The 288,358-nt window shown below is 41.0% G+C and overlaps 10 protein-coding genes, 7 long non-coding RNA genes and 1 other non-coding gene across 33 annotated transcripts in view; 9 read left to right on the top strand and 9 right to left on the bottom strand.

The window, feature by feature from the left end:
* The window catches only part of LOC141003869 (protein O-GlcNAcase), a 16,984-nt gene extending 16,087 nt beyond the window's left edge, over positions 1-897 (bottom strand). The window contains exon 1 of the mRNA XM_073475345.1: positions 858-897. Coding sequence (XP_073331446.1) covers positions 858-897 — 40 coding nt within the window. The remainder of the gene's footprint in view (positions 1-857) is intronic.
* A 4,485-nt stretch (positions 898-5,382) lies between these two features.
* Positions 5,383-30,664, top strand: LOC141003380 (tenascin-X-like). Its single transcript, XM_073474705.1, has 35 exons — positions 5,383-5,452; positions 7,370-7,540; positions 7,780-8,010; positions 8,154-8,253; positions 8,561-8,799; positions 9,361-9,618; positions 10,083-10,340; positions 10,734-10,991; positions 11,450-11,707; positions 12,105-12,362; positions 12,822-13,079; positions 13,473-13,730; positions 14,190-14,447; positions 14,845-15,102; positions 15,564-15,821; positions 16,219-16,476; positions 16,938-17,195; positions 17,593-17,850; positions 18,310-18,567; positions 18,965-19,222; positions 19,684-19,941; positions 20,339-20,596; positions 20,933-21,190; positions 21,651-21,908; positions 22,246-22,503; positions 22,842-23,099; positions 23,498-23,755; positions 24,226-24,483; positions 24,945-25,202; positions 25,681-25,938; positions 26,337-26,594; positions 27,065-27,322; positions 28,236-28,493; positions 30,126-30,383; positions 30,654-30,664. The coding sequence occupies exons 1-35, from the start codon at positions 5,383-5,385 to the stop codon at positions 30,662-30,664; spliced, it is 8,304 nt and encodes a 2,767-aa protein (XP_073330806.1).
* Positions 30,665-31,245: 581 nt separating this feature from the next.
* LOC141003925 (uncharacterized) lies at positions 31,246-32,122 on the top strand. Its single transcript, XR_012179768.1, has 2 exons — positions 31,246-31,325; positions 31,443-32,122. It is a non-coding gene; the product is annotated as an uncharacterized lncRNA (long non-coding RNA).
* A 314-nt stretch (positions 32,123-32,436) lies between these two features.
* Positions 32,437-36,683, top strand: btr33 (bloodthirsty-related gene family, member 33). The gene is made up of 8 exons (XM_073475386.1): positions 32,437-32,526; positions 33,126-33,700; positions 33,816-33,911; positions 34,306-34,539; positions 34,702-34,849; positions 34,945-34,971; positions 35,628-35,773; positions 35,867-36,683. Exons 2-8 carry the CDS (start codon positions 33,131-33,133, stop codon positions 36,296-36,298), a joined length of 1,653 nt encoding a protein of 550 aa, XP_073331487.1. The 5' UTR covers positions 32,437-32,526; positions 33,126-33,130; the 3' UTR covers positions 36,299-36,683.
* Positions 36,684-37,859: 1,176 nt separating this feature from the next.
* On the top strand, positions 37,860-47,742 carry rpgrip1 (RPGR interacting protein 1). Its single transcript, XM_073475434.1, has 30 exons — positions 37,860-37,947; positions 38,105-38,158; positions 38,276-38,393; positions 38,567-38,772; positions 38,873-38,975; positions 39,369-39,509; positions 39,780-39,885; positions 40,064-40,087; positions 40,174-40,320; positions 40,408-40,481; positions 40,650-40,870; positions 41,051-41,157; positions 41,257-41,307; positions 41,395-41,574; positions 41,687-41,804; positions 42,000-42,163; positions 42,269-42,614; positions 42,731-42,891; positions 43,101-43,330; positions 43,487-43,602; positions 44,841-45,040; positions 45,268-45,324; positions 45,461-45,624; positions 45,757-45,835; positions 45,930-45,996; positions 46,460-46,554; positions 46,760-46,949; positions 47,028-47,112; positions 47,237-47,364; positions 47,510-47,742. The coding sequence occupies exons 1-30, from the start codon at positions 37,860-37,862 to the stop codon at positions 47,740-47,742; spliced, it is 4,053 nt and encodes a 1,350-aa protein (XP_073331535.1).
* Positions 47,743-48,221: 479 nt separating this feature from the next.
* LOC141003290 (PC-esterase domain-containing protein 1A-like) lies at positions 48,222-52,844 on the top strand. 5 transcript variants are annotated; one of them, XM_073474609.1, is made up of 10 exons: positions 48,222-48,288; positions 48,795-48,885; positions 49,160-49,239; positions 49,483-49,715; positions 49,828-49,975; positions 51,259-51,505; positions 51,695-51,751; positions 52,011-52,070; positions 52,189-52,386; positions 52,578-52,844. In XM_073474609.1, the coding sequence occupies exons 2-10, from the start codon at positions 48,813-48,815 to the stop codon at positions 52,718-52,720; spliced, it is 1,239 nt and encodes a 412-aa protein (XP_073330710.1). In that variant the 5' UTR covers positions 48,222-48,288; positions 48,795-48,812; the 3' UTR covers positions 52,721-52,844. The 5 variants fall into 5 exon arrangements, with proteins under 5 accessions (XP_073330710.1, XP_073330711.1, XP_073330709.1 ...); XM_073474610.1 differs by having other exon boundaries at positions 48,249-48,288; positions 48,807-48,885; XM_073474608.1 differs by lacking the exon at positions 48,222-48,288 and adding an exon at positions 48,315-48,564 and having other exon boundaries at positions 48,807-48,885.
* Positions 52,845-53,557: 713 nt separating this feature from the next.
* LOC141003289 (dynactin subunit 1-like) lies at positions 53,558-66,555 on the bottom strand. 4 transcript variants are annotated; one of them, XM_073474603.1, is made up of 32 exons: positions 66,410-66,532; positions 64,392-64,457; positions 64,067-64,261; positions 63,813-63,894; positions 63,675-63,706; positions 63,226-63,246; positions 62,604-62,627; positions 61,623-61,709; positions 61,092-61,244; positions 60,926-60,949; positions 60,205-60,402; positions 59,860-60,064; positions 59,655-59,733; positions 59,372-59,531; positions 59,164-59,268; positions 58,796-58,987; positions 58,597-58,713; positions 58,344-58,496; positions 58,087-58,247; positions 57,718-57,886; positions 57,147-57,215; positions 56,638-56,850; positions 56,301-56,462; positions 56,048-56,179; positions 55,831-55,956; positions 55,540-55,682; positions 55,261-55,433; positions 54,869-54,987; positions 54,581-54,776; positions 54,408-54,481; positions 54,236-54,325; positions 53,558-54,127 (listed from the first exon to the last, which is right to left on the bottom strand). In XM_073474603.1, the coding sequence occupies exons 2-32, from the start codon at positions 64,431-64,433 to the stop codon at positions 53,990-53,992; spliced, it is 3,834 nt and encodes a 1,277-aa protein (XP_073330704.1). In that variant the 5' UTR covers positions 64,434-64,457; positions 66,410-66,532; the 3' UTR covers positions 53,558-53,989. The 4 variants fall into 4 exon arrangements, with proteins under 4 accessions (XP_073330704.1, XP_073330705.1, XP_073330706.1 ...); XM_073474604.1 differs by lacking the exon at positions 60,926-60,949; XM_073474605.1 differs by lacking the exons at positions 61,623-61,709; positions 62,604-62,627.
* Positions 66,556-67,942: 1,387 nt separating this feature from the next.
* Positions 67,943-89,041, top strand: tdrd7b (tudor domain containing 7 b). The gene is made up of 20 exons (XM_073475273.1): positions 67,943-68,018; positions 69,517-69,723; positions 70,011-70,155; positions 75,065-75,272; positions 78,386-78,468; positions 79,437-79,645; positions 80,170-80,526; positions 80,631-80,938; positions 81,023-81,215; positions 81,397-81,508; positions 81,952-82,154; positions 82,237-82,371; positions 85,850-85,933; positions 86,188-86,322; positions 86,468-86,578; positions 86,836-86,984; positions 87,642-87,874; positions 87,973-88,156; positions 88,416-88,576; positions 88,821-89,041. Exons 2-20 carry the CDS (start codon positions 69,517-69,519, stop codon positions 89,039-89,041), a joined length of 3,438 nt encoding a protein of 1,145 aa, XP_073331374.1. The 5' UTR covers positions 67,943-68,018.
* Positions 89,042-91,307: 2,266 nt separating this feature from the next.
* LOC141003379 (calcium-binding protein 2-like) lies at positions 91,308-94,215 on the bottom strand. The gene is made up of 7 exons (XM_073474704.1): positions 94,106-94,215; positions 93,820-93,943; positions 92,952-92,982; positions 92,143-92,286; positions 91,887-91,996; positions 91,446-91,593; positions 91,308-91,336 (listed from the first exon to the last, which is right to left on the bottom strand). Exons 1-7 carry the CDS (start codon positions 94,213-94,215, stop codon positions 91,308-91,310), a joined length of 696 nt encoding a protein of 231 aa, XP_073330805.1.
* Positions 94,216-97,915: 3,700 nt separating this feature from the next.
* LOC141004180 (U1 spliceosomal RNA) lies at positions 97,916-98,079 on the top strand. The gene has a single exon (XR_012179787.1). It is a non-coding gene; the product is annotated as a U1 spliceosomal RNA (small nuclear RNA).
* Positions 98,080-99,922: 1,843 nt separating this feature from the next.
* tmem88b (transmembrane protein 88 b) lies at positions 99,923-107,032 on the bottom strand. Its single transcript, XM_073474518.1, has 3 exons — positions 106,604-107,032; positions 103,746-104,147; positions 99,923-100,216 (listed from the first exon to the last, which is right to left on the bottom strand). The coding sequence occupies exons 2-3, from the start codon at positions 104,139-104,141 to the stop codon at positions 99,938-99,940; spliced, it is 675 nt and encodes a 224-aa protein (XP_073330619.1). The 5' UTR covers positions 104,142-104,147; positions 106,604-107,032; the 3' UTR covers positions 99,923-99,937.
* Positions 100,179-116,291, top strand: LOC141003230 (uncharacterized). The gene is made up of 6 exons (XR_012179700.1): positions 100,179-100,266; positions 102,443-102,566; positions 103,748-103,957; positions 114,321-114,383; positions 115,934-116,055; positions 116,210-116,291. It is a non-coding gene; the product is annotated as an uncharacterized lncRNA (long non-coding RNA).
* Positions 112,742-213,276, bottom strand: kdm6ba (lysine (K)-specific demethylase 6B, a). 4 transcript variants are annotated; one of them, XM_073474514.1, is made up of 27 exons: positions 213,186-213,276; positions 210,484-210,671; positions 209,721-209,761; positions 175,359-175,425; positions 144,301-144,362; positions 128,371-128,457; positions 126,441-126,556; positions 125,825-125,948; positions 125,525-125,620; positions 125,086-125,389; positions 124,881-124,958; positions 124,469-124,639; positions 124,139-124,324; positions 123,409-123,957; positions 119,527-123,221; positions 119,127-119,253; positions 118,755-118,860; positions 118,300-118,505; positions 118,053-118,159; positions 117,896-117,964; positions 117,590-117,738; positions 116,566-116,680; positions 116,226-116,413; positions 115,919-116,060; positions 115,390-115,516; positions 114,566-114,736; positions 112,742-114,380 (listed from the first exon to the last, which is right to left on the bottom strand). In XM_073474514.1, exons 8-27 carry the CDS (start codon positions 125,941-125,943, stop codon positions 114,363-114,365), a joined length of 6,723 nt encoding a protein of 2,240 aa, XP_073330615.1. In that variant the 5' UTR covers positions 125,944-125,948; positions 126,441-126,556; positions 128,371-128,457; positions 144,301-144,362; positions 175,359-175,425; positions 209,721-209,761; positions 210,484-210,671; positions 213,186-213,276; the 3' UTR covers positions 112,742-114,362. The 4 variants fall into 4 exon arrangements, with proteins under 4 accessions (XP_073330615.1, XP_073330616.1, XP_073330617.1 ...); XM_073474515.1 differs by lacking the exon at positions 213,186-213,276 and having other exon boundaries at positions 210,484-210,691; XM_073474516.1 differs by lacking the exons at positions 175,359-175,425; positions 209,721-209,761; positions 210,484-210,671; positions 213,186-213,276 and adding an exon at positions 166,046-166,206.
* On the top strand, positions 116,627-118,287 carry LOC141003231 (uncharacterized). The gene is made up of 3 exons (XR_012179701.1): positions 116,627-116,708; positions 117,571-117,755; positions 118,069-118,287. It is a non-coding gene; the product is annotated as an uncharacterized lncRNA (long non-coding RNA).
* A 12,334-nt stretch (positions 213,277-225,610) lies between the features above and the next one.
* Positions 225,611-235,037, bottom strand: LOC141003830 (uncharacterized). Its single transcript, XR_012179759.1, has 4 exons — positions 234,955-235,037; positions 231,945-232,109; positions 229,611-229,707; positions 225,611-226,500 (listed from the first exon to the last, which is right to left on the bottom strand). It is a non-coding gene; the product is annotated as an uncharacterized lncRNA (long non-coding RNA).
* A 661-nt stretch (positions 235,038-235,698) lies between these two features.
* Positions 235,699-262,149, bottom strand: LOC141004155 (uncharacterized). 5 transcript variants are annotated; one of them, XR_012179784.1, is made up of 6 exons: positions 259,953-262,149; positions 256,085-258,269; positions 248,434-248,527; positions 247,978-248,136; positions 246,435-246,610; positions 235,699-235,836 (listed from the first exon to the last, which is right to left on the bottom strand). It is a non-coding gene; the product is annotated as an uncharacterized lncRNA (long non-coding RNA). The 5 variants fall into 5 exon arrangements; XR_012179782.1 differs by having other exon boundaries at positions 235,699-235,832; XR_012179783.1 differs by lacking the exon at positions 235,699-235,836 and having other exon boundaries at positions 244,879-246,610; positions 256,085-256,201; positions 257,913-258,269; positions 259,953-262,128.
* Positions 262,150-264,666: 2,517 nt separating this feature from the next.
* LOC141003827 (uncharacterized) lies at positions 264,667-269,961 on the bottom strand. Its single transcript, XR_012179758.1, has 4 exons — positions 269,165-269,961; positions 268,381-268,506; positions 265,805-266,280; positions 264,667-264,978 (listed from the first exon to the last, which is right to left on the bottom strand). It is a non-coding gene; the product is annotated as an uncharacterized lncRNA (long non-coding RNA).
* A 5,079-nt stretch (positions 269,962-275,040) lies between these two features.
* On the bottom strand, positions 275,041-285,305 carry LOC141003754 (uncharacterized). 2 transcript variants are annotated; one of them, XR_012179749.1, is made up of 5 exons: positions 285,153-285,305; positions 279,089-279,253; positions 275,690-275,892; positions 275,515-275,565; positions 275,041-275,424 (listed from the first exon to the last, which is right to left on the bottom strand). It is a non-coding gene; the product is annotated as an uncharacterized lncRNA (long non-coding RNA). The 2 variants fall into 2 exon arrangements; XR_012179748.1 differs by having other exon boundaries at positions 275,515-275,892.
* Between the last annotated feature and the right edge of the window lie 3,053 nt (positions 285,306-288,358).

The raw sequence follows: 288,358 nt of genomic DNA, 5'->3' as shown, positions 1-288,358 counted from the left end.
TGAAGTTTGTTGTTGCGATGGGACAGGTATGTCATGTGATCATCATTAATTTCTTCTTCTTCTTCAGCATTTTCTGCAGCAAAAGTCTAGACCCTTTGGCGTTGTCATAACCTGTAGCTATAATCTGTATTATTATCACCACTGCTTGTGTTGTGGTTATCCCCTCCTTTTCTTTGTCGTCATTATCTTCATCATCACCACTATCTCCACCATTATCCCCATTACTCTCAACATCATGAGTACCCTTCAGTGGTATTTCTTTGTTTGTGGCAGTCAAATTGTCCTTTTCTTCACTGTTTCCTTCATTGTGTCATCACCTCTATTATCACCATCACCAGTGTTCCCCCTTACATCTTCTGCCACAGCATCTCCATCATCACCTGCTTTCATGCCAACACATATCATCAGTCTCCAGTCACACTACCATCTTAATCATCATGTTCACCTTCAGCATTATTGTCATTATCATTGTCATCACATCTTCACTTCCACCATTAACATTGACATTATTATATATTATACCACCAGCCATTATCCAGAGTGTTTCCTCCCCTTAGGCTGCAGCCTTTGAACCAGACATTATTGAATGCTTTTCACCGCCTGCTCTCTGATCTCCACTTCAAGCCTGGCTGATCACCAACACATCATCTCATAAAGACCTTTTTACATCAATACCAACGTCAGTGTTCACGCACGTTATTACCACTCACACGCCCACCTTCACTTATACAGTATGTGACAAGACGATGCTGAAATCTAGGTCAAGCGGTGGTCTATTCAAAATCATTTCCCTCCGAGGTAAGAAAAAAAATCACATGATCTGACAGGAGGTCAGTTATGAAGTCGGCCGCTCTTACCTTCCACCACCCCACAAAGAAACGGCTTCTTCTCCTCCATCCTGTCCTCCTGCCTCCTCCCAGTCGGCCCTGTACACGCGAGGGAAGACGAGATGCTCTCCCCCGTCTGTTAGCTTAGACACCGGGGATATTCTTCATGCTTCTCCTCAATGTGCCTCCACCTCCTCCTCTTCCTCTCCTCCTTCTCTCTACATCACTGGGGTTCTCGTGCTGCATTCGGGTGCTCGGCGGAAGTCCCAGCTTTACATTTGACGCTCATGAAAAAAAAAAAAAACGCCACCCACGTCACTGTTATTAATTAATCGCACCTGTGCTTTTCTGCCGGTGAGAGACATACTGAGAGCATTATCTTATTTTGGGGGCGGAAGAACTAAAAGACAAGCTAGCTGCCACCATTACTTACATTTCCATTTTACACAGAACAATGTCATCATTTTGTTGAAGTTTCTGCTACTTGAGAATGTAAGTCCAATATTCACACACCTCTAGCTCTGTTTTAGTCCTCAACAACAGCTGGGAAACTGTCGCAGTGTTCAGCTGACGGTAAAGGCAGGCTTAGATGTTTGACTTGCTAAGTGAATGTTAGCTAGCTAGTTGCCAACTTTGTCAGCCATTAAGTACCGGAAAAGAAGTGTGTAGTGGGGTTTATTTCAATAACTGAGTGCCCCTTTCTACATAAAATAATAAATGTTGTCATTACCTTCAGTATAAACATAAACTTTTTGAGTTATTTATGCTGTCAACGTTACTATTTAACGCTAGGTGAAGTGTGAGCTAAAATGGATGGCCAACAGGAACGTTAGCTAGGCTATTATAGGTGAGCTAATTCTTCGCATAAACAATGGCTCAGTGTACAAGCTAGTCAAAAATGTTTTTTGTTTTTTTCAAACAACATTGTATAATTATAGTTCATGTAATATAGTCCATGTAAAAACAGGTACGATAAAGTATAACAGAGGGGAGCACTAAACTAGTGTAGGCTAAAGCTATAGACAACATTAAATATAACATATATAAATCTTTGTGACCATTGAAATGCGATAATTAGCATTCAACATACGAATATATTGAATAGACTGTTGTCAATATGTTTTTTAAAAAATAAAAAATACTTCTTTGAAGAGCATAGCTATATAGTATACAGTATAGCTCGAGACAGATGTTCACACATGTTCAGCATCAATCCAATATTGTTTCACACAGAAGTCTATAGCTATTAAATGAAATACATGTAGCTAAGGTTAGAAGAGTGTGTTATAAAAAATACCCTACACCTCTGCAGCTTCTCTGTGACAGAGGTCCTGAATCTCGAGTCTTAACTTACCTTTTCTTTCTTCTTCGTTTCAGTGTTTTTTTCACATCATTCAGATTTTTCCGGTAGCCATGAAGGCACCATTTGCCTCAGCTTCCAGTCTCCGTTTCGCACAGGCGCACTGACCTCCTGCAAGCAAGACGAGCGAGGTGTGTGTGTACAGTATGTGTGTGTGTATATATGTGTGTGAGGGAGAAGCTTGATAATCACTAAATGGCTATTTGGTTACAGCCTCATCATTCATATTTGACTAATTTGCTGATTTGCTGAGATGTGAGATGTGAGGAGTGTTTGGGTGGGTTGACCTAATTGAATTGAATGCTTGAAAAGTACAGACTGCTTTACTTGCAAAACGCTTTCCAGGAGATGGTTTTCCAACACTGTCAGGATGATGTGCCTTAAATTGTGTGTTTCTTCAAAGATTAGGCTAACTTGCTGTCTTACTTCCCTGCCTTTGGTTTATATCACTCATAAAACACAATTTTCACACATTATGTTAAACATAGAAAAATCCTGGCTTGTGTTTGTAGCCTCACAAATTAATTTACTGTGGGATATGTGTATAACATCTTTGTACATTTACTATGGTAGCACTGTGAAATAATAGGCTACAGTATGAATCAGACTCTGAGCACCCCTTGCTGGCGTTAAATTAAATTACATCAGTGCCACATTAGAGGATGAACTCATAGTTGGTCAGGTGCATTTCTCATCGGGGGAAACCTGGTCAGTGAAACAGTCAAAAATAGGTGCAAGTTTTCCTAAATATACAATGTTAGCTTGAAAATGTATATAATATGTGCACTAGATGAAACAGATATTAAATTCGACACTTGCAACAATTTGTATCCAGTCAGGGTCCCTTCAACATAATGCCCATCAACAGAGTGAACATTAAACACATTAAAGATATTACAGACCTGATATAATATATTAATAGAATTATATTTTTCTCTGTTAATCTTTTACTCTTGGATGTTTGGCTGATACAGTATTATTGTGAAAGATAAATGATCCTGTATCATGCCAGTGCTGGGTCTACTTGCAGGATGGAGCAGAAATGCTACTATTGAAATGCACTTCGGGTCTGAGGAGAGCCAACAGTGAATTAAGATACATTAAGCATGGTTATACTATCACAACTTGGAAGTGTGAGAAACTTGTGTTTATTGTGTGTTCACTTGTGCCACATAGATGAGTGCTCAAACCAGAAAAGTAGTAATTAATAGCTAAACAAAAAAACAGGATGACTCACCTCAAGTCTTTATTCAAGAGCATGTAGATCATATACATATACAGGTATCTATGTTATGAAGGCATGCATACAGTAAGCTACCCATGAATTGTCATGACAGCTGCTTTCAAGACACCGGTGAGCAAGTTGCTTAGGAGAAGAATGTGGTATAACTGGTTATCAAAGTCATATAGTCTCTACATAGTTGAAGTTTAAAAACATTTCAGGAGGAATAACTGACTGAACTGGCCATGCTCAGTTTAAAGAATTGCATTTAAGTGTTTAAAAATAACATTGCACTTTTTTATTTATACACTTATATGAACATACAATGTTTGCATTTTTGTGACTTGGTTATGGATACTTTCATTCAGATTTCTACAAACTCTTTTATGCTGTGTAGAAAGTTTTGGTAAAGGAATGTGTACAAAACAACTAGTTAACCTGATATCATTAGGAATCATTCAGTACATGAGACATCTGGATATATGGTCCTTATTTTATTTTATATTCTTCTACATATAATATAGGCTCTATTTAAAATTACCCACCCTGTCATCCTCTGTTCATTGTAAGGGAATGTAGTAGCATCAGTAGTAGTGGTAGATTTTATGTAAGAAGTTCATGAATAGCTTTTAAAGTAAACAGCACTTCAAAATTATTTGCTTTTGTCCCCCTAACATCTCTGCAATGTACAAAACTTGTAGTTGTGGAGAAGATTGTATCACTTTTAAGAGGACAGCTCAACCAAAAACAAGCATTCCTTTATTTGTATTAGGTCCTGCCATTCATTTCTTTTACTGAGATCTGCTATGGGGACACCGCAAGTCCAGCTTGCTCTCACAGGAGAAGTGCGTCAACAAACTGCCCAACAACACAATCAGGGTGAGTACAGAACAGCCAGAGAAAGTGGAAAACGCATCAAGACAACATTAGGTGCAGGTTGGTTTGTTGCCTTCTCAGATCATCGTTCAGTCAGTTGATTAAATCCCTCAAGACAGTAAATTCCTGTCAAGCTTTAAGGAAATCAGGTGGCCCGCATTGACCTATGACCTCCCACTTTATGAGGTGTAGATTGAAACCCTCCTCTCATCACATTGACAGAAGCAGTGGTGCTGCTTACACAGGGTTAACAGGAACAGTACCTCATTTAAACACAGTCTACCAAACAACCAACGTGCAGTCCCAGTCCTAGCCACAGGAGGCAGCAGAGCATAGTGCTACAGATATGTTGGTCAGATCAGATTTTTGAACTGCATTTGTTTCACCTCACTCAGAAAGTATTCTGTTATTTACAACAACAAGGCTTAAATCATGTTTGTTTTATTCTGGTTTTATTTACTTCTCATGCAGTTTCCTCAATGTGTGCAGTGTCAAGGAGAAGATGTACTGACACTGAAGACATTTTACAATATTAGACACTGTAATACATACAGTATGTCACATTAGATTATAAAGCAGTACTACAACCACAAAAACATGTATCTGCATCAAATCATAAAATGTGCTCACTGGACAGGGATAGTGATGATGTCAGACACAGACTGACAGTTCCCCTAAATTATTGTCATTAAACTGTCAAAGAATAGAAATGTAAAAACCCATATGGAGCTGTTACTAAAAGTTATATTATAATGATATATTTCTGGTAAATTGATCAGGAATATATCAAGATATATTGTATAATGTATTACCGTATGTTTTGTGGATTTCCACAAAGTGTGTTTTAGTGGGCATAGTTCCTAAGGAGGCACTTAAGAAGATCCGTAATCTGACCAACAGAGAAAGGGACTATTTCCCATCAAAATTTAAATAGCATGGTCAAAAGTATTTAACAGGGAAAAGGACATAACAATATTACAAAGCATTTTGTGTTACTAGATTGACTGTGACGGAAAAAGTAGACATCGGAATGTCAGAAATCCCTTTGGTTGTTTGCAAAGCTACATACCTGTAAGAGTGTGCCGAGGGGAAACCCCATGGCATATATTGACAACTGCTTCCTCTTCATACAGAAGTCAGTTCAACAATACGAGACCAACCAAAAAGGTAAGCAGGCAGTCATTCTAAACGGAGTTACTGCAAGGCGAGCAGATATTGTGCTAAGTGAAGTGTTACTTTTACAAAATTATGACATTGATGGTGTAACAACTTGGATTAAAACAATTCAATGAATATAACAATAGATAGATTAAAAAAAATAGCAATACAAGCAATGTGATTAAAAAAACTAAACAGAGCATTAATTATGTGCAGGGTTAACACAATATCTACACTATAGTTTTGCTTTTGCTTTAAAAAATGTGATGTGAAAATCTAAATGTGGTAAAGCAATACTCCACTAAAACATGCCCAGTAAAAGTAACACAAGAAATGCTTGAAAGTACAGTGCAAATATACATAAATTTCAACCAATAAATGAGTGAAGGTTAATGTAAGTTGTTGCCTTCACTCATGTGAACCACTCCTTGTAAGTGCCGTAACACACTGCTCTGCGCTATGTAGTGTAACACAATGAAGGATGAGCACACATTGTTCAACAGGTTGGGTGTGATCACATCTGCATACCTTTCCATCACAAAGAGCAAGATAAAGGCATGTAATTCACGTCAAGTGACAGTTAAGAGACAGTTTTGTCTCTGTCATTGAAGAGTCTACACCGATGAGTAGGACTCTTTGTTCTATTGTTACAGCAGCTGATAAACGCTAGATATCACACAAGTCTAACTTATCGTACAAGGACCCGCACCTACCTATATTTTTGAGCAGGAGGTTGAAGAGATAATGGTGAGTAGAATCAATAACTGTACCATATTTGGCACTGAAATGTTTTAGATATCTGCTGTATTTACTGGCACACATCCACATGCAGTTGCTTTATGCATTTAACTAACTTTATTTAAATAACATGTTGTACATATTTTTTTATATGTTACAGTCAATTTTCTATTTGCTATTTATACTTTTTGACCTACAGTACTTGCTTTTTGTCTATCTCTTGTTTTTCAACTTCATCGTATGTGAATACCTACTGTACTTGGTCAAAAACCTGATTCTGATTCTGATGTATTTTTTAATACATTTTTCACAGGTTTAACTCATGGATTATGCACTGATCATCTTTGTCCTCACAGGTTGGTGCCTCTTGTTTGATTATTCTAACTTTTTGTCTTTTTATAGCTAAGACAACAACTTATAGGAAGGAAAAAGCATAAAATGAATGTATAATATGTGTTATTTTAATGTTTGTGTGGTTTTATGTAACACATATTCCTGGTCAGGTTTTTCAGGGCAGGAATTCCAGGTGCTGAAAGTGTTTATATTTAATATAATTACATAAATACATTATGGTACAGTGGTAAAGAAACTCAAATAATAGACAATACAATAGAGAGAGGAAGTTGTGTACTGTCTGTATGTTTTACACTGTGAATGTACTCATACCCCCAGTCAAACAGATATTCCTTTTCAATTATTCAGTCTTGTTTGTTTTTGTTTTTTCCTTCCAGGGTCTTATGAAGTAAAAGTTCATGCTTTCTGCTCAGCTACACCTTGCAGTCAAACTGGTTCTTGTTTTATCTTCAGTGGCAAACAGACTTACTGAGGCAGACTGAAACTTGATCTGGCTCAAATTGTGGTGGAGAAATTGTTTACGCATTAGTTTTTACTTTTGTACAGTGTATTTAACTATGAATAAATATATTAGAAATATAAGAAAATTGAGGCAGGCATAAATTATGAACAGTGGCTCCTAATATACAAAAACATTTCAACTGACAAAGGGCTGTTTACTGTTCCTGTCAAACTGCTTGAATGTGAGAGGTCAAAAATGTCATCAATGAGGAAGAACCTTCATAAAACCCGACAGTAATGTTGAACCCACCTGATGCACAGTGCCTCTTCAAATTCACTGTAAAATTAGACTTTCCTATAACATGGTTGGTAATTAAAAGCTGTTTGTTTTAGGAGCGCTGGTCAATGTTGCCTCTGCCCAAACTCGTCAGTACTACTTTGTGAGCACACCACTGAATTGGACTGATGCTCAGAGCTTCTGCAGACAGAACTACACTGACCTGGCCACCATAGAAAACACAGCTGATGTCAACGCCGTCATCAGCACCACATCGAACTACACAGGCAAGTTCTCAATATTGGAGTCATATACCTAACATATACATACTGTATATATATATTTAAAACCAAATACACACACAACAGCCCAACAACAACCAGGTTCTTCTAAAATATTATAATGTGGAATGTAAAAGAACAATGATTCACAATTCTAAAAAATGTTTTAGGTTATTTGGGTACTTAATTTTTTTTTTAATTCCTGCTGTTGATAAATAATAATAATAAATAATTTTTCTGAACAGGCAAGGCTTGGATAGGTCTCTATGATGAGTTGATAAACAGCTGGAGATGGTCCCTGAATGACAGCAGCTTCTATGGTGAAGGAGAGACGGAGTTTAGAAATTGGTACACTGGGCAGCCCAACAATCTTGACGGACAAGAGCACTGTGTGGAGCTTTTAAGTGGGAGTCCATACTTTGGCACATGGATTGACAATGAATGCAGTGTCCAAAGATCCTTTGTGTGCTACAACGGTTAGTTTTCTTATAGCGTAAGATTTAAGAATTGCCTAAATAGATCATGTATACAGCATTACCTGATCCTACTTTCTTTTACTGATACCCCTTCATACACTGCAGAGAAATCGTCCTGACATTGTTTGTAACTATATTTCCAGGTACAGCAAATGGTACAATATCCTTTGTAAAGGTCGACACAGGTCTGAATTGGACCGAAGCTCAGAGATTCTGCAGGGAGAATTATGTTGATCTTGCCAGGTAAACTACTGAACCAACATTTCTGTCTGTTTATGAATAGTCAACACTGTTGAGGTGATCCAAAAATGCAACAAGGCATTTTAAAGGCTTTATCTTTTTCTATTTATCTGTACAATTGTTTTTTTGTCCTTTCCCACCTTTAAATCCCTCCCGTTCTGTGTCTATTCATTTATTATCATTACCTTTTAATTGCTCTTTTTTCCTTTCTAACAATCACTACCAATGTATTGCATTGTGCATTCTATTTTTTGTTTTCATGTCTACTATGCACATCCTTGAAATGTATATTCTACTGTTTCCCCGTCAGCATACGAAATCAGACAGAAAATAGCATCATTACAAACGTAGCAAATGGCAGCTTTGTGTGGATCGGACTGCACCGGGAAAAATTGTGGTCTGATGGAAGCACCTCTCTGTTTCGACACTGGGCCGACGGGCAGCCAAACTTAAGTGGAGATGGGTGTGTCACCACAGTGTTCCATGACTCAGGACGGTGGTCAGATGAAAACTGCGCCCTCAATTTCTCATTCATCTGTTTCAAAACAAGTAATGCGTCTTATTTCTGCTCATATACTGTATAGGGAGAGGTTCGTTGTTAGATTAAGACAGTCGGTTTTATGTATTATATGTAAATATATTTCATGATATATTTGCAAAAGTGCTGTATATTGTGATAAATATGAGCAAATAGATATCTGGACATCTATTTGCTTATATACATTTAAGATCAAAGTCACCTGGAAAAATGGGTTAGGGTTAGAGTAAAATTGAGATTTGAAAGTTGAGTTGAGATTTGTGGTTTTGTATACACAAGATATGAAGATATGTTGCACACCACAAAAATGATTAGCTTAAGTGAATGTTGCTCAACAGTATAATACTGGTTGATCTGAGAGAGTATTTTCTAGATTTAACTTAGTAGAGTGCTAATTTGATCAACTGATTTACCAGTGGGGGTGGATGAATTAGGAACTGTCACTATGTCATTCATAGCATGTCAACATGATGTACCAAAATACATTATGTGCATTGCATCAGACAGCTTCAAATAAGAGCTCTTCCAATTTTATGAAATTTCCGTCTTATAAGTTCTGCTCTTTGTCTCAGTTCCTCCAAACACAGACAGCTTCAGATCAACAGGACAAGATGAGACCAGTATCACTCTGCAGTGGAATAAAGTCAACAACAATGTCAGCTTTATTCTCCAGTTTAATGGATCAGAGATAAACATCAGTGCACCAGTTGGAGGTGGACCAGTAACTCACACAGTCTCATCTCTCACTGCTGGAACTAAATACACATTCACTCTCTTGTCTGTGTTTGAGAACGTCAGAAGCAGTGGAGTCAACATCACTGCAGTCACTGGTAAGATTGGTTATTTCATTCTTCATAGTTGGTCATCATCTTCAGTGCACTCGGATTAAACTAGGACATAAGGTATATACTGGGTATTAGATTCACAAAATCTGTACTGCATGTTAATTTAATTCAGCAATGTTTTGGCCACCACAGTACAAACCTTCTTAGACCCAGATTATTTAATTTATATCAAAACTCCTCTGACAGTGCGTTTTGTCATTTAATGTTAAATACGTCTCTGTTGTCAAATGATATGTAATGGGTGTGAGTATAAGATTGGACAACTAGAAAAGAATGAAACATTGTTAGTAATAAGAATGTTTTTACTTGATCTGTTTCTTATAGACAGCATTTGGTTGTAGGAATCCGGGGATGCAAAATGGACTATCTATGACAGCCACAGAGAACATTGACATTTTTTACAGAAAGCCTTTGTGTATTAAGTTTTCACTGCTCTTTTTCTGTCTCAGCTCCTGCAAACACAGATAGCTTCAGATCAACAGGACAAGATGAGACCAGTATCACTCTGCAGTGGAATAAAGTCAACAACAATGTCAGCTTTATTCTCCAGTTTAATGGAACAGAGATAAACATCAGTGCATCAGATGGAGGTGGACCAGTAACTCACACAGTCTCATCTGTCACTGCTGGAACTAAATACACATTCACTCTCTTCTCTGTGTTTGAGAACGTCAGAAGCAGTGGAGTCAACATCACTGCAGTCACTGGTAAGATGTTCGACTTCAGTACTTCGAAGTAAAGAATCTCAGCATACAGTAACACAAGAATATATTTGATAGGCATCATATTCAGTCGCTGAATGAGCATTTAAATATAACTTAATACTATGTTTGCCACCACATTTAAAACTTTTACTTACCAAGAGATGTTACATTTAAATTTTAGAGTCCTTTGAGTTGCAAGTTTTATTTAACTTTTCAGTCAACTCTTCTCAAATATTGTGTGATCTGTTTCAGTATTGCACTTGGATTCACAAACAGCTGTCACACATTTTGTCACTTAGTCAGCATTTATTTTTATATGGGGATACAAAATTGATAATTTTAACAGCCAGGGTAACAGGTTGCTAAATCATTCACTTTTCTGTTTTTCTATCTCAGCTCCTCCAAACACAGACAGCTTCAGATCATCAGGACAAAATGAGACCAGTATCACTCTGCAGTGGAATAAAGTCAACAACAATGTCAGCTTTATTCTCCAGTTTAATGGAACAGAGATAAACATCAGTGCACCAGATGGAGGTGGACCAGTAACTCACACAGTCTCATCTCTCACTGCTGGAACTGAATACACATTCACTCTCTTCTCTGTGTTTGAGAACATCAGAAGCAGTGGAGTCAACATCACTGCAGTCACTGGTAAGATGTTTCACTTCAGGAATTTCTTATTAACCAAGCATCACGCTGTTGTTTTGTATTAGCAGTGTGCATAAGACAACATACTAGAAAATTAAAGAAATGTTTAAATGCACGTATCACAGATAATTCCAAGGCTATCTTTTGGTTCAGCAACTAGTTTGTCATGATGTACCAACAACAAGCCATTTAGAAGGAGTCGGAAGCAGCCATAACTCTTAGCAGTCATAATCGCAAGTATCAAAAGCAAGCAGTTATCAGCAGCAACAGCCTAAATTTAACAAGAAGTCGCTATAGATGGAGTCATTTTTTACACTATCCAGCCTTGGGGGCAGCTACTGGCCAATGGATTTTACCTGTCAGTCATATTAGTAAAAAAGGGAGCAACAGATGAATGGAGCAAGTGTGTAAATAGATGCTGTGTCTTGATGAAATTGATCACTGCTCTTTTTCTGTCTCAGCTCCTCCAAACACAGACAGCTTCAGATCAACAGGACAAAATGAGACCAGTATCACTCTGCAGTGGAATAAAGTCAACAACAATGTCAGCTTTATTCTCCAGTTTAATGGAACAGAGATCAACATCAGTGCACCAGATGGAGGTGGACCAGTAACTCACACAGTCTCATCTCTCACTGCTGGAACTAAATACACATTCACTCTCTTCTCTGTGTTTGAGAACGTCAGAAGCAGTGGAGTCAACACCACTGCAGTCACTGGTAAGATGTTTGACTTCATTACTGCGCAGTGTAGCATCTCAACATCCAGGAACACAAGAATATATTTGATAGGCATCATATTGAGTCTCTGCATGTGCATTCAAATCTAACTTAATTCTATGTTCGCCACCACATTTAAATCTTTTATTCACTGATGTTGAGATGTTAAATTTGAACTTGAGAGTCCTTTGAGTTGCAAGTTTTATTTAACTTTTCAGTTAACTCTTCTCAAATATTGTGTGATCTGTTTCAGTATTGCACTTGGATTCACAAACAGCTGTTAGACATTTTGTCACTTAGTCAGCATTTATTTTTATATGGGGATACAAAATTGATAATTTTAACAGCCAGGGTAACAGGTTGCTAAATCATTCACTTTTCTGTTTTTCTATCTCAGCTCCTCCAAACACAGACAGCTTCAGATCAACAGGACAAAATGAGACCAGTATCACTCTGCAGTGGAATAAAGTCAACAACAATATCAGCTTTATTCTCCAGTTTAATGGCACAGAGATAAACATCAGTGCACCAGTTGGAGGTGGACCAGTAACTCACACAGTCTCATCTCTCACTGCTGGAACTGAATACACATTCACTCTCTTCTCTGTCTTTGAGAACGTCAGAAGCAGTGGAGTCAACATCACTGCAGTCACTGGTAAGATATTTGACTTCAGGAATTTCTTATTAACCAAGCATCACGCTGTTGTTTTGTATTAGCAGTGTGCATAAGACAACATACTAGAAAATTAAAGAAACGTTTAAATGCACGTATCACAGATAATTCCAAGGCTATCTTTTGGTTCAGCAACTAGTTTGTCATGATGTACCAACAACAAGCCATTTAGAAGGAGTCGGAAGCAGCCATAACTCTTAGCAGTCATAATCGCAAGTATCAAAAGCAAGCAGTTATCAGCAGCAACAGCCTAAATTTAACAAGAAGTTGCTATAGATGGAGTCATTTTTTTACACTATCCAGCCTTGGGGGCAGCTACTGGCCAATGGATTTTACCTGTCAGTCATATTAGTAAAAAAAGGAGCAACAAATTAATGTAGCGAGTGTGTAAATAGATGCTGTGTCTTGATGAAAGTGATCACTGCTCTTTTTCTGTCTCAGCTCCTCCAAACACAGACAGCTTCAGATCAACAGGACAAAATGAGACCAGTATCACTCTGCAGTGGAATAAAGTCAACAACAATGTCAGCTTTATTCTCCAGTTTAATGGAACAGAGATAAACATCAGTGCACCAGTTGGAGGTGGACCAGTAACTCACACAGTCTCATCTCTCACTGCTGGAACTAAATACACATTCACTCTCTTCTCTGTGTTTGAGAACGTCAGAAGCAGTGGAGTCAACATCACTGCAGTCACTGGTAAGATGTTTGACTTCATTACTACGAAGTAAAGAATCTCAGCATACAGTAACACAAGAATATATTTGATAGGCATCATATTCAGTTGCTGAATGAGCATTTAAATATAACTTAATACTATGTTTGCCACCACATTTAAAACTTTTACTCACCAAGAGATGTTACATTTAAATTTTAGAGTCCTTTGAGTTGCAAGTTTTATTTAACTTTTCAGTCAACTCTTCTCAAATATTGTGTGATCTGTTTCAGTATTGCACTTGGATTCACAAACAGCTGTTAGACATTTTGTCACTTAGTCAGCATTTATTTTTATATGGGGATACAAAATTGATAATTTTAACAGCCAGGGTAACAGGTTGATAAATCATTCACTTTTCTGTTTTTCTATCTCAGCTCCTGCAAACACAGACAGCTTCAGATCAACAGGACAAAATGAGACCAGTATCACTCTGCAGTGGAATAAAGTCAACAACAATGTCAGCTTTATTCTCCAGTTTAATGGAACAGAGATAAACATCAGTGCATCAGTTGGAGGTGGACCAGTAACTCACACAGTCTCATCTCTCACTGCTGGAACTAAATACACATTCACTCTCTTGTCTGTGCTTGAGAACGTCAGAAGCAGGGGAGTCAACATCACTGCAGTCACTGGTAAGATGTTTCACTTCAGGAATTTCTTATTAACCAAGCATCACGCTGTTGTTTTGTATTAGCAGTGTGCATAAGACAACATACTAGAAAATTAAAGAAACGTTTAAATGCACGTATCACAGATAATTCCAAGGCTATCTTTTGGTTCAGCAACTAGTTTGTCATGATGTACCAACAACAAGCCATTTAGAAGGAGTCGGAAGCAGCCATAACTCTTAGCAGTCATAATCGCAAGTATCAAAAGCAAGCAGTTATCAGCAGCAACAGCCTAAATTTAACAAGAAGTTGCTATAGATGGAGTCATTTTTTTACACTATCCAGCCTTGGGGGCAGCTACTGGCCAATGGATTTTACCTGTCAGTCATATTAGTAAAAAAAGGAGCAACAAATTAATGTAGCGAGTGTGTAAATAGATGCTGTGTCTTGATGAAAGTGATCACTGCTCTTTTTCTGTCTCAGCTCCTCCAAACACAGACAGCTTCAGATCAACAGGACAAAATGAGACCAGTATCACTCTGCAGTGGAATAAAGTCAACAACAATGTCAGCTTTATTCTCCAGTTTAATGGAACAGAGATAAACATCAGTGCACCAGTTGGAGGTGGACCAGTAACTCACACAGTCTCATCTCTCACTGCTGGAACTAAATACACATTCACTCTCTTCTCTGTGTTTGAGAACGTCACAAGCAGTGGAGTCAACATCACTGCAGTCACTGGTAAGATGTTTGACTTCATTACTGCGAAGTGTAGCATCTCAACATCCAGGAACACAAGAATATATTTGATAGGCATCATATTGAGTCTCTGCATGTGCATTCAAATCTAACTTAATTCTATGTTCGCCACCACATTTAAATCTTTTATTCACTGATGTTGAGATGTTAAATTTGAACTTGAGAGTCCTTTGAGTTGCAAGTTTTATTTAACTTTTCAGTCAACTCTTCTCAAATATTGTGTGATCTGTTTCAGTATTGCACTTGGATTCACAAACAGCTGTTAGACATTTTGTCACTTAGTCAGCATTTCTTTTTATATGGGGATACAAAATTGATAATTTTAACAGCCAGGGTAACAGGTTGCTAAATCATTCACTTTTCTGTTTTTCTATCTCAGCTCCTGCAAACACAGACAGCTTCAGATCAACAGGACAAAATGAGACCAGTATCACTCTGCAGTGGAATAAAGTCAACAACAATGTCAGCTTTATTCTCCAGTTTAATGGAACAGAGATAAACATCAGTGCACCAGTTGGAGGTGGACCAGTAACTCACACAGTCTCATCTCTCACTGCTGGAACTGAATACACATTCACTCTCTTCTCTGTCTTTGAGAACGTCAGAAGCAGTGGAGTCAACATCACTGCAGTCACTGGTAAGATATTTGACTTCAGGAATTTCTTATTAACCAAGCATCACGCTGTTGTTTTGTATTAGCAGTGTGCATAAGACAACATACTAGAAAATTAAAGAAACTTTTAAATGCACGTATCGCAGATAATTCCAAGGCTATCTTTTGGTTCAGCAACTAGTTTGTCATGATGTACCAACAACAAGCCATTTAGAAGGAGTCGGAAGCAGCCATAACTCTTAGCAGTCATAATCGCAAGTGTCAAAAGCAAGCAGTAATCAGCAGCAACAGCCTAAATTTAACAAGAAGTTGCTATAGATGGAGTCATTTTTTTACACTATCCAGCCTTGGGGGCAGCTACTGGCCAATGGATTTTACCTTTCAGTCATATTAGTAAAAAAAAGGGAGCAACAGATGAATGGAGCGAGTGTGTAAATAGATGCTGTGTCTTGATGAAATTGATCACTGCTCTTTTTCTGTCTCAGCTCCTCCAAACACAGACAGCTTCAGATCAACAGGACAAAATGAGACCAGTATCACTCTGCAGTGGAATAAAGTCAACAACAATGTCAGCTTTATTCTCCAGTTTAATGGAACAGAGATAAACATCAGTGCACCAGATGGAGGTGGACCAGTAACTCACACAGTCTCATCTCTCACTGCTGGAACTAAATACACATTCACTCTCTTGTCTGTGTTTGAGAACGTCAGAAGCAGTGGAGTCAACACCACTGCAGTCACTGGTAAGATGTTTGACTTCATTACTGCGCAGTGTAGCATCTCAACATCCAGGAACACAAGAATATATTTGATAGGCATCATATTGAGTCTCTGCATGTGCATTCAAATATAACTTAATTCTATGTTCGCCACCACATTTAAAACTTTTATTCACTGATGTTGAGATGTTAAGTTTGAACTTGAGAGTCCTTTGAGTTGCAAGTTTTATTTAACTTTTCAGTCAACTCTTCTCAAATATTGTGTGATCTGTTTCAGTATTGCACTTGGATTCACAAACAGCTGTTAGACATTTTGTCACTTAGTCAGCATTTCTTTTTATATGCGGATACAAAATGGATAATTTTAACAGCCAGGGTAACAGGTTGCTAAATCATTCACTTTTCTGTTTTTCTATCTCAGCTCCTGCAAACACAGACAGCTTCAGATCAACAGGACAAAATGAGACCAGTATCACTCTGCAGTGGAATAAAGTCAACAACAATATCAGCTTTATTCTCCAGTTTAATGGCACAGAGATAAACATCAGTGCACCAGTTGGAGGTGGACCAGTAACTCACACAGTCTCATCTCTCACTGCTGGAACTGAATACACATTCACTCTCTTCTCTGTCTTTGAGAACGTCAGAAGCAGTGGAGTCAACATCACTGCAGTCACTGGTAAGATATTTGACTTCAGGAATTTCTTATTAACCAAGCATCACGCTGTTGTTTTGTATTAGCAGTGTGCATAAGACAACATACTAGAAAATTAAAGAAACGTTTAAATGCACGTATCACAGATAATTCCAAGGCTATCTTTTGGTTCAGCAACTAGTTTGTCATGATGTACCAACAACAAGCCATTTAGAAGGAGTCGGAAGCAGCCATAACTCTTAGCAGTCATAATCGCAAGTATCAAAAGCAAGCAGTTATCAGCAGCAACAGCCTAAATTTAACAAGAAGTTGCTATAGATGGAGTCATTTTTTTACACTATCCAGCCTTGGGGGCAGCTACTGGCCAATGGATTTTACCTGTCAGTCATATTAGTAAAAAAAAAGGAGCAACAAATTAATGTAGCGAGTGTGTAAATAGATGCTGTGTCTTGATGAAAGTGATCACTGCTCTTTTTCTGTCTCAGCTCCTCCAAACACAGACAGCTTCAGATCAACAGGACAAAATGAGACCAGTATCACTCTGCAGTGGAATAAAGTCAACAACAATGTCAGCTTTATTCTCCAGTTTAATGGAACAGAGATAAACATCAGTGCACCAGATGGAGGTGGACCAGTAACTCACACAGTCTCATCTCTCACTGCTGGAACTAAATACACATTCACTCTCTTGTCTGTGTTTGAGAACGTCAGAAGCAGTGGAGTCAACATCACTGCAGTCACTGGTAAGATGTTTGACTTCATTACTGCGAAGTGTAGCATCTCAACATCCAGGAACACAAGAATATATTTGATAGGCATCATATTGAGTCTCTGCATGTGCATTCAAATCTAACTTAATTCTATGTTCGCCACCACATTAAAATCTTTTATTCACTGATGTTGAGATGTTAAATTTGAACTTGAGAGTCCTTTGAGTTGCAAGTTTTATTTAACTTTTCAGTCAACTCTTCTCAAATATTGTGTGATCTGTTTCAGTATTGCACTTGGATTCACAAACAGCTGTTAGACATTTTGTCACTTAGTCAGCATTTCTTTTTATATGGGGATACAAAATTGATAATTTTAACAGCCAGGGTAACAGGTTGCTAAATCATTCACTTTTCTGTTTTTCTATCTCAGCTCCTCCAAACACAGACAGCTTCAGATCAACAGGACAAAATGAGACCAGTATCACTCTGCAGTGGAATAAAGTCAACAACAATGTCAGCTTTATTCTCCAGTTTAATGGAACAGAGATAAACATCAGTGCACCAGATGGAGGTGGACCAGTAACTCACACAGTCTCATCTCTCACTGCTGGAACTAAATACACATTCACTCTCTTGTCTGTGCTTGAGAACGTCAGAAGCAGTGGAGTCAACATCACTGCAGTCACTGGTAAGATGTTTCACTTCAGGAATTTCTTATTAACCAAGCATCACGCTGTTGTTTTGTATTAGCAGTGTGCATAAGACAACATACTAGAAAATTAAAGAAACGTTTAAATGCACGTATCACAGATAATTCCAAGGCTATCTTTTGGTTCAGCAACTAGTTTGTCATGATGTACCAACAACAAGCCATTTAGAAGGAGTCGGAAGCAGCCATAACTCTTAGCAGTCATAATCGCAAGTATCAAAAGCAAGCAGTTATCAGCAGCAACAGCCTAAATTTAACAAGAAGTTGCTATAGATGGAGTCATTTTTTTACACTATCCAGCCTTGGGGGCAGCTACTGGCCAATGGATTTTACCTGTCAGTCATATTAGTAAAAAAAGGAGCAACAAATTAATGTAGCGAGTGTGTAAATAGATGCTGTGTCTTGATGAAAGTGATCACTGCTCTTTTTCTGTCTCAGCTCCTCCAAACACAGACAGCTTCAGATCAACAGGACAAAATGAGACCAGTATCACTCTGCAGTGGAATAAAGTCAACAACAATGTCAGCTTTATTCTCCAGTTTAATGGAACAGAGATAAACATCAGTGCACCAGTTGGAGGTGGACCAGTAACTCACACAGTCTCATCTCTCACTGCTGGAACTAAATACACATTCACTCTCTTCTCTGTGTTTGAGAACGTCAGAAGCAGTGGAGTCAACATCACTGCAGTCACTGGTAAGATGTTTGACTTCATTACTGCGAAGTGTAGCATCTCAACATCCAGGAACACAAGAATATATTTGATAGGCATCATATTGAGTCTCTGCATGTGCATTCAAATCTAACTTAATTCTATGTTCGCCACCACATTTAAATCTTTTATTCACTGATGTTGAGATGTTAAATTTGAACTTGAGAGTCCTTTGAGTTGCAAGTTTTATTTAACTTTTCAGTCAACTCTTCTCAAATATTGTGTGATCTGTTTCAGTATTGCACTTGGATTCACAAACAGCTGTTAGACATTTTGTCACTTAGTCAGCATTTCTTTTTATATGGGGATACAAAATTGATAACTTTAACAGCCAGGGTAACAGGTTGCTAAATCATTCACTTTTCTGTTTTTCTATCTCAGCTCCTGCAAACACAGACAGCTTCAGATCAACAGGACAAAATGAGACCAGTATCACTCTGCAGTGGAATAAAGTCAACAACAATGTCAGCTTTATTCTCCAGTTTAATGGAACAGAGATAAACATCAGTGCACCAGTTGGAGGTGGACCAGTAACTCACACAGTCTCATCTCTCACTGCTGGAACTGAATACACATTCACTCTCTTCTCTGTCTTTGAGAACGTCAGAAGCAGTGGAGTCAACATCACTGCAGTCACTGGTAAGATATTTGACTTCAGGAATTTCTTATTAACCAAGCATCACGCTGTTGTTTTGTATTAGCAGTGTGCATAAGACAACATACTAGAAAATTAAAGAAACTTTTAAATGCACGTATCGCAGATAATTCCAAGGCTATCTTTTGGTTCAGCAACTAGTTTGTCATGATGTACCAACAACAAGCCATTTAGAAGGAGTCGGAAGCAGCCATAACTCTTAGCAGTCATAATCGCAAGTGTCAAAAGCAAGCAGTAATCAGCAGCAACAGCCTAAATTTAACAAGAAGTTGCTATAGATGGAGTCATTTTTTTACACTATCCAGCCTTGGGGGCAGCTACTGGCCAATGGATTTTACCTTTCAGTCATATTAGTAAAAAAAAGGGAGCAACAGATGAATGGAGCGAGTGTGTGAATATATGCTGCATCTTGATGAAATTGATCACTGCTCTTTTTCTGTCTCAGCTCCTCCAAACACAGACAGCTTCAGATCAACAGGACAAAATGAGACCAGTATCACTCTGCAGTGGAATAAAGTCAACAACAATGTCAGCTTTATTCTCCAGTTTAATGGAACAGAGATAAACATCAGTGCACCAGATGGAGGTGGACCAGTAACTCACACAGTCTCATCTCTCACTGCTGGAACTAAATACACATTCACTCTCTTGTCTGTGTTTGAGAACGTCAGAAGCAGTGGAGTCAACACCACTGCAGTCACTGGTAAGATGTTTGACTTCATTACTGCGCAGTGTAGCATCTCAACATCCAGGAACACAAGAATATATTTGATAGGCATCATATTGAGTCTCTGCATGTGCATTCAAATATAACTTAATTCTATGTTCGCCACCACATTTAAAACTTTTATTCACTGATGTTGAGATGTTAAGTTTGAACTTGAGAGTCCTTTGAGTTGCAAGTTTTATTTAACTTTTCAGTCAACTCTTCTCAAATATTGTGTGATCTGTTTCAGTATTGCACTTGGATTCACAAACAGCTGTTAGACATTTTGTCACTTAGTCAGCATTTCTTTTTATATGCGGATACAAAATGGATAATTTTAACAGCCAGGGTAACAGGTTGCTAAATCATTCACTTTTCTGTTTTTCTATCTCAGCTCCTGCAAACACAGACAGCTTCAGATCATCAGGACAAAATGAGACCAGTATCACTCTGCAGTGGAATAAAGTCAACAACAATGTCAGCTTTATTCTCCAGTTTAATGGAACAGAGATAAACATCAGTGCACCAGTTGGAGGTGGACCAGTAACTCACACAGTCTCATCTCTCACTGCTGGAACTAAATACACATTCACTCTCTTATATGTGTTTGAGAACGTCAGAAGCAGTGGAGTCAACATCACTGCAGTCACTGGTAAGATATTTGACTTCAGGAATGTCTTATTAACCAAGCATCACACTGCTGTTTTGTATTAGCAGTGTGCATAAGACAACATACATAACTCTTACCAGTCGTAATCGTGAGTATCAAAAGCAAGCAGTAATCAGCAGCAACAGCTTAAATTTAACAAGAAGTAGCTAAAGATGGAGTCATTTTTTTACACTATCTCACCTTGGGGGCAGCTACTGGCCAATGGATTTTACCTGTCAGTCATATTAGTAAAAAAAGGGAGCAACAGATGAATGGAGCGAGTGTGTGAATAGATGCTGCATCTTGATGAAATTGATCACTGCTCTTTTTCTGTCTCAGCTCCTCCAAACACAGACAGCTTCAGATCAACAGGACAAAATGAGACCAGTATCACTCTGCAGTGGAATAAAGTCAACAACAACGTCAGCTTTATTCTCCAGTTTAATGGAACAGAGATAAACATCAGTGCACCAGATGGAGGTGGACCAGTAACTCACACAGTCTCATCTCTCACTGCTGGAACTGAATACACATTCACTCTCTTCTCTGTGTTTGAGAACGTCAGAAGCAGTGGAGTCAACATCACTGCAGTCACTGGTAAGATGTTTCACTTCAGGAATTTCTTATTAACCAAGCATCACGCTGTTGTTTTGTATTAGCAGTGTGCATAAGACAACATACTAGAAAATTAAAGAAACGTTTAAATGCACGTATCACAGATAATTCCAAGGCTATCTTTTGGTTCAGCAACTAGTTTGTCATGATGTACCAACAACAAGCCATTTAGAAGGAGTCTGAAGCAGCCATAACTCTTAGCAGTCATAATCGCAAGTATCAAAAACAAGCAGTTATCAGCAGCAACAGCCTAAATTTAACAAGAAGTTGCTATAGATGGAGTCATTTTTTTACACTATCCAGCCTTGGGGGCAGCTACTGGCCAATGGATTTTACCTGTCAGTCATATTAGTAAAAAAAGGGAGCAACAGATGAATGGAGCGAGTGTGTGAATAGATGCTGCATCTTGATGAAATTGATCACTGCTCTTTTTCTGTCTCAGCTCCTCCAAACACAGACAGCTTCAGATCAACAGGACAAAATGAGACCAGTATCACTCTGCAGTGGAATAAAGTCAACAACAATATCAGCTTTATTCTCCAGTTTAATGGAACAGAGATCAACATCAGTGCACCAGTTGGAGGTGGACCAGTAACTCACACAGTCTCATCTCTCACTGCTGGAACTGAATACACATTCACTCTCTTCTCTGTGTTTGAGAACGTCAGAAGCAGTGGAGTCAACATCACTGCAGTCACTGGTAAGATATTTGACTTAAGGAATGTCTTATTAACCAAGCATCACACTGCTGTTTTGTATTGGCAGTGTGCATAAGACAACATACATAACTCTTACCAGTCGTAATCGTGAGTATCAAAAGCAAGCAGTAATCAGCAGCAACAGCTTAAATTTAACAAGAAGTAGCTAAAGATGGAGTCATTTTTTTACACTATCTCACCTTGGGGGCAGCTACTGGCCAATGGATTTTACCTGTCAGTCATATTAGTAAAAAAAAGGGAGCAACAGATGAATGGAGCGAGTGTGTGAATAGATGCTGCATCTTGATGAAATTGATCACTGCTCTTTTTCTGTCTCAGCTCCTGCAAACACAGACAGCTTCAGATCAACAGGACAAAATGAGACCAGTATCACTCTGCAGTGGAATAAAGTCAACAACAATATCAGCTTTATTCTCCAGTTTAATGGAACAGAGATCAACATCAGTGCACCAGTTGGAGGTGGACCAGTAACTCACACAGTCTCATCTCTCACTGCTGGAACTGAATACACATTCACTCTCTTCTCTGTGTTTGAGAACGTCAGAAGCAGTGGAGTCAACATCACTGCAGTCACTGGTAAGATATTTGACTTAAGGAATGTCTTATTAACCAAGCATCACACTGCTGTTTTGTATTGGCAGTGTGCATAAGACAACATACATAACTCTTACCAGTCGTAATCGTGAGTATCAAAAGCAAGCAGTAATCAGCAGCAACAGCTTAAATTTAACAAGAAGTAGCTAAAGATGGAGTCATTTTTTTTACACTATCTCACCTTGGGGGCAGCTACTGGCCAATGGATTTTACCTGTCAGTCATATTAGTAAAAAAAAGGGAGCAACAGATGAATGGAGCGAGTGTGTGAATAGATGCTGCATCTTGATGAAATTGATCACTGCTCTTTTTCTGTCTCAGCTCCTGCAAACACAGACAGCTTCAGATCAACAGGACAAAATGAGACCAGTATCACTCTGCAGTGGAATAAAGTCAACAACAATATCAGCTTTATTCTCCAGTTTAATGGAACAGAGATAAACATCAGTGCACCAGATGGAGGTGGACCAGTAACTCACACAGTCTCATCTCTCACTGCTGGAACTAAATACACATTCACTCTCTTCTCTGTGTTTGAGAACGTCAGAAGCAGTGGAGTCAACATCACTGCAGTCACTGGTAAGATGTTTGACTTCATTACTGCGAAGTGTAGCATCTTAACATACAGGAACACAAGAATATATTTGATAGGCATCATATTCAGTCGCTGCATGTGCATTTAAATGTAACTTAATTCTATGTTTGCCACCACATTTAAATCTTTTATTCACTAATGTTGAGATGTTAAATTTGGACTTGAGAGTCCTTTGATTTGCATGTTTCATTTAAATTTTGAGTCAACTCTTCTCAAATATTGTGTGATCTGTTTCAGTATTGCACTTGGATTCACAAACAGCTATTACACATTTTGTCACTTAGTCAGCATTTCTTTCTATATGGGGATACAAAATGGATCATTTTAACAGCCAGGGTAACAGGTTGATAAAATTATTCACTCTTCTGTTTTTCTATCTCAGCTCCTGCAAACACAGACAGCTTCAGATCAACAGGACAAAATGAGACCAGTATCACTCTGCAGTGGAATAAAGTCAACAACAATATCAGCTTTATTCTCCAGTTTAATGGAACAGAGATAAACATCAGTGCACCAGATGGAGGTGGACCAGTAACTCACACAGTCTCATCTCTCACTGCTGGAACTGAATACACATTCACTCTCTTCTCTGTCTTTGAGAACGTCAGAAGCAGTGGAGTCAACATCACTGCAGTCACTGGTAAGATATTTGACTTCATTAGTTTCTTGTGAAACAAGTATAACACTGTTGTTTCATATTCTGATAGTACATAAGACAACATGCTAGAAGTTTTAAGATATGTGTAAATGTGTATCATAAAGATGTTTTCCTGGCGGTCTAATCGCGGACTAGTTTCCAATTATGTGGCAACAGCAAGGTCAATGCTAGTTAGCACCAGCCATAACTTTTAGCAGCCATCAATACAAATGACAAAAGCAGTTATCAGCAGGAAAAGCTTGGATTGAAAACCATGGCACTGAAAGATGTATTTTAATCTCACCTTAGGGGCAGCTACTTTACAATAAATGTTACTTACAAGCCATAATAGTCAAGAAACAAGACATGACAGAGGTGTAATGTAAATAGATAGATCTGTTGAATGGAATCAAGATTATTCTGACAACTGTCCTTTCTTTATAAAATTTGTCTCTTCTGTTTTTCTATCTCAGCTCCTGCAAACACAGACAGCTTCAGATCAACAGGACAAAATGTGACCAGTATCACTCTGCAGTGGAATAAAGTCAACAACAATGTCAGCTTTATTCTCCAGTTTAATGGAACAGAGATAAACATCAGTGCACCAGTTGGAGGTGGACCAGTAACTCACACAGTCTCATCTCTCACTGCTGGAACTAAATACACATTCACTCTCTTATATGTGTTTGAGAACGTCAGAAGCAGTGGAGTCAACATCACTGCAGTCACTGGTAAGATATTTGACTTCAGGAATTTCTTATTAACCAAGCATCACGCTGCTGTTTTGTATTAGCAGTGTGCATAAGACAACATACTAGAAAATTAAAGAAATGTTCAAATGCACGTATCACAGATGAGTCCAAGGCTATCTTTTGGTTCAGCAACTAGTTTGTCATGATGTACCAACAACAAGCCATTTAGAAGGAGTCGGAAGCAGCCATAACTCTTAGCAGTCATAATCGCAAGTATCAAAAGCAAGCAGTTATCAGCAGCAACAGCTTAAATTTAACAAGAAGTTGCTATAGATGGAGTCATTTTTTTACACTATCCAGCCTTGGGGGCAGCTACTGGCCAATGGATTTTACCTGTCAGTCATATTAGTAAAAAAAAGGGAGCAACAGATGAATGGAGCGAGTGTGTAAATAGATGCTGTGTCTTGATGAAATTGATCACTACTCTCTTTCTGTCTCAGCTCCTCCAAACACAGACAGCTTCAGATCAACAGGACAAAATGAGACCAGTATCACTCTGCAGTGGAATAAAGTCAACAACAATGTCAGCTTTATTCTCCAGTTTAATGGAACAGAGATCAACATCAGTGCACCAGATGGAGGTGGACCAGTAACTCACACAGTCTCATCTCTCACTGCTGGAACTACATACACATTCACTCTCTTCTCTGTGTTTGAGAACGTCAGAAGCAGTGGAGTCAACATCACTGCAGTCACTGGTAAGATTGGTTATTTCATTTCTATACACTTTGTCTTCATAGTTGGTCATCATCTTCAGTGCACTCGGATTAAACTAGGACATAAGATATATACTGGGTATTAGATTCACAAAATCTGTACTGCATGTTAATTTAATTCAGCAATGTTTTGGCCACCACAGTAAAAACCTTCATAGACCCATAATATTTAATTTATATCAAAACTCCTCTGACAGTGTGTTCTGTCATTTAATGTTAACTACGTGTCTGTTGTCAAATGATATGTAATGGGTGTGAGTATAAGATTGGACAACTAGAAAAGAATGAGACATTGTTAGTAATAAGAATGTTTTTACTTGTTCTGTTTCTTATAGACAGCATTTGGTTGTAGGAATCCGGGGATGCAAAATGGACTATCTATGACAGCCACAGAGAACATTGACATTTTTTACAGAAAGCCTTTGTGTATTAAGTTTTCACTGCTCTTTTTCTGTCTCAGCTCCTGCAAACACAGACAGCTTCAGATCAACAGGACAAAATGAGACCAGTATCACTCTGCAGTGGAATAAAGTCAACAACAATATCAGCTTTATTCTCCAGTTTAATGGAACAGAGATAAACATCAGTGCATCAGATGGAGGTGGACCAGTAACTCAAACAGTCTCATCTCTCACTGCTGGAACTAAATACACATTCACTCTCTTCTCTGTGTTTGAGAACGTCACAAGCAGTGGAGTCAACATCACTGCAGTCACTGGTAAGATGTTTGACTTCATTACTGCAAAGTGTAGCATCTTAACATACAGGAACACAAGAATATATTTGATAGGCATCATATTCAGTCGCTGCATGTGCATTTAAATGTAACTTAATTCTATGTTTGCCACCACATTTAAAACTTTTATTCACTAATGTTGAGATGTTAAATTTGGACTTGAGAGTCCTTTGATTTGCATGTTTCATTTAAATTTTGAGTCAACTCTTCTCAAATATTGTGTGATCTGTTTCAGTATTGCACTTGGATTCACAAACAGCTATTACACATTTTGTCACTTAGTCAGCATTTCTTTCTATATGGGGATACAAAATGGATCATTTTAACAGCCAGGGTAACAGGTTGATAAAATTATTCACTCTTCTGTTTTTCTATCTCAGCTCCTGCAAACACAGACAGCTTCAGATCAACAGGACAAAATGAGACCAGTATCACTCTGCAGTGGAATAAAGTCAACGACAATATCAGCTTTATTCTCCAGTTTAATGGAACAGAGATAAACATCAGTGCACCAGATGGAGGTGGACCAGTAACTCACACAGTCTCATCTCTCACTGCTGGAACTGAATACACATTCACTCTCTTCTCTGTGTTTGAGAACATCAGAAGCAGTGGAGTCAACATCACTGCAGTCACTGGTAAGATATTTGACTTCATTAGTTTCTTGTGAAACAAGTATAACACTGTTGTTTCATATTCTGATAGTACATAAGACAACATGCTAGAAGTTTTAAGATATGTGTAAATGTGTATCATAAAGATGTTTTCCTGGCGGTCTAATCGCGGACTAGTTTCCAATTATGTGGCAACAGCAAGGTCAATGCTAGTTAGCACCAGCCATAACTTTTAGCAGCCATAAATACAAATGACAAAAGCAGTTATCAGCAGGAATAGCTTGGATTGAAAACCATGGCACTGAAAGATGTATTTTAATCTCACCTTAGGGGCAGCTACTTTACAATGAATGTTACTTACAAGCCATAATAGTCAAGAAACAAGACATGACAGAGATGTAATGTAAATAGATAGATCTGTTGAATGGAATCAAGATTATTCTGACAACTGTCCTTTCTTTATAAAATTTGTCTCTTCTGTTTTTCTATCTCAGCTCCTGCAAACACAGACAGCTTCAGATCAACAGGACAAAATGAGACCAGTATCACTCTGCAGTGGAATAAAGTCAACAACAATGTCAGCTTTATTCTCCAGTTTAATGGAACAGAGATAAACATCAGTGCACCAGTTGGAGGTGGACCAGTAACTCACACAGTCTCATCTCTCACTGCTGGAACTGAATACACATTCACTCTCTTCTATGTGTTTGAGAACGTCAGAAGCAGTGGAGTCAACATCACTGCAGTCACTGGTAAGATATTTGACTTCATTAAATAAACATAATGTAATGTTTTTTTACCTTAAAATAACAGCCTCAAAATCATTTTGATGGTACAGTGTCTTGTAATAGGATGAATACTGTCTTTGTCTCAGCCACCCCATTCCAGCCCCCAATTACTTGTTTCTGTACTATAACTTCAGTGAGAGGGTAGGATCACAGTGTTACATACATGTTTACTTCAGTTTGCAAGTTTTCATCAACACATAACATTATTATGGTGTAATTAGTTTTGTTTTTAGTTAGCACCTACATTATGACTGACAAATTGTAACAGACCTGGGATTTATATTTATGACAGTGGTGTTACACTCAGAAACTGTGGGGGGTGCCAAACCGAACAAAATGCAGATTTCTACATAATGTTGCTTTAATGCATTTTGAACCAGGAATAACTGTACTGTTCTTTTAGCCTTGTAAGTATTACATTCTAGATCATTAAATACATATTTTCATGCCTGTTGCATTATACAAATACTTATAAAGCTAACAGATAGTCAAAAGTATTTTTGTAATGTTGGTGTAGCCACAAACCAGTTATTTCCAGATAGCAGCAGACAAATGAGTTAACAGCAGCAATCACAAGTAGCAACAGTGAGCTGTCAGCAGCAGCAATAACCTAAAATATACAACATGTGGATGAAAGCTGGGATGGTGCATTTTCACCTTGAAATGAGGGCAACTGCTGGATGAAAAGAGCTCTAACTAGCAGCATTAGTAGAAGAAGAGGGAACCATTAATGTGTGGGTTAGACATTTAAATAAAAAACTGTGTTAAATGAGTTGTTGTCGAATCTAGTTGGCATTTGGTGATCGGCTAGTCTGTGTGGTAATGATGCATACCCATCTTGTTAAAAATCTGTCACTGCTCTGTTTTTCTATCTCAGCTCCTCCAAACACAGACAGCTTCAGATCAACAGGACAAAATGAGACCAGTATCACTCTGCAGTGGAATAAAGTCAACAACAATATCAGCTTCATTCTCCAGTTTAATGGAACAGAGATCAACATCAGTGCACCAGATGGAGGTGGACCAGTAACTCACACAGTCTCATCTCTCACTGCTGGAACTAAATACACATTCACTCTCTTCTCTGTGTTTGACAACGTCAGAAGCAGTGGAGTCAACATCACTGCAGTCACTGGTAAGATATTTGACTTCATTAGTGTCTTATAAACCAAGAATAACACTGGTGTTTCATATAAGGATAGTACATAAGACAACATGCTAGATGATTGAAGATATGCATAAATGTGTATCATAAAGATTTTTCCATGGCGGTCTAATGGTTCATGGACTAGTTTCCAATTATGTGGCAACAGCAAACAAGTCAATGCTAGTTAGCTGCAGCCATAATTTCTAGCAGCCATAAATACAAATGACAAAAGCAGTTATCAGCAGGGTATCTAGGATTCAAAACCATGGGGGCTGAAAGATGTTTTTTTAATCTCAGTTTAGGGACATCTACTGGACAATGAATCTTACAAGCTGTAATACCAAAGAAACTGTTATGTTGCGGTTCTTCCCTAGACCCAAACACAGAGATCAGAGGCTGAAGTCAGGGTGTAAAGGGATTTATTTTGGCACAAAGAGTTCGTAGAGGGAAAAAGTGGAATGAGTTGGGCAGGCCGGCAGACCGGCAGGCAGGCAGGTAGAGTTGTCCGGGAAAAGCGTGGGAGGAACTCAGGTAGCCAGTGGAGCAGGAAGCCAGAGTGGAGAGGTGCTGGAGGTTCTGTACATGAAGCAAAACAAAGAATATGTTATGTCGAGTTTCTGTCTGGACCCAAATGCAGAGAGAGCGGAGGCAGTAGTTGAGGTGCAACAGAATTATTAGAAATCAGAGGGTTCGCGGAGAGGGATGTAGTGGAGTGAGCCTGGTTGGTCGGCAGGCAGGCAGGCAAGCAGGGTCGTCTGGGAGCTGCTCAGGTGGAACTCTGGAAGCCGGGGCGAAGAGGCGCTGGAGTTTTCTGCCACGAGGTAGAACAAACACAATCATATGAGACGGGGCTCACAGAGAAAAAACACAAGGAGATCCGTGGGACATAGAATATTAGTTCTTGGAGAAATACAAAGCTAACACAATGGTTAGAGGCCCTTGATAATAATCACCGTAACTGGCGGAACAATCTGGCGCCGGAGTGGAGATGAGACCGGGGTTATATACATGGGGAAGATGAGTGGAATGATCTGCAGGTGCGCCTCCCCGCTGCTGCCAACACTGCTGCCATGCCCACAGGTCCAGACACACAGGTAAACAGGAGCAGGTGAGGGAAAAGGGAGGGGGAAGACAGACAGGGGGAGAACATAAAAAAACACAACAACCCCGACTGCCACGGTCAGACCATGACAGAATAACATGAGACGACAGACTCATACAGGGATGAGCACGCTGAGGTAAATGCAAGATAGGAATCTTGAAACTAGAACGAAGCGAGATACAATAGCTTGTGGCACTGATTTAACCACCACACGTGGCGGAACAATCTGGCGCCAGAGTGGAGATCAGACCGGGGTTAAATAGCAGAGGCGGATGAGACACACACAGGGACAGGAGCAGGTGAGGGAGAAGGGAAGAGGGAAGGCAGACAAAAAGTGGCAAAGTGGGAAAAACACAAAAACAACAAAAACCCTGACTGCCACAGTAGGACTGTGACAGAAACTTCAAGAGATGATGGAGGTGGAATGTAAAAAGATAGATTTGTTGAATGAAATTGAGATTATTCTGACAACTGTCCTTTCTTTATAACAATTTGTCTCTTCTGTTTTTCTGTCTCAGCTCCTCCAAACACACGCAGCTTCAGATCAACAGGACAAGATGAGACCAGTATCGCTCTGCAGTGGAATAAAGTCAACAACAATGTCAGCTTTATTCTCCAGTTTAATGGAACAGAGATCAACATCAGTGCACCAGATGGAGGTGGACCAGTAACTCACACAGTCTCATCTCTCACTGCTGCAACTAAATACACATTCACTCTCTTCTCTGTGTTTGAGAACGTCAGAAGCAGTGGAGTCAACATTACTGCAGGCACTGGTAAGATAATTGACTTCATTAATGTTTATTTAATAAGGCATAAAACTGTTTTTCTTAATACTGGTGTATATACTAGATGATGAAATATACATTTGACTGGCCAGTTTATTACAGACTTGGTTTTATGACTAAAACTAGCACTAGTATATGTGCTTAGTTAATGTAGTGATAGCCACTACCTAATGAGTGCAAAATAGCTTTGCCAAAATGTTGTGCTTAAATTGAATAAAATGTTAATGAACGCTGTTTCATTTGTACCTTGAAACTTAGGAAGCTATTGAACAGTTCACAGTTCCACTTTCTAGCGATATTAGTAGATATTTCCTTGTTACATGAGAAAAATATTCCTTTTTCCTTCGTTTCAAAGAATGCTGTTACATTACCTTCACTTTCCTTTTCTTCATTTTTTCTTTCTACGTTCTGTATTTTCAAAAGGTTTATTTTTTAAATAACGTTGTAGAGAAATGTACATATTGGATGTTAAAGAATTACTAAGAAAATATCAGTGATTCATATATTCTTCTTCTTTTCTGTGCCAAAACTTCTCTGACTCTGCATCCTTCAACAAAAGGGCCTTGTAAGTATTTACATTTGTGACATTTATTTTATTGTGTCCAATTAATAAATGTATTATCTGAGCTTGATCGTAATTGAAATCATCATCACAACCATATAAATTTTATTTTGTGTTTCTTGTGTCTGTTATTCATAATGTATGAGGTGCTAAGATCTAGTTTAACTATTGCTAAAACAGAATTTGGGTTGCTTTTTTGCTTATGTTGTAAGCAACATTGTTTAATCCATTTGTGTTTAAGTATTTGTGTATTATTTAATGTAACATTCTGTGTATTTATATCAACAGACCATGTTGTTGCATTAAAGATCAGATTGAAGTCATCTACTCAGCTGTCGGACTCAGACATACAGAGTTTGTTGGAGGAGGTGAGATAATCGGCTATTTCAAATTCATTTTTTAATAATCTACAAGTTGTTTTGTTCAACATTAACATTTTTATCTCTGTTGTGTTTGTGCATGCATGGCTTTTTTTTTTATTCCAGCTCTTTAGACAAAATGGATTGTCGCCACAGTCGTTTTCCCTCACAGTTAGGTCTGTTGAGACATGAGACCAGTGAAGGAAGGACGAGAAGAAATGAGGAGTATGGATCTGCAATGCAAAGACATTGTTTTCAAGTTATTTAAACTTTTCGTGTTTTGAATTTCTTTCACTCAAGCCAAAGGACAAAAACTGATGAAGGACAGCAGGTTTATCAGATACAGTTTGACCTTTTTGGGCTGCTATTTAAACTGTCACACAGCGAAAGCAAAATTTCTCTCCTTTTAAAATATTTTTCAAGCTCTTTATGGAGCTTTTTCACAACTTTTTGAAATTGTCCAGCTGTGAGTAATGCTTCCATTTCCTTTGTGAATTGCACTGTGTGAAAATAGTGTCCATTGACTACAAAGGTTTCTGCATTGACTTTGAGTAAGCATACTGTTTGGTTTGAGTTTTCTTCATTACTTTTGTGAACATACTCAAAACCTGCATCAATTGAGTAGTATAGATTTTGAAATGTCATGACAGTGGCCGTCAAGTAGAGGCGACTTGATCCAGGGTTTTTATTTTGCATCAATTTGATATTTTGTTAAATATTAATATCAATATATGTGGTGGTTTTCTTAATGTACCTCTAACGGCAGCAGGGATCCTTTACAAAACAAATAAACTGTACTTACCTTATCTTTTTTCTAGCAGTCCGATCTTTTTTGTTTGTCAGTGTATTAAATGTACTAAGTACGTTTCTGTCTTTTTGAAGTAAAGAGCCTTTCACTGGTTAAAAGTTATGAATGTAATTCAGCCTTATATACAGTAAATACTCTTGTTGTTTGTTCTGCCCAATAGAAGACAATACTATTATGTAATACAAAACAAAGACCTACTACACAATACAAAATCCCATAAGGCACCTGATCTAGACATTGCTCCTCCCACCCTGGAACAGCGTGGTAGTGGAAAAGCTCTGGAGGACAACACGTCCCACAGGGAGTGGTAACAGCCTTACAGGGAGGACTTTGGCTTCACAACCACAGTGCCAGTGTTTTTCTTTGCTACCTCAGAGGTCACGTTTCACATTCAGCTACAAGGTAAGACCAAAACAAAATAACAGATGGATATATGTCTTCCTTTTGATTAAACACATACAATATTTCAGTGTTTTAGTGTCTCTGCTTTTTCTTGTGCCAGGCAGGTAAAATGGAATATATGAGGGAATAATATTTTAAGCCATTAGTCTTCGTTCCCAATGGGGTTTGCACTAAGTTATAGGAGCTTGATAGATCAAAATACTTGCAGGATGTAGGAGCACCCATGTTAGTCTTTTGGTCTAAATGGGTGTATTCATGTTTCAAGCTCAGCTTACACTGTGTGTGGGGGAGAGTTATGTGACCATGCAGCTGGACTTTGGCCAGTCAGTCGGCAACTTTGAATTGTTTAAAGCTAATGATAAGGAAGTTCAGATGTTTCTAGCTATAATAAAACTTTATTGTGCCTACATTAAAGACAACGAATACCAAGCTTTAAAAAAAATATGTGGCCAATAATACTAACTGTATGTTTTGTACATTTCCTTATATTAGAGTTGGTTTTCAATGTTACCAAAATATATTTCCTCTGTGACTCAGAATGTAAATGATTAATTTCTCATTCATAATCGATTAACACGGATCTTTTGTCTTTACTTTAGAGGTCATGGCCTCTCCCAGTGTTCTCCTGTCAGAGGTGCAGTTTCAGTGTTGCATCTGTCAGGATGTTTTCTCTGAACCCGTGTCCATCCCCTGCGGTCACAGCTTCTGCTTCACCTGCATCACATCACACTGGAACGACCAGTGTGCCATCAGCTGTCCAAAATGTCAGACTGTCTTTAAGGGCCGCCCAGAGCTTTGTGAAAACTCCTTTGCCAAGGAGATGTCAGAGCAGATCCGAGCGAGAAGGCAGAATGGCGTCATGCCAATGAAAGGAAGATTAATATTTTGTGACGTGTGCGTGGGGAAAAAAACGAAGGCCCTAAAGTCCTGCCTCATGTGTCTGACTTCATATTGTGAGAGTCACCTGGAGCCACACCTGAGAGTTGCCACCCTGAAGATTCACAAGCTGATTGAACCAGTGGCAATGCTGGAGAGTCGGAATTGTAGAAGGCACCAACGGCTCCTGGAGCTGTTCTGCAGGAGCGACCAGAGGTGTGTGTGTGTGCTGTGCACTGAGACCGACCACCGCGGTCACGACACCGTCCCGGTGGAGCGAGAGAGTAAGGGGAAGAAGGTGAGCACCCGGACTCCTCATCATCATTGTGCCATCATTCCATCAAATACTTTGGCAGGTTTTGAATTTTGGATTCTGATTCCAGCTTTGGTTTTTTTCCTGTTGTCATTACCAGACTCAGATGAAACGGATCGAGGCTGATGTTCAGCAGATGATCCAGGACAGACTGCTGAAAGTGGAGGAGATCAAACTCTCTGTGGAGCTCAGCAAAGTGAGTTGACATTAAGATGATAGAATTACTGAATCGGATGTTTCCGAAAGGGGTGCATACGACTTTGCACAAAAGAAAACGTAGATAATAAAAAGAATAAAGATGAATCAGAGTTTATATAGCAGAAGAGAATTAGTACTACAAGATTCGTAGTCTAAAAACATTTAAAAATATATATTGATTTATCATTATATATGAATATATACATTATACACACAAACACTTTTCTGCTCGCAGTGCATGTGCACAATAGGTTTTTACATTACACTAACCTACATAAAAAAATAAAAGTAAATAAAATAGACCAACTAGATCATTATTGCCTGTCGCAAAATCAGGCTTGTATTTTTGAGCTTTAAACATTCTTTTCTTTTTCTTTATCCAATGTCTTCAGGAAAACTCAAAGAGGGACATAATGGAAAGCATGGAGGTCTTCTCCACTCTGCTTCATTCCATGGAGAGAAGTCAGGCTGAGCTGGTGGAGATGATTCAGAGAAAGCAGGCAGCAGCAGAGCAGAGGGCGCAGAGGCTCATCACAGAGCTGGAGCTGGAAATCACTGAGCTAGAGAGGAAGAGAAAAGAGATGGAGCAGCTCTCTCACACCGAGGACCACCTCCACCTCCTGCAGGTCAGGAGTCGTCTCACAGAAGAAAATTGATATTTGATGTCATATAGGTGCTAAAAAGTAGGAATTCACAAACTAAAGTTTTCGAGGCTTTGATCATAATTCCCCCAGCTTGTCTTCTCTGTTTAAAAGCCACTTCTCTCTCCTTTTACGTCTTTGTGTCAGAGGTTTCCTGTTCTGAGTTCTCCTCCATCTCTCAAAGCCTGCACTGATATCATCGTCCATTCAGACACGTGTCTGGGAACTGTAAGGACAGCAATGGCCAACATCGAACATCAGCTTCAATCAGCTTTGAAGAAGCTTTCCTTTAAAGGTCAACTTCTAAAAGGATATATTCAGATTTGACATCGTTGAATACATGAACGTTGTTTGTTTTGTTTTTGATCATAAGTTCTTATTAACTTACAGAGCATGAGAGGCTGCAGCAGTATGCAGGTACAGTTGGACTTAGACAATGTCAATAATATAGTCTCTTTCTGTGTCATCTGTTGTCCTGTTTCTCCACAAAATCCAGCCATAACGTATCTTAATAGTCTTCATACAGTGTCAATTTGAAAATGAGAAAATCACTGTAAAAAAGACTAAAAATCTAACATTTTAATCACAGTACATCTAAACTGTTGATGATTTTCACTATTGATTGATGTATTGATGAATTTTGTTTTAAATGAATTGTTTACTTAAAATACCCATCCTGGTAAATGACTAAATCAGTTAATCGATCACCAAAATCCTGACGATTCGTTTTCTGAAAATCAACCAGTTTATTAAACAATTAATTGTTTCCACTCTAATTGGGTTCATTGATTTGTCAGGCATTAAGAGAGGTCTGATGATACTTTTTTTTTGAGTTGTGAGACAACCAGCAAAACACCTTATCATACTTAGAAATACTGCTTACTGTCCTGCAAACACATAATACCTGCTTTTGTAATAGTGAGAGAAACTGTGATTTAGTATTTAGTATTTGCGACAGTATTTTTAAGGAGGCATCAGCTTATGGATACCACAAATAAAAAAAGAATAGTTTAATCTTAGAAGAAAGAAGATAATAAAGTTGAACTTATGTGTAAACCTCGTCTTTCTACCAGCTGATGTTCATCTGGACCCCAGGACCGCCAACCCTTGGCTGATTCTATCAGAGGATGGGAGACAGGTCTGGGATGGAGACACGGAACAGAACCTTGTGGACTTACCAGAACGTTTTGACAAAGCACCATGTGTCCTCGCCACCAGGGTAAATAAAGATGCTGTATGTGTTCGACCATGTAGGGATGTCATGTCTTTCTGTTTCACTGTCTCCCTGACCTGAGCCTCTCTTGCTATGCAGGGTTTCACCAGTGGGAGGCACTACTGGGAGGTACATGTGGGAGACAAAACAGCATGGGACTTGGGTGTGGCTCAACAGTCAGTCAACAGGAAGGGTGTGGTCACACTGAGTCCAGAGGACGGCTATTGGGCCATTTGTTTGAGGAAGGGCAGTGAGTACCGGGCATGTGCAGGACAGGCGGAGTTGCTGTGTCTCTCTGAGAGGCCGCAGGTTCTCGGGGTGTTTGTGGATTACGAGGAGGGGGCAGTGTCCTTCTATGACGCTGAGGCCAAGTCACACATCTATTCCTTCACACGCTTCCAATTCACTGAGGCCATGTTTCCCTTTTTTAACCCAGATATGAGTGACAGTGACAGCAACAAATCACCACTTATCATCCGTCCTGTCTGTGGAGTTGATGGAGACGGGGATTTAGATGACATTACAATATGATGAGAAATGTTTGTTCAGTGTTTTTTATGTCATGGTGTTTTTATTTTAAACAGCATAAAACTGTTCTCTGTGCTGACTGCTTTAATTACACAGCAATGTGCCGTTTCTAATGAGTCCTGAAGATCAAATATATTACAATCATATTTTATTGTAAGCAATTGTGTTTATTTTGCCAGCAAGTGATCTACGATTATAAATGGTCTTTATTTCAAATCACAAATGGGTGATTTTGGAGTGAAACTTCACATACTGTACAATAAATAATTAGTCACCTCAAACACTGTCTGAGATCTTCTGTATGTTTGATGATTCATTCACAATAACAACTACTTTCACACTATTTATGACTTGTCCCCTTTCCTCAATAAACTGTTGTATATGCTCACCTCTCCTCCTCCCTCTCTGTTTTCTTCCCTTTGCTCGTGCACTTAAAGTAACACCTTGAGCACAGATCTTAGACCTGCCTCACTCCAATAATAACTATCCTCAGCCATTACAGGCTTACAACAAAACTGACTTCAGACCACGTCTTAGATTGTTCAACCTCATGAATGCTAATCAGATTAGCCCAGAGATGGGATTAGCTTCCAGGCAGATGGAGCCCAGAGAGAGACTTCAGGATTGAGTCATGAGAGGAGGCATCATACACACACACACTCACAGGTTAGTCACTGATCTAAACACATGAATACAAACAGTCATTTCAAGTCATCATTCAACACATCAACACGTTTACCCAACTCCTGAAAAAATGTCATTATGGGAAACATCTGTAAAGAGAGAACTAAAGGAGGCTGGGGAAAAGGGAAGGAGGAGGGGATGAAGACAGATTAACACTGATATCATCCAAGCACAGGGCGGAGAAAAACACATGCAGAGAGCCAACAACACCAGACTAAAGCCAGAACACTACACATTGCTGTACCAGGGGTGAAACATCTCTGCACGTCCAACAGACAAGGGTGAGTCAAATATTTTGTTAATGCTGTTGTCAATGTTGATGTTTATTACTATACAAGGGAAAATGCAAACCACAGTCCTTACAGTATGACTGGTGTTTATCACTAATTGTGCAGCAATGTAGACTTTAAAACAGCAAAAACAAATTGTATATGAGTTGTCACATTTTGACATTCTTCATTAAACTGTATAGGGAAGCTAAAACTGTTGGGGATGACAGCTTCTCCAGGCTTGAGAAGATTACACTGCGCACAGAGTATTTACTTGTTTATTATTATTATTATTATTATTATTATTATAGTAATAAAGTATTCACCAACAAAATTGCAAATACTTGCAAGGGAATGGTTTTTGAGACTATAATTACATATATGTAAATAAATATATGATAAGTCATGGTCACAAGCCTGAATTATACTTTTTTCTCTATTTTTCTGCAGTCCTATTATAAGTCCATATCACAATTTTTCGTCCATATTCCTGTTTGTAACTTCCCCTGCATGGAGACCAGCGAACTTGCAGTGGATGTCAGTATGACAAGTTTGCTGTTGTGACATTTCAAAGACTGGAGCTTTGTGATTGGTTGAGTCTGAGAGGCATGATGTCGCCGGTGGTGGATGAGACAGCTGGGGATCTCCCAGTCAGAGATGTGGGGCTGATGAGAGGGGGACTGATGCCAACTGTCCCAGGTTTGTGTGTACATATAACGATTCTAATGACACCTCAGATCATGACATGAGAAGTCCTGACAAAATAGCAGTTCTGCAATAGCAGTGCATTTGTTTACATGTCTGTGTCTGTAAAGACATATCTAAACTCTTGACTTAATCTGTGTCACCTCCTCAGATACTCTACGGGATGTGAAGTCATGGAAGAAACATCATGTCATGAAGACAAAAAGTAAAATCACTTTAAACTCATCCTTTCAGATTTCAACTAAAATCTTAAAACTTCAAATAAAAGGCATTAAAAAGTGCTGTTTCTTCAACTCTGTCTGTCTGTCTCTCTGTTCAGCAGATCCTCAGCGCCTGTTTCGGTTTCCCAGAGAGCACCTGGAGGACCTGTGTCTCAGACTGCAAGAGGAAAACAGTGTGTTGAGACAACACACACGTACACAGGAGCACAGGCTACGCAGGTAACACACATCAACACATAAACATGATACAGTCATGTTTATGTGTTGAACAAAGCACAAACATTCGGCCAAATTGGGGTCATCAATATGGTTTTACTGTGAATAGCTGGGGAATTCATCTCTGTTGCATCCCTTAAAAGATTTAAGTCCCCTAATATTGCCTCTTTGCCCAGGATGTCCACCAGACTGATGCGTCTCCGTCAGGCCCGTCCTGGGTCCAGCGGTGTGAAGGACAGGGACATGGAGGATACCATACAGGAGCTGGAAGCCCGTGTGGCCATGCTGGAGAGTCAGAAAGGGGCACTACAAAACAAACTCAGCCTGGCCAAGCAGCACATTATGGACCTCGGGGGGCGGACGCCATACAAGTTCAGTAAAGGTGTGTGTGAAAAATATAGCACATGAATGGAGACCAGGGTGACTACTGCTTCCTCTTCCATCCTTGAACTTCCTCCCTCTCTTCTTCTTCTTCTTGTCAGGTAAAAGTATGGAAGTGGAGGGTGGAGTCAGGAGGGCAGCCCAGACTGCCCCACCACGCTACGGCTCTACGTTTGAAGACACCAGGGCAGAGATGGAGAGATTGTAAGTGTCTGATGTCACATTTAGGAGAACAGAACATAAAAGAGCTAAAGAAGTACAGATTAATGGAATTGCTCTGTGGAGTGCAGAGCCAAAACCTCAGACTGTTTTTTATTTGAGTACACTCCACTCAGATCTATTTCTGCCGCTTTCTACAAATTATGGCAATAATTATGCTGTAAAGTTTTTGCAGGACATTAAGAATTCGCAAACAACCCTTCCTGATCATAAGTTGTCTTTCAATTTTCGAAATAAAGCACATCAGAAAACTGCAAGGCAAATGGCTTTACCAGTCCTGCATAATTCTGTTTGGCATCCTAACACCGGATTCTTTCTTTCTCCTCTATCCCACCCTTTTCCCCTTCATCACCTCTGACCTCCCTCTACCTCTCCCAGCAGGTCCAGTGTGACGGAGCAGGTGAGGGTTACAGAGCTGGAGCTGACAGCCCAGGCGCTCAGAGACACGCTGAGAGACAAAGAGAAAGAGATCGAGGGAACAGTGAGAGAGATCAGGAAGCAACACGCTGACCGACTCAGGTGGCTACAGCAGAAATACAACCACTAATATAACTAATACTTTTACTATGGCTACTACTGCAGATGCATTTTTTTGTGGACTGTGTTCTTTAATCAGTTAATTAGTTTTATTTGAATATATTTTAGTTTACTGCGGCATTGCTGCTGATTTACACAATAACTAGACAGACATTGTAGTGCTCTTAACAACACTAGCCATTGTTACTTCAGCTACTGCTACAACCGCTGCATGTCTTTAAAAATAATACATTTTGTTTATCTTTCTGTCAGGATAAATATCAGAGAGAACGTTGATCTGATCCGTCTGCAGAAGCAGCTTTCAGAAAAGAGCACCGCCCTGAGAGTCACTCAAGAGAAATTCAACAACCTGCAAGAGGTTACATGACCTTATCAGTCTATAAATCATTAATTTCCTCTTTTATTGTTTTGTAATATTTGATAACATCAGCTTAACCATTAAGATTCAGAACTTTAGCTGTTTACACTTACAGTATATGTTTTCACTTATTGGTCCTCAGAAGATAAATATCTTTTTTGTCCTTCCTTCCTTCCAGGCATATGAAAATCAGCTGGAAGAGGTACATGTCCTGTTACACATAAAGCTTAATGATCCTTCAAACAAATCAAGTCGAATTGTTTACTCATAGTTTATTGTTCACCCCAGAGTCAGAGGTCGCTGAAGGAAAGCCAGGGAGCTCTGCTGCAGAAAGTGGAGGAGCTGACGAAGCAGCTGAAGCAGGAGAGACAGAGAGCCCTGACACTGGAGGGACAACTTAACACCTCTACGCTGTCTCTACAGACCCTGGACAAGGTACTTTATCTTTATCTGCATTTATAAGTCCAGACTAAGACAAGATCATGTTACGTTTCTTGAAATATTTCATTCTTTCTCTTTCAGCTGCAGGAGAGGATATCAGACCTGGAGGGAGAGAGGAATCTAATTAAAGAAAACTATGACACTCTACTGGAGAGGTAAGAGTTAAAGTCTGCTAGGTCCTGCAAAACAAGTGATCTCTAAGATGTCATGGAGACATTAACCAGGAGGTTTGAAGGATGAGACCTTTTCTTTTCTGGAAATTGAGATGAACGGGAGATGGACATTGACTTCTGAAAGTCATTGTATTTACATGTTTTCCCTAGAACTTTATCTGTGCAAAGCAACCATGATGCCCCTGTGGAAAAACACAGAGAAGTGGACCAGAGGAGAGAGAGACATGGTGAAAACATCAGCAGGACAGACATCCAGAGACTGGAGGAGAGGCTTCAATCAGAGAGGGAGGAGAGAGGCAGGCTGGAGCTGGAGAAGGAGAAACTGAGACGAGAAAGGGAGATATTTGAGGAGCAGAGGGAACGAGAAAGAGGTAGGAGTCTCTGCTGCAGTTTGCTGTTAGTTAATAAAGATACATTTCAATTTATCTGGTGTTTCTACTGAACACCTGAAGCCTCAACAAAGTAAACTGATTCTCTATTATCAAAATAAAACAGTATATCAATTTACAATCCCATTTATTCATTTATGTGTCCTGTGTTGTTTCATTTAGAGTTTTCTGGGATGACGAGAGAAAAACAAGAGCATCTTGAACGGGAGGTTCTCCAGTACAAAGAGCAGGTTTCTGCTCTGCAGGACAGACTGGACTCTGTCAGCAAGGTCAGAGATGAAGAACTGAACAATTCTATACGTCTGAACAGCTGTTTGAAACATCATCCACTTATAAGTTGTTTTTAATCTCTCTCTTCTCTCCTCCAGGAGTTTGACATGAGTGTAGAGGATCTTAGTGAAACTCTTCTGCAGATCAAGGTTTGCACACTTCTTTACCTCTGGACTGCTTTTAAAGACAAATGAATCCTTTTTAAACCTTGTCGCATGTTTTGCCACCAATTACAGGCGTTTAGGATGCAGCAGGAGAGCAGGGCGGGACTGCTTTTCCTCCAGGATGATGTGAAGGTGGAGGATTCACCACGTGAGCTGGTAAACATCCAAGCGTCGCATGCTGAGACTGTGCTGGAGTTACAGAAAACCAGAAACCTTCTACTGCTGGAGCACCGCATCAGTACAGACCTGCAGGTACACACACATACACACTGAACACATCTCGTATAATATCTCAGCTTTTTAAAAAAAGTTTATTTTCCCCATTTTATCTTAACTTGTCTTAAATCAAACTTTCCTTCCCAAGGGAGAGTTGACCACCCTCAACCAGAAGATGGAGAGAGAGAGGGAAGAGGTCAAGAGGAGGATGGCAGAAAAGGACAAACTTTTATCAAAAAGAGCTCTTCAGATCAACACTTTACAAGGTATGGTGTTAAAAACTACACTCATATGTACTGGAAAGAAAACCCAGTTCCTAATCAGTCACTTCTGTGCTGCCTGTCACTGATTGACTGACATACAGAAAGGGATGGGTAACATTTTTTTTAACAGTTTTTTAAGAAAAAAGTTCAAACTTCAGGATCTCAAAACTCTTAATGTTTTGTCTTTGTACTCTAAAGCTCAGTTGAAAGAGTTAGCATACAGCCCAAGGAACTACAAGCGGACCATACCAATACAGTACACATGGCCTTCTGTAGACCACGAGGTGGTAGAGCCCACTGAAGATGACTTGACATTTTCTCAGCTTAGGGCTGGGGAGTCACTGCTGGAGATCCACCTCAAGGTCTGAAAACACTCAAACCTTGTAGCAGAATTTGGTGTTTTTTTTAATTCAAAATCATTTGGAGCAAGTTTCTCATGAGACTTTTTGTTTTTTATGCACCTCCAGGCTGCCACCTTCACCCCAGCAGGGCTGCGCACCATGAGAAGCATCCGTCCAGGGGCGAACAGAGGTGAGGACATTGTGACCTTCTGCACCTACAGCCTCTTGGACTTTGAGGTGCACTCCACTCCTCTGGCCTCAGGTGGCCAACCCAACTACAGTTTCACGTCCCGCTATGCACTAACGTCCCGAGATCTGGGTAGGCTGGGAGGTCAGGGGTCAAGGATCAGAGTGGAGCTCCACCAGGCAGTAGGAGGGGTGAAGTTTGTGACACACGGAAGCGGGCAGATGTCCCTCATGGGTGCCATGGAAAGGAGAGGGGAGCGCATGGGTGGACATGTTAATATCACAGGTGAGTGATGTTGGATAAAGAAACTGGATTTGATGCTTCTTTTCCTGCACAGAGTCTACATTATGTTTTGCGATGTTCTTATTTATTACATAATGCATTGATTGTCTCTCTCCAAGGCTCCGAGGGTGAAATTGTTGGTGTTTTGGATTTCTGGGTGCGCCTGTATCATCCTGCAGAGCCTGTAGACACTTTGGTTGAGAGAGGACCTGACAGGAGAACGGACACACACAGGAGTCCTGTGCAGGTCTCTCTTGGCTGGCAAGATACTGGACATGAGGTAAAAAAAAGTGATCACATTTTAAATTTGTATGTCCACAGTGTAAAAACACAAAACTCAGTCTGTCAGCTTATACAATACAGTATGTATGATGAATGTGTTTATTGAGGGAACATTCAGTTCCTAAAGAAGGCTGACTTGTTGCCTGTGCGCTTCTCTTGAATTTAGTAATATGTCCAATAACAAAAGGCTGTGTTTCCTCACAGGAGTTACATGACTATGGTGGGGGAATCCCCAATGAGTTGGTGGTTATGTTGGAACGTTGTGTGGGCCTAAACGCTCGCTGGCCTGGAATGCTTCCTGACGCCTACCTGACATACAGGCTCTACGACCTGCCGCCTCACGTCTCTCCAACAGCCCAGTGCACTGCTGACCCAGTGTTCAATGACACCACCAGCTACCCACTAGCAGTGACAGCTGATGTGTTGCACTACCTGAGGTATGATAATCTGGGGGCCTTTGTCTTGATTTGGGTTTTTAGCAGATAAATTGCTTTTTAACTCTTAATTATTTGGCCAGAATAATAAGTAACCTAAAGATCTTCGCAATTCACAATCTCAAAATGTTGACAACATTCAATTCCACTCTTGCCCAGGTCCAGCAGCTTGTGGGTGTATGTGTTTGATGACAGCGATGACCAGATACCACCAGCTTATCTTGCCAAGACCCCCATCCCACTGCGAGCGCTGGCTACAGGCAGGGAGATCAGAGGTGAGGGGGAGGAAAAAGTTAAACAGTCACATGATATCATCTATATCCCTCATTGGAGGAAGCATTCATTTAGATGGAGTTGGAAGAAAACATGTTATTTTCATAGAGTTACATCACATGTCCCACAAGAGCATGTTCTCTGTATACTTGCTTAAATTGCTTGCAACATTCCATGTATTAAAAGTTTCATGTCGATTTGTGCTAGCCCTCAATCATTCTCTTACAACAGTCGACACAAACTATTGCAGTTTAATCTTATACACAGAACTTATTACACACCTGAACGCCTCCATAAAATAAGCAGGACCTATTCAGAACAATGCCCTAGGTGCAAAGTTAAAAACAGGATCTCTTATGCACATGTTTTGGACATGTAAGTGTCTGAAGCACTACTGGATATCTGTTCTGAACATCATTAAAAAAGTTGTGGGGATTGAGATCCCAACAAACCCGAGGCTGACACTGCTGGGGGACTACTCAGTCTTACCTAACAACCAGAGGGGTAACACACGCTTTGTTAGATTGGCCCTAATTGCTGCTAACAAGTGTATAGCCATTCATTGGAAAAGTGAGCCCCCTGGGGTATCCTTTTGGCTCAAGGAGCTGTCTTCATACTTACCTTCAGAAAAGATCATGTTTAACCTTAAGAAGAGGCCGTTTCTTTTTGACAAATGCTGGGGAAACTTTGTAGCCTTTTTACAAGATAGACCTTCTCTTAATGATGATATCCATACTTGAAGCTACACAATAGGGCCCTTCTGAGACCTTACCTGGCCAGGTGCACTGCAATCTTACTCAAGTACTATGACCTGTGTACATAGCATGTATATCTCTTAATTAAGAGTTTTGTTTTTTGTTTGCTTTTTTTTTCATCTGCTTTTATTTTTAGTTTTATTTTCATTTGTTTTTAGTTTTTATTTCTTTGAGAGAGTGTATCTTTCTTCCTAATGTAACTGATACAATTGTGTACTTATCTTTTGATATCTCGCTGGTATCCTTGTTACTGTCACCATTACTGCTATTGTGTTATGTGTGGGGTGGGGTGGGGGGGATCATGTTTGACTCTGTACTTAATGTCCTCTATCGCTGTATGGGAGAAAAAGGAAAATTCAATAAATATATTGTTTAAAAAAAAAAAAAGTTTCAGGCTGACGGGCAAAATGATCCCTCTGAGTTTTAGAATTAGAACGGCTGGACCCAAACTACCCAGTCAGCACTTTTTCTCTCTGTCCGGCCAGGTGACTATGTTCTGAGGGATCCAGCTGGTGGACCTAGGGGCATGGTCAGGGTCATGTTAAAATGGAAGTACCCCTTCCAACCATCGGTAGACACCGTGCTGGGAAGACAGGACAGAGCAATGGAAAGCACCGAGAGGGAGGAGAGGAGGAGAGAGGAGGCTGAAGTATTACAGAGACCCACAGCAAAGCCCAGAGTGAAGGTGATTTTATTTATTCAAGTCTGTCAATAGGTTTGGGAATTACCAGTCATACTTTGAGGAGCTGTACATGTATTTTATGTGCAATTGTTTGCAAATGACTGTAAGAACAGATGAAAAGCAATGGCAACCTTCTCTAAAAAAGAAATTGCTAACATCATGTCATCGGACATTAAAGAAGTCACTTCCGGTTCTGTACCTTAATACCTGTTCTTTGACCTCTACCACAGACACAACTGCTTGAGTCAAGAGAAACCAAAACAGTGCAGAAAGAGACTCAAGCTTGGGTAAGGTTTGAAGCACCTACAAAAGTAGCAAATTCACAGCTCAACTGTGTGTTTTCATGATAATTCAAATATAAAAACTCTTGCGATTACTGATATATTTGTCTGTTTCCAGCCTCAACCGCCACCTGTCAAACAGAAAAGCCTACAGAACCTACGACCTGAGCGACCCACCTCTGTGGCCACTCGCCAGTCCTCAGACAGGAAGAGATCCCCCAAGAGGTCACCTGACCTGTACCAGCACACACCCCATCTGACGCCTGAGCCAAGACTGACCACACCCTCTCATTTGCCAACGAGGAAGTAAGTTGTAGATCTGTTTAAAATGATCACTTCCACTAAAAATATTTTCAAGATAGATTTAGATAAAATAATTTATATATATATATATATATATATAAAAATGTATATAAAATGTACATTATCTTATTTAAGATCTTCAGAGAGAACGACTTCCAGACAATCATCCGCCACGCTGTCAAGGAAAAGCTCTGCCAGTGATGCCAGGATTCAGGTAGGAGCTCTCACAAACAACAGTGATTAGAATTGGTAGACATCAATTGAAAACATGCTAGTGAATAAGCTCATATCTTATTTCTTCTTCTCAGGACATTCCCTCTGTGGATCAGGTGTCAATGGATGAGGAGGAGGAGGAAGAGGAGAAGAGTGAGAGTGGTAACTATTCATGTACACACAATAGGTCTAAACACCAGCTCTAAGTAATTTGAAGCCTCACTCTGCCATTGTTTAAATAAACCAAAAAATATCATGTGATAGCCTACTTCAGTGGTTCTTAAAGTGGGGTCTGCGGACCCCCAAGGGTCCTTGAAGGGGTTCCAGGGGTGCCCATATAAAAGGTTAATAATTTATTTTCACTGTTCCAACACAATTACATAATGTATGACTATTTTGGTCATGGGTAAAACATCTAACAGCAAAAATCTTATCAAAGACAGGTCTTTGGTCTAATCGTTGTGAGTTTAGGGGTCCTTGATGTGAAAACGTTTCTGGCAATATGAAAATCAAAATCTTCAAAATATGGACATTTATCCTACAAAATATTCCAGCAATACATACTGACAAAGCATCTATCAGTGAAATAAATCCAGTTCTTCTCATTATTTTTTTGACGATACAGTTGCTGCAGCAGACAGCGAAGCCCCGGAGTCTTCAGAGTCAAGCTCCTCACAAAGCGACATTATCATCATTCCTCCAAAACGAAAAATGAGAAAGGTATGAACAAAGTCACTGAGTGAATGAGAGAAAACATGAATGAAGGAGGGGAAAAAAGGGAAAACTTTAGCATCACATTGTGCTATTATTGCCATTTGTGCAAGTTTGAGCTTTTATTTTAAATGGTCGTGATGTAAATAGATAAATATGCCAGTCAGATGTCAGTAAAGGTTTATGAACTAAACACAATTTCAATGTGTTTCAGGGAAACAAGCTGAGAGTGGAGATTCTGTCCCTGACGTTTGAACCGTCCTCTGACGTGGCATTGGACAAGTCAGTGCAGTGTGTTTATGTGGAATATCGGCTGCTGGGCGTCCCGATGGAGACGACAGAAACACCCATGTCCCTCCGCAAACCTATAGAGGGGGAGGAGATTCACTACAACTTCACACGAGGTAAGATTGGATGAGATCAGAAAGTTTTAATTTCAAAGCTTCTTTATGAACCCTAAATTGTTCTGTTTGTCTCCTCAGTGATTTATGTCGATGGTTCCCACTCAGCTCCACTCAGACAGTATCTTTACACCATGTTGGAGGGTAATGACCCCAACCAGGGCAGGTACTGTCATCAGTGTCATTTCACATGTTAAAGTATGATTAAATACATCCATTTATGTCTCTGTGCTTTATTGATGATGAAACCATAAAATGTAAGCATGTGTGTCTGTGTGTCATGGCTACAGGTTGAAGTTCACAGTCGTCAGCGAGCCGATGGACGATGAGGAGGAGTGCGTGGACGTTGGACATGCTTTTCTGGATCTACAGGAACTGCTCCTCACAGGAAATGATGTCATCGAACAACAAATTGACAGTAAGTGTTGTATTTGTGAGATCTAGGTAACGATTTTGTACAAAATAATGCACATTTCTTATTGCTCTCCTTCAGTTTTTCAGGCAATTCAGGACACATTTCTGAACCCTTTCTGGGATAACATGTCTGTCTCTGTTTCCTCCAGTCGTGAGTGTGGATGAAGACAAGGAGGTGATTGGACACCTGAAAGTGTCTCTGGAAGCAGCGAAAGCTCTGACTGGGATTTACCAGGAATTTCACCAGAAAAGTGAGACCAAGACAGAAGATGAGACAAGTGAAGAAGAAGAGGAGGAGAAAGAAGAGGAGCTAGAAGAAGAGAAGAAAAAAGATCGAATACAAATGATTGATTATGATGATGATGACAGTGACTTCTACTGAAAGCAATTAGTATGAGATGAACAGAGAGATTGTATTCTCCCTCACCATTTCACCATTCCCAAAAGCAATCAAATAAAGAATCATTTTTGAAAGGCATTTGTGGCTTTGAAGTGTATTTTTGGATAATAATTTTGGTTTCCAGGTTTATCATGTTCATCTTTATTACTTATTTAAACATTTTTACTGGGTGTCATCTATATCTCTGCTCCATGTAATAACAAAAAGTTTAATTTAAAATGCTTCATATTAATTTGCAATTCCATCATTTAAAATACACAATACGAAATATTAAGCAAATTCAGTTGTAATGTTTTTTATGCTTTTTTGGTTTAGAGCTTTTTATGACACAATTTTGAGGTAAATGTAAATATTATATAATATAATTTAACATTTTAAAATGCACGAATTTATTTATCGCTACTTTTATTTTGTGGCCTAAATTACTCTCGCGAGACTGAGACTGATTCAAAATGCGCACAATTTTTTCCGACAGTCACTGAAAGCGTCATCAAATTGAAGACACCTGTTTATCTCAATAACGGCTGAGTGAGTAATATGTTTAAAGTGTTGAAGCTACAAAATGACACAATTTCCATAACTTTTAGCTTGTTCGAGTTGTCTAATAACTTTAAAAGTGCGGGTTTGGTTCCTGAAACTGAAGCGTCCAAATTTCGATGATATCCAACAAAGTTGACCAACGTTAACGTTAGCTGCCTTTGAAAAAACGTAAAGGCGCAGCTAATTTTAAAACGGGACATGTGCGTTATTAGCTTAGACTTCTTCTATTGATTAAATGTACATTGTGCCCCCAATTCAACTATGGTAAGTATCTTATGCTGATTTAAGTCGAGGCTAAAGCAGGCTAATTAACCTAGGCTGAAGCTAGTTCACTAACAGAAGTTTGAATTCCTTAGCCGCCATTAGCAACACAAATAAGACATTCTGTATCTTAGCTGGGTTATGCTCTTTCCCATTAAAACCGACCCCATGAAATGTCAGCCATCATTTGTCAGGGTAAATGGACCTCATTTTCACTTTGTTGTAATTAACAGATTAATTCACAGGAGATAATGAGGTGTGTGAGCCACAAGCAGGCCAGCCAGCTGCTCCATAACAAGTTCATTGTGGTGCTGGGAGACTCCAGTGAGTAACAGTTCACTTCACTTTCTCATGCTCAAAAATCTTTGCAAAGGAGCAAGTATGTTTTTAAAGTTTCTTTTTTTTTTTTTAGCCTATTTAACAAAGATTAATTAATTTCATCCCATTGCACTTGAATGAGCTACCAGGCAGGTTAACGCCTCCATTTGCATCCATCAGTCAGAAAAAATCTGTTAGCACCCTGCATTGGATTGCTCAGTTGTGAACATGGGTCAGCTTTTTTACACTGCTGCTAATGCTGTCTGGATCTCATCCTCAGTTCAGCGGTCTGTGTACAAGGACCTTGTTCTGCTGTTGCAGAAGGAGAAACATCTAACTTTTGAGCAACTGAGGAGCAAGGTAAGCCATGTTTAGAGGTCTAACATCACCACGTTTAAATACAATTATTATAAGTCATTATTATAAGCGTGGTCTCAAGAGTTGACTGTAGCAACATTGCTCCACTTGAACATCTTCTCATCACTACACTTTTCTCAGTGGGACAAACTCTATTCAAATGTCTGTATCTTTCCCTACATTGGTAGACTGTCTCCCTCCTTGTGATCCTGTTGTCTTCACTCTGTCATGTCTTTATACCTTAAGGGTGAGATGAGCTTTGAGCTGGACTGTCTGGTGGAAGGAGGTTGTCGAAGTCTAATGCACAATGGAACGCATTACCAAGAGGTTCGGCAGTTTCAGTCCGACCACCACCTGGTCCGCTTCTACTTTGTGACACGCGTCTACTCTCGCTACATGCAGAGCATCCTAGAAGACTTCCGCCATGGCTTGAAACCAGATGTAGTCATTGTCAACTCCTGCGTATGGGATATTTCAAGGTGAGTCCTGTAGATGTTACTTTTGAAGAAGCCTAAAATCAAATCAGATGTGATTTAATTCAACTAGCTAACAGCCTCCTGACATGTCTGCATCTGTGTTGTTTTATTGTAGATACTCCAGTTGGCTCGAGGAGTACAAGGAGAACCTACAGAAGTTCTTTATTGAGTTGAAGGAGACTCTGCCTGAGGAAACCCTGATTGTCTGGAACCTCACCATGCCCTTAGGAGAGAAGATCAAAGGTGGTTTCCTGGTGCCTGAGGTTTGTCATCCCCAAATTACTCCATCATAACTGGACATTGACGTTAGGTCTTGTTTAGTCAAATTTGTACACAATCTGATATAAAAATCTCTTCTCAGACCTTCTTACTGGGAAATCACATCAGATGCAAGAGATAAGTGGTGTGTAACCACTAGTGATTTGTGTGAGTGTCTGCCCACATTGGGGCTGTGCAATATATTAATTGGTAGATTTCCAAATATGATTTTGGCTTTTTAACAACTATGAAAATGGATACCTCACCTCAGACAGAAAGACAGTCTTGAGTCAACATGACAGGTAAAACCAATTCAGCTGTAAGACAGGAGATCACATGGCATGGGTGCACTCGCAGTCATACTGATTAAATATATGTTGAGAGAGAGCAGGAGGGAGGCTTGTTATGCACTGTGACAGTCCGAAAACCTTGTATATGTAATAAGAAGAAAACTGGGGCACATTACAGCCTGTAGCGCATGTATCAGCTCTGTCCAGTGATTTAGCTGACCTCCGTAGCCATGTCACTGTCCTCATAACAGCTGTCCTGTGGGCAGCACACCTTTTTTAAGGAGCTGTAAAGACAACAGGTGGACAAACCGTCTTCACCAGGTTTCTTCAGAAGAACTCAAAAATAATAACATTATCTTATTCATTGACTACAGATCAAGAGTAAGTCTAAGTCCACAGTTAAACTGGTAAGCTCAAAGTGAAAATAGGATCATTATGACTTAAGCAGGTACCTGGACTTTAAACTACTCATTTACCAAGTGAATAAATCTCGTAGCCTGTAAAGACCAGAGTAATGTGTTAAAGGGGCACTGTGTAGTTTTTAGAGAATAAATTCAGACTCAGAATTTTAATATTTACAATATCAATGATGTAATAATACAATCTCAGAAATATTATTTTTTCTCAGAGGAAAATTAGGTCCCCAGAACACTGTTTGAAGGTAGAGAGGTGGCAGGGTCCGCCAAATATAAACAGAGTAAAATGGTATGAAATTGTGTTGTCTTTTTAAGGTCAGTTTGTTTATTCAGTCATGAAAACAGTTTATTTAGGCATAAAAAATCAGTCTTTCTCTTCTGATTAAGATTTCTTCCCCAAAACTACACAGTGCACCTTTTTTTTAAGGTAGTTTGATGCATTTTTCAGTAGGTTTAGTTTTCTTGTTTTTTTCACTCTTTATCTGAAGGAGGGTAAGAGGCTTATTTGTCTACATTGTCTCCAGACTTCTGTTGCTCTTCCAGCCTTTTGAATCTTTGTCCTCTCTCCCTCCATTACCTCAGATTGAGCACAAGGCTCCCCAGCTGCGTAACGATGTGATTGAAGCCAACTTTTACAGCGGGACTCTGGCTGACTTTTACGGGATGGATGTGTTGGACCTTCACTTCCAGTTCCGCTTCTCCCTGCAGCATCGTACCAAGGATGGAGTCCATTGGAACGCCCTTGCTCACCGCAGGATAACGTCTCTGCTGTTACAGCACATTGCAGAGGCCTGGGGTGTCATTATGCCCTGCCTTCTGACTCCTGTTGGTAAGGAGGAGGACTGCACGCACGCACGCACGCACACACACACACCTACACACAGAAGTAAATATACACCCCTACTGTAAATGGGACCTACATGTGTGGTGGTTTAGTCATACAGCAATAATGACCTTTTGTCGCTTTTTTTAGGATATTATTTGATCAAATTAGGTTGACATGTTTCTTCTTTTTTAGAGCTTTCTGGGCTTAATGATCAGCAGCCATCTCATGGGAATGCTACCAGACCTGCAGGTAAGACATCTGATGATGGTGATGATGTGTTAACTATAATTATTTCCATTGAAAGTTTAACAAAAGATCAGCAAGTATGGGTCAAAAAAATAAGAGTGCTGTGTGCAGGAAATCTGGAGAGAGGTTTACCATTGTTCAATTGCATGAATGACCAACATTGTAGAGATACAAAGCTGGTTAAAACTCTGCAAAGTTCCTTTTTAAGCGTTTCTCAGTTGTCATCGTCTTTTTGCTGAAGGACATCATGCTGCTTTTTCAGGTGTGTTATGTGGCTCTAACCACCACTACAATCCTCCTAGCAACTACTTTGTGGACATGGGTAATTGTACATTGTTTAAGGGTTATTGCTTCATGTCTAACTATTTGCTGCATCTCTGATTTTGTGTCTAAAAATGTTTTTTTTAATCTTTCCTGCCATCCTCTTTTCTCTTTCACAGTGCACTACCCATCAAGGGGAAATTACGACTACAGTAAGGAGTTGTACAGTGCTTCCCTCCCTGTTGGCCACTTAAACGTTGACAACAACCTGCAGCCATATCCCCACAAGGCTGCTAAAGCTTACAGACCTGCGCTCCCACCACTGCCTCACCCACCGGTCCAGTGGCGTCAAAATGACCACAGACAGTTTAAAAATGGTAAGTGTGCAGTGACATAACCAATTGGAAATGGTCCTTCAATCAAAGCACCCCAGTTAACTCTCACTCTGCACTGCAGTAAAGTTTTGTTTGTAAAACCAAGCCATCTGTGTGTCTGATCTAGTTGTAATTGTCTTGAAGCTGCCATGTCCACTCTAGAGACCATTAACTTGTTGTTTTATGTTCTGCAGGGTTCGACTACTGGCCTCAACACGACTTTGATCGCTACGAGCACCAGCATCACAACGTGAGAAAAAGCCGTCACACCAGACACTACGCTCCGTACACCCACCGCAGACCCAGCCGACATGCCCGTCATGGCTACTACGATTGAGGCAGCATGTTTTTACAAGACTTGCATATATATATATATATATATAGGTCCTTTTCTCAGATTGTAAATTTGTACTGTTTTAGTTGTTTGAATTTTTGATGTTTTTTTTGTTCTTTGTTCTTTATCACTAAGAATAGATTTTAAATGTTTTTTCATTTGAAAGAATTTTAAATTCTGCACTTTAAATGTGTCTGTTGCTGTGTTTTCTATGAAAGTGGAAACTAAGATTTCAGGAGTAGACTGTTTTTGACTCATTTAGAAATTAAAAACTTTCTAGAGTTACATCTTTTGATGTCTCTGCATGTCCCAGACCTCTGGTGTAATAGCAGGTTGGGTTTTGGAACACAATTCAACAAGATCCTTGCAGCCACTTCACTGTAGGTCAGTAGTACCCAAACATTTTGATCCCTTGAAGGGCCAGTAGTGAAACTCAGTGGTGAGCCATGGGTTGAAAGCAAAGACCTATTGTAGTGTTACAATGGTACTAGGAAGTATCACTGCCTGCATGATCAGATTATGAAAATTAAGGATCCTACATATTAAAAGAGCATTTTGTCCTCACAAAAATAGTAAAATTGATTTCACTTCAAACATTTGTTGGGCTAGCTTTTAACTTTGATTAAAATTGAAAAAAACTGGTACCGTAAAATGTATCAGACTGAAATTCTGAAAATCCTTCACATGCTGTTCTCCAGAACAAAAACATCATGACTTAATGCACACTTGTGAAATGGCAGTGGATCTTCAGAGTTGATTATAAAGTGTGGAGCAGCTCACTTCTGTAAACGACAGATTACAGGTGACATGAAAAGAATAAAGATGTTTCTTGCTCTGAAGTGAATTGCTAACTTTTATTGGCTGATTGACTACAAATACAAAAGATACAAAGGGGGAAATATCAATAGGTGCAAAAATGACTTGTTGCTCGCTTTCCCCTTTCCCACAGAGTTAAATTGGTGCATACAAACTATCAGTGATGAAAACACGCCTTCATAGTGTGACATTCAGGAGTCAAATCCATTTGGACTTCATTCACAATTATTAAACTCCTACTAGTTTTACATCAATAGAAAGACATTGCTGTGACTCAGTTTTATTAGTGCTATAGTGTTAACTTACGTAAATATTGGATACAATTTCCTGAGAAGAGAGGAGCAAAAGAAATAAAAAGAGGAGAATGCTGGAAGTGGAAGCTGGAATGAGAAACAAAAGCTTTTCTTGATGTCAATCTTGATGTCAAAAATGGCTGCGGGTCAGTGGCATACCAACTTAGGTCATGAGGAGGTGGTGCACTTTCTGCAGCTGCTGCTGTGACAGGACGAGGCGGTGGACTTGTTCCTGTCCGCGGGTGCAGGGAATGGCAACACGACCTACAAATACTGTTCCTCCCTGCTTCTCTTCCTTGGCCTAGGAAACAACACATATGTACACATGATATTATTTCTGGAACAAGTATTACAATCTGATTAGAAAAGATGAAACACACGGCGTATACAGTACTCTGTGTGGTTTTACCTTAACAAAGGAGGAGACTGGGAAGGTGGCGAAGTCGGAGGAAGCCTTTGCTCCGGGCTGATATGATACGACATGTTCAGCTACTTCTCCCTGAAACAGACAAGCGTGCAAATGTTTGGTTTTGTTTTACTATCAACATCTTACAGAGAATAGATGATTCTGATGTTGTCACCTTGAGCTTGTCCAGAGCATTGCTGAGGTTCTGCAGTCGAGCCGTCTGCTCCAGCAGCTGGGCACTGGCACTAACTGGATTGAGAACAGAAATTGAACGGGTAACTTCAGTTTTGAACAGCATTAAGCATACACACACTCACAGGGGAGGAAAGCCTAGAAACTGAAACACACCTGATGTCTTCCCGGTGACGTCCACCACTTTAACCTCGCTACTCAGCTTGAGCAGAGTCGCCAGCAGTTGGTCAGTCCTGCGGTAGATGCCTGTGTTGAGTCCCTCAGGTGGCATGGAGCTTTCTTTGGCGACCTGTGGCAGTTTGGGAGGGCAGAGTGGAGGCAGGGCGGCCAGCTGGGCTCTCATCTTCTCCGCCTGTAAGTCAAATGTAGTCTGGGTCAATATTACTAGCCTTCAACAGCCAGAATTAATACCATGATATAATAATAGTACCAACAGCGATGTACCTTGAGTCTGTTGTTTTCATTCTTGAGGTGTTTGATGCCCAGTCTCTGAGCCTCAACCTGCTGCCTGAGGAGAGGGGAGTCCACCACCTGAAGTGCTCCAGCCAGGGATGGAGGCAGACCTGATGGCGATAACAGGTTAATTAACAACAATAACAATAATGTTTTCTGGATATAACAAGATAATTTGTCGTGAGAAAATGACTTCATAAGATTCCTAAGAGTGGACCATGACACACACATTGCGCTGTCAGGTGGCTTTGGGAGTTTCAAGGCAAACCATGTAAACTTTGTTCAAACTTATGCATTTAAAATGGTGTAATAAAGTATCTAAATAAATAAGACTGTAGTACAGTCTGATGAAGTGAAGTGACCATAACCACACAGTAATTCACCTCCTGGAGATCCCTGAACAGCTGAGGCAATTCCAGAGGTAGGCGGGCCTCTTGATACCAGGCCTTCGATGGTCATCTTCGATTGGTTGTTAATGCGTTGTTTCAGCTCTGCCTTCTCCGCCTCCAGCTGGTCGATATCAGCCTGCAGAGCGTCCATCGTCTCCTCAAACTCCCTGAAGATGAGGAGAGAGGAAGGTGAGCAAGGAAACGGGAAGAGAGAAAAAGTTGAAATCTGCCTCCGATAATGTAATGTGTTCTTTTCTTCTGTTTGCTTCTTACTTTTCTTTCTTCTTGAGCAGGGCGAGGTTTTCGTCCAGTTTGGTCTGAATCTTCTCCACCCGCTCATCTGCGTCTTTGGTGGAGGTGTCTAGCTTCTTCTCCAGCAGGCTCAGACGTACGTTGGCCTCACTCAGCTCCTCGCCCTGGGGGAGAGAGGTGCAGCCATGTTAATTACACCTCCTCTGTTTTTGATTCTTTTCTTTTCAAAGTGGGCCGACCTATGTGGAACTCTTGACTTCACCAAGAAAGGTTGAGTGGTTTTTGTCTGAGGTGTTTGCACAAGTGTGTCACCTTGATCTTGAGCGACTTCTTGACCTCCCTGATGACCGTCTCTCTGTCTTCCAGCTTCACTCCCAGACCCTCAGCATCAGTCATCTCAGCCCTGACGGTGGATGCTCTCACCTCCACCGGAGGAGTCTAAGGACAGGGGTGACATGATCAGTATTGGAACTGGAAAAAAGAGACAAATGGCATAAATACATCCAGTTTTCACTGTCTAAACACACACCTTGCCCTGTGGTTTGTCAGCATCATACTCCCCTTCCTGCATGGCTGTGGCCATCTTGTTCATAGTGGTGATGACGGCACCGCAGGACTGACGCAGACACTCTGGGCCATTCAGGCCTTGAGAGCCGTACACCTTACAGAAAAGATTGTAGATTTTAATAACACAATAATACATCTGCAAACTAAAACCAACCAACCATTTCTATGTCCAGGGTATCGGGCGAATCGTGACTTATTATTGACAGCTAAACTACCTGGTCCACAGCCTTGCAGGCGATATCCTCCAGTTTAAGAGCGTTGAGCCCCTCCTGTTCTGCCAGCGGAGCGATCATCTGAGCTCCAGCTGCAGCTACCTCCTGCAGAACAGCCACCACCCGGGTCTGCTGGCGCCTGCACTCTGTCAATGTCTCCGACACCTTCCAGAGGAAACACGACATATTAGTCAGATATAAACTGTGGATTAATCATTTCTGTGTGTACCTTAGTGGATCAGTGATCATTAGACAGTGTGTCAATAGATCATAGAAAGGATTAATGGTATGTTAAAACAAAGAGGAAGCTTTCAAGGTGTCTGTAAGTTTATTTGCACACCTGTTGTCCAAAATTGACAGCAGCGGGAACTCCAACTACATCTGTTCCAGGCATGCGGCGGCGTATCTTCTTACAGAACTGTCTGATATCAGAGCAGGAAGTTTCCAGGTCCTTCAGAAGGACAGCAAGGCCAGAGCTCTCCTGACCTGCAGACAGGAACGCCCGCAGACGAGCCACCTCCACTGCCATGCAGTCCAGCGCACTCTGGGTAAACTAGAGGTGAGAGGAAGGCATGGATGAAGTTAGGAAATCCTAATACTATATTCTCATATAAGGTTTATTTTGCCTGACACATTACCTCATTAAAATAGTATTTTTTTTCTTCCAAGAGAGAAAAAATATGTTTCCTTTTTTTTTTTTAAACAATCACATTGTTTCTCCTGGACTTTTTCTATTTTTTAAAATCAACCTGCTACAAATAAAGTAAGGATGCAGAATTCTGTTAACTCTGTACTACAAGTTTAACTGTTAAAGGCTTTATAATTAAAGGAAGAAGACGCTTGGAGTACCTTAATGTGGTCAGCCAGCTGCACTGTGCAGTCTTCAGTTTGATCTGCCAGATGGACACTGTACAGTTGCTGCAAGAAAAAACAACAGTGAGAAACTGCATGTTTAAGAACATGTTATTAGGCTTTGTACAGCTGTTTTAGACTAAAACTGAAGCAACACCTATTTCATCAAATGTACACTGTGAAAAAATGAAGTTTACAGAATTCCTTTATACCCACAGCAATATATATTGTCACTTTTTTTGTAATTATGTTGAAAATTTCAAGACGTTTATTCAAATTCAAGTTTGCTTCCAACATTGGACAGTTTAAATTAAGCATTTTGCAAAATGTCATGACTTTGTACAATCCATGGATTATATTAAATTAAAACTAAATGTTACTGTATGTGTCAAGGTGCCGAGAGACTCATTTGAAACCATCACATAATAGTTGTAAAGGCACACTGGAAGATCTGTTAACAAAATGGATCATACTCTTTCTTTTAAGGTTACACTGTGAATCCGTAAGTGTGATTGAGCCTGTGTGTTTCGACACAACGCTTCAATATACAACCACACTCTTTTGTTACCTGATAGTACTTGATGGCCTTGGTCAGAGGTTCCACCTGAACAGTCTCATCTAGCTGATCTTTATGCAGCAGGTCGATGAAATAATCCAGAGAGCGCTCATGGAAGCTCATTTCAGTGTAGAGTGTACCCATGCGCTTGAAAACCTCCACGCCGCAGGTGTTCAGAGCCCTGGAACGAGAGCAGGAAGAGGGAAAAGAATAGACCAGTTTTGTTAGTGAATTAGGTTTACAAGGTCACAGCAACAGTTAATGGTTTTCTAGAGAAATCAAATATTTTTTAATTTGTTAAACAATAGTTCTGCTTTTGTTATTTGACAATAACACCATATGTTATTTCTGGCACATTAGTGATGAACATGCAGTGCTTACTGTTCATATTTGTGCAGCGTGGCCTGCAGCAGGCTGAGCGAGTACACCAGTCCTGAGGCAAAGCTGCGCTGCTCTCCTGGAGGTCCTCTGAGCCCCGTCCCCTGGGCCACGTTCCCATTCAAGTCAAACTTCTCCTGTGCCTGTTTACTGATCAGCTCAGCCTACCAAGTAAAGGACACACACACAAGCATTAATTAGAGAAACAAGTCAAGCAAATGCTCACAAATGAACCTACAAGCATTCACACAGCGTTATACCTTGCAGATGAGCCTGGGGATGAGCAGAAGGACCAGAATACAGTCGTGATCTCCGCCGTGACGGAGGAAGGAGTCCGGCATGAAGGAGGTGAGGAGGGATACCTGTCTGTTGGACTGAGCCACCTCCATTTTCCTCAGCTCCATCTCAATAGCCTAGGGACACAGATTATAAGTATAAAGCCTTATAGGTGTAAAACCAGTCCACTTCTATCAGTCATCATTCCTGGCACGATCACGCATTAAGCTTTCCTACCTTGGCATAAGCCTTGGTCTCTGCAAACTTAATTTTGAAGTCAAACAGCTCAGCAGGAGGTTGTTGAACTTGTTCAGCGTTTGCATTCTGCTGGCTGATCAGATCCCTGTTGGCCTCCTGAAAAAAGCAAATACAACTTCAAGCCCAAAGCTTCCTCTTCTAATGTACATCCGTTGATTATCTCATCCTCTCCACCGACCTGCAGCCCGGAAGTGAGCTCTCTGTATTTGCTGATGGTCTGCTGGTAATCAGCGACAGTCTCCTGGGCGGCCTCCACCCTTTTCTCAGCCTCTCTGACCTTTGATACACTCAGGTCCAACTGCTCCCGCAACTCCATTTCTGTCTCGCGGCCATTCTCCTGCAGCTCATCGTTCATCTCATTGATGGCCTCCTGTTGTCAGAAGAAAAGAGGTCAGTGACAGGTTGATAAAAGGTTTCTGATACCATCATGTTGGTGATTATGGAAACGACAGTGAGATTTTTATCCACAAATTTACCTTAAAGTTAAGTTAGAAACATCAGTGGTGTTAACAATAAAATCAGGATCATAAATGTATTTGTACTGACCAAATCAGTGACTGTCTCTCTCAGCTCCCTGACTTTCTCCTCCAGGTCAAGGTTCCTCTCCGTCAGGGTCTCTACCATCTCCTCTGACCCCAGAGCAGCATCAACCTAACACAGGCACACACACACAAACAAGCATGTTTGTGCAGTTAAATTCTCCGGAAAATAAACATCATCTTCAACCTCTTTTCCTGTGTCTCGCTAACTTTACCTGCTCCTTCAGTTCATCGATGGTGGCCTCCGCCTGCTTGACGTCTTCCTGCAGTTTTTCCTTCTGAGTCCTCAGAGTCTCCAGCTCGGTGTTCTTCTTCTCCATCTGTTTCTGCAGCTTGACATGCTCCTGCTTCTCTGAAGAGGACAGGTCACGCATCCTGAGGAAGAAAAGGACAATTAAAAGAAGGCTTTTATCAGCTTCAACCCCAAGTCTAGACCTCTTAGTGGATTTTTTTTTTAAGTACATTAATGAAAATGAGCTTTTTAGACATTTGACTGACCGAACCAAAGCCTCCTTCAGTCTGCCATTCTGCTCCTCCAGCTGTTTGACATGGTAACTAGAGGCCGCTCCATCTGAGCCTGCAGGAGAAACAGAAAAATACAACATGGTGAAGAAAAACAGACCATGAATAAAGGAGGGGCATCAAGAAGAAAGAACGTTGGAGAGACAGATATAGAAGAGATTAAGAGGCCTAGAGTACATACCTTTCTCTGAAATCTCATGTCTGAGGATCTCCAGGTCCATGGAGAGCTCCTCCACCCTCTCTTTCAGTGTGTCCACCTCCACTTGCAGTGACTCTGCCCGCTCCTCAGCCATCTCTTTGTCCAGTGTGGCCATCTCTATTGCGTCCGCCGTGTCCGACATCTCTTCCATGTAGCGGTCCTTGGCCTCTTGTGCCTCACGGGAGTCCTGTGTGGAGGAAAATAAAAAACTAGATAGTCACAAATGCTGGCAATGGAGCCGTTTCGTTTCATACTCTGAATACCTTGATAATGCTGCAATTCAGACTTAGGACAAACATATTATTACTATTCTATTGTTTTTTGTACCTTCTTGGCCTCTTTGAGTTGTTTCTGCAGATCAGTCTGCTGCTCCTGCATTTTGTTCTTCCACTCCTGAAGCTGCTCCAGCTGGATCTTGTGTTTCTCAAGTTCCTTCAGCTTGGCCTTGTCCTCCGTCCGCTTCATCTTCAGCGTTTCAAGCTTCTCCTCCAGGTCCTTGACCTGAGCTCGCAGTGATTCCTCCTCCTGGGAAGGATAGATGGATGGAGAGGGGAGGTGAGAGGGCAGTTTAACTGTGTTGCCTGTAGCTACTTGAGAGGATTACCTGGACTTTATTTATGTCCCGAGATTTGATTTTAAGCCAGTGAAGAAACAAAGCACTGATTAAGTCCAACCACCAAAAACCCAGATTGAGATGATAAATGTTTAAAATTTTGCTTAATTAATTTGCAACTTTAATTTAACCTTCTCAATTCATGGACTTTAATCCCCACCTCACACAAGAAGCTCCAGTAGAAATATTAAAGAGCAATGGAGGGTGATTAATCGATTCCCTCCAAACACAATAGTGGAATTAGGTATTTTAATCAGTGTCTCAGCAGGTTAAATCATGCATCATCACCAAAGAAATCAATGGAGGACATTTCAAACCCATCTTAAAGTACTGAGAGGGTGTGCTGAGGGCCATTTTGCCCTCTGATGTTTTGAGTTTGTTAGTAAACTCATGCCGGGTATCATCAGCATGCATAGAGCCATTAGAAAACTCTACCTGCTTGGAAATGGCAGGTTCCGCCTGGAACAATGACAACATGGATGAAATGGGACAAGCTCATTAAAAAGACAAACACGATGGAAATGTTGATCTTTTGTGCTTTTGGTGTTGAACTGAACTCCATATGACAACATGCAATTGCTCCTTATCGTCAGTGACCCACCTTGCTTGGAGTAGCTGGGACCGGGGCTGCCGCTGCTGCAGGCGAGCCACTGGGCTGAGGCACAACAGGAGCCCCCAGTGCACCCTGGTGGGAGGACAGGCCTGCCTCACTGACATCACCAGACAGAGAGGAAGACAGGCTCTCACGAGACGCCTTCTCACCAACAAAGGTGTGTGTTGGGGAGTGATGAGGGATGAAACAGAGGAAGAAAGGGGAGATTATTTGAATGTCAGTAAACAAACCAATAATAGCTTTTCCCAGAGTGAACCCAGCAGAAGAGTGAACATGCTGTGTTATGTGCTGTGCCGCCAGATTAATCTTGTGATAGCTTAAATAAAATACAACAAAATGAGTCTTCCAGGACCAAACATTTCACCTCAGAGTCCCTCAACAGTTCCCACAGACACCACTTTCAGTTCATTTATGTGGCAGAGTCCTGCACCTGTGCACCAAAGGCCGACAAATCACCAGTTTTCAGTGACAAAACAAATCACCACTCCCTGTGAGGTACACTGATATCATGTCGCATACCCTCAGCGACAGGCTGGTGCGGCCGGAGGGTCGTACCAAGAGGGATGGGAGGGAGGTGGCAGGCGTTAGTCGACTTGGAGTGGTCAGCTGCCACAGTGCGATCACAGAGACTGTGTTAGGACTCAGTTATTCATAAAAGTCAGCTTCAAGTTAGCCTGACATTACAGAATAAAACCTTGGTGGCTTGTGTTCTCATTTATACACATTGTAATTATCAAGTCAGTTATACCACTATGCTGTTACTGTATAAGGCATTCATGCAAGTGCAGAAAAGTATAAGCACCTTTAGAAAACAAGCTTGAAAATTAAAAAAAAAAACAGTATAATCACCATCTTCAGACAAACATGATTCAATGTATTACTTGCTAAATCTTGGCAAGCTTCCATTAGATACTAATGCACTACGTAGTTACAGTAATTGACTCCCAGTGCTGTATTTATCAATTTAAATAAATAATAATAAATGGCATGTGCCTTCGACACAAATTACAACATACTACCTCCTCAACAAACTACAATAACGTATATTCTGTTAAATAATGTTATGATTTATGGCATCAGCTGAAAAGCACAACAAGCAGCCCAACCCATCAAAAGTCCAAATGTGCAGCAATGATTAATCTCTAACAATAATGAAAGCTGTCAAATGTAAACTTCCAATATTCAAATTACCTAAAAACTATTCAACTTAAAAGAATCTTCATTAGATGCCAAAATTTGGAGAATTGTTTCCTGAAGTCTATATTTACCATAATTATAAATCTCACACTCTGCTGTAGTTTGAAGACAAGTATGCACTTCTTATCATGAAACACAAAAATGCATGGCCTTTGAAAACATTCCAAACACTTGAAGCTGTGCCCTTGATTTAACGCAAGCACCCAGAAAAAATTGAAAAATTTAAATAAAACATTTCAGAGTGAACCACTGTTTCTGTTCTGATGCCATATGATCTCCCCTGTCTGCTGTAGACAAGCTCACCTTGGCAGAGCGGCGGGCAGAGGACTGGAGGAGAGGAGGAGTTGAGTAGCAGAGAGAGGGATGGACACACACACACACACACGCACACACACACACACAGATATATGCACACACGTCCAATGGTGAAGCGAGATAAGAGATTAGCAGCACATAAGAAGCATACCCACTGTTAGTTCATATCCACTGGTCATATCTTTTGACAGCTGCATGCACCATCTTTTATAATAGTTATAAAAAAAATTTGAATTCATGCAACAATGTTTGAACAGTGGCAGAACATCACTGAGCTGTGAGGCCAAGAGGCATGAGAAAGACACCACCACGATGACCATAAAACTGTCATAATGTTGGCTACTGAATGTGAACACTGGATGCCTTGACCAGGACAAAAAAGTAAATAAAACAAAGTGAGCAAACAAACAACATTTGGTGTACAAAATGGGAGTGCAGCCATAGAAAACCAAGAGAAAAAATAAAGAGAAAATGACAAGTAATGTCTTTACGTCCCGTGCAAATGTCAACACGTAAAAGGGTAGCTTGAATATAAAAGATGAGTAGCCACATTAGTGTTATTAACGACAACCAAGGCAAAAGCAAATGTGTTGAATTTAAACATTTCTACCTTCTTAATGGTCGCAGGAGTCTGCAAAAGGTATTCAAAAAAATAAAAATGAGGCAAAACAGAAACTCATTCGTATTGTACAGAAAAGAATCATAATATATAATCAGGGACTTTTTTGAAAACGGAGAGGGAGAGCCAAAAAAGGGAGAGCATTGATAGTCATATCGCAACTCTTTGAAAGGGATTTCGTTGCTTTACTGGTCTGGTTAGTCTTGTTCAACACATTCAGACCAACATAAATGCTATGGAAAAGGGCAGGTTTGAACTTAAAGTGTCAGTAATTCCCTTTAACAGAGTGAAAACATATGGAGAAAACATATTTTTAAATCCACAGTACATACAAAGATCCACCAGAATCCAACCATCTTCAAAAGAAAGTCATGGACATACAAGAATGCTAAAGTGATGAAAGAAAAAAAAGGCGGTGAGTAACGGTAATGGTTGCCTACCTGCTTGGTTGTTTTGGGAGTCTCTGGAATGTCTAAAAGAAAAAAATGAAGAATCATTATCAAGTGTTATTTTTATGAACTTTTAGTTAGTCTGTTTCAAAAGTATGTACATCATACACAGCTGTGGTTCACACTCACCTTTGTGTCTCAGCGTTTTTGCAGGACCAGATTCAGGAGTGTCTGGTGAGGTGGCACTGGAGCCGTCGTCCACCACCTGGAGCTGCACAGAGAAACACAGAAAAGCAGTGATGGGTCTATTGACGCAGTGACAACCATGCACCTAAACCCAGCCCCACCCCTTCAGTTCAATGAGTGAAGAGATTGTTGTTAGTAACTGGATTGTGCACCATCCTCCAATCATCTTCACATTACAACACATATGTGTCACCAACCTGGGACTGTCTGACAAATATCCCATGATTTTCTTCACAGGTGAAGTATCGTTTTCCCTGCACGGTGCCATCGTTTTTGCCTTTGGCCTCGTTCAGTATGACGCCAACCCATTTCCCAGAAGCAAAAAGGGTGGCGCCAATATAGGCAACAGTACCACGCTGACCCTTCCCGATCACCTCCACTACAGAGCCAATCTGGGAGACACAAAAGAATGGGAGACTGTGAGTTATTATGCACATGTTAATCGTAATTTGTTTATTTTTTTCAATTTCTTCCTGTCTTTGTTTGAAGAATCTTGAAGTCTGAATTTGAAAAGTGACCTACCTTTGGAGGTTTACTACTCTCCACACTTCCAGTGCTGCTCATTTTGCTGATCAGTGGGCTGGTCAGCTGGAGGAAATACAGATGGGGAGAAGTGGGGAGGAAGAGAAGGAAATGTGGGGAAGAGAAAGTAAAGTGGGGTACAGTGGGGATGACGTCATTAAATACCAGAGAATTCATTGTTTAAATTTTAGATTTCTTCAGGCTTTTTAGACTTTAATCTTGGTCAAAAGGACATAGCTTTGTGGGAGTATGCATGACAAAGAATTTCTACTATTATCCACCAGACCATCAAAAGACACAAACAAACAGCATTGTTTTATGTATAACAATAATGTCCCATAATTCTCCATGCTCCAGCTATTAAGAGCAGTTTTAGGAATCAAAAATATTCAATGATAAAACAGTCTTGAGGCCATGAAGCACAGACACACACTCATGCACCCAGTCATATGTCCTGGGCCACAATAGACTTCCTAATAAACAAGCCGTATCACTGCCTCGCTCACACAAAGATGCTCATTCAAGACAAAGTAGGTCTGCGGTACAGTCTAATCCTTTTACGGAGCTGTAGGGACATGTGAATTCACGCTGTCTCACAGTTTTCGACCACAGGGCAAAACTCTGAGTAGAAAGGGCTTATGAAAACCCTTATAATAGAAGCCATTGCATTGGATTTTGTTATTTTCAGAGAAGCAGAGAGAACGTTTAGCAGAATTATCCAGAATAACAGTACTAAGGTAAATAGGAATAGAAGCTTTTCTGAGGGTTAAACATCAAGGACAGAAACTTCGCCTTTGGCAGGATATCTAGAGTTAACTGAATTATATTCTTACTCGCTTTTACTTATGTTGACTTGATATGCAACAAGGTGAATCCCACATCTACTGTATGGTGAGTGCCACAAACTTTTTTATGGATTTAACTAATACATTGTACTGACTTCTGCTGATTAAGTGCATCAATCAAAATTAACACTGATGTACTAAATGAGATACTATTCAATACTTAGAGTTACTCACCCGAGGGGTATAAGAATGACGCCTGTTCGTAGCCATTATAGGTAGTTAAAATGGTTTCACCTCCAGTGCAAAGATAAGACTAAAGTGCTACTCTTTCCTCTATTTTCACATCCCTTCCTCTGTTCCAGAGAGAGGAGAGGACAATACAAGACAGTGATTTCAGGGAGGGATCCTGTGCGGTGTATCACAAAACGTCACAGCTGATTTGAACTGAGAGAGGGAGGAGAATATCTTGCTGTTGTGTCTTCCCACAGGAAAAACACATGGATGTTAGCTTGATATTTTACATTGTGCCTTTTAAATAGTGATGTGCGAGTCAAATTACTGGCCCACATTTATATAGCTATATGTATATAGCCAACACCCAGTTGAGAAGCACTAACGTAGAGGGACATTGCTGTTTTCCCCTTTCTTTAATACTTTGTATCCCTGTAGTTATATAAAACGATATATTTAAAAAAAATAAAAAAAAATAAAAAAAACCTAACTGGTTTATTCATCAATCAGTTAGCAGCTGACAAACAGTGGCAAACGATAGCTACGACTGCTAGCATGTCTTTGCTTATTTAGAAGGCTGTGTGTTAAACTTCATGATTTGCTTTTATTCTGTCATAAAACAATGTATGCGCCAAGTATAAATACATAATGCAAAGGACCAAACAGCTTTACGACAGAAGTGGGTGGACAAAGTGCCATAGGGAGAAATGTCATGAAGCACAATCAAGCTAACGATATTCGACTTTAACGTTAGCTTGAGCTACGTGAAAAATCACAATGACAACCATACATAAAAATGACTTCAAATTAACTTAACTCAGGATTTACTTTGTCTTCTAGGTTTAATAAGATATCAGAATACGGTTAACAGCTAGCTAACTATCTAAAATTAGCTTTATAGTTAACGGTAAAGCTGACCAAATCGGCTTAGCATGCACGTCAGTGAGAAAAGCACTGTTATGAAGATAACATAGAATGGCTTTGTTTTGTAATTGAGCTTACCTGGCATACACAGAGATCCCTGTCTTTAAATGTAGCTCTTTGAGGTGTTCATACAGACAATAATGATCCTCTGTTGTTGTTTTTTGGCTACCTATGCTAGCTTGGAATTCCGGTAGTCTTTTTCCGTTTATTTTGACATGTCACTTCCGGCGGCTTGACAGGCCAAAAATAAGAAGAAGCGTGGAAACTAGCGCCCCTAGTGGCCGTGTCCATTACTTAATAAAAAATTACATTTTTTAGTCCTCCAACCTCACAGCCCAGAGATTTGAATTCATATAAGGATGAGGACGATTTAACAATAACAGTGTTTAAAGCAAGAACGTTGATGAGAGACAAGGTTAGAAGTAACACATTAATATAAAAAATTACCTAAGATTTTAGACCAGTATTTGGATTATTAAATGGTAAAGTAAATTGAACGTACAAGGTGGATTAGGTTAATGACAGGGAATGGATCATGTGAAATATTACTGGGGATGGGAAATATATAAACAAATAAGTGTACATAAGAAATTGGGGGCTACGTTGTTGTGGTACATTATACACTATACAATTTTATAGACTAAAATAATAATTATTTTTGAATAAGTAATACTTTTTTGGATGTATATCTACGTAATATTTAAGAAAAAAATTCTTTCTTTAGACTTTCGTCTTTTCAAAGAAATAAACTGGGTGAGTTAAGTAAAAACTAAAATTGGTTAACTTTACACATTGCTGCAGAAAAAGAAACGTTAATGACCTTTAGCTGGGGTTGGACAGGAGATGTCCCCCGACCCCTGGATGCATATATTGACGTGTTATTAGACAGAGGCCCATGCACGGCCGACCAATCAGGTGGCGGAGGAGAGGCTGTGCCTGGACCGGCTGGCAGACGCTCCGGGGACAGAGCTCCGGCCGCAGCTCAGCCCTGTGGCGGTGACAGCACTGACAGCGACTGGACCAGGTCCTGACCTCAGCACCACTGTCTGTGTAGAGCAAGGTAGAATATATTTTTACAGCTTTTATAATGACTTACATAGACTTTTATAACAATTACTCATGGCAAAGTTTCACTGGGTGTTTATTTTGCCTCTTTCTGTACTCCCGGCTAGGATGACTCGAAAGCTTTCAAGCTAGCTCGGACGCAAAGCAGTACTTCCGGTAGTGACTTTCAAAGTAAGAACTTGTGTGACAAATATGCCAAGTAAAGAATACCCGGTGAGTTTTATTATGAAGGCAAAATTTATGTGCTTCCGGTCTTTTGACAGCGTTTCCCAGCTAACTCGACGGGCCGCTGTCCCTGAGGTGGCAGGAGGATTTAACTCGATGTTACGCACGATACCGTGCCTGAGCGGACTGTACACCGGGTCTGGTACATTCTACCGGCGTCATTCAATCTATCAGGGCCATTTAAGGACAGTTTCGTTCAGAAAACGAAAAAAAGACGGGCAAACTTCATCCAAATAAGTTGGTCCCGATGGAGGGTGTGGAGTCGAAGTGTGACGCGTTACGTCATTCATAGTTTCTCTATCCCGTCTGTTGTCTGCGCTGCAGAAAGTGGCCAGATCAACAAGTGGCCTAAACCCATCGCATGCTGAAGTAGGCCTATTTTCTCACAACTAGGCAGGTAAATCTGTAGATCATTTCACTTGTTTCCTGTGCAACCTTTTTCACATGTCTCTTTACCTTTACCATCCAGGCTCAGTACGAAATCGCCTACGAGTATATTTCTAAATTCTTAAATAACAAGGAATAGACTTTGTAATACAAGTTCCGAAAGGAGATGAACTCGCATCACAAACCAGCGTGTCAAAAATAATATTAATACTTAATGCCTGATGCAAAATTGATGAGATAGATTCCTGCAGTCTGTTTATTCCTGTCCACTGAGCAAAGCACAGATACCAAGACAAGACTACCTGAGAAATTTAAACAGTGTCACCATTTTAGATAGCTGTTGTAGGCTGGCCACTTGTTTTGAAAGTGTTGCATTGGACAGACCTCGAAGCTTAAAGTTTGAGCCGTTTGTTGAGGGTGTGTCTCCACGTCCGCAAGAGTCTGGATTTTTACTATCACACCGAATATTTGTTGAAATCATGGGATTTAATCGTTTTTCTTGTTTTTTACTTTTCACGAATATCATAAAAACTCAGGTTCGTAGATTTATGTGCATTCCTCTGTAGGGTGGTTTGGTTTGGCTGCAGACAAACTGAAAGTGTTTTGTTTTTCTGCAGGGAGATGGAATGTAACAGGGTGTACAACAGACAGAGGGGAAATCAGTAACATCTTGAAGCTAAAGCTCTTCACCCAAATGTCTCCCAAGGGCTACAGCAGTACTCTGTGCCTTTGATAAACAAGACAGAGTAAAAAATTGAGTGAAATCACCAAAAAGTACCTGCTTATTTGACAGTATAGTTGAATTTCTCTTCAGAAAAATAGATGTCCGTGTTTGTTTTACTAGCATTGACTAGACATATTGGAAAAACAAAACATTTATTTGACCATACAGCACATACAAAAAAAATATCCTCATTATAAAAAAATCTTAACCAGCATTTCTAGTTGCCTGTGCTGTCTGTATCAGGGTTTAAGCCTGATTACAATAAACAGTTTGCTTTCGAAATCTGATCAACACTTAATGAAAACCTGCCTAACCAGTCGGTCATTGGCACAGGGGATGAACTCAATGTATGTGCAAGCTATTACAAATGTGGTTTGCGTCATCATATCAGCAGTCACTCTCAGTCTTACTTGCTACTTTCATGTTTTAGGGAAAACAAAACGAAAATGAAAAGCTTACATCAAAATGAGTTTGTCATGAAGTGTGTCGGATTGGTTCTGCTGAATTCTGTGGGTTTTGTTCCTTCTTTTGTTTGCATGGTTTGTATGAGCTAGTAAATATTCTTTAGCATCTCTACATCTGTCAGTACATTAATTAAGATTCTGTTTTAATGTAGAGTGTTTCTGCCCTCAGTGTTCCTTTATTGACTTGTTCAGTTATTTTTAGATGGCCAGATTTAGCTGTTCCAATTTCCACCTTTCAGCTAATCCATTTCAGCGTTAGTTTTGTTTACTTGCTTGCTCATTTATTGAATTGCTTTTTTGTTTGTTTGTTTGTTATTCAGATGGCTGACGTGGAGCTGGTGAAAAAGATGCTGCGGGCCGTCCTCCAGGCCAACAAAGGCGGAGTGTCATTGTCCCGTCTGCAGTCGGAGTACAAGGAGCTGACCGGGGAGCAGATACCACACAAACAGATGGGACACAACCACCTGGACGCACTGCTAGCCAGCATGCCCTCTTTAGTCCGCGTGGAGCGCAACCGCTCTGGAGAGGTGTGTGTTTGTGTGTGTGGCTGCTACAGGATGCTTGGTTTGAAGGATAGATGTGTACACATATTTAGCCATGATTAAATAATTTGATTTATTTCTTAATTCTTTTGTCCTTCTCTATTTTCTCTCTGGTATTTAGGTGATATGTGGCTAAAGGTTAAAAACCATGCTACAATGTATCCAAAGTAATTTTGGATATGATGCACACTTCAGGGTTAAGAGGTAAAAACTCAATCTTTAGATGAATCTGTTATTGACAATAGTATGTACTCCTCGCTCTCTTTCTCCAGACTCTGTGTTTTGCCTCAGGGGCCAACGAGACAGCCCATATAGCCAAGGTAGTGGCTCGTCAGCGCAGCTCCAAGAAGACAGGCCGACCCCACCTGGTCAACACCCAGATGAGGGTCAAACCGGCTGCTCCACTCGTCCTCAATGGTAAGATTTTGGACCACTATTTTGGGGCTTTTCCAAGCATTACCACAGTTACATAGCCATTCTTTTTAGCTTACCTTAAAAATAACTTTCAGTTGTTTTTGCATATATTTTTTTAATTTAACTTCATTCTAGTTATATTTACCATACAATTAAACAACTAGGAGACTCAACACCTCAACCTTCTTAGTTTCTGTGTGAGAGACTGCGAGCTGATATATTCAGTCATTTAAGGGAGAAAAAGAATTGTCAAAGCAATGGTTTTTGGATGTCATGGGTTTACCATTACAGTGTTCAACAGGAAACTAATCCAGTTTCACGAGCTGCACATACCACCTGTAATCTTACAGACTTTCCCTTTTATCAGCCTCTCCTGGAGAACACATATTTAGCTCTATCCAATTACACAGATGTTCCTGGTCACAGGGTGTGTTAAATCACTTAGGTATTAGATCAAATGTCACTGAAGTTACTGCAAAAATGTACAGTACATCTACTATATACTGTGTATCTTAAAGCTCATTTGAAATCATAACAAATACGTTTTTGGCTCTTAAAGTGTAAATAAATATGGACTGGAGTCATGAATAGTCTGGCAGCTCTGTGGCTAGGAGGTAAGCACTGTAGCACTGCAAGAAGAACTGGTGTTGGATGTCTTCTGTGTGTTGGGCCATTGTGTGTATCCAAACGCTGTAATACAACAATAGATATTTATAAAAGACTTGAATGTCTCTCAGATGTGAATGAATGGCTACTTGGTGCGACATGAAATGCCCCAGAACTTCCCATCAGAACTGTTTTCATTGTGAATATAGAAAAAAGATAGCCTTCTTTTGGTTGGAAAGCTACCGGAGCGATCCAGAAATGCAGAGAACATGAGATGACACAAGAACATGCTTTATAGTCAGTGTGTGTTGACTCCAACAACACAGGACAAGACATGGGTGTATTCATTCATTTATTCTATAATAGAGAAGTGGAAGCCGATAGAAATGGTGCAAGGCTGAATCGTGAGTCAGTCTTCATTTTCTCAGGAGGTTGCGTGCCCGGTTGCAGACAAAATTTTATAGTGAAAGCAACGTTTATACGGAACCAATCTAAACACTGCGGTGTCATTATTCTATAGCCATTACATCATTCAATCAACATTTACTTTATTATGATACATTAAAGCAAAAACGGATCTATTGCCAGTTAAATAAAAAATATCATTACCGTTTCTAAAAGTACATAAATGTTTCTAACACACCCGAAGGGCACGAAGACACAACACCAGTGTGACCCTGCAGACAAGTTGAATCTAAAGATCTAAAGATTATTTTCATTATCGATTCATCTGTTGATTATTTTTAATGTTAAACAATTAATCATTTATCATATAAAAGAAACATTTTCCAGAGCCCATAGTGACACCCTCAAATTGCTTCTTGTGTCCAAAACCTCAAGCAGCAAATCCTTCCACTTAGGAAGGTATTACGAGTACTTGGTTGACTTTTGTGCTTGCAAAAAATCTTTGGCAATAAAATTACTTTCGATTGAATAACGAATTAATCAACTAATTGTTGTGGCTGTAGGACAAATAACAACATGCCTTGGATTTGGCCAGCAGGTCCCCCTGTTTACATAGTGATGACAGAGTGGTTTTGTTTTCTACCCCTTGTGTCTTTGTTTTCTAAAATAATGCTGTGTTTTATTTATTATTCCCTAACTAAACACATTTTTACAAAACCAAAGTAAGCTGTAAATATATATTTATTTAATACATACTTATTATATTCTTCCCTAGGAGATTTATTGAATATTTCTAACCCTTTTTCCAGACTCCTCTTGGGATTGGTGCTACAGTGCAGCAGCACTGCAGAGAGAGAAAACTAGAAAGTGTTCAGCGCCTGTATCAGTGCTGTGACAATGCAACATTAGCAAATGCTTTCTGTGGTGCAGCCCGGCAGTTTGTGGATGAATGACTGGCCTGTTTAACTGTTGCTCTGTGGAGACCTACAGTTCCTCAGGCACTAAGAATATCACACGCACATGCACTCAAGCAGACAGGTGCATCAGGTTCATACGTGTGCAAAGATGCCGTTTTTTCTGACTTTATTCGCTGTGTAAATGCACAAAACTAACATGCATCCTCATATGCAAACATGCTATCACACAAACCCCTTCTGACATACAGAGGCATGTATGCAGATGTCTTTTTAGCTCACACACCACTGCTAGACTGCGATGCTGCAGAATATTCCCCGAGAGTCAGAGGAGGTAGTGGGAGGTGGTAGTGCATGGAGGAGAGGGAGAGGAGGAGAGGCAGCGAGAGGGTCGGAGGAAAATAGAAACAGAGGGATGGTGAAATGGGAGGGAGGGGGTGGACAGATGATAGGGAAGGAGGGAGTCTAAAAGAGAGAGAGAGGGAGGGTGGAGTGTTGAGATTTGAGGCGAATGCAGCCTATAGCAGCTGAGACTCAGCTGCAAACGAAGAGCAGCTGATTCACAAATCAACCTTTCCATCTCCCTCTCTCTCCCTCTTATTCTCTCCTCCACCGCCTCACCAGGATATTGATATTCAGGCAGAGACAGACCAGGGACTGTGTGTCCATGCTGGTGAGGTGACGCGGCGTCTGCTCTGACTGCGTGTGTGTCTGCTTGTCCTTGCCTATATTTGCATGTGGATTTAAGCTTGAGCCTGGGTGTGTGTGTGTGACTGCTGAGTTTTTATAATGTTTGTGCGTATGGAAGTTTTATTGATTGATTAATTGATTAATTAACTGATTTATTAATCGAATGACTGCCAGTAGCTCTTATATTATAAGTAGCATATCCTCTTAGAGAGAGGAGTAAAATGGGTTTGGAAATTGCCTCAGTGATGACTTTTGAAGGCAAAGTTGCTTGTTTTGTTTTGTCACGGGAAAGATTTCATGAGATTTAGCGAGAACAGAAGGATGAGAGAACAGGAGAAAGTTCTAGATCTCACTAAAGGAATAGAGAGATGAGGAAAGGAGTGAAGATAAAAGAAGAGGCAGTGGGAGGAAGAACAGAAAAAGAAGAGGGAGTGTGGGAGTGGGAATGACTAAGGGTTATGCACAACAGGGTAAGCTGGTGATGTCACTTAGCAGAAATGTGATGTCATGTCGGTCTGATGTAACATCAGAGGGATCTATCACAGATTACAGTTACTGGGTTTTGTTATCATATTAGAATAATGCTGTGACTTGGTGTACTCTTCTCAGCAAGAAGAGATGTTACCAGTCTTGAAAAAGAGTATGTTTAAAACGTTATAAAATGAATTATCAAAAGAATGTGAAAAATAGCAAATTTAGCATCATGACATATATGTAATTTATTACAGAGATATCTACTGAAGTTAGCATGCTAACCAGCTAGCCCCAGCCTGTCCAGTCCAAAGCGCCCGTGCTCGCAATATAAACACCAACACTCCCCTGGTGCTCTGAGCTCCAAGTCTGGACTGCTAGGTGCATGCTTAAGCGAGCTAATTAGGTAACAGCAGCTACAGTTAGCAGCAGTTTGCGGTTATTTTGGTGATATGCTGCCCAATTTTTGTTAAGAGTTTGATTTAGACAGCTGGCCAATTCTTGCATATTGCACCTTTAACTGAGGAGATAATTGTTAAGGCAAATCAATCATCCAATAAGGGTTGAGAGTTTTAAATACAATTTTTATTTTTTATTTATTCAGGGTATTAGTATCCAGCATATATATTGTCATACATGTCATAATATAACTTTAAGGAAGGCAAGTTTTTCCTACTGTAAGTAGTCTCCTGAATTGTATTAGGAAACTATTCTATATCCCTATTGGGTATTGATAGCAATAGCACCATAACACAAAATAAAATCAGGCCCATTTGGAATATTACAAATCTTTTAAAGTATTGAATGAGTTTAACATTTTAGGAAATGCACTTGCTGAGGGTTAGATGACATGTCTGTACATTAACTATTGAGCATCTAGAGCCAAGCATCGGGGCGGCTGTAGGTCAGGAGGTAGAGCGGGTCGTCTAGTAATCGGAAGGTCACTGATTCGAATCCCGGCTCCCCTCAGCTACATGTCGAAGTGTCCTTGAGCAAGATACTGAACCCCAAATTGCTCCTGATGAGCAGTTGGCGCCTTGCATGGCAGCCTCCGCCATCAGTGTATGAATGTGTGTGTGAATGGGTGAATGTGCCAAGTATTGTAAAGCGCTTTGAGCTGTCAGTAGACTGGAAAAGCGCTATAGAAATGCAAGACCATTTACCATTTACCAAGCATCGATTAGCGTAAATTACTACAGGGAGTTTTTAGCTGGTTATGAAAACAGTCTCAATTCAATTGATGCCTCTGCATGACCTACATAAGTGGTGGTTTTACAAGGAGTTGTGTGCTGTAGCTAACTATTTTCTGAGTTCAGTGACTTCCTGGAGTCCCTGCTGGTTGTCCCTCTCCTCCGCAGCAAGTTAGTCTGCTGAACTTTACAGGTGCTGGTTAGGTGCTACCTGTTTCTTCCCCTGGTTCAGGTCTTTATGCAAAGATAAGATAAGCTAATTGACTCACTGCTCCACCTCCATAGTTAATACAGTGATATTTCCTGGACCTTTCCCACTCATTTATTACACAATTCAACTGGGAATTTAACCTGATAAATCCACGAGTGTAGGTAGTTTTCTCAACTTCTCAAAAGATGTCATTTTGAATTTGTGATATTGTGTTGTTGCTGCTTGCTGGCTGGCTGATTGGAGCTCAGATGATCATCAGATCTACTGTGTCTACATCTCCACATATCCATGACACTGCCCTCCAGAAAGACACACTGCCCTATCTCAGCATCAGGTTTAGCTGAGTCAGGGTGAGTGTGCACGCCAGTGTGTACTTTAAGTTCATAGCTTTACTTCCCTAGTTTGCTTTCTCTTTCTCTGCACAGCCAAACCTCAAACCTCTCTGAGGCAGCCGAACCACCGCGGGCGAGGCGGGGGTCGAGGAGGAGGTGGCGGCCGAGGGGGAGGACATGGAGACTTCAGACAGGCGAGGGACATGAGGGATGGCCAGTCAGAGGGCAAGTCTGGGGCGCATCCAAACAAGATGTCCAATCAGAACACACCCAACAGGAGAGGGAACACATCTGCAGAGAAGTGAGTGAGGGGATCATCAGATTTTTTGATGATTTTTTGTGATCACTTTTATTGTGTTTGAAATGGAACATTCTTTTTGCTATTGAGGAATCTGTAACAAAATGTGAATTTTAAACAGAAAATGTGATTTGTTGCAGGCATTTAGTATGAAAAAACAGCTTTAGCTCATATCCCAATGCTGAGGTTCCACATATCTGTGGGATTTTATGGCACAATTATATGTGGAAGTCACCAGGCAGGCTTCTACGCCACTGAGGAAATCAGAGTAGAGGAATGTGTAAATGACCGACGAGCTCGGAGGAGTTAGATCTTATGCCAGAATATTGTAGATACAGTCAGGTTTTTTAAAATGATTTCAGCTGTCTCATACAATTATGAAAATCAAAAAGTAATCTTTGGGGATAATTTGAGGAGTGGTGAGCTATACCTCTTTAACCATATTTGTGGGTCACTCTTCACTATCCAGTCCAAACTACAGTCTTTCTTTCTCTCCTTTAGCTCTTTCTTTCTCTCTTTTTCTGTATCTCTCTTTCTCTCTCTCTGCCCCCCCCCCCCCCCCCCCCCCCCCCCCCTCCTCCTCTCCTCCCACCTGTGTGGTCTGAGCTGAATCAGAATAGGCTGCTGGTGAATGGGAGCCTGGTTGAACTCTGGTTGGTTTCTGAGTGCAAACAGCCTCCCTGTTGCTGCTTATTCAGCACTGGGTTGATGCTGTGCTCTCTAGATTATTCTGGCTCTTTCTCTATCTGTCTCTGTCTGTGCTTTTTCTCTTTATCTCTTTGCCTCGCCATCTTCATGTCCATCTACATTTCAATTGTTCATTTTCATTTGTTTCTTTATTTTATCCATTAATCATTTAATCCTTCTTCCCTTTCTCCTTTACACTCTTCATGATTTCATCGGTTGATTAGTTGAGTAGTTTACCCAAATCTATCATGCCTTTTCTAAAAATCAGCACTCATTCCAATAGACTTTGGCCTTATCATTCACCGTGAACATGATTGAGTTAAAACCTGATTCATTGTTGTTGAAGAAGCCATCTAGAAGCATTGTCAGATACTATCTATCTGCTTTGCTTAAATAGTGAGTCAAGATTAATTCAGCTCCATCCCTCCGCGGCTCTGTTCGTCTGTCCACTGTGAAAACAACTGACATCAGTCCTCTGTCAGTGTCTCCATGGGTGTCCAGTGTGTCACTGGCCCTCCGCAGCACAATGGGGCGGCAGGGTGGGAAGCCCGGTGCGTTGGCAGGGGACACGAGCCCAGAGCAGGGGGGACGTGAGCCCTTTCTAATCCCCGCTCTATTCTCTGGTAGATTAACGCTTCTAAACCGACACAGAATGAATCAGCACATCTCTCTGTATCCATCTAGATCTTCCATTGGACAGTACAGTCATCATTTGTGTGTCTGTGTATTAGTGTGCCTGCAAATGCACTATGGGTTGCCTGGTGGTACAATGGTAAATTCAGCAAACAGGTAGCATAATATTACAGTTTAAATACTTTAATTGAAATGAAAACACAGGAGAAATGAGTCAAGGAAGATTGTCTGTACCTTGAGGGGAGAGTTCTTGTAGGCATTCAGGCAAATGCTGCTTCCACCTGTGGAGAGAAAGTATAATATAATGAGGTTGTGTTAACAAGCTTCAGTGACTCTCAAAACTGCTCCCTAACATAGGTAAGAGAGCTAGAGATAGCAGAGACAGCAGAGAGTGGTGCATTATGCAGTGTCGGACTTGACCTTGGTCTTGGTCTTTGTCTTGACTGGATCTAAACCCCTCAAAGTCTTGGTCTTGTCTTGGTCTCAATACACTCCGGTCTTGGTCATGACTTGGTCGAGGTGTAGTTGGTCTTGACTACAACACTGGCACTCAGTAGCTGTTTTAGGGGTTTCAATCATATCACACAATCTTCCCCCACAAATGTAGTTTGCCTATGTTCAAATTTCCATGATTTCTGAGCACTTTAAGGGTTTTGTCTGTCTCTTTGCTGAAGACCCAAGGTGCATTGTCCTTGTTATGCTGGCCTTAATGAAAATTAGTGTTTGAATGAACGTTTTGGTTTAAATTGTAACTGACAGGCACTGCTTGTGCCAATATAATTGTTTTTGAGTTATTTTTGAACTCTCAGAGTTGTTTTTTATAGGGGAAAAATACAAATATGGTTTCCAAATGAAAATGTATCTCCAATGGACACCTCAACATTTATTCTACTGACATCCATTATACAGCCATTTTGGTTATTGAGTTCCTTCAGGAATTGATTAATTGAAGCCTAAACCTTAAGCCGCAGTGGTTTGGTGTCGAGTCCAGGGAACCATCAGTGATGGTGTAATTTCATTAACCAGCCAGAAAGAAAAACTAATTTAGGTCAGTGGACTGCAGAGATCTATGTATGGGCGTTAAAGTACTTTAAACCTTCTCACAGCCATTCAGGGTCACAAAGCAAATGGCCTTTTTCTCTCTTTCTTTATTGATTGCTTGGTTCCATTATTAGCTATGCACCAGGGTGAGGCAGGGATTGGAACTGAAAAGAGAAACTAGAAGAGAAATGTTTAAACAAAGCAGTTAAGGTGTCATTGAGTTGATGAGATTTACATATGAGATAAGATTCCATACATCAAATCAGTTCAGCCAAGTATACAAAAAGAAATGGATATTTTACACATGGATTTCCGGTTTGTCACTGGCTATGTCTGAGGAGTAGCATCTGATATACTACGCACAGTGCGATGCAGTATCCAGTGTGCTGTATCTCATGACCCATTGTTCTCTAGACCAATGGGGGATGAGACAGTTTGATTAATGGCTTGTGATACTGAGGACAAACCACAAAACACTTTGTCTTTCACTGATTTTAAGCAGGTTATCTGGTTAGACTTTGAGATGTTACCAGAGTGCGTTTTAATAGATCTCATAATGTGCTGTGCCTAATAAGAGATTACAGATCAGATATGCAGCACAGAGCCAGAACCAGGCTTTAAAACTGAAGTCAGAATTTACTGACTTTTTTCAAACTGTGCAAAAAACAGAAAAAGTCTGCCTTCATCACAATATTCTTCTCCTCCAGAGCCCATAGAGAGTAATCCTCTTCATTGTTCTGTTTTCTTGTGTCCAGGCCAGACAAGAGGATGACCCTCCCGTCACGGTTTCAGAAGGAGGTGCATGCTCACCTTTCCAGAAACCCCCAACAGACTGGGCGTAAGTAGGACAGGCTGTTTTTTATTACACTAAAAATACATTTTGTGTAGCTTTTTGTCCTCTAAACGAATAGAAAAACTCCAACACCTGCATTACTTCAGATGATTTAAATGCTTTCCAGCAGCTCTAAGCATCACCCGCGGACATATACATTTAAGGCTCAAATCAAAAGGACAGCTTTTTTTGTCACGTCCGTCTGTCTCTTACCTGTATTAGACCTATATTATTTTATGGTGTGTGAAAGAAACCCTGTCTCAGTTGTTTCCCTGAGGTTCCTGCAGACATGAGTTGTATTTTAAAAGCTTTAAACTGAAATCAGTTCCCAGGTGTCTGTCTTGTCTGTCTGATCCTCCCTCCTCTGTACTCACTCTCCCACAAGTCTTTACTTCAGCTTAAAATGTGTTTGTTGTCATGTTTCTGACATGTTTATTTTAGACCCTTTCAGATAGAAGAGACTGTTAAAGTTGGATTCTGACTGGTTTAAGAGCCTTAACTTCCTGTTTGTAAAGACATATCCCTGATTGAAGAGGAATTTATATTAAAGAGAGACCCCTGTGTAGAAAATGTGCAATAACTATGCTCAACAGTGTGAGATAACTCAGTTCAGTTTGGTTGTTGTCATTCTAGGGATTCACACTTTGATATCAAAGATGTTTTTAGTGTAACTAAATTAAGAAAGGCAGTACTTATATGTATAAGGACAAATTCTAGGGCAAAAGGAAGCACAGCTTTATTCGTCAATATGCTCCATTATCATTCTTCTACCTGACTCTCTTTTTGATTAAAATCATCCATCTCTTTCAAGACTCAGTCCCCTCTGTTGAAGGGAAAAGCATGCCATACAATCCTCAAGTTCCAGGGGCGAGAATATCAAAGTGGAAGCAGTAATTGCCTGCGTGTGTGTGTGTGTGTGTGTGTGTGTGTGTGTAATCTCTCTTTTCATCTGTGTTTTTCCTCCAATCATCCAGCACCCTTGAACCTGAATGAGAGCTCCGGCTCAGACAAAGGAAGACCCTACAACCCTCAGCAGGTCCAGGGTCGCATCAGGGAGATCCTGGGGAAGTACAGTAACGGCTTCTGGGTGTCGAAGCTGCCTCAGATCTACAGAGAGTTGTACAAACAGGACCTGCCTACCGAGGCCATCAAAGACCTGGAGACCTGGACGCACATATGCACTGTATGTACTCCGTATGTTACTGTAGTTATTTAATATGTCGCTATTATTAGAAATATATGTTTACAAATAATTATTGCAAAAAATTACTTTTGTGCTATGATGATAATAATGATAAAACAGTGGTGCTGATGAAGGCATAATTGTTTTATCCTGTTAAAGTAACATTTAACTTTTAACCTTAAAATAACAGCTTCAAAATAATTTTGATGGTACAGTGTCTTGTAATAGGGTGAATGGTGTCTCAGCCACTATCCCTATCACTTGTTTCTGCACTATGTTACTTCAATGAGAGGGTAGGATCACAGCGTTACATACATGTTTACTTCAAGATAAAAGTTTTTAACACATAACATTGTTGTGAATGAGTTTTGTTTGTAGTTAGCACCTACATTACGTCAACAACAATACCAATGCTTAAAAATGTATCATTAAAAACAATGCTTAGTTCATGAATATTTAGTCACGTTCAGTTAGTATTGCCTACAAAATGCTTTATACTGAGTCCTCTCCATTTCTTCTTCTAGGTAGAGAAAACCTGCAGCAGCAACCCCTCAGAGCTGTTACTCTACCCCTCCAAGGAACAGACCACTGCATCCTCCCCTTCACCTACCATTAACCCAAACTCCAGCTCTGCCCCAAACACCCCCACAGACAAACCCTCACATTCCCCTGCCCAGCAAAGACCCCCCAGCAACCACCTGACTCGCTCTGGTTCTCGCTCTCCTCAGTCTCCACCATCATCCTCTTCGTCCCCCAGCCCTCCCTCGTCTCCTGCCACCCTCAGCCCCGACCTGAAGCTGAAACTGGAGGAGCTGTTGGTGAAGTACTCCAACGGCCTGTGGGCACATGCACTGCCCAAGCTCTTCCAGGACACCTACAAAGTCAGTGACCCTTTGAAACACCATTACATTAATGTCATTAACACATTCAGGAGCGAGTTGCACTTAATGTATTTTTTTGTAATGTTTTTTATTTTTTTTACAAGACCAAACTGTCCGGACATGTCCTGGAGAACCTTCACCTCCTCTCCGACTTCTGCACCATCGACTATCCAATGCCTGACAACCCCAAAAGGGCCATCTTGTACAGGAGGAGCAGCACTGAAGGTGGAGCCGGAGAGGACGAGAACTGTAATAGGAGGAACTCCTCAGTCAGTGAGGAGGAGCTGAGGGTGAGGCAGGAGCTGGGGAGGAGGCTCAGTAACCATGCGGTGCCTTCTCTGCAGATCCCCAAAGAAGAGTACCCCTCTGTGCTGGTTGTGGAGGCCACAAACACCAATGGAGTTATACTCAGGTAGGAGAGAACTGTGTGTGTGAATGTGCTGTAAGAATCGACAGTCCGTAAATGTCTCACTGTCTGTCTCTCCTCCTCTCTCAGGTACATTGGTGAGGGTTACTCCCAGGCCCAGGAGTCCATGGAGGATGAAATGAGGGAGTTTTATGGTCTGAACCAAAGCAGTCCATCTCCTTTGTCATCTCCATCATCAGGCCAACTTGTTGCCGTTAGGGCAGAGGAGGAGGAGGAGATTCTGAGGGCGCAAGTCTGCGAGGTCATGGCCGACAAGGTCAAGGTGAGACGGACACAAGTCATTGAAGGCCAAGTGATATATCCAAGACAAATAAATGCATAAATCTTATCAAATCCAGATGCGGTGTCCTGTAAGGAACAGGATGGGGAAGGTTTGCAGATGAACTGTCTGATTTTGAGATGAGAAGAAACATTATTAAACCCTGTGGTCTTCGACTTTTTAGGTGTACTATGTGGATCATGGCTTCTCAGAGGTGATCAGCAAAACCAAAGTGTTTGAGCTGCATGAGAAGTTTTTCCAACTGCCTTTCCAGGCGACCAAGTGCAAACTAGCAGGTGAGAATATAGCACCAACACGTCATCAGTAGTTGATTAATCAGTTAGTAAATCTAAAGAAAATGAATTGCCAATTATTTTGATAATCCATTAATTGTGTCATTTCAAGCAAAAATGACAAACATTTGCTGGTTACTGCTTCTTAAATGTGAGGATTTGCTGCTTTTTCTTCCTCCTCTTTCTTTTCTTTCTCATTTATGATAGTAAATGAAGAGTCTTTGTGTTTTTGTCGGGCAAAAGACACAATTTGAAAAACATATCTTTGGGAATTGTGAATAGTATTTTCACAATTTTTTCGACCTTTGATGGACTGAACAATTAATTGATTCATTGTGAAAATAATCAGCAGATTAGACAAAAATGATTACAATCATTAGTTGCAGCCCTAATCATCACTACACTCAAAAAATGTGACTTGTGTACATGTGTGTGTATTATTCGAGGCCTGGAGCCATTCTGTCAGGAGCCTGCTGTGCTGAAGAAGTTCGAGACAATGGCAAGTGGAAGGATCCTGTTGGCAGAGATCCTAGAGAGAGGGCAGACCCCTCTTGTCGTCCTGTACGACACATCACAGGATGATGATGTTAACATCAATGCTGCCTGCATGAAAGCCCTGCAGGACAAGACACTGGCCAGCCCGTTACAGGTACAGGAGAGTGTGTGCATGTCTGCTGTTGGGTCAGTGTGAGTGTGCAGCACACTAAACTCTCATCACTGGCTCTCTGCAGGTGAACAGTGCTTATATGAACGTGACTGTCAGCAGCGTCTGCTCCGATGGGACCATCTACTGCCAGCTGCCCTCCAGAGGCCTTGCCAAGCTGAATGAGATCCTGGAGAACATAGAGACATACTTCCACTCCCAGGTTAAACAACAAGCTACATGTGATGTCTCAGTGCCTTTTTGAAACCATACATTTCAAAGTATTGAGAAATAGAATAATCTATTGTTGTTTTTGGTATTTTCAGGGAATATATAGACAACAAGAAAAAATAAAGCGGAGTGATCATTTAACATCACTAAATCATTATATTCAACGTGGTGCAATTAGTGTGATTAAATCAATAAATAGAACTATAGGTATGAGGACAACACTGACATTCTTGTCGTATGGTACTAAGGATACAAGGAGAACCTCACTTTTAGAAGAACAAACTATATTCAGTTTCAGTAAACAACTACAACTAGCAGAGAATCACTGTGATTATGACATCTACTGTAGAGCAGTTGTTCTTGTAGAAGGAGGTTTGTGAAGGCTGAGAACACTGTAGTTCTTTTTATGTGATTGATTTCATTGTAGATTTATAGGCCTGTTCTTGATCTGGAACTATAGCTGTATAATTTATTGCTTCCTTGTGTTCTGTTCGTCTCAGCTCTCTTGTGCTTTCCAACCTTTTCTTTGTATCGCGTGTCATGGTGTCCTTTTTTAAGTTTAGTAGGTGCAGCAATTGCATTAAATGTTTGAAAATGTGTATTTATTAATAGCATCACTATTTCTAAATTGATCACACATGGCAGGCTCACAGATGTGATGCATTCCCTTAACTGGAAATGAGAAGAGCCTTGCCATGCGCCGAGTACTGTATGACTCTCTGTTAAGTGTAGTACTCACAGCGAGTAAACAGACTAGACTAGCACTCACACATTCATCTTAAAAGCCTGTTGTAAATGTATTGGTGGTGCGTTGCTTCTTTCAGGCATGTTGTATTGTGGACAGATTGTGATTAGGTTGATAATCCGGAGTTAAGACATTTCCAAACCACTTAATCTGTTAGCAGCACAGTGGAGCTGGTGCTTTTTCTAGGCGAGCCACTGCTGTCCTTTAAAGCTCACTAACGCTTTACGTCAGTGTTAAGGTAAACACTGTGGAGTCTGGTAATGTACTTTTACCAAGGCTAGAGACTTCTTGCGAGCTTGCATCAGTCTAGAGAAACTGAACTTGAAATCAGCAGTAATGCAGGGAGGTAATCAGATTTTTATACATGTTATTTTCATTACTTACTTCATAGAAATTATTTCTACAACCTGTAACTGGATGGCCTGGTTTAGTGTTTCTATTCAGAAGGAGGTTCAGAGAATCACTAACAATTAAATTATCCACTTTGGTTACATTACAAGTTCATCTTTATTTGTCCATGAAGGGCAGATGGTTTTGCAGCATAGAGTACAACATCAAAATACACAACAAACAAAAAAAGAAAACAGGCCCAGCAGCACTACATCAATGAACAAGCATAATCATCAGGACAGCAATAAAAACAATACAATGGTGACTATCCTGCCATCCCTGTAAATAAGCATAACACTCCTAATTTAAAAGACATCAACGTAATCAGCAAAATGGTCCAGCAACAGCAGCATAATCAGAATCAACATAAACAAGCACAAAGTATGGCCAGCATAGCTTCACAGTCAACGTACATCAACAAACTGTACCAGCAACTACAACAACATAATAAAAATCATCATAAATCGTCCTTCAGTTAGGCCAACATGCTCATAATGGGCAGTCACCTCCTTTTCCCTGTATTGAGGAGGGTAATGGCTGTGGGGATGGATGAGTGTTTGTATCTGTTAGTCTGGTGGCAGGTGTTAAAGGGTAGGGATTGAAACTCCCTGATGAAGAGGTTGGAGTGGAGTCTAACAGGATGGAGTTTGCCCTCTTCATCACCTGACTGTCGTACAGAACAGAAAGGCTACTCTGCTGGACACTTATGATTGACGCTTATATGATTATCCATAGTTGAGACCAGCAAACTGTGTATAGGTTATCTGTCAGTTTAACTCCCTCTGCTGGAGTTTGTAACTTTCCTGTCATCTTTAAACTGTTGGGTGACGGTTTATATTAAGATCCTTGTTGTAAGCATTAGTTTTTAGGTTAAGCCCCTTATAAGATGCTTAATGAGACTATACTGTATATCCATTGATTACAGCATATTGACACATTTATTGTTAGATTGTAAGCACTTACAAGAAACTTGTCAACATTTTCTTGACTCTGAAGAACGTAAATAAAAACCTTAAAAGCTACTAACACATTGATTAAGTTAACTAACTTACTAATTATATCATTGGTTAACCTTATCTAAGCTTTTTTGTTGCTTTATTAAGATCATTAACACTTTATTACTTACTTTATTACTAACAGTTAATTATACTTATTGCAACTACTGGATTGAAAGCGAGAACAATGTCTTGTTAGGGTTAATAGGTCCAAAAAACTAATTAGGCTTTTAATAACTTTCTTAAATGTCTATAAACTTTTGACAAGTTGCTTATAAGTGCTTATAAATGTCTTATAATCTAACAATGAACATGTTTATTATGTTCTCATTAACACATATATACTCTTATTAATGTTAATAACTATCTTGCAAGGACTTATAAGGCCCTTATTACCTATTAGTGTTGCCACAACACTATCATTTCTAACATCAATACAATGCCTGGAAAAATAATGGTATTCGATGCCACATTTGATTCCAGGGAAAAATTAATTCCATGACATTGAGAGCATAACATTTTAGGTATTTATAAAAGATGAAAAAAAAAAATAACAAGGCTTGTTCACTGTTTGTTAACAGCAACAGCATCTGAGAAAACTAAGGAGAGTGGAAAAAATACAGCTAGTACTGCTGTAATAAAGAATAGTAATTGAAACTATGAAGATATGTATTAATATAACAATATCACCTATTAAGTAACACAGATTAAAAGGACCTTGGACATATGAAATTTTACCAAGCTTTTGTAATAAATGTAGAAGTAAGATGCTATCACAGGTCACACATGCACCCAAAATTTGTCAAGTTCAACTAAACATTTTCAGTTGGTGCACTGGTGCGCCTTAGATTATTGCTGATTATTGTTTAAACAATTGAGGTTATCACGATTTCTTGTTATGTGTGCTGTGATTGATGCTGTGAAGAAAAACATGTTTCTGCACCTTTATTCCTGTAAACAATCATGAGCACAGTGCATTAGGAAATTAAATTATAATGTACTATATGTATGTGCTGGTGCACCCAAATTAATAAGTTGTGTGCACCAGTATAAAGTTAGTCTTGAGCCCTGTAACATATCTCTTCTAGTATTAACTTTCAACAACCCCTTATCATTCCTAGTAACTACAGATCTAAAGTCCTCATCTTTGATGTCACTGCAGTGTTCACCTGCAGCAGACTGGGTGGACCTTGTTTGTATGAACTTTTTACGATATCATTTTATTGGAGTCATAAAGGAGGAGTTACACACAGTGACCTTACTATCCCAGAGGAAGTACAGTCAGATTTAACAACAGCATGATGATTATGGTTTCATAATAAAATGTATTTCTGTTCCAGGTAACATCAGAGTTCCTTGTATCCAGACCTTTCTGTGGGAAAGGATGTCTGGCTCGCTACAAAGGCAAATGGTCCCGTGTAGAGGTAAGATGGCGCTGATCCCTGCAGAACAGACTGTGAATTATTAAACAAATCCACATATAATTAAATGGGCCTGACAAAAGGAATAAAATCACAATTGCACAATAGAGCCTGGTGTCACTAGCATGAGAGGTGCAGCAGAGGCACAGCATGTAAAACTGGCAGAAACTTTATCAGCCATCACATGTAACCTCTGAAGCAATTTGTTTGATAAATAAAAAACAAGAGGTTTCCCTGTTCTCTGCTTCTGTGTTTAGATCACCAACCTTCACGGCAGCAGAGTGCTCGACATCCTGTTCATTGATGTGGGTGTGCAGGCTTCTGTAGAGGTGTTTGAGCTGAGAGAGATCCCACCTCCGTTCCTCCGTGACCTCATGGCCATCCCACCACAGGTTGGCTTGTGTATCCCGAGTAAAACAGTCGAGCGAGATTACATGTTCATAGGATTTTTCTTATGTACTGTTATAGTAAGAAGAGCATCCCCATAAAGTTCTACAGATTATCTAAGAAAATAACATTTCTGCAATGTGTGTTTAGGCTGTGAAGTGCTGTCTAGCAGACCTGGCTGTCAGTGTTGGATCCTGGACTCCAGATGCTGTCCAGTGGCTTCGAGAGAAAGTGCTCAACACCACAGACTGTAGCATGAAGGTAAACTGCTGCCCGTCCTTCCTTATATAAACTAACTGAACTAAATTAAACCCTAAACATGTGATTTCTTTGTAACATTTGTCAATCTGATAATATCAAATACACTTACCCCAACTACCACTTATATTATTCCTCTCCTCCTCCTTTTGGCCTCCAACAAAGTGATATCTTTTTTGCATCCTGCCTCCCTCTGTTTTTCTTTTTTATGTACCTCCATACTAACCCTGAACCCCCCCCCCCCAAAAAAAAAAAAAAAGGTTGCCAAGGTAGATGAAACCAAGCGCTGCATCTACGTCCATCTTTTCACCGACAAGAGCTTCCACGACCCGGCCCGCAGCCTCAACCATCAGATGGCCCAGTCTGACCTGTTCAAACAGCGACCAGATGTTTTCCTCACGAGCCACAGGTTCCTACTGCTTTTATATTCACCTTTATCATCTCTTCGCTATCTATCTCATTGGTTCCTCAACCTGGGGGTTCTGAAGCCCACTAGAGGTCACCAAAGCTTCCTGGGGGTTCACAAGGCCTTCTTCATTTTAAGGGGTGCAAGAAAACAAAAAAAAATATGCAGTAAGCCTTTATCTCACCATTTCATTCATTCTTGTGAGAAAAACAAAATGAAATTGTAATTTTTAAAGTTCATTATTATATTATTAAGTTATTATTTCAGATATAAATGTAAAATCCAGCGGTAGGGAGAAGACGAAGAAGATTTGTCAAAAAAAATAAAAAATACATAATACAGACAGAATTAAGAAAAGTCAAAAAGTCTCTGATGTAAAATGTATCCAAATTGCTTATTTTACACAAACTTCTTCCAGTTATTGCATTCACTGTTTGGGTTAATTGTACAGTTTGTTCTGTATTATTATTGTTGTGCATTGAAAACAATATAAAATATCCATGAAATACATCATTAGTCAGGAGTCATAAGTTTACTCAATGAAAGAAAAAAGGTCCCTTTAGAAAAAAGGTTGGGAACCACTTACCTAACTAATGTTCAGTTTAAAGTTATTTATGACTTTATGAAATAAAAGTCCTGTTTGTTCCTTTAATTTCACAGCCCTGCCAAGATCTCCACACCAACTGTATCCTCCAAAACCTCCAGCAGCAGTAACTCTACTAACGGGAGTCCAGCGTCAACTTCTGTCCCAGCTAAGCCTCATCTCAGGAGGGCTCTGTCTGGACCCAAAGGAGGTGGAGGAGGCAACACAACCAGCACCAGCCCACCAGAAACACCGTCGTCCCCGTCATCCTCTCTCAAGCTGCCACCATTACTGGAGCTGCCCCCAGCAGGTAATGAAGGACAAAAATATTTCAAGGCAGGAAATCAACCATGTACTCCTTAATGTAGCCCAGAACATCACATGTTCTCATGTTTTTTTTCTCCTCAGGAAACAACATTGATGTTTATGTGTCAGTGGCATGCCATCCAGGCCACTTTGTGCTGCAGCCGTGGAGAGATATGTACAAACTGGTGGTGTTGATGGGAGAGATGATTCTCTACTACAATAAAACTGAGCAGAAACCACTTAACATAGGGAAGAATCAGATATACGCTGCTAAAGTGGAGAACAAGTGAGTTAAGCTATGATTTAATTTAATTTGATGAAAACAATGGGCACAACTGAAATTCTGATAAAAGACACAGTCTGGATACTGTCCTCAAACATTGAAAGTTGTGGCCCAAAGCAAAAAATGTAAATAAAAATAAATAAATAATGAAAGTATTATCCAATACTCTGATTTTATATTAGTGAGTATTATTGAGTATTTGTGGTGCCTTCAGTTGTGCTTTGCCTAAATATATCCACTCTTTGTCCTTTTCTCCTGTCAGCTGGCACCGTGTTTTAGTGAAAGGAGTTCTAAGCAATGGCTTGGTGTCTGTGTACGAGTTGGACTACGGTAAACATGAGTTGATCAGCTGCACCCAGCTCAGACCTCTGATCAAAGAGTTCAGACAGCTGCCGTTCCAGGGAATCACTGCTCAGTTGGCTGGTGAGTGGAGCGGACCTCTGTAAAATCCATCTTTGTTTTGTGCATGTGCAACTGTGACAATGTTTGGAACCCTGAACTGATTTGATCTATTGTGAAATTTATGATTTTTTTTTTTTTTTTTTAAGATATTTTTTTTATGTCTATCTCCACTCTTCTATTTTCATCTTATTATAGTTTCTTGGATGCTAATATTGCATTATTAACATTTAAGTTAGCTTAACCTTCGCACCTGTCTCCCTGGCAGGATTGAAGCCGAGGCAGTGGTCAGAGGAAGCTTCCATTGTTTTTAGGAACCACGTGGAGAAGAAACCACTTGTAGCCCAGCTGGAGGCCATACAGGAAGCCACTAACCCCTGGGACAGGAAGTTGACGGTCTTCCTGGTCGACACTTCGCAGGAAGAAAGGGACATCTGGGTGCATGACATCATGGCTGAATTTGCTGAGGAGCTGACGAACGAGATGTAGACAAGAGAAGATTGTCGACGAGTCTTACTAGCCGAGCAGTTGTCCTGTTGCTCACTAATGACACTGTGAGTTGTGGATAGACTAAATAGAAGAAGCTTATCCATCTTATCTATCTACCATTTAGTCAGACGGAAGGAAGAAAGAAAGAAATGAAAGAATGACGGAGGTATGAAGGTATGAGACTAAGAGAAATTGAGAGGTTTGATAGCAGGTAGAGACTGGCATTGACAGAAAGTCAAGAGGTGGAGGTGTTGTAACCACTTGCTTGTGTTTTGGGCTGTACATCGAAGGATGTTGTGATGTGATTTTGAGTGACTGCAGTGTGACCATTGGACAATACGCCCATGCATGATGTTGGTCCAAACTTGCCACTAATACTCAAAATATACCTTCAGCGTACAGTAAGAAATTACTGAATCTATCTATAGTCTTACAAAGCTGTGGAAATGATACAACATGCATCCTTATACCACTGGGACTGGGCTTTAATCCAATGCGGCATCTTTATAGTACCATGAGTGCATCCAGTTTTAGTGTGTGTCATCTGGGGAGGGTTGCCTGAATACCCTCAACCCTGCCAATGTGAGCATCATGCAAAGTGCACAAAATGTTAAAATTAACACAGCAAGTGCTCACATGCTAGGAAGAGTTATATACATTTGTTTACAAAATCGAGTATTTCTGATTGTCGTAAGTTTACAGGCGTTAGAGCAAACATTCCCCTGAGAGGAGAAGAAATAGATGAGTTGGTGAGTCGTAGGAGACAGGCATAAAAAGTGTCTTTATTTTATCTAAGCATGATTTTGTGTTTTTGAAATTGACAGGAAGGTCTGAAATTTCATGACACAGTTGGCCCTTTTAGCACATGCTCGCTAAGTCAGTCTACTGTACTTAATGGCCAAGCATCGCACAGACACAGAAGGTAATGATGAAGTAGATACTGGCACTGCATGTCCAGTAAAAGAGCCTATGCTTGGAATTTTCTATTAAATTAAAGATTGAATTAAAGGCTGACGAAAATGAGCAAAGTTAGAACTGTGAACAATATAAATGTGACTTTATTCAATCTGTTTTGTGCTGGAAAAAACTGTTCCTCAGACAGGTGAAAATTTCAACTCAAGGCCCACTTCCTGTCTCCTCATCCATCTCTTCCCCTCCTGTGAAAAAATGATTCCAGTGTGACTTTATGCTTTTTAGGAGCCGAGTATCTATCTTATACTATTCCGTTCCTCGTCTGACAGCAAGACTTTAATTTCAGCAGATTACATGTGCTGCATGTTGAAGATTTTTTTCTGAATTGTGTGCACATATAATTGTAAGTGCTGTATGGTAGGCAACTGGACTTGTTTCAGTTTCTTGAAGATGTTTCACCTCTCATCCAAGAGGCTTCTTCAGGTGAAACGTCTTCAAGAAACTGAAACACGTCCAGTTGCCTACCATACAGCACTTAGAATTACCATGACCTGGATGACTGAGAACCTTCATCAACGTGTGCACATATAGTTTGATGTTATAATAATAAGAAGATTAAGTTACCAGTAGTGTTAAGCTTTTAGATTTTCAAATAGGAGATAAGCTCTGCTTGGTTAGTTCCAGCGCCACCATCAAATGTTGGCCTGATGTGGGATTTTATTGTGAAATGTGACTTCTTTTTTTTTCCGGACACACCTGCACCGTGGATTTGGATGTGAAAATGCTTCTCTGAAGACAGCTTACCTGACAAAACTCAAAGCTGCATCGTTGTTAACAATTGACAAGGAATTTAATTTATATTTAACTTATATTCTCTAGATGATAATTACATTATCATTTTCATTTTGTTTGACAATGACCTGGAGGTAATAAAAGACTTGTTTTTGGAATAAAGTCTGTTTGAGAGGTTTAAATGTGATCAGTCCATTCAATTACCTATTATACTGTTTAGTCCAGCAGTATCTTGTTTTTAAATGAAAGAAAGTTTAGAGTACTCACATCATTTTGATTTCTTTATTAAAATAGCAAACCATTTCAGTACTATTTACATGTTATATCACTGGAAAATGTAGCTACCAAAATAACTCTCTTATTTGATGCAGGACTCATATAGCATCAATCTGGCTCCAACAATTCATCATTCATACAATTTTTACAGAGTTAGGCACACGTTATGTTGTAGTAGTCTATACCCACATTATAAACACTCACAAATTGTCAAGACTAGATAGCTGAATTGACTTTCTGTGGAAGGATTGAGACATTGTAGAGTGTTCTGTCCTTGTTTCAGCAGCTAGCGAATGGAGAGCATCATCACAAACTCTGAAGAGCAGAGAGAAGAGAGAAAACCAGAGCAAGTCAGTCAACACTGACTTTATCACGCTTCTAATTAACAAGTCAACGTGTCTGCGCTAGAGCTTCTGGTTCTCACCTTCAAAGTCAATGTTTCCATCTGCATTAATGTCCAGCTCCTTCAAGATCTCCTCCAGTTCGCCTTTCTTCAACTTCTCCCCCAGCAGTGACTTGATCGCTTCCTTCATCTCATCCTGGTTGATCTTTCCATCTCCATCAAGATCGAACTTTTAAGAACAGAGAAAGTGATGAAAATGGGTTGAAAACCTAGGTCAAGGTTGTTTTATGTTGAATTTTCAGTGAGTCATTGGAAAAAAATGCAAGTAAGTTGCTCAAATTTACAGTAGGATGTCTGTTGGACGAATTTAGACGATTATTTACACAATTTATTTTTTTCATTCATACATTGAAAGGGAAGCTTTTTTCGGTCTGATATTACAGCTGATTTTATGACTGGCCCTTCTCTTTTGCTGTAATGAAGTAACATTGTACTTGGATTGTTTATCATCACTTGACTGACCTGAACAAAGGCCGACTGGAGCTCTTTGAGTCCCAGCATGTGAGCAGTCTCTCCCATCATCCTGGGTCCCATCAGCTCAACAAAGTCTTCAAAATCCATTAAGCCGCCCACTGTGAAGAGGAGAGACCCCAGGGGCCATGAAGTAGAAAAGGGGCTCCGAGGCAACAACAGCCAAACTACTATGCATACTCTTATATGAGCATTTTGTAAAATACAGTTGATTCAGGAAACTAAAATCATTTTCATTTCAGCTCACTTCTCATCTTGATTTGCTGTACTATCTCCAGCAGTTCCATTTCTGTGGGCATGTATCCCATGGTCCTCATGCATTCAGCCACATCCTTGTAGTTCAGGTATCCATCTTGGTCGTAGTCAAACTCTTTGAAGGCCTCTTGTAACTCTGTAAGAAAGATCAAGGGCCACAGTTCCAGAAGTGGTGTATCAGGCCAAAAATGGTTGAGGATTATACAGTACCATCACTGCAACATCTCAAACCTAACTTAATATTATAAAATATAAATAGATTTAGAGACTGAAAAGCAAAAATCTAATCTATTCTTGTAAGTTATAAAAGGAAGAGGATGGGTAATCCAGTTTCACTGGTCACAACCAAAAGGTGCCAACTCTGGGTAATGTAGGCAGCACTTTAAGAAAAGCAGTCCACTGGTCTCCTATAACCTAGACCTGTAAACACATTTTAATGTGGAAAATTGGTGGAGCTACTAATTAAGAGCATAAGTGCACACAGACTTAACCCAGTTTAAGTTTCAATCCAGTTGAAAGTAATTTAAAAAGGCTGCTTTTGTGAACTTACACAGCCAGTTACATAATGTTTTTTGACAAATGTAGAAAAATGATGGCAGGAAATGGAGAGAGATTGTAATGAAAAAACCAAAATGATTCAAATCTGAATTAGTTATTGGACAATATGCATGATAATGTACTTGTTTGTTACAATAATTCTGTGCTGTAGTAATGCTGGAGGATTTAGGGTTTCCTGACATTACTGAGGATGCAGCTATTACCATGTTAGGGATGGTAATGAGCTGTGGCAGTGACACTTACCGTCCAACTCAGCCTGAGCCAATTCTCTCTCCTGCAGAAACAGTAAAAAAAAACATGTTGAAATGTGAATCTATTTTACAATTAAGATGATGAATTGTACTTTGCAATACTAAATTCTACCAAAGTATCTGGACACCACATTTTAAATAAATGTCTGTATTGCCTTTGATATCAAAGATTTGAAAGTACTTTGTAATTCTAAGCATGCATGTTAAATGATGCATGTTAACATCAGGAGTATAGATAATAATGTCATGTGCAACAATGGAAAAGGTAAATATTTTCAAGTTGAATCACCCAAGTGTTTGGCGCTAGTGCTCTTCATTTGGATAACCCTAACCAAGTGTGGCAGTAAGCCTCAACTAATGAGCCACTAATGCTGGCGACACAGCAAGCTTAGCTCAAGAAAGATCATGAACACGCTGTGAGTGCACTGACTGACTTCAACGTCACTTCTGACTCTGATGTTTTAATGTCTGATGTGCAGCACCTTTAAATGGTTATGATCACTTCATTGTGGAGAGCTATGCCTTTAGATCTTAATCACTTAATGTAAATTACAGACGTTTAAACCCTTTCTTTACCCATTAAGTGTTGTAAATTGAGTGAGGGAAAGCTGTTAAAAGAAATTCAGGATATCATGCATTTTATTTCATAAAGGTGTGTTTAAATTAGGCATGAATTGGTGAATTCGTGTTGAGTTACATCTGAGCTATGACTTAAACTGTTTAGGCAGTGGGTTGCAGTAAAGGTCAAAGGTCAAATCACCACAGCAGAGGTCAAGTATCATCATAGCCAAGAAGAATCTCAACATGTCCAACTATACAGTACATTTAAATCACAGAACGTGTGGGTGTCAGCTACTTACTGCCCCAAAAACACTTTCAAGCACAGAGTTGTAGACTTTGTTCATGTTCTCAGTGCTTTTCTTGGACTTCTTAGATGATTTTTTGGGTGTTTCAGAGACCGAACCTGACGGGGAGACACCACTGCTACAAGACGGAAAAATCAAACAATAAATAGCAAAAGGGGAAATGCATAACTCACATGTCAAGACCTTGATTATACATTAAAAAAGTTTTCTCAACAACTCATTATATATTAGCAGAATTGGCATATGAACTTGCTTCACACCAGAAATACTGCAGACTTACCCATCTGCTGAGACTTCTGAGTTTACAGAAGTTGTAGAAGGTGTCCTCTCTCCTGTCTTTGACATGCTGTTGATGAACAGAGGCATACACTGTGTATCCAGAGGTAACATTTACACCACCATCAAGTCACTTCACTGCAATTTGCTTACCTTAATTCCCTCTCCGAAATGGTGAGAAAAGAAAACAGCTAGAGGTCGAGCAGCGCAGCGCTTCTCGTCCTCCTTGAGTAGTGCTCAACTTGTGTTGTGAATGGCTGCACGATATCCTGTCCGTTGTGTGTTCCCTTCTCTCGACCTCCTTCCATCAGAGAGGCTTAACAGGTAATTACCTGGCTAAACATGGAGCCAACGATTAGAAGGCAAAACGTGGAACAGCAGTGTGACTGTTGTGACCTTCTTCAAAGGTGTTTTGATTTGGAGCCTCTTATTTTTTTAAAGTTTTCACATTGGTCCTTTGGAGTTACTTTAAGTTCTAAATCAATTCAAATAAATTTTATTTATATAGCTAAAAATCACAATCACATTGCCTCAATGGGCTTTACAGTCTGTACAGTGAACGACATCCTCTGTCCTTAGACCCTCGATTCGAGTGAGGAAAAACTTGCCATGTTGATGAAAAAAAAAAAAGACCCTTTTAACAGGGGGAAAAAAAAAGACGATGGAAGAAACCCCAGGAAGAGCCACATAGGAGGGATCCCTCTCCCAGGACGGACAGACATGCAATAGATGTTGCATGTACAGTAAAGAACAGCAAATCACAGTTTACAAGTTGCACTGACAGAATATCTGATACAAATTATAATATATGTAAAGTGTGTGGATCCAGGAGACGACTGAGCAGGACGAGGCATCACCAAGTGGTGCCCGAGCCACACGACCTCCTGTCCACCGTGGTGACCTGGAAGAGGGCAGGCCACACAGGATAATTAGTAATAGACAGAGAGATAAGAGTGAAGAGGCATCAAATATATCAGATATAAGGAGATAGTGAAACAGAGGAGAGCAATGATCCAGCAGAGCCCAGGGTGTGACAATCCAGATCCGACAGTATGTGAGGCTGCAGGAGCCAGGAGAAGTAGATGGTCCCAGGGGCCTGAAGGGAGAAGGGAGCCTGAATGAAAAGAGAGGAGGAGGAGGAGGAGAAAGAGGAGGAGGAAGCTGTAGAGAGTGAGAGAGCGACACAGTTTGCAACTAGTTCTGCAGTGAGGAAGTGTTCTCTAGTGTTTCTGAGTTGGTGACTGTATCCACATGGTGTTGAGATCATTGAGTATGACAATGGTATATTGAAAATGTTTAATACAAATACAATAAATGATCAAACACTTAATTGCATGTCCATGCATGATCCTAATTCAACTGTGACAAGTGTTGATATGTATGCAACCCTAGAAGCAGATTTGCTGTTGTAAAATAGCCATGTTATTGTTGACGGACTCATCACCTGTCAGCTAACAATGCAGGTTATAGTCTTCTAGACAAACTAGCACATTATATCTGAGCTCTAATTTTATTGTTGTTATTTTTTTTTTCTGTGTTGTTATACAAGGTTTGTTTTCAATGGCATTGATTGTTTTTAAGAATGCACAGCAAATATTAATTATGTATTTCTTTATTACATGCTTGCATGACCATGCTTTCATCTTTAAATATTTTAGCTGGAGCCGTGTCAGTTTTTAGGATATTTTCCAGAAAACATTTTAAAAAAAAAAAAAACAAAGAAAGAAAGAAAAAAAAATCATTCAGATATAGAGAGACACGCCCCTTCCGGTTTCTCTCATGGGACCTTTTTTTTTCCTTCGAAAAAACATGTTTGGTAGTGAATGGAGAGAGACAAATTATTTTTTGATCCCGCTTGAGTTGTGCCATGGAGTACACATTTGATGTTTGTCAATTTAAAAGATCATTTTTCATCTTGACAAAGTTGCAGTTTGGTCTCCATTTCCGGTTGTTTTGCACACGGTCACGCGCGATTGAAGAACTTCAACCTGACTTCTCCAAGTGTCGCTAGCTACATGTGCTCACACAGGTGACGTTAGCTTACTCAGTTATATGTGTACATTTATTTGTTCTGTAGAACATTTATTGAAGACTTTGTGGAATACGCCGTGTTCTGCATGAAGGAATGACCGTGACATGACTTGGGAGACAACTTTTTGGAGTTTAGCCGAGGAGCAATGGCGGTTGTGGTCGGCCATGAGCTGTCTTCATCTACGGTGAGTTTTCTGCTTGTTAATTCTTAGCAAACATGTGTGACCTACGTAAGTTATTTTTTTCACGCTTTTTAAAAACGTATTTTTGGTGGATACAGTTGCATTTGAAATGATGTAAACGTTGACTTTTCAGGGAAATGTCATAACTGACCGAAACCGCCCGTTTCTTCCAAACTGCGCAACAGGTCAATGGCGGCGTAGCCACATTTCTTAACCCGGGAAGTACCACCATGTCCGCTACCTCTGTGTCCATTTTATTCTCCATCAGGTTGCACCAAAGCTAATTATGTGCGATCATTGTAAGGCAAGGCAACTTTATTTGTATCTCACAATTCAGACACCATGCAACGCGAAGTGCTTTACAGGGGCATACAAGTTAAATTAAAAGACATTAAAATTTGTATTTAAAATACATTAAAAACAAGTAGGAAGGCATCAAGAAACAAAACATTAAAACAAAGTAAGAAATAGGAAAGTTAGCTAAAACAAAATAGATTTTAAAGGGACAAGAGTGGGAAATAAGTCACAGTGCAGTTATTGTAAACATACACAATTATGGTGCACTTTGAAGCGGTGCAATCTAAACATTTTTTCATTCTGATTCAGTCCGTTTCTTCTTGGGAAGTTGCAGAAATATTATATTATTCATAGGACTACAGAAAGATGGTTTAGTATGTCACTGTAGACTTGCGGTTAAAAAACTGCTACTTTTTTTTTCTTCATGTATTTACGGTTATATGTGTGTACAGAGGTCAGTGCAGGACAACACAGGCGCTTAAAAGTTTACGGTAGCCTCTGTCAATGTCCCGCCCACAGCACTATCTGATTGGTTAACGTCACAAGTAATAGCCTATCAACATTGAAAGTTGCAGTGCGTCAGACCGGAACTGCTCTGGTGAGCGAGTCGTAGCGTGTGTCGAAGGGAAGGCTGCAGATATTACTGAAGCTGCAATAAACACAATCTTATGATCCATTCCCATGATAACAAGCATGTCCAGTTTCCCACTAACACCACTATAAATGCCTGAATTCATAATCTCACTAAAATATCGCTGGCCTCACTAGTTTGCAATTAATCTGTGTGTGTGTGTGTGTGTGTGTGTGTGTGTGTGTGTGTGTGTGTGTGTGTGTGTGTGTGTGTGAGTGAGAGAGAGAGAGAGAGAGAGAGAGAGAGCAAGGGGGGCGGTCCATATACATCACGGATCAACTTCGTGCGGTTTCACCTCCACTAAAAACGAAACACTTCTTTTTGTGCAGCATGTGTAACAAGTGAGACTTGAAGAATGAACCATATAGACTGCAGTTTCTCAAGAGCAAATATTATATTGTTTATATTGTTTTGCAGAAGTGAAAACCCGGAAGTAGCCTACCACATAGCACCCCACACAGTGCTGCAAAGCATGATGGGAAATGGCAAGAATACTAACTACTCATATACATGCTTTTTGGTTTTTGATATCATCTAATAACCCTTGTGCAGTAGTTTAATATCATTAGATCATTATGTTCCACCTGAAAGTGTATCACTGTTAATTCCAGGACACCGTCAGTCTGACTCGCATGCAGCTGAATGACTCCCCTGCGTTCGCCATGTACAACTCATACTTACCTGGCAGGGGAGATACCATGATCAAGAAGGTGGTTCACCCAGGGCGAGGCTCAGCCATTGCACTCCGGTTGTGCTGACCCCTGCGAATTCCCCAAATGTGGGAATCTCGACTGCATAATTTCTGGTAGTGGGGGACTGCGTTCGCGCTCTCCCCTGTATTCATGTCAAAATAAATTAAACTATCTTCAACAGGACAAGACAAGGTGGAAGTCTGATGATTGATCTGAGCTAATGTCCATGCTGTTGTCCAGAGACAGTTATTTGGAAGTATGGTTCCCAAATGGAACTCTATCCTAAAAAAAAATACTTTACAAACTTTCCAGGCAAACAAATTAAATGCACACAGTGATAAGCTAACATGTTATAGGGATATGATGTGTGCCTTGAGATTTGGTTTCCCCTGTGGTGTGCCTTGGACACAAAAACTTTGAAAACTACTGATATAGAGAATATACAAATACAGGTATATATTTTTTAAAGATGCAGTCATATATAAATCAATAACAAAATTATTATTAATTATGAATTATTGTGATGTACAGAGTCCTTTCTTAAGCATTTTGTGTGCGGCATGGTCATGAATTCACTGAAAGTATCAATTCAATGAGTGATGATTGTTTAAAGCAGTGGTTCCCAAAATTAATCCAGTGTAGGTTACATAGGATAGAAAAGCAATTTGCTAAATGCAAAATGGAGAGGAAGTTGGTGAAAACGGCAACAAGGCTTAAAGTAACTGTAATTTCAATCACTGGACATATTACCTTTTGAAACCTTTAAAACATACTTAGACACAGTAGTTTTTCCTTCTCAGATTGACTGATCTAACTTCAGAACTTGTAGTCATATACAGCCTGTGAACCCATTTTTGTACATGCATTATATTATAATTATGATAATGTGGGATTTTGTGAGAACAGTCTACTTTTCCCAGCTTGGTTGTCTCATGTCATCCCACTCTTTCACCACTTGGGGGAGACATGAACTACAAAAGCTTATCACAGTTGAGGTTTTTTTCTGCTCAGTCACGAGGCTGGCTTCACCTACATGCATTTTATAAAGTCCACTGGGATCATTCTTGATATGATTTCTCAAGGGACATTTTCTAACAATAGTGACTGTTTTCACGGAAACAGTCTTTGGACAGCCGTCTGCTGTGTTGCTGTGGAGGCACCCGGATGTGTTTTTTGAACTATGTGTACATTCACATCGGTGTTGGCTGGTACTGAGGCCAGTCTGTTCACTCTTTAACTGGAAATCATCTTGCGTAATCCTTCCCTTTTTCTAGTGGTAGCCTTAACCCATCCCACCCCATGCTCATACAGTACAGACATGACACCAGCTGATTCCAAAAACTTTATTTATAAAAAGGAAATAGCACGAGAAGTTGCGGTAACAGTGTGCTACAACTTACCAGGAAACTACTTTAGACATATGTTTTTCATTTTAATATAAATGTGATAAGAGACAATTGTGTCAATACAATCTTTTTAGTGGTTTTTACTGTAATTTAATATTTCTGCAATTTAGTATCATGCTATTGTCTTACTTCTATAATCGTATACATTAAACATTATGCATTTGACCAGTGAATGTGTCCCCGTTATCTTGGCTGGAGAGTACAAACAGAGTTTGTAGTGGTCTTTTGCTTAATATCTGGACAACATGGAAAAGTTAAGATAGTCAAAATTCCAGTGACAGCTGATGAGTTAAGTAATATTCCTTGGTAAACCATGTACATTTTTTCTGAACAATCAATGATGTTGTTCTAACTGGGGAGTAAGTCATCTGTCAGTATTTATGTAACTTGTCTTCCAGGATGCTCAGGTGGTTGTTATTGTAATGGCTGCTTACAACTTCCTCCCTCCTCTGGTATACACTTCGCTGTTCTTTGCATCCACTATATTTTCTTAGTCATACAACCCCTTATTCTCTCGTTCAGATCCCTTCCTTCTCTTTATCTAATGGTCGTTTCCCTCCCTCTCACCCCCCTCTCCCCCTTCTTCTGATCTTCATCTCACACCCAGACCTTTCCCTTCCCACCGCCATCACCTCCAGCTCCGCAGCAGCCAGTGCCCAGGCCGCGATGTTGGGTGGCCGGCAAGTTCTTGTACACGGCCCGGCTATATGGAATGAAGCACAGGCCCAGTTGGAGATGTCGGGCCAGCCGGCAGTATGCAGCCAGTGCCAGAACCAGCAAAGGGGTGACCAAGAGGAAGCCCACCACCAAAAGAGCAACGCAACCTCCGTCAGTCAGCAGGTCTGAGCAGTAGGGGGTTGTCCCATGAGGGCGGACCTGTTGAGACAAGGAGAAAGTCAATGAAATGGCAGCAGGATGTAGTGGAGGTAAGTTTGTCATTCAACCTGAGTCGACATTTTGTAAACCTTTGTTGGACCAGGGTAGCTGTAGAGGGAAATACATGATCAGGAAAGCACCACTCTCACACATTTGCACACATTCACGTCTGTAAGCGTAATAAAACCCCAGTCTGATCTGGTGGCCACTGAGCAGCTCCACTGGAGCAATTGAGGGGTGAAGGCCTTGCTCAAAGGTACCTTTGCTGTTGCAATAGGGGAGGACAAGTATTCACCTTTTACCTTTTACACAGGGGGAAACACACAACCGACACTGGTTGTTCGCTCCATGTCGTCCCCTCGCTTCCTCCCCCTTTCCCGCCATAATCTCCAGCTGTCACTATTGTAATAAAGGCTGGAAAAAGTGCCCCAAAAATAAAAAAAAAGGATACATTTGTGTGTTGGCACATATTGGGCAACACTTTATTTTATTCTGTATTTTGATATGCCCCTGTACATGTAGAACACAAGTGATTTAAATACTAAAAGTGCAGGGAGGAACAGATAAGGAAAGCAGATGACGTACCCTGTGTGGTATGTGTGTATGAGGTGAGGACAGACACCAGTTAGTAGTTGGCGATATAGCTCTCTCTGACTCTCTCTCACACAGAGACACATGAATGCATATACTGCATCGATAACTCACTAAATATATTTTGACGAAAATACCTAATAACTTTTAGGTACTTGGTAAAAATATTGTGAATCATTAACATATGTGATTAAAAGATGTTGATCAGTATATATTGCACCTCAGCATGTTGAGCAATAACACTGGGGTAGTGGGAGAGGAGGTAAAAGGGGTCAGGATTTGAGTGTGGGAGAGGAATGGAGAGACAGCAGGCCTGAATCATCCTTATCGCTCCATGAAGGATGATGTGAACATTGGGTTGCATGAGGAAAGTGCAGCGAGTTAAAAAGTTTTTCAGGACTGAGGGAGCTAAGGGGGAGAGGAGTATTTATTATAGTAGAGGGCATGCTGACAAGCTAATAGCTATCTTAAATGAAGTGCCATTAAAGGTCAAAGTTATGGTTTGATTCTTAAACTTAAATTACACCAACACTTCTCTGGATCTCCAAGCTCCCAGTCTGGGCAGACTCGGCTTATACGACTGCTAGCTGCATGGTTCACTGAGCTTATGAGCTAACGGCAGCTACAGTTAGCAGCAGTTAGTGGTTATTCTGGTGGTATGCTGCACCCGATTTGTTTGGAGATCTAATTCTTACATATTGCTCCTTTTCCAATATCCATTTTTAACTTTGTACTGTATTTTAGCCTTTTTTTAAAAAAAAATGTCCAGGAAGCTCCTTCAGAGACCACATCCACTGGACTCGATCAGGACATAATACCAGGATAGGTTCTGTCCCACATATTATTACAAAGCTATGGTCTCGGCCTCAAGAGAGAATAACCCTGTACCATAGTCTGTGGGGGACAGATGCCCTTTCAAATCCTTTAAGATAACATCTGAAGTTTTTTGTCTTGCCTAACTAGACACATTCCCACTCAAGCTGTGAAAAGTTGCTTAACCAACTTTAAGGGGTTCCAAACCAACTTATTTTTGAAGATTTTTTTTAATTGTCATTCTACAACACATGACGGTACAACAAAAATGTAATCAAAATGTCTATTAGTTTAGTAGTTGGATAGTATTGATGTAAATTCTGAAATTTGTCATTTCCAGATCTTTGTAGTGAAAGTACAGGAAATATTGTGGCAAGGGTTACAGCTGGCCAGAAAGAAAGCCCAGCTGGAGAAGTAAAACATTATGGAAGGAGAGAAGTAGTGAGCTAGATGATCTAAACGTTGTAAATGGGTTTTAAGGGTGAAGGTTCAGGGAAGCTTTGGGGGTTGGAGTTCTAACTGATAAGACTCACACAAGTATTCCCATGTTTGCTTTTACTTGGTGAGGCCTCGTGTATGGCTCCAGATCTGAGCCAGGCTTTGATGGAAAAAGCCCCTTTTTAAAGAATGCTTGTTGTCATTCACATGTTGGGTGTGTTTCTGGTTGACTGTTGCTAACAAGACTTCCCTCAGATATCTTTAAAGTGTACTGAATGTTGCCTGCTCTATTCGAAGAACCCTAAATACTTGACCCACCTTCGCTACTTTTCCTCACACCGATTTTTTTTTTTTTTTTTTCTCCCCCTCTCTCCATCCTCCCAGGTCCTGGTTAATCCTTCTCTAAGCTGCTGTCACATGAGGTCTAATTGTGAGAGAGCAAGAGAACTGAGAGAATCCTGGTCTCTCCAGTCATTAAGGAGGTCGTCGGCTCACAGAAATGCCAATGGTATGTATTAAAAGTCTCTGAACCATGATGACTTTTTGGGTAGCAACAGGATAATCACTGATGGGTCAAATAGGTTGTTTTGTTTGAGTTGCATGTCTTATATTTCCATCTGTTCTCATCACAGTCCAAGCATTTTCATATTTTGTGTGTTCCCAAGCATCCTTTAATCTCCAACCAACTACAGAGCAGTGTTTAACTTTACTGCTTAGACATCTGGCTCCCTAGACTCCTGACCCTGCGCCCCCCTTGCAGTTCACCCGTCTCTTAAACATCTGAGAGAACCTCAGACTTATCTGATTATAAAACCTCTCATCAGTGATCGAGCCAAACCCCACCCTAAGCCCCAGGCACAAATATTTCAAACTTTTGGATCAAAGTTATGAGATTAGGGCTTTTAGATGTTTCATAAAAAGAGAGGTGTACCCGTCCCCCTGATACGCTCATCTTTTGTTTAGATGTAGCAGATGTGTGTAAACATCTATCCCTCCCAACATGCAAACATGTTTTCATTCTTACATCAAACTGCACTATTTTCTTAGCTTTTGAATGTTTAGGTATATTGCCTTCACTGTTAATCAAATGAAGGCCTGGCAAAAATTATGTCAACAGGTGAATTATGTGTCCAATTGCAGAAGGACAATAGATTTCTGCACAGATGTTTGCATCAAATGTCCTCCCGTTATGTTCAGTAAATTATCCTATAGAATCAATGGGAAGCCTGGAGTAATTAGTAATCTATTAAAAGAAAATTAATAGCCAGCCAATTTGTTAATGGATTAATCATTTGATTTTTTGCTTATTATTATTCTTGTTCTTAAATTATTCAAGCATTTGCTGGGTCCAGCTTTTTAAATGTGAGGATTTGCTGCTTTTTGTCATTTGATAGTAAAGTAGTTAGCTATTTGAAGACATCACTTTGGTCTCTGGGAAATTGTGATGAGCAATTTTCACAATTTTCTGACATTTTACAGACTAAATGATTATTCCTGAACATAATCAGAAGATGAAGTGATGATGAAAATGATTTAGTTGCAGCTCTAGTAAGCACTTTGCCAGCTACAGTGTGACTGCTCACTGGCCACACTCCCAAAATAAATAAATAAATCTCAAAATCCTTCTGCATGTATACAGTGCTCACACTCACGTATTCACCCTCTCCCCAATCTCCCCCTCTCTTACAGTAGAGTGGCAGAGGAAGCCAAACGCCACCATGACAATGGCCGGCAGCAGGATGGTCCCGAACACCACTCCAGCGAGGCAGGCGTTAATCGTAGCAATAATCAGGTTCTGAGCCGTCACCAGCACCGAGCAGGCCCAGCAGTCCAGAGACCCCCGCAGCTCCAAAGGACCCTCACTTCCACCACCGCTCTCAGCTGCAGAATAAGGAGGAGGTACAACTACACGTGATGGTGTTTCTCTGCCTCCACCCACAGCAGTAGTAGAAGCCAGGGAGTTGGAGTGGTGAAGATGCTGATGGTGGTTCATATGGTGATGATGGTGATGAGGTGGCAGCTCTTCAGACAGGTCCAAGGCCTGGTGGTGTGCCCCCTTCTCTAGAGTACCAGTCATACTCATAGTGAACTGTGGGCAGCAAAACAAATGGTCAGCTGTGGCATCAGAGTTGGCACCAGTAAGACTTTCATGTGTCATTGCAGATGGTTTGAAACGGTCGGTCAGGCGTGATTGGTATTTTTGGCTGAATATGTACAGTAGTCTGGTGCCGTAGTTACACAATACTTTTGAACCTGATCAAATTGCACTCTTCAAAGGCTAGGTGGCTCTGGGTTCACTACGAGGTTAGAGGTTTTATCCATCAGGAAGCTAGCCTTGTGTGATCCCGTCTGTGAGGTGATGATTATCAGAGAGCTGATTGGCCAAAAGGAAAGGGGCCCATAATTGCTGTATCTAGTTTGTGTGGTAGAGAGATGAAGGCTGACTTGCATCAAAGTCTGTTTGTGTACAAGTGGGTGTAGTCTGCACGTGCACTTGTGTTAATACGTGTTGTCATGCCTTTGAATTTGGTACCGACAGCATTGAAGACTGAAGTTCAGATCCAACCACTGTTAGCATGTGATTAGAACAATACTTATTCTGAAATTGCGCCACCTCAGTTCATTTAATTAATATATTTAAAACGCAAAGTTAAACTGAAAAATTTCCAGAACAGTACTGTATATCTTGGTCATAATTTAAAAAAACAAAAAAAACAAACTTAAAATAAACTAAGGGATCATTATCAAAAAAATATTCAGTCAAAACAAAAACAGAAAACAACAATGGCTCATATATCCTTCTCATATTTTTTTCTCTCTATTGATATCAGCCTAACGCATCCAGCCTAGACACCTGATAATTATAAATAAGACCTCATAGTTTAATTTGTAGTTTAGCTTGTGACTAGCAGTTTAACTTTCCTTCTGTTTTATAATTTAACATTTTCTGTATTAGTGTCATAAAACATTCATATTTTTCATAGCTCTTTTTTTCAAATTAGAGGGCAGGGTCCATCATGTAAGGTTGAGTTTGATTCAAGCTCCTTTAGTTTGCATTCATTTCTGTATTAGCACAGATTTTATGTGGTATGCAGCTGTGTCTGGTACAGGATATCCTCGCTTCTCAGAGGTCAGGATGCATCAGTGATGCCCGAGTCAGAGAGGGGACATCTGTGAGGTCAGCTGCCAAAAACCACTACAGCAGTGGAAATATCACAGTGGAGATAACGTTGTCAAGCCAGCATTTCCTTGAGCTAACATGGCAGACAGGTGCTTTCACATATGCAATCCTTAGTGTTTGGCCTGCACAATTAATCACAAAACAATTGAAATGCAAGTATGTGTAAGTGCATTGTCCAAATTGCCATAAACTGCACATTTTTTTTGTTTTTTTTCGACAAAGTTAAAAAAAAGTTAAAAACTGTAGTGCTACAGAGATGCCCTGGGCAACAAATCTTGCTCTCCAGATGTAAAAAACAAAACAAAAAGCACAAAACAACATGTTTGTTTGGTACAGACCCCAACAAAGGTCACATCATCATGGTTTTAATAGTTTTTACAGTGAAAATGAAAACTGATGCAAAAACGAAAAAATGATAATTCCCACTTATCATGTAACATATACCAATATCTGTCAAAATAATTGCGATGTTTTTTTGACTATATCGTGCAGCCCCTCTCTCAGTAATTTTATGGTGTGATTAAAAAAATGTGGCATAATTTTTTTTTTCATTGTGTACAGCACCAGGATGCTCCGACATGCGAGAATAGTGGACTGTACCTCCAATCTTGTGTGTGATGGGTCATATAATAACATAATATTAAAGCATTACTTGAACAGAAAAAGCTGCTGCTGTTGAAGAAGGGGTCTAATTTGTTGGGTAATATTCACTGGAAGCTCAAATTTAATGGATATAATTATTCAAAAGCCTCATTGTATTTTTTACACTTTCAGTGTGTGTAACAGAACTGACAGTGAAAGACGTTATTTACGATGCTGCCCTAACTGCTTTAATGTTTATTTTCCACATCTGTCTCCCATTGTTGTCCCAAGTGTTGTTTTAAGGTTGAAGGTCATGCAGGAAGGACTGACAGGAAAGTGTGTGACTCATTGCGCCCCTCACTGAAAATACATTTAGGTGCCCCACCCATTTTACTCACTGTTCTTATTATTGTTTTAATAGCATTTCTTTGAATAACACGTCATGTCATTGTTTGACCCAAATTAAGGAATTCTTAGTAAGGGAATATTATGCAATGAAGTTAATGTAGCTGCCACATAGTGGCATGTAGTCCAAACTCTTCATAGCGTGCATGCCATCATGTAGATGCTTAGCTAATTTTCTCACTGTTATCTTGCTTGGATACTGCACAGGGTTTTTCTGTTGTTCTTTCATTCTATTCTATTGTCTGGAAGCTGCTGCAATAATTAATTTGATGTTTTTCAGAGCCCCTACACTTGTCACTGTAATCTGACAACAATCACATTTAAATCTCAAGAGATGTCTTCATACAACTAAGTGATGCAGCTGCTCTTGTACTCACATTGTTATGTGGGGCCAGATGGACCTCTTGCTGATCGTCCTCCAGATTGCTGCTGCTTTTCTCACTTCTCGAAACAACTGATGTCCAGTCAGCACACGCTCTCTGCTCACACTTCTTCAGAGTCCTTTTAGATTTCTCTTGATCCCTTTAACTCTCGACTCCTCTTCCGAGAAACAGGATTACTTTTTCCCCCTGTTCCTTGCGTGAAGTTTAAAGAGCGTTTGGTGTGTTTTTTGGAGGTTCCCTCCTAAAGCCTTATCTATCTGGTGCTGGTATGTTGGCTTCCTGCAGCTTTGGTCTCCTGCTGCTTCTTCTTTCCACTATCCAGAGTTGTCAGGAGCTGATTATGTCCCAGAGTCTCTGTTTTCTTTTCCACATGCACCATCAAAATCCTGTGCTATTGTGATGAAGTAGTAAGAGGGATTCTCCTTCCCCACTGGCTGAAAACAACTCAGCTCACAATTGCTGCGGTCTTTGTCTTAAGTATGTCAAACTTCAGTCTGTCTGCCCTCCTCTTTTTTACCCCCCCCCTCATCTATCCACAGTGCTGACTCTCCTTCCCTCCCTCCCCCCTGCATCCATCCCACTCTCTCTCTCTCCACACCCACCGGGCTTATCAGCCCCCCTTGCCTTTCTCCAACATCTCCTCTTAGCGCATGCATTCCACCTCTCATATCCAGGACATGTTACACCCCCCTTCACCCTGTCCCTGTTGTAGTGGGGGCTGGGTGTAGTGTGTTGGGGGTCAGAGTGAGGTGGCTTGCTTGATAAGTTGAGGTTCAGGAGAGCAGAATATGAGGGGGAAGGGCGGCAGAGACAAAGTTGGAGCTTTTTTACAGAAATCTACAAAAAGTTGTTCAGACCAGCTATTGTAAGGAAGACAATTCAAGATGCACACTGTTTGACAAATGTGCATATGTTTCATCAAGCTGGCTATCTGCTTTACAAGCAGGTAGCCTTTCATTATCTTTAGTTATTTATTCTTTTCTTCACTAAGGGAAAATTGTTTATTAAAGGTTTCTGTGGGATTTATTGATCTGTAGGCTGCATGTCGTCATTAGGTTATGTGATTGTTTTATTTATGTGCAGGGTTTCCTCCAGGATTTTTTTAAACCGTGGGGAGGTCTGCCCGGGTGGAAGAGGGGGGGTGACGACGACGACGATGAACATGAATTTTGAAATGTAAAATTATGACTATTTCAAACTGAATGTTTTTCTAAATCCAGTCCATTTTCCATAAGTCCATTTTGGGTCCCAGCCGGATTCCCTGTGTTTTGTTTTTTTCCTCCCTCTCTCTCCTTCGCTGCTGCTCTCTGCTGCCTCACCATGCTCACCCTCCTTCTCTGCCTCTCCTCTTTTCTCTCCTCCACTCACCTCCTGCACTACTTCTTCCTGTGCTCTTATCTAACATAATATTGGGAAGTGTTAAATTCGTTCACATCACCAATACCACGCAGGTAATGTTAGGATTATTTAATTATTACACTTATCACGGTACACATCATTATCATTTCTATTGACTTGAGGGAATAACATCACGATAATAAATCAAGAACATTGAGCCTCTCCTTTTATGTAACGTTACCTGACTCTCTTCCTCTGGAACCTTTCTCTTCTTTTGAAAATTGTTTAATATACTCATCTGAAAATGTAACCAGAAAAGAGTCATGGCAGAAAATTACCTGGGCATTACCTAAGCTAACGTTATGTCGTGCTGTTCAAAACGTGTATCTGAAACATAACGGGTTTCCTCTATCAATAGAAAATTAAGTTTTACAGTTAAAAATTAATCTACAACAAAATAATATCTCTCTCTACTGTATAACCAAAGACTCGACATGCTTTATTAGGCCTAAAGTAATCTCTCTTTAACAAGTGTCAATGGTACAAAAATAAAATAAAAATAAGAATCTCTCTGAGATAATGATAGAAATAATGCGTATGCTGGCAGGCAGGTGGTGACTCCGGTGTTGGTTTTTCAAAATAAGGGTATTTGCAGCGTAGCGTCACATTTCATGAAAAACACCATGTTTTGTGCCAAAATTCACATTTCATACAATAATTTACATTAACATAAACATAAAACAACATAAAAACAAGGTAAAAAAAAACAAACAAAAAAACATTATTCTGAAGGTGTGGCGGCTTTTATTTTGCCGTGGCGGTGCGCCACAATCAGTTACATGTAGAGGAAACCCTGATGTGATGTCCAGGTATAATTATCATGAACAAATGGCCTTTAACTCTACTCTCTGCTAGAAACTCTGAAACTTCATCTCCTTGCTTTGGAAGAACAGCTCCCTCTTCCTGTTATATGATAAGCAATCAAAGTTACCTCAGTGCACGTAGTGTTCACCAGTGATGGTGCAAGACTGTGTGCATGTAGGATTTCCTGCTAAATATACAAATACACTAAATATACTGAATTAACCAGTGCTAAGTTTCATATGCTGTTGCACCTTTTGAATAATACAATTATTAATTACTTTAGGGAAATGAACTATAAACTAGCTTAATGACATTTAAAGTAGAGGAAACGTTGTTGAAGGACACTGTCTCTGAACATTACGTCACCTACGTTCAAAACATCCTGTTGTCATGACTTGGCAAAGCTAAACTTTGAGCCATGAAGGATCATTCTAAGATAAACTGGTTGATTAATACTGAATAACAAGTGAAGGTTTGCACACTGTATCAATTCTCTAATGTGTGGTTTGAAAGCAGAGTCTATAGAGGCTAAGAAACCACGTGTCAAACCATGGGTTCAGTAAGATGAGCTGAGATGCCGAGGGCCTTACAGCAGTTACATGATGTAAAGATAGGAGTTGTTGTGAAGCCAAGCAGGAGACGTCAGTCTGCACTGTATGATGAAATATGTGTGCACTATCAGGAGATGTTATATAGATAAGTTTGGATTCCGTAGAATACAGGACTAGAAAAGGAGGATGAAGTAAGAACAAAGTAATCGAGGAAGGCTGTAATCAGTTAATTGATAAGAAAAGATCAGAGCATAAGCTAGATAATTAGTCTTGTCTGATCCTGATTTTCTGGCCTTTTCCCTCTGCTCAGAGCTTGTAATGTTTGTTTACATCCAGGCCTGTGTGTGTGTGTGTGTGTGTGTGTGTGTGTGTGTGTGTGTGTGTGTGTGTGTGTGTGTGTGTGTGTGTGTGTGTGTGTGTGTGTGTGTGTGTGTGTGTGTAACTGTAGTATTTCATGTCTACATGCAGCTTGATGATTTATAGTAAAGGGTGAGGCACTTACTGACGTATTAGTGTATGGTCTTGTCTTTCATGAGATCATTGTTTTCATTGATAGTCTTTGATTTGACGGTGTTATGTCACTGCTGTCAAGAGTTCACATCAGATGTCCTTTGGGGAACTTGCCATTACAGATAAAATAGTTACTATGTAATCTCCCCTCTCAGGCTCAACAAGAGCAGCAGCATAAACAGACTTCAAAGTTTTGTCCATCATGATTCCACCATGTAGTGGTGTTTGGACTGCTGAAGGGAAGAGCGTTTATCCTCATCATCACCTGACTGCAGCGGGGTGGACAGACAGACAGACGGATGGAGGTGGTCTTCCTGTGTGGTTTGAAGCAGGATTTCCTTTGGTCAGTCCAGTAAAACTCCATCCCTCTTCGGGCCCCGTGGCCCCTAACTTGACCTCAGGACACAGTGACCTGCCACTGCTCTTGTCTTTTTCACGCTCAATAACGGATATTAAAGTAGACCCTTAGAAAATACATTAATGATAATACAGATAAATTTTTTCCTGTTAAATACAGGTAAAAGCTTTCTTTCATTTCGAACAATATTGTAAGAAGACAACATAATGGTAATTAATCATAAATGGTCTCCAGAGACGATTAATAAAAACTTTTTTTTTTGGCTACAATTCAGGACTCCAGGGCACAAGTATTATGGTTAAAATAAGTTAAAGTTAGGGATGCACAATTAATAGCAATATTAGCGATATAGGTTTGTTTGGTACAGACCCTAACAAATGTCACATGATTTTAATAGTTTTATCAGTGAAATTCAAAATTGTTGCGGAAAATGATCATTCCCACTAATCATTTCGCGTTATTTGTCAGAATAATTGCAATATAATGTTTTATCCATATCGTACAGCTCTAATTAAAATACTTTGAGTGCAGCTAAAATATGTGCTTGAGCACCAGTGCAAAACGTTTGGAGCCCTCCATTTGTTGTACTTGAATAAGTAAATCAAGGTGAAACGCAGTGACAGTGGTTGTTGCCTTTTGGCTTCAGACTACTCAAGTAGCCTCTTTCTTTTCATGAGACACGAAATGTGCACCAAATATACATTTCGATAAGCAAAGTTATATCTAGGGCTACAGAAATTATTTGTTTAAGAAGTATTGAATAAAGTAAATAATGAGCTTTTCACTGACAAAGTTTAAAACCAAAGTGTCCCCAGTGGTATGGCTTCTCTGATGTGTAGTTACTTGACATATTTGGATAATATACTACTTGGCTCGACATGCTATACAGAACAGGACAAAGTGAAAAGGTGAGGGCTTTCTGTTGTTTGTGTGTTGTTGTTATACAGTTTCTATCCATAAATTCTGATAAAGTTTAATAGAAGTGTATATCGTGTGTTTTATAGTGTAGACAACATCTGCATGGTCCAGTTTCTGTCTGACTTTTCTACTATCATTAGATTCCTCAGCATGACAAAAGCACTATACAATTAAGGTACAGTATATGGAAATAAGAATGTTGTGTTGGGCAATATCGTTTACTCACTGGTACTGGCTAGTGATCATGAAAGTGACATTTATAATTACTTTTTGCATATTGAGGTTACAAAGTGCTTGACTGCCAGTTGAATTATCAGTGAGGAAACTGAAGTCTGGGCAGTCTTGTTACAGCTCCTTGCTATTTCCTGCTCTATCTGTAAATTTTTGCTGGTAGTATAATCTCCTTCCTTAGTTTACCCTGGAAGCTGATGTCTAAATGGAAACTTTTTCTACTGACTGCGGTCTTATTTTTTCACACGCATTTCTAACAATAGCAAGCTCAAGTTGAGGACGTGAATGACAAAGCTGTGCCAAACATTTGTCACAGCTGAGGGATATGACTTGTTATTGTAGGAGTGGGTGTAAATGGACTTCGGTGGGCAGTGTCACGTTTGAGGGCAGTAGTTGGCTATCAAAGATGGGAAGTGTGTGGTCAGTATGTAGTGAAAAAATCAATTTCTCCTGTGGGAACGAATGGAGCAAACACTGTAGCCTTTAATGTAACTTATTTCAGTCCTTCAAGGGAAATTCCTGTATTATTAAACGTGGGCCACTTTTGGAACCGGTCCAGTAGATCGCCGCAGCTGTGACACTGCTGCAACATAATCCTTTGATGCAACCCTGACCGTCAAAGTAACGTCCATAACAAGTGCTTGACCCGTTTTTGCCAGGTGTCAGTGTCTGACAACATTGCAGAAACGATTCCTACGGAGATGGGCCTTTTTGTTACTTAATTGGATCTGTTTGGTAACCAGAAACCCAACCTCAGTCTCCGTAGGAATCGTTTATGTTGTCAGAAATGTTGTGACAGTGTTGTCAGGATACAAACCTCACCTTGTGAAGGGAAAAGGATTATGTCGCCAGCTGAGGTGAGATCTTCCAGACAGATTCCAAAACTTTTGGTAGGCATGATTCATTTACACAGTAAAACATGTAAATGTAAGGCATGTTTTGTCAGGTAAAAGTAGGAGGTGGAAACATTTCTGACAAGAGGCTCTGACTCTGAGTGATGCATTCAAAATACTGAGGGCTTATGTGTCAGTAATGTGACAATGAAAATATTGTGATATACAATAGCATATTAAGGCAGATAATTGTGTGCATGTAGGCCACCCCTAGATCCCAATATCTATCAGAAAACAGCAGTTTAGACTTTTGATACACATGGTGTGATAGAAGTTGAGTTCAGTAGAGCTTTGATCAAACTATTGTACCGTCTTTGGATAGTGTGTTTAGTTTTTTTTTTTAGATTGTTGTCTTATGAGAGACACTGACTCTAGAGGCACATCTTATTTAAATGCGTTAATGGCATATTGTAGTGAAGCTCTGTGACTAATCACGTCAACGGAATAAAATTCACACAGATTCTCTCACTTCTGGATTTATCAAAAAGCGTTTATTATTAATAGTCATAGTAATGTCACACAAATTCACAAGTGTTTAAGACATGTCTGGCTCAGTTTGGTGTGTGTGTGTGTCTGCAAGTATGTCTGTGTGAATTCTCTAAACAGTGCAGTTATAAATAAATGACCACAAAGAGAAGGAAAGGGGGAAGGTAATATTGCAACAGGAAAAATAGAATTCTCATTTTAAGAAGACAAACAGAAAAAAAAAGGTTGTTCAAAGAGAACATTTAGCACCATCTATCCCGTTATCATATTCAACAGATAATATCATAAAATCATTAAAATCTCATCTAAAAGCCCCCTACATAATAAAAAAAAAATTACCATTTCACAAAACGCTTTGGAAAAAGTCGTTTTGTTTTTTCCTTAATGAGCATACAAACACAGCATTCCATTAGTCATCTTCTCTACGTGAGCAGTGTGCCTATTGTCTACAGGAAAGGTGGTGTTATATTCAAGATAAAGATATCATTTAATATATATCAGTAGAGAAAAGCAGGAGTTGAGAGGCAAGCACCAGAGAAACAGCAGCCTCCACTCCTGTTGACACACAACCCCCACATTTCAGTTCTTACAGAGCAATCGGTCACTATAAAAAAATGAAGAAAAAAAAAATGCAAACTTGTACAACCCTATTAAAAAAGGGAGAACATTGATATCCAATAAATAGAGGAAACATTTTAAATTAAATGTACAATGCCAAAAAAATCCAGGAAATACTAAGTCTGCATATTGGAACAAAACAATCAGAGGTACAACACACAAACACCAGATGACAATGATTTTTTTTCTTTCTTTTTAAAGAGCGCGTTCATACAGAGATGGAAGAAATGAACAAAAGACCTGATGATGAGTGTCAACTGAATATTAATCTCCAGAGGAAATAAAAGTATAATTCATACAAACACAAGATTTACAACACATACAAGAATCTGAAAGACAAAATGAAATCCCCCCCAAAACAACCAAAGTCGTTAAACCCGTATGTTTTGAAGCATTCCAAACATTTGTATTTTTTAAAATTCTTAATGCTTTAGAAAAATGTTCATATCTCTATTATTAGTATTTTTCATTTTCTCTCTTTTCTAAATACAAGGCCAATGTGGTATATATCTAGGCTGATCTAGTTTAGAAAAAACAAAACAATAAATTATTTTAAAAAAGACAGCACCCCACAAAAATTGCAAACAGCATGTACAAATTTCAGTATTCAAGAAGACAACAACAGAAAAAAGTTCTCTCTGGTACTGACAGAAACACGCCATTGAAACCATCAACTACCCTCCACAGTTTGTTCAATGGCAGCACCAACTGCCCCTGGTTCTCAACTTTACTGTTGCCAGGGTTTCTGGGTTGAAAGCACCATCTGAGAGTAAACTGGTATGTTATTGGCGGCTTGGTATTTCTTTTTGTAAACAGTAATGATGAGTAAACGTATTCAACTGGCTGTTCGGCAAGTATTAGCAGTAGTAGCAAAAATGATCTTAAATAATGATAGGGTAAGTTGAAAACCAAAGTGAAACTGTGTCTTTTGTCCTGGCTTGCAGGAGTTTTGGTTATGGCTGAGGAGACGCAGGAGGGGAGCTCTGTCACCGGGAGGAGGAGGCCTGGTGAGACAAGACACACACAACAGACATAATTAATTTACAAATAATTTAAATTAAGTCATACTTGAAAAAATAGCCCGCTTATGTTTGGAGACGACAGCACAACTGGAAATAATAGATCTTGAAGGAAAGGCTTACAAAGCAGGAAAATCATGAATATTGAATAGAGGTTTGTGTGTGCTTACCAGGCTGAAGGAGTCATATGTGTTCATGAGCTCCTCTGTGCGGTACTGCTCCAGCACCACCACATTGTTCAGGTTAGGGCTACGCTGACGTGCGCAGTCCTCACAGTGAACCACATATGTCTTCCTGCTGTTGTTTTCACTTGTCACAAACAACAAATTGAACACCTCCACCTGTGAGGAGAAAAGGCAGAGACACATTTAAGATGCCTGCAGAAATTGTTAAAGGTTTTGACTAGAATAAATTACAAAATTTCTGGAAGGAACACTTGAATTGTAAATCTGTGGTTATAGTTGTAAACCTCATTGCCTGTCCCCCTTTAGAGCACAAAAAAGACCCAGTTTCATAATGAATAAGTATCTCCTTGCTTCTTTTTGTCACTGTCAGATTAGTATGTACAGCAGCCAATGATTATGTAGTTTAAAATGGAGTATTTTAAATTGATTAATGTTTATGGTACTGTTTAATTCTTTTGCATTGTACTGGGGTGTTTCTCCTATTTTGTCCACTCATCAAACATCAATGAGAGTAAGCTAAATATCATAAAGAAATCAGTCCTACAAAAAGGTTTTCCTTCATGAAGTATACATAGTTTATACTGAGGTGTTTTTAATATGTAGTACACCACTGAATGAATAGGGTGGAGACAATTTCAACTACCTGCTAGTATAGAGCAATACATTTCAGCAGCACCACACACTATAGCCTCCATGACAACGTTGAATTAACACTTTCCTGACTGTAGGATCTATAGGTCTCTTGTAATTGAATGTACAACTGTGATAGAAAAAGGCAGTTTCATCAGTATAGGAATATAGCTACTCACATCACACTCGTTGCAGTAGTAGGCAGGCTCGTCTTTGACCCGACTCTGATAGGAAAGCTTCTTTCCCTCGGCCACTAGTTGGTCTCGCAGGATCTGGATGTGCTTTATGGACTGCAGCAGGCAGTGTCTGGCAGAAAGGAAATTCAAATTCATTCAAATTCAAAAAACTTTATTTGTCAAAGAGTATGTATTTGTAAAGAGTCAAATGTCTATTAAGTTACTGCCAAATGTTTCAAATCCAAATTTAGACTTTTTCTATGTACAGTTTTGTTTTTTTCATTCCAAGTTTACAAATGCTATGTAATCACAGCCCTGCAAAAAGCCCTACTTTCATTATAAGACTATAATGTTAATGGTTTGTTCTTCTTCATATTGAACACCTTTCAGGAAAATGCACTACATTTCATCAGCACCACATACTACCATATTAGTAATAGTTTAAGCAAAAACTTAAGATTTATTGCAGGGCTTTCTATTTATTTTAGTTGTGTGTAACTAACAAATGGCAGGTGTAGAAGTTTGTACTCACTTAATCATCTTGTAGGTGTCTGGGTCGGTGATCTTGACTGTGCGGGCCACGTTCCAGGACACATGAATCATGGGGACGATGGATTTGACCTTCTTTACTTCATTCCACTCAAACCTCTCCAGGGCCAGCTGGTACTGGTAAGCTGCAGATACACATCAAACAATGAAGAAGAATGAACAAACACTTAAATTTTTATATATATATATATATATATATATATATATATATATATATATATATATCTCCAATCTCCATTCTATTCTATTGGAATAATTTGTATTTGGTCACTAGATGGTGCACTCCTTACCATTGAGAGGTCCGACATTCCAGGCAATGTTGTTGCACCAGCCAACGGCCTGAACCCAGTGTACAGTTCCAGCATTGATCCACACCAAGTCTCCTGGCCGCTGGATGAAGCGGTACACAGGGATGTTGGCTTTGTAGAGGTCCTCCAGCACTGGCCACCAGGAGCCTGTCAGGTAGTCCACTCCATGCCTGAGAACACGAGGAAAATGTTGTTAGAGATGTGATGTTCACATGTAGAAAGGTGTACAGCTTAGCATCTGTGTAAATTGTCCAAATGCCTAAATTGTAAATACAAACTGAGTGATGTCAGTTTACATTCTCAAATTAATCTGTCTACTCACTTTTCACAGAAGTCACTGATGGCATGCCAGTAGTTCTCATGGACAGAGAACCATTCACAGTCTCCAGGGCCAATGTTGATGTTCACTGAGCAAAAGTTATTGTTCTCCTGGTGACCTGTTGACAACAACAGAATATACTTATGGTATTTCATGTTTTTTTTTATTTAGATTTTAACAGTTCTTAATCCACATAGTTCTTTATTACCGCTTTTCCACCAAAATTAGCGGGTCTACACAGGTTTTTTTAAATGCGGGTCGACCTGCTAAAGATCACCTATTGATTCCATTCCCACAGGCAAGGCTGTGATTTTTTTTTTTTTAACTGAAGCATTATGTTGTACGTCGCTGACGTCACGTCACGACTGCTCTGGAAACATTTGTTACAGAAGAGAAAACAATAATTGATCCATTGTGAAAGATGCGTCTGTAAAACAATGGATGAATTATTTTGAGCGTCACAACCCCTGCAAAATGACTCGTTTGACTGTCAACATTTGAGCCATTCTGTCAATAACATTTGGAAAGTCTAGAAGAGCCCACGTTTAAATTATTTTATCCCCCTTCAAGTTAGCCGGCGATCCAGGTATTTCACGGCCGGGAAGTCAAGCTTTTTTGGCTTCAAAACACCACTGAGCAGCTTTTCGCAGGGCTCCACCTCCAACACTGTGTCCAGTAATAAAACGTCCTTAATAGACGGCATCCCAGATTCCTTCTTTATTTAGACGCCACCACCAATGACAATGAATCATTTGCATGGTGGAAATTGGCGTGTTCCCCCAGGTCTTACGTTTAGATCAAAGCCAAGATGAACCCAGGTGAAAAAAGGCCCGGGTCTACTGCAGAGTCAATTGACCCGGCTGTAAATGCAGAGTTTAAACATTCCCATTGCACAAAAAAGCCCAATCTTAGCGGGTTTAAGTGGGATTTTTTTACCAGTGGAAAAGGGGTATATGTTACATACTGTAGTTTAACTGAATGTGTCTTCCTCTTATTTCAAACATAAAGGCGTGTCAATGTCCTTTACCTGGTGTTCGGCTTCCCGGGACCTTCATGTAGAGCTGGACAGTGTTCATGCCGAGGATGGTGTGTCCAACGTGGCTCAGCATGTTTCCACTGGATGCTACACGCATAAATGCTGGCAGCTTCTGCAACTCCTGAAGCTGGGACTTCCACCTGAGTGGAGACAACAGGTATGTAGTAAATAGTACAAAGGAGCTTTAGTCACAATCATGCTGCAGTATTGAGACATGACCATTGTAGGGCAATGCATAAAATGGAGACCTCCTTTATGTTGCTACATAAATTTTGGTGAAATGTGTAGGTTGCTCACCTCTTGGGATCCGAGAGGTCAATGTTGGTGCCAAATTTAATGATCTTCCCCACTGGTTTCTGCTCAGCACTGAGGAAAAGAAACACATCTATGTATTACTTCAAACTGCAAAACAATTGAGTGAGTGAGTCAACTTTTTGCTCTTTTAACACTTTACCTGCCACTTTCTTTAGAGATGTCCTTGCTGGGAGTTTCAGAACTGTTGGATGGCTTCTTTTCCTTCTCATCATCATCTTCATCCTCCTCATCGCTGCCTTTCTCCTCCTGAAGACACAGATCACATGTTTAACAGCTGGATCACGGCACAATGCACAAACATGGAAGTCCTGACATAACAATTTAACTGAAATATACACTATACAAGTACAGAGAAATAGTGATGGCAGCAGTAGTAGAACACATACCTGTAGACTCTCTTGGAAGCTGGAGGCCTGGTATTGGGCATACTTTGCGATGGTGGTGTGGGAGCGGCTGCTCTCACACGGCCATGTCTGACCTGTCCCAGTGGGGTCCCAGTTCTCATCAGCAGGTTGCTGCACCTGAGTCCTAACCTCCACCGCCTGCTCTGCATTGGCTTCCACTAGTGACTTTGTAGAAAACAGCCCCAGGTCTAAAAACAATTAGAGGGAACATTAGGAACATACTTCTGAGTCAGATATGCAATTGCTTAGACAAGAGAGCAGTAGTGATGATGTAAATCCATGATATATTTGTGTATAACTAATTAGTCAAAACAAGGTCTGTATGGAAGACTGTATTTAGTAGCTAGATACTTGGATTCACAATTTCTTTAACCCAGATGTATCAGGAGGGCTTACCATGTGTTTTGAAGGCAAATAAATGTAATGTGTAAACTTACTGAGTCGGAGAGATCCAGCCAGGCCTCTGATGACAGTAACAGGGTTTTTGGGGTCTGTACAGAACTGCAGCAACACAGGTGAGAAGGCATCCCTCTTACTCTCCAACTGCAGGGAAGAAAAATCTTGTCAGCTCACTGTAACAAACCGTTGCTGCTTATGTGTCTTCATCTACAATGAATCGCCACAAGGTGGCAGCACATGTGTGTCATCACCGACTATCAGTGTACACTACATACTAGGCCACTTTTGTTGCTGTAAAGAATGTATTGTTTGTGTGCTTTTCTGATTAAAACTACTTGGTCTATAATCGGACTTGACTGTTCACTACCATGTATAATAATGGATAAAATGTTGTGGACACAGTGACGTACATAGATGCTGGGTGTAGGGGGGTTGAGTTTCTCTCTAGGTATGGGTTCCTCTGAGGTCATGATGGGCTTGACAGAGAAGGCTGGGAGCAAGTAAGATTCTCTGAACTTCCCTTTCACTCTGGCTCCCCTGGAACAGAAGATAATATGTTAACAGATGCAAAAGTACAAAACACAACTTTCTATTATTAGTACTGTGCATGACAGCCACCTGATGGATGATTTGTCTTTGTTCATGGCAAATAGATGATCTAATTCTTAAATACTTCATAAGAATATTAGAAAGGTAATGAAGGAAGGTGCCAACATTCATGAGTTTCATGATTCCCTGAGTTATGAAAAAAGGCTGAGTGAAATTTCATAGTAGCTGCATTTTCACAAAAGTTCTCTACAGTGTACTTACTTGCAGGACCTGATGATTTCACTGGCAGTGTTCTTGATGCAGATATCTTCCAGTGGGATCCTCTTTTCCTCCACCTCAGAGGCAATGAATGTCTCCCGGTCCCCGCTTTCCACTTTGATCAGGCGAATCTTCAGCTCCTTGGGTGGCCCATCTGACAGTGCCTTCAGTTTCAAGAAGTCTGTTGAACCTAATGAGGAACCAGATTCAGAGCCACTTTTGTGCTTGGAAGAACCTTCTGCATGCTCCTGTTCACTGCTGGAGCTAGCACTGGATGCCTCCTTGCGCTTCTTTTTATCTGCGTCATAATGACCACGATTCTTTTCAGACCCCTCCTTGCTCTGGAGGTTGAGGTCACCAAGAATTCTACGATCCTTTTTCTCCTTATGGCTCTTGCCATCCTTGTGCCGCTTGTGGCTGGAGCTGGAATGAGAGGAAGACGATGAAGAGGAAGAGGAGTTTGCCATCTCTTCTCTCTTTTCTCGATGCTTCTTCTTTTCTTTCCTGTCTTCGTGCTTCCTGCTGCTACTGTGGCTGTGACCATGCTTCCTCTTCTTCTCTTTCTCCCTCTCTCTATCTCTGTTTCTGTCTTTTTCTCTGTGTTCCTTTACTTTCTCAGGTTTGTGTCTGTCCTCCACTTTGATATCAGACTTATCAAGCGAGTTCTTTTTAGGGAGTGACTGTCGACTGAGCATGACCTCGCAACTCTTGCCCAACTCTGCCAGAGAAGACTCAGAGATGGTTGTCAGCAGTTGCTCCTCCTTGACCACCTTAATAGGACTTATGGTAGGAATACTCTCATGTTTGGTAGAGTTGAATCTTTCCTCCGTTGATTCTTCATCATCTCTCCAAATATCAGCATCCTCTATTTTCAGTTTCTTGTTCTCCAGCAGAGGAGGAGAGGACTTCAAAGGTGGGACTGCTGGACTGAATGGTGGATTGGTTGAATCAGACGTGGGTGAACTGCCTTGCTGCTGGCGGCAGATGTCAGGACCCAGTGACAGTGAAGAGGAATATTTGACCCCAACCAGCGCTGATGGAGGGGGTCTCCCAAACGGCCCACCACGGTAAGCATACTTCTGGCTCTCTAGGACTGTTGCCAGGGACTTGAACATGCTGTTTACACCTGTTTGATGGAGGTGGGGTCTTTGGGGTGGTGGAGAACAGGATGGGGTCTCAGAATCCTCTTCATCGTCCTCCTCATCAGCCTCACTTTTAGTCTGCTCAGGGAGGCCATAAAGTTTAGCCAGGTCACTGTGGCGGTAATTGGTGTTCCCTACTCCCATTCCCATATCCATTGACTGTTTATGGTTGAGAGGAACATTAGGAGAAGGTTTAAGGTAATCCTCATCCTCCTCATTGAGAGAGGATGTTCGGCTGCAAGGGGATGCCAGAGAGCCTTGGCGGCTGAGCACAGGAGGGCTAGCATGTGGATTGGATCCAAAGTCTTCCTGGTTGGGCTGATGCTTTGTTGCTGGAATCAGATCTGGAGCACACAGGTAGCTGTTGATGGGCTGAACGCTCGGTGAAAAGTTGTCCAGGAGACCAGTCGACCCAGACTTTTCAGTGTTATACATCTCCTCTTCCTTCTTGATAGATTCATCCAGCATAGCCATGATGTTAGCCAGACCATCAGGTAACAATGTGGACAACTCGGACGGCTCTTCTTCAAACTGAGCACTGTCAGAGTCAGTGCCACAGCTGCTGGCATTCTCCAAACCGCTTCCTGTCACCTGCTTGTTGAGGACTCCCCTAGTGGAGCTGGAGGACTGAGGTGGTGGTGGAAGATTTTCTCTGGGAAAAGCCTGATAGAGTTTGGGGGGCTCTCTAAGTGCTAAGGTAGGGAGAGAGTGTTGGCTGCTGTCCCTGTCCCTAGCTGAGTCTTTGGATTGGTTGGGTGCGGCTTGCATTGCCGGGGGCTTGTTGGGGTATACTGACTGATTCATCCCTGAGGTATTGTGTGTTGATGAGGGACTGAAAGTCGTTCCGCCGTTGTTGCTCCACATCTCTCTCTGCCGCTGCTTTTCTCTGGCATATTCAGTCTGGGGTGTAAGAGGGGGCGGCCGCAGCCTCTCTACAGGAGTAGTAGTGATGGCTGTTTGGCCTGGTGGACAAGAGGGAATGCCACCACGACTTAGCCAAGGGTAGGGGGGAGAAGCCTGGGAGTTGGGGGGCAATGAACCTGAAGGAGGTGCAGTAACAGAAGACAGACGAGGAGGTGGGGGTGTTGAGGAGGAGTTGCCAGAGAGCAGTCTCTCCAAATTTTCAATAGCAGTTTGCTCTTTACCTTTTGCACTGCACAGTTCCTCCTCCCTCTTTCGCTCCATCCTCTTTTTCTCCTCTTTTCTCTCCAAATCTCTTTGTCTTTGTTTTTCTTCCTCCTGCCTCTCCAATTCTCTCTTCTTTCTCTCCTGCCTCTCTGCCTCCCTGCTCTTCCTCTCCTCCTCCTGCCTCTCCCAGTCTCTCCTCTTCCTCTCCTGCTCTTTCCTCTCCCACTCTCTCCTTTTCCTCTCCTCTTCTTGCCTCTCCCATTCTCTCCTTTTCCTCTCCTCTTCTTGCCTCTCCCGTTCTCTCTTTTTCCTTTCCTCTTCCAGCCTCTCTGCTTCTCTCCTCCTCCGCTCCTCTTCTTGCCTCCTTTTTCTCTCCTGCTCCTGCCTCTCCCATTCTCTCCTCCTCCTCTCCTCCTCTTGTCTATCCATTTCTCTCTTCTTCCTCTCCTCCTCCTTCTTTTCCAGTTCTTTCCTTTTCCTCTCCTCATCCCGCTTTTGTCTCATCTCCCACTCTCTCTTCCGCCTCTCCTCTTCTCTCATTTTTCTCTCTTGCTCCTCTCTGTCCCTCTTCTTCCTTTCTTCGGCTTGCATGTGACCCTCAAGCTCGGCGTCGAGCTTGTCTAGAGCCTCTTCAATGGATCGAGGGACAGCGGTTGGAGCTGGTGGACGAAACTGGGGGTGAGAGTACGCCTGTGTCGAAGCAGATTGTGGCTGATGATGCAGTCTGGAGGACAGGGCTGGACTGGATGGCTGAGGGGCAGTGTTGACAGTGGAGCGAGGAGCTGGGCAGTATGTAGTAGGAGAGCTAGGAAGAGGATTTGAAACTCTGCTTGTGATCACACTGTCCCCTGCCCTCTGGTGCCTTGAGGAGAACAATGAAGATGATGAGGAAAATGCAGGACTCTGCTCCAGTTCAGCCTGAGTGTAATATGATGTCTTCCCCTTCATGGGCTGCAGCTTGGTGGATCCCTGCTGTTGTGGTCTGGGCAGCCCCTGTTGGTGAGACTGGTTGGCAGTGGCAGCTTGGCCTCTCTGACATCCTGGCTGCATCAGAGCATCCATCTGAGAGGTGGGGCTAGTGACGCCATTGGTGGAAGTTTGGGGCACTGGCTCTCTTCTTCTCTGCCAACTGTTATTACTGCTGCCATTGTTAACAGGGCAACCAGCAGGGGGTGATGTGGTTAGCGAAGATATACCAGCCATTGTAACACCTCTAGAGCTGCCACTGTAGCCACCGATGGAGCAGGAGGCCTGTGATATAGGAAGATTGGGGGTGATGACAGAAGTTGGAGTGGAGTTGGTTGGGGTCAAAGGTGGGCTGACATGATGGTGATGCTGGGAGTGACCTGGAACCCGACCTTCCACGACCTGATTGTGGCTCTGCTGGCGCTGAGGTAGCAGTCCTGGAGGCCTGTAGATGCCCGACTCCTGAAGAGACATACAGAACAATCAATTAATTTGATTTCAATCACTATTGTAACAACTGCAGTTAGTGTAACAGTTAAATTAAATTGAGTCAAAACACCTATTGCATTATATTAAATAACACTCATGACATCAGAAGAACAAGCTGATATGGACATGGTACAAATGAGTATGAATGACTTGTACTCACTAGAGAGTGACTGCTGGGCCTGCTCTGGTATCTCCAGGCCTCATGGGACCCACTTTGCTGTTGCTGAGGTACTGAGGTGCTGCTGGCAGGAGGAGGGGGACCCTGGTGCCCCAGCCCTGGATGAGGCTGGAAGTGGCTGTAAGGCACACTGCTGCCGCTGCTGCTGTTGTTGCTGGTTGCAGGAGGGTTTGCTGGTGAAGACTGGGCATGTACGTGTTGATCTCTGTCTCCCCTAGTTGGGGTGGATGCAGTGTGAGAGGTAGCTTGTCTGCCACCTTGGCCCCCAATGAGAGGGCCTCTCTGGTTGCGGGGACCATGAGACTCCATGGCCTGGCAGGGTGGAGCTAGCCCCAGTTTGGAGCTAGGGCTAGGATAGGAGGAGTGAGGGGACTGCTGGTTAACAGCCTGAGGTTGGAATGTGTCTTTCTGGAGCTGAGGAGCACATCCCTGGTTGTAGCTTCCAGGAGAGGAGTTTGGTAGAGGGGAGAGGTTTGAAGTGGCAGGAGAGGACTTTTGGGTGTAGCTGCCCATTCCTTGTTTGTTGTTTTCCTGTAAAACAACAGAGGATGATATAAACGTATTTACAGCACAGCAAACAATACTCTGTCAGGTTCAGACAGATAATAGAATCAATATGAAACCGCTCAATCCATTAACAGTTTACCCATTGATTACAGTCAATAGTAAAACACTTAATAATCACATGTCTAATGAAGGGACTTTTTCTTACTGTTCGGACCTGGAACTCCTGTGATGGAGGGTTCTTGCGGTCAGAAGTCTGGGGCTGCCAAGGAGTGCTGTTGTTCTTGTGAAGGGGGTTCCAGAAGGCAGGTTTTGGAGGGAGGTGGTGGACTGACGGCTGGGGCTGAGATAACAAAGACTGTCCAGGGAAACGCTGCAGTCCAGGATGGGATACCTGCACGGGGAGCGGGACATGATTCAAATATACAACTTACAAAAATGACAAACAAAAAATGCAGCAAAAATCAAGAACTTAGGTTACAATTTGCCACTTGTGGCTCTTTTGCCATAACAGAAAAAAAATGTTCTTGTCGTTTACCTGATCCGAACTCTTTTTCCTCTTGCTGGGGCTGGGGCAGTCCTCAACAGCTGGGCGAGAGGACGGGTGCAGTGATGGTGGAGGAGTGTGCTGAATAACAGAGTGCTCTCCCAATGGAGGGCCCGGTCTCTTCAGCTGGCCCCCCACCATCTTCCCTGGGTAGCCCCTCTGCTGTGAATGGAAAAACCAAAGGATCAGTGTTGTGGCAGATGAAGAGAACTAGTGCAATTATTGCAGTGTCAGTTCAAAAACATTCTTTTGCTGAAATATTCAGCCAAAAGCTCAGTGACAGTGGCTTTGATTGGATAGTATCTTTCATCCGTCTGGTTGCAGCAGAAATGACAGCCAGAATAGGGAGCGTTTCGCCGTATGGATGATGAAATATGATCATAGCCAATTAAAGAGCTCCTACCTGATGCACCTGAGCCCACATCTCATCTCCCAGCAATGGTGGACCCCGGGGAATATGCTGCTCCTGAGGACCCCCAAACTAAAATAGACAGTAAACACATAAATTAAACCATGAACAGAGTCCTTTGTTTCGTCTATGAAAATGCGTCTTTTGACACTCTGGTGCATAAATCTGCCAAGAAATCACCTGAAGCATGGTTACTCACCTTCAGCAGTTGGTTTGGCCTGCTGGGGGGATGATGAGGGTTGGGGGGATGATGAGGGTTGGGGGGAGGTCCGCTGCTGCCTGCATAGCCTCCATTATGGAGACGAAGTGAGTGCTCATTGGGCAGGGGCATGCCAGGATGTCCTTGAGGAGGGAGGTGGGAATCATATAGCTGACCTAGTTGCTCCCATGCTCTGTGGGGAGGTGGAGGATGAAGATGATGAGGAGGAGGTCTCTGCTGCTCCCTCTGTAGACTTGGTAACATTGGCTGTTGGAGCTCAAGCTTCTCACCTCCTCGCATGGGCCTTAACAGCCAAAAAAAGACAAAAGCGTAAAATAATAGAAGACAAACGGGGAAAAAATTATACCACAAGGTTGTTTCATCACATAATTTTCTGTAAATTAATTACCCTCTGCTTTCAAAATGTAATTCATCTTACCCATTACTAAAGAATTTATTGGGATGGTTCAGTCCGCCAATAGGACCAGGAGGTAGATGGGAAAGAAGTTGGTGTTGGTTCATTCCAGGCGAACACCTGATGAGGAACAGCATACACAGTACAGTCAGATGACATTTCTTAGTCTTTTCACACCAAGGTTGTTAAGTAGATTACAGCTTTCACTTCAGTTCTGCTGTAAACCATGGAGCTCGACCACTCTAATTACAGGTTAAACCTGATGGACTTAAGTTAACAAACAGGTTTGTTAAAGTTTCTGTAGGTGTTGTCATGGCTACAGACCTGGCAGGTGGCTGCCAGGCGCGGCCGCCCACGGGAGCCCATGGTCCCCGGTTGAGTCCGTCCAAAGGGAAGGAATCCCGTGTGCCACGCCCGCCAAACTGCTCTACTGCGTGATGCATCCAGCCTGTGGATGTAAATAAACATATAGACAAACCATCAGTAAAATTTAATCTGTATTCACTCCTAAAAAATGTGTAAATTACCTGAAACTTTTAATAAATATCTTTACATGATGGCATCTGGTGGATTTGTGGTCAAATGGCATCATGTGTCATTATGGAGCAAATGCCAGGGTTCGTAAGATGGCCATAAAAATCTATTGCGCTACAATTACTCGTTAGCCCATCAAAATTATAGGCTGTAGCTGAGGGATTCTGACTCAGAAATGTATTCACTTATCTCATCTCTCCTCTGACTTAAATATAGCAATCTAAAAGACATTAGTTATTTGAAATGTTATTCCTTGATTTAAACATATTTCCACATGTATTGCATTATATTTCTATAATCTACTGCAAACTGCAGACTTTTTTAAGGTAACAGCCTTATGAACTGTATACCATATACTTACAACAAAATGTATGTCATTAAAGTGAATGAGAGAGCTCTTACTCACCAAACTAGCTGTGTTTGTGAAGCCCTCCACTGCAGCACAGAGAGGGCCTCACTCCAACACTGAGAATATCTGTACTGTCAGACTGCTGTAGCACCAAGAACCCAAAAGCCTATAGGCTGCAAAGACAGAAAAAAAGGAGAGCCACTATGAGAACAGGCAAGACAGAGACGCACTGAAAAGTCAATAAATACCAGTGGGCTCTCTGTTATATAGGCTAGTTGGTGTGTATGTGTGTGAATTGGAGAGCTTGCCAGCAGAGAGGAGTAGAATGTAGGGCAGGGGAGAGCTTAATGAGACTGAAATAAACTCTTACTTTAACCTTATTTACATCCAACTCTCACCGTTGAAGCGACATAAGCCTAACTTAAATTGGCTTGAAGTCTCAAATCATGATGATGTCTTTGTCTGTATCAGGCTGCTATGAGCCAGTCAGCCTGTAGGAGGCGTCAGTGAGCCAGTCGGAAAAGAACAGGATTATTACTGGGGCCCAGATGGCTCAGTGGGGAGCTCACCTATAAGGACAGACCTGGGGTTACTGTAATCCTTACCATGGGCCTCCTGATAACAAGAGACAGAGGGAAAGACTAAGAGTGAGAGGCCTTGGTCACATGCCAATTGTGTGCGAGTGTGTGTGTGCTGTTGGAAGCAATGCCAAGTGTGCAAGCTGCATGGTCGTCTCGGGCTTGTGCTGATTTAGTGCATGTGAGAGAGAATAGTGTGCTCACTTAAGTGGATGATTGTGTGTGTGTGCTGCAGCGCTCTGAAGGGTGTGTGTATAAAGTGTGTGTGCATGCCCGGTGGATACACTAAGGTTTAATCTCATTACGGCAGGCGTGATGGAGAGGGAGAGGGGGGCAGCAGCGACAGACGGTCTGAACAGGATGGAAGGATAGATTAAGGAGAAAAGATGGAGATCGAGAAGAGGGAAGGGATGGAGGGAGGTGGAGTGGAGTGGAGAGCAGGAACGGTGCCATGAAAACGCCCACACACCTTCCCACACACACACACACACACACACACCGAGATGACACAAAGGAAAGCGGTTGAGGAGAGAACGCATGAAAGAAGCTGAGAGATAACTCCCTCCCCTCCCTGCTCTCTGAAACACCGGACACACACAAACACACACACTCACACTCACTCACACACAATACAAAAGACAGAAGGTGTCAAGATACAAAGAAGCCTGTGTTTCAAAGTACCTCGATTCAAAAGAGACAACAAAAGAGATCCCTGACAAAACCTGAGAAGGATGTATTCGCACCTATACATTCACCACTGCTGTTTAGAACTAATGGTAACAAACACATACTTGTACTGGAGATGTAACCGAGGAAATCAAAAAAAGAGTAAAAGAGTTTTTTGAGAATTTAAAGATTTTGAAACCCCATCAGACAAGTACATTTGATTGGTAATGTAATGTACAAGAAACCAGATGTTCAATCAATTGCAGCTTTAACTGTTCAAGGGACATAATGCTAACATCTTGAAGTATGTGACAAGTTATGGTTAATGCATTAGTTGGAGTGTAGACGTGCACACACACACACACACACACAGCTTATGATTCATTCCTCTTGCTCAGCTCAGCACAGCACTCTTCCACCAGTTTTCCAAAATTAGCTCTGGTCATACGCAGTCCTTCCTCCCACCAGTTCCTCTTCTCTTCCTTTCCTCCTCCCACCATCTCTGGATCTCTCTCTCTATTTAAAGCCCAGTAGGGGATATTTCAATCGCTGCACACTTTTAGCTCTTCAGGAGGGGTGCTATACAGTCACACACACACATACCCCTCTATATCTCTCTTGCACCTCACAGGGATCATCATCCACCCGGCTCTGCTGCTATGTGAAGATAGGCTAACTGTCAGGACTGAACACAACATGCTTTGAGACATACTGAGGCAGACACACACTCATGCTGAGCGTACCTTTTAGAGTAGCACCAAGTTATTGATTCACAGTTGTGTTAAGTCTCAGCTTCGGCTGCCAATCATCTCTCTGGGGTCTCCTCAACCCTGAAAGACAGAGAAGACAAAAACATTCATGTCAAGCTGTCATGAAAACAACACGAAGCCACACTAAACACAATACTCAGAGTTGTGATCAAAACTGCCATGGACCTAAAGCTTCAAAGCATGTGATATGATTTAGGGCTGAGGGTGGTCTTTGCTTTCAATATGAACTGACAACTTCTTTTTGTCCTGCTGTGTCTCTTTTCTAACTTTCTAGGCAGCGAATCGTCACTGCTCTCACCCCTCCTGCTTTCCTGAGTTCTGAGGTGACGCCTGGTTTCAGAGCAGTGTGGAAACTTGAAGGTGGCTCAGAGGCAAAGGGGTAAATCAGCGGGGAGGTCGACACATTGGGGCGAGGGGGGGCTCTTTCTCTACACATTTTATTTTAGTTTTTTGAAAATGCAATGTCATTATATTTAAGAATTGTGTTTGGCAAATAAAGAGGTTTGAAAATTCAATTCTCTTCTCATACAGACACAATGGTGAGACTGACTGTGCAGCTTAGCGGGCGAGCAGACACAAACGAGGCTGATCTCACTCTAACAGGAAGAGCCGACCTGACTAAGTCAACTATCACACGTAAAAGAGTGGCGCTGGAGGAACATAATAAAAAAATAAAAACACATGGCATTATTGACAAAGGAGGGAGGGGAGGTGAGGGTTAGAGTTTCAAATAAGAAAAATGAGGAAAGAGAGATACAAAGAGAAATCTAGTAAGAGACCCAGCTGTGAGTGCAGACAGGGACACAGTGGCGAGGTTGTAATTACCACTTTTATAGAGGGTGTGTGTTTATGTCTGTTGTGACCAAACGGTTGTCTAAACCAGTTGCTGCCCTGGCTATCACATTGCTCACAGCCACTCTACCAGCACAGTGTGAGAAACTCAGTACTCTGAAACCAGATAGTGCACACCGACGGCAGACAGTGTTACATACCAGCTCAGGTTCTATCAGATGATACCAAAGTGATGACATGTGGTTACATCAGCTATGAGTTAATATTCAGTACTGCATGTGTAGGGAGAAATCGGTGATAGTGCGTCTGTGTGATACGCATTTCATTTATCGGGGAACCCCCCGATGACTCAGCGCCCTGAGAGAGGGCTTACCCCAAACCACTCAGCCTAAACCCGCCCTCCTGGGACACCGCTTACAGTCAGGTGACCGGGGGCGTGTTCCTGTGCCGTCACAGATGTGACAGCTGCGGGAATTTCTCGGACTTTGTGATGTCATTTCTGCTTCCTATGAAGTGCGCAGCACGCATTGATTGTGTGTGTATGTGTGTTTAGGTAGACAAACAGGATGCGACAGAGAGCTGCAGGGGGTTTCATGGCCAAGGGAAGAATCAAACTACCTGACCACAAGTTCAAGAGAAACGATGGGGCAAATTCTACGAACATATTGACCAAACTGTTTTGGATTCACGAAACTTTCAGGTAACTGTGTTTATAACTCTGGAGGGAAAAAAGTTTGAATTTTGACTGAGAAAACATACAGCTTCAGTGCTACTCTGAAGTGAGATTTTTTTCTTTGACTCCTCAATCTAACCACAACAAGCAGTGTTCCTACATACAGCTCTGAAAAGATTATAAATCTAGGTTAAGTGAAAGTTATTTAAGGACTTCAGTTGTTGTCTTGACTCCTTAATGAAAGCATACACAGCTGATATATTTATCAATTATTACCAAACAGATTACACACTTCACAGATGCATCAAAAATTCCCCCACCATACATCTTTTGAAAGTAAATTCCCCCCTCCATAGACACCCAACATCAAAGAGCTGTTCCTGTCAACACCCTCGTTGTCGTAGTTATGCAAGTTAGTCATTGTCCCGGCAACACCAGCTATCAGCTGGGAGGCGGGGCCAAGCAGAGAGCCTTGGCAAAGAGACAAAGCTGTGCCAACCGTCGTCAACCAGCGAGGTACAAGGAAAACGAAGGAGCTCTGTTGAATCCTCTGTGGCATCAAACAAAGAAACACAAGCAAAATAAATAAATCCAACGTAATCCCACGTGACACACAAACCAAAGACACAAGCTTGTGGCTGTGAACAGGGAAGCTTCCTTAGTCACTTACATGAGCTGGGGGGAACAAACGGTTGAAATTAAGATGTACAGATGACATCCGTGTCTTTGCAGTAGCCTTAATTTATTTACTCTCACCCTACCCTGCCAACCACTGGCCTGCTCTGGTCCCCAGCCAGACAACCACACTGAGGCCATGAGAGGAAAATAGACTGGAGAGAGACGAGGGGAGGCAGTAAGGGCATACACTGCAAAAAATATCCATGGGCCCAAGTGTAAAGACTTCTTTCCTGCATTCCTGAAAAAACTAAAAAAAAAAAATCTTTTTACTACTTGTTTTAATAACATTTCAAGATTTAAGAATCGATACAAGATAAATGATTTGTTGAACTGGAGGTTTGACTTTTTGCAGCATGGTAGTGTTAATCAATAGTGCCTGGGGAAAGAGCAAGAGGTAGTAGTGTGAGAGAGGGTGAGACCACTGAAAACTAAAGGCTTGAGGGGGTAACGGCAGGTGGCTGGAGAGTGTTACTGTCCTGGTAGAGTCACTGTGGAGCCTGTCTGATAAGAAGTGACCAGATAAGGCTGGGAGAAATGGCAGATAACAGAGAATAGAGCGAGGGAAAGCTCTGGCAGAGGATGACGGAAAGGCCATGCATGGTCCTGTCGCCCTCCTTCCCTCTCTCTCTCTCTCTCCCTCTCTCTCTCTGTTGTTCTGTCCTCCCTCACCCTCTCTACTCCATTTGGCCATTACATAATCATCCCAGATAGAGATCGTGTTCTGAAGGAAACACCATGCATTTCTCTCTCTCATACACACACACACCGTGTGGAACAGAGGAACAGCCAGCCCCTGCATCCGTCCTCCTCCACCTCGTTGCCAGGCACCCTGCGTGTACGCGCATGTTTATTTGTTTGTGCGTGTGTAAACGTCAGCGAATGCCGTTCCAAGACGATGATGCGGGCTAACTTCATCACGTCCGCATCCTCACTCACACTCACACACACACACACACACACACACACACACACACACACACACACACACACACAGAGTTTCAGTCAGCCCAGTATGGGTCAGCTGAGGACACAGCAGGCAAACATTGTTCCTGCACACAAACACAGAAACATCTAACCTCCATGATGGACGATTATCTCCTGCTACCATCCATCTCAACTACACAACTCTTCATCCAGGGGACAGAGTGCTGACCGAACCCTTCACCTATTGGCACCCAGGTCATCTCTACGCTCATTAGCAGCAGCAGCAGCACAGCACACCAGCCATAACAGGCCAGTAGCCCTTATTAGTCTTACTTTGTCTCATTCTGGCTTATATGTGCACTCCCTTACATGTGCTCTACATTCAGGCTGTGTCAGAGAGGCACTGTACAGCACAGGGAGAGGAAAGTACGACATCCTCACATTTAACCTCTGCTGGCCTGACAATGCTCCTTATTTCAACATTCGGTAGATTTTGAAACAACAGCGAGAAGCCTCTGGCAGGGAGCAACCACCTCTCAACCACCGTTTTCATTTTGGCTGTTAGTGGTCAGCCTGTCTGGTTGGCTTGACACCACCTCTTTTTCCATTGATTTTTTATTAAGCCTAAAAAAACGCTTGGGCTGCAAGGCATCTAAGAGATTAAAATGTTGATTTCCGGACCTACAGTGACACTGTGACGAGAAACAGTTGAACTACATTTTCATCTGTTTGTGGAAAAAGAAACAGAAAAAGGAGGAGGGGGGCTGGTAGAAAAACATGAAAACATGAGGCCCCTTTTGTCTCCTGCACTCCCACCCTGACATCTGGGCCTGTGATTGACAACACACAACTGGGTTATTGTGGTTCTTCTCTTTTTTATCTCTCTCTCTCACACTCACACTCACACACACAGATCAGATGCACGTGTGTGTGACGTTAAAGAGAAGGGGAACAGAGCTCAGAGGGGAGAGGAAGCTGTCGTCACAACCACAGGAAGTAGGCCTCCCTCAGGGGTGTGTGTGTGTGTCAGAGAGAAGCCTTGGGGAGGGGTTTGAAGGCTGATGCTTCCTGTTGTAAAGATATGAACTGTCTGTGTGTTTTAGTGTGTCTGCAGAAGCCGTTTGACTGTTAAAATGTTGATGAAAGTGAACATATGTGACTAACACGAGTCTCTGCAGATGTGAGAGTCAAGTCAAAAACCTGGTAGGTTTCAGTCATGGCTCCTAAAATACACCTCAGACACAGTCATCTTGTGTGAACGGCACGTGTGTCCAACTCATGACTCACACAAGCCTCATCAACAAAAACAAGACAGTCAAAGGACTTCAAAAGCCATTTACTTGGCTCTGACTCTGGGTGTTCAGTGAAAAGCCTTGTTTGCCCTCTTTTTAGCTTCTGGTAAAAGTGAATGACAAACATATGATGACAGAATGAGTGTCTGTGCACTCAATAACTCCTCCTCTCAGTCACTCTTGCTCCTTGGTTCATTTTCACAGAAGCAGAAATTTCTCGACAGACTTTGGGGCCTGTTCCTGTCTGTGTGTGTGAGACAGAAATAAAAGGAATGACTCAACACCTGGCTTGTGGCTCTATAGAAAGGAAAACGGCGTGTAAATCCCGACAGACAGGAAATCTGAGAGGACGTGGGTGTCTCATTGACAACTGACAATGTCTTGATCGTTGTCACTCTCGATTTCCACACTTGAGCAACCTCAAAAGCCCCCAAACATTCTGCTTCTTCACAAAACTACCAAAAGATCAGGACAAAACAGAAAGTCACGTTGCCTATATTTAGAGGAACAGCAGCCTTGAAAATCCCCCTCCGTCATACTGCTGTGTCTCTCCTGATGCTTCTATTCCACATCCAGGACTACCACACAAGCACACAGGCTCAGAAATACACTAAACAAGACAAGCAACTGTTTCCCATGGTAACAGTTGCGTTCTCACTAACAGTTATTAAACTGAGCTAGAGAGGCAGAGATAGCCACAGAGAGGAACATCTATAAAGCTATGATCAACATGTTTACCGAGACACAGGACAGGCTGACCTCACACACACACCACCCTCTTCCTCTTCCTCCCTGGACTCAACGTTATGTCTCATCAGCAGTCTGTGTGTGTGTTTGAATGACAAAAAAAACACATGGACATGTGTGTGAGTCCTATATGCATCAGAGTTAATGACAGCATGTGTACAGATGGCCGGAGCAGCGTTGTTTTTATAGTTCTTGTAATTACGCAACGATCATTTTGACCTGAACAACTGTGATGCAGGCTGCCCGTCTTTGTTATAGCGGTGCTCATTTAGTCCAGAATATCCAAGGCCTGTACAGATTCCTCAAATACTGATGTTGTTGATCTTTCAGGCATTTTTGATAAATCTCCCATGATGCACAGGGGCTTCCTGACTGTCTGAGTTATCATTTCTTCTGCCAGCGTGGTTGAGGTGGGGAAAAGTAGTCACAGGAGGTAAAAAGGGAAGGAAAAAAAACTATTTCCAAGGTGTGACAGTGTGTGTAGCTGTGTATGACTCACACATACACACACACAGAGTGTGTAGGCTTGCACACATCCCCCTTCCACTGTGGCATCATCATCAGTGGCAAAGAGCCAAAGATAATAGAGAGGAACTGAACTAAGGAAAAACTTTCACTTTTTCTGTCACTTGGCAGAACAGACAAAAGGACGTCTCTGACACAGCTCTACTCACTGAGGATGGATTCAATCTCCAGATTCTGCTTTTCTTTAGTATCATTGTTGATTCTCTGTTCAAAATGTTGCCATGTTGAGCCTATTAGCTCAGCTTGTGGCTGCATCTGAATCTTTCACTCCTGTAAAAGCTCTCACTCAATTCACTTCTAAACTGCTGGACCGAATTACAATGATCTGTTTTTCCTTACAGCTCTCAGGTCCAAAACAGAACCTGAAGCGAGACAACAGCTGCATGTATGACAATATTTATAGTTATGGATTTCTGAGACTTGTGGTTGGCTGGCAGTATAGAAGGGTCCTGCTGCTCCTTAGACACTAATGAGAAATATATAATAAGGACCATGACTTCATCCATACATGTTAGTGATTACTGCAATCCAAACAGTTTCTCTATATTTCAAACCTATAATGCATTTTTATGTGCATATGTATGTGGAACTCTTATTGTATCTATTCAGTGGTCTTTTATGGCCTTTTTGAAATTTAGCCTCATTTTGATCTTATTTCTGCTACAATGACTCAATGTTCCCCCAGTGATCATTAAAACATAATCACATTATATTTTACAGCTTGAGCACCATTTTATTTTTATGTGTCTTTTTAAAAAAACAAACATTTTTCTTGTGTTTCACATTTGTCAAATCCCCAATTGACCTAAAATGTCTAAAAAGAAAAACCTTTACATATAGTGGACCCTACACAAATTTACTGCTTACAGTAAAGCTTCCTGTTCTTTGGGGCCTGGCCCCCACTGTGAGAGGCGAGGGTCGACAGTAGGCAGTCTCACACTGCATGGTGGAATTCCACACTTGGTTGACTGAGTTTTTGGCCCGACCAAACTCTTTAACTTTCATCCTGCTGTCTGGACAGCTCGGTGAGCTCAAGTGTTTGCATGCACTGCAGGACATAAACTGGCAGGTACATTATTGCTGTGAGTGCAGCCGATTGGTACAAAGCCCAGCTGTACTGCAATATATTCAGTTAGTACTTTACTATAAATACCGCTGTACTTAATGCCTATCATTAAAACAGAGAGCTATTGGAATAGCTATGATAGTGCCCCTTTAAATGTTCAGTGTTTCTGCCGACTTGAATTTACGGGAAATTCCTCAACTCGTTTCCAACCATAACACTTAGAAGAACTTGTGTTTTCACGCCTGACCTGTTGGGGTGCGTGGGGAGTGTTTGAGAAATCGTCAACAGGGCAGATGTTGTCCCACACCTCCTTTATTCCCTCTCTCTATTTTTGCATCACTCTCTGGAGGAGAAACGACACCCTTTACTGGAAAGGCTGCAACAGCATGGTGTCACACAACACAAGCAGACGTTTCGTGATGACATCCATTCACTTCCCCCACCCGCTTCCCTTTGAAACTCCAAACACACACACACACACACACACACACACACACACACACACACACAGTTGTATTTGTTTTTGCGTAACATGCAGACAGTAAAGGTAGTTAAGGGGCAGGAGAAGCCCCCCCTAATCTTAGTGAACTGTCACACAGCCAAGGAACACACACATAGCTCATGTTTCATCCCTGTCAACGGTCAGAGTGGTGTTAGATGAGTAAGCACTTTAAGCAGCCTACTGACCCATTTCCCATGCCATCCACACACATATAGGAAAATTCTTAATTAGATCAAAGTAATCCTCAACCCCCTTAGGACACCCTGCAACACTCCAATCAAAACTACATATAGGGAGGGGGTGGGGTGAGATTGGGAAACTGTCCTGACACACACTTCTCTTCTACTCAAGCTGTGTGACTCAATCACTATTGTTGAGTTAGCAGCTTCCTTTTCACCGTCATCTCTCCCTCTTTCTCCCCTGGCGCGCGTGTGTGTATCACTTCAATATTCCTCCATGTTCGTCATCGCTTATAGTAAAATGGGCGGCGATTGTTCATTCACACACACACACACGCTCCTATTGAGATCACGGGACAGACGGGGGCGGGGGAGCGCTGAGGCAGCACACAGTCGGCCAGCAGAGTGTGTGGAGCGATCGGAGCTTTAACATTTTACAACCTCCGACTTCAAACGAGGGGACAAAACGCGCCGCTGGTTTCCATACCAATCGATCTGATAGATCGGAAGTGACCCTTCAAAGGATTTTTTTTGTTGTTTTCTTCGCGACCCCATGCCAGCACACTCCGCTCTTCCTGATCTGGGCTCTTTTATTGCGGGCAATAAAGTGACAAATAAGCCTCCCGTCCAGCCACAAATCCTCATCAACTGTTGTCCGATGACCAGTGAAAAAAGGTGACTAACGCTTAACGTCTGTGGGCGGTGAAGCAATAATAACCAGCAATATCAACTACTATTGATTATATTCAGAAAAGACACGACCCCGCCCCCAAATTAGTCCACGTTATCCCCGTTTAACGTCCACTGTTTTAATATTTTCAATGAACGCTGTGCGTAATTTCGGTACAAACTACCCAAAACGCACGGCTCACAAACAGACATGCGCGCCAGCTGGGCGTGTTATAATGTTGGGACTAACCATGAGATAACACAGATGACTGCTGTCGGCTTCATTAACGTCATAGAGCGCGTGGACCAAGATAAGGGGACCAGAAATATGTCTCAAAGTCAAAAAGTCACTTCAGTTCGTCACTCTGGACTACTGTTCCCAGTAAACGGGATAATTAGATAACTCACAGCGGTGACCAAACAATACTATGTGGTCAGACTTCAGAGCACCAACAACCACTGAAACCCAGACGTAAAGGGCAGCAGCACCAAAACACCGCCCCTCCCCCCAAAAAACGAGGTGATGCAAATCACTTCCTTTCAATCCAGCTCTTTGTGTGCGTAAGGATTGACTGGGGGGTGATGGGGGTGGCAGCTATCCATTCACTTTATAAGGCTGCCGACCTCAGTGATCCTGCCCACCCCCACTCCTCCACACACACACACAATGGCGTGAGATCTCCTTACACAGGCAATTTCTCTCCCTGTCCTCTAGCTCTCCTTCCCTTTTCTAACCATGAGATGATCATGAGTTTCAGGACAACAATGACCAAACTAGACCCCGAGATCTGAAGATTGGGCTGTTTTCACTATTTCATTGACAGATGTTTAAGGCGACTTCAGTGTCATTATCAGACATTTATATGGGATGAACTCTACACTGAAACATGAACACTCTGACTACACTGGGACAAAACCCCTGTAACTAAAGTTACAGCGGTTATCTGGGGGGCATTTGATCATCCAAAAGTCCCATGAACCCCACATTCACACCGAAGCCAATTTACTGAAATTACTGTGATTCACGTGCACCGGATGATTAAACATGCCCGGTAAAGATGATCAGTCGTGAGGAAAACATTTCGCTGAATTGAGATACACACGCGTGGGATTAAAGAGTCACCCTGTGGCTGAGAAAACCATAGCGAAATTCCCCCACCTCATCGATTACAGACGATCAAGGGTTCCGCTTTCATTGATTACGATAATTCACTCAGTGTTATCTTGAATCACAACCCAGCCGATTTTAATCAACAAGAACAAATAATGGAACTGTATACGGTTTATAAAATTATTAAATATCTCCACACATTAAAGATTATCATGTAAACACTGGCTTCTTTATAGCCCTCTAACTTGCCTGCTTACAACCAAAACACAGTCGACTGGACTTTTAAAATGCTCCCGGTTCACACAGCACTCACCGTTCATTCAAGTGTTTTCCACTGGACGCTCCAGAAATAAATAATTTCCAAATAGAAATGTGTATCCGGTTCCTCGAGATCCACGGTATGCTTTATGGTCTTTGTATCCGTAAGTTTGGTGCTCCGAGCCTGCAGAGAAATTCCCGACCAGCCGGCTGAGCTGAGCGGAGCTATAGCTCTGTAATCCCTGTTAGTCTCTGCCGCTTCCTCTCGAAACAGCCGTGAAACTTGAGCCGTCTGACGGTCGGAGAGCCTCTCTGATGTCCCTTCTTCTATATATTCTGCGGATTATTCCGTCTGATGGCTGCCTCCGCCGTACAGCGACAGTCTGTGTCTGCGTCTCTCCGCGTCGAGCTCCTTTTCTCCTCTGCCTCACATTCACAGAGGCAGCCGGGCAGGGATCGTATTGCGCTGAGCTCTGTTTTAAAGGGACAGAGCCACGCACACTCAAACACACGCACAGCGAGACAGAGGCGTACACACGCGTGACGTCAGCGCACGGCCCGGAATTCCCTGACAGCGCAAACTGGCACCGAGTCCGACTGCCGGTACCGGAGCTGCTCCTCCTGCCCTCCCCTCCTGTTTGTACCTTTTCAGTTTTATTTCTATCTCCCGGAGTTGTTTTTAGGTAGACTCGTGACTGCTAGACTCTGAACAGCAGCATGTTTCCCTGTGACCGTCTATTTTTGGATGGAGGAGTATTACCCACAGGAAGACAGATACAGTATCACAGTGTCAGGATTAGATTTAGTGGACTATAAATAGGTCCAGGTATCTGCTATAGCCTACAGGCCAAATAATCAAAAACAGACTTAGGTACAGTAGGTGTACTGTTGAGTGTATCTTTGTATGAGTAATAAAAGCACACGCGCTGTAAGGCTGAGAGACACAAATAGGTTTACACTGCAAAAACTTCTGTCTTTTAGAGAAACTCGCATATTCATAGATCAAGAACAACAAGCTATGCCTCTGTATTTAGACTTTTAATCAATGTGAATCATTTTACTTAAGCCAGTCCTTTACGAAAACTACATATTCGATGTAAACCTATTGTTTGTTTTTTTTTTTTTTTTACATTGTCACTGATATATTTGATGACTTTAAAACTGCTATATAGCTAACACTTTTAAACATGCTTTAAAAAAAAGGAATTAGGTGCCGATACTGATCGTATTCCTTCATCAGACTGGATTGGACTGACGCCACTAATCCACATACCAATCAAGGTTCCATAGTTTGAAGTTTTTATGAATCATCAAAACTCTATACAATCATGCACTTCTAAGGCCATAGTCAAAATGCTGTAGGACTAATCAATTTCTAATCAATCAGTAACATTGGTAACAGTTCTACTATGTGACAATGAGTTAGTTGTACAGGCGGAGCTTGTGCTGGACCATGACCCCACTACACATAACATGTGACAGTCTGGAACTGAGTGAGCTAGTAACAGTTGGTTGACTCAACATGTCCTTAGTTTGGAGATATTTTAGTCTCAAAACACAGAAAAGCAAGACATCAATGTGTAATGTTTGCAAAGCCAATATTGTGCTGCATTGTACATCACTACCAACTGCACCGGTAATATCGGTATCAGCAGATGTCCAAATTCAGGTATCAGAATCTGATTGGAAAAAGTTTATCATGCATTTCTAGATATAAGATTTGAATTTTCAAGAACAACTCTCGAGTTTGTGAAACATACATTTTGCTGATGTTTATCAATACATGTTTAAAAGGCACAGATCCTCTGGAGTCTTTTACAGTAGTAAAAGGGATTTTTCACAACCTACCTGGCCTGACAAAAGTTGCTCTCATAACTGATGTACAAAGCATCAGGTAATGATTTATTAGCCACTGTTAAAGCCTGTAGTTACAGTTTACAAACCATTTGTAAGTAAATATTTCAGAGAGGTACCTATATTTACTCTACATACAGTCACACCAAAGCTGGCATACTCACACTTGCATTGCTCTGTAAATTTGTTGAAATAAAGACTTACATAAACATAACATCTTATCATGACATATATAACCCACTATGATTGTACATAATATGTTTAAGCACCATATGAACTGTCGGATGTATAAAGTGTTATGCAATATACAATGCACAGTCTGTATTACACAGTGTATAAGACCTATAGATACAGTACTATATACAGATAAATGCATGCTGTAGAGTCTTTGAAGGCTAAATAATATCTAACTAATGCATTATTTATTGTCACAATACAGTACACATGGCTAGGACTGTAAATAAACCTTCAGTTATGAGGCTAATAAATTTCTTGTTCCTGTCCAGTAGGTGACATTAACATTTCACATGTCATGACCGTGCACACTGAATTATATGCTACAGTACGCGCTCAGAGGCAGCCAGCTGACATCCTGTGTGAGGTAAACAAGGCTTTGAACAACACACCAATGAGTCTCTGGAAGGCCGGAAACATTTGTTCCAGCTTTTCCTCGCCAAAGTAACCATCCTGTACTCTGTAATAACGCCAAAGAGCCACATTGGTACAACCAACAGTATGTGTCACACACTCCACACACAGACACACACAGGCACACACATGTAGAGGTTATATTTAGAAAGCACTGCCTCAGCAAGACAACGGGAGGCAAAATTAGTCGTGGCAGGGAAGATGGGAGTGTGTCATGGATGATGCTGAGACGATGACATAAGGAAACACACACATGCAGTTTATTTATGGTTATAACAATTCTAAAAACAACAAAAATCAGAACATTATGATACCTTTCTCTGCCCCAGTGAAGCTATCAGTCTCTCGATTTTCCTGTCACAACAGGTTGCTCTCAGTATATTTGGAGACAACTGAAGGCATTTCTACTTCTATTAGTATTCAGTGACGAGTGACAGGAGATGTGTGTGTGCGCGAGATTCAAATCCCTGATGAAGTAAGTGCATGGCATGTGTGGTATGTACCGCCAGCGTGGATCTAGAGTCTATTGTCAAGTGACAATGAATGTTCAATAATGTGTTTTGTTTTGAGAAAGAGGAGGGACGCAGGACAGTGGGGGTCTTTATGACACTGAGAGACAGTGTGCTTATATATGGATGTTTTGTTTTCATTTGTTAAAGGCTGTGTTGGGAAATCAGCTGATGCAGTTCATACAGTACTCTACAGTGAAATTAACTGTATTTTTTTTTCCAAACTGGAAGCATTTGCAGCTGCTAGTGTGCCTGCAAAAGTGAGTAAAAGTGAGGGTCTGGTGCAAAAATGAAGAGGCCACTTTTAAAGAGTGACTGTGGAACAAAAGGTTGTAGCGGCTTGAAATGTTTGAGCATGTCGATATGTAGTAAATTTCCTCTGCAAATGGATGGAAGTTGTTAGAAACAAACTGTTATGGTAGTTAAATTCCAGATGATATAATTAAAAAAGTCAGAAAAACCTAAACCGTTAATGTTATAATCAGTAATGTAGTAATATATCAAGTCAGCTGAAGCCCAGGACTTTTTATAACATCATCTGGAAGCTATTACACCCTGAATTGCTGCAGTCCTTAATTACCTATCATAGAGTTGTAAACTAGTGCATTCTGTATGGAGACTATATATCATCTGCTTCTCTGCTGTGTATGTTGTCCATTCTATTTCTGCACAGGTCTCTCCTGCACTAAAATACACTGACAGTACTACCTATGCAAATGTTATCCTACTCGTGTTTATCTGCTGTGTAAAGCTGTTTTCTCTTTTTAGTTTATTTTCAGCTGAACTTGTATTCTCATATTGCCCTAAGTGTGTGAGATTATTAGACCCAACCTTCCATTAGGTGTGTAAATAGTGTGTCCCAAGTGTGCGACTTTGCTCAGCTTTAGTTGTGTCAACGTGCGTGTGTGAGTGTATGTGATTGTACTGTAAAGAGTGTGGTTGGAGACCATTAGCCCTCAAAATTGAACAGGAAGAGGAATGCTGATTGATGTGGTCATGGGTGGGACTCTAGTGTACCACACACATGGCCACACACACACACACACGCACACACAGTTCCTTCAAGCTGTTTCTGTCGTAGAAGCACTCTACTGTATATAATAAGGGTCTGAGAATATTAAATGTATGTCTGAGCTCAATTCCCCATCCTTCCTCTCCCACAACAAGGGAAGCCAAGGCATTACAGTCTGTCCCGGGGGTCCCAAGTGTGTGTGTGTGTGGCAGGAAGGGACAATAAATGAAAAAAAGATTTGTGAACCACTGTGTGTTTAAGTTCTTATAGCTCTTATGCATGACTAGCAATCCTGTATTCATGTGTGTGGAAGGCAGGCAGGCAGGCCAGTGTGTATGCGTGTGTGTGTCGTGGGGACTTTGTGTGTATAATTAAAGAGACCGGGGACAAGGACAGCTCAGTTCTCACACTCCAAATATATATATATTTAGCAGCTCCCATGGGTACGAGCCCCAAAATTCCTGCCATACCAGCCACACATGCGCGCGCGCACACACACACACACACACACACTTAGAAAATAAACAGCATAAAATACTGATGAGGTCCAGACAGCACAGCAGCACAAGAAAGAAAGTATGTGAGAGAGTGAGTGTGCTGTGCAGTCGTAGGAGTCTGTGTCCCTGGTACAGATGGTACTTCTCAGCCTCTGATATGTAGGATTGTGTGTGGGACTGTGTGTGTGTGTGTGTGTGTGTGTGTGTGGGCCTGAGTGTGTGTGTGTGTGTGTGTACATGTGGCATAGGCGTGAGTCAGCCTTTTGGGTACACTGAGAGACCGACAGACATGATAATAATCACCTCCACGCACATACTCACACACAGTCACACTGCGAGGAGACAGAGAGCCACACAGGCAGGCAGTCAGACAGACAGACTGGCTTAGCACACCCACATATAGCAGCCATGTAGCTGGCTGAATGGTGCACTACAGCGCTGATAATTAGGGCCCTTATTCAAGGAGAGAGGGGCCGATAGGGAGCCCGGCTTTCCCTCTAGTTTCTCAAACACTCCGCTAATCCCAACTGTAGCTCTATGATAAGCTAAGTACTCCAGTGCTGCTTAATATACTCACTATCCCAAAGTTAAACATAGTGAGAAAGTGAACTCCAAATAGAGGAGCTTAAAATTTTCAGATGACTCTTAAAGGAATACATCATGTTTTCAGGAGACGGTCTAACAGTCAATTTTCCTCTTAAAAGGTGAACACACGGACACCAAAATCATCCATGTGTCCCTGGTTGGTAGATAATTGGCTTTGGTGCTACATGCTAACACTTCAGTGTACACTCATAGGGTTTTTATCTATCATTCCAGGTTGGTTAACTGTAGCCTAAACTCATGTGTCTATGCTACACATGAGGTGAGCGGACAGGATGCTTTCATGGTGATGAATTTATAGGAAATGCAATGTGTTTATCACCAAGTTTGTAGAGCTTCAAAACCGATGCTAACAGGTGTAAACAAGTCTCCTGAGTTTGAGCCATATTTGGTCGGCATCATGGTTATGGAGTTCTTTGTTCATGGTATGGCTCAGCGCAGCTACACCACCCACTATGGAAAAAAACCCATATGTTGTGTTTAAACTAACAACAAATATTCAGCAGAGTGAAAATGAGCCGCTCTGAAACAAAGGATGATATGGATGAAGTCTAGAAGGTTTGTGTGGAAGATTGGTGATAAACTTTGCTGGTGATCTATGAAATAAAGATTTGAACTACATGAGACTACCGTTTCTATCACTGTAACTACTACTAATTGTGGAGGATAGTGTGAAAGCCTTGCAAAACTAAACCTGGATTAATAAATGTTAAAAAAAAATCTACCACACACTTGGTGTTTTGTTTGAGAGCTGGTTGCTAACCACAAGCAAATAATTCCCCTTTTTTTTTATCTCTAATGTGGCTTTGAAGAGCAAAGTTTGATATCTGACTCATAGGCCTTGAAGAGCACGTTCTTTGAGGACTTTCAAAACACACATTACTGCACAAAGGAAAAGTTGATTTGTGAGGTTGTCCAAAGGAGCAGCGGTCCACTCACACCCATGATATCACAACCCACTACCTTCTTAACTAATGAATTTTGTGTGTGTGTGTGTGTGTGTGTGTGTAATGTTATCTCTCCGTTTTACTCCTACTCCTGTCTTAGTCACTCTCTTTTGACAGATCTCGCCCTGTTGCTCTACCTGTCTAACCTACATACTGTACAATGGAGCTTGTGTGTGAGCGTTTGTACAGTCTGTACATTCATCTGCTTAACGCACCAAGGTATTAAGGGCAGATGGTGGACAAAACAACTGAAAAAATACGTTCAAAAAAGTATTTTAAAGTAACTGAACCATTAATATGAAAGCACACAGTTTCAGTTTGTTTGTGGATGACAGAAATGACCATAAGGCTGAAACAGAATAAGCAAGATGAAATCAGAGAAGAAACTGTAAACTGTAAGCTAAAAGAGAGCCTTACCTGGTGACCATGGTTAATGTGGTTCGTCTCTTTTAGCAGGCCACCATGACACGTCCCACCTCCTGAAAGCACAACATGGAAGAACAAAGGTCAGTCTGAAGGTCAAATAGTTGAAACAACAGAGGTGAGCAACTTCAAAGGCATAATGTTGCATTATTTGATCAACATTCACACACAAAACAGTAAAGTGTGCCCTTTTATAGCTATAATATATATATATGTATAATATATATAGCTGTATAACAATATTCAGCCATTTCACTCAATTTATTTTTGCACAAATGTGTGGTTTGAAATTGGTCTGCTGCTGTGTGTGTTGGGAACGATACAGGAGAGTTTTTCTATTTCTACCTTTTGTCAAATCTAGGTCAAACATGTCTGTGACATTCCAGTGTGAGTTGAAGCAGTGGTCAGCAATTCATCAGTACTTTAGTCAAGGGTTAAAAGATCAACACCTCGTTCTGCCTGCACAAGACAACAACAGCTCATTTCCTATTCCATTCGCTCATTTCATCATGCATGCGTGACGTTTGCTGACTGTCCTGTGGTCGGGATGTTGTCGATATGTCATTCGGTGTGGCTTACGAAACCATGCGTGTGTCAGCCAATATGCGCAGCAGGGCCTGGACCAGTGCTGTGGCCATCTGTGTGTGTGTGCTCCTCATGTGCCGCCTGTTCAGTGATTCACAGTGTCAGTGCTGGGCCACATGACTGAGAACAGGTGGCACTCTGGTGTACCTCCCCACCCCCAACACGCACACATAAAAAAACAAATCATACACACACACACCTCCGCTTGAACCCTGAGAACACACAGCACCTGCAACGGTGCTGAAACACTACGCCTGCTCCTGTTAGCTCTTACACACACTTTCTATCTCTCTTATAGACTCTCAAAGACAGAATGTGCCCTTTTAAAAACATAACTGTGGTTGACACTAGTTGCAGCCTAAATGTCACCACCTCTCTTGTCCTCCTCCTCATCACACTTCACATGTAACCTCTCCTCTCCTTCTGTAACATCTACCTGACCTTTGACCTACACACACAAAGACACTGTGTTCATCACAGGGTACAAGGTCCATTTATGTATAATTCTACAACACATGCTTTTGCTTTCATGAAGAATGTACAAACTTTTTTGTGAATTATCTACTGAGGACATGGATGAAGCTGGTGTCCTGCAAACCAAACCGCCCTAGCCGAGAAGCTCGCTCTCTTTCAGTCCTCTCATCTTTCATTCTTTTATTTTCTTCCTCTTCTGTTAGTCTTTGTTTCCCTATGATATTCTACCTACAGGGCTGCAACACAAAACACGCCCACACATGGCGGCTTCCATATGTTTCATTATTGAACCTGTACGCCCAGACCCAATGTAATACACAGAGCCTAAGGCAGTTTGTGTGTGTGTTTGAGTGAGACAGTTGTGTCAATAGCAGGCAGATATAGCTGGCTCAGCCTTCACTGATCTTGCAGCCTGGTGGTTAAGGCCCCAAACCTTTGAACTCAAGGTCAAAGGTTACACCCCCTAAAGGGCCACAGCTGGCCACACATTAAAGGTGGACTTGCTGTGCATGTGCATGTTGGTGGTTGAGGGACAATGTGGACGAGCAGGGCACCCCTAAAAGAAGACATGCCAGAGAGAGCAAGTGTGTGTATGTTGAAGGCAGAATTGTTGCAAGGGTGGAATATATTCTTTCATGACACATCGTATAAATGTCACAAGCTTTGACATAATCATTTGACCTTGATCGATATCAGGACTGTGGGAAGAGAAAGAGGGGGGAGGGTTGCGAAAAAGATAAAGAGACAGTGAAAGAAAGAGAGACCTTTAGAGGGGGGCGGGGGGTGGGGGGTGGCAAGGCATAACAGGAAGAGAGAATTCAGAAAAAAGGTAATGAAATACACTTTTAATTATTATTTTATTTAAACAGATTGAGACTGATAAAGACAGAAACAATGTGAGAGAGAACATGATAGAGATAATGAAAAGCTGAGTGAGCACGAGATAAAAAGATATAGAAAGTGGTGTTTATGTAAAGGTTAACCAGTGGGTGCCTCTCTCTCTCTGTGCTGGTTAATGTCAAAGGGAGATGCTGAGGGGTGGAGCAACAGAATCTGCCCAGAGGTGGAGAGCAGAGGAGATGTGGAGGCTGAAAGGGGTGGGAGGAGGAGGATGGAGTAAAGGCCTTGAGCCAGACAAAAGATTAAAAAGGAGAAAGACTAAGATGGGTAGAGAGAGAGAAGGAGAAAGTGAAAACAGAGCAGGGCTAGTCAGACAGACAGATGAGGGACAGAGAGAATTTAGTGATTGTACTGTGCAGAGTCATCTGACCAAACACTGCACTGTGTTTAAAGCAAGGGGCTAAGGGGCTCTGTTAGAAGTGTGCTGAAGGTACAGTGAGAGGATGACATATGATCCAGGAAGTCCAGTTGATCCAGATGTAGATTAATAGTTTGAAGGTTTTCCAAACACCATGCAGGGGTTTAAAATACGAAGCAGCAGGACTTTACAACTATGGGGAGTCATCTTGGCAAAAAACTAGTCCGTCCATCATCATGACAGTCATAAGTTTAACAATAGAAATATGCAGTTCACGTTACAGAGTAATCACAATTGGTCGCCTGCACTTATTTTGATTGGTCTAGTTGGAGGATTATGTCGCATTGCCTTATGGTAAACGCTGAGACTGGATCAACTTTGTTGCTGAGAGTGCCTGCTTTTTTTTTTTGTTGCAAGAAGTGGTATAATTGTAATAATAGAAGGGGCTTCTTTTTCAGTCGTCAGAACACGGCCTTACTGCTGTAAAAGTGACAAAAAAAAGCACACTGTCTCATTGCAGATCATTATATTAATACAAAATTTCAGTCTTCAGTAATCCTTTTGGCCTTTTTTGCCATTTCTGTCTTTATTGCCTTGAACAATGCAGCAAAGAAGTATGACATGCATCACAGGACTCGGGCAGAGGTCACGTGTATTTACTGTAACCATTGGCTAGTAGAGCGGCCCTAAACAGCCTTTATAAAGCATATGAACAAGCTTCACAACAGTTCTAAGATATATACATAGCTGCTGAGTAAAGAATCCAATCTAATACTGCAAAAATTAGTTCAACTGGCAGAAAAACTACTTTGAGAAAAGGTCCAGGTCATTAGGCAAACACACCACCTTTTGTCAGGAAGTCTATAAAACATCAAACTGTCAAAAGTGCTATTGTATAAGAAACAACAAAGCTTAAGGCTACACACCCAGATGTTCCACCCCAAAAACACATATTCAGATGTACTATACAAATACACTCAAACCTGTGATAAACACATGTCCATTCATACTGTGCATATGCAATTATTTACACATAACAATCTAACACTGGTGTTCCTTTAACAGAAGCCCTGTCTTACTGCACTGCTGTGTACATACTGACCTAGTGCATAGTAAAGTCAGCTTAACACATTTACCTAATGGCAAGCACACACACACAAACCTTCTCAACATGTGTGAGCCTGCATGGCGTGTGTAGAGTAGCCATGCTTTGGCTGCTACGGCCCTTAGTCACTGGTGATTCAGTAGAACTCTTCAAGTTAGGGCAGCAAGCTTCATACCTGCACGCACGCACGCACGCACGCACACACGCACGCACGCACGCACACACAAAAGCAGGTTTCTGCAGGAGTGGTGTTAAATGACAGGGTTTTCTCCTTCAGTGTCTTTCAGTCTATATTCACAGTCTGTGTGTGTGTTTTTCAGGACAGGTTTAATCCTTAAATAAAGCTTTAGAACAGTTACCAGCCTGGGGATGGATAATGCAATATGAGTGCTGATCAGCATACACACATCAAAGAGCTAATCATGAGCAGGGACACTTTGTTTGGTGAACAACTTCAGATCTCCTTGGAATGCTGTCACACCACATCCTAAACTTGTGTGTGAGATCAGGATGTGGGTAGACATTTGTGACTGTTGCTCACATTGTTTGAATGACAGGAAGGTTTCTTCCCCCTGTGCTGGTTCAACACACAGGAGCCCTTTTTACAGATTTGCAGCTGATCATTTTTTCTTTCTCAGTTGGTTAAAACTTTTCAGGCTGGATGTTCTTTATGTATTTCCATGTTTCTCTTCCAGCCCTCCAAAAACTGAAACATATTAAGACATATTAAGATATTAAGACTCCACTTTATTTGCATTTTCTGTGAGATCTGCTGCTATTTACAAAGCTGTGGCTAATAGATCAAATGCAACACCACAAGCCCAATAAACGGATACAAACTGGGTGGAGAATGTTTTATTTTTGTGTGCATGCACGAGAGAGGCAGTGAGTCTGTTTTCTGTCTATGCCTGCAAACATGCATGTGTTTGCGCGGCCAGAGCTGGCAGAGCAACAGACAGTGAGGAGGAGTGTCAGGTTGACTGTGGTTGGGGCTGTTTGGCTCGGTGAACTTCTGCCACATGGCTTCAGTAAAAGGTCATGGTCAAAAACCAAGGCTGGCTCACAAACCATCACACCCACTGCGACTCCCACACACACGCGCGAGCACACACGCAAGAAACAAATGGATAGATGAAGTGAGAGACAAGACAGACAGACTGACTTCCTTTTAGGGGACAGGCAGGAAAATGACACCCACTTAAAGAGGAGGGTGACAGACAGACTCACCGACTAGAGCCACACCACACACACACATGTTGAGACTGTCTGAAAATCCAGCAGTCAACAAATAGGAAGACAGTGAGACAGACAGAATGAAGGAGAGAAGACAAGAATGAACAGTTGGTAATAAATCGTGTCTAGACAGACGCTAATGAAAGCAGCCCGGCTGTGGCTGCTGCCAAACTCAAGACCTGTGAACAGTATGATTATGTGTGTAAGAGAGAGTTTTTGAGTGTGTGTGTGTGTGTGTGTGTGTGTGAGAGAGAGAGAGAGAGAGAGAAAAGTTTGTGCAAGCATGTGTAAATGAGTGTTTGATGAATATAACAGTTTAAACACTTTGTCATGTTCTGTTTTTACCTTCACTAACCTTTCTCGCTCTCTCTCACTCAAACCACACCACAGCAGCAAAGCAGAGTGTGTCCCTCACAGCTGCAGACGGCATTCAGAGCCACAGCACAGTCGGCACACTCATCTGACGTCAATCGTCCAAAATTAAACATGGCTTTGCCGTCAAAGCCTGAAACTGACTTGTCAACTCCATCCCTAAAAACAGCATCTCGTACCTGAGTGCAGAAACACTGAGCAGAAACCTCCCTGGCTCAGCATGAATAACACAGCAGTGGGATACTTGGATACTTCTTTCACTAGTGCTACATTCAGGCCAAGTTTCCACTTGTTTTTACAGAATGAATCATTACAGCATACTAATTTGCTAAACATGTTCATACTCAAAAGGGGTTCAATGCTCATCTGGCTGCATAGATTACAACATTTCTCATCTTTAACAGACTACAAAATGGTGGAATCATGACTTTGTAATATCAATATGCAAGAGCTAGTCACATCTTAACGCCGAACCGACAAATAGATACTGGGTGTGTCGATCACACAAGCTCATAACATGCGCGCAAAATACTGCAGTGTAACACTGTCGTCAGCAACACAACCCAAGTCTCTGAATGCTGTGTATGCTGACACATGGTTGGTAGCTCAAAAACAACAACAACATTAGAAGAAGGGGAGCAGCCAGTCAGCATGCCCAAACTCGCTTTACACACGCAATCTGAGAAATGTAGCCTGAGGCATCCCCATCATATAAGCTAAGCAAAATAAAACACTTTGGAAAAAGAAGAAAAGAAAATTTTCATTTTATTGAGGGTGATAAGGGGTGGGACTCTGATACTGAGTCATAACAACAACAACACTTACTTGAACCTTCAAGGAACTCTATGTGTGTGTGCGTGTGTGTGTGTATGTGTGTGTGTGTGTGCGCAATACGAAGAGGGAATTAGACTTGTTTATGAGGAAGGTGTGTTTAAGGCTGTAGGCATTAGCCCACGGTGCACTCTGACTGTCTGTGAGAGAGTGGTCAGGCAAGCCCTGCCAGGCCCACATACCATGCAGAGGTGCTAAACTGTACTATCCTGTTGCACAATGCCATTTAAGTTAACTGTCACATACCAAAAACACTGACTCAGGTCTTTCTAATCACACATCTCTGTGTCTGTGTATGTGTTTGCTCCAGACCACAGTGATTTCATACCTAATAAATATAAAAGGCTGAAAATGGAAATGTCTAATTTGCATCCACACCGGGTGAGTTTAACAATGGGGGTGTGTTTGAGAGAAAGAGTGAGCTGAGAAAAAGCATAAGAAAGAGCAGTCGAGTGTGTCCATATAGGTTTCTCTGTGTGTATGTATATAGTGCATGTGTGTGTGCAAGTGAATGTGTGCTTCGACTGCATCTTCTGCATCTGCTCACAAAGACTCCTTTATCTGATGTGCCACACGTGACCCCCACATGGTGGCTCATTCCGTCTTCACAGGACCACACACACACAAAAAGACTCACACGCACATACTTGCATATGTACTTGCACAATATGACAAGCACTCAATCACTTTCACCAGGAAGCAAGCATTAAACTCCATAATGTATACATACCACCACCGTCACCCCCCTCATCCTCCTCTGTATCTGTATGGTGAGTCTCTTCCTATAGGCAGACTTCTTAAAGGCAAAGTATCAGTGTCTGGACTTTTAAAGGGGAGGGAGACCGTCTGGCTACCCTCCAGACACTGTGACCCCACACTTCCTGCATTGGGTAGGCGCCACAGCCGATGGGCATTCACACACACACACACACACACACACACACACACACACACACACACACACACACAGATTCATCCATAATCACACCACAGACCTTGACACACCTTGTCACTATTCAGTGTATAATATCTATCAAGGTGGAAATGCCATAACAAAGAAACTAAGTCAAGCGAGGAGACAGAAAGCAGAACGGAACAAAACAGAGAGAAGCTCTGCAGAAATCAATTTCATGGTGTATGATGCTATATCTCACTATTACTAACCTGAGAAGTGAAGAGAATATAACCTGGCTTTTTAAAACCACATTCTCTTCTCTCTCTCCCATTGGCTGATTGTAATTTTGGAGATGAAAGAGCTGCATCTACTGTATCACTTTAAATAAATCAGCTAAATGCCTGAAATAAAAACTGAAAATTAAAGTGGGGAAAATGCTTGGAGTGGCAGAACAGTTTTGATGGCTAATGACCAGCTCCTCCTGAGACTTATAAAAATTGTGCCTTGACATCAAGAGCTGCTGATGTCAGCGGGGAATGTTGTTGTGTGTGCATTCATGAGTGTGTACCATGATCATAATGTTCCTCCGGTGTTGATATATTTGATTCCAGCATTAAAAATGGACGACCATTATGAGCTCTGTCATGTCAAATATAAATAACCCAAAGACAGCTATAAATATTGTAATGGAGAGTGTAGTGTTACGTGTGTGTGTCTGTGTGTGTGCGTGTAAGAGATACAGTGTGAATATAACATGCAGTGGGAGGGACTTAAGCGACTTTTGCCATTCGCAAATCTGTCAGCGTTGCCATGGAAGTACTCTGCCAATCGTGTTGTAATCATTGCTGTAATCCTCTTCCATAGGAATTCAAGTGCAGGCTCCCTTATGAACACTTACCACACACACATATATGCATGAACACACACACACACACACACACACACACACACACACACACACACACACACACACACACACATCTAGTTTATGCAAATGCTGCATTTGATCCTTCTACAGCTTATATTGTGTCTCTATTTGAAGTGTGTGCAGCATGCATGTCTCTCTCCTTGTATTTGAAGTGAGTGTGTGTGTGCATGTGTGCATAACCATGTGTCGAAGACATGCCTGTGTGTGTGTGTGCATGTGTGTGCGTGTGTAAATGTGTGTCCTTGACCAGCTGCACAGGGCAGAGGAAATGAGGCGGAACTCAATCTGGTCCACACCTGTCTGTCTTTCTCTCTAGAGGGAGGAGCCTAGGGTCTCAAACACACACACACACACACACACACACACACACACACACACACACACACACACACACCGTTCAGTGCACTGTTCACACTCTGTACGAGCAGATAGATTATGCATGCAGCAGCCAGCTAAGGAGCCTGGATCTATTAATGTATGCACCGAGACAGTTTTATGTTTGTGTACGCTTCATGAGAGAGGGGGAAGGACAGAGAGAGAAAGAGCAATGATGTGTATTTGGGTTTGTACTGCATGATGGGGTGAGAGAGGAAGAGAGAGAGAGGGAGAGGTATTAAAAGAGTGACACACATTAAGTATAGCAAAAGAGAGGATGACAGAGACAGGCGAGAGGGGGAGACTTCTTTAGGCGAAAGCAGACAGGAGCGAGGAATGAAGTAGATAGAGAGAAGATGAAGAGATCGGGGATGACAGCCTGAGCCACATAAGGACACACAGAGAGAGAGAGAGAGAGAGAGAGAGAGAGAGAGAGAGAGAGAGAGAGAGAGGAGAGAGAGAGAGAGAGAGAGAGAGAGAGAGAGAGAGATTGCACTGGTATGGGAGGGTGGAGGGGGGGTTACTCTGGGACGCCAGAACCCAGTGACATGACACAGATGCACTGTGCTACTGTGCAGAGAGCTGAGGGGAGGAGGGTAGAGAGCGACGGAGGAGGAGGAGAAGAAGAGGGGGATGGGTGTGTGAGAGCTCACTGCCTCTCTGCTCTGCTTCCACTCTCCTCTGTGGAGAGGGCAATAGCAGGCTCAGTGTGAAGATGAAGGGGTGTCTTTTCATGTATAAGGAGCCACATGTAGCATCATTTCACCATTATAGAGTGTTATTAGACTTACTGTACACCTGGTACAAAACCCAGCTGCAAGACTTTTAACTAAATCAAGGATATGAGATCATTCCACCACATTCGTACATCTTCTCACTGGTCAGTTTTCGAGTTGATATTACAGATTACATTAAAGCACTTCATGGGCAGGCTATTAGCTACCCTGTATATATTACTGATCCTCAGTAAAGGTTCTAACTGTTGCTAAGACCTCTTCATTTCTGTACTTTAAATTGGTCAATCTTACTTTACAGTTACCATGTGTAGCTCTGAAATGCTTTATTATAATTATTATTATTATTCCTAAATATATATGTGACTGTCTTTACACTTGATAATGTGTGTCAATAGGTCATATTTTCTGAAATTTGTGGCAATGTTACAGCACAGAACAGAAAGAGGGCACTGTGCAGGTAGAGATTAAGCTTTTACTTGTAATAGCAGACAGGGGAAGGAGTCAAAAAGCCATGGCGAGCTCTATCTTATGCTCAGCGCAAAGCAGCGCGGCGCAAGTTCCATTGCTAGTTTCAGACTGATGCAGTTGTCATTTTCACGCCCAGCGCCCACATTGTGTAAATAGCAAATGTACTTGCCCACCTGTGTGCCCCTGGGTGTGTTGGTCGTGTTGAGGCGTGGTCAGGCACACTGATGGTGGATTGCTATCTTGAGGCAGCAGAAAGTGACTGCACCATAGACCAACAAAAAGCTGGTCTAAAGTCAAAAGTGCAGTCTGTTTCCTGCTATTTAAAGGACCCATTAGATGCGCCTACACAGGCAGGTTCACACTGTTCATACACTCTGATGTTATGATTTAAGAGGCTGTTTTCAGTTATTTTAAACATTTCTATGAACAGTCATGTACTGTAATAAATATTGTGACACATATAATCAGCAAAAATAAAAGCTGTAGTTATAAACTCTCCAAAGGAAATGAGTCAGGAGTTTTAATTAATCAATGAAGTTTATCAGCTGTTCCTTGTATGCAAATGCGCATGTTAATGTAGCGATACACATATCATTTCTGCTGCTGGATGATCGCTGCAGGTAATGTCATTAATATTTTCCTCATTAAGGACATATTTCTCCCCTCTCATCCCACCCATTATTGATCAGGATGATACTTTTTATGACCCGTCCTGCCTGATCCACGGACTGAGAATCACGCACACACAAAGGGACATGCAGCAGCGCTCCTCTTCCTCCTCCGGTTAAATATTAGTTTATTTTTTTATATGCAGTCAAACAGAGTTATTGATGGGACAGATGATTGTGAAATGGCAGGGCAGAGGGTCCAGCAGTTGAGGATCACATCCCTTTCCCTCAGTGAAGACGAGTGACATCACTTTACTGTAATAAAGCCTTTAAAGCCAGGAAAAGACAACGCTGATGCCATATCAGGATATAACTATCAAAAATCTAAGACGATATAGTCTCATATCATGATACAATACTGATTTATTGCCCAGCCCCTACTATAGACTGATTGTGAAGTGAAGTGACAAGATTGATCCTCCTAAAATTGTCTCTTTCACAGTGCTCCTGAGTTAATAAACTGATTTTGTTTAACCTTGTGCTACGTTAATCTGACTGCATTCAATTTAAACTTTGAAGGTGCCACGTTGAAAGTCATATTGAAATGTGACCAGGTCTGATCCAGTAAGATCGCTGGTGTGACTTCACGTAAAACTGACTAAATTGCCAACAGATTCACTTAAAGTGGTGCATGTCTGAAAGAGGCTAAAGGAAAAATTGCCTCCAACATGTTTATTCTCCTCTGTTAAGCTCCAGTAAACACCAGGGAGGGACAGAGTGGCAGAAGAAACAACATTCATCAACATCTTTATGGCAGGAAACATTAGGGTATAGAAAATGTAGTCTTAATGATAGTAATAGAAATGGTGTGACATCTCCACCATTACTCTCATTGGTTTACACTGATTATACTGACATATTACAGTTTGACAATGATGTCTAAAAATGCCACATGCAACCATTTCAATGCGAAACATTCACACATCGTAGCATATAGAAAATTATATATGCCGTCTCGTCTGCTCAATAACACATACACCCACACACACATGATCTCATTTCCAAGTCGCATGCAGCGACCCTTACAGTAGAAGAATGTGCTTCCACCCACACACACAATCACTTGTATTTCTCTTCACTACAGAATGCCAAACATTACCATACATATATGCATGCAGGCAGGCTATCAGTCTGCCAACATATAACAGCAGAGCCCTCCATACATCCATCCCTCTCCCCCATTCCTCCATCCCTCCCTTCACACCTGCCAGGCCTACAGCAAGGTCACACACCTCAATTACCCTGCGCACACACACAGACACACAAAGAGTGAGAGAGGGACTGCGATAGGGAGGGAAGATAGGAAAGGAGGGGGCGAGAGCAGATTTCACGCTACCCTGAGCACTGGCTAGCATGCACCAGTGTTTCTGACATTATTTATGATGTGAAATGTTCAGTACCTGCCTCTTCCTCTCTGCTTTATCTCCCTCTTTGTGTCTCTAGTTCAGGCAACCAGAAGCATTACTCTTTGACAAATACCTTTATCAGCACGCCATTCAGATTATGGTATTTGCTCTTATTCTGTGTGGAAACAAGCACGCAGGAATGCATATTTTACTCACACTGATTTATACAACAGCATGGATTACAACAGCAAGAGATTATACTTTGTTTTTTCCATTAGAGTGAACGCATTTCTAAGTGTCATGTTGAGATTGCAATATTCACAAAAAATGTCATCACAATTAGGAAGAAGAAATTACAACTCCCTGCAGCAAAATAAGGCAAGCAGCCGTTAAGAAACTTAATAATAACCAGCTTAACATCACTAATAGTCTGAATATCAGGCCTCAACATCAACACTAATGTGCCTTACAAATAACACACCATGAATCCCAATGTGCCTAATAACCATATTAATGTACTCGCAGTGAATGAGATCCTCCTATTAGAGCTTTTTGTATCTGCAGGCAGACTGCGATTCACTCATGCAGCCACGGGAGGCAGCCAGCTGTGTTTACACTATGGGCTAATACAGCTGCCATATGGCAACTGAGTACAGGACACACATGCACACACAGCTCCTGGAAACTGCAAACACACTGCCCAAACAGCACACAGTACACACTCAGCTCCGTGTTTAAAGCTCCAGTTTGATTGGAAACTCTGAAGAGTTGGTCTGAGCCGTAGTGAGAAAACAGAGATTTCTGAGAGAATATTTTGTAGCAGTGGGCTGTGGGAGGGTGGAGGACTCCAGTTTGGGCTGTAACACTCATTAGAGCCACAACACTGCTCCAATATATTAAAACCACCTACACATGTCGGCCTATGGCCATTAGCTGATGAGTGTAGGAGTTTTAATGTCTTAGCCGTCTCTTATTTAAGGCTTCTCAACTCCCAAAGCCACTTGAAAGCATGGACTCAGGAATACATTTAGCATCATAGTTTTTCCTTCGCAGATTTCCTGTTTTTGCTGAATGAAAACAAAAGAAAGGAGGAGACTGAATATGCAGTGTTGACCATCTGACAGACAGGAGATCGAGTACACACACTGTGAAGCTTGTAATTCTATACATCAGTGATAGAAATCCTGTGGGAGAGAGTCAGCCTGTCTCATGACCTCCTCCATCACCCTGCCCCACCCAACCCTCACACATATATACACACACACACACACACACACACACACACACACGCACACACACACACACAGACGAATACACTTACGCACACAATCTATAGAGTATCGTATCAGTGCAGTACAGTATAGGCAGCCTCCAGACATCTAACACCAGTCAAACAAAGGAAACAGAGAAAATCAATTACAACACCAACACTGACCCCCACCAACACACACACATCTACTTCTCCCCTCTCTGATCTCTGTAATCAAAGCCATCTGATCACAGTATGTGTGTGTGTGTGTGTGTGAGAGAGAGAGAGAGAGAGAGAGAGAGAGAGAGTAGAGCGAATGACAGAGAGAGAGAGAGAAAGATGTCAAAATGGTTAAGGATTTGGAACAGATGTATTTCTAGGTTTTGGCTGGTTTACGGTTAGGAGGACGAAAGGGACAGGATAAAAGAAAGAGGGATGAAAGACAGGAAAAGGAGCAGACAGAAAGGAGAGAATGCTGTGAACTGATAGGGGAAGATATAGGAGAGAAAGAACGAGAGGCAGGGTGCAGACAGACAGAGTGGGGATGGAGGGCTTGACTCCTTGAGACAGATCATGTTTCCGGGTTGGGGGCATACACACACACAGACCCATAAAGGTCACGGTGCACCCACTGCCCTCCAGACACACTCATGCAGAGACACAGAAATCCTCGTAAACACTCCAAGACAGAGACAGCTTTGATTTCTCACACCCTGTTTTATACACACACCTGCCATTTCTACTTATGTGCGACCAGCTCAATTGCATTTATGAAATAATGTTTACACACACAGACACACACACACACAAAGAATCTGCTAAAACACACTCAAAAGAAAATGGAGAATGGATCTTACAAAATGGATCTTACAAAATGAATCGTCTCCTGTGTGGCTCAGCTGTGACTTGTGGCTCGCATATTGAGAAGAAGTGGAGCGAGAGATATTGTGGGACAACACATGCGTAACACATAACAAGCACTGTTATCATAGAACTTACACAATTGAGCGGGGTCAAGGTTCATTGTGGAACTGGGTTAAAGAGACAGGTGATGTAACACGGGACAGAGAGCAAGAGAGGAAGAAAGGGGAGAAGAAAGGAGAGCCAAGAGGGGAAAGAGAATGAACAAGAAAAGAAGAGGGGGAGAAAAGGGAGGATCTCTAACCAAATAATCTACCCAGCAAACATCCCCCTCCTAGTTGATCAGTTAATTACAGCTGTCAGAATCTCCAGACACACACACACACACACACACACACACACACACACACACACACAGTCTATGACATATAGATGACCCCACAGTGACCTCAATTGATTTAGCTGATTGACTTACAGTAATTAACCCGATTATGTTTTGCAGGAGATGGAGGGTTAATAAAAGGAGAAGAGGAGGAAGATGATTGTGTGTGTGTGTGTTTTGAGGGTAGATGGTGTGGGTGTGTTTAGGTTTTGAATGTGTCGTTAAGCAACATCCACATATATACTAACCTGATTACTGCAGTCAGATGTACAGTTTAACTTGTGTGTATTGCTGTTTTATCACTCACTCAAACACACATACTGTATGATTAATCAGATGTTTACATGTGTTTGTCATGTACAGGTGTTCATTCTAAAGAAACCAGTTTTACTTCAGGAAGTATAGACACTAGTAGGACTCCTAACATAGAGAACACATAACTACATGTCTTTATGTGTGCAGCCTGGAGTAAAGAGACTCCCATTAAGCCAGTAAAACCAGAGAGACCAGTGAGATAGGGCAGGACTCTGTTTCGGTCTTTCATCATTAACCACAGAAGCTACACAAATACCTGAAAGCAAACCCAGCTGATAGAGTGTGTAAAAGCGACTCAAAGCTACAAGACATACACACTCAAGTGCAAATCTCTGCGTCTACTTTTTAGAGTGGTCCCTAGCATATACACTCAGCTTCACACACAACATCCCATGCACAGACAATGAGAAACTGTGCACAGCCACGTCACTTGATGAGAAACACCACAAATAAACAAATACAGAGAAAACGAAAAGAAGAAGAGCAGAAATCTTCAAAGAGCATGCACATTTGTTGCGTGCACAATTACAGAGTGCAGTTAAAACACAGGGCATGGGCCAAATTTCATGTGTTTGATCTATGTGTTTACATGAATCTGTGTTTGTGGACTTATATCATACATTCTAGTTTATGTGGGTTACATTTTAGGCATTTAACCGCTGCTCCTCCCCTCAGTGCCACAGCAGGAGAAGCTTCAATGCAAATATCACTAACACTACAAGCACCTAATAGTGAATAGAAGCGACACAATAGAGGGAAACAACACATCTCAGTATCTCAGGAATGCATCAATAGTGGGAAATAAAGATGTGCTCTGTGTTCAGAAATAGGAAGGAGGACACAATGTCTAGTTAGTCATGCAAAATCAAATACCCAATAGGTCTCAATTCAAAAACTCTTTCAAGTGTTAAGCCCCTCTCAACATGTGTCTTTCTTCGACCCCTTTCATCATGAGCTATAAAGAAGTCTGCATCCTTCATTACAGAGCAAGCACACTTTTACAATCTGCAACCCATGACACACATTATGCAAGAGACGCTATAAACATACACATTTCTACCGTTGACCTTTGCCAAGGAGTGATAAAATCAGCCAAGCAGCGAGGGCTGTATACACAGACGCACGCACGCACACACACACACACACACACACACACAGACACACACAGACACACACCTGTTCTAGTCAGTCACAAGCTCTGTGGTACAGAGGCCAACACAAGTCACACAATCTGTGTGTTCAGTTGCTTGTGTGTGTGTGTATTTGAAGTGTGTATCTCTGTGTTACCAATTTTGACTTCACTCAGCCTGCCAATCCCCTGTCTATCCCCTGTAGGAGTGACACGGCCTTCTCCCAACTGAGACAACTGGAAGCCATTACCTTAAGTCAACAAACCCCAGCCTGTCTCCATCACACAAAGAAGCCATGTGCACATTCAGCATATTACCTCTGCCAAAGGCCCTGTGTGTGTGGGTGCATTCAAAATGTCTCAGCATGGCTATTTTTCTTTCACTTTCCCAGATATCTCTTCATGCCCAGACCTTTTTTCTTTCTTCTCTCTCTTGTGCATCTCTCTGTCTGCGGCTAAGATCCAGGCCAACTTGAATAAATAAGGAAGTCAGGCTGCAGCACGTGGATCTGACCTTCCACCAGACTGCCTAGCCTCTCTGTCTCTGTCTTTCATCACGTCTATGTCGCTCTCTTTGTCTTACTCTCTGCTAATCATATACAGCTACCTACTCAGGCTAGTTTCTACGGTGGATATTAGCTCCAAGGCCAAAGCTAATCTGCCTGAGCCCTATGACCCTGCATAATAGAATTAACAACCTAAGCCTTATCCCTCTGTGCATTAACGAACTGTGCTTTTGAATATAAAATTAGTGTAGTCATAGATAAAGCCTCAGACCAGAACGTTTGGCTACAGAATAAAATGCAACTACTGTAATGTCTGTATGCCTGCCTGTCTGTATTATGTACAGTACCGTATGTAGTGCAGTAATGCATGCTTAGCAACAATCTTAAAGAGATTAGCACAAATTCTGGCAAATATGCTCTCTGTTGTGCAAAAGGAATGCTGTTAGCACTTGCACCAATGTATATGCCATCTTTAATACACCACATTGCACCTTGGAATTATTTTGGAGACAACACAAGGCAAGCTGGTACCACCCACAACATATACAGTGCACAGTATACTAATGCGTGTAACCTTCCAAACTAAATAAACATTGGGGATCTGTGTAATGTTACTTTAGCACAACAGCCAACACAAATCCACATGTAACACTGTCGAAAATTGAACATTAGGGCCCTCTCTCTCTCCCCCTAGTCCCTCCCAACTGCTTGGTGATAAGTTACAGTGAAACTTGGGCTTTGTAACATTACTAAAATAGAGTAACTTTAGAGATGTGCAGGACACAGTCTTTAATTTGAGTTGAAAAGCTAGCAGTAGCTGTTTGTTTGATATCAAGACACAAGATCTGGTAACGTGATTTAGTGGATTATATCGTTGGAATCTGTTCTTTTTACAATGGACGATGTGCTGTTCTGAGGCTGAACTGGCCAGGATTACTTCTGTTACAAACCATTAATGTTTGTGCATGTTCCTGGGGTAAGGAGGATCCTAAAGTGTGCGATTTTATTTCATGAATGGATGGATAGTTATGTGGCTGTATTATTTAGAAGAGAGAACGCCACATTGGTAAGTACAGTATTAAGTAACGTAACGTTAACAGAATGGTTTCTGTTCATGCCTGCCTGCCTGGCTGCCTTCAGTGCCCTGTCCCTACCGTGGACAAGGTGATGGTGTTGTGTTATATATTTGAGACTAAATGAACTGAAAACAGGTCAGATTAGAAAGGTCTGGCTATGCGAGACTAGATATGACTTGAATGCCACACTTGTCAGCCTCCGGTAAAAACTTATTTAATGTAACGATCTAACCATATTTCAAAACCCTATCACCAGAGTAATGCGTGGAGGGTATTTCATGGATTGCAGAATGACTTTATAAAAAAAATATCTCTGATGTAACGTTAGTCTCTCCTAGTCCACATTGAGAAACGTGACATTAATTAAAGTCTGTTGTGCATGTACGACTGCTGCTTATCTAACATTAACGTACAGCAGTTACCTGTCTGTGTCAATTTGTTTACTTTAGATTAAGAGGGAGATTAAGAGGATTTAGATATTTTCATCAGAAGTGGCCCTCAAATGATAATGATTGACTCAGCGTATCCTCCATGCAAAATGGTGACGTACTCCAGTCAGTGGAGGCTGCGGAGCCATCGGGAACTATCGGAGCCAAGTTCTGCCGACAACAATAGTTTGTAAAAGGTCCCATCGGCAACCTCTACTACCTACTACCTTCCAAAGATGAATATACTTAGAGATTACAAATAAGAGCAATGACTACATATCAGTGAAGTTGTAGCCAAAATTAATAAGCAACTTTGTTGTTTAACCTTTAGTTCATGTTGGGACAAGAGGTCAAGACCAAACTGATTCAGTGAAGAGTCAAAACGAAGGTTTTCATTCCATACTGAATTAAAACCAACACTTTTTCACAGTAACCTAACACACATCACCTTTGTCCAGAGGATTTGTCCCAGGAAGATAAGCCTGGCACCATAAAGTTCAGAACTGCAGCTTTCATCAGATGGCTATAGGCTACAGGAAGTATACAGTATAATGTATCATCCTATAAATCACAGATAAACGCTAACAAACAGACGTTTATTTACATGAAAGTGTCTCAAATTATTACTTGAACATGAGCTGTTTTTAGCTCAGCTCCAGCCCCTCTCTCCACAGACACAACCCAGCCAAGGCGCCAGCCAGCCATCCCGCCAGCCTCCCCTCACCTCCACCCCTGAACCTCCTCTCCTGCCTGTCTGCTCCTCTCCTTCTCCTCCCCCTTTTCTCCCTGTTTTTAAACACAAGGCAGCCCACCCCTCCCCCTCTCCTCTTCTCTCTCTCTCTTCTTTCTGTCTCTCTTTTTCTTCTCCAGGCAGCGCACTCAATCACCCTTACCCTCCTCCTCCTCCTCCTCCCCCCTGCCATCGCAGCCTCCATTCCAATGAATGCACAATCTCCCCCCTTCAGCTGTGGGGGGGACTGCCCCGGGGATGAGGAGGGGTAAAGAGGAGAGGCAGCACACATGCACACACAAATTCAATCACACCCCCCCCCCCCTATGTGTGTTTGTGTGTGCATGCACATCTGCAGAGGAACACAGGAGCATGGTGGGTGACAGACGGGGGTGGGAGGTTTGGGTGGCGTCCTAATGGCTCTCAGTGCAGGAAATGGCTTGTTGCTACACAGACAGCTCCAGAATCAACTGTCATCACGGGCTACATCCCCATATTTTATCCACATCGGCAAAACACACACGTTCACTCACAGCTGGGCTGGGTCAGCCCCTCCTCCAACTAATGACTATGCAAAACTGTAGCCTACAGAGAAAAAACAAAAGCCATAGAGCCAAGTAATGGAATCTGTCTCTCACCACATTATAGATGCTATTATACTGTATTACTTTGTGTCCAACTTAAAACATAACTCCTTTGTTTTATGCTGTATTTACTAGTACTTTTTTTATTTTTATTTTTTTAACTGTCCTTTTGACTGAGAAGTAGATAAAGAGCAGAGGGGAAAAGCCCTTCAACAGAAAAAAAAACAACTTTTCAAAATGTTCACATAAACATGATTTATATTGAAAGAGATATTTATTCATATACCACTTTGAATTATGAGACAACACCTATATTATATGTTTGGCATGGCACAAAAAAACTACCAAAAGCTGTGTTTACATCTAATTGTCAATCAAATTTGAAGCAAACTTTTGAAATGTAGCAAAAACAAACAAAGAACAGATGAATTAAGCGCAGTTCCATCAACACAAAGCTCAGTTTCATCAAACGTTGGCGGTACGGGCTGGGACAACACTAGTCACCTTGACCATCTTCATGGGAATGTGGGTATTAATGTTGCAATGTGAACCTTATGGGAATATTGGAAGAGGCCGACAGTGAAGACAGCTATTTCTTCTCCTCTTGGGGTGGAATCAGCTGATCAGTCATGTGAGTTAAATGTTTGCTACGGTTGAACTTATTCAGAAAAGGGGTTTCGATCTCCCATTAAGTCTTTTTCAAAAATGGCAAAAACCACCTCAATTGAGTGTAATGTTTTGTCAAATTATGCTGTTTTCATCAACTTTATCTAAAGTGATACTTTGAAATCTGCATAAAAGTAAGTTAATGGAAACACGGACAAAGAAACTTAATGAAAAATCCAATTCCATTGTAATAGACTATTTTGCCATACACACTTTATTTTATCAATTCAATTCTACTATACCATATCATATTCTCTAGTGTGCCATATGTTGTTAAACTTACCTGTTAACTGCTTATTATAAAACATTATTGTAATTTCTAAAACATAACAAAAATCTATTTTATTTACTTCAAAATCAGTTTTGTCCTACAATTTAACATCTTCATCTATCATGTCATATGTATTATTTAACTGAACTACACCATTTGAACAAACATGCAGAACTCTATCGAAAAGTAATTAATCCTGGCATAATCAATTGTGACATACCATAATGTAATCTATCATGTCACATCATATTCTCCTGTAATACACCATTCTCTCATTCTCCATTCAGCATGGGAACCAGCAGCACAGTATAAACAGATTAGTTCAGCATTAGCGCTGGCTGCATCCTGTATACAGTATTTCCTAATCAGGGCAAGGTTATGTCAGGTAGTGAGCGAGCAGCTATGATGTATTCCAGCCCACAGCAGGCAACCCTGGCTGAACCGCGCCTGGCACGCCACTATTGGATAATCGCAGCTGGACAGGAAGTGGTGGAGGCATAAAAAAAATTAAAACGAGAAAAAAGGAAAGAGAAATGTCAGAGAGTAGAGGACGCTCTACTTCCGCTGGTAATGAACTAATGAAAAGAGAGAAAGGAGGAAATTCCCCAAGGGGGGCAACAGGAAGGGTGGGGGCGGCAAATGGAATAGTAACAGTAATTTTGCCTTGTGTGTGTGCGCATGTGCGGGCCGGGCGCTCACGTGTGTGTGTGGAGGAGTACTGTAGGGATCAGTTTACAGTAGTACGCGTGACATGTCTTTCTAGTGAGGCTTTTATTCTAGGAATGTTTGTATTGGTTCAAAGAAGGTGAAGGGGGGCACAGACTTAATTAGGACAGGGAAGGACATACATACACACACACACACACACACACACACACACACACACACACACACACACACACACACCAAAGCATGCAGTCACATACTGACACCAATATTAGCTCCAGGCAGACACCGGCACAAGTGTTGTGTTTCTCACACACTCGCGCAGGGAGCGCTTGCGCGCGCACACACACACACACACACACAACGCCTGCTCCTGTTAGCTCTTTATATATATATATATATATATATATATATATATATATATATATATATATACACATATACACACACACACATTTACAAAATGGGTGTTGACCACAGGACTACTGACAAGTTGAAAGCCCCCAGACCACAACACACTGGACAGGATAACACACTTTGTAGTTCCGAGCTCTGTGTGTTTGTGTGTGTGTTTAACTATGTGAAAGAAGCTAATGGGAGCCGGCATCTGTGTGTGTGTGTGTGTGTGTGTGTTTGTGTGTATGTGTGTGTGTGTGTGTGTGTGCAGAGGAGATAGGCATTGACTGATTAATGCTTGGACAGCAAAGTCACAAGACCCCTGTTCAATACAGTCACCTGTCTATTTCACGATGATGAGATAAAAGAGGGAGGAGAGACGTTGGTGGAAAAAAGAAAAGGAGAGAAAAAAGAGGAGACGAGGAAGAGAAAGAAAGAGAGAAACCTTTTGTGCAAACTGGCATTTAAATCAGCGGAGAGCAAGGGGTGATGATGAAAGAGAGAAAAAACATGGGTGAAGGGGGATGAAGGAGTGGAAAGGGAAGAGAAAAAAAGGAGACAAAGAGACAGAGAAGTAAAAATTAACTACTTTGGTGTTTTGTTTTCCGCGCCGGTGAGCCAGCTGGCTGCCGAGCAGTCAGGGGTATTTAAATTGCCCTGCTCTGACATAAACCACTGATTTTTAAACTAACGTGTTGGGGTTTCCTTTTGTCTCCTAGTAAAATAACAATAGCTTTAATTTCTGAATATTTGCTTTTATGTGAAGCAGTAGCACACACTATATAATGACTAATCTGATGGGAGCTTTCACTCTCCACCTTCAACACAAAATCAGCCTGTACAGGACAAACCTTTTACCTAAAAGGCTCTCTGCAGTCCAGTGCTTGTCTATTTTGGGGCATCCTTCACATGCAAAAGTTTGGGAAGCCCCGTGACATAAACATTCAAGCCTGTCCACAAAGACACAAACACTCACACACATATACACACACAGCCCCAGCTGGAGCACACAAGCTCCCTTTGTGCTGCATTCCTCACGCCTTTTAGCCTTAGCTCCAGCCTTTAGCTTAGCTCCTATCCATCTGCACACACATACACACACACACACACACACACACACACACACAGCAACTTTCTCCTGCTTTTGTCTGCAGAGCGGTAGCGGTGAAACAGCTGAGAGCTTGTGGATAGGAAGCTTGTCTTACCGTGGCCAGGCTCAGGTTGAGCTCAGAGCGAGACACAGGGTCGGCTCAGTGGAGTAAAATCCAAAGGAGGTGTTGTTAGTGAAAGCGTCAGCCAGCTCAGCAGATTCCTACTACCTTTTCCTTCCCTTGCCTTTCCTGCTGCCTGCCTGCCTGCCCGCCCGCCTGCCTGCCTGCCTGCGCTCCCAGCTTTGTGTGTGCCTTGTATTTTCCCTTTAAATTGCACAGGCTGCCTTCCCCCCACCTCCTCAGTGCACGCACACACGCGTACTGAGCCAGCACACAAAACACACACTGCTCCTGAATGTGACACTGTTGTCAAAAGCATTCAGTGCAGTTGTCCTTATTGTTGCTATATTTTTTTTCTCTTATTTTACAACCTGCAAGGCAAAATAAAGAAAAATAAAAACAGACCAAAATAGAAATCCTTTGTCTTTCTTCTTCTCTCCCTCTCTCACTCTACAACAAAAAGTGACTCTCGTTTTAGATCCTCTTCTTCTTTTCCTCTGTCTGTGTTTCCTCACCCTCTCTCTATCTCTCTATATTCTGTCTCGCTTTTTTTCCCACTCAGTAGTCAAACAAAGAAAGGAAAGGAACAGAGCGAGCGCACACACGCGCACAAACACACATACACAACACACATTCGCTCGCTGCTTTCTCTCTCCCTCTTTCACATACACATGCACAGGCTCGGAGCCCAACCCCCCAGCCTGCCTCTCTCTGATTTTTTTTTCACTCCCTGCCTTTCTCTAAACAGCACCTCCCCCCTTTCCACCACCACCCCCCCTCCCTCAGCCTGATCTGGCCTCGTTCTCATTCGTCTACCACCCCTCCCTCTCTTTCCTCCCTCCCTCCCTCTCTCTCTCTCTCTCTCTCCATCCTTCCCCTCCCTACCTCTGTGTGTCAAACAGATGGGATTGCAGAGCAGAAGGAGCCTCTGTGCTCACTCTGCACCTCAATTCCTCTTCTTCATTAGTGTGATGTAAGCCTGATGGAAACATTCTTTGACCTACAGAACACACACTGATGATTAAAAAAACAAAAACAAATCGATACACATGCAGATAACCTTCGATCGGGACTATAAAACTCTGTGAGTTGCAGCGCAGATGTGATTTTATTACACCAACATCTTTGCACCAACATATGCGTGAAGCTGGCGATAATGGTTTAGCATAAAAACCAGCTAACATGTGATACGATGAGAACAATGGCGGCAGGTTCAGTGTCCTGATCTGATACGACATGACCAGTGTAAGACTTGGTAACTCTTTTCCTGCATTGCTCACTTCTGTCAGCATGAGTTTAATGTTTTGATTGGATTTACTACATCTAATTTCTGGTTCTAATTAAATGAATTAGATTAGATGATTGCTTTAGGTCCATTTCCCCTTTGCAAACTGAGTTTTGTGTACTCTTTTGGCCAACTTTGGACCTTAAAGCTCATTTCCGCATCATTACAGCTTTGGTCTTATTTTCATAGTTTTGTTCGTCATATACATCAGTTATGATTAAATTTTACTCACAAGAGTAATTGCTGATATGGGAAAATGACTCACTGCACACAAAAAATGTGCACATCTACAACTATTCCAAGTACAGTAGGTCAAAGTCGAGCCAGGAAGTTTGTCTGTAAATGGATGTCAACAACAGACAATTTAGGTAATATCATTACTGTCTGCCATCATTTTCTCTTCCAAGTTCATTTGACAGACCGTCTGATTGTCTGACTGCTCATGTTTCTTGCTTAGTTGTACCTCTTTGTATCATCAAGGAATGATACCCATCACTTGACATTTGCAACAAAGCAATAACTTTCCAGATCAATACTGCTTAGGGTGCAACTTGAGATGTCGGACAAATGAACATACAACCAAACTATTCAAAATGACATTTAGAAAGTCTGATATAATAATAATTATTATTCTTATGATTGCACTTTACTAAATGTGTTCGTACAAAATGTACTGCATTTACAGTTGGCACATAAACTATGTTTAAGTTCTACAGAGCTTTCAAGCTGGGACAGTGGAACAGTACTGCCCACTTGTTAGCAATTTACACACACACACACACACACACACACACACACACACGCTTCATGTTTCCTTTTCTTCACAGAGAGATGTTTCCTATAGCTCACGTTCAGACACACACACACACACACACACACACACACACACACAGCGTGCCCTCTTGAGTGCCGGCCACGTGCAGGAAGATGGAATTCCAGAGTGGAGAGAAAAAGTACAGTTGGAAAGCCAGGAGAGAGAGAGAGAGTGGGGCGGGTGGGGGTGACGGTATGGAAAATACAGCATGGAGCCACTGCACTCTCTGACCAGGGCATAGGCTGGAGGAAATATAGGCTCTATTACTGCACTCACTGACTCCTATAGACCGCCCCCCCCCCCTCTCCCCCCTCTCTCCATAGAGAAGCCAGGGCACCAGGAGCCACAGCTCCAGACTGCATGACCAGAATGGAGAGGTAACAGAAAACACGGAGACAAAAACCTTGAGGGCAGAACTGAGGAGTTTCCATAAAATCCACAGCTGGGTTTGTGCCAGTTGCTGAATGTGTCTGCCCTCAGAAAGAGGTTAATTTCATCTCAGCTCCTGCTGTATAGCATGCATACATGTTCTAAAGCTGCCTGTTTGAAGGCATCACAGAACATCTGCAGTGGAAATGTCTTATAGTTGATCACCACTTATAATTAGTTTGATCTCATAAGCTTGAGTTATAAGATCTTTGAACTCTGCACATAGTTTGCATTTTTTAACCTGCTGGTGAAAGTGCTGGTATCTAAGCTTCCATCTGGTGTGTACATTCTCAGTGATAAAACTACCACCTCATGTTCATTGCGTCTTTGTCTATTTTCACCAGTTTATACTGTTCAATCCACTTCCTAAAGTAAAACAAATAGACACTGAAAAAAAAAAAAAAAAAAACATATAATGAAACCTTTTATGCTCTACAGAAACAAAGCAGATTTTAGCTGCTTTTGGTATTTTGTATTATTCAACTTTGAAAGCTCTCTATTAACATCTAAGTTATATGGCAGAAGAAAGTTGTTTGAACAAAGGGAATCACTGGATGTCAACTGTATGTGTTGACTTCAGGTGTCTGCCAGGATACATGGAAACATTACTCTGTGTAGGGATGCAGATAATAGCTTTCTGGGTTACTAGCTAACAGAGGCTTAAGAAAAGCCAATGATAGCTTCCAAGCACATTTGCAGTCTGGTGCATCAAACAACCCTCATTGGTGGAGCAGTGAAGAAAATTTGAAGAGAAAGTTTACACTATATATTTAGTTAAATCATTTAAATGTTTTAGAACCCTATCTTAACATCTGCACACAACAAGGGTGCATGATTACAGACTTTGATTGACAGAAGCACTGTTCAGACTTCAGCCTATAAAGTAAAAAAAAATCTGGAAGGTATTGCTTGGACCATTTTTGAGTATTTACACAAACACAGCACTTGTCAAGGAGTTTGTCCCTAATAAACACAAGGAGAAACTGCAAACCTCACACACACAGGTCAACATCAAGATTCAAACTGAGGAACATTTCTTCACCAGGTTCACACTGGGCAAAGAGTTTTTTGCTTCTGATGAGGTCTAAACTCACAACCTAATCTTGTAGATGACACACAGTACAACTGCATGAGATCATATACTCAAGTCAATAGTTCATGATTATCCATCTTTCATGTCTAGAGTACTGCCTGGGGCTCTGAATGTTCTGTAATCAAGCACAACAAAATAACAAATGAACCAGCGTACACGCGGAGCACCAACCAAACCTCTCAGGTTTAACATCTTATCATATTTTATCACATTTACACAAAGATGTTTTCTCACTATCAGGCAATTATTCCCCTATCACATCCAACAGGTGATAATTGTTTGCTGACAGCAGTTGTATGGAGCTGCATGTCAGTGTAAAGAACATGCCTTCACTCCAAAACTAACCCCAAAGCCGAGGCTGTAAATAAAAACAATTTATCTTGTTAAATGAGGGCATAAAGCGAACAAAGGGGAAATTAAACAAGGTGAGTCAGTGACAGAGAGCAAAGAGCGGAGGAGGAAACCACCCAGGGAGGGTGAAGGAGGAGGAGAGAAGGCCAGTCAATATGGTGGCACGTTACATAATTCTCCCGCTGTATTGATTTATCGCCTTGCTGATTTGGCCCCTAGCCAGTATGCAATAGCATTTGTAATATTTGAGCTGGAGCCCAGACGGAGAGAGAGGGAGGGAAAGAGAGACATAGATGGCGAGGGCAGATAGATGGCGACTGATAGAGAGGACAGTGAAAAAGAGAGAAAAAAGAGGTGGAAGCAGAGAGAGGCTGGGAATTTTGGGATGCAGCCAAAGTGACACCGATAAAAAGAGCGAAGAGAGAGGAAGTAGTGACGGATAATGAAAAGAGACAGAAGGAAACAAAGCATCTAAGAGAGCATTTAATTGAGCGAAATGGAAATAGCTGAGATTCAGGGGAGAGGAAACAAGTGCAAGCCGGGATGAAGAGATAGCGACAGATCGAGTGAAGGCGGGAGAAAAAGAATGTGTGTCAGCGAGTGCACTGCAGGTTATCCTTGTTGCTGTAATCAGTAGTGTTATATAAGAGCCAGCAGCACAGCCCGACACACTGGTTCTGCAGGACAGAAAGGGTTTACTGCACACACACTACACACACAGTATGTCTTCAAACACTGGGAACATGAAGTGCCTGTGGCCACATATGCTGGATATAAACCTCAACAGCATTCACAGGTTGCTCTGAAAGTACATCCACACTAGCTGGCTAAATTTAAAAAAGACACCTTTACTCTCTCTTAGGTTTGGCTCTCTATCTGCACAACTTTTTGACATTGGATTCCTTTTTTTTTTAAACTGACATCTCAGCACCATGCACATTTCACGCAGTGATTGGTCAGGTGGTCAAGCTCTATTTTCTTCATTCTTTGCACAACTTTTTCTGTCAATTTTCACCTGTACAACTGAATACAAACACAATGGATGCCTTTAAAGAAAGACTGTCCAAAAGTCTGCGCTATTATCCCCATTTAAACAATTACCGCGTGTCACCCAACTGTATGATGACAGGCTTCTCACCCAGCCAACAAAAGTGGCTGTTGGTAATAGCTATTAATATTTTTGTCAGCTGTGATCGGACAGCACTTGGTACGACCAAGTTTGTTTGATCAAAACCTGACCTTTGGTGAAAGGAAGAAGTAAACCCAGCTAGTACATGGTTGGGGCTAGCATTTATGCTAGGGTATATTAAAATAGTATTCCTGGTACAGTATAAATAGTATATAGTTGGCCATATAGAACAGAAGGAGTCAGAGCTGAGGTGTAAACCAGATGAAACTTAGCAGAGTAACCGGGCTGTGTCCGTTCACTGATTGTTGGTTGTAATGTACTATAGAACAAGAGTAAGTATTTAAGCAGCTTTCCTATTACTTAGAATGAAGGTCTTTACAAAAGACCTTGCGTGAATGGTTGTAATTTTCACATTAACAGCATTTTCAAAATTAGCCGACTAAAGTGTGGATGTAATCACACACACTGTTCCTCATGATTCCCTTCATGCAGGAGCATCAAGGATTCTGCTTCCTCCTCCTCCATCCCTCCTCTCCCCTCTGGCACTTCCTCCGTGTTGTGACATCTCTCTTTCACTCCCTCTCTCTGCATCTCTGGATGAACTACAGACGGATGAGGGGAAGGAAGCGGAGATAAAGGCAGAAAACTAGATTAATGGGCTGAATGGGGCACAGAGAGGGAGAGAAAATGGGAGAAGATGGAGGAGAGAAAAAGTAGAGTAAGAGAGGGAGAGGGAGGCTGAGCTACAACAGGCCTTCCTTGTGCTACTGTGAATAATTTACTTTATTCCCCACTCTCTCTCCCTTTTTAAAGATATATTCAAGTTACATCCAACTGGGGGAGGGGGGTTATGGGTGTGAGCTGATTAATTGCCAATTAATGTTTAACGACGTACAGCTGTGTTCAATTAACACTGGTTTAGGCACCATCTCTCCCGACAACCCCACCCCCCCTTCTCTCCCTCCATCAGATATCTTTCCCTCTCCTTCTGCTGTTGATTCCTCACTTCAGCAAGTCTTACTCGAGAGAGATGGGGAGAAAAAGAGAGGTTGATCTGTTGAAATTAAGAAGCTGACTGGAGACAGCCGTATTCCATCAATTACTGCAAAAACTTACATGCTGACTTGAAGCACTTTTTTGGTCCGTGATGAATGTATCTAATAAGTATGCGTAAATGCAAATGTGTCAGAAGAGGGCTGGCAATGAACGTGCATGTTCTTGACATTTTCTTGCTTTTATATGATGATTTGATAGGGTTACCCATAACATCCTTCTTTGTGAGGATACACATAAACCTCTCTGTGGATAAACAACAAGAAATTGGGCATTTAACAAATATTTTGGGGAAAACGGGTGTATTAGGCGCATCCTATAATCTTATCTAAAGCAGTAACTTCCTGAAGTCTCTGTTGGTTGGCTTCCATTCATTGCTAAGCAGTGGGCTGACTTTAGCCTTATATTTACTGGACAGATATGAATTGATCTTCTAATTTGCTCTTGGCAAAGAGTGTATACGTGTTTTTCCAAAAATGTCAAACTATTGCATTAATAGTTCAGTTTTGGTGGTTTGGAGGTTCTGAAAGATGGTAATGATCTGATGGATGAAATCATGTCCAAGAAAACCGATTACTCATCAGTTGTTGAAAAACTCTTTCCAGCTTCCTGGTGGATGTTCAGTTGTGACATTAAGTAAGTCTATTTTTATTCACTTCAAACTGAGCGATGGAAAACACCTCATTTGCATTTTTACTTTTTTGCAATGTTTAAAAAGTTTGCATAAAATTCCCTTGACAGCTGGATGTAAACATAACTAGATTTGAGAGAGAGGGTGGCCTGGCCAGAAAAAACTTCAATCAAACTAAACTTATTTGACTGGGAGCGCAGAGCTCAGACTGTACACATTTTCAACATCCATCCTATGACTTGCTACACTGTGGGAGAAATTAGCACCTTCTTTGACAAATAAGCTTAATTTACCCAAACTGCAACAGCCTTTTAAGAAAATCTGCAACTTTGCAAGTGCTATTGATATGCTTCAGCCTTAAACTGAACACTCATGCTGCAGTTTCATCCTATTTGCAGTCAAGAAATACTGCTGTCATGGGTGAGAAATCACCATGCAAACAAAACAATCAATTCAGTGATACAATTTGTATGCAAACATTTGCACATGCGCAGGGCAATCTGCTAAAAATAGATGACTGACTCATTTTGCATGGCCAGGAGACAAGCTTGCCTTTTTTCCCCCTGGTGTGTCAAGTACAATTTTAGGAACATACTGGCAAACAGGGAAAGGAAGAAAGCAGCATGGAGATCAGGAATGATGTTTTCAACAATTTTTGATCGCTGCTTTAACAGAGACAGACTGAAAACAATTTATGTACTTCATTGCGTGTCAGGCATCGGCCAAAAAAAAGGGGCGAAAATTAGTGTGTTTGCCCAATTGTCATGTTTACATCACAGCCGGAGCTGGAGCCAAAATATACCTGTGACTACTTCAGAGTCATTTGACCTGGGAATGAATGCCAATTGTATCCTTTCCCATTCAAGACAAAGCCAGATATAATTGGGGGTTAATGGCTTTTTTCATCCAGTGTTAAAGGGGTATTAGATTAAAAAGTCATCTCATATGTTGTGATCGATTGTCACATGATAGCATCCAAACTAAACTACTTACCTGACCTTTGGTAAACTACTTTGATCCATTACCTACATCCACAACTGTACATTCTGTGATTTACAATCATATATTTCATTATTTTTTTATTTTTTCCAACCATCTGATGCCTTTGTTATCTACTGGCATAGAGCAATCATGTTCTGTAGTTTGATATAAATGAATGTGCTGTGTGCACTTCTTAAATGTCAACTGTTACCTTTTCTATGTCATTTGCAGTTGCCAACACAGACAAGTCCCCCGTGCATAACCACATGACAAAGATTTCATCAGTTTCAAGCTCAAGCAGAACTGTATGTTGTGATGTGCAATGGATTCAGCACAGATTGCTGGTGAACCCGCTGACACCGAGACATTTGAATTCTCCACCATGCCTCCATTTGCCCTCCAACCCTTTGCAAGCAAAGACCCACGGGGCTCGCAAGTTTGATGCCTTCTTTTTTCTTTTCCTCTCATCCTCCTCTTTCTTCCTCCCGCCTTATCTCTTTCTTCCCGCCGTTCATCTGATTCATCATGTGCCTGGAGCCTCTCCCTCCCTCTCTGTCCGGGAAAAAAATCATCAACTTCACTCACTCCTGATTCAGATTTGGTGCACTGTCTGTGTACAGTGCTTTCACTGTGGGAATCAGATTCCAGAACCCGTCTGACTGGACTAGTCCATGGTCATTACACAACACACACTCACACACACACAAACAGTGTGATCATAATATATGTAAATATGATAGAGGAGAATGAGGAGACAGAGCGCAAAAAGGCATGCACTGTATTGCATCCTTCTGCTGAAGTGAGTGTGTGTTTGTGCAGCCATGTGTGACTGCTGGTGTGTATGTACTATATGTATGAGTGTGTTTGTCTGTCTGTCTGTCTGTCTCGTTTCTTTCTGCTTTGGCTTTCATCACAATCTGATACCTCCACCCATCTGTTCACAAAGGAGAGAGGGAGAGAAGAAGAGAGGAGAGGTGTGAGCATGCAGAGTTGGCTATCACTCTTCATCCCTGCTCCTCCTCTTCCTCTATATCTGCTCTCTTTCTTTGTCCCCTACCTCTCTGCCTGTTTCCTCCTCCACATCCTCTTCCTCCTCTCCTCTAATCCCTCCTCCTCCTCCTCCTCCTCCTCTACCTCCTGCCTGTCTCTCTTCCATTCCTCCTTTCATCTTCAGATACAGGCAGAATGGAGCTCAGCTTCCTCTAAAGACCCAGCAGGTGTGTGGTGTGTCTAATTGTACGCAAGTGTGTGTGTGTGTGTGTTAGCGTGCAAAATGTGCTTTAAAGTCTTGCGCCTGAGAGCTTTCTTTCTATGAAGTCACATTGTGCCTGTGTTTGTAGCTACTGTATGTGTGTGTTCGCTCTGAGTGTGTGTGTGTGTGTGTGTGTGTGTGTGTTGGAGATATCTTGTTTCCTCAGGGGAGTCCAGGCCCATTTCCACTGTCTGCTGTAGCCAACCAACCCAGCAGTGCATCGATAATCTATTAGGGTAGAAATACACACACACACACACACACACACACACACGCTTGTTTCTCTTACCTGCCACTGCTGAGCACAGTCTGGGTGTGTGCTGACTGTAACTGGGTGGGCCAGATATTGGCTGTACCTGAAAAACATGCACACCACCGATATAAGAAATCATAAACACATAAATACCACATTTATCAATGACACTGGCAAATATATTGTCGGGAGTTGTGCTATGCTGAAGTGAATAGCCTGCCACATCTATTGCATTACATTCCCTTGCACAGATTTGCACATTTGCCAATTGGTCAAAAGCATGTAGCTGTTTTGAACTACTTTATATACTATACAGTTAAGTTCTGAGCTGAGGGGTCTGGTAAAATACAACAACGGGCTTCAACTACACATTGCTTAAAAGAGGTCAAGAGACAGAAAGGTTGCAAACCACTGGATTAATTAATCAAGTTTATAATATTTTTCAAGTGAAATCTTGAGCTGAAAAGTAACAAGTTTATTTGTCAAATTAATGGAGTCAAATATTGAGCATGAATTTTGAAACACTCAAGTAAGGTACCTCAAAACTGTACTTAAGTTAATGTATTTAGTTACTGTCTACAACTGCCCATATGAGATTGTTGTACATCTCATTAAAAAAACATGATTCACAAATTTGCTGCTACAACAGCCTCCGTTCCCCTGGGAAGGCTTTCCACAAGATTTTGAGCCCTAGCTGCAGGGATTTGCTCCCATTCGACAAGGCCATTCTTACACCTGGCGTTCCAGTTCATCCAAAGGGTGTTGGACAGGGTCAGGGCTCTGTGCCGGTCAATCAATTTTTACCTGCCAAACTCAAAAAACACCTTTCTTTATGGAGTGTATCATAGAGGACTACAGTGTTTACCAAGTGCATTTTTCTGCCATACACCCCAAAAATACTATGACTGATATCAAAGCAAAATGGCTCTCATGATAATATCATGATAAGAAATATGAATGCTCAAAATTCAAATGACCACAATGCAACAAATTTGCTGTGAAATTTGGTCATGGAAGCACTTGAAAAGAACAAAGTGCTTTAAACGAGTGACCTTGATTGAACATATAGCACAAGCACAGTTGCAAATTTAAACACGCAGACAGACAAAATATTAACTACAAAGACAAGAAGACAATATAGCAGAAAATGTGCAGAGGCGGTTGAAGAATACACAGGACCTGATGTAATTCTCAATGTACATATGAAAATAGACACACAGATACTAAGGCAAACAGAACCCAATGTACTGACCAATCACGCAGAGTGATAATGATTACAGCTACCTGACAAGTTGTACACCCACTGTTATTATATCCTTAGACATAAAAAACACACACACACACGCAGGCTTGGAAAAAATCTTAACAGACCCGCACAAATAACACAAGGCCAGACAAAACACATAAACAAGATACCAGCATGATGTAAGAAGGCGCAATATCAGACATCACCATAATTAAAGCTAAAGCCTGTTTATCGACCAGTTAAGTAGGACAGAAGGAGCTCAGCCCCAAAGATGCAGCTTGTTTACAATAACACAGCCGTACACAGATAGTGTAACAGCATTTTAAACACCATGCTGCTGCCAGCCTATATTTATTGTAGCCATATACAGAACACCACTAGGTTTTTGGGCCTACAGGGGGTCAAGTAAAGTCCAGAAGGACTGTAGAAATATTGCTGTCATAGACGGCTACAACATACTTTAAAATGCAAAAATGAAATGCAACAAAAAGCTCAAATATATGATTTTAGCTAGAATAAAAGCTAGTTTGTTTGATCTAAGTTTGCCTTAGTTAAGACAAATTAGCATCAACTGACACCTTTAGAGAAATGTACTGAACAACAGAATACTCACTTCAATATCTGTTTCAAGGTACGTTTGAAATCAACAAGTAATGTAATGCACATGACTACATGCTAGACTAGATGCTAGTGTTACTTGACTTTCAACTAGTTAAAAATAAAGGCTGGAGACTTATTGTAAAAGCTTAAAACTGCCAATATGATTGGTAGACAACAAATGCCTGGAATATAACAAAAGTATTAAAAACGTGCGATTGTGGATCAGGATGCAAATTATGAATCTTGGCATAAATGTCTCAGAGAGGAGGTAGCACATCCTGTTGAGGCTGATGTTGTATTGTTTAGTAAATATTTTTCACCTTAATTGTGAACAAAAATTGGTCATGCTGTCACAAATTCAAACCCCTAAGCCTAAAACCTAAGCAATCATTTCAGGTAAACCCTTAAATATTCCATCATCTACCATTTTCCTCTTTGAATAATCCCTGGATTCCTGCTTTTTGGAATTCCTCCACAGATTATCCCTTTGCTTAAACCACTCCAGGGCCATGAGGAGGGGGAGGTGGAGGACTAGGATGGGGAGGGGGAGAAGAGGGGAGTCTTGTTTTAAGAAGTTGGATGTCTGTGAATCTTGCTGGGCTTGCAATTCCCCCTGCGGACATGTTTTGTGCACGTCGAGGAATGCGCTAGCTCCATCCCTCTATTGTAACCCCCCTTCTCCCATCCTCTGTCTCCCTCTTTTCCTTCTCCTCCTTTCTTTCTCCTTCTTTAGGGAACAGAGGCATGTAGGTAGACACAGACAGCCAGGCTAACTCACAACAGCTCCCGTGATCTGCCTGACAACAGCCTGAGGGCCCACACATGGGCAGACGTACAGACACACATGCACACAGTCACAACAGAGAGGGGAAAAAAGAGACCAAAGAAGGGCCCCGGGACTGAGCCTTGAGGCACTCCCAACCTGGTGACACAGCAGCTTCCCTCAAGGCCCCCGGCCGGTAAGCCTAACTAACCACCGGTTGGAAACTGCTCCGCTCCTGTTTGCTAACTGCCTTTGTTTGGCAGAAAACAATGACTAGCCCCTGCTCTCTAATTTTCAGGGGAGTTGGCTCATTCCTCTGCGTGGAATGTACAGTGGGAGCAGCTTGCATTTCATGAGGGGTGGAGAGATCCGTGATGAGGGGGGTGGTTATCCCGCCAGAGTGGGACTGCATTGAGGAAAGGGTGAGTGAGTTTAGCTGCTATTTTTAGATGACATGTCATTTTAAACTTGTGGTGTGTTCCTGTACTGTGGTCAAGGAATGAAACACTAGTATACGTGGACATGTACTGTACTCAGATGTCTGTACAACCTGCAAAGTGGCACTCCAATAAAACTTAGTGACCAAACCTGCTGTACTTTGGCAGAGCAGCAGTCTTACCCAATGCACACAGACAAATCTACTTCCAAACAAGAAGTAATGTGAACAAAGGACAAGTTAAACAATAAAAAAATCAGAATGTGCAAGACAAATACTAAAATCCATATCAACAGAGGTACCAGCAAATAGAAATCCCCCATAAACCACCTCAGATTGTGAGGACAAATCATGGAAGCTATTGAGCCTCGTACACAAAGGCATATGCAAACAACCACGCAAACGTTGTCTCCACACCACTGCCCACTCGATCCCGCTGTCACCTTACTTAACCTGCAGTACACCGAAATAGACAGAACGGTGAGGGAGATGTGTACGGAGAAGAAAAGCAATCCAAGATCAGCTTTTCTCAGTGAGCCAGTGCAGAGCCTGAAATGAAAGGGAATGAAAGAGAGTGAGAAGAAAGAGGGGAAGCTGGAGAACATATGGCGTATGGGGACCTAGTTTCCTTCCCCTTCCCTCTTCTCCTCTGTTTCTCCTCATCTCACACACCTGGGACCATTACTCCTCATGGATTCAACACCCAACTAAAATTCTACTTTCTTTAATTAGTTCTCTCTCTCTTCCTCCTCTCTCCCTCCCCCATCCATATGCTCTCATCTCTCTGTCACCTTTTTCTCTCTTTGTCTCTTCTCCAATCTGCACCGTCTCTTTAGTCGTCATTATGTCTTACTGGCTCTTACTGGATTCTTTTTCCTCTTCCCACTTCACTATGTACCTTTTCCTATTTATTATTAGAATTACTGTATTAGACAAATTAGACATTGTACAAAATGTGAATTTGTAGTTCTATCACTTTCCACTTCTATTGTCTCTGTGTGTCCGTCTGTACAGGTCTGGTTGTCTGGGTGTGCTATTGAGGCTGTGTGGGAATTGGGATTCAGGAAGTGTGACTATTCCCACATTCTACTGCTTAACTAATCAATGAAGAAAAGATGGGAGAGACAATATACTGCTGACAAAGTGAATCGGTACGTGTGCATTAGGGGGAAAGAGAGAGCAAGACATGACAGACCACAAGTCTAGCTGCAAGTACAGTGAAGGTGAAATTCAAATCTCAAATCCCACTAGCAAGGCACAAATACTAAAAATACTCCTTGTGTGGTTTTAACAATTTAAAACAATGGTCTGGACTAAAAGAGAAATTTTGAAACTTGATGCTATGCAATGCTACCAAACATCATTTTCAACATCAGTTGAAGCCATTGTCAAAACCTCCTCTTCCTTGCACTGCAAGGGAACGTCTCTGCAATTTAAAACTGGCTCATTAGTGATGTTTTATTGTTTATTTAACTAATCTAATTTTCCTGTGCATTAGAAATGATAATTAAGTCATCAAAGTGTTGTCTTGTTGGAACTGATATGCATACAATATCTTTCTCTGATGTGTGTATATAACCCTGTTTGTGCTGTAGCCCTTTTGAAAGTGCATTCGATTCTAACTTGAGCCCTGTAGCGGAGTTACTGAAATGCTAACAGGTCCTGGTAGGATTGCCAGGGCGACTCTTGCATAAAACTGCCTCAAACATGATGTGGCCATGTAAAATTGCCAGCACATCTACAGAGTAAAATGCATGTCTGAAATTGGCTACCAACTTGGCTGTCTGCTTGGCTTTGATGTCTGCAACCCTGACCTCAAAAGGGACAAGTCATTATTTGTGTGTGTGTGTGTGTGTGTGTGTGTGTGTATCTGAGAGGGACATAGACAGGTCATGAAGGAATTTATTGCTTACTTAAATCAAAGTGACCTCAAACCTGTGAGCCCACATCAAAGTTGTCCACTTGCTATGTACTACAAGTGGTAACTTTCTCTTTAAATTAGAAAAAAAACGTCCCTTTATGAATACCATGTGCAAGTTCCCCAAAGAAAAATAAAGTGTCAAAGAAAATACACACTTCGAGCAGAGATGTAACAACTGAGGTGCACCTGAAAAATATAAACAACCTTAACACTTCTTATAACTGTCAAGAGTAATTACAAGACACTCTAGGAGGAAAGTCATTGTAAAACTTTTCATTTTCGTGTGATTCATGCGACAGTAACGCTGTAGATAAATGCCCAAACTGGATGAAGTACAACAGAGTAAATGTCTTTGTTGGGATGTACGTAATTTAATTATGGGATATGAATAGGAGTTATAAATACGTAAGAGACAAGAGTAACCTTCCACCTTGTGATTTATGCTTCCTAATAAGATTCCAGCTTACTCAGTTCATGACAGCCATTATTATGAGTTATAGTGGTCTTAATGAGAGCTGTGGCAGTGTCTTTACTCATGGCCCAGGTCTTGAGTGATATAATGCAGACACAGGCACAAAAAAAAACTAAACATGACCAGTCAATGACCGGACTTTCCATCACACAAATTACGGCTACGCAGTGAGATGTTTTAGATCAGGCACTGAGTCAGTGAGTCACTGAGTAAAGACATAACTCTGCTAAAAGTTTAATAAAGACGCGTTTGTTTTGTTTTTGGACAATTTCAGGGAAAGTTGCTGCCAAATGTGCAGTTTTGTCACTTGGTTTCACATGGCAATATGAATATACAGTGGGTGATGTTGTTCTGCCAATGATGCTTTTTGTTGTGCTAATTAGAGGATGGAATGCAATGAAAATTTAGTGGGTGGGGGCGACCAAATGACGCAAAAGCACTAAATCACACTGAGGAGGAAAATCCCACAACTGTGTTCAATGTGCTGCAGCGTGTGTTGCAAAGAAGTTCTAAATTTGTGTGTGTGAGAGAAGTCTCTTACAGCTTACATTTATTTATTACGGTGTGCATTAGTAAACTTCACCTCCTGCTGCCTGGCCTGGTTGCTAGGACACCTGCTCTGGGCACGTGCAGAGGCCTGACTGTCTGGACTGATCTTTGACCCCACAGAGCTCTAACCCTCATGACCTCAGCAGTGGTTTGGCACTTCATCTTGCTGACCACTCCCACCACACTTCTGTGTGTGTGTGCATATCACAGAGAGACAGACTGAACAGTACTTAAACAGACTGTCTTTTACCCCTTTCACACGGAACAAAAACCCACTAAGACCCACTAACATCTGGCTTTTTGTCTTTGATGTGGATGCGTACAATTGGCATTTACTCCCACGTCAAATGACCCTGCAGTAGTTGTGAGTGTTTATCGGCTCCAGCTCTGATCGGCTGTGATTGAAAGAACAACACCCAGGTGGACAGGCTAATTTTTGCCCCTTGTTAGGCACAATGCTATGATGCATGTTGGAGTTAAGGACGCTGCCTTGTTAATACTTTTTCCAATCCATCTCTGTATAAGCAGCACTCAAACATCGTTCAGTCAGTGCCAAGTTTGGAAGTCGCTGAAGTAAAAGATATTTTAAAAAATTGCCAACATAACATTTTCAGTGGCTTCCATGTCAGTGTCCGATCGTTGCCAGCTGCCTGATCGGTGATGCAAATGTGCGACTGCTGAGCACGATATGTTTTCTACTTCACTGAAAACCATGAAAAAAAGAAAAGAAAAACTAAATACACAGCCTGCACAGGTCAGATCTTGAGTTATGAGTTTCTTCACGAGCATTACAGAGATTGCACAGTGTTAAACTCTGAACTAAAATCTGCATCAGGAGCCTTGGCTGCAGTTTGGAAACAAAGCCAAGTAGGCTATGGAACATAAAACAAGCTCTAAGCGAAGGGGCCACCAAGATAGGGCAGAGACCTGGGCAGTTGGCTAGTTTGCCACACACACGCACGCACACACACATCTAAAAATGTACATAAATGCAGAAGCACAGAAAAGGTAGAATTCTGGATCAGAGTATTGCAGGAAACCAACATTATTCCATTGCGCAAATATAGCCCTGCAAACAGACTTGGAGATAGCTTTGTGTGTGTGTGTGTGTGTGTGTGTGTGTGTGTGTGTGTCTGTGCCCGCGTGTCTATGTGTGGTGTCATTCTGTCTTGCTAGCAGCAGACACAGCCTCGCTGGGGAGGCGTCACGCCTTTATTTATTCATCAACCTTCTGGGAACTGGCAATGAGAGACAAGGTCAATACATTATTGCTCACACACATACACGCACACACATGCACAGATACGTAACCCTTCACTCCACCTATAGAAAGACCACATATACAGTAAATACTTTTCTACAACACCTCTGCCAACACATATACTGTAATGACTCGTGTTAAATGGTATCACAGTACACACACAAGCCACACACACATGCACACACACACACACACACGTACACACACGGTGTTCAGAAACTTGTTGGCTGACTGTGCCATGAATCTGAGCCCAGAAAACACACAGACCCTATTAAACGCTGCCGGATCTGCAACACACACCCTATTAAATGCTCCAGATCAGCTGAGTCAGCATGCCAAAAGAGAAAAGACTGGAGGTCGAGACAAAACAACGAACCCTGTAACCAGGAGACACACAGCACACAAACACAGAACTTTACTCATGATCATGTACAGTATGCTGGAATACTGCAGGCCAACAAGTACAGAAACGTATATGAACAAAGAAAGCCTACAAACACAAAGGAACAGACACACACATAAAATGTAAAAAAGACACACAGACACCAGTTTGGGGAACACAAGCATGTGAATGTGCTACTTCGCATCTGGCTCCTCTTAGACCAAGACACAAAAGAAGTAGTATGTGTGTAGTGAATGTGGCCTTGTGTGTGTGTGTGTGTGTGTGTGTGTGTGTGTGTGTGTGTGTTTGCGTTTGTGTGCGCATGTGTGTGTGTTTGTCATTTGGTCAGTTGCTTTGATAGCTGGTGAATGAGGAGGAGGGCTCACCGTGAGTCCAGACGAGAGAGAAGGGGTGGGGGGGGGTGGGGGGCACTGTCAGATACACAAACACAAACCACATGCAGCTGTTCAGTGTCTCCCTGAGAGGCACGTGACACACACAAAAACACAACAAGAAACTGTAGCAACAGAGGCAAACATCTATCTTTGTTACTTGGGCAGTGGACAAGGGTGTGACTTTTTCACCACCACGTGCATCTCAGTGGAAATCCTCAAGTTGTGTGTGTGTGAGAGTGTGTTTGGCTCGTAGTGACTTGTGAGTCATCTAGCGGGTTGCGGGTCTGACTCTGGGGTAAAAATAGCCCTGTGTGTCAAACATGGTTACAGGGTGATGATGAAACAACTGGCTGTACCAGCTGTTCACACACACATTGTTTTAGATGCATACAGCTCCAGAGAGTCATTGTCCCAACTTATTGCACAAACACTGTTAATTGGCTGTGCCCTCTCTTGTCTCCGCTGTTTGTGTGTGTGTGTGTGTGTGTGTGTGCAAGGGCGTCAGTATGTCTAATCTTACTTACCCCCACTTTATCTGCAGGACCCTCCCGTGCTAGTCTCACCAGATCACAGACAGGGAGAGAGAGAGGAGGGGTGGGATGGGAGGAGGAAGACGCAGAGATGAAGGGAGGGTGGGTGACCTGAGCGTTTGATGTTAAAGTTTGGAGCCGACCAAAGGAAAACTTCAAACACTGCATAGAATTAAAAAGATTACCTCCCCTGTACACACACTTCTTTCTCCAGTAAAGCACGTGCATACACATAGACATGCACACAGAACTATCAGTCCTTAACAGGTCAGCATGCCCTTCAGCGAAGTACAGAAAAAGAAGAAAAGATGGAGAAATAGAATGAGAGTCGTTATCTGCCCTGTAGTCAATATCTCGTTTGTCTTTAAAGTAACTTAAAAACTGATCCCAAACCAGCCCTGCCTCAGTCAGCTTTGTAGAGAAAGAATGACCTGAGGGGACAAAGTAATCTGGAGTCAGTGACAGCAAAGAGAGAGAAAATCTCAGAATCATGTAATGTGATGCGCTACATTAGCCTTAAAGAATCCAGTCGAAGACTTTAATACAGAACCATATAATTCAATCCATTTCAACTTTCATGTAATTTCACACACGTACACCGTGAAGCTGTAGTTCTATGCGTTGATGTGTTAAGTACTGATCCTCAGCCATATTGTGAACTGTATCTTGCACCAAGAAACTGGCCAATGTCCAAGTTAGACTGAGTTATGTCCAGTATGTATGGCTGGTGTCTAGTGTGCTATACTATACAACCTCTACATGGAATTACATTTTGGAATACGTAATAATAATAACATGTAATAACATAATCTGAGCTCAAAGATCCATGCACTAGTTGATATATTTTTATTTTGACACTGCTGAACACTGAACTAAGATCACACATGCATATATGTTTAATCAAGTACAACAACCTCAACAACTAATAAGTTCAAGTATCTGCAAAGTCTAAATTCATAAACTACTCGAGATAACAAACACAAGGTTGATCAGACTGTTTTTTCTCAACAGCACAAGAAACAAAGCAGTCAAATGATTATACAGATTTTATACAAAATAGTAACTTATTTGGAGGAGAGAACATAGGCAGATGATAAAATAGTTTCCAAACTGTAGTAAACATCCATTACTATTTACCAATCAACTTCCCAGATAAATTTTGACACACCATATTTGGCATAGCTGTGAGCACATACAGTTTTCTTGTGAATTTCAGCTTTTACTGGCATCTTGGTTTGCTATGATTGTGATGCTCCCATTTGTGTTTTGGTGAATGTGACCATGTGTTTATACGTGTTACTGAACATGAGTGAGTATTACTCATACATCCACTAAGGTCACTATGTCAGACAGACTTAGCTAAATGGTTACCAGTTTCCAGCATCTTAAAAATAATTCCTAAATTTTTCATCCACTTCTACTTTCACCTCCACCTATAAGTGTGTCTCTTTTACTTTTACATAATATTTTACATACTCCAATTGGAGTAGAACCACCAGAATAACAGTAAGCATTGGGGTATGATAGAAATTAAGTAATGGCATGTCGTCTAAACATGTCTGAAGGCTAAACTGCTTATTGTTGTTCAAAACGGCCAGACTTGGAGGGATGAAAAGCCTGCAGTCACTGAAAGGGGTGAAATGTGATAAATGTTCTAATTGGGATAAAGGCGGGCCTATTTGGGCATTTTCTTCTGAAAAGCTTTCATGGTGTAGCACTTGGTTCTACATCAAAAAGTGAAGATAGTTTTGTTAAAATGAAAAAAAAAACAGAATCCTGCTTACGTTCCTCTCTCTCTCATCAGCTGACAAATCATTGCATGAAGTACTGTAAGTATAGTATGTTTGTTGAACTGTTAGTTTAACAAAACCCTTGGTATTGTCAGACGCAGTCCTTCCCCATTTTTAAGGCCAGAAACATCTCAGAGAGGGGGTTTTCAGACACTGTTTAACCATCAAATAAGCATATTGTTTGAAGCATACTTCACAAAGTAGAGAAGGAAAGTAAAAAAGAAATTCTTCAGATTCTTGAAAAGAGAGGGAATAAGGTAATTTGATGTGTGAGTAAACTGTGGGTATGTGTGCACTAGGGTAATATGTATACATCCTGGCTTGTGAGTGTGTGCACATTGTTCTTTCATGTGAGGTGTGACGTTTGTGGTTCGGAGTCATTACGAGACCAGCAGAGTGACAGACAGTGTGGTAATTAGAAAGTTATGAGAGAGAAGAAAACAGAGAAATAGAGAATAATGAAAATAAAAAAGTAAATAAATGGAAGAAAAAACAATCTAAGTGTTGATGAATTAGGAGATGAGAAAGTCAAAGAGTGCTAATAAGAGAAAGCAAATAAATGAAAATTGCAAATGAGTGTGTGAATGTGTAGAGAGAGTGACAAGAGAGGCTGAGGGAGAAAGAACCACTCATCTCTCCATAAAGTATCAAACCTGACCAGAGTTGTCAGCAGCAGCACCGTGGGTGGTTGTGCAGGATAGAGCACATATATACACACACACACACACACACACACACACACACACACACACACACACACACACACACACACACACACACACACACACACAGATAGACTCACACACCCTCAGTGAGTGATGCATGCTAGCCGGTCGGAGCCTGGTGGCTAGCACTAGCCTTTATTGGTTAGGCAGCTGGTTTGATGTGGGGCCCACACACAGCGACAGGATGACAGACACACTGTAACACACACACCACAAAGAGAGGAAGGTGGTGTATGTGTGGGTGTGGGAAGGGGATGTGTTGAGTTGGGCTATATGCGTGTTTATATGGGAGAACTGCATTAGTACATCTGTGCGTGGGAGCTTGAAGAGAGGCTGAATGCGTGTGTGTGCCACAGCTGGATGGCTGATACCTGTAAACCTGTGTGTTTGGGTGTTTGTGTATTGAAAGGTTACAATTTGCTTAAGAGCATGTATATGTGTGCAGATGTGTGTGTGTGTGTGTGTGTGTGTGTGTGTGTGTGTGTGTGCGTGCATGATGTGTCAGAAAATCTGGACATTGACAAGAGATTAGGGGCAATGTAGATATAGTGAGATTGTAAAATAAACAATACCAAGAGATGACAGACAAACATAACATGAATGTGAAGGGTGGAACGAAATGTAAAGAAAGAAAATGAAAGAAAGTATACAAGTAAAAGAGATGGGAAAAGATGTGAAAAAAAAGAGGAAAAAGGGACACAATCACCCCTAATGATTGAGAAGAAAAAGAAAGAGTCTAAAGAGTGGAGGGGAAAGATGGAGAGATAAACAGAGAGCGTGGAGTGTCTGGCCTTGTCCCAGCTTTGTCTTTGGTCTCAGGGGAGGGAGGCTGGCAGAGGCAGGCAGGCTGGCTGCTCTGGCCCAGAGCCAGGCCACACACTGTGCCACGCTGCCCAGGAAAAGCCCCGGCCTGAGACGGACAGGGGGTTTAGGGGGAACCAAAGTCCACGCCCCCCCAAGACACTTCAACGGGCCCCAGGGGGCCCATTGTGCCCCAAGCTCAACCACTTGACACATCTGGTCCCCTCAGCCTGGTGAGGACTCGTTCACCTTGGCACTGTGCTGCGGCTGTGGGGCTACAAACCTGTCTGCTGTCTATCCTGAACTGGAGTGGCCTGGAGTATGTTATACAGACACAGGGGTAAATACTGGGACAAAAATAAACATTGCTTTTGGCTCTGAAGCAGAATATCGCAATTGAAAGCTATGAATTATGGCTGATAACTAACTACTAAGTTTGGCAATGTTCAGAAAAGTCCAAATTAAAAAATGTTAATTGTACCCTTTGGATTTTTTCTTGTAAACAAGCATTCAATGTCTCATGTCCCACCTTTTCCTGTTTTATTGCTACTTTTCTTGGCGTGTTATCACCATCACCCACTGTCGGTGGAATAGCGTAAAACATGTATTGCATCACCCATGCGCTCTTGTGCTGGTGATGCAATGCATTTACACAAAACAGAAACCCACTCATCAAAACATTGCTTCATGGTTTATCTGACCAGCAGTCCAAAAACAAAGAACAGAGGGGAATACTGGCTGATTGGGTAACGGGACTGGGCTCAGCAGCCTCCCACTAAACACAGCCGGACCTGAACTGAACACAGTCTTCAGATGAAAAGTTTTACAGGGAATACAGCACCGAGGTAATTTATCCCAGCCAGAACCTGTTGTGTCTTTGTCGTCCCTACAGTCAGTCCTGGAAATGGGAGCAGAATGAGAGGCCTGAGAGGGGTTCAGCCTCAGAGTGCCAGGAGCCAAACCCAAACCAAGAAATAAATAAATAAACTGTTCGATGATATGTGATCTAAGTGGAGTAAAACTGACAATAAAGCTGGTTATGCTTTAGGACATGGCAACCTTATGATTGACATGTCACTACCGTTTTGTGTCCTCAGGTTCTCAGTTGGATCCAATCAGAATATCTTCTCCAGCTCCACCCTCTCCTCCAAATATAGTCACATCTGGCTCCAAAAAAACAAGATGGCGACAGCCCAATCTTGAGGCTTTAAAAAGATAGTCCACAAACCAATGGGTGATGTTATGGTGGGTTTACATTTGCTGCATTAGATCTGAACAACTCAGTTCTGAATGCCTCCTGTGTCTAAGAATCATGCCAATGAGTTCAACAGGTCACATCTAAGCAACTCAAGGGATCAAACCGGGCCAACTTTGAGAAACCAAGTTTTCTAAACTTCACATTATACATCAATTAAAATGTGAAAAGACAAAAGTCTCTGAATCAAAGCCAGAAAATATTTCTCCTGGGATCAGTTCAACAGCTGCAGCAGAGGCCTTGAAAAGATCAGATTTCAGTTGAAAGTATAAAAGCAACTGCAGCATTCAGCCCAGGGCCACTCATTAATGAAGGCTCTTTCACCATCACTTGTTGTGACTGATTAAAACCCAATCAAACCTCCCTTATATCAGCCTCTCTCTCAGAGCTTCACAATGCCTTCTGTTTTCCTTCCTGTCTCTTTTTCTGTTTATTTTAACCTCTGTGAGTCCCCGTTTTGCCTCTGTATCTGTCTCCCGTTCCGGTTTCTAATTAAGTCACTTTACTTTTAAGTAACTACCAAAGCTGTGTAACAAACTCCAAAACGGACAAACAATAGTTTCATCCATTCAAACAATGCTTAAAAGATGTATAATTTGCTTTAAGAACAAGTTATAGTATATAATCCTCAACAGCCATGCTAGCATATATTTGTTTCTCCCCCTACTAATAAATCTCTCCATTTCCTTTTCATTCATCTCTGATCCTTCCTGCAGCTCATCTATCTGTGTTGAGTACATTTACTCTATTATGTACATTTGTGTGTGCATGTGTGTGTTAGAGCGTGAAGCAGCCCGGCACAGGCACAGAGCTGACTAAACTCCATTTTCCAGCTGCTTGGACAAGCCAATCAGCCACGAACTTCAGAGCCTCTGTTTCCGGAGGATGAGAAAGGACAATCGCCACGGCGACGTTGCATTTGGATTACATCACTGATAGGAGGGAGAAAATATGCTTTTTCAATGTGTGTTTGTTTGATGTATACATATATTTTGGCACGGGAAGGAGACTGTGTGTGTATGTGTGTGATTGCTCATATCCAGTGTCTAAAAAATGACCTCTGTGTTGAATGTACAATCACTAAAGCTCAAATTACTACCAACCCTTCCTCTCTCTGTCTGTCTCTGTTGAGATATAAGGTTACCACTGGCTCCAGACAGTGAGGCTAATACTCCTCCTCCTCCTCCTCCTCCTCTCTCACCTCCCTCTCACCTGACTGAAGGAAGGGAGGAAGGCAGGGAGAGTGGGATGGAATAAAAGGATGAGAGAGCAGAGACAGGAAGGGGGGAGAGAAGGGGGGAGAGAAGGGGGAGGATGAAGAAATTGAAAGAGAGAGGGGTGGAGGTATAGTAGACACACACAAACAGGCAGAGATTTATATAGACTGAGAAAGAGAGATGAGAATGAGTGATTGTCCTGTCCACCTGCGAGACTGCCATGAGGAGAATGGACAGGAAATACAGACACTGCACACACACACACACACGATGGGACATGAGATCTGGGGTAGCCACAGCAGTCAATAGACAGAAACATAAGATGGCGGAAAATGGGGGGCCCATAAGACTCCTGCTCGTCTCCCCCTCTCTCAATCTAACTACGCAAGGGGCCCCGTCAGGGTCATGCACACACAAACATAGAGAGGCACACACACCCCCCTGACCCTGCCCTTCCCCCAAACGAGCCCCTTATTGATGAGGTCACTGGCCGAGAGGTCATGTCCCAGTGACAGAAAGAGAGATGGAGAATGAAAAAGTGGAGTATTGGGATAGACAAAAAACAAGAAGAACAAAAAAGCTTCTGTTGAAATGCCAAAGACATTTTACACAAAACATTTGATATTGCACAAAAAACTAACCAAGGTTTTGGATGTATCAGCTCAAAGTGCATACACTGGATTTCTACATGTCAGAAATCCCCCACAACCTTAATGGAAAGTCTTTCAAATGCTGAGTAGTACAAAGCAGAAGCTGACAAACACCTGCTGCTTCCGACTGTATTTCTAACACATCTTAACCCAACTGTAAGTGACTCAAAACTACAATACCCACTTCCTTTAACTAGAATTTAGCGCTGTTTATGTGTGAGTGGAAGAAAGAAAAAATAATATAACTTTTGGTCCAACCTACATGTCCATTGTCTCCTCCAAATTGTCACAGTGTGACAGATTACAAGAAACAGCAAAGGAAACTTAGATTTGACAAGAAGCTTGTTTTTGTCTTCCTGTCTCTCACATTGTGATGAGAAACACTCACATTGTCTGTGTTTCTCTTTCACACATACAGGAACACACACAAACTGACTAAATACATGTATAGCATACACTAAACATTTAATGAAACACAGTGGTGTGACAGAGATCACTACTGTCTTCAAATGCTCAGCCAACCCTCTTAGACTGGAGAGATTGATCATTGTAGCTGGAGGCAATATTTAAGTCTCTGGTTGGAAATTATAACAAAACAGACCTCAGTAACTTCATGGTGGCTGTTTCAATTCAAAAACATTAAACAGTGGATTGCATGCTGCAGACACAACGAAAAGAGGGACAGGCCATTAATTCATTGTCTTAACTTATTTTTGGCCTAACAGTTGCTTTATATCTCAAAATCAATTTTAGATACTAAGAAAAGCTGACTTTGTATCAATACCATACCATACCATGACAATGCATGCAAAATCTCACAGACAAACTCAGACTCATGCCCTACACAGACCAACAAAGTGTCACCGTTCACATATGCCAGTACATTAGCAGTTTATCTGAATTGGCCAACTCACACATTGTGGTTCCACGGTAACCTGTGACAGCTGTCTTAAATAAATGCATCTAATATGGGCTGAAAACGTGTTCACTGGACATACATCACATGCTGGTGATGTAAAGACTACTTCCTACCTTCAGTAATGAATGACTACTTCATGTGGTCATATCATCTGATCTTTATCAGCAGATACTGTAAATGTTCATATTTTAAAGGTGATATGATCAAAAGCTACAGAACAACTAAATGGAGCTTGTGTTGAGACTGTTTTCTCAAGTGCCTAGGTCAAGAAATGAACTTTGACAAAGTTGACATACTGACACTCTTTACATGGAAAGAAACAACTTACTGTATTGCTTTTAAAACCAAATGTACATGAAAGCTTGAATGATCCATAGTTTTGCTAAGTTTGTTAAGTTTCTGTTAGGTAATTCTGTTTCCATCAGTTTCTTGAAATGTGGACGGCTGCGTAAAAAAGGTGAATTGTTGCCCTTGATAACCTCTCGACTACTAAGATGTCATAGAAACACTTCGCCTCCACAGTCGCAGTTACTTCCTTTGTTGTCTCATTCACATGCAGCTCAGCATGTTATGATAGCCTTCTCAGCTGCACATCAGAGGCAGAGTGAATTATTCTACCTTGTTTTATCTGTCTGCACTTGAATTTAGAGTTGCTCCCTTCAGATTCATTTGTGAAAAAGAGGAGAAACGTCATCTACACCTTTATAGTAAAATATAGCTCGGCATTTTCACAGGCAGCCAGACAGAAAGTAAGACCTAAAAATAACTCCATAAAAGAGCAAGAGACAAAGCAAGTAAAAGAGCAAAATGGAAGAAAACACAGATAGAGTACAGGTGAAGGACTAAAGAAAGAAAATTCATCTTTGTTGCCTTCCTCTTTCCTTATCTCCCACTCTTCACTCTTCAAAGAGAGCATTATCTTAAACTGCATAATCAACTCCTCTCTCTCTTCTTTGCTTTCATCTTTCTCCTCCCTCAGTCTTTCTCTCGTCGTCTCTGACATCAATTTCTACTTTTTCATAACTCCTCCACACCGTCACCCATCTCTGTGAAGGGGCAGTCAGCAGTGATCAGAGGGATAATAAACTGTCACTGTGCTGCATGGAAAAAACACACACACAACCAGAGGAGATGGAAAGGCGTACAAGTAGTGAAGGGAACTTTTCTGTGTAAACAGATAAATATTGGCAGGAACAGTGTGTTCTGTTATTCACCATGACACCTGCTCTACCCTCATACTCAATATCTTTCATTTTTTTCTGTCTCTATCTGAATCACAGCCTGTGAAGCAGAGAGAGAGAGATTACTGAAATTCCTTCATCCAAAGTCTCACTGTCGCTGTCTACCACATTTCAATATATGCAGACTTTGCCGCTTAAACGCAAACAGCAACCCACTGAAGAACATCAAACACATGCACACACTGCCTGTGACCCAAACATATGCACGTGGCCCTGCAGTGATGCAAACTTGGCACATTTGATTCCCACGCATGCTCACTTTCATTTTAACACTCTCTCTGCCTTGCTCTCTTACCTTGTCTCTGCTCTCTCTCCTCTTCTGTGTCTCTGTTTTTTCTGTTGCAAACTGAGTGTACAGGAAGCAAAGGTAGAGAAGGAAAAAGCCAGCGAAGGATAAATTAGAAAGAGGAGGAAAAGAAAAAAAAGAGAGAAAAAAAGGGGGGGAAGAGACTGGGCTCGGCTACTCAGATGCTTTTTGCTTCTTCTATTTCTGAGCTGCAAGCCATGTGTGTTTGTGTGTGTGTGTCATTTCTATTTTTAAACCACTGCACAGAGGCTGACTGCTTTATTCTCTTCCAACAAGTCCCACTGACTGCACAAGTGCACACTAGGAAACTTTTTGAGTGTGCATGTCCATGAACAAGTGTATAATGTTTTCCATTGTTACAGAGGTGGAAACCATGTGCACGTGTGTGTTCTTGAAAACACATCTACCTTTACTGAAGCATGCTGAAATGCTGTCATTCCACATCATTTTTGATAACTGTGTTTCCATTTCAAGTTGAACCTGTTATATCAATGTCATGTGAATACTTTTTCCATGTGCATGCACACACACACACACACACACGCATGCGCGCACACACACAAACACACACACACAGACACACACACTATCAATAAGAGGAACATGGTGATAACCCAAATGAAACCAGTGGGAGAGCTAAGAGCCCAGCTCCAGCCCCAGCTGGGGCTCCTGCTTTTGATCTTATCTTTGCGAGTGCACGCTCTCTCTCTCTCTTACACACACACACACACACACACACACACACACACAGCTAACACGACTAATAATGCCTGTAATTGCTTTGTTTTCACATGAAGCGGGTGAGCGCCACCCTCTCTCTCCCAATTTTTCACTCATCTCTCTTCTCCCTCCATCTCTCATTCTGAATAACTGATTGTGAGGATTATTATGAATGAATGATGGGAGGCTATGGGACGGCCACAGTGTGTGTGTGTGTGTGTTTGTTATGTCATCTCAAATCCAGCCATGCTCTATTAGCAGAGTTTGATTCATAAGTAGGAAGCCTCACTTCAGTAATTCCCCTGGCAGCCGTCGGCACAATAGATCAATTACACACACACGCACACACACACACACAGAGAGAGAGAGAGAGAGAGAGAGAGCGACAGAGAGAGAGAGAGAGTAGAAAAGAGACTAAATGACAGCGGAAGGAGGAAAAATTTACCAGTGAGAGAGAAAGCTGAACAAAGAGAGGATGAGAGCCAGGAAACAGGAAGTGTGGAAGGAGGAAATGAGAGGAGGAAGGAAAGAGAAGGGGGAGAGACAGAAAAATGTGTAGACAGAGCGGATGCTTTGTTTCTGCTTCTGCCCACTTGTGAGGTGACGTACGATATTCCTGCCTTTCCAAAAACTAACAAAAAGGTCACTGTTTGTGTTGCCGCTGCCTCTTGGCCAAGTTTGATCATTGACTACCACAGTGTATATGATGACTCAGTACTATACCTCAGATAGCTTAATCGAGATTACACTCCTCTTGCACTGCCTGGAGAACAACATGCGCAAATCAAATGCTGCACCAATAAAGTCGGACTGTTGACAACTCATCCAGCAACTGTGTCATAAATGAATAATTGATGATGAGTCTATGTGACTGATGCTAACCCACATTCTCATGAGTGGATGCACACGCAATACCTCAGCCTACTCCTATGTACAGTGTATGTCATTAACACGCACAATGGCACAGGAGGCAAACAATGCCTACTGTCATTTGAATTAATGTTCAATAGGTGGGACATTAAACAGGAGGAGTCTCAGTTTCTTTGATTAAGGCAAATATCACAAACAAAATTCTCCCCCATTAGATATAACTAAAACCTACTAAACTATTTTAAGTCATGGCTTTAGTACATTACTTTCTGATGCTTATGTATGCGTATGTGTAAAGCTCAGTAAATCAGTAAAGCTTTTGAAATGCTACAATACAATCTGACAAATCAACACAGAGCCTTAACTTAAACCTTGGCTGTACGAGAGTTGGCATGGTAACCACTAAAGCTAATAGAGCCATGCATTATGGGAATCATCAGCAATGAGATGAAACATGTCATTGCCATGTCACTAGCCAGCCCATACTGACACTGACACATCATGGAAGCAGAAAAGCGACTGAAAGCAAACCATTGAATATGAATATATATGATATGGATACAGTATGGATTTTTCTGTTTTGCTTGAATTATTATTTTGAATATTTCACATTGTGTTTAACTTGTATTTCTTTATGCCAATTATTTTTTTTTTTTAATCTTGTAACATTTCTATGTGGTCCTTAGCTTTATGACTTTTGCGCTGCTGTAACAAGTGAATTTTTTTCAGGGACAGGATCAATAATCTAAGTTGAAGTGAATAGTAATGAACCCAGCAGTTAGATATGGGGTACTACTGAAAGGGTGGAGGAGAGGTGGTAGTGAAGGGGGTTCAGCACTACGTGACGCCAGGCGCGTACCCAACGCACCCTGGCTTGCATTCAAACACTTCTGCTAGACAGCCCCACGTCCCTGGAGGGCTCCCTAATATGAGCCCACAGACATTTAACACACAAATACATACTAGCACTTCACACACATGAAAGACCAGAAGAATACAAACACTCAGAGGTAAAAGACAGTGTAAGTACACATAAGAGTCTCCGTACATAAAAAAGGTACAAACAAATGGGCATGAACAAAAACAAGAGCAACAAAAGCCCAAACTGATGCACATACTGAGAAAGCACACACAATAAAATAAACAAACAGATATAAACATGCAAACTTTCAAGCACGCAGGCAAACACACACACACACAAACATCACTTTGTGTGCATGGCCTCTTTGGATACAGCCCAGCCCCACACAACAAGCTGCATGAAATATTCAGTGAATTTTTCAACATGTGCTCTTTCCCCTTTCGCACGTGTAGAAGTGCAAAAAAAATGTGGGGGGGGGATGGGGAGACGGGAAGGAGGGGGGGAGAAGGAGTCAATGAGGGCAAGGCAGAGTGAGCATTAGGAGAGAGCGGACGAGCGAGCCAGAAAATGACTGGGAGAAGCAGAGAGAGAGAAGAGAGAGAAAACCCAGCTGACTCTGTTCCAAGCTACTCCCCTTAGCAACAGCCCTGGCTCAGCCTGCGTCCCATTGGCCAGCTGACAGCATGCATCACAATCCCATGCATGGCTCCTCAGCCAATCAGGGGTTTCCTTGCAACTCTGCATTTTGGATTTCATTTTCACCATGGCAACACAAGCCTGCTCTTGGCCCTGGATGTGGCCTATGTAGTGCACACACACACACGCACACGCACACACACACACACACACATTCCATACTGTACATACTGTGCAATCATGACCATCCCTTGATGAGTTCCAGCCAAAGCAATTAGTCTGAAAGCAACAGAGATATAAACAAAACTCACATGGCAGGCAAGCTAACTCAAACAGCTAACTGCTGTCTCCACACCTGTGAATGTGTAATTTCATGTGCCTAAGTGTTACACAGTGAAGAACACACAGGAGCAGGAATACGATTTCATCCAACACAGTCAACCCAGGAAATGCTTGGATCAGTACCTTCTGACACATGAGAAGAAACACACTGTCCCACTCCACGTTTGTCCATCTGTCAGTCTGCATCTTCAAATGAAAGCAAACATTCTCACAGTCCTCCCTCAGGTTCACTCTTAAGGTTAAAGAGGTTTCTACACTATAGTCTTGAATGTGTTGGACTGTGTTTAAGAGGAAGCAGAATTCTGTCTTATAGATTTTTTTTTAATTAATGATGTGCACAAAGTACAAAAGTCACTGAACACATATCAACACATTTGTAACATGTTGATATATGTACCACCTACGAAATGTCCTTCGTTTTTCTTTTATATAATATCAAAGTGAATATCTCTGGGTTTTGCACTGACAAAATAAGACATTTAAAAGACATCATCTTGGCCTGTGGGACACTGGGATGGACATTTTTCACCATTTTCTAACATTTTAAATACAACAATTAATCAATCAACGTAAAAATAACTGGCAGATTAATCAGCAATGATAATAATCCTTAATTGGAGCCCCTTGTACATTTAATGTGTATGTAAGTGTACATAATCTTCTTCATACTTCACTACTGTACATCCCCCGTCCTAATGATGTTAACTGAAGGGCTACAGCAGGCTACATAGCAGATGTCTGCTCTGGCTTCTTAACCCTCTGTAATCTGTAACCTACACAGTACTAATATATGTTCAAGTGATTTCTGTTTCACTGGAAGAACTAGCTTGTTGGGATGAGACCTTAACATGGCACTTCATACATTTCAAACACACATGCGGGCAGAGAGACACAGACAAGGTAACTAGCTATGTCCTCTTTGTTCTCTCAGTGAGGCGAGATATATAAAGGGTGTGAGAGAGGGAGGGAGAGTATCAAAGATATAAAGACAAGAGGAGAGAGGTGGAGGGGGGCACAAAGACAAAGAGAGAAGTAGTAGTGAGAGAGGTAGAGAGATGCATGAGACAGAACGGCTCCTGGAGAATAAGCAGGAGGAGAGACAATGAATAGCAGCTCCTCCACAGAAAGACACATGATGAATGGGTCTGCTGCCTAAAAAGCCAGCATGTGTCTGTTCACCCCACAGTGTGTATGTGTGTAACTACAGAAGCAATCCATCTGGGCCTTTGTGGCAGTGTCCACACTGCAGGTTGATATCCAGTATCCCCTCCCACAAGACGAAACACTACCATCAGCTCCAAAAACAGCACTCGGGGTCACTTGTCAAACTTAACAGCAGGTAATTAAAAGTAATAGCAGAGCTTCCCCTTGGGTTTGACGATAGGCCATGTATGTATCCCACAAACAGCAATTAGTCAGCCAATTACCCCGGGGCCTAATTATAACCGCTGTCCATAGGAAGGCTTTGGGGGGGACAATAATGGGCTCTTATGGTAGCCTGTGTTTATCTTAGTAATCAATGATTAGCATGATCACTGGGAAAGGTCAGCACCTCACATGAAAGGCTGGCTGCCTAACTGACATTTCTGCTTTGCTGCGGTTAATTGGTACAACAGTAGCAAACTGCTGTTTTCTGTTAACAGTTTGTAAAAGTAAATATTAGAGTGCCATCTCAGAGGTTACATTGGGTGTTATGAATTCAAAGACTGACACACCAAACATTGCTAAAGACTAAAGTCATATTTTCATAGTTTCATGTAGGGGTTGGGCAATATATCAATTTTATCATTATTGTATTGGGGGCAGTGGTAGTGGCAGTGGTGGCCTAAAGGTTAGAGGACAAGCAGGATAAATCTGGGTGAGGAAAGTGAAAAGCAGTGCTTGTCCCTCACTCATTACCATCACTGATGTGCTCTTGAACAAGGCCCTTAAGCCTAACTGCTTTCAATGGAGCTGTTCAGTGGCCGGCAGAGCTACTTGGATTTGTACTGAGTAGCTTCCAGGTGTGAATGGGTGTACCTGGGTGAATGTGATCTGGGTGTTCCTGAAAAAAAAGAGAGGATTGCTCTCAGTGAAACTCCCTGATGAAATGTAGGGTTAAAAAATGATTATTGTGATATGATTTTATATCATCATCTTTGGTTTTTGATATGGTTCTTTTGTGACATGGCATAACATTCCCTAGTTTTAAAGGCTGCATTACAGTAAAGTGAACATACCAGACTGTTCTACTTGTTCTAACACTTACCTTTAAGCTCTTAGTCATTATATCTACATTACAGATGATTATTTATTAAAATAGTCATTCCAACAATATTGCTGCTTAATAGATATGTAGGTATTTGGTCATAATTATCGTATCATATTTGATTTTGTTGCACACTGCTAGCATTTATGTGCTGAGCATGAGTGCTTTTGAGGAGATTTCAAAATACAGATATACATTGTGTATCAGAATATTATTCAAAGCCCTGGTTTGACGTGTCTGAAATGTGAAGAACAAATAAATATTTTTGTTGTCAGATTGGCCAGCCATGCTAAGTTTGTTTTACTTAACCACTTAAAAATTGCTGCGTTGAGCTTTTATGCTATCAGTATAATATATACAATACATCTGACTCACGGAGCTTTATTGGCACGAACTTTAAGTGCAACGGTTACAACGATGCATTAGTTGGAGGCACTGTGTACTTTATTTGGTCTGATTCAATTAAATCTAGAGTAGGGGTCCTCCAGTGTGTGTGGGTGTGTATGTGCAAGGATGTTGTAGCTCTCAGAGCAGAGGGTTAGGCGGCAGAAGCTCCTCTAATCGAGTTAGCTGTGATAACAGGAGTGGCAGCTGGCTTTCCAGGAATATACTCTCCTACTGAGCATGCACTCCCTGCAAGTGGATTTCACACATACATACACAGATTCGCACACACAAATGCTCACAGATAAGCATGCATATATGCACGCAAATGCACCCAGCCCGACCCAGCTTTCTGTTTTGAGGGTTTTAAAAATGCATGTGTGGTGCTCTAGGTCTTCAGAGAGCAAATGCAAAATGTATGTACACATGGTGAGACAAGCTTATTAACACATCCATCTGTACATTCACACACCAGCTTCTATATATTTCTCGCTCTGTTAAACTCTATCCCACACAGCCCCCCTCACATGTGCTCACATGTCACTGTTTCTGTATATTTCAGTGTGTGTTGTTTATCTGCTGGCCGCTCTGTGAGCCATTTAGGTAGGTCAATAGGTGAATGACGCCTTCAGTGTCTGGCCACCTTTTCTGAACACAAACTTGAAAGCCCTCTCAGCCACATATTGGCCCATTTACCCTGTCTGAACTCACTGACCTGTGCCAAATTGTGTTATGAATAAGTTTGTATGGGTGACACATGACTTCAGATACAGCTCTTGGAATGGTTTGTTTTTTATGCAGGCTACTTCTGGGAGACTTCTCAAGATCTTGGCTATTTAAAGCAAGTCTACAGAAATATCGAAGATCAAGTCAACAGTCATAGGTAGGCATAGGCAGAAAAAAAAACCTTTTCAAAATATCTGATGTCATCCTGGTATTTGGCTATTGCTCATATTTGTTATGACACATTCTGCCTACACACTGCTATCAAATATATTTCCAATTATGTCATTAACACTTTCAAGATTCTGAAATTCAGCATGTGTTTTCTTCATGAGGACACAGACAGAACAGTGTACAGGTAAAACCAATCAGTACAGTGTACCACTATACTTTCTGTGTTCATTGCATACTGTATCTGTCTGTACTGCTCTATATTGCCCCCTATTGAATCCTACTTGGACATACTATACATACATAAATACACTGTACTTCTACAGTACAATATATTTTTTTAGCTACAGTTCATCCATAAGTTCATTTAAGCCAATCAGCTCTGTGTGTCTACAGTGTGTAGTTCCTTAACACAGGGCACAGTGGGAACCTCTTTGAGCAAGTCCATGCACGTGCTGTATGTTTGTAAAATACCACGTGAATGCATGTGTTTAAAGTTAAACATGACATGTCAGTGCTATGTACACACCATCTGCAAATGTGGAAAATGTGTGTATATCATATATGCTGTCTGCTTCAGAATAACCCTCGAGCTCCTTAAAGTATGTTGTATTCTTTCACTGACATCCTGTGTTTATGATTTCATGTGTACTGTATGACTATGTGTATTGTCAACATGCATGTCAAAACAAGTCATATTAACTTTGAAAAGCTATTCCGTGGTTAAGTAGAACTTTGGTCTCTCTCAGCAGATACCTATAATCAGCTGACATCAAACACACTTATATACATATATATAAAATATACAATATTCCTTTCTGTGGTGTCAAATATTTAAATATTTCTGTAACCCTGAAAGTTTTACAATCATAGGGACTGTAAAATGTATTCAGATTAAACAAAAAATCAAATACAATGGTAGATTGTGTGATTTTTTTGCTTCCTCTTTGGTCTGGTCTGCCGTTGCATTGTAACTGTTCATTTGCCTTTGTAAAAAATGCAGAGCTCTAACATATGAGCATCACTAATCTTTCATACCATCACATACATTTTGATTAATGGGAATCATATGCAGGGTTGTCAGGTTGGATTAGTGGTCAGCCATGCTGATCCAAAAATGGACACAAAGTTTGGTCAAAAGATTAGTCTTTTTTTAGTTTGTTTGTAACATGATTAACGTGTGTACTTGTATAGAAGTCATAGGCTACAATGGCTTAAAAATCGACGTCCTACGGTCATCCCAACATTGTGTCAGGCATTTCTATTTTTTTCTCATTATGCATCATCAGCCTTACGTGGTTAAAACAAATACTTCTAATTGAAAAAGATTTGAAAATGATGTGTATGGACAACTCAGGTTTACATACCATATCCTACAGTTGCTGTGTTTTAAAATGATATTGGTTGATTAATGGTACAGTATACATCAATCAATCTAACTAATTTCAATTAAATTTACTGAAGGTGGTAAGAAAACGCAAAAAATACATCAAAACTACATGAAACAGCAACAGAAGGACACTGACAACACTTGGACAAGGTAAATTCAATGCCTTCACTCAATGTGTAAATTCACAAGTCAAGTAAGAGCATGTCAAAATAAAAAGGCTTCAAGCTCTGGTTTCACATCTGATCTATAGGATCCCTCTCTTCCAGCTCCTCTCTCCTCCTCTGCAGCCTCCCTCTCCTCTCTCCCTTTGCTGGCCTCTCACACACAAAGGCAGGGGGAGGCAGAGGTGGAGGAGGAGGGAGGGGAAGGAAGGCACAAAGGGCTGGGAGCTGCTGGCTTGCCCTGGGGAGAGGGAGGGTGAGGGAGTGGATGGGGGGTAACAGGGGGTCAAAGGGGGGCCATGGGGGTGTAGAGGGCTAGGGGGTGGGGAGAAACCTGAGAGTCAGAAAGCCAGAACAGGAGCTGGGGTAGGAAGACGGGGAGAGGTGGTGGGAAGGGAGGGTCCGAGGGTGAGGGAGCACAACACAAGACAGCTTATAGCTCCAGTGGTGTTTTTTGTGTTTTTTATTCCACTTTGAAGGGGGGTTGGCAGTGGATTTGTTCAAGAAAGGGATTTGGTTTGGGAAATGCACATCCACTATCTACCAAAGCCTGTGTAAGCTTACAGCTGCCTCTCTTTTTTAGGTTCACGTCTTGTGCCCTCTTTGCCACAGCTCAGAACAACAACTACTGCACCTAAATTTTCTTCCCACAACAACATGAAGGCGGTGCTATACTAAAGCAAATCTCTGAAAAAGCTAGTGGGAGCACTAGTTTGTCCTCAAGACAATACAACTAATCCAGTTATGGTTCAGACCAAAAAGAGATGATCACACTGTGGGTGTGAATTTATGAAATACTCCACTAGATTATGTTTCTTGTTACTTCTATTGAGATCTTTGAGTTGCAGTGCAGGTAAAACCAAACCCAAGTTTAAAGATGTACCTTGTATGTTTTCATCATATGTTGCCATGGTCATTTCCTGTGAGGCAAACATGCAAACATTTAGCATCTGCAATCAGCAGCTAATTGCACAAATGTACTCTTTATTTCTTCTGATTATTATATAGACTGTCAGAGACTGGAGATAAGAGAGGCAAATGAAACGTTCTTAATCAGTGGAACAACTGGAATCCTGATACATAGTTTGTATTTGTCTTGTTTTTATCTACAATGTTGTTTAACACAAACTAGCGCTCTATTCCTCACATGCTCAGAATATAAACTTTACAGGGGAGCTAGCAATGTAGAAGTAATTTTTTTCTTGGTCTTTCACTTGTGGAGCCATTCATACAGATACACACAAAAGTCAGGTTATGTTCAGTCATACAAAGCCCAAAGCGCCACATGGTGGACTGTTGGCCTGTACATCAGGGTCCATACAGTATGTGACTTCAGGCTTTGTGGAACACTACATCCCAGTGTAGAGACAAGGAACAATCAATAAATGTGTGAAGAAAATCATTTTTGGACATATTTCTGCAACTCCAGAACAATGACAATCTGGCACATGATATGACTTATGTTTGCAACAGTATTACTTAAAGGAGTATTTGTGAAAACAGAGAAAAAGGGCTGTGATATTCACTTTTGCTTAAAAAGGTAAAACCCCACAACATCCACAATACAGTGCACCGCACCGGCACATTAACCACTCATGCTGATGGGTGACGTACTGCGAGTGGTGCAGTGCTTGGTTTTGGCTCAGAGTCCATTTTGAAACAGAAAGGGGAGCAGCTGGTAAGAAACAATATTGTATCATAGCTAAACAGTACAAAAATATGTTTTTGAAAGCATTTAAGGAGAGAAATAGACAATGAACAGGATCGTGGTTCAAATTTGTGATAAGAGTTTTTCCAGCCTTCGTTTTCATAAAACAGGAACAATATAGTGGCTGCTTCGGTTCACAATCTGTTGCAGCTAAACAGTATGATCAAATATGTTTTTGAAAATATTTCCGGTCAAAAATTAGCAGTGTAGTAACAAAATCTTGGTTGATAGTTTATCAGCACTGCCTACTGTAGTTTGATCAGAGTTTGATGCAATGACTGGTGGCGCTCTCTCTCGATCCAACTATACTCTTAGTGTCTGTGGATGAACTCTTACAAAATGCAGGACAATAATCTGTAGTTGATGCTGGCAAAAACGTGGGGTTGCAGGCAAAATGGAGAGATGTTTACCAGTGTTCATTTGCATATATTACCTACATTGTAGTAATACAAAGCTGGTTGAAAATCAGCAAAGCTACCGTTTAAGTGTATTAATTTTGTTCTCCTACTAATAATCATAATCATCTGTCTGGAGATGACAGTTGTTTCACATTAAAAGGTAACTTCCCTGTCTACCTGTCGACCCATTTTAGTTTGTATAAAAATATACCACATCCCCCATCCCACACACCCCCCCCACACACACACACACATAACCTTGCACTAATCTTGCACCATCTAACCTCCCCTAACTACCTCCAAAACCACCGTGGGGCCTTAAGACACTCACAGGTGCTCACATCAACACTGAAACACTTCATAGTAAGAGGCGTCAGAGTATATACTTAGCTGTACTATTAAAACACTGCTACAGACAGAGAGACACACACAGACATCTTACAAACACATACACACAAGTATAGAGCATACCAACAGAGGCTTGTGACAGCTGGGTAACGCAGGCCAAACAGCAAGCACAGCAAAGGACAGGGGGCATGTTGGGCATCTTCTTATTTGCAAACTCTGTCACCCCTACACACACACACACACACACACTCACACACAGACCCTGCAAAGAGAGCTTACATGAGATCTAGCACGCACACACACAAACCCAATGCCCTCTTTTGCAGGAAAGTTACATAACCAGAAAGGCAGAGGAGCTCTCTTTCTGCACACCTCTTTGTTTCATCACATCATTCCTTTCCTCTATCCTTTCTTTCATCCCTGCCTTGCTGTTCACTTATTCACAGCCAGTTGTTCTTTACTTGGACTCGGCATTTCTCGAACATGATTTTTTTTCACGACCAGCTGTTGTTTAAATGCATTAAAATCCCTTTGATGGCATAAATGTGACTGTTAAAAGCTTTAACAGGGAGAATGTGGTAATACGCCCTCACAGACCTCCAGGAGGTGGATGATGTCAGCTCCACCTCTCCTCCTTCCTTCCCTACACCACTCCTCCCTCGATGACACCACTGATGATGACAGAGGAGGAGGAGGGTGAAGAGGAGTCTCTCCCCCTACCTCTCTTTCCTGCCCTCCTCCTCACCCACTGCTTCCTGCCGTCCTCCCCCCGAGGCATCCTGAGTCAGCTCTCGCCACCTCTCTTCCTCAGTCTCTCTCTCTACATCCTCCCTTCAAATCTGTTCTCATTTAAACCAAAAGCATTGTTCTTTCTTTTTATTCCATGCCCTTCATTCTCAGGGTCTGAGACAGTTTCACGCATCTATTCAAAACTTCTTAATCACTGCTGTGACAGATTAAAGTCAGCACAGAATAAATAATTAAGAATTCTCTTTTAGAAAATGTTTGAAAATGTTCTGACAGCATAGATCCTTTTCTGTGTTGCCTCCACTGGGTGTGTGGCACATGTAGATGGCACATGGACTTGAGCATTTAGAAGAAAGAAAAGAACAAGGAGGAGGATGTAGACAAAGCAGATGGGAAAAACAGATGCCATGTCCAAATGTCCTGTCCCACGCCTTGCACTGAGCACTGTCACCTGCTTCTATGAAATAGGGTGTAATGCAAACTGGACAGTGGGCGACATCACAAGTTTCTTGGGGTATTGACATTTCCAAGGCCAGTAAAGTCTGACTCATAACATTCACTATTAGAAAGGCTCTGTGTAACTTTTAAAAAACCCTTATTAATGACACCAGTGGCCATTAAGTGAACCTCAGTCGGTATCCTGTTGTTACATATCGAGTCTAAATGTTGAAATGAGCGCTGGAAATACATTACAATGATATTTAGAATAATGTTACTATCTGTAATGTTTCAATATTTTATTTGGACCTTTGATGGCTTCAGCCAACATCCCAAAGCACCCAATGCCAGACAAATGCCCCGCAGCCAAGCCTCAACCAGCCAGCAACCCCAGGTTAGCTTGGGTTACAATTAGCTAGTTGGACACATTGCCTTGCATTGCTAATCAAAAGCAATAGTTAGTTCTACACTTTTACTTTGTGCAGTTACTTTAATAGCCATTTTCAGACAAAGATTCCGCAACAGCATTGCAACGAAGGCTCGCCTCTACACCACCTTTTTTTATTCACACTGAGCCGAGCAGGGACGGCATAACACTGCTCCAGTGTGTAATTTTACACAGCATGCCGGCATTGCGAAACCAAAAGAGGTTTTAAAGACAGTGACAGTACATGTCATAACGTAAATCTAAACATGTCTCCACCAACTGTTTATAATCTTATGGATGCTGTTATATTGTGTGTGATTGAGAGCCTGACTCACCATGCGTCATGGAAAACAACAAAAATAAGAGTGAGAGTGATGCTGTTTTCCGGGGGAAAGACTTGACAGGGAGGACTGAGCAGGTGGTGGTGACTTTTCCACATTAAATTTGGCGATTTTTTTCTATATAAGATGTCAAAGACAGTAACTAGAAAAACACAATAGTGGAAAGTGACAAAGACATGCGAGTTAACATTTTTTGCTCGAAATCACGTCACATTATCACTGCCAGTCAACAGCGGGAGCTGCTTTGCTCTTGCTGCCAGAGAGAGACACTATTTTCAGGCAGAAATGTGACACAGAGTTGGTAGGACAGATAGAGTGACAGCAACTTTTCTTTTAATAACTTTTATAACTTTTATATTAATTATTAATTACTTTTCTATTAATTCAACATTTTTTTCATCATATAAGTTGCAAAAGACACTGCCTGCAACCACATTACTATTGTTTGGTCTTGTAACATGGCTTTACTGGGTCGTAGTGGAGACATTCCACTTTTATTTCGAATGTCTTTTATTATGAGAGATATCCAGTGAAGGATATGTTTTGTTGTTGGACTGTGAACGCCATCAAAACGTCACACCCCTGTCCTATGCTGCCAGCTTACCCTTACACACAGTTCTGTTGCGGCTCTGTTACTACCTCCGCTGACAGATCAGAGGCGGAACAAAACTGTCCTATTACACCTCTAACTTTCATACAGATGGCGAGGCGGAATAACGGCACAATATTCCTGCCTTGAAAATCAGTGTGAATGGGGCTATTTATTGTTGCCTGGCTTGGCTAATGTTAGCTAATATCAGCTTGCTTGCTAATGCAGACTAATTGCTAGTTAACGTATCAAAATGCTGTTTTGAGTGGATAATGTTCGCTAATTCATCAAGACTCCTGGGACTGATCTGGCTGGTAAATTGGCTGGTTTGCCTTTGCAAATTACTGTACTTTGACAGCTGTTTGTGTACTCCATTTCTAAGCCCGAGTGAGCTAATGTAGCAGCACCACTAGTAAGCACCACTAGTGCTTTAAGGAAGCGGAAGAGACGCAGGCACAGCACTCAGGAGCACAGACTTCACATCCATTGAATTTTCTCTAATAATTTGTCTAGAGTCCTTTACATAAAAATCAGTCCACATGCTGCTTTATGCAAAGAAGAGGGACAGTGATGATTTCATTTTTTAAGTTACGTTACATTTCCTGACACAGTTACTGTAAAAAGCGATAAACACATTCACAAAATTGCTTCACATTGATCATATTGCACTCTTAACTTCAATATATCAGCATTTAAAATTTAATTTGATTGTTACTCCCCCTATAGTATCAACATCTGCAGGACAGTATGCTTACTGGAGTCTATGGACTCCTACTGATCTGCACAGCAAAATTGTGCAGCTGAACATATGCCACTCATCTACTATGTCTTAAACTTGATCCCTGTCCAAATGAAACGTCTGACAAAACTGGTCCCAGGTGCAGCATATGGAATTATTTCACTTACAATGAGCCAACATCAAAACCCTGGTGTTAAGGGTGCTGCCAAGCTCTGTAAGTCAAATATGCTGACATCATCATTGCCTTAGATTTATTATTAGTATGAAAGTTGACTCTCTGGAATCCTACCAACACTAGAGGAAATGACACACAAACAGCTTGCGAACCCTACAACATTTCAGGTATATAATAAGCAAAATCAGTACCAGGATACAGTACCAGCCATGTTGTGCATTCATCGATGCAGTGTATAAAAAACACTACAAGCTGTGATGATAGTAGATGAGGTACACTATGAGACTCAAACCCAAAGGGAAGGTGACATGAGGCACCATGTCTTAAGGGTGAGAGTGTGCACATGTGTAGAGAAAGATGAAGGCTGATTGACGGGCTGTCATACTAATAGATGCCAGTGCTCACAGTTACACGTTTACCAGAAAATGTACAGCAGTACTCTTCATTGTTCAGTCACTTGACATGACAATCAGTGTAATAGATAAGGTATGACCTCCACTACATAATTTACAAAGGGACCAATGATTGGTAAGACACTACAGTCTCGCCCAAAAATCACTCTTTCACAACTTTTGCAATACACTACACCTAATGGATGGAATATATATATGTGTGTGCGTACCAACCATCGTATGTACATTAGGACTACTTTATCTATAGTAATAGTACTGGAAAAACTGTTTTAGAGATTAGTTTTAGATACAAGTGAGTGAAATGAGAAAAACACTTCTTATACATTTAAAGGCACATCTTTATCTTTTTCCAAGAACCTCTCATCTCTCCCTCCTACTTTCTGCTCAGTAACATGTGTCTATGTGGTCTTAAGGAGGATTTTGTGCACATGTGCATTCATGTGTATAATGGATCTGATTCATTGCCAGCTGTAAATGTATGTAATAAAGCTGAGCAGGCTAAGTGATGGAAAACCCCAGGTGTGCGAGGCTCGGCTGGGTCTTGGGAGATGCCGGTGTTGCAGACTGTGTGAGTGTGTGTCTTTGTCCCTCTGAGATCAAAACAGTAGGTAAGAAGGGTGTTGAGGTGTTTGAGATGAAATTCAAAAAGTGTTTGATGGCTGTGTGTGTGAAAATGAAACAGAGCTGGTATTTGGTTAGGTGTGTATACACAGTAAGGGTGTTAAATGTATACAGCTCAACTGAAGTGCATGTGTGTGCTTGTCTGGCCCAAGGCCCAATCAATTTATTAGCTGTAGTGAAACTGGCAACTGCTGTAGCGAAAGAGAAAAAGACTCATACCTCCAAAAAACTGAGGTACATGTAAAATATTGAAGGCCTTGTCCACATGTACACAGATATTTAGCAAACCGAACATTTTCCTCTGCACTTCGGCCTCTAGATCGCATGCAAACAGCATTTTAGTTCACTAAATTGCTGACTTTCATTCATCTGCCTGTGGACAAAACAGAGCGTTTGCAAAATTATGGTATCACCTCAATTTGTGTTCACAATTTGATTTAGCAGTGTTTATGGTTGTGGATTATTTTCTTTTACACTACAAAGCTCACCACATGTACTCAGACAGTTCATCTCTGGTGCATGGTTAACATGGACTTTATTGCCGCCTACTGGCCTGGTGTGTTTGTGGTCAGTTTTTTACTTTATTTTTTAAACTGAGGGGAAAAACTATCTGTTTAGAAAAAATATCCATTTACATGTTGAAAAGGCCTAAATCTTCAATAGTCAGTAAATCATGAATTTAAACCAACACTGCAGGGCCTTTATAGAGGGGAACATTACTAAAACAACAGGCTACAGAAAAGCACACACATCAAATCACAAATACAAAAATATAAAAAATCAAACTGGTTCATGAGATATAAAGTTCGAGCAAGCAAGTAGCAGGTCAGCACAAACTTTAAAATAGTTTTTAATGTGTGAGTGAGTAAATGCAGCAAACCTTTTTCATCAGGCCTCATAACCTGAACGAGTCAGTCACAGAGACTCCATATAAGGTATATACTATGTCAGAGAGGCAACCCCTGTACCCCAAACAAACCATCAAAACTACAGGTCCATATTATAGATAGAATGGGCACAATGGTCTAATTGAGCGCAATATGGTTGGAATTTTGTTTCTAATGGTTATGATTTCAGTGGATAAGTGTCCTTTCAGGAAAAAGGGAGAAAACCTCCCCTAAGTTTGTATTTTTTTCTGAAACAGTAAGGACAGCTGAGATGGAAATTGTAGAGAAGAGGAGGCTCTACATAGATATGATGCCACATCTGTAGGGATTTATGTGTCTCCCAGCAAAACACTTCTAAATTGTGTGTTGAATTACACAAAAGCAGATGTTACATATGAACACTGGAACACGCTGGATATTTCAATACATCTGAGCTAGTCAAACATTTCATTGTTCTGAAAGAATCTCAGACAAATACATCTACTGGACAGACAAAACAGGAATGACAGACATCCCGACATAACAAAACAGGGAAGTCGTGTACATCCCATGTGTCACTGCAAGCAGGTCAAAGTCTGGATAAAAGGTCAAAAGTCTTACCTGGGCAGGTGGGTGCATGCAGCAAAATGTAGATGGCTCCCCTGCAGGGAAAACATAGTAATATGGATCAGTTTAATTTATCTGCTATTATTAACAGCCATTTGTGGGAAATTTTGGGGGATTTTTGTTGACTTTTTATGGAATGTATTGCAATTCTATTTAAAACATTTACTATATTTGTGAGTAAATGCTATGAATTAACAACTAGTTCTAACGGAATCTCTTCTAAAGACTACAACAGTAATTAGAAATAATATAGTAGTAGGTTTTATCGAGAGTATTATGATAATCAATCAATTCAGTCATTTTTTAAGCAAAAATATCAAAGTTTTGCTGGTTCCAGCTTTTTAAATGTACAGATTTGCTGCTTTTCTTCATCATGATTGTGAATGAAGAGTATTTAGGTTTTGACTGCTGTTTACTGTTATAATAGCCAGTTTTCATTAACCTGAAGTGTAAACTGAAGTGGGCCGGTCATATTCTACAGGTTGTTGTACAATGTACAATGCCCTAACCATAACCCTTGATAATACATCCTTGTTAGAATGGTTCAGCTCAAAACTGGTGGTGGAAACATTGGATGGTTTCACAAATCTTAAATGGATCTGGTTCAAGATCAATTTAAGGTTATAACATTTCTTTATATTTTGCAGACTAAACAATTATTCGTGATGGTAATCATTGATGACAACAATTATTAGTTGACAGCTGTGTATGAGCAATGTTCTTAAATGAAACTATCTAGCTGCTATGTCCATCTTACCATCACTAATGAGGCATCAGTGTTTTCCATTCCCACAATGTACAGTCCATCTTGAGCGGCTGATTTAACATTTGCCCATTTGTGCCTACAATAGGTCATGTAAGCCATTTCACTCATGGCTTCAGTCAGGCCCTGGTGGTTCCTCAAACACAGCACAGCAAGGCTTGGCCATGTTCCTCAGTCCTTCTCTGTGAATGGGAAAGATATATATTCATCTTTTTGATCAGAAATTTACAAAATGAGGCAGTAATTATGAAGAATATTAACATTTGAGAACAGTCATTAATATCACTGTCTGTCAAGTACATCTACATGGCCATTTTGGTAATAAACCCTGAACTACAACTGCAATTAATATGGTGGTTTTATGTTCTGATCAAATTCACAAAATGTAACAATGTGTTCAGAGACCTGCCTTTTCACAACTGCGCTGTAAGGAGTTGGCAGCTGTTCCCTAAAGACTAGACCATGTTTGGACTACGAATGTGTCGCCATCTAGGGGAGAATACGCACTTTTGCACTTCAGCAAGATTTACAGTTAATATAACTTTCTTCACTAGTGTATGCGTACATGATGCACTGCCTCAGTGTTGACATGTAATCCTTTCATTATGTTAATCTAGGTCAAAGCCTCAATACCTAAAGTATTAATGCCCCCTCAAATATTTGTCAATTATACAGAGAAGGAGATATAAAGAACAGCAAGCAGGCAAGTGAAAGATGGTATTTGAGGCCACTAAACAACAATAAACAATACAAGTCATATGATCTACAGTATGTACTGTCCCGGAAACAGGTGTGTTGCTTAGGGGTCCGTAAGCAACACTATGGGCTCTATTTTTATGTGAACAAATAGTGAAGTGGTATTTTCATACGAAGAGGGACTGTGAGGAAGGTGCCACACAGAAAATGTTCATACTATAACAGTGTTGGCTACATGTCACAGTGGTGTGCCTGTGTATTATGGGGAACTGGCAGTTAAGCTACTACTATTGTTTCACTCTCAGTTTGGCAGAGAAGCCATTTTGTTCATTTTTAACGCAGCAAGTCATTTCTAGCTTAGAAATTTCCAAATACAATCGTTAAGCGTAGCACCTTGAAATGATGTTACAAGACTTTCAAGTATGTCTAAAAGACCAGAATTATTAATGTTGGCACAGTAAAATGTTAGCTGCCCCACTATATTTACAGTTTTTGCAATTAAACTAGTTAGTTTAGGAAATACATATAAGCACTTTACCGTGTTTCCCTAACATTAAGCCTTTTACACTAACCGCCCACCGGGGGACTTCAGTCTGCGGCCTTGGAAAGATGCTGTTAAGCCTTAAACTTTTGAAATTAACAAAAATAAATACATAAATAAATGCATAAACTCAATTAATATCTGCTTTGTGTGGTCTTCCTGGAGCCTTCCCGTCACTGGCCACAATTGTTTTAATTTGTTGCAGCTGTGAGCGGCTCCTCTAGTCGCACTGCATTGTGGGACATAAATTCATCAACAACAAAGTAAAATTAAGTAATTTATTATTCCTACTGATATCTTATCTTACCTAATTGTGTCATTTTGTAGTGTTGACACACAGCTCACCCTCTTTATAATTATTTAAGTAATGTCGACACAAATGTATTACAGGTCTTCAGGTTTTGTGCTTGACAGGTGCATTGTGGGTCCCGAGCAACATTTCAAGATGTGCTACTTACCACTGGATAATGAGGGTTAGGGGTGGGTAGTGCTATCAATTCGGCTTCAATTAGCATTTGTTTGACAAAGTAGCGTAAATTAGAATAACGCATAACTTTAACTTGTCGCTGAGAGTTCAGCTGTAGTTTGAGTGATTCATTGCCCTGAGTCGCCACCCAGTGGCAAAATCGCCGACGTGCAACAGGACCCACCAGAAGAGGGGTGGAGACAGGAGAAAAAACAGAAGGGAAGAGAATTCAAACGCTCTTCCTGGAAATAGTAGAGAACCCGCCACAACTTCACCACATGACATTTCAGAAAGAAAATGCGACACTCCTTCTTCCAAAACCATTGAGCCCGCATTTCATTCACCAAGCCGCAAATCGACCCCCTAAACCCGCACAATATCACAGCCACGCGTTGTGTATCACGCCCACGGACACGATCCATCGCATTTTCGTGCATTTTTAAACGTGTAATCGAGATCAACACAGGGCGATTGCGACATCACCAACTCTACCTTCCCGTAAAACGCTTCCTTTCCTTACCGTAAAAAACATGACATCACCAACTTCAGTTTCAATATGAATGTCGGGGAAAAAGAGACAAAACAGCTGTCAGGAGCACAGAAACCTGAGACTGCTGCAGTATGGAAACTTATCGGCCCTATTCATGTAAAGTTAGACTTGTGTGGCTCATTTCACTGTATACGCATCCGATCACATCGTCTCCTTAACTATCACGAATATAAAACCTTCTATTTTCATACAAATGCAGTTTTTCTGCTCTGCTAAAATCTTGACTTCAGCCTACAATTATCGTATTAATGTATCGCATTTTTTTGCCGTGATGTTGATCGTGTCCTTTAAGATTTATTACAGGATGAGGATACTGTAGTTCAGGTTGTTTTCAATGGAGTCTGATTGGTTCCCCTGTTACAATTAGGTAACACGGGCTGTACAGCCTCACATGTCAGCATGCATGTACTCCTGATAGAGTCATAACTGTGCGTAATGCTTACCTTTTATGTGCAATCCAAAAATGTGCTGGGGAGGTGCCGTGCAGACTCTCGTGTAATAGTGGAAAATCTGCAAAGCGGTCCATCTCCTTCCCCAGCCACGGATGACGCAGCCCCCTAAAAAGCCCTCTCCCAAAAAACATGAAGCCCCATTCAACCATCCATAAGGCGTTTAGGTGCAAACGTCGACACGGGGAGCACTGTACACGCAGATAGATCACAGCCCAGGTTGAGAAAATGTGGATGTGTTCGCCCATGGGCAAGGCATGACGGAGAGACTCATCAGTGATCTTGCATCTCTGCACAGTCATATCGCCTTTGCTAAATGATTGCACAGCTCGTTTCCTCCTCTGAAGACCATCTGGTAAAAAAATCGCCAGCTTCTGTAGCCTCACAAGGCAGGCAGCGGGGGTTTGCAATGGGCACGGATTCCCTAATCATCCAAAAACACAACTGATATCCATTTCCGAGAGAAGAACCGTCCACCGCGATCAGAGCAGGCAGTCCTTAAAGAAATTGCGCAGTTTTTATTCCATTGAAACGGAGACTCTTTCCCTTCTGTCCCCGTTGAAAGGCTCTTTCCCTTCCTCCTCCTCCCTCCCTCCTCTCCCTTTCTCTCTCTCCTTCTCTCTCTTCCCTCATGCAGGTTTATTTTCGGTGGAAGAGTCTTGGACATTCACTGCCCCGCCTCCATAGTCATTGGCAAACACACTGTACAACTTGCCCAAATTCCATTATTAACTACTATTCAGCGGAGAACAACTGGACCCCAGGTTTTCCTTGTAGAACTATTTGGTTCAAGAGTCAAGCTCTCCATTGGAGGTGGTTACTAAGGGGGAGGGCAAGAGCCACTAGAGGAATCAAAAGTTGTGCTTTAGAGATCATGTCAGGTCCCTGTCATTTCCCAAGAAACTGAAAACTAGGGCAGGAGCATGTTGGGAAATCAAATTAAAGCACAAGGCAAACCCATCAAGGCAAGCGGCTCCCACACAGAGATTCAGCTGGCTCCCCAGGGTGCTGCAAGTGTTGTCAAGGGGTGCCTCGCAAACTGCTGATTGGTTTTAATTTCACTGATAATATATTCAACAGGAGACACTGTGACCTGATTAGACATTTAACCCAAAGATTATCCTCTAATGTGACAGACAACACTTTAAAAGATGGTGTACAAGTTTTAAAAGAATGGCTCTCATAGGTCCTTATCACAGGAAAAACTTAAGATTCCTTCATCAATGAATGTCCACATTCTTCAAAAGACATGAGTTTGGAAGCGGCTGGTTTACAGTTTCTAAGTAGATAAGCAGATGGAAGAAGTTGGCTTCCAATGCCCTCAAGAAATGAATATTTCTGCGGGCGGGGAGCGTTTGAAAAGCTTGGCTCTAAAATAAGACATGCACTGCTTGGACACAGAGATAGCACCTCTTACAAAATGATAAGCACTCTAAATTTGCACTTTGGATATTGTATTCCTGTCCAGGAATACGCACAAATCCATTCCACCAATTAGACAGGAAGGTTTATTACCACCACATAACAAGCACGTCTCAACTGTTTCCACACCACATTTACATTCTAGCTCATTTCAGTTGAAGCTTTTATCCATAATACACCTCCAAAGTCTGATATTATTGTTACAACTAGGCCTGAGAATAAGTCAATTTGAATTTGAATTCAGCATGTTGCTATGAGTGCCCCCCCCCCTCTCCATCTCCCACCCAACCAGAGCCACACACACAGAGACCTGGGTCTGATAAAGAGGCTCTTAAACCCTGAGGAAGTCTGTGTTCGGTCTTTCAGGGGGACAATCCTTACGTCTGAATACAACCTTGAACTCAGCCCCCCCTCCCTGGTTCCCCCTCTCTCATTACTGGACCATTCTTCCTCCCGGCTCACTTTCTCCAGGGTCCTTCTCTTGTTTTTCTCTCCCTCCCTTTCAGGAGTTTTGGGCTGAGTTCTTTCCAGTGGGGAAGTCCGGGCCTTCTCTCTCTCTCACAACGCCGAGCGACTCCAAACGTCTTGTCTGCAAAGCTTCATTAGAATTCATTTGTTTGAATAGGTTCATTTCTCCTTCAGTCGCTCCCTCCCTCTGTCCTCTTTTACAGCTTGGGGGAAATGAGTATTAGCATAAAAATATCCTTTACCTCACCTTGATTAACTGCATTGTTTGTGTGTGTGTGGTTACTGTGTGGGAGTTTTTTGTGTATGAGTGTACCAAACCAAGGATGAATCTAATTTTTACAAAATTGAAATATTATTCTTTGGTTTAATAACCAATAACTGTACACTTTTTTTCAGATTTTAATTTGCTTTATATTTCCAGGACGAGAACCCAGGAAGTGATATCTTGCAGGATTCATAAAAAATATTTGAAAATCAATGTGTTTATTCCCAGTGATGTAATTTAGCACATATTTTTTATAGCCCAGGGCTGCCTTCACACAAATGTTTTGTCAGCTCCGTTATGTTAACATAAAATAGATGACAGCTCATCAGATTACAAAACAATTTCATGAGCTCAACAGATACTTACATGAGCAGACAGCCACTTGATCCAGATGTTGCCAAGAAGCAAGTTTCCATTAAAACACAACACTTCACAGTAAGACTTTTCCCTGTTGATGTGTGTGTGGCTGCTGGTGTGTAAGTGTCTATGTTTGAGCAGGGTGAAAGAGGGTCAGCATGGAAAGACTGATGCATGTCTGTGAAGAGGAGTGAATAATCGGTCAGCTGACGGCAGAGGAAGGAAACAAAAAGGAAAGAGAAGAGAAAGAGACTTCACCGGAATTGTGTCAGAGCCACTTCAAAGGCTCAAAGTATGACTCAGTCCATTTATGTTAAGCCCCAGGTGGTAAAACCTGCTTTACAGAATCCAATACATTTGAGAAGTAACACAGTGATTACCAAGGTAATAAGGAACATTTTTGGAATAGAAGTAGATTGGATGGTTATTTTTACAAAAATGGTTGCAGGTAAAGCCACCATCAAAGATAACTATTGTCACAATAATAATTGTCAATGAAATACACAGTGTTAGAATTTAGTTTGCTATCTATTGTAGCCTTGTAGCACAAAGGGGCACAGATGAAATTTTAATAAACATCAGTAGAAGCAAAGTGGTCAGAGTCTGACTGCAAAAAATGCTCGGCCTACCCTATCTGAACACACCAGGAAGTAGTAACAGTCAGTCAGGGTTGGTTCAGATTACTTTGAAATGTAGTCAGTTCCTGAATAAAACTTACATGACATTTTAAGAAAACATTTTTTGACATAAAATGAAATGCAATCTGAATATTTAGGATACTTCAAAATCAAATATTGAAAATACTGCAATACTGCAAAAAATTAAATTGACATATTTTAAACACACAATCAAAAATTCAATCAAGTAATCCTTGAAAATTTAACTATTATAGAATTACTCTTTTTTTTGTATTACATGTCCAACCCTACAGACAGTACAGTAGAAACAGGTACACACAGTACCTACACATGCACACAAGACATGCAGACACACTGTTGAGACAGTGAAATCACAGGGCGTGACATGTAAAAAGAGAAGATGGAAAGACAGCTGGTGGGACGGAGTAAAAAGTCCCTGACTATGAGTCTCAAACAACTCACTCTTGGCTGTGTTCTTGCGGTTTTTCCACAGGTTTGAAGTGGATGAGACAGACCACCAGACAGGAGTATACTCCACCCTGGAGGAGGAAGAAGCAGGATGGGGAGAGTCAAGAGATATAAACACTTGTTTGGAGGTGACACCTTGCATACAGCTTTTGAGAAAATGTTCATGACAAACGACCATGCCAATTTGGTAATGAAACTGAGAGAGGGAAGATGAGGCAGGGGGTAAAATAAAGGGAAGGAGAGGGAGGAGAGAAGGGAGAGGAAAACAAAGGAGAGATGGCAGATGGAAGGAAAAGGGAGAGGAAAAACAGGGGTGGCATAGAAATGAGAGGAGAATGGGCTGTGAGGGTAGGTAATGTGGTAGAGAGTGAGGGAGAAGTGGCAAAAACTGCCAAGGGGAAAGATGGTGCAGAGAAGAGGCAATAAAGGAGGAAGGAAAGACACAACACATGGAGAAAAAGGGAGGAGGGAAACTGGCAGAGAAAAAGGAAAAGGAGAAAAAGGAGAGATCAGTTTGAACAGAAAGGAAATAGAGTCAAGTAAAAAGAAGCAAGAAGGAAGCAGCACAAAAGGCATGAAATGATGGAAGTGTGAATTGGTTTTGGAGTAGCATATGGTGATAAAATGGAGAAAAAGAAGTGAGAAGTGACTGGAGGCACAGAGAAGATGGAAAAAGTAAAATAATAAAATCACAGAGTAAAATAAGATCATGAGTCACAATGGCATAAATTCTGAAGTGGGAGAAATTGGACAAATTAAAACATTTTCCAGCAATGTCAAAATTTGAATTGTAAAACTGCCTCATAAAAAAATTAAAATGCATAAGCAGGTTTGAGGAATGGACAGAGAGAGGCACAAAGTGGTGTGCTGCTTTGAATGGAAATACAGGAAAAACCACACAGGGGTCAATGTTTGAGTAGAAATGAAAAATGTGATGGAAAGCGGCGATGACAGCTGAAAGCTAATGGCTCAGGAAAGAGTCAAGTTTATGTAAATCTTTATGGAAATAGAAATGTGTGTATAGGGGGTCACCTTGGGCGGGTAAAGGAGGGTGCCATCAGCCATAGTGGACACTAGGAGCTCCAGAGACAGCGTGTCCACTTATATCGACAAGAACAGTTTAACACAGTGTTAACTGTTATTATCACCTCTGCAAATGTCCAATCATGCAGTAAAGAATAGCTTTTTCAAATAACAGTATAACTGACTGATGTGGTTTCTTAGTGTAGAACATTAAGTGCAGTGGTTGTTGGCTGTGAGATGCTGAGATTAATGTATGGACTCAAAAGAGCGAGAGGAGAGTGTTCAGCAGGTTGCCAAACCAGCACAATAGACTGACTGCAGTGTTGTGTTTTGTCTGTGTTGTGAAGATGAAACAGATCGCAATTGAGTGAAAGGTGTGAAAACTGAATTGCAGTTGTTATCATGCAAACATTCTGATTTCATTTCCAGAATCACACAGCTGAATGAATGGGTTTCATGAAACCCTTTAAAACATCTACTGGATACACTCATCAATCACATATGCAGTGTTTCACTACATAACAGTCTTTCTGCCTCTGTGCATGTGGCTGTGTAGACTCTCACATTGTGCTGTGGAGCGGTGGACTGCAGCACAGCGGCGAGGAAACCGTTGGGAAAGGTGAAGCCGGCTGGGTTGTCTCTGCCCAGCATGCAAACTGATTGACTTGCTGGCAAGGATCCCTGGTCCACGCTGCCAGGGGCTTCAGTGAGGGGTACACCTAGTGGCCACAGAGAGAGTGATGCAGAGAGACATGGCAAATCTACAGTCATTCATGCTTCCAGCTGTTGGCAGTTGTTCATAATGTGAACGAGGACAAGTGCAGTAGCGTTGAGGTCTTACTAACACTCTGAGAGGATCCAGGAGTTTTGTGAGAGGATTGTGTGAAAATTCACAAGTGAGACGTTAATGTTTAAATTCTAATATGACAACTTTTACCTCCTTTGGTTGATATTGGCAGAAGATGAACAAGAACCTACAAAACAATCTACTGTCACACAAGTGTGATTTTAAGGAAAGATATGTGACAAATAGTATCACCAATGATATCTACCCTATTACGTAGTACATAAAAGTAAAATAACAATTAACAATTATTTTCATGATCAGTTAATGATTACATTTCCAAGTAACTGATTATCCTTTCAGTCTACAAGACACGGAAAGTAATGAGTGATGCCAGCCTTGCATATCTTGTCTGACACTTAAAAATACAAAAATAACTAATGTACAAAGATATATAACAGAACAGCAATTACACTGTCAATCTCAAGCAGCACAGGTGGCACAGTTCACTATAGTTTGAGTGCAAAAATAAATGTAATTGGCACCAAGCGATGGTCACAACATATATTATAAATGCAAGCGTGAAGCCCGTGCTTTTAAAATAGTTTTTGATTTGCAGGAATATAGAAAAGCATGCTAATATTAACATGACTTAGCAACATGCATACAAATCTTCACTATGTGTTGCTTGCTTTGTCTGGTTTAGACCTTGCCTTAGGGCTTTTATTTCTCTATTTTGTGCCTCCTCGTCTCCTCTTTCCTCCTGCCTGTGAACTGAAAATCGATCTCAGTGTATCATTTTGAAGGATAGCAGTAGACTATGACAAAACAACGGACCGATGATGCAGCTGTGCCACACGTCATATCTAATTAATGTTGGTTAAAATATGGCTCTGAAGCATGGATGTCTCATTATAATTGAATGCATGTTGCCCCTAATCCTCTCTCCTCTTGTCTCTTCCTCACCTCCTCTGCTAGCAACTCATGTGGCAGGGACTAAGATGCAAGGAGAGGAGGCGAGGAAAGGAATCAGGGATGTACAAAGTGAGAAATGAGAAGAGGGGCCAGTGTAAAGCCCCATGAAACATACTTCACAGTCAAGCTTCCATAAATCTGAAGACCAAACTTTCCAAGGGGAAGTCTTTTAGAGTGAAACTGGTGTCAGTGTTTAAGTTTAACTCTTCATTATACCATAGAAATATTTAAAAATGGATACCTCTTACACTTTTTACATGCGCATATGCAATACATTCCCTCAACACTTACACAGAAACATGCAGCAGACCCATGTGAAGAAACCAGATACATAATGGCCAGAGACTGAGAGGCAGGCCGGCCAAAATTAAAGCCATGAGTCGGTGAGCTCAGAACTAATGACAGGCTGCCATGCCAAGGAGGGGCGGAGGAGAGAGGGATGAAGGGATGGAGGGATAAATAAGCAGGACAGAGAGTCTATGAGGGGCTGTTGTTGCTGCTTGGACCAGATGAGGCATGAAGGGATGGATAGAAAGAAGAGAGCAGAGTGGAGGGAACACTAGATGGAAGATAAAAAAGGAATGAGACTAAGACTGAGATGAATTAGATGGAAAAAGAGACCCAGTGGTAAAATAGAGAAGCTCAGCTGGAGGCAGCAGTGCTAATAGCTGTCCAATACTCCTATAAAAGGAAATAGATATACACACACACACACACACACACACACACACACACGGATGCACATACAGTACACCCAGCAGTAATAAGCCGCTGGCTGAAGCACAATGAGCTCAGGGTCTTTTCAGGAAAGTGGAGCAGCCTTGGAAGGTTTACTTTGCTTATTACACCACGATTAATCCACAGACGCTGGCTTTGTTCTGCCACCAAGGGCTAAGGTATGCTACACCTGATGAGCAGCTACTCACAAATACATGCATGCATGCACACACACACAAACATACACATGCAACTGCGTACATGCTTCCGTGCACAGCCCATAACGAGGACAGAATCAGACACTTGAAGATAAACATGAAGTGCCCTGAATGACCCCTGCTCACACACACATTCCACTGACTCAGACACCACACACACACACACACACACACACACACACACACACACACACACTTGAATCTTTTCTAGCCCCTTGACCTTGGCCGACAGCACCCTGTGTTCTCCCTCCACTGTAAAGAGAGGTCCAGTGATAATGAAGCCAGAATGGAGTGTTCGCACAGAATTACAGCTGGAATGCTGCCAGAGCCCCATCACTCTGTGTGTGTGTGTGTGTGTGTGTGTGTGTGTGTGTGTGTGTGTGGACAGAGGAGGACAATAAGTGTGCGTATGTGCAGCCAGGCAGAGTGATGGATAAATACACCTTTAATAACAGCCCAGTGAGTCAGTACAGAGACAGGCCTGCAGCTGTTTGACTGGCTGAAGGCAGCAGAATATCAGTGTTGATCAGATCCCAATCACACAGATCAATACACAAGAGTGAAGAGAGAGTGAATAACTGCATGGTCTCGGCACACCATAGAAATGTGTCGTATTTGTTGTAGTGAAAAAGGCTTAGCTACAAATGAAGTCAGAATAAGTTATGGAAAAGAAAAATAAACATGTGTGTGTCTGTACTGAAACATTATCTGTGAAGCTCACAGACATGCTTGGACAAAACTTGATTATACAGTAGAGTGAAGCCAAAGCAATAGACGCTACATTTGCTTCACTGTTTACCTTGGATGAGTTCATGATTTGCTTTCTTTATCAAAGCATTCTTTTTTATAATTTCAATCTTGAGCCAGCAAGATTTGCCCTGTGTTATTCAAGTCCACTCAATTCTCCAAAGACCACCTGTCTCAATATTATTGATCCTATCAGCACTTATTCATGCAGTCTGCGTGCCCGCTTTATGAAGTAAGATGTAAGGAAGGTAGCAGGTGCAGTCTCACTTCAGAAGGCTCTCATACTGTATGTGCATCACACTGAAAGTATGTGTGTGTGTGCATCGTCTACACATTACACCAAGAAAGAAGTTGAGAATAACGTCTCAAGTATTTTTGTTTTCATTAATTCTATGTAACCTCAAAAGAACTTGAGGCCTTAAAGACGACATGCGTCATTGTGTGTGCTCTTTATGTTTGAGTGTCTGGCACCTTCTCCCACAGCGGTGGTGCACGGACGTCATGGATGCAGTTGAAGGTCCCCTCAAAGCTGGATGACATCACCACTAAGCCTTTGATCCCTTTCTCCAGCTCCACCAGGGAGGAACTCACACACAAACATACACAGTTACAGCAACAAATCTGTCATTTTTACCCACTTTTAACTGTAGTTCAGTTGTCACTGCTTCCTCGTCTGCAGCAAGCACTCAGACATGGTGGTCCAAACAAACGGGCTGGATGATTGGGTGAGAGTTGTGGCTGCCAAGACATTAGTATTAAGTTAAACATTTCTCCTCTCCCTGTTGTTGCACTGCTTGAAAATCACCGGTTTATTTTGAGTTTTGTCTCGCAATTAAATACACTTGTGTAGTTGGTTAACCCACCTCAAATTGACCACCACATTAGGGCAGAAAGCAATGTTGCTAATTGACCAGATGTCATGAATTTCTTAACTTAATTCTCAGTTCACTTGCAGTTCATTTTATCTGGAAAACATGCTGATATCTTACCATGTCACTACAGGCTGTAGCTCATATATGATGGTGTCCAGCAGAGAGTTGTATCTCTGGATCTCTTTCAGTCCGGGTTGTCCTGGAGGTACGAAAACAGATGAAAATACAGAAGTATTTGCTTGCAGAGATGAAACTGGAGAGTCAGATCATGGAGCTGCATAAAACTGGAGGACTTAAAGTACTTCAGGCTATGACTGTTGATATTAATCCTTTCCAAAACACACACGCACATACTCCGACATAATCCAATAACCACAAGAACCACTAAAAATGAGTTGGGTGATGAGATTACATTGCTGAAAGTCATTATCAGCTGGACCACTGACATCCATCTGCACCATTCCACAACAGTGACAGATAAAGCAAAGGAAAAACTAGCGGCGTTGTTATATAACAGCCATTATGTAATGTTCCTTACCTTAAGATAACAGCTTCAAAATCATTTTGATGCTATAGTGTCTTGTAATAGGTTGAATGGTGTCTCCGTCTCAGCCACTCTGGCCCCCATCCCCATGCAACTTCAGTGAGAGGATAGGATCACAGTGTTACATACAAAGTCTCCAAGACTTGGAGGTGGAGACTTCAGAGAGAGATCGTTCTTCCTTCAACTCAAACCAAAATGGCACCTGAGTGGCATCAACATGTGGGACTTCTATTGAATACATGTGTTTAGACCTTTTTCTTGGACTAACAGAACACTTGAAGAGTAGGAGTCAGGATGAAATGCTGATTGCAAAGATGTGATTCAGTTCTACAGCATCCAAAGGTACCCTCTGTCCTAAAATACCACACAGCACAGTGTTCTCCATAAAGCACAAATTCCTAGATCTGTATCTTATCACACAGATGACCATCTGGCAGTGTTGTGTTACCATATTTATGTCCCAGTACTGCTGGGAAAATATGTCAAATATGGACATTGGCTTCATGAAGAGAGACTTTTTAAGCTAATTGCTCTGAGTTTTGACTGGTCTGCCTCAAAAACACACTTGGCACTGACATTACAGCCATCCCTACAGCCATGCCAAATACATATCTATCACAGATCCTTCTAGACATGTTATAAGAATTGGTTGAAAAGAAAGATCAGCATGTGATCATGCTGCTGAGTTAGCAAATGTTTGACTCCCACAAGCCTCATCCAAATGAGGAGGAGGAAAACCAAACTCCTGGGCACTGAGGATGTGAGAAGTACACATGTGCTAATATGCTTTTGACACATTTAATTTGTGTGTATCTGAAAGACAAGCTGCGTTGTGCCAATCCGGCACCCACATGGGTGAACACGATGAAAGCAACCGCAAACGCCATAGGTCTGACTCTGAACTAATCTAACATACGAAAAGGAAAACAGTGTCAGGCATACTGGTGATAAAACAAGCCACTTTGCTGTTTTTAGAGCTATCGGGGTATTGTTACATGTTAAACCTGGCTGGAATGAACATTTGGCTGAACTCCACATTGCAGTGAGAGAGAAGTATTTTACTGTTGTTGACTTAACTGAAGGTTTGAGAGTGAAGTCTGATGAAGCGTTGTCAAGATTAAGTAAGCTAGAAGATGATATGACATCATTGCTGAACATCTAAGATATGCAAGTAAAAACTTGCAGCTTGCTTTACTGGCTTCCTCGTTCAACCTGATCATGATCTCAGTTGTGTTATTTCTGTGTTGTGTTGTGATTACTACGGACTCTAGCCCTTTGGTGATGGAAAGGGCTTACCTAATATGTACTTAGATGGTAGGATATTACAGTATATCCATTCCTGTTCAAATTGTATAAACTTTTTATTTTTGTCACATTTTCTCCAAGCAGTATTGATCTTCAACAGTTATTGAGTATATGCTCCCAATATGTTGCGGACTGTGATTTTACTTTTACTGCCATAAACAGTACAGTATTAGGTTTACAAAGGACAGAATGTTTCCCAAGTTCTAGCTACATGGAGTTGCTTGAATTAATCTCTACACTCTGTAATAGAGCTGATACTGTACGGCCCAATCTACTGCTCAACAATGGTGAGGATATAAAAATGCGTGTCTCGTCTTATGCCAGTCTATGAAGTTGTGTATTTCAACATGACCAATCACCTCTGCCCTCCTCTTCTCACTTCTCTCTCTCTGTGCTTCCCCCTCATCTTATCCTCTCTATAGGGCCTGGCCCCTGCAGCAGTAGGGCAGGCAACCTGGGGCTGCAGGGAGAGCAGGGTGTCAGACATTTTCCCAGTCTCAGTGATCTGGCTACTAATGTCGGCATTAAAGTGCTGGCTAAACACCTCAGGTGGTTCTGTGGTTGGGAGCGTGCTGATATGTTCCTTGTACGAGAACTAGGGACCTTCACAGGAGACATAATGAAAGGTTAAGGGGGTCAACCTGACAGATAAAGGGGTTGACAGAACACAAAGTCAGTGATATATACAGTTTTGATTTACAACAAAAGTATAATTATATGGTTGAAAATGACCATTTGCATGTTCTGGACTCACTTCATCTGCATGTTCATTTAACAACATGAAGATCTGAAACTTGAACTTATTTCAGGACGTACGGAATATACTCCTATCTGTGCACCTAATGATATAAATAGCTAGTGCTTTACATATGCATCTAATCTGTCATGCTGTTAACAAAGATACTGCATTTTCATTCCATTTATTCTATAACCATTAATAGTTGGTTTAAATGGCACATAACTTCCTAAGACTTCTGAAACACAGTATTTAAGTGTATTTCCTGCCAATACAGTGACCCACAACCAAGTTTTACTGTAGCCATTATTTAAATCTCATCATCTCTAATTTGACAACAAGCAATAAAAAACTCCTATAATATAAATGCCCAAAAATAAGTATCTATATATACCTAAAACAACCTCCTCCTGTACACACCTGTAACCCATTCTGTCTGAAGTGAAGTCTGTGGACACAGTATTTGTGGCAGTATTAAAACAATTTAAAAAAAAAAAAGACTTAAAACAATGGGCTCAGGGCTGTTGACAGTTTTCAAGTACAACACTCTGTCTGCATTTCTTAAATTGTAATTAATCTGATTGTCCACTTGATGGTGCTGGCACTCTGTGACCTGCGAGGAACTTCCACAGCCAGTTGAAGCTGTAGTTTGCCTCCACCAGGTGGTAATGTCTTTTCAAGGTCACTGTATGCCTGGCCTATTCAACTGGTGGCCTGCGGGCCTCATTCAACCCAGAGACAACCTCAGAATATCTAGCATAACAAATTTGATATATGATTAAGTATGTAAACTACATAGTTTATAGTGTAAATAGTGTGTCAGATGTTTGTGCAGTTTCTGGACTTTGTGATGTGCCTGGGTCATGTATTTGACCAAAAATATATTTTTATTTTTTATTTTTTCAAAAGAGAAACAATAAAACTGCTAAAACTGAAAACAAAAATATTAGGAGCATGCACTTGAATTTATACTCCTGCTACATTTATACTGGTTCACTACAATGTGGGAGGATGAATGTGTGTTGGTGAGTGTTACAGTGTCTCACTTGAAGAAGGGCTGGTTTATGGCAGCATCACAGTAGTCATCGATGTATATGGTTAGAAGACGTCTGTCCCAGTCATCTGTGACATGACCTCCATAGTTGACCCCAGAAATGAGGCACTTCATTGCATCCCAGGGAATATCCTCATACTCATCCAGGTGCAGACTCAGCAGACTAACTCACCTTCGGGGGGGTCAACACGATAATCTTAACAGACTGAGGCAAGATACAGACCAATGTCAAGTAAACATTCTCTGCTACACAAAGTAGACCTTGAGAGGGAAAAAGGTTGACAAATGCAGTAAGTAGGATTCAATTTTCCACATTTAAACTAGGTTGTCATTATATTTTAGTATGAGCATCAATCATACATTACAGTCAATCAGTCCAAAATAACCATAACCAAATCCAGGTCATCTTCACTGCATCATTCAGTAGCTACCACCAGCATCTTCACTGGGCTGAACAAGAGAGTAATCTTTCTATTTTTGCTCTGTTCTATCCAACAGCTGTTACTATTTCCTTCAGTATCAGATAAGGCTTTGACCTCAAAGTCAGAATCACCGAAGTCATAGACAATGTTCCAGCCCAGCTGTGGAAATGTCTTCCTTTCCAGCAGGATGCTGTGACAAAAGCAGAGGGAGAAGAGCAGCTTCCTGTAGAAGACAGCAGTTGAACCGAGCCTCCGTCACCAGCTGGTAGAGACACTTCATTTGACTTTCACATCCTGAGGACAACAGGGGGCAGTGTTAACACTGTGGAGGATGTTACGTGTAGGTTGTATATCTAATTGTTAAATATGTGTGAGCAGATAAAACTCAATATACAAAGAACTTCTATGTAGATTTGTAGCCTTATAGATCATTTACATATACAGTATGCCTAGAATGTATGACTCAAGATGATTCAAGACGCTTGACACCTAACAGAAACACTGTGATGGGCTTTGGGTAATTGAGTTTTCAAGTGAGCTACAATCAAATCAAAGTACACGAATAAAATAAAAAAACATTAGTTTCAATCACATCCAAAGCTTCTGAACTAATACTCAACACAAAGGAAGCAACAGGTATTAAAGGCAGTAACGATGACGGCGGTGACGCACAAGGAGACACAGTCGTGACGCAGGGGATGCACTATTAGCATCTCCTGGAGCTGATTACAGTTATTCTACCACTCAAATAGATGGAAAATAAACAGAGAGGAAGGCTAAAACCAGGGCATTCAGGGGTGAAGGAGATGTATGATTCACGATGATGTGAATCATGAAGAGAGCTGAATAAAAAAGCAGTGAAAAGGGAGGTGAACATCGGATATAGATAAGGGAAAGAAGCTCAGCAGTCCTGAGCAGGGATGCTCCTCAGTGAACCAACCATTAACAGACCCTCAGTTGTCAGAAATAGCAGAGAATACACATATTTACAGGGGTAAAATATAGTGTATACACACCCAACTCAAATATAGTAATCATTTAAAGGTACCATATGTTCTTTTATGTCACAGTTCAGCAAAAACTTGAAACATTGTCATGCACAGCAGCATGAACACACTGCCTTTCTCACACACTGATACAAGAACCCTGTCAGTAAAGCAAGCTTCAACTTTATTGTTTCTAGTAGGAAGATTTTTCTCAGTAACACAATAAAAAGGGACAGTTCTTGTTCCTGTTGGCAAACAAGAAGTTTATTCAGATATTATTTGTTGGTATAATGATCCCCATGGTAGCCCTGTGGAAACATGGACTGTGAACTAGTGCAGGTACATGGCAACTGGTTAGGAAAAAAACACCGAAGAAAAAAACAAAGCCATTGTGCACCCTGGATGTGCTTTAAACTAATTTGAACTAATGGTGTTTTTTGCTGCAAAGGCTGTTTTTTCAGATAGGTACCTTGAAACAGATGCGTAAATAACACTGACTAGCTTTCAACAGAATGACACTCTGACGCTCTTAACAGACCCAATTTCCCAAGAACCTCCAACAGTAAGGTACAGCAGAGTGAGTCAGTGAGCTTAGCTGGCTAATTGGTAGCAGGGCTCCCTGAGCTCTGGCAGTGTGATATGGATCCTGCTAGCAGCTCGTGGTCAGAGGGCCAGGATGCCTTGTCACCCAGAGAATGGTGATTAGCCCTGTGTAATAGTGCCTGCCAGCCCAATTAGCTGTATTATGACTGACCACTACGCTGTGCCACTAATTACAACCAGGCCATCAATACTTTAGGGGAAAGAGGTGTTTTTGTGAGAAAAATGTGTGTGACACAGGACAGAGAGAATGACTAACGGAAAATGTGTGTCCATACTATACGTGTGTGTGAAGACAGCTGGCCCTCTCTCTCACAGCACCCACACTGTTTGTAAATACACAAAGCCTCATGTCCTTGTCACGAAATCATAAAAGTGACTAGACCTCAGTTGCTCGAGATCAAGCGTCAAACAGTTAACACAGTGTCTCATGGCGAGGCATGACCCACTGTCCCCAGTTACATAACAGTCAGTAGCAGAGTAGTGTAACGAGTTCTGTGAAAAGCATATATTCATTCAATTAATATAAGTAAATAGCAAAATAATCTGTTTAGTTATAGACACACTAATACACACACAGACTAATGGACACTACATGGACACTACTGTGGAGTTTCATGTAGTAGCCCTGTCAGGGCAACAATGCACATACAGCTGCAAGAGAGAAGCTGCTGAAGTGCTGGGACTCTTCAGCCAATAAGGACTGGAATGTGCGTCATAATGTGCTAATTTCCATAAAAAGAAAAAAAAGAGTAGGGGAGAACATGTCGTTAACCAGGATATATCATAGGTCACAGTGTGCTGCAGGAAACAATCCACCTGAAGAGCTCTCACAGTGGGGTCATACAGAGAACTAAGTGCTAGTTGGTCATGACTCTGACAGAGCACTGCATACCTAGAGGTACAATGCAATTAAACTTAAACTAACATTAAACTTTAAGAACTATAGATGCACATTATCCAACAGTAAGTCACTCGTGGAAGATTTTGAGAGGAGACTGCAGGTCAGCCATATTGATATACGAGATAGTGTTGTGGTTTGCAGGTTTTATTTCATTTTTTAAATTTTAGTTATTTCCTGCTTTACAATTCCTGTCTTTGTCTTCTACCCAGCTTTTTTCCTGTTTCCCTGTGTTTCATTTGTTAATTAGGCTCTGTGTATTTAAGCCTGTGCCTGTTTTCGTTACTCTTTGTCAGTTCACATGTTTTCATCCTGGTGTCACCTCTGCATTTCCTGTGTCTGTTCCCTGGTAATGCATTTTCTTCTCGTGCGGTAGTTTTGGTATGCCTACTTTTTTTTGCCTCTTTTTTGGATTCCGGCATTGTAAATAATGCATGCCTTTCTTTTCTAACCTGCCTGCCTCTGAATCTGCATTTTGGTCCCCACCTTTTTGCCAAACCTTAACAGAGAGAAACTGAGAAAATCAGCAGGCTGTCAAATGTGCAGCTTTGACCATAAAAAGGATTTGTCTACAAAATGTTATTCAACAGGAACACTGTGGGCTGGTTGTTCACACCAGTCAAACGGTACAGCTTCTTGATGTCTGAAAGCTAGCACAGAAAAAAAACCCCGCTTTATTGTAGTGGACTGAAGATGTGATGAGAGGAACTGATTGTACCAAAGGCAGAAGTATTTCAGCAAAAATTGAAATTCACTTTCAATCTTTGGTTTGAGCTTTCCTCATTTTAGTTTCCAGACCACAAACTGAAGTAACTTCCAGAATGGAAAGTGATGGACAGAGTCATGCTTTCCAATTCTCAAACCTCTGTAAAAGTGATACTAGTGAGTTTGATCTCACCTTCTCTAATTTCTCTTACCTGGTAATCACAGATGGAGATGGCCATCACAGATGGATAACACCAACCAGAAGCACGTTGCCCCTAAGCCGACGGGTCACATCGACTGCATGGGTAACTGTAGAGGTAACACAAAATACTACCCATATCATAAATTCCATTAGAAATCATTAAATTACAGTATTCTTGTAATTATAGTGTGTGTGGCTTGTATAACTTTCTTACAAATACTCAGATACTTCTCCACATATCATCTTATGTTGTTGGAACATTATTATTTTGCATGTAACAAAATCTACAGTCAATTTTCACTACATTTTCATGATCTGTTCTAATATTGATGTAGAGCCTCATGGAGCTTCAATGTGCCTGGAGATCCCTGCATACATCTATAAACCAACAATACATACAAGCAAGTGTTGATCCATGTTGTTTCTATAGTAATGTAGTGCTATCGATTTGTAGTGGCATGTGGTAAAGTGGCATGTTGATAGCAGTGTGTAGAGAGCAGGGCCTGGTGCTGAGGGAACTTCTCTCTTTCAGCTAAAGGGGAGCTTTTAGCTGCGCCCCATGCTGCGTTTTTCAAAGGAGTTTCAAACTGGGCCTGAATCATAAAACTGGCAAACAGTGAACGCAGCAAAGACACACCAGAGCACAGCAGATGAGGACCTCTTCTATTGATTGTGGTAATGTACTGGCTTGACTGGAGAGAATCTGACGAGTGGAATTGATGTTGTGGGTTGATGCATCAGGGGGATTTTATGAGTATTGTTCATTTAAATATGTTTGCAAGACTGTGTGGATGTGTGGTGCTTTTAAGAGACAGGCACTAAAACGGAGCGTTCATAAAGGGCGCGAAAAGCCTCCAGCAATGGACAGTATGTGAATAATGTGTTTTATGAGCATTAAAGCATGTTAATACTCTGGAGAAAAGTATGGCCCTGAAAATGAGCATAATATGGGACCTTTAAGTGAAATTAGTCTTCCATTAATTTCAAGAAAATATGTAACCATCCGCATTTATTCTACTATCCTGAATTATTAATGTGAGTTTGCTTTCATAAGTGGAACTCCCTTGGTGAAAAAGGCTCCAGTTGTATTTTCTTAAAGGTACTGTATGTATGTGTGTGCTGTGGGTATACTTGTATCAATCCAACACCTCTTAATGTATTTTTCTTTACCTTGGAGATATCCCTAAGGCTGAAGGTGTAGTGTATCTTGGCTGTAGAGGGAGGAAAACTAGCTGAAACAGCATGATACAGTTCTGAGGTGGCCCAAATCAGAATATCTCCAAGGGGCTTTTGGGTTTAACAATTCCTTTTCATGTTGTCCACTTCACACATCCAATAGTCAAGGCAACTCAAGTGTCAGGTGTTTAAGTGCTGCATGCAATATGTCTACAGACATTTTCTAAAGCAATTTTTTATTTTGTTCTTTTGTGGTGATACAACAAGCCGGGTGAAGAGAGGAGTCAAGAGAGGGCTAGAAATAAGTGCTGAAAAATAATGGAATGGGAAAGGTTAGAGGCAGGACAGCAACAGAGATAATTGAAAAAGACAAAGTGAACACTAAGTGGAGAGCGAGGAAAGTTTGAAAAAGCCAGATAAAACAAAACAAGACAAACAAACAAGGGAACAAAAGAAATATGAGACAGATGACATTAATTAGTAGGAAGACAATCACAACCTCATGGGTGTTGGATTTGAGAGAGAGTGCAATTTTGCAGTGGTTATCATTATCATTATGGATATAATCATAATTAGTGTGAGTCACAGTTGAGCTTAATTAACAAAATGTGATGGACAATGATAAAATGTCTGATGATAAAAAGGTGGAAGATTACCATGATCAACGTTGATGAAATGTACAGACACAGTTTGATGATTGATGAAGAAAAGAGAAAGCATTTTTCTGTCTGAACCTGGCTGTGTCCGGGAGAGTAGTAACCAAACCTGACGCTGACATCACTTATCGCTTATTTCTACACTATATTTTCACTAAAAGAACTTTATAAAACTGCCCTGAAGGGTTTGGGTTAGGTATCCAAGATTCAAGCATTATTTTCTGAGAAATTAACAAAAACATCGTAAAAAGCCCTATGTTAGAGGACGTGAGAAAAAATTCCTTGATCCGTCCTTTTATCCGGATCCACACCAAAAGGTTAATGGGGTCTATTTTGGGCTGACACCCATCCTCCATCCAAGTTTGGTGGAAATCTGTTCAGTAGTTTTTGTGTAATCATGCTGACAAACCAACCAACCAACAAACAGACATGGGTGAAAACATCATCTCCTTCTTGGCAGAGGCAATTATGGCACGCACCTATAAACAGACCTCCCTCCTGCCCTTTCTCACCTTGACAAACTCCAGGGTCTGATTCTGGCAGTCACAGTCGATCCAGAGGTGCAACAGTTCGAGTAGTGGCTGGGAGCCAAGGAGGTTATGGGCTGGCATGTCGAGGTCATCTAGGAAGCACAGTGGGTTTCACCTCTGGTCCTCCATGTGGCCCTCCATGATGTCCTGGATTTTTATCAGAGGTGGTGTGGACAGTAATGGAGACAGCGAGAGAGACAAAAATACAGAAAGATGAAATGGCATGTTTCATTGTCAACCTCTGAAATGCTGCTTATGTTATGAAACAACAAAGACAATATGACAATACAATTCAGCAATTAAGTGATGCTAGTAAATGTATCAAAAGAAAACAAGTGTTGTGTGAATATGAGTGAAGTTGTGTTTGTGTAGGTGATTTCAGCTGATCAACCGATCAGAAAGTATTGTGGTATATTATTCTTCATGTGACTGAGACAATGTAGGGATGCGATCCTTACACTTGTGATATCCAAATCATGAAATCTGTTGGTGATGAGTGAATTGAGGGTTGAAGTATGAAATTTGGATAGTCCATTCATAATAAGACAAACTCTGATTAGATAACTACTGGCAATACAGACAAGTGTTTTGAGTTTCTTCCTCCTCTGAGAATTTGGAAATCGTGCTATATAAAAGAAAATCAACTTTGCTGGTGATTTGTCACAGCTTTGTGAGATATTGACTTAAAAAAACTGTCCACTGAGAGCAGCACTAATGCATTATGTGAATAACAGAATTGAGTGCCAAATATGAAAAGCTGAAATGAATGCACTCACTGAGACACGAATTAAGTTGTGGAAAATATGGGAAGAAAAAGTGGTCCAAAACACAGACAGACAGAAAAAAGTGATAGACGGGGAACAGTCAACCACTCAGAGGTTGAGTTAAACATTATAGATGTGCAGATGAACTAAAGGAAGCAAAGTGCATGAAGGAATGGCAGAGAGAAGAAAGATAAATAAGAAGCACTTATCCCAATATATATATATGAATTGATTTATATAGAAAGAAATGAGACAGATGTAGAAGAGAGAGGAGGGGGGAATGGTTAGGAGAGAGCTGCCATGTTAGAGCCAGGCTGTGGGGGTGATTATGGTGATTGTGGTAAAGATGGGTAGGTGGGGGGGTGATGAGTGCCACCATCCACCCTGGCTTTGTAATAGCCCTTCATCACTGCTATCCAGCTCTGACGTCCGCCTTGGAGCACTGAGCACTTTGACTCTAATTGTAGTGAAGTCGAGATGGAGGCTATTCACGGCCATGACATGGTTTGATGGAGGCAGTCGCACAGAAATATGCACAAGCACATGCACACCCAACACCTGTACTCAATCATCTCTGTGTGGCTGCATCTCATGCTGCGAGTGATGGCAGCCCATCCAGAGTTATATTTAGTGGACAGATGAGATGTATGCGCTTGCCTGCGCACATGTGGGTGAGATTTGTACATGTGTGACATCTATAGATAATGTTCTACGAAAGAATGTGTGTTGCAGCCTCATGAGCATGCAGGATATTGATTATATGAATCCATATTATAGTACTTATATCCTATAATGCTTTTTAATTAGATCCGGCCCAGGGCTAAGGAGGTCTGGCACAGGAGGACACACCTGGACTTTTCCAATAATGGAAAGACAAGAGGGGAGACACACACGCAAATGAAGAGGGACAAATCCAAATTTCCAAAGGCAAACTGTTTTGTTTCACAGAATTTTCAAAATAAAGAACGCAAGAATCCAAATCAGTAAAAGTATTGTCAAAAGAAGGCCATCTTGTAGTGAGGGGGTGATGAGTAGCAGTTTCTAAACCACTTCTCAGGATGGAAACAAGTCCAAACGCTTGAGGTTGGCAAATAAATAGCAGCATTTCTCAGTGGATGATGAAAAAAGTCCTATTTATTGATGAGTTCAGGTTTGAGATTCATGGCAGTAACATTAGTTTGTATGTAAGGAGATGAACAGGAGAGCCACAGATGCCACAGTGTTTCCGACCAACAGTGAACGCACCCTGACCAAGGAGAAGCACCACTCCATTCTGGACTCATACTGCAGCGGGATAATGAGCCCAAAAGCACCTTTTAGTTTCTAGTTATAGTTTTAGTTTTACAAGAACTACAGTACTTGAAGACCAAAGAAGACCAAGGAGTCCTGACTGTCATGGACCTTTCCTCAACAGTCACCTAAAGTCAACCTCACTGAAACTTTATGGGGGCACTTGAAGACCAGGGAAGTTCTCTCTCTGTTCGAGTGCTGACATCAACTGCAAAGAAACAGCAAAGTTAATTAACTTAAAAATGATTGACCTTTTGATTGTGTACATTCGTGCTTATTCCCAGTATATCCAGAGAGGACGATGCCTTCAGCTCATTAGTGTGTACGCTAAATTTTATTAAAACCTCCTTCCCTCTTTTAATCTTGTACGGCACACAAGCATGGTGGTGATTCATTGGCTGTCACTTTGTTCCAGTTCTTACGTGAGCCAGCTAAATGGATCAAGCCACTTGAAGCTCCTTCTCAGTTTTTAAGCTATTAATCCTACCCCTCTTTGTGGTTTTGCTTTGTTCGGATTTATTAAAATGAAACAAACACAGCCCAGTTTTGTTTCCTTTTAGCTGCTGGACAGAAGAAAGAGACATTCTGATCATTGCATATTCAGATATTCTGGTGGAAGTTAGCAAAGCCTAGGTCATGGTTGTTTGAAAACATATGAATTATATCTACTGTATGTGTGGCCACTATAAATCCACTGTAATACTTATATATGAAAAGCACGCACTATTGATGGCTGGTTTAATTTGAGCTGTTTCGGATCCAGGGGCCTAATTGTGTTCATGCCAGCTCACTGTCACACTGTCATGGCTTACAGGGAGCCTCAAATAGAAGCGAGCCATCTGAATGTTATTAGTAGCACCTGTGCTTTCCTGCTATGAAAAGACTATATGTCTGTAGAGAAAAATGCCCATGAGCCTGATTCACAGTTCTGTTCTCACCTGCTCAGGCGTGGAGATTTTCTCTTCACTGATGAGTGTGAGCACCTTGATGTCTTCCGTAACAGAGTTGATGCCCTCTATGCACAATGGGGCAACAGGCACGTTAAACACAATCCACTGCTCATCTGGTTTCACATATAAAGAATGGAGAAGAGATGCAGCGCATTACAGAAAAAGTAAAGTGAGATAAATAAAATGGTTATTTAAATTGAAATAATAAAAAAAAGAGGTGCCATCATGATGAAAGAAATCTGTTTGTATTTCCGTACACCTTAACTGAGCGTACTCCACATCATCTATTCAAAGCGTCAGTATACATAGTGAAACAGAGAAGATGTGTTATAATGACAATTAAAGATGCACAGGCTGAAGAAACTGCTTACAAAGTGAAAGGCTGCAGTCGGTGTATGATAAATTGCCAAAGAAGCTTTGTTCCATATGAAGATGCGGAAGACTTTATTGTATGAAATTCCCTTGTATCTATCTACTGTCCCAAATAAATTAAGTGAAAAGTGCATTAGGAAGAGATCTCTTCATAGCCAATATGAATAAAAGGAATGATTACACAGATCACAACCTGTTTAAACATTCATATGGACACCCAACTGAAACTGTGAACCTATTAAATAGTAGATTTGTTTGTCTGAACTTGCATAAAGGTTTCTAAAAAACCCTTTAGCAAGTTCTCAAACCCTTTTTGTATGTATGAAAGAGTGAGACAAAGAGAGAGAGACTTACTTCTTCATCATAAATGTTTTGGGGTAGGAGCAGCGCTTCTTTCCGGCATAGCAGGGCAAGGAGGTGAAAGCACACGGGCGAGAATCATAATGGTCCATTTTTAGACAGCAGCTGCATTGTCAGGAAGTCCAGGGAGAACACTTTCTTAACCAAAGACGGCGGACAAAGATGGAGGTAGAGTGACATAAAGTAACATGAAGACAGACAGAAAAGAAAGAAACAAAGGAGGACAAAGGGAGAAGGGTGTCAGCTTTAACAGGATGAGAGTTTGCAGTATAAACCATTGATGATCAGATAGATTTACCAGGGCAGTGTGCCAGTAAGGCATTGTCACTGAACATTAATCCATCACTTCCCTAAGTGGACATCATGTCTCAAACAAACCATTTTAAAAGTTTTCCCTTCACATCAAATTGAACACTAGAAAGCATGATTTTGTCCAACCAGTTGCAGTCATTCACAGAGCTCCAGTACATTATTATTTAACTACAACTGATAAAATCTGCTGGTACTGATTATTACTGCAGCTAGCAGAAGCCTCCTAGATACATGTTCTATCCATTGCTCTTTGAAAGCACAGCAATAAGTACATGTGACAAAAAACGTTTTGTTGTCAACATAATGTATGGTGTCGTCTTTAACATAACTGTCCATGCTCAATATAGACACGTCAGTATTCAGCTAACATCGGGCACTCAGTGGCTGTGTTGTTTCAGACTTAATCTGTTGTTGTTTGCACTGCTGCTTGGTTAATGCCCCTAATTCTCTCTCTGGCACATAATTATGGCTCTCAACAGGATGCATGGCAAGAAAACCATTCAACCTAGTGTGTGTGTGTGTGTGTGTGGGCAGCAGTGTTAAATTTGCTCAGGTCTCCAAAGAAAAAAAGAGGTGTTCATGTTGAAGTGCAAGTCAGAATAAGGATTTTCTCAAACACATGCAGGTTAGGGATGCACACACACCATAATCACCTCTTGTCATCACTCTGTAGCGAGCAAATACAGCCTCAACTCTGTCACACACACACACACACACACACACACTTAATGGAGTGAAGCAGTGAGAGCTCCCCGGTGAGTCAGCAGTAATCCTGCTCTAGCTCTGGTCCCAGAGAATCATCTGTCTGTAGTAATCATCACACATACATGCATACATACTTGGACACATAATGATGCTCTCACAGTTTGTCCCTGCTCCAAACCCCTATTCTGACTTTGATCCCCGACCAGCACATCCTGCTTAAAGGAGCTAGAAATCAGTGGGGAAACAGATGGATCAACACCCATCACTGATCTATGTTCAGCTGAGGCTCCAGCTGCTCACAGTTTCCAACAAGATCACTTTAAGTGTCACATACAGTACAATAACTAGAACTGTCTGTTAAAAACCTTGACAAATCAAGAAAAAAAACTCTACGTTTGTAACCTCAACATAAAAGGCAAGCAGGGTATTTTTAATTGAATCCATCAGATTGATTTGATGATATTGCATCTCTATCTGTGTAGAACTCAATCTCATCTGCTGATTGCCTGAGCTCTTCACATAAAAGAAGCGGGAATGTTTCATTAAGGCTGTGATCATTCAACAAGATATACTTTAGAAATCAGTGCATATTCAGAACTGTGTACTGGGTAAAAATAGCACCCAGCCAGAATTCATTTAACAGATACATTCACTATAAAGACACGGCCTTGTTACTCAGAAGTGAAAGGGTTTAAATACGTTTCCTGCAGTTTCATAGAGTAATGCAGTATCTCTATGTTCTCCAATACAGTAAGATAGTAGAATATGTTACTGAAATAAGTTGTTATTATGTATACATGTTGGCTATGCACAGATTTCCCCATGTGCTGCTGACCGAAATGCATTTAAAGACAGTGGTGGAAAGTAACTAAGTACATTTACTCAAGTATTGTACTTAATCACAATTTTCAGGTACTTAACTTGATTATTCCCATTTTCTGCTACTTCATACTTCTACACTACAGTTCAGAGGTAAATATTGTACTTTCTACTTCACTACTACTATTTGACAACTTTAGTGACTAGTTACTTTGCAGATTCAATTTAATATTACAAAATACAATCAACAAATACATTATGATGCAATATCATGAGGATAAAACGGTATTGATTCCTGAGGGGAAATTCACAAAAGTGAAATGCAACAAATGTATGAAATGCAAGAAATGCATAAAATGAATGCATGGATTTTATTTATAACAGAGCATTTTTAGACTTTGGTATTGCTACTTTTACTTAAGTACAAGATCTGAGTACTAGTTCCATCTGTGTTTAAAGACATTTTGGTATTTTCATACTATACAGTTCACTCTAAAATCAAATGTAAAATACAGCAAACCTGATGAAAAAAAGAAGACGTTTGCTCAACAATACATTTTGTTAAGAAATTCACCACAGAAACGTATTTCTCAACATATATTTTCAAAACATGTAGTAATATATTAGAGCATACACATGTACATTAAACATTAAAAACATCTTCTTAAGTGTTTAAACTGTTGAATTTGTTATTTGTTATTCATATTGTTGAAGTTATCATTGCCCTGCAGAACTTTGCTCTGACATCTCTTGGCAGACTTCCAATCTAAACTTTTCCCAAGAGCAGTTGTCCTGGGTCGCCATCTGGTGGCAGATTGAGTGAAGTGCTCCAGGGACACGGGGGAAGAGAAGTGGAGAAAAAATTGTCAACCATCATTGTACATTTCAAATTGACAATAAAACTGTGTAGGCTATTAGTGGAACATCTTCTTCCATGAGTGACGCAGCCCCCTAAAAGCCCTCTCCAAAAAATTAAACGGCATTAAACATCCATCACGTTTCGACAAACAAACGTTGATACATGGTGAACATGCTTATTGATCCCAAACCCCCACTTGTTGGTCTCAAGGCATGACAGATAGACTCATTAGTGATCTTGCATCTCTGCACAGTCATATCGCCTTTCTAAATGATTGCTCAGCTCGTTTCCTCCTGTGAAGTACGCGTCTAATAAATGACAAAACAAGCCTATAGGTGTCCATAATGAAACAACAGACTTTCCCCTCCCTCTCTGATTTCATCTTTCTCCTCATATTTTCCGACTTGGACATTCATGGCCGGCTCCATATTCAATGGCAGACATACTGTTAACTTGCCCAAATCCATTTTTAACAACTATTCAATAGATCTTGATCTGTATGTCGCTGTGTGACAAGGAAATCTAACTTCTCAAATCCTTTCTATTAGGTTGAAGAGGACAGACACAATAGACACTTAAGGAATCAAAAGTTGTCTCCGGTCCCTGTCATGTCCAAAGAAAATTACAAACTGGAGCAAGACCTTGTTGGGTAAAATTGGGCTTGTTCAAAAATTACAGCACGAGTCAAACCCATCAAGTAGCTCCACAACAGAGATTCAGTCGGCTCCTAGGGGTGCCTGAGGGTCATGTCAGGGAGATGGCCAGCAAACTGCAGATTTGTTTAACTTCAGTGATAAAGCACTCAGCAGTCAGACAGTCTAATAACTACTTCAAATTATTACCCTTTTTCCCACTGATGTTACAAACAACAATCGAAAATGGGGGTCTACAGGTCTGCGGAAAATTGAGTTTTAAAAGGACTGTTATATTAAAAAGTTTGTGACTGAATCATTGGCATTTACTAAATGCTTCCACATTATTTTAAAAACTAGGATTTTTTTTAGATAAACACATTTGACAGGTTTCAAGAGAATAAGCAGACAGCAGGAGTTGGCGCCTGAATGAATGAAATGAATATTTTCATGGACTGGGTAAGGGAAAACCAAACTGAGACATCCACACACTGGACACTTTCTCTGACAGAGAGCTAAAAAAAAAAAAAAGCAGATTTATTTCATGATGACAATTTTCTGAGCATATTAGCCTCAAAACAAAACATAAATCCCTTACTGGAACACACAATTTTTATTTGCTTATTAGAAAAATAATTTATTTTCTTGTTAATTCCAGCTGAAGCTTTTGTCCAAAAAACACCTCCAAAGTCTGATATTTTTGTTACAACCAGTCCTGAGAATAAACCAATTTGAATTTCAATTACACATGTTGCTACGAGTGGCCCCCCCTCTATTTCCCACCTAACCAGAGACCACCAGCATACACACACACACACACACACACGCACACACACACACACAGAGAGAGAGAGAGAGAGAGAGAGAGAGAGAGAGAGAGAGAAAGAGAGAGAGACCTGGGTCTGATAAAGAGGCTCTTAAACCCTGAGGAAGTCTGTGTTCGGTCTTTCAGGGGGACAATCCTTACGTCTGAATACAACCTTGAACTCAGCCCCCCCTCCCTGGTTCCCCCTCTCTCATTACTGGACCATTCTTCCTCCCGGCTCACTTTCTCCAGGGTCCTTCTCTTGTTTTTCTCTCCCTCCCTTTCAGGAGTTTTGGGCTGAGTTCTTTCCAGTGGGGAAGTCCGGGCCTTCTCTCTCTTTCACAACGCCGAGCGACTCCAAACGTCTTGTCTGCAAAGCTTCATTAGAATTCATTTGTTTGAATAGGTTCATTTCTCCTTCAGTCGCTCCCTCCCTCTGTCCTCTTCTGGGGAAATGGGTATTAGCATAAAAATATCCTTTTCCTCACCTTGATTAACTGCATTGTTTGCACGTGTGTCTGCATGTTTGTGTTTATTACTGTGTGCAAATTTCTTTGTGTCAAGGATGAATCTAAATTTCAGCAAATTAAAATATTCCTTTGTGGTTCAGATATCCAAATTTAGCAGTAACAGAATTGTTCATGTTAATGTCGAGTGATGTCAGTGAAATGCCTGCACAGCGAGCAAACTGTTTCTCTGGTCAATGATGCCTGCCATACAGTGAGAAAACCTTGACGTCACCCATGGGTTTGTGGACTATCATTTTGAAGTTTGAGTTTGGCATAATAGAAACTGCCATGTTTTGTTTTTTTCAGCCGGAGATGACCATATTTGGATAAAAGGGTGGAGCTGAGGGCATATCTTGATTGGATCTGACTGAGAACCTGAGGACATGCTGTAATAGTGACACAAGGTGGCCCCGCCTGAAAGCATACCGTGCAATATCATCTATTATAAAGGGGAACATAATTAGAAAAAGAACATCAAGCTTTCAAGACTTGAAACTAGCAATTGAGACTGTTTACAGAGGTAATAAATCAACTGAGAAATAGGGTAATTTTCTCATAAGCTTTCATACAATCAGACTTCTTCGACACCAGCATAGACACCCCCTGCTAGCCATTGGAAAGAAAGCCAGTTTAAGGCTAATTACTTTTCAGACCCAGAAGCTCCGTCCATTTTTTGGCAACTCAATGATGCAAACAGATGCATACATGTGTGGAATCGAGCAATGAATGCATCTCTGCATGCAATAAAGCCAGTCTCTCGTGGTTATGTCATATAATCACCGAACACACAGAAACATGCAGCAGACCCATGTGAAGAAACCAGATACATCATGGCCAGAGACTGAGAGGCAGGCCGGCCAAAATTAAAGCCATGAGTCGGTGAGCTCAGAACTAATGACAGGCTGCCATGCCAAGGAGGGGCGGAGGAGAGAGGGATGAAGGGATGGAGGGATAAATAAGCAGGACAGAGAGTCTACGAGGGGCTGTTGTTGCTGTTTGGACCAAACGAGGCCGAAGATATACCGCATCACTTAGTAAAATGAGAAAAGATGGGGGATGGAACAAAGCCACAAATAGAAAGAAAACCTAAAAAAACAAAACAAGAGAAACTGAGAGTTGTCTAGTTTCGAAGTGGTCAGCAGAATAGAGACACTCAGCTGGAGGCAGCAGCTAATAGCTGTCCAATACTCCTATAAAAGGATACAGATACAAACACAACCACAGATGCACATACAGTACACCCAGCAGTAATAAGCCGCTGGCTGAAGCACAATGAGCTCAGGGTCTTTTCAGGAAAGTGGAGCAGCCTTGGAAGGTTTACTTTGCTTATTACACCACGATTAATCCACAGACGCTGGCTTTGTTCTGCCACCAAGGGCTAAGGTATGCTACACCTGATGAGCAGCTACTCACAAATACATGCATGCATGCACACACACAAACATACACATGCAACTGCGTACATGCTTCCGTGCACAGCCCATAACGAGGACAGAATCAGACACTTGAAGATAAACATGAAGTGCCCTGAATGACCCCTGCTCACACACACATTCCACTGACTCAGACACCACACACACACACACACACACACACACACACACACACACACACACACACACACACACACACACACACACACACTTGTAGCCAGAATCTTTTCTAGCCCCTTGACCTCGGCCGACAGCACCCTGTGTTCTCCCTCCACTGTAAAGAGAGGTCCAGTGATAATGAAGCCAGAATGGAGTGTTCGCACAGAATTACAGCTGGATCGCTGCCAGAGCCCCATCACTCTGTGTGTGTGTGTGTGTGTGTGTGTGTGTGTGTGTGTGTGTGGACAGAGGGGAACAATAAGTGTGTGTATGTGCAGCCAGGCAGAGTGATGGATAAATACACCTTTAATAACAGCCCAGTGAGTCAGTACAGAGACAGGCCTGCAGCTGTTGGACTGGCTGAAGGCAGCAGAATATCAGTGTTGATCAGATCACAATCACACAGATCAATACACAAGAGTCCTGAATATTTAAGAATAACATTTTGTCTGGTTTCATTCAAGACTACTCATTCTCCAAGCTGTGTCGATATTATTGATCCAAGCACTTCTTCATTCTAGTGTGTTTCTGCCTGCTTTATGAAGTGAGGAAAAAGGACGGCCCCAAGTAAAGAATGCAGCAGTATGAGTGGAGCTCAGAATTACATGTAGTGATTTGGAAAGTAATGAATTAAAAACAGCAGAAGCAGAAGCCCTGAAAGAACTTGGTTTGGAAGATGATTTTTGAGGATTTTGAGTGTGTTTTCATGTGTTTAGTGAAGCTTTGGCACCTTCTCCCATCGCAGAAATACTTGGGCATCATGGATGCAGCAGAGGGGCTCATCCAAACTGAATAACATCACCAACAAGACTCTGAATACTTTCTCCAGCTCCCACAAGGATGAACTAACTAACTCTCTCTCTCTCTCTCTCTCTCTCTCTCTCTCTCTCACACACACACACACACAGTTTCAGCTGGCAATTTGTCATGTTAAACCCCACTTATAGTTGAAATTCAATTGCCAGCCTGTCTAATCTGGATCTATTGGCACTGTACAGTGAATCATGAATGGATTTATAATAAAGCAGTGATGATAACTAAACTGTTTTGAGGTACTTCTAACTCCACCATATGTACTTGATGAGTATTCTGTCTGACAATCAGGCATGCAGATAATCCGTCAAGGTGAACAAAGGTGACTTAAGTAATATTTTTATACAATATCTTTACTTTTACTCAAGTATGACTTTTGTGTACTATTTTTATCTGGAAGAAAGGATAAAGTCAAAGCAGAAACAGGGAATATTGTCCACTCTACTCTGATTACTGTTGAGAGACACAGTCACATATCCAACATTACTCCACATTTCCTGAATTATTACTATTGTGAAAGTAATACTCACTAAGGCAAGAGATAATAATCCCCACCAGAACTAAGACACCCATGCACATGCAAATACTGCACTGTTGTAAGCAGACACACATTTTTTGCAGCTATAAAGAGTAGGTAAAAAGTGGATAGTATACCTTTGCATATACCAATATATTTGTGGATCTAGATATCCTTTCACTTAGATATCTGAGAATCTTATCAATTTATCTTATCATTTATTTTGTTCTGGTAAAAGTACACAATATAGTAGAATGAAAATGAACAAGTAAGTCAAATGAATAACTAGCTGCCATGGTTCCATCTAAATATTCTGGTGTAAATTATGAGGTGGTTTTAGTTTTTTAGGAGCTGGGTTATTCATATGGCCTTACACCTTAATCATGTCATGACAGCTGGAACAAGTGACAACAAAACAATCCTGAAGACCTCAATTCAGCCAGCTTTTTGTCAATAAGAAATGACATGTTATCTGCTGTACCACCAGCATGCCCCAGCCTCGAGTCTTTTCAGAATGGTTGGTTAGAAATGGAGTGAGTGGACATGGGTGCCTGTGTGCATTTGTGTAAGTGATTAAATGAAAAAAACGAAGAAGCGAGGACTAAGTGTTCCCGTCAGTGTTCATCAAGGTGGCACTGTGTCTATATTCCCCAGGCTGTAATAATATAAGTGACCACTTGGTGGTGCTGGCACTCTGTGAGCGTGAGGAGCCTCAGCAGGGAGTTGAGGTGGCCTCTCTGAGCTGAGTGCAGCCGCAGTGCGCTTCCTCAGAAAATAATGTGTTTTTATGTCAGTGGACTGTATGCATTTTGGCACACATGCATAATTTCATTCATTAAAATAAATCACGCTACATTTTCATGATAGCACCACCTTTATACTCAGTATTTACTGTAAACTGTAGAATAGTTTGAGTGTGAAGGTACTGTTCATAATTTCTCAACATCTGACTCTGTATGTCTACATGTTCGTTCACATCAGGAGATATGTGTTCTTCATATTTATCCAGGTACAGACTCAGCAGACTCTCACTCACCTAGAGGGGCATCGAGACGATTATCTCAACAGACAGACTTTGAAATGCAGGATTCAGACCGTGGGCAAGTAAGCATTCTCTGTTACTCTGTTGAAAGTCGACAGAGGAGGAAATGCTTAAAAAGGCCACGAGTATTATTCGGTCTTGAAATAGATAGTCATTATACATTTTTCTAAGTGGCCATCACTCTGACAGGGTATAAGACTGAGTTAAGTATACATTGTAATTCAGAGCAGATTACTGACAAAGAGCTCATCAGCCGTAAATATGTTCCACTCAGTCATCACCGCCATAAATACAACCACATCATGGTCATCGCCACTCAATCATTCAGTAGATGTCACCACCAACATCTTCACTGCACTGATGGCAGTTCATCTGATGGCAGATACGCCAATAACTGTCACTGGTTAATTGTTTCCTTTGGTATCAGATGAGGCCCTCACCTCAAAGTCAGAATCATGAAGTCATAGATAATGTTCAAATCCAGGTGTGGAAACATCTTCCTTTCGAGCAGGGTGTTGAGAAAAAGGACAACATAGAGAGGAGACAGTTATGTTCATTAACACAATGGGGGAGCTTTATTTGGGATTTATTTTCTGTCTTGCAGAAATTTATAATTTCAATGTACATTTTCAAATGTTCAAATAAGCTTTTATTTTGTCAGAAACAATGAAAAACATGTTTGCTTGTTTTTATCATGGGTGTAGGACACAACAACTTAGTGCTGGTCAGCTGGAAGTACCCTGTCCTTAAACTCATATGATAAGTAGAGTAAGAGGCTTCCCAACTATTTAAACTATCAATTGATCTATCATAAACCTTATTGTGTTATACTTGTTTTGGTATCTTTTTTAGTCTTATTAAAACAGAGCCATTTTGGTTGCTATGTTGATATGGAAGACTAGCAACTACTTTGTGGAAACTAATGAAGATTCAATAAAGAATGAAGAATAAAATGGTCTTAAGCCAAAACATACTGTATGTAACTACGTATATTGGTTGGTGAACATTTGATGTCCACTGGCGAAGAGCTTACGTTTGAGTATGAGGTTGAAGGGTGCTATTTCACCTTTAGGTGATCTACCTACTCAGGCAACTAGGAGAAAGAGATGGCTGTTGGGTGGGACAGCTCTTGGTGCTGAAATTATGTCTCATATGCACCTATCAGACGACTAACAGATGGAAAATACAGACAGGAAACATTGAGAGCGAGACAGAGGTATGACCAACCCTGATTAAACCAGGGACGTTGCTTGAAATGCACGCCTGCCTATTTTCATGCACGCCTTTGAGGAACATGAGGCGCTCTATCTTAAGTAGGTGCTGGCTCTGACTGTATCCAAGCTTAATGAGAAACCTAATGAATCAATTAAGTGCATAATGTACAGTATACTATACAGAGTAGCAGTCGAAGGAGGGCTGCACATACCATAACTTGTTGCATGTGCACTGGCACTAAACAGTGAGGAATTGGACCCTAGTGTTTAACTGTAGGGGATGATCAAACCCCAACTTGATCAGTGTTCGTATGCTGACTTTCAGCAGAAGCATGTTTCATTAAATCAGCAGAAAACAATTTATTTAGAATCATTGCTCTGTTAGAAAATACAGTGCGGTTACAGCAAGGGATGATTTGATTCTTATTTGTTCAGAGCAGCTGTTTGTGTGCCTCTTGCACCCAGGCCGTTGTGGCTGTTATGCATCTAAGGCAAAGCAGAGGGAGGACATGGAAGGGTGAAAATGAATCAAAGGAAAGACAATAAAAATTGACTTCCCCAAACAAACAGATTGCTTGATGTATAACAGTGACATTTCCCTAGTTACAGAGAGGCGTGTCTGAAAAGCAACAAACCATAGAAACTGACAGTCAGGCCTCCATTGGTATAATAAATAGTTGCAAATCATGCTGATGAGCACGAGAGAGCAGGGGAACAGTGGGTCGATACAGAGTGAAAGATTCATCTGAATAACCCTAATCAATCAAATATTCATCAAGTATTTTGTGCACTTTGTCAAACACAAATGACACTCGAGCCTAAAAGAAACACTTGTGGGAGAAAAGAATAACTCTGCTACGCACCAGAACAAATCAGGGACAGAGGAGCAGAAAGACAGAGGAAAGATGGTGTCGTACTGTTATTGACGCCCTCTTCTATTATGCTCTTGGCCAGAGAGAGCGCATGGTGAGTGCTTGGTCCTTGCAGAGACTTCAGTTAGCTGCAGCAGGGCTCCTGTGGGGTCCACCCCAGGAGACGGAGCTCAGATCAGAGAAGTCCTGCAGGTGGGTTCCTCCACAACCTGGGGAGAGGGCTGAGAAAGGGAGAATTGATGAGCCAACATGGTGTAACCCACTTCACACATAATAGTAACCTTGTGATGGGCTTTTGTGAGATTCAAGTGAGCTACAATCAAACAAATCAGACAAAAGGAAACGTTTGTTCAATTAGAGTTGATTCAGTTCTAAACTAAAACTTAACAACTGAGCACCATTTCAGCACCATTGTTGCATCGCCTCAGTCTCTGGTGGCCATTTTAGCCATCAGAGTTCATCAAAGAGGGGCTTATGGTGGAGTGTGTGGGTGGGTGGGTGGGTGGCAGGGCAGTCTCAGTTGGACAGCCAGAAACAGAGAGAGAGAGAGAGAAAGAGAGACGGCCACATGGACAGAGAAGAAGAACAAGACAGAGGAAGCAACAGGGAATGATGGGATAGCAGCTGACACTCACAGCTTGAAGAGCAGGAAAGAGCGGGAGGCTCGACAAAGGAGGTGACGAGGAGGAGATGCAATTCTGACGCAGAGTGCTCACAACATCAACATTTTCTGCAGCTCATTACAGCTATTCTCCCAATCAACTAGAAGAGGGAGGATAAAGGAGGAATGACTTCAGGCTTGATCAAGAGTAGCTGGGGAAAAAAAGGGGGAAAATGGATGTAAAGCAAGATAGGACGTGAGAAATTGCTGAGAGAGAACTAAGTGGATACGGAAAAGAATACATAATACAAGGAGGGTATGGAGAAAGAGAAAAAGGTAAGAAAGTAGGGTTCATTATATGTTTTCATTAAGGATATGTAACCGTGAAACTTTCCGCGAGCTGTGAGATTCAATACGAGTCATGAATCATGGCCCGACATCATTAACTTAGCTAGATAAACACTAGACTGTACTCTCAGCTGAAGGGAGAAGAAATCTTGGCAGCAGCAAAATCCTCCTGTGATCACATTAATATTGAGCTCAGCATTGTCAAATCTAATTCCCACTGATGGAATAAAGCAATGGAAGTGAGTGACACATATCCACAAACCCACACACTCTCTTGCACTCCTGTCTCTTCAGTCAAGCAGTCATGAATAGATCCTCGGTTGTCAGAAAAGAGCAGCGAAAGAAGACATGTATTCATCAGCACCACAGTATAATATATATACACAGCAGGGGGGTGTTTTCTTAATCAAATACAGAAAGAATACAGCTGTTCTCAATTGTCAGTGTCATACTTAAGAGAATTCCTTTTAACTTTTCAGGACACAGCAGGAAAAGCAGAACGAACACACAAGACCACTTATCAAACACTCACACACCTGCACTCTGACCTGAATTCGCCTCAATTGTATTATTGCTATTGGGAAGAATATTCTGGCTGCAGCAGAAAAGCAATAAAAACTTCCCACAACACATACAAACCTGGTAGCAAAGCAAAGGTCCCTGTCAGGAGTACTGCTGGAAGGAAGTGCATATGAGAGCTGGGCAGCTCATCGAGCTCTTAGATGTTGTTCCGACTCATTGTCAGTCTGATTAAGCTGATCAAGCATCAACTGATCCCAATACTCCATCAATTTATCACTGGAGAGACCATACAACAGAGAACAAAAGAGACAACAAGGAGAGAAAAAACAACACATCAATCCGACAGCAAAAGTCTTGTCCAAGGGCAGTTACCAAAAAGTTAATCTACTAACAGTGTGAATGAAGGGGCTACCTTTGAGGGAACATAACTTCTATGCAGTTCTACATTTGAATTCACAATGGCATGCCTTTTGGGGAATTAAGTGTGTTCCAAGCTTTTGAAAACAAAAGGTTTGTCCTGCTGGAATATCTTAAATCAAACAAGATGAAAACAAGATGTTTGTGTTTTCTTACAAGTCCTCCTCGGAGGGAGAAGCTGTACTCAACCGTGTTGAGTTGGCACACATCTGCAAGCTGAAGAGCAGCTTGTGGACCACAGCACGTGTACCTGCAGAGGATAAATACACACACATACAGTAAAGGCAGAGGAGAGAGTAATCCTATGTCTCTTAGGACAGTGTTTTCAACAGCATAGGAAAGAAGAAAAAACCTACACCATTATCTTAGCGTTTCCTATAATTCTTTCTTTTAGTAACACTTGATATTAGCAACACATATCAACCATTAAATACAGAGTGTGTAATTTCTGACACTAGAAGTCTCTCAATCAAAACACAACAAAAGAAATAAGTAGCATGGGATCATGGGAATTGTTCTCTTTATTGTGCAACAACCATCACTGCTGATGAAAATCTATTGCCTTTGTTTCAGTGATGAAATAGATGAAAATCTATTCGGGTGTTTACATACTGTAATGTTGACTCCCGACTGGAGGTGAAGGGGAAATGTACTTTACTTCATGAAAGAAACGTTGCAGAGAGCAGAGTTACGTTAGTTACAGTTAATGTACAGGGGCAGATAAACACTGTGTGAGTAACCCAAATAAACACAAATGACCGCTTTGGTCACGAGAACACACCATTAATGATAAAAGTCTGTAAGACATGACTCAGGCACACATATTCACAGACAAGGTAATATTTTAAGGTTTATTCATGTTAAGTTTAGTTCTTTGCTGATTTCCCTATCCCAGAAGATGCACCCTCACCTTGAGTAAACATGTGGATTTCTCTCGGTTTGACCACTGTTAGAAATTTGGGATAATGTAAAGACACAAGTCAACAAAATATATACCAAAGGTAAATATATCATACATAATAGTGAACAAATATTTTTAAATTAAGTCTTTTAAAATCAGAATATGCTCCACATTCTACAGTGAGTTCATGCAGATAACTAATTCACAAGTAGAACCTGTGTGGGTTATGAAGTGCCAATCTACTAGTGAATTAGTGATATAATGTCCTAGAATGACATACTGTAGCCTACTGAATGTTCTGTAACTGTAAAGGCACATTTTACTGTGTTTCAAAGATCACAGGATATGAGTTACGATCCACAGATCTAAGGTTATAACTGAAACATCTCCATTTCATATGACTTCTTTTCTCTCCAGAGTTAAGTCATAATTCATGTATAACTTCTTCAAAGACATGATCCGTTGCTACTGCATCAAGCATACATGAGGCTGCTGTTTGTCTCTGTACATATTACATTTTGAGAAATCTCCAGCTTTTTAGGTTTTCAAGTCTCACTGCTTATATTTATGTGTAATTAGTTGTTTTGTTAAATACAAACCACCAAAATAAACTAACCCAAAAGGCGTATAAAAGGCCAATCTAATCTAGGGTTAATTTCATACTGTAATTGCCCCCACACATGCTGCTTCTAATGAGGCATGTAGTACAACATGCAACACATGTGCTGTGCAGTACCTGCAGTGTACAAGCAGGTGTGTTACTACTGCCCAAGGTTAATCATAGTGCTCTTTGTGCAAGCACGTTTGTACTGGGGGTGCCAAAGCTTTTCCTGTAATTTTAAGAACAAGCTGACTTAGAACAAAGTCAGAGGTATTCTAAAAGTTTGATCCCAGCAGAGAGCTTAGGAGAGGTTGAGTGAGGGGAAAGAAAGAAAGGTAGAGAGGCAGAGAAGAGGAACAAAGGGGAAGCAGCTAATAGTTTGGAGGATCTAGGAATAAAAAATTTATAGGGTAAAATAAGGTTCCTTAAGTCCATCCGTCAGCATTGCTGCAGTGGAAATTAGTCTTGCTCTAGTCGACTCTCCACCACCATGGTGCACTTCTACTACAAAGAGTTGCGTTAAATAGTCATTCGGTTCTGAATCTTTGCACTGTATTCTTGGGTTGCAGGGTTTGCACATCTTTTTTCATTTTGTGTCAATTCATACTGGTTTTATGTGTTTTTTGTATAACAATTCAGAAGTGAATTACTGTTACTATAGTATACTGAGAGTTTGGGAAATGTATCATGTTGAACAGCCTATAAAAAAAGAGTGCAATGTACCACTCTGTAACAAAGTACCATGTGAATACAGTCTTCATTTGTCTTGAGATTTACTTTTAATGTCTTAGAAATTTATTACCAAATGTTTACTGATCCTCCCTCAGCTCTCTACTCCTTGTCCTTCACTTTTTAAACTATTTTTCTGCTGACCTCAGCACTCCTTTTCATCTTTAATCAGTCCCCCATCCCCACCTTTTCTTTTCTTTCATCCTTCTTCCTTCCCCATGTGTCCTCCTGCTATGGCTCCCTGCCATCCCTCGCCCTCTGTCCTCCTTCACTTATTTGTCTTCTCTCTCCCTCCTCCTTATTTCTGCTCACTTCTCCTGCTCTTTACATGCTCACCCCTCTGTCAGCCAAACCGCTCATTTGCTATACACACATATATAGATATATATATATGATTACAAACACTAAGACCAATAATTATCAACATCAAATGAATACCATGTATATCATCGGTATTACCAAATACCATCAATTATGCTCATCTCTACCACTTTAGCAGAATCTGCACTTTCATTATCACTATATAATAGAATATAATATTTGCTGATTTACACATCCAGCAGACAGAGTATTCATTTGTCATGTTTCTGCTAAACAGATGAATCCAATGCTTCGGGACATCGCCAGCCTTGTTTGTGGCGACAAAACCAGCTATTTTAAGCTAAAACATGATCTTTTCCTCACCCTAACCAAGTGATTTTTCTGCCTGAACATAACCAGACCATAAGCACAACATTGTCACAGCTTTAAAATTAAAATTTAACCTTAAGAAGTTGCGACATAAAGAAATTTCAAGTTTCGACATATCTGTGCTTTGCAGAGCTGTTTATATTTTCATCTATTGGGTTGTAGTTTTCTATCCTCTTTGCGTCGAATAACATCTTACATTCTCACATTACTCTTCTAGCATTGAATCTGATGTCACAGTCAGTGCTAGCAGCATATATTTAACACACACATATATACAGTATATGTGACATATTTAACTGTTGCAGACCAGCACTGCATATAACCAAATCATATGCATTTATAAATTAAATTATTCAACATTTTACTAGCATTTTACTACCCAGATAGGTCGTCCATACATATATATTTTTTTAAAGGATTGGACATTATTCTGTCCAGTCTTTTTCATTCAATTGAACCTTTTCCTCAGGCCATCCACTAACTTGTCTTTTTTTTTAGAACCTCTTCCACTTCAAATTTTCACTGTTTTTTGACCAATTCTTGCAGCTTTCCCTCCACTCAATTGGTCCACCTTCTCCCTTCCTCTTCCCTCTTCTTGTCCGCTCCGTAACTTCTTCCAAACTTCTCTCCCTTTCCCACCCCCTCCTTGAAGTCCTCCCTCAATGCCTTTACACTTATAACTAACCCCTGTTGGAATTTGATCATGACCATCGTGTGTTAGTTGTTTTCAGGCTGCTTTCCCAGTGTGAGCCAGTTGCCTCGTTTAAATGGTAAACATACACCAAAAACCTCTTGTTTTGCAATATCAAACTGCAAGCTTTGTGTAAAGCCATGCAAGTACCACATGGTTAAAGTAAAGGTCCAGTTGTAACAGAAAGAATAATTAGAAAATGTGATGTAGTTCTATGTTAGCGTTATTTTAAGCACTGAAAAAGTCAAGTTTTTTGGGTTTACTGGAAAAAGATGAAATGAAACTAAAAATGATTTCAGGCTGATTTGAAGCACAGCAGGGTTTGCCTCTGTGGAGTGTGTTAATTTTCATATTCACAAGAGTTGGAGTGGGAGGCGCAGAACTACTGCGACTACTACTCTTACAGCTATGGAGGGGAATATGGATGAACAAAGAAACAGAGAGGGTTATTGATTATCGGCGAGTCAGAAGGAACAGACGACTCGGCCATTAGACAAATACGTCACTCCAAAACGCTGTGGTCGCAATCTATAACCGCCACAACTCAATTGTCCCTAAATGTCACGCTGTGGCTACATTGTGAACTGGCAGCTGAATGAAGTAGGAGCAATGAAGCAGAGCAAAGACCTAGAGAGAGAGAGAAAGAGAGAATGAAAGGTCAGAAAGGCGAACTAGGAAGAAACTGTCTGAATGGCACACACTGGGACAAAATTGGCCAGAGAAAAGAAAGGAGAGGTTCTGCGGAGATGAAGGGCGTTTTGAAAAGAGGGAGCAGGATGAAAACAGCGATGACCTAAAGATCGGGATGGAAAAATGGCGAGGTGACTTACTCACTCATTCTCCTTTGTCCGACCCGCTCACTCTTTCTCTTTGATAGTACATAAATCTTTGCAGCTACCTTTCTCCCCGATGACACAGCAGTCACATTGTTGGCAAAATGTAACACAGACTACAGCTGCACACAGCTTCGTCTTCCAAAGTGAAATTAATCTAAATGACTTTTTCTGCAAAAGTACAGAGATGATCATTTAATAGAATAATTATTTAAAGCACCATTATGTAACTACAGTTGCTTTGAAATAACAGCTTTGAAATCATTTTGATGGCACAGTGTCTTGTAATAAGGCAAACGGTGTCTCTTTTACAGCCACTTCACCCCCCATGGCTTGTTTCTGTGCTATGTAACTTTGGCAAGCGGATGGGATCACTTCCATTGGGGCTAAATTTACCCACATAAGTCAAGGGGTTGTCTTACCGCTAATTGTTTTGTGCTTGTTTCCTGATTAGCAATGGCATCAGAAAACAATAAGTAAATTGTCTGTGTTGTTTCTACAGAGACCTATAAGTGAGTGTTTGACACTATGTTTTACTGGTTTGGTATCAACAGTTTTATTAGTTATGGAGACATCAAATGGGAAAAAACACCATCCATTATTTAGAAATCTTCACAGAGGTGACAAGAGAAATTAATTGGAAATTGCACATTCACATTTCTTGTACAAATTGTGAAATCTTTAAACCAGCCATTTCACAATTGGGAAGTTCTAAATGAACTAATTTGGTTCAATGAGGCATTTTTATTTGGGTGAGCGCTTCTTCAGATTTTCGCTGCAATAAACCCCTCCATGTAAGTGCAGCTACAGACCAGAGGAGAGGACATAAAAATAGCATACAGACCGTACACACATAGACACACATGAAAAGAGTCAAGTCAGAAAGAAAGGGAAAACAGAAGTCACAGTAGTTTTGAAAAACAGGAAGAATATATTAGCTCCTGTAAACTTTCTTTGTAGATTTCCCTGGCTTTCCACTACTGATGGCTTATCTGATATCCAGTCAAAGTAAATCCCTTCAAATATCAAGAGCCTTCCTAAAAGTTGATAACAGTTCAAGATAGTCTGTTTTCCATTATAAATGGATGTACATGAGGCTCATGTTCTCATGTTTCCAATACACTGATTACGTTCCTCAACCTGTTAATGTTTGAGGCTAAACCACTTTAAAGAAAGAAAGTGGAAAGTGTGGTGTAAGAACGGATTGAAGCTGCAGCAGTTTCGGCTCCCTGCACAAAGCATTTTGTAACAACCTTAAACTGCTCCAAGTCTTTGATTTGTTGCTCCTCACTCGCTCACACTGGGAAAAAAAAAAAACCTGCTTTAGGTTGCGAAGTAACAAATGCCCTTCAGTAGCATCACACAACGCAAAGCAAAATTTACAGCTGGCAAGAAAAGCGTGGGAGGTCGATGGAGGTGTGCAGCCAGAGGCAAACAGACAGATAGACTTGCCCTTCAGGTGGCGCAAATTGAGTTGTACGTGTCAAAGAGTTACTTTTGTCTGACTGCCATGTTACATAAAACAGACGAACAATATCTACAAAACAGGGAATGGATTCCACAAAGATTTGCAAGTACGCCTGAGAATAAAGGGTTCTCAGCTTATGTACATTCCACACACACTTGTGTGCTCATCTATCAACAATCAAACAGGGAACATCGAGAGCAACAACTGTACGACAAATTTCACTTTGCATTACACTGTAATGCAGGTTTTTTTTGGATTGAGTGATCTCAAGAGAGAAAACTGAGGCTCTTGCTCTGCTTCCATGCACTGTACTCAAGGTACAGTGCATGCCATTTGGTCACCAGGGGCTATTACTTCCATGGAAACATTGGCGATTGTGGCTGTTTAACAAAAAAGACAACAACTCTCATGATCCCACTCTACTAAAACATCATTAAGATATGTGACTTGTTTTCATTGTTGTGTGTGAGAGACCCTTTACGGCAGTAATTACGTATTGTGAATTTCAGTCTCCACAGAAATAAAATTTTGCAAGGGTTAAAACAGAAAGATTGTGACGTCTAGACTGGCCTAATAAGCAAACTGGCTGAGTCAAGAATTACAGTTTTCATCTCTATTTTCTTGATGCCCTTCATAGCTTGGCATTAAAGATCCACTATCAGTTGCCATCTTGGAAGAGGAGACAGCTACATAACTTGACTGACACAACTTATGTTTGTATATAACACTTTAAAACACAGAGTACAGGATAGCATAAAATGAAAACAAAGCCAAACGTACAGTCCTGCAGCACAATCTTTCTGCAAATACCCAGTGCAAAGAGAAAAGCAAACATATAGTCATCAGAAAACAAAGACACACAAACATTTACTTTATAATAAAGGTTAAAATGTTTTCTCTTTCTCTTAGTTTCCTCTGCTCACCTTTAGCTGTTTGCAGTTTGATAACTGTTTTTTTTTCTTAAAGCTGTTTTTATTGAAGGCACTTTTTCATATATAATAACAAAAGAGAGGAGACAGACAGAAAAACGAACACAAGCAAACACAGTAACCCTACCACCCCCCACCCACATCGCTGGTATGGTAAAAATAAATAATCAAATAACTTCTTCAAATAAGGTATGAGGTCGCAAGTGTTGACAAAATGTATATCACAAACATTAGGTAGACAGAATAATAAGGGAGGGGGCAGGTTTTATACTGACTCACTAGTTAAGTGGATATAATGATGGTAGTACAGCCAGTAAAGAACCCCATATTTTCCTGCTTCTGTTCTCCAGGTTGTCCCCTCTGTCTTTGAGAGATTGGACCTCTTTCTCCAGTTTCACGATGTGTGCGGTGGTGTCTTTTATGTTGTCCTCATTTGCTAATATGAGTCCCTCAATTTCCTTGACATGGTCAGCTAGTGTTGAACACGCTGTTTCAATTTGTGAGGACTGGATAGAAGTTGTTTTGGTGTCTAATTGTCTTGATATTTCTTCCTTACTTTCCTGAATGGCCGACATAACTGCGTCACGAGTGAGGTATTCTTCTTTAGGGGAGCCAGTCGCCATTTTGGTTGTATGCGCAGGTCTGGTTGTTCGTTTAGGCGGAGATGGAGTACCTTTAATACCCCTGAAGTTGTACTGTGCCATGCAAGGAAAGAAATTACTTCAGAGCTGTTAAAAATGTGGTTTTGAGAAACATATTGGAAAATAAAGGCGACCTTCCTTGTCTGTTTGACGTCATCATCGTCACTCATACAGTCAACAACAAAAGCAGGAAGGCCAGAGTCCCTCAGAGTGCAACAGTGGACACTCTGTTTGCTTAATTTTAAAGTGTCTTTGCTTTTGTGTGCTTACAGCTAATCTCAGCCAACAGACCTCTAATAAGAACTTGTGTGTAAATGTACTGACCGGTGACTCAGTTGAGAGTGTGTCCGAGGCCAGATCCTGAATGCTCCTGTCCCTCACTGCTGTGGCCTTGGACAGGAAACTGAACCCTCATGAACATGGGATCCTTTACTCCTGTACCTGAGAAGAGGGAAAGGAGTATTTGCACTGGTGTGTGTGTGTGTGTGTGGGCACATTTGTGTGTTATCTACGGTATGATCTGACTGCTTGTGCTATCAAAAAAAGAATAAAACTGGCTGATCATCTTTAACACAAGGTCCACCGTATTGTCTTTGTCACAGTTTAATTAACATTTTGATTAAGTTTACCTAACCTGTGAACATTTTCAAGGGCACACAGACCAGGGAGCAGTGGAAATATTATTCACTGTTACTTTCTTTTATAACTATCAGTTTGATTAATTTTCTAATCTCAGTTGTTCTCATAAGGAGAGAAATGTTTCCTTGTTTTGTGACCTTCCTTGTGATCTTCCCAAATCACCCTACTGCTTTGTTTTTTATGTGTTTTTCTCAGTTTTTTCCAACGGCTCTACCGTTACGGGACTGTGATCATCAAGATGAAAATTTAGCTCAGTGAGTCAGAGGGGAGACATTTCGCCTCTGCGCTAGCAAACTTCATTATACTTTGCAGCACTTGAGAAAATTATTTTTCCATAAATCACATCTCTTCTTTTGTAATCAGCATCTAATTAAAAAATGAACTTAAGGTGATATTGCGAATGTCTTTGAATCTCAATGTCTTAACAGTGAATTTTCACCCGCTGTAATCCTCTTTGAAAAGCCCAAATATAAATATATATATATCCAAATAAAAAATAAGTGGTTGCTGTAATCCACAGGCAAGAGGAAAGAAAGGAGCATTTTAAAGATTCAAAACCGTATCAACCACGAGACTGTTATAGAGTCAAAGAAATATGGGTACACTATTTATTTTGCAGCCAATGCAAAAGCCCCAATACTCCAAAGCTCAACTCAGATTCTGACTGACCCTATCTTCTAGAAACTAATTACAGCTAGATGAGAAGGTCAAGCCGGTGACCACTGTTCTAGACTGCGTTTCAACATTTGTGAAGTGAATCCACTAGGCATTTTTAGGACATTTTCCTGCCTTGACAGTAGCAAAACCACAAAACCAGATATTTCTGAGAAGATTTTGAGACATCTACAGCCGTGTATGTACATAATCTTCTCCTAACTTTAACTGAGTGGATTTGCCAACATTTATTCTGGCGGTTGGGCTGTGTTATACACTTTCCACTTGAAGCGAACACAGGATTGTTTAACCTTTTTATGGTTATGTTTCAAGCAGTACTTGGCAAATGGCTTGGCTATGGTCTGTTTTAATACAACATACATTTAGCAATCTTTCCGTAACCCTAACCAAAGTGCATTTGCCTAAACTTAATCACAGCCTGGTCTGGAAGCGAACCCCTCGACTCTGGTGTGATACTTTTGCACTTTATATGTCCAACATCTAACCCTAAACCTCCCTGCGACTCCAGCACAGTATAAATGTAGTTTTTCCTTCAGTCAAAGAAACATTGTCTCTGAACATAATCTAGGCAGAAATTACATGTCCTTCAAAATGTAGTATCTGTTGCGAATTGGGTGGATACAAACATCATTTCTAGAACAGGGCTGCAACTCTTGAACCTTTTAATGTTAGGTTGGAAAAAGTTCAATCAATGCAATCCTGATTTTAGCCAATCATTCAGCTGGCATGCTGCTACTCCTACAGAGACAATGGCCTTGATTCAACAATTCAGCCATGATATGCAAATACAGATGGCAAAAAATGAACCCCAAGTTGAAAATACTACAAATGATCCTACCTTTCCTCTGTTCCTCTCTACGCATGGTGTGACTGTACACAATCTGTACTTGTCAGGTTTTTCGCCGCTCATTTTTAGGGCACTTTGGTTCTTCCATTTTCTCTGTGTTTCTTTGCCACACTCCCAATCTCCTCTCTGTCAGGCCCAAATGGCTCTGTCTGCCTGCATTGCTCCTTTCAATTTCCTTCCCTTATTCATCCCTTCATCCTGCTGCTGTCTCTCTCCCAGCTGGCTCTTGGCCTCCACCCAGGTGGGCTCTTTGCCCTGGAGGATCACGATGGCCTGCATCACTTTGTGCACCAGTGCTGGGGGGCAGCCGTGGGACTTGATCTTTGTCATGCTCATTTTATTCAGAGTCTCCATAGCAAATGAGAAAGGACAGAAAATAGGCGAATGGATATCGACAGGGTGTACTTCTTGGTTAGTCACATTATAATTTATGGACTCTTTCTGGTAAAAGGAGGTACAGACACTTGCATGAACAAATCCTGCTGGCCATTCTTTACACTTTGGCTTGTTTGACCTCCAAAGAGGATGTCCACTTGTCAGTAACCAGGAAATCCTTTTTGCCTTTGGTGATCGTATCTGGAAGACTTATCTTTCTGAATGCTGAGAGGATTCCCCTTAAATATGTGACACACAGACTCACAGATTTGCCTCACCCTTGCAAACATTCTGTTAAAGAAAAATAATTTCATTACTTTGCCTTCATCCAGAGTTGGCCACAATGAATACGAACAGAAATCTTTTTAGAGCTTCTCAGCTAGAGCAACTATTCTCCCTTTACCTGATGAGGCAGGATTGCTGAAGGATGGACATCTCTGTTCTCTGTTGTGCTTTTAAAGTACTGACAATGGTTTACCAATCTTAGGCTTGACTACAAATACCACCAAGCAACTCTACAGCCAGGCTAGTTTATGTTAGCATGCACTCATTTGCTCATCAGCACCAATCACAAAGAGGCTTATGGGAATGTCATCAGCTTTGCAACTATTTGTCATAAGCCAAACCAAAATGTTGTATAAGTTCAAATTCTGACCCAATAAAGGTGCTAGATGAAAAGTTAAAGGTGCAATATGTAAGAATGTAAGTTTACAACATTCAAAGATGAACTAAAATTACCAACAGATTGTGAAGAAATAACACTTTTGATGTTATGTCAAAGACATCTTTGTACTCTGTTGCAGAGATATATGTACTTAAGTTAGCATGCTAACCAGCTAGCCTCGGCCCGTCGCTCAATACCACGCTGAGATCCAAGTCCGGACGGGTAGCTGCATGACTAACCGAGCGAACTATCTATAAGGAAAGCTATAGTTAGCAGCAATTGGCAGTTACTCTGGTAAAATGCTGCTCGTCATTTGTTTGGTGTCTGAATTGGACAAATCTTACCTATTGCACCTTTAAGAGAGGACCAAAGTTATTGCAATTTACTCTGTGGGAAATATAGCCTAAATGTCAACATACATTATCTATCCAGTTAAGGCTTTTCACTCACAACCACAAATGTCCCCCTCACTGCAGTGCTAGAGGAGAAGTCAGAGAATCATTGAAGTCATTAGCATGCATCATCCCAGAGCCAACAATATTTTGTGCTAATCCATCTAGTAGATGTTGAGATATTTCACTGGATAAGTGCAAACCACAATGGAGATCACCATGGTTATTATCATCCTCTGGCAACCATGGATATCAAAATGCTAAATTTGATGGCAATCCATCCAGCAGTTGCTGAGATATTTCAGCCCGTAACAAAATGGTGAAACGACAGACCAACATTGTTAGCGTGGCTAAAAATCATCCAGACATTTACATTTACACACAGACAACATATTTTTGAAGTTCATGCCAGTGATCATTTTTTCTTATCAGTAGCACATTTGGTTCTTCTTCCTAACAAATGCAATGCTATAGCTTTGTCATATTGTGTAAAAAGCATAGTCTTGTGTCTGAAAGTACTTATTTTACCACAAAGGTCAAAGGACAAAGTGAATGTTCAAAAGGGTAGGACAGCTAACATGCACTATATCCACGGCTTACCTTCTGCTGCTGTCAGCCTCTATGTTCTGCTGCATGCTGACAGACAGATACTCGTCACATATTATCTGGGACTCGGCCACCTGCTTCTTGGCCTCCTCCAGCGCTACAGACATGGACTCCACCTTCTCCCATGTGTCACTGATCTTGAAAAGGCCGTTACACAGCTTGCTCGACTGTTCCCCGCTTTCACTGTGTTTCTCTGCCAACATCCTGCATGGACGCTCTCCTCTCTTTCCCTCTCATGCACGCACACACACACAATCAGATGAGCAACATAGCGATTGAACAGAGACAGGTGTTTAGTGAATTGAAAAGAGCCATTTATCCACAGAGGATGATTAGTTGAAGTCAGACAGGTGGCGACTGTAAAGTGACTGAGGAAACAAGAGAGAAGTCAAATTGTGAAAGGCCAGAGAGGAGAGACTTTAAGAAGAGATTTTCCTGTGACTTTTCTCCATTATTTCTCCTTTAGAACTTGACAAAAGGTCAGCCCATTATCTGCAAACAATGAATAACATCCACACTAGAATTGACCAGGCTAGTTAAGTTCAGTTAAATTCCAGTCTGATATATCTAGCACCCGAAGTACATCACAGAACAAAATGTGATTGAGGACGTGGGACTGAAAAGACCCAGGGCGCTTTACCGAATGGCTTGGATGGCTAATTTGATTATAAACTCTTTCTATGTCTCTTCAGAGATTTGCAGAGTGTTTCCAGAAAGTGGAGTAACTTCGAATGCTCTTAGAAATTATCTAAGTTCAACAAATGCATACAACCAATTATAGAAGAGTAAGAGCATCTTTAAGGATACAATAGGTTTAGATTTCTGTCTCAACACGGTGTTCACATGTTGACATATCTGCTTAAAGAGTTACGCTTGCTGTAATCATTCCTGTCTATATTGGCCATGTAGTGATCCCTTCCTACAATACAAATGGAGGAAAAGCAGAGAAGAGCTTCTTTAAAGTAAAGAAATGGAAATGAAATTAAACAAATAACATTGTTGATGAAATTGACACCAACCTACACATTTGTTTAATCTTTTGTTAAAAGTATGAACAAACAATTTGCCATTTAACAGGGGGTTATGTGAGGGACTATTTCTTTTACAGGCCTGCCTGGAGACTGCCTGAAGGAGTCTGGCACATTACACCTCTTAACCCCCCCTTAACCTCCCTTTGCAACGTAGTTCAATCCAGCTGGGGACCTTTGCTGCATATGATACTCTCTGTCTCTCTCTCTCCGATTCCTGTCTGTATCATCAGTACAGAAACTATCCAAAAGTAAACTATAAAGAATCCTTAAAAAAGGCACAAAACTGATGAGTTTCTGTATTTTCCCAACACAATGATGTCTTGCGGAGCCTGCTAAATACCTGTGGAGTCTGCGTGCAATATTATTGGTCAATGCACAGTGTACACAGTAGCCTCACTCATTAAATATGTGGCCTTTGCTGTATGATGACATGCTTCAGCTATTTTCCCTGAAGGTTAATGTCATAGTTCATACAAGTGTAATCACTTCTTCTGATGGAAGCGGGGGCCTTCACTTCAGGCGAGGCAGCCTGTCTTCCTTATAATATACTGCGGGAAACCCTGTCACTAGTTCACATTTAACACATTTAAATAAGCTTCGTCACCTCAAAATATTTTCATCATACTTTCCAGCACCATGGACAGGGCTCTTCAATGCTGTTGTGTAGAAATGCTTTCAAAGATGAACAGATGTTCAGGCCCAGGAAACTCCCTTGCTACAGTAACAACTTCTAAGTGATGTAAATCAGCCGGTCACTTTGCTACAAAAAGCAAATGGAAAGTCTTAAAACATATTGTAAAAACTACACAGCCCATTCTTTGTAAATGAACATGTTTGTGTAAATGTACTCTTTGAAAAGAGCAAAATAACTTTTGCCAAACCATAATTAAAACAATAAAAATAGAGGGCTCCTGCTGTCTGGTTACATGACAGCCAAAGCTAAATCAAGCATTGTGGAAAAGGGCTAGAAAATCCTCATTTGAAATGAGGTCTAGTCCAGAGGCTTGCAAATGCAATTAAAGTCAGGTCATGTTTAATGGGCACAAAAATGAAAGCCTCCTGATGTGGAAAGCTGAAAAAAGCTCTCTGTTCCTGTTCAGCCATTTTCAGGTTACTGCCTTCATCCCAGACAGCAACCCTCCCCACACACACACACACACACACACACACACACACACACACACACACACACACACACACACACACACACACACACACACACACACACACACTGTCTCTCCTCCATTCAAAGGCTGCTGCACTCACAGGTTGACTAGCCTCGAGGCTCTGATCGGCCAGATGCATTTCACAGGGCTCTTAAAGGCCTCATCGTGTCAGAGGAAAGATGAAGAAGCTCCAGTCATACTGAGGTAGGGGACACCAAAAAAGCGGCCACTAAAACCTTAGGACACCAGCAGGACCACTCACAGAAACAGTCTGGTGCAGTTTACTTACCAAATGGGGATTACATACAACAGTCCACCCTGCATTTAGTAAGATGTCACAGATGAGTAAGAACATTGGTCTAGCCTTAAGTAGCATGAACCATTTCAAAAGCACCGTCAAAATATGGTAAAGTGGAGTATGCTTGAGACCTACAGTGAGAGTCAGTGAGTTGAGCTGGTTAATTGGTAGCAGGGCTCCCTGAGCTCTGGCAATGTGATATGGATCCTGCTAGCAGCTCGTGGTCAGAGGGCCAGGACGCCTCGTCACCCAGAGAATGGTGATTAGCTCTGGGTAATGGTGCCTGCCAGCCCAATTAGCAGCATTATGTGTGACCACTACGCTGTGCCGCTAATTACAACCAGGCCGCGAGTGTGAGTGAGTGAATCAGAGAAAGACAAGAGGGAAAGAGGTGTTCTGTGAGAAAGAGTGTGTGTGCGGATACGTGCATATGTGTGTGAGTGTGACACCAGGAAGAATGAAGAATGAAAAGTGAGTGTTACGTCTGTGTGTGTGTGTGCGCGGGCGGTTGACCCCTCTCTCTGCCACAGCATCCACCCTGTCATTTCCAATTACAGCGAGCCTCAGGTCTTTGCTACAGCATCACCCGGCTTACTAGACCTCATTTGCTCGACACTGAGCATCAATCAGCCATTAACACACTGATTCATGGTGAGACACGACCCACTGTCCTCAATGTAATATTAAGGAGCTGCTGAGAGGGACTGTAGGGTATAATTACATGTATCTGAGGGATGTTAGGCCACAACTGTATTTCAATTGTATGTTTTTTTTGTAGGGCATTATTATCACAGTGGAGCAATGAACAAAATGGACATAGGAGTAAAATCACTAACTTGAAGGAACAGCACTCTATCTACAGAAATGCTGCAAATGGCAAAATGGAATAAAAATATATAATGCAGCTTCTAATGAACCAAAAACTGTTGCCATGTTTTGTTTCAGTGCCTGTTGAATTTAACCAAATTCTACAGAAGATACTGTTTTACATGGTCGCTTTCCCCCCTCAATTAATTAAATGATAAATGATACAGACAAAAAATTGTCCATTGCTTAGATTAAAAATGAATAAAACTCAAGTTTGTTAAAGCTGCTGTAAGTGATATATATTTTTTATTAAAGTAAGTGTTAAATAGCTTTTAACGTTTAATACATTCCCACATCAATCAATGTTATAGAGTGTTTGGTCAGTAACACATTTTCTCCTCCCCCTGCTCATGCAGTAAAAGAAGAGAAACATTCTGGTATCCCTGCCTATTTTATCCAATCAGGACAGAGAACTCCATAAAGAGGCGGACCTGAGAACAAGATCCTCCTGTTTGCTGCTGTCTGGATATCACTGGTCTGTGTTCCTGTGGTGACATAGAAGGGAAGGAGGGGTTTGCTAACTCCAAAACAGACTGGAGGTTAGCTAAAACTATGATACCAACAGAAGATTTTTTTAATAGATTAATTACCAGAACTGTTGTGCTGCCTTTAAATGGGATTGTGTTTACTGTGTTCATGAGAAGGGCCCATGTGAATGCCCCCTTCTTGTGGTATTCACGGTAAGTTTCTGGAAGCTCCAAGTTCTTGAGTTGTGACATTTTTGCTGACGAAAGTTAATATATGGGAATTTTGGTCGTAGTTGATTTTCTCTTTGTAATTTTACAATGTGTCTGAGAAAATTGCTTATATTCCCATTGGCCTCACATTTTTCCTCTGTCATTCTGCCTTTGCCTTTCCTGCATTACGTGACCCGCCAGCTACAACACTAAGTTGTTAGCCTGGGTGGCTTCCAGACACTGATGCCTAGCAGCAGTGTTCACACAACTTAACCACTTGAAAGCCAAGTGTATTGTGAACGCAACTTACCAAGTTGTAACTACAAGCTCACAATTTCCATTTGAAGGCAATAATACTTTTCACTTTCATTTTCCTTTCCTGGTGTCACATTTTTAAATTTCCATAAAAAATATATACTAACTTTTGAACATGCACTAATTTGAATGTACAGCTAGAAATGGAACGTTTAAATATAACATAAATACGAAATATATAAATATATATACATAATTACAGTAACTGTTATCCAGTGTCTGCTGTGTCAGAGTTTTACTCTTAACAACTAGAGTCAACCTTACTGCCACCACGTCAATGTTATGTGAGGTGGCAGACATCATTCAACCTCCTTACAACCAGACAGAGAAAAACCTGGTGAGAGGTGTGTGCTTTTGTGTGCTGTTTTTTTTTTTTACCCAGCAGACTCTTATATACCAAAGCAGACTTGTTAACCTGTAAGCAGACTTTTTTCTAACCAGATGATAAAAGTGCTCCACAATGTATGAGAAATATACAATACCTGCATGTAATCCCTTGTTGTTAAGGCAACAATTCACACACAGCTCCTGGAGAGAGGCTGAAGAGTGCCATTAAGTGCTGAGGCTCTTCAGCTTAGAAGCACTGCAGTGTGATTCATACTGCGCTTCTTTTCAGAAACCTGCATGTCGACGGCTTGGACGTTGGTGTATGTGCACAGTGAGTACCTAGCCAAACACATTAGCAGATGAAATTTTCTGCTCTAATTATGGTTGTACAAGCAGGGCTATTCATCTGTGTTAATGTACTCATTGAGGACTGCAGGTCAGGACAGTGTGAAACAAGAGAGAACAGTGTTCTCAAAGAGACGAGAAGCCTGGAGAGAAAAGTGGAGGCAGGAAAATGTGTTCCAGACAGTCCTGTTTTGCTTTTTCTTTCGAGCCTTCATTAATCATAAAAAACGATAATGATGGAAATGTCGTCAATATTGACATTTTCTTTCATATATTTCATTTAATAGATGCTGTTGGATGGAACTGAGGGAGGAATTGATGAAGCTAGGTGGCTGCTGCTTATTTATGCATGTTTAGCATTTATATTTTAGCCAATATAACTGCAGCATTACATTTAGACTATATCAAACTTTGTACAAAAGACTTCATAATGACCTTGCAACATCACATCTTCACATCACCATATGGTCAGCAAAACAAAATCACGGTAAGGAAAGAGCATAGTCGGCTACTTTAGTCACCATTACTACAATAGCAGCACAGAGTTGTCACTCAAAGAAACCACATTTTTGAAGTTCTGTTGGTTGACAGCTGCCTTCCAACTAAATTTTGCCTAGAAAGGCTGTCTGTATCTCGTCAAAATGTTCCTGCCACAGCAGATCAACGGGCCTGCAGACAAATGACTACAGGGCACTACAAAAATATATATTAAAGAAAACCATTTGGAAAGCTTGTAATGAGTAAAAAAAATAGACTGTGAGACATGGGGTGTAACTGGATAGGAAAGAAATACACAAAACACATAATTAACCTCACCCACCTGAGGGGGTTGCGGAGTTGTTGCAGCCCTTAGCACTTCCTGTGGCTGTGTCTGGGGTTGGTGTTTCTCTGTGTGAGGACTCTCCTCAGGACCAGCTGCCCCTTATGCGCACGGCACATCAATCGATATTGGTCAGCGAAAACTTTCTTCAAAACTCACAGTGAATTTTCACACATCGACGTGGATGCAGTGATTGTTAATCTTTTTTTTTTCCTTGAAAATTAATTTTAGGAGGTTATGGGGTGCGTAATTGGGGGGTATGAGGTGTGCACTGGCGACAGGCCCGGTACCAGCTGATTAAGGACACAGTGTGCTGCAAGACACAATATCAGAAACTTCCTGAAGAGCTCTCCCACCGGGCTCAGACAGATAACTATATGCACGTTGTCCCAGACTCACTCCATCAGGTAGCTGAAGGAGGAGTCAGTAGTCTTCACCACATCATCTTTCCTGGCAGACTCCAGAGCATTGCATACCTAACAACAGAAACATTTCATAGAAATCAGTATTAATACACTTTGTGAATGATCTCCTCAAAGACTCACTAATAGCTTGTCACAACCTTTAGTCAGCCATGAAGTGAAACTGATAAGAGATTTGGCTGTATGCTGCTGATGGACCTAATGGTAGAAAAATGCAGTGTGTATAACTAAGCTGTAAAGTATTCTGGCCCGTAATATGTAGCTCATCGTGTCAAGATGAGTCACACCTGTGTCTATTAATTTTTAGCAATTATCACAGCTCACTGCTTTTAATTTAAAGCCTTCTGGAAAAAAAAAAAAAAAAAAAAGTGTTAAAAGTCCCACATGAAACGGTTGAGTTCTTTAACTTTGTGCATAATGATAGAACTGTGTTATGCATGATTTGTTGAGAGAAGTCTAATTCTGACCTGTTGACTGCCTCTATAGCGCTTTATTCAATTACATCTTTCCTTGAGTCTGGTTTGGTTTACAGCACAGTCTATTACTGCAGCGTAGCTGATCCTCTTAAATCAGTGTGATTGTCGTTCTTAACGGACTTAAGACATGTTTGTATTATAAATTTGGTTGACCTGTTGATGAAGATGATCTGACAGTTTAATAAAGGTTGTAGACTGCACAGGCTGATGCACAGGCTTTTCTGTAACACTTGCATGCAGTATGGGGGCATTTGGATTATGATGCATTCACAATTCTTCATGGCTACACTAACAAAAATACATAGTGCTTTTTGACAGACTATATCAACAGTTCTAAAACATTAGAGGTGTGACTTATAATGAATTATAAATTAAAATGTCTTATGGGTGCTCTTGACTCATTATAATTTAGTGGTTGAGTGATTGGGCCTATATACCATTATGATTACCTCTACCTCTATCATAAGTTATCATTTTATGGGTCATTTGTAGTGATGTACACATCGATACATCTATAATAATGCATGCTTCTTCATCGTCATTCACCATAATGTTTCACTGTTGATGGTTAAGTGTGATGCAAAATAAGCTATGCTGCATCAACAGTGATTGTTATGCCAAAATGCAGAGAATTTAAAGTAAAACTAACTGCTTTAGAAATGGAAGCTTAAGGTATAAAACCTAGATGATATATTCTAAGTAAGAAAAACACCAAACACATTCTGTCCAGCTTCATTTTCAATATGGGATCAAAGCACTTAGTCATGATGCATTATAAGCCTCATCAGTCAACTTCTAGTTTACAACTTGTCAAGAGCATCCATAAGACACTTGAACTTATAATGTCACATTTATAATGTTTTATGATCATTGATGGTGCATCAGAGTGCAGTGTAGTCATTAAGCATTTTGAATGCATCATAATGAACTATACATGTGGTCTTCATAGAAAGTGTTACCAAACCTTTCTGAATTCTGAAATTATTATTATACATGTGTCAAAGACTTGTAGAGTCAAACTCTTTAAGTGTAATAAAGACAAAACTGAGAATGTGAGAAAATCAAAAACCTCCCACACACCTTTCAATTATCACAGGATCACAACCTTGGCATTCTGAAGTATTCAGAATTTGAATTAAAATATTGTGTCCCAAGTAGTTTAAAGTAGCTTAGCTCAAACTTCTCAAGGGCTAAGTTCTCAAACGTTCATCGTCTTTGTGTCTGATTATGGACACTTTCAAGAATTCAAACCTAATACAACTTTTTTCTGAAACATTCTGAATATCTAAGTATTTAAATATGAATAGAAATAAAACTGCTTCTTGATGTCAAAAGACAAAGACAGAAAAATCACTTTTTGTAATGTGACTGAAGAGGCTGGAAGGAACTAACAAAGTAAAAAAACTAACACTGTACAAAGTCAGAGGTAATTTGTCAATATGGTGAATCAAAGGTCATTATCAGGAGCCAAACTTATTTGTCCTGTTTTTCACCAAATAATTGAGGAAGTCATTAACTACGAATTGTGTCTGTTTTCTATTGAGTAGGTCTTTAATGGATCTTTCAGACTGCAGGAAAAAAAAACTAGACGTAGACCTGGACTAGATGCACAGCACCTCAAATCAGCTGGGAAAATGTGAGTAAGATTCTCTCTTGGACTGTACTCAGACCTTCTCACCTCTGACAGTAGAAGAGTTTAGTTGTATGAGGTACAGTACGTCTCCACTGTGAGGAGTTTGAAAGTGCATCCATGTGCTGCTGTACAGCAGGAGTGTGCCAGTCAACCTTTCCTGGATAAATAAAACTTGAATGAAAACAGAAAGCTTGATTATCTCAAAGTGATTCATAAATAAGAATTACCTCTGCCATCACCCTCTAAATGTCACTTTGTTGAGACTAGAGGCTTGAACAAAGATGCAGTTAGAAGGGAGTTACTTTTAGCAGGGGACCAAATATGAGATGACAGCAAATAACTGTGACAAATGGCGTCTGTGTAAAGTGTTCCATTTAGTGGAGATCAGAAACATAAGGGCGGCAGTCTGAGACAATTAATATTTAATGTTCAGACAGTCACAGCAATATAATTCACAGCAATTATGCACAAATTAACTTCTCTCGCACGATCTGAGGCAAAACAATATCTATTTCTCCACTATGTTGTGGTTCTGATGATTCCTGCTCTCCTTTAAAAGACAACTATTACAGTTCAATATGTAGTGAAACAACATGAAGGATGTTGCTGAGCTGTGGTCTGTAACAGAAGACTGATGTAAGCTATTTGAGTCCATGGTTTGATCTAATCTTGTTTCATTTCCGTCTTTGCTTCCAGTTTTCCTTGTTTTAATTTCTTAGAGGTTAGAGTGATTTCCTCAGTTGAAGGCATCATATATAGACACATTTTTTCTCAATCATCAGTGAATGTGTAACACTGATGCAGTACCAGTGTATGTTTCTGATCTCACCTTGTTTGAGCTCCTGCTTGGTGACTTCCAACTGGTATACCTGGAACTCAGATAAAGGTGGCCATCTTAAACAGGCTCTGTCTGCCCAAGTGGGGAGAGAACACATGCAAACGCATATTAGATACACAATGACACAGATACAACAAGCATGCTGTTGAAAAAATGGAAAGAAAACTAAGCAGTTGCACATTGACTCATGCTCATGCCCAGGGATATTTTCCAAGAGATTTTCAGAGTACCTTTCTGCCTTTCATGCTGCTATTGGAGACCGAATACGTTAAGAGCACAAAATATTACTGGAAGTTGTTCACAGCCTTTGTGCCTGGACAACATAATAAACAGAATGGCTGCTTTAGAAAGACAGCTTGCAGAACTGACAAAGGGTTATTACATTACATAACATAATTGATGCCAGAAGATTATTTTGCATGTGATAAAATCATTCAGTTTTGATTGACTGTCCCCAACCTTTCAAGCAAAAATGGTTCAGATTTCTCATTCTCTAGAAGAGTCATCAGTGTTAACAGAAAATGAACACCTACACAAACCCACAGCCATGTAAAAACTAAATGTTCGACGACACAAATGTAGTGTACACAAAAGCCATCAGGGGAGTGTTGATCCATGTTGTTTCTATAGTAATGTAGTGCTATTGATTTGCAGTGGCGTGTGGTAAAGTGGCACATTGACAGCAGTGTGTAGAGAGCAGAGCAAGGTGCTGAGGGGCCTTCTCTCTTTCAGCTAAAGGGGAGCTTTTAGCTGCGCCCCATGCTGCGTTTTTCAAAGGAGTTTCAAACTGGGCCTGAATCATAAAACTGGCAAACAGTGAACGCAGCAAAGACACACCAGAGCACAGCAGATGAGGGCCTCTTCTATTGATTGTGGTAATGTACTGGATTGACTGGAGAGAATCTGACGGCTGGAATTGATGCTGTGGGTTGATGCATCAGGAGAATTTTCTGCACCGTGCGTCCATTTAAACATGTATGAGGGTGTGTGTGGATGTGTGTGTGTGTTCTCAGATGTGCTGTGTTCAATGGCTTCTTAGAAAAGAGGCTCACGAGCGCTGAAACATGTGTCATGATGTCTTCCTGCAGCTTCTTGGGACCCTTCATGGCCTGTAGATGATCATACACACAATTTACTCGGAAATCACCTGACACACACACATGCACACAGAAATAAACACATGTAAACATATTCATATTTCCTGCTGTATTCATCAATCTGTCAGCTAAGATAATACATTCAATCGACTTGTCAAATGATTATTAAACCTCAGTCCATCCTCCAATCCATCATCTTATCTGTGAGGCCATCTTCACTCGATGACATCACTGTGTTCATTCAAAAATGTAACAAATATTGGCAGCCATTTGACGGGGCAGATGTTGACCAACGTGAGGTCAAAGAATGATCCCAGTTTCTCTCCCAGCAAAGCAATAAAGACCTCTATTCACTGTGATTTACAGTACAAGCTGGTCGGACATAAGCCTGAAAACAACAACAACTTTCCAGCTGCAGTTTTTATTATTAGATTAACTTTATTTTCCGAATGGTTTGTGATCATGATTTAGTCGTTAATCCTCTTATTTATTTATTTTTATCTTTTCCCTCTTTTGTCTTATTCTGTAAAGCAATGCCTAAATTCATTTACTGCTTTAATACTGTAAATAAAGTAATGCAAATACACAAGAAACCCCCAACAGCTCAAAATACTGTACACCAAATACATAAACACATTTCCTTGGTAAAATCTCAAATGGTACAAGAGCTGATGCATATTTAAATGTAGCAATAAATTAATTATATATCAGGATAAGCCCCTAAATGTACCATCATGCTTTCAGTGAGGTAGCAAGGCAACTTTGCATGGTGTTAGCCGCAAATGTCAGCACCAGGTACATGAATAATTTAACTTTATAAAACTCGTAAAGATCAGGGAACAAGGCATCAGTAAACTGCACACAGCACACTAATGTTTATCAACTCATCACTTATTGCTGAAGTGGGTTTATTTTTGCATTAAGATTTTGCCTAGTGCAATTTGAAGTTTATTTGCATGACATTAACACTTTAGTAGAATGCAAAAAAAAAGACAATATAAAAGGAGAGAAAGAAGATGCAATCAATAATATGCTGCCGAGATTAAAAAAAAATGCCTAAGTGGCTTAGATCAACTTCTAACCTCAAAACAAACAATAATCAAAATGAAACACCATATCCGAACGAAAACAGTCAACAGTCAACCAAAACCAAATGTCACTCAAGAAACAGGAATATCAACAGTATCCGTAAAATAACTACAGAAATAATAAATATTTGAATATCATCAAAAAGGAAAAATTACCAGTTATTTAGCGATCTTGCAAGTTACAGCCAGGCTTGCAACAACACATGTCCAACCCTTCAACAATTTGTCTGTTTCATAACAGCAGCAAAAAGCATTCATATATTCGACTGTTTGACGGCTTGAGATCTTAATAAAGAAGAAAAACACACTTGGACAGGGAAAATTTATATTCCTGTTTGAAAAATAATCTGACTTTTACCAAGAATCATAATTATCTGTCTTGTTGATAACAAGAAGCTTCTCTCAGACATATTATTGTCTCTGTTCTGATGGGCTTGCATCTGCTGCATGGATTTATTTTTGTTAGGCATCTTTCTTTTCTTGCACAGATTAACAAAAAACATCCTGAAATCTCATTGGTAGTCCTTCAAATCATTATCTGCCTTTTAAATATCATTAATTTGACAGTGACAATGTAAGCTATGTTTATGTGAAAAATGTAATAACTCTGCAAAGGATTTCAATTGAGTCGTTAGATTTAGTCAACAAATTTTCCATAAAAATGTCAACCCAGTTTTGATGTATTCTCTACATGTTGATCAATAATGTTATTATGCGTGAAAAGCCTCCTGTGAATATCATGCTCATACCAAGATTTATTTATGTTATTGTAGGAGTGGAAAAATGTGTGTAATCTATGTGTACAGAATGGATATTACACGCAAGATAAGCAGGATTGCAGGGCTCAGAAAGTATTGATATTCAAATAACCAGCTGATTATATCGGCAAGTCTGGAGGGACAAGCAAGTGGAAGGCGCAGTGAGACGACTTGATTGAGTGAGTGAGAGAAGAAAAAGGTACAAAAAGAGGGATGCCGGTTACCTGAAGCACCAATGGCTCCAGTGTAGTGACACTAGTAGTGTGGTGTTTAGAGAAGCCTGGATCAGTTTTCAGTCAGACTTGCAGTGGTCAGTTAAGATACTGGTCATGGCTTTGGTATTGAGGTTGAGGCTGGCTGAACTATTTCATTCACAGTCTACAAAAATAAAATGTAATGTAATAAATGGTAAGTTTCCCTTTTCACTTGGTGTCTTATTGATTCGACTGTTTTCAGCTCAGGTTTGGAGTCTCCAAACCATACATAGCCACTGCAGAATGAGGATTCATTCAAAAAGTTATGAAAACAAATTAAAGTCAATACAAAGTCAGGCTGCACAATACTGAATATGGTTTTAAAAGCAAATCTTGCACAGTTTTCATTTTCTATGACTAATCTACAAGATTACTTGTTAAGAAACTTTGTCCAGTTTAAGGGTTCTTGGATACATGGGAGTTTGTTGCTTTTTACAAATCACAATCATTCTTGATCAATTTATCACACAAAGCATTTTTTTATTTTTGTCTGAGAAAAGTGCCCTCCCCCACAAAATCACCTGTATAATTCTACAATAATTTATTCTTTCCAAATAGATCAATTTAAGCTATCTCGTGAAAAGTCCTGTAGTTTTTCATATCTTAATATATATGTATGTATGTATACATACATATACATATATATATATATATATATATATATATATATATATATATATATATATATATATAAATATATATATGTATATATATATATATATATATCACAGACAACCAAAATATTACTTTTTTCCAATATGGTGGAGCCTTAACAGAAATGTTGCTGCTTTCAGATCTCTATGTTCCCTCATGTAATGATACCAAAAAATATGGTAACAGCAAAAAAGCAATATTGGTGCAACAAGCCAAGCATGAAACGGTGATATCTTTGCAGGGTAAGGTACTGTGATTACTAAAATACTGTAATTTTCCATCCTGTTTTGTTGAAGTTCAGGTTTTTTTAAAAAAAAAACGTTACACTATTTTGGCTTAGAGAGAATGACTTGAACAAATGTAGATAGGATTGAACCTCAAGATCACTGTAACCAGGTGTATTTGAGATATAGTACAGTATGTGTGTTTTTTAATATAGACAATGTTTGCCCATGGCAAGTTTTTCCTCGCTCCAATCGAGGGTCTAAGGACAGAGGATGCCGTTCACTGTACAGATTGTAAAGCCCACTGAGGCAATGTGATTGTGATTTTGGGCGATATAAATAAATTTGATTTAATTAGATGATTTGCACGTGTTCCTTTTTTAATGGTGTTTCACTGTAATGTCTGGTTCAATGCTGCAGTTCCCCTCAGACAATTTTCTCCTGTGGGAGACAGTAAAGTAGCCTTAACCTTAATTGTCTCCATACAACTCATCATTGTGTGTTATTTTGTGAGGATACAGTTACTCTGAGGTTGAAGACGTAGTGTATCTTGGCTGGAGTGGGAAGAAAAAAAGCTTTGAATGGGCTTCACCTCCTCCTTAAACCCAATCAGTCAATAACATACATGGATTTAAATGCTGTCCTGGTTAAGAAAAAGAAAGAACAGGAAATGCATAAGAGAGCAGCTACATCAATGAAAGATGAAGGAGAGTTATAAACCATTTCATGTTGTCCACTTCACAAAGTCAAGAGGCAAAGCAACTCTATAATTATTTCCTGAATGCAATATGACTTAAAAGCAAATTTATCTTGGTTCTTTGTAGCAGTAGAATAAGCAGGCATGAGAGGAGAAGAGTGGACAGTGGGAGAAAAGAACAAATACGGGTCTGAAAACAAAGAGTGAGAAAGGAGAGAGTCGGGGACAAGTGGCGGAGCTAAGATGGACCAGGAAAGGTTGAAAGGAGCACAACAACAGAGATGAAAGACTGCCAGAAAATTGAAAAAGACTGAAGAGAGACAAGAGGTGAGCTGAAGAGGGAGTGAGCAATGAGTGGAGAGAGCAAGGAAAGTATGAAAAAGCCAAATAAATCAAAAAAGGGGGAAGAAACAAAGAGAGATCGAGGAAAGCTGAAAAAATGAGACGAGGGAAACATTTGCAGGCAGCCTTTCAGTCAATCATAATCTCCTGGGTGTTGGATATGAGAGAGAGAGTGCAATTTTGCAGTGGTTATCATTATCATCACCGCTATAATCATAATCAGGGTAATTCCAGTGTGGGGAGATGGAAAGGCGGATGGCAAAGGGTGATGGAGGAGGATAAAATGTCAGATAGGAGGAACAAGGACATTACCAGGTGTAACCATGGTGAAATGTGCAGAGACAGAGACACAGTAGGTGGATGAGAGAAGGACAGAGGGTGGAGAAAATAGACAGATAGCTAAAATGAGGATGAAGCTCTTTTAATTAAATCAGAAACAATTACCAGGTTTACAAAGCCTGCGTTGGTGACAATAGTGTTCGTTTTCGGGGCACAACAAAGCCATGGGAACGTACTGAAAGAATAATAGAATAGAATAATACAATAAGGATATTTGGTAGGCTACAGCAGAGAAAGAGATCTGAAACATTTTCAATTCAAAGACCTTGTTGAAATAATCCTTTTATTACCAAGATTGTCAATTGCTGCGCAGGTACTTCTACCACCACTGATATAATGATAAATCTTCACTGAATATAAAGTATGACACAAGTCAAATACTTGTATAAATAAATGTTAAAATAAGATCAGCTTTCCAAGAGTTCATCTGTTCAACAGACCGTTTCTTTACAAAGAAAAGTCCTGAAAAAAAATACAATTCCTTAATAAATGGTAGTGCAGAACTTTCAAGGCCATGACTTTATATGTAATGTAATGAACACAGTATAATACCTACAGATGTTCAGAGATTATAGCTGTACTAAACTAGGCTGAGTAGGAAATGTGTAAATTTGAGTGAAGGAGAGGATCGAGTTACAAAAGCATTTAGAGGAGACGAGAGGAGAGACAACTTAAGTTAGGTAAGGTCATATTTACCAAATATGGGTGTCCATCCTCCACCAGGGGGCCCTCATGGATGCCAACAAGAATACACACACACACACACACACACACACACACACAGGAAACAGCAGGATTCTATCGGGAACAACCACATAAACCCAAAAGTTCATGAAAATGTAAAGATACAGCAAATGGTATTGAAGCATAACTGTACTGTACACACACCTATAAAAGAAGTCATGATCCAAGGTTTTTGAATACAACTGAGCTTACACTCTGACAAAGAAAGGGGATAAAGAAGACATCAAGGGGAGACACTACAAAGGCACAAAGATTATAACTTCTTGCAGTAAATTCACACACAGCCTCCCTTGCCCTTATACCAAATGCTCTCTCTAACCTTGACAAATTTAAGGGTTTGGCTTTGTGGTTAAACCAGAAGCTGTGGTCCACTGGTGGCTGGGAGCTAAAGTGGTCAGGCGCCGGTATGTAAAGGTCATCCAGGAGGCACAGCAGGTGTTTTCTGCGTCCTGGCACAAACATGCCTTTGGTTCTCTTCTCTATGTGTCTCTCCATGATGGCCTGGATGTTGTTAAAGGTGGTCTGGACAGTGAAAAAGACACCAAGGGAAAGATTCAAAGAGAAACTGTGTTTGTCATTGTGTGACCAAGCAGCCTTTTGCACTAGCTGTATAAATAACACAATATTAGGCCAGCTCACAGTCAGTGGAAAAGGTAAACTGGACTGCTGTCATTACGTGGCATTTCGTCTAAACTGTATAAATAAAGCATTGCCTACCTTCAGCAGTGGATTTGGAGCTAAGATTATTTGGCTGCTGGGTCTGTTGAGTCTGTTATCTCTGGAGCTGTTTTGATACTGCAGTGATTTTTGTGTTATGACTGTAGGCAGGTAAAATGCTTCTTGGTAACTCATTTGCACTTTAAAGGTTTGCTGAGTAGTGGTGCACCCTGGTTTCTTGAATTGCAACTTTGAAATGAACTTAAAGCGGAAACAGACACCTTTTGAAATCCCCTGTCCTGCGTTTCTCTGTGGTATTTGTGTTGGCGTCACTGTCGCAAAGACAGTGTTAGCGACATGGCTACTGCAAACGGCCTGGCTACTGTCCAAAGCAGAAAGCAACGGTAAGAATCTCAATTTGACCCTGAAACCCAAGTCTCAGTGCTATGAAAAGGCGGAGTAAAATAAGTATTAATACATGGGCATGTTTTGTTTTTTTACTGATCTTTTAGAAAGAATCAGCAGGGAAACAGACTTTGACACAACATCTGTGCTCAGTTTCTATCACTCTCTTTGCCTTCTTTGCCTCCTCAGGACCACCAAACGGATCAAGCGATGAAAAACACTTGAAGAGAAGAAAGAGAGCTGTCTCGAAAAAAAGAAAGGAGTTGTGCAAGTGTGGTGACATAGAGAGGAGGGAGGGGATTGCTAACAGCAAAACGGACAGTCAGTTAATTAAAACGACGACGACACTTACAGCAGCTTTAAAGCATGAGAGGTGTCTATTGCCAAATTAACAGTTAGAACTTTGCAAGCTGCTGTGACAAATAGATTATTGGTTGAAGTTAGTCATTTGGACACTATTCTCCTGACATTTAGATGAAGAGACTGAACTGAATTTTCATGTTTTCAATGGGTGTGCACACACTGCTACAGTGAGACTTAATTAAATCTGCTTAAAAATGACACTGATATTCCTGTTGCAAACAGTATGTCAGTGTATACAAACCAGTCCTCAAGGAAGTGTTTACCTGATCTAATTGACTCATTTTCACAAGTGCAAGTGGGACTCGACTACCACATTTATGATAATTTGATTAAACTCCTCCATTTATGCACCTTAAAGCTGGAAATAATTTGTTCGTTTTTGCATGCAATTGTATTCGTAACACCACAAATGTCAAATAATTAAGTCAGTAAAACTCATTTAAAACCGGTCTTTGTAAAAATAATACCAAATCCCCATACCAACAGTGAACTATTTGAGCTAAAACTGAATTTAAACTAATATTAAAAAAAGAGTCAAACCATCCATGAGGCATTGAATTGTTTAGTTACACCAAAATGTCATAAGATGAAAGTAATTTGTTAAATCAACTACAGCAAATAACCAGACGACTGATTTCTTTCACAGAGCTAACACAATTCTCTTAGAAAATCAATCTAGACCAAACAATACGTCCAAACTCTCTATTTAATATAATATTTTCTGGAGTCAGAGTTCCTAGCCACACAAAATATTCATTTTCAGAGACAAATACAGGCTTTGGAGTAAAATACTAAAATAGGTGTGAAAGTAAAAGAGTGAGGGAGGAGAGATGGATTGATCCTAGCCAAATGATTCAAGCCAGGTGAAATGCATCAAATTGGCGAAGATAAGGGGAGAATAAGAGAAATTGAGCTATTAAAAGAGGTGCATGACTCTGAGAAAGAAAAAACGGAAGGAAGAGGGAGAGTGAGGCACTCACACAGACTACAGAGAGAAAGATGAATAGATACGCGGATGAACAGAAGGAAGGAGAGTATGAAGGATAGAAAGTTGGAAAAAGGCAGAGAGAGAGAGGGGGAGAAAGCAGGTGTAAGATTCATGGAGAGCACTTATCCCGAAATATATATGAATCCGTGGCAGGAAATGAGACAGATGCAGAGGAGAGAGGAGGGAGAAATGGCAGGGAGAGAGCTGCCAGGTTAGAATGACTCTTGCTCAGAGCAGTTGCCTGGGAAAGTTTGGTGGTAATGGTGATGGATGTGGAGGAGGAGGGTGGGGGCTGTGGTGACGGATGGTGATGATGGTGATGGTGGTAAAGGTGGGGGGTTGAGGGGGGGAGATGATGAGTGCCTCCATCATCCCTTGCTCTCTAATAGCCCTTCATCAGAGCTGTCCAGCATTGACGTGACTCAGCCTAATTGCGGCGCCTTGAAGCAACGTGTCACTTTTACTGTAATTGTAGTGAAGCAGAGATGGAGGCTATTCAGAGTCGCCACGTGGTCAGATGGAGGCAGATGCTCTCTAACACACACACACACACACATACACGCACACACACACACACACACACACACACACACACACAAACAGAAGTAGCACATGCCCACCCCTACACCTGTACTCGTTCACCTATGCATGGCTGCATCTCATGCTGTGAGTGCGGGCGGCTTGTCCAAAGTTAGATTTGGCTGACAGGTAAAATGTGTGTGTTAGCCTGTGCATGTGTGTGCATCTATGTGTACATCTGTGTGTGGAACACATAATTCCATGAAGTGCTCCTACAGGAAAGACAATGCTGATGGGATGAATACAAGCACCAAGAGCTAATTTAAGACACTTTCACACAAACATTTTTAAAAAGTTACCACGCCAACTTAGTATTGCTTTTGTATGTGGGAACATTAAACAATAAAATGGAAATAACATAGATGCAAAAGAGGCCAAGACTTTTCCCAAGTATTTGTGAATCTCACACATATGAATAATTTAGCCTCATAGAATTATAAAAACTCCATAAAAGTGTAATTTGTCCCTCTGTAGGAGGTGCAAAAAGCAAAAAACAGTGGAGTCGGCCATCCAAATGAGTGATGTGTGCGTGGGGGGATATCATCGATGTCCTGCTGCCCTGTCCTTCAAAGCTAGAACCTTAATAAATGTAGGGTTCAATCAAAATGTATTTCCTCTGCAAAATATTACCTAATTCTAAAAAGGCAAGGATAAAAGAACAAGGCCATGGACCTCGCATACACAGACACATACACACACACGCACACCTCATGCACAGGCACCAACCTGTGAAGACATGTTGACAGCGAGAGCAGTCCACTTCGAGTTATCCAATCACTGGGCCGATGAGGTTTTACTGGTGCCCACTGACCCAGAGAAGTGACCAGAGCCTTAACAAGGGAGTTGTGTCTTCTGTATAAATAACAGTTCATAATTTTACAGGATGGAGTGCTGCAGGAGAGAACACAACATGGAGAGAATTAGATATGCTGTAGATCTAAGTTATTCTTATCGCATCATATGTATGCACCTCCAATATCAATTTAAAACTCAATGTGGTTTGACTGCAGGAACTGTTGCCTGTTAGTTTCTTAAAGTGACATTTTGTAGCCGACACTGTTTAGGCAAAACTGTCTATGATAAGCAGTCAGTAAAGTAACTAAACTGACACACGGGGAAACGGATGAAAGGATGAGCGGAAAGTGGGATGAGATGAGATGAGACAGGAAGGATAAGAGGGGAGGGATGAAAGCATGACAGGAGAGAGAAAGACAGACGAGATAAGGGATGAAGGGTAAGAATAGAGAGACAGATGAAAGCGTGAGGGGGTAACAGGGATGACACGATGAAGTGAGAGAGGTAAGGTGGAATGAGAAAAAAAGGAAAAGATAACAGGAGAAGAGACAGGAGGGTGAGGAGGGAAAAAATGAAGGGAGAGGAGGGTGATACTCACGGGGATGAGAGAGGAATGAGTAAACTGGGGTGAAAAGGGTAGGGAGACAAAAGCAGGGGATTAGAATAAAACAAACTGTCTGCATAACCCTGAGGGACAGAACATATCTGTACGTTAAGTAAAGATAGTCAAATCTGTTTGCCACCATTAATACATTTCAACATACCTCTGAAAGAAAAAAACGGTCACTTTAAACAAATGAAACACTGCTTTTCCTAAGGATGTACTAATTACTGAAACATACTATAGGGAACTTTTCACTGGTTATGAAACAGGCTTAAATGAATCCTGTTGCCTCTATATGACCTACAAAAGCAAAAGAGACCATCATCAGAAGATTGGCTGTTTCTATATAATTATTAAGATTTATTTTAATGTCCCCATCCAGTCCAAAAAGTGCTTTTCTTCTTGTTCCTACAGTCGAATGTTTGTGTAGAGGCTGTTTTCACATTCATAACTGAAAGTGTAATTTTCTCTGTGCTTACTGGACATCTGATTTTAAGAGGCGGGCCTACTAGCATCATTTGTGACATCACACATAGTTTGGAAGTCAATCCTGGTCCAATATTCAACGTACACAAGTGTCAGGTGGAAACGTTTGTCTAGCAGTTTTACTACATATTCATACATTCTGGATATTTTTAAATAAGGAGAGGGAATAGGATTTTAAAGTGGCAATTATACTTTTTTCCCGCAAAAAAATATGTCAGACACACATTAAATAATTTTTGCATGCCTTTATATATGTGCGGAGGAGATCTTTAATGCCTGGCAATCTGGATAAGTTATAAAATAAAACTTTGAACATTTTAATGGTGGAGTGCTGAGGATGAATTGAGGAGTCTTGCAGCCTGAGGAAAGAAGCTCCTCTGTAGTCTGGTGGTACGGCACTAAAACACAGTTTACTTTGTTTCACCATCACCATACTACAGTTATTTATCTTACATAGCAACAGATAGGTACGTGTTGATAAAGGTTCTCAGTCATCCAGGTCATGGTAATTTTAAGTGCTGTATTGTAGGCAACTGGACTTGTTTCAGTTTCTTGAAGACGTTTCTTCCAAGAGGCTTCTTCAGGTCTAACTAACTGGAAGGGAGTTTGCAGGCTTTTGAACTCTGTGGGAGTGTCCTCCTCTGTTCAAAGACCGCCGTTCCAGAGGATGTGGCCTACGACATTACTTATCACCCACCTACAATGCAGTACTGAGTTCCCTCCCCAGACAGCTTAACAAAAAATTCACACCTGGGCTCACCTAGCCCTACGGCCCACATGAAGGCCCGACAAGTGACCCTAAGGACTCTGAAACTCAGAGCTCACACGTGTCCTCAACGACTCCGTAAGGACACTCCCTCCTCCAGCTAGTTAGAACTGAAGAAGCCTCTTGGATGAGAGGTGAAACGTCTTCAAGAAACTGAAACAAGTCTAGTTGCCTACGATACAGCACTTAGAGACAGATAGATACATTAACCCATTGCTATACATCCAGCAAACAGCTGTGTCTATAAAGAAAATAAACATTGAAAATAAGCTGTCTTTCTTTCACTCTCTATTGAAAAAATGCTTGCACTAGTCAAATCAAGATCTTAAGACACAAGGTGGTGGTGATCATACCACTTTTGTCAAAAAGTTTGACAAAATTTGACAAAAATTAAAGTTCCCTGTAGATGCTTTAACTTAAGTGTAGACAATTTAAGTTTTTAAGCTTCTTCGCCTCTTTATACTGTCTTAGCCCCACAGCATATTAAAATGCAGATGTGTAGATAAAACTAATCTTTTAGTCCTCATGCCACATACTGTAGTGAAACTGACCAAAAAGCTGGTGTTATATAATTAAAAATGATATATTTTCATATAAAAAATTATATGAAAACCTCAGGGGTTTTACATACAGTACACACACAAACACACACACACACGAACAATGGATGTAATTCTGTGTATGGCGGTGAGGTTGCCGACTGTGGATGAGCAAACGTGGAGGCAGGTGGCTGGCAGGTTATATACAGTGTCAGCTGCACATATACACACAGACTCACACATATACGCATACACCACCTGGGGTCAGGCACACAGGGCCAGACGGTTAGTCACTTGCCAGCACAGCACCAGCCCTTCGGCAGCTTATCTTCAAAAAAAGGCCAGGTTTTGTTCTTGGTGTCCACAAAGTGTGGGCAAAATAATGTCCTGACAGAGTTCAGAATGAATGAGTTCAATGCATAAAAAGTTCAGACAATGTTGATGCCTGCCAAGAGAGGGAAAATAGGCAGCAGGAATGTTATATATTACTCTCAGTCTGTGGCGTCTTTAGAGGTTCTATCATATTCATATTTTGCTCTTCAGTAACATTCAGTGGCAGCTGTGACAATCCTCAAAACGTAACTACTTTGTGTCTTTCTCCACAGCCCAATTAAATGAGGGAAAGCAGAAAACATTCATAGTTATATAATACAAAAACAGCACCGCAACACATGTGTGATGGAGATTATTTCTGATTGAAGACAGCCTTATACAAAGCATGGAACATAAATGAGCAGATGGGCCAGTAGTACAGGTTGTACTGGCCAACTACGGTACTTGAAGCATTTCCAATTGTTAGGAAGCACCTCTTCTTTCATGAATAAGGTATATTTGGCAGCTACTTTTGCCTATCATGTTCAACGTCAGTACATTTGCCCTGTAAAAGCAATTGTAAAAGCCTGTGAATCCGATGTTCCAACCTGGTACTTGACTGGCACTGGAGGCCATTTGTAGGCCCTTCTTTGCACCTTTTGACTCTGTAGATATCTAGTTTGTATGATAGGTGTTGTAATCCTTCACAGCACAGTATTATTATTGAAAATTATGGCCTAATGTTTCTGAAGAGAAAATAAATACTCAAATAACTGATTCCAACCTTTTAGTTGTGTATTTATACACCTAACTCATGTCGAGTAACATTATTATTACTTTAGGGTTGCGTTACGGACCACCTGATTAATGTGGGTAAATTAAATCCACCCCCTTTTAGCTAACCGCTGACTTTGACTTTCTGCCATTTGGTGCTGGGTGCAGGTAGTGAAGGGTGGGTTTTTCACTGAAATAACTGTCTACTCTGGCTGGAAGCTACACTGATGAGCTCAGAGAAAGTGAACCAAAACAGTAAAGACTGTTCAACCAAAACAATGAGCTGAGAGATGCTGAAAAGCTCCATAGAGCTGGAGGAGCTGCAGAGTTGCATGATAATTATCTGTGAATTAATCACTACAAGCTACCTCTTTCATGTACATGTAGTCATTTCCATTTTACCCAGTGATAATATGAAAATATTGATTATAGCAACGTTAAGTACTGTTTGCAGTTCTTCTGCAACGTGAATGATATTGCCATATTATCATGCAAATAGAACACCTCATGCAGAGACAAAAAAAGAGAAAACCCAAAAAGTTCAGAGTTTCAAAATGCCTTTGTTGAACTGCAAAGTACGCAGACTTCTACTAACCCACTGATGGGATCAAAGACACACACACAACACATGGAAACAAAGAAATGTATGGCTGTGAAGACAAAAAAGTATCTGCTTTTATGCTCTGCTTAACTTCACCATAAAACAAGTTTAACTTGTCTCCAAGTTTTCAACTAAAGAAAGCAGACAGTGATATGAGACTGACAATAATAGCATAAAAGGTGGACTACAAACATTTGATGTTAACGTTATCTACACTTCACAGGCATAAGAGGGGGAAGTTATTCAGTAGAGTGGGATATAGTCAGTCTCAACATGTTATGTTCCTGATTCAGTTTAATGAAATGCCATCTAGGTAGCAGACAGAGCTCGGTGATGGTGCCAAGTTCCCAAACATTAACATGGTCAACTGCAGCCTGCAGAGACAGGAACTAATGGAAAGGACACAGCGAGGATAACAAGAGAAAAACTAAACAAATAAAACCCATAATATGCTGGAATTAAATACTTTTACAGACAGTATTCATTATAATCACCACAAAAGTTTCCAATACAATATGAAAATATGTCAAATGTTTGTTTGACATTATGTGTGACTGAGCCCCAAAGCACACTTCAATTCTTCTCAATTTACATTTTTTTACGATATTTTATTTATTATAGCCTTATAGGCTTTTTATTACCTTTTGACAGCAACATAATATTCTCAAAATCTAATGACGGTTACAATTTATATTAAGGTCCTGGTAATAAGCACTAGTTTCAAATAAAGGATATGGAGGGTTTATTACCCTTAATAAAGGCATTGTTCTTGCTTTAGAGCTGATAGCTACAAAAAGCATAGTTAATTGCTAATAAATGCATAATAAAGTATGTATTACTTTTAATAAAGCAACAAAAAAGCTTTGTAAAGTTTTAACAATGACATAAAAGGGAAGTTAGTTCAACTCAATAAATGTGTTTGGAATACTATAAAAAATTATAAGAAGGCTTTATTTAATGTTCCATACGAGTCAAGAAACTGTCAACAAGTGTCTCCTACATGCTTATAGATGTCTTAAAATCTAACAATGTGTTATAGTGCTATTAGTAACACTTGGATAGTAATGATAACAAGCAACTTAAAATGTTTTTTAAGACTTATAGGGACTAACAAAGCATTAGTGTTTATTTACCTGTATATGATGTGCTGCTTGTGTTACGTTATTGTTAAGTTTAGTAGTTCATCAGGGACCATGCTTGAGTAAAATTTCTACCTGTAGTCCCTGGGCAGAGCACAGAGACAATAAGGTGACAATCAACATGAATATCAATTAAGACTAAACATCATCAACTGGAATTACTGTGATTATCCTGGCTATTAAATATGTAGAACTATATAAGCAAACCAGCACAGTAGTCTAATATGACTTCCAAACGAAAGACAAGAGCAGCTGTGTGGCTACACAGCCAGGAAGCTGAGATTACTTTCAAATAAACGTTCACCTTACACAGTAAATACCACGTGTGGCTAACAAGCAATGGATTTGTGTTTTGAACAGTGATCACTCACTGATGTGGAGAAATTGTTATTGTATTATTATTGTCTATTATTGTCAGTTTGGAAGCTAAGTTTGATTTAATACTCTCTCTGTCTTTTAATCATGTCAAACACACAAACATGCTGGTGATTTGTTGCCTGTCACAAGTATAATGTGAGCCAGACTTTAAGCTAAATGGATCAAGCCATTTGGACGTTCTGGCTCCTTTTCCCTTTTGGGCTATTAATCCCGGCCGATCTTTGTGCTTCTGCCTGCTCTGATTTGCAACACAGAAACCAAAACATTCTTCAGTTTCTTCCCTACATAGAATAGTTGGCCCAGAGGGAAAAAAACATTTAGTAGTCTGTGTATACTAACTGTGTGGCGAAACCTGGCATTTAATACAGGCAATACTGGTCAGATTTCTATTCTTACATGCTCAGACAAGGAGACTTTCCCCTCGTTCCTCTTGTCACATCCAGTTCCATCAAACACAATCCACTTCTCGTTCGTTCCTCGTCAAAATATTGAAGGGGAGAAGCAGAGCACAGAAGAAGGGAGGTAAAGTACAAATACCAATAATGATTATGTATCAACACACTTTGTGCAAGCAATTATAAATGACTGTTTGACTTCCCCACATAATTGTCCCACCTACTACTTATTTGCACTTTTTTGATCTTCTGCTCCATACTTTGACCCAAGCAGCATGACATCTATTGCACGTCTGTCCATCCTGGTAGAGAGATGTTTCTCTTCCTGAGGTTTCTTCTATTTTTTCCCATTTAAGGGTTTTTTTGGAGGAGTTCTCCCATATCTTGGGCTTGATAGCCAGAGGGTGTGAGATGCTGTACAGATTGTGAAGCCCTCTCAGGAAAAACTGTGGTGTTTGATATTGGGCTTTGAAAATAATATTGACTTGACTTGACTTGACTAGGTTTTACTAAAATGTCAGGTAAATTATCAAAATGTCAATTTAAATGAAAGTCCTCCCAAACTTAACATTTAATCATCTGCACAGTATTGACGCAAACTTTAGACTTCTACAAATGCTAACTCTTTGTTCAAACATGGCATGACATTTTCATATTTTAGACAGCAAAAATCTTGCTGTCCAACGATCCTTTTTCCCTTCTTTTTGTCAATGTCATTTCACTTCATGCTCAATTATTAGTCCCCTCACATTGGCATTTCCTGTTTGTACCATTCCAAACCAAGGAGTAATGCCAGTCACAGTAACTTTAAATGTAAATTAGACCGAACGAACAACAGGGAGAGACAGACAGACACACGCAGGAGGAAATGAAAACAAACGTCTGACAAATAAAACTGTCACAAGCCTTCTGGGATTGAGCCTTTTGGCAAATAAAGGTAGGAGGGAAAGATAAACAAGTCGAGCTGAAACGAGGAGCAGTCAAGCGCTCAAGCAGACATACGCAATCGCACACTCACACACACATACATACATATACACTCATGCGTCTGCTGATGCACCTGCACACATGCTAACATAAGGACAGACGCAACAACAAAGCAGATGGTACACTAAGGAGACCAAACTACTCCACAAACCCTAATGGAGTTCGAATTCAATAAAGGGGTAAAAAAAGAAGATATTAAGGAAAAATGGAGGCAAATGAAAGGCGTGCCCATGAATGCAATTGTACACACACACACCCAGAAGTGCCAGCAGGTGATAGCATGATTGATTTATAGATAGATTGGTGGTTGTGTCTCAGCTGTTAGAGCCATCTCATCTCAGTGCATGGACTGCAATGCACAAACACAGCTGGGAGCAGGCAGAGGGGAACAGGTGATCAGAGCGAGAACAGTGTGGAGATAAATATCGAGTCATTCTGATAAGAGGTGGAAGGCATGAAAAGCAATGAATTTGAAGGAAGAGAAACTGGCAGAGCAATTAGAGGTGGGGAAATGGAACAGAGGAAAGGAGGGAGGAAATAAGGGGTGTTAAGGGGATGAATACGATGAATGGATGCAGTGAAAATGGATGGCTCTCTGTGTGTGTGTGTGTGTGTGCATATGTGTGCGTGCTGCAGAGAGTGTTTTTTATTTGCTCTAGTGTAATGGTTACAATCCTATTTTTATAGTGTCCTGGTTGTGTGTTTGCACATGTAAACACTGTAACACCAAGTCTGGCAGACCTCAGTGCAGTGCAGTTAACTTGACTGTACTAGGTGGACTCATTTATGAAAATAGTGCCCCATGAAGGTGGCACATATCTGTCTGTTACCTTCCCAGGCCAGTAGTGGAGCTGCGTAGCAGTGAGACAGGTCTGGACACAGGAAACTGGTAATTACAATTTGGGAAAAAACATAAAATTGCAGAAAATTGCATGAGCACTCTCTCTCTATCACTTGCCCTCTCCCACTCACATGCTGTACTTTGCTTTCTGATTGGGTCCACTCAGGAAGCCTGATGAGTCTGGCAGCATTTCTGTAGGATTCAGGATTTTATACAGGGTGAGTTGAGGCTACACTGGACCAAAGTTCTTTGTAACCCCGGTGGTGTAAAGAGAAAGAAAGGATCAACAAACACACAGCTTATATTTAAAAGTTTCAACTTGTTGGTCTACATGGCAAATATCACTTGTGGCCCTGGCCAGACATGATTATTTTGGTCATGCACATACAGCAAACCTAATTTTTCTCAAACCATTTCATAGCAGCTTTACAAGAATATGAACTGAGGTGAAAAAAAAAATCTAAATATTTTTTGTACTTGTACCCATTGACTTATGGTATACAACCCAGATCAATTTAAAATTGTGAAACTCGAAGGGAAAACAATAGATATGCTAATATGTGCATCCGCATAGCTTCTTCCTGCCATTTACTTATTATTTAGAAGCAACTGTACAGGACAAATCATCAGCATTACTGCAGTATATTATATCATCACGGCAGCATTATGTTACTGCAAGCAATAACAAAGAAATTACTATAGTGATCATGGGTTTCATTGAGCAAATGTCCTCAGTATAAGGGGGAACAAAAGGGTTCAGCGAAAAAATAAATAAATTTTGAAACGTATAAAAAAATTGTATCTACTTGATGATGTAAGATCAAACATCCACTGTAGAGCTGAAAGACGTGCGGACAGCAAAAATGGGGTCTTACGCTAGCCGAAATGCAATCTCGGAACCCATTAGCTATCATCGACGACGACGTAGCTTTTCATTAGCTTTTTAAAAAAATTATCAGCAGTTACATTCACATTCCAGTGCCAGAAGAGAAAGTTTTGGCTTTGATATTTGTTATGTGGATATCTGCTGGCTACACCACAAGCCCGAAATACTGGCCATTGCCCTCAGAGGCTAAATCGTGATAGCCAATGGGTTTTGAGATTTAATTCAACAAAAAACTAATATGAAGCCCCATCTCAACAGACTTAGCACCTCCATGTAATAACTCAAACTGATTATTTTAATAATCAACCCTAATCATTGTAAATGTTATTCATCCATAAGTCAGATTCCTGCAGGTTTACATCCCTACTATAGATTGCAGAATATATGTACAGATTTTAACTCCCCTGGCATACTACATTCTCAGCCTTTTTGTGGAATCATTTTAAACATCTGGTCAAGTTACTACAGTATGTTTAACCAGCATTTACTGTAT

Source organism: Pagrus major, chromosome 10 (genome assembly GCF_040436345.1).
Source record: "Pagrus major chromosome 10, Pma_NU_1.0".
Taxonomy (NCBI): domain Eukaryota; kingdom Metazoa; phylum Chordata; class Actinopteri; order Spariformes; family Sparidae; genus Pagrus; species Pagrus major.
This window is presented reverse-complemented; position numbering and strand designations above follow the sequence as displayed.

Coding starts and splice junctions, on each gene's coding strand:
- LOC141003380 (XM_073474705.1), top strand. CDS start 5,383: ATGGCATATATTGACAACTGCTTCCTCTTCATACAGAAGTCAGTTCAA. Junction 19,942..20,338: donor CAACACCACTGCAGTCACTG/GTAAGATGTTTG, acceptor TTTCTATCTCAG/CTCCTGCAAACACAGACAGC. Junction 22,504..22,841: donor CAACATCACTGCAGTCACTG/GTAAGATATTTG, acceptor TTTCTGTCTCAG/CTCCTGCAAACACAGACAGC.
- btr33 (XM_073475386.1), top strand. CDS start 33,131: ATGGCCTCTCCCAGTGTTCTCCTGTCAGAGGTGCAGTTTCAGTGTTGC. Junction 34,850..34,944: donor GAAGAAGCTTTCCTTTAAAG/GTCAACTTCTAA, acceptor ATTAACTTACAG/AGCATGAGAGGCTGCAGCAG. Junction 35,774..35,866: donor CATGTGTCCTCGCCACCAGG/GTAAATAAAGAT, acceptor CTTGCTATGCAG/GGTTTCACCAGTGGGAGGCA.
- rpgrip1 (XM_073475434.1), top strand. CDS start 37,860: ATGTCGCCGGTGGTGGATGAGACAGCTGGGGATCTCCCAGTCAGAGAT. Junction 42,164..42,268: donor TGCTGGAGATCCACCTCAAG/GTCTGAAAACAC, acceptor ATGCACCTCCAG/GCTGCCACCTTCACCCCAGC. Junction 46,950..47,027: donor TCACTACAACTTCACACGAG/GTAAGATTGGAT, acceptor TTGTCTCCTCAG/TGATTTATGTCGATGGTTCC.
- LOC141003290 (XM_073474607.1), top strand. Junction 49,976..51,258: donor GTGGTTTCCTGGTGCCTGAG/GTTTGTCATCCC, acceptor CCATTACCTCAG/ATTGAGCACAAGGCTCCCCA. Junction 51,506..51,694: donor CTGCCTTCTGACTCCTGTTG/GTAAGGAGGAGG, acceptor CTTCTTTTTTAG/AGCTTTCTGGGCTTAATGAT.
- LOC141003289 (XM_073474603.1), bottom strand. CDS start 64,433: ATGAGCAGCACTGGAAGTGTGGAGAGTAGTAAACCTCCAAAG. Junction 61,710..62,603: donor CTGCCCGCCGCTCTGCCAAG/GTGAGCTTGTCT, acceptor GCACTGTGGCAG/CTGACCACTCCAAGTCGACT. Junction 59,734..59,859: donor ACATGAGATTTCAGAGAAAG/GTATGTACTCTA, acceptor TTTCTCCTGCAG/GCTCAGATGGAGCGGCCTCT.
- tdrd7b (XM_073475273.1), top strand. CDS start 69,517: ATGGCTGACGTGGAGCTGGTGAAAAAGATGCTGCGGGCCGTCCTCCAG. Junction 75,273..78,385: donor GGGAACACATCTGCAGAGAA/GTGAGTGAGGGG, acceptor TCTTGTGTCCAG/GCCAGACAAGAGGATGACCC. Junction 86,579..86,835: donor CCACAGACTGTAGCATGAAG/GTAAACTGCTGC, acceptor AAAAAAAAAAAG/GTTGCCAAGGTAGATGAAAC.
- LOC141003379 (XM_073474704.1), bottom strand. CDS start 94,215: ATGTTACCTCTGGATACACAGTGTATGCCTCTGTTCATCAACAGCATG. Junction 93,944..94,105: donor TCAGAAGTCTCAGCAGATGG/GTAAGTCTGCAG, acceptor TCCGTCTTGTAG/CAGTGGTGTCTCCCCGTCAG. Junction 91,337..91,445: donor TGGAAACATTGACTTTGAAG/GTGAGAACCAGA, acceptor TCTGCTCTTCAG/AGTTTGTGATGATGCTCTCC.
- tmem88b (XM_073474518.1), bottom strand. CDS start 104,141: ATGAGTATGACTGGTACTCTAGAGAAGGGGGCACACCACCAGGCCTTG. Junction 100,217..103,745: donor GCTTCCTCTGCCACTCTACT/GTAAGAGAGGGG, acceptor TTGTCTCAACAG/GTCCGCCCTCATGGGACAAC.
- kdm6ba (XM_073474514.1), bottom strand. CDS start 125,943: ATGCATCACGCAGTAGAGCAGTTTGGCGGGCGTGGCACACGGGATTCC. Junction 118,506..118,754: donor GGCTGGATCTCTCCGACTCA/GTAAGTTTACAC, acceptor AATTGTTTTTAG/ACCTGGGGCTGTTTTCTACA. Junction 116,681..117,589: donor CCCGGGAAGCCGAACACCAG/GTAAAGGACATT, acceptor TGTTGTCAACAG/GTCACCAGGAGAACAATAAC.